At 45.1% G+C, this 202,275-nt stretch overlaps 6 protein-coding genes, 1 non-coding gene and 1 pseudogene across 7 annotated transcripts; 5 read left to right on the plus strand and 3 right to left on the minus strand.

Annotated features, from left to right (window-relative positions):
- Positions 1 to 1,715: 1,715 nt before the first annotated feature.
- ATP6V1F (ATPase H+ transporting V1 subunit F) lies at positions 1,716 to 3,955 on the plus strand. Its single transcript, XM_012789176.2, has 2 exons — positions 1,716 to 1,946; positions 3,465 to 3,955. Exons 1-2 carry the CDS (start codon positions 1,789 to 1,791, stop codon positions 3,664 to 3,666), a joined length of 360 nt encoding a protein of 119 aa, XP_012644630.1. The 5' UTR covers positions 1,716 to 1,788; the 3' UTR covers positions 3,667 to 3,955.
- Positions 3,956 to 4,084: 129 nt separating this feature from the next.
- SPMIP1 (sperm microtubule inner protein 1) lies at positions 4,085 to 6,330 on the plus strand. The gene is made up of 2 exons (XM_012789175.3): positions 4,085 to 4,923; positions 6,164 to 6,330. Exons 1-2 carry the CDS (start codon positions 4,503 to 4,505, stop codon positions 6,271 to 6,273), a joined length of 531 nt encoding a protein of 176 aa, XP_012644629.1. The 5' UTR covers positions 4,085 to 4,502; the 3' UTR covers positions 6,274 to 6,330.
- Positions 4,918 to 12,427, minus strand: LOC105884849 (uncharacterized). Its single transcript, XM_076006224.1, has 9 exons — positions 12,325 to 12,427; positions 11,704 to 11,834; positions 11,544 to 11,630; positions 11,327 to 11,485; positions 10,460 to 10,527; positions 10,000 to 10,103; positions 6,637 to 8,462; positions 6,491 to 6,553; positions 4,918 to 5,685 (listed from the first exon to the last, which is right to left on the minus strand). Exons 1-7 carry the CDS (start codon positions 12,425 to 12,427, stop codon positions 6,982 to 6,984), a joined length of 2,133 nt encoding a protein of 710 aa, XP_075862339.1. The 3' UTR covers positions 4,918 to 5,685; positions 6,491 to 6,553; positions 6,637 to 6,981.
- Positions 12,428 to 13,680: 1,253 nt separating this feature from the next.
- KCP (kielin cysteine rich BMP regulator) lies at positions 13,681 to 37,662 on the minus strand. The gene is given in 40 exon segments (XM_076006602.1): positions 13,681 to 14,120; positions 14,292 to 14,598; positions 15,034 to 15,198; positions 15,973 to 16,074; positions 16,169 to 16,280; positions 16,362 to 16,534; positions 16,845 to 16,987; positions 17,076 to 17,177; positions 17,450 to 17,542; positions 18,028 to 18,127; positions 18,340 to 18,419; positions 19,807 to 19,927; positions 20,494 to 20,576; positions 20,790 to 20,963; positions 22,249 to 22,342; positions 22,437 to 22,519; positions 22,660 to 22,750; positions 23,031 to 23,116; positions 23,819 to 23,995; positions 24,950 to 25,120; positions 25,300 to 25,491; positions 25,579 to 25,672; positions 25,827 to 25,909; positions 26,022 to 26,195; positions 26,812 to 26,905; positions 26,980 to 27,086; positions 27,160 to 27,312; positions 27,531 to 27,612; positions 27,686 to 27,771; positions 28,072 to 28,165; positions 28,252 to 28,331; positions 28,478 to 28,571; positions 30,206 to 30,288; positions 31,145 to 31,238; positions 31,477 to 31,559; positions 33,545 to 33,629; positions 34,290 to 34,366; positions 34,453 to 34,642; positions 35,133 to 35,299; positions 37,582 to 37,662. Coding segments are annotated over 40 exon segments (4,905 nt in total). The 5' UTR covers positions 37,649 to 37,662; the 3' UTR covers positions 13,681 to 13,851.
- A 17,214-nt stretch (positions 37,663 to 54,876) lies between these two features.
- IRF5 (interferon regulatory factor 5) lies at positions 54,877 to 65,825 on the plus strand. Its single transcript, XM_012789179.3, has 9 exons — positions 54,877 to 55,007; positions 58,959 to 59,160; positions 62,225 to 62,414; positions 62,740 to 62,804; positions 63,533 to 63,566; positions 63,741 to 63,998; positions 64,167 to 64,559; positions 64,647 to 64,765; positions 65,014 to 65,825. Exons 2-9 carry the CDS (start codon positions 58,966 to 58,968, stop codon positions 65,257 to 65,259), a joined length of 1,500 nt encoding a protein of 499 aa, XP_012644633.3. The 5' UTR covers positions 54,877 to 55,007; positions 58,959 to 58,965; the 3' UTR covers positions 65,260 to 65,825.
- Positions 65,826 to 71,907: 6,082 nt separating this feature from the next.
- Positions 71,908 to 159,802, minus strand: TNPO3 (transportin 3). Its single transcript, XM_012789181.2, has 23 exons — positions 159,270 to 159,802; positions 129,500 to 129,700; positions 128,230 to 128,303; positions 126,739 to 126,895; positions 115,762 to 115,905; positions 111,882 to 112,057; positions 111,211 to 111,349; positions 108,945 to 109,091; positions 106,016 to 106,123; positions 104,214 to 104,305; positions 102,115 to 102,254; positions 100,379 to 100,570; positions 98,133 to 98,224; positions 97,187 to 97,263; positions 95,284 to 95,344; positions 94,266 to 94,406; positions 91,228 to 91,344; positions 89,935 to 90,029; positions 87,830 to 87,986; positions 86,161 to 86,328; positions 83,501 to 83,613; positions 74,525 to 74,616; positions 71,908 to 73,062 (listed from the first exon to the last, which is right to left on the minus strand). Exons 1-22 carry the CDS (start codon positions 159,387 to 159,389, stop codon positions 74,556 to 74,558), a joined length of 2,772 nt encoding a protein of 923 aa, XP_012644635.1. The 5' UTR covers positions 159,390 to 159,802; the 3' UTR covers positions 71,908 to 73,062; positions 74,525 to 74,555.
- On the plus strand, positions 136,569 to 136,676 carry LOC142873132 (U6 spliceosomal RNA). Its single transcript, XR_012921180.1, has one exon. It is a non-coding gene; the product is annotated as a U6 spliceosomal RNA (small nuclear RNA).
- LOC109731237 (cytochrome c oxidase subunit 7C, mitochondrial pseudogene) lies at positions 149,319 to 149,516 on the plus strand (annotated as a pseudogene).
- Positions 159,803 to 202,275: the final 42,473 nt, after the last annotated feature.

The raw sequence follows: 202,275 nt of genomic DNA on the forward strand, positions 1-202,275 counted from the left end.
GCGAAGCTTCTGGAAATCCTGAGAGTTATCTCTCAGGACTCAAACCTGCAGGCCCTCCAGAACCTGCTTCCACCCATGTTGAGCTCCCTCAAAGTCCAGCCCATCACAGATACCAGACTCTGATAACATGCTGTGGTATATATAACTCCTTACCATGCTTTTCCTCCTCTTTATACTTCTTGTGTCACTCTATAAATGCCTCTACAGGCCAAGTTACATACCAGGTCGGTCAGTCCTTTTGCCTACTCTGGAAACCCTAATAATAAGAACCTTACTTTCCATTCCCCCACTATGGGTGCTCTATGACACCTCTATCTGCCTGCAGTCCAAGAAACCTCTCTACCTTTTCAAATTATGAGCTTTTTTCACCATGCATGATCTTAAACTCTTACCTAAGGCCCCTAGTGGCTCTACTTTCAACTCTCATTTTCAAACCCTATATTCTCCACTATCTAGTAAAATTCAGGCCCTAACAATTTCTCTCCAGTAAAACCCCATCCTGCCTCTATTCTAACTTCAAGACTGTCCGTTTTCAACCCCTTCCCTTTTAATAAATGAACTCCATAAGACGATCTCTACATCCCTCCTCAGCTCAAAGAAGCTACAGAAGAAAGATCTCTGCCCATTTTCCCACTTCTGAGTTCATTTTACATATTAATTTCATTTTAACAAAAAGGGGAATGTTAGGGTGGTCTTGAAGTTCCCCATTTTCTCATGACAGCTAAAAAATCAATTCTGAACTCTCCCTACTCTTTACTATCTCTCTCCCAAACTAGCAGGCAACCTTCCCAATCTTTCTAATTTTTACCCTTTTCCCACACCTTACCCTTCCTTTTCTTATATATATATAATAAAAAGTGTGGAATGTTAGGTTTGTTCCAGGTGGGAACCCGAAAAGTATGAATAGGACAGAATGTGGTTAATGCAAAAGCTCGTAAACCAATAGCCACTGGGGTCTGAGGAGTCCCCTGACTTTGCAGATCTGACAGACAGCTGCAGCCAGCATTCCTTCCTCCTCCCTCCCAGAGAGAGAAGAAGGCTATCCCTCCCTCTCTCTCCTGATAAGGAGAACGCCAGAGCAGAAGAATGGATGTGACGGGGCAAAGGGGTTGTAGGAGTTGGTTGTTTGAAGAATTTACTACATACAGCTGTTCTGCCCGCCGTCCTCTGCCACACGGGAACTGCATGTAGCAGGAAGCAATTCTTCACCTGCCAGTTTGGCTCAGAAACAAAGAACTGAACAGGGCAGGTGGGAGGCCGTCGGCTATGCCCGTTTATAAAAATACTCACTAAACTTCTGTGCTCTCTTTTCGGACTCAGCCCACTCGCACCCCAGCCTTGTTGCTCCCACATAGCCCGTGTGTGAAATCTGTCCTGTGGGTCGTTCGCCGTTTCAGTGTCATAGTTACATACATACATATACAGTACAGACCCAGACCTTGCCCTTGAGTGCAGGAACTGCGTCTTTTCTTCTCTGGGGCCTTAGCGTCTAAAACGTTTGTTGAAGGAATGAACCAACAAAGAACTGAAAGAACAAATGAACGCCAGATAGACGCCATGGTGCCGCACAGCCTTCTGGGAATCGTAGCTCCTGCTTCCGGCCTCCCTTTATGGCGCAGGCGTATTCAGATTAACACCACCTCGCTGTTAATGCGCATGTCCTGGGAGGCGGTGTGTGAGAACTGCGCATGTTCAAAAGGTGGGGGCGAGGTCGACTAGGCGTCGCGCTGCGGGGCGGGGCTTTGCTGATTTTGGGGACTCAGGGGTGAGCTCTGCCTGGCTGCAGGGATGGCGGGGAGGGGGAAGCTAATTGCGGTGATCGGAGACGAGGACACGGTGACTGGTTTCCTGCTGGGCGGCATAGGGGAGCTTAACAAGAACCGCCACCCTAATTTCCTGGTGGTGGAGAAGGATACAACCATCAATGAGATCGAAGACACTTTCCGGTACGGAAGCCCGGGAGGCCTAGGCGGGCCCTTCTGCTGCCTGGTGGGAGCGCGGGGAGAAGGCTGAGGTGGCCTGGGAACCGAGGTGTCAGACGCCGATGGGGGTCTGGGGGCGGTCCTGGAAGTCAGTCTGCCCTTCCGGAACAGAGGCCCTTACGTTCGCTTTTGGGACTTAGTGGGACCAGGGCTGTGTCAGGTTCACGAGCTTCCCCCTCACATGATTGTGTGTCAGTAAAGAAGGGGAATAGAGCTCGTGACGAGCGTCACCCCTCACCCCGACCGGTCCCTGCCCATAGTTGGACGCCCAGAGTGCCCATTCCTCGACGTTGGCAAGCCTCAGTGCCTCTTCAGGGATTCCCTACGTAGAGCTCTTTTGCCAGGTGCACCCTAAGGGAACCACACACTAGATTAGCACCAGTGGGCTCAGGCTTTCTTGTGTTGTATCTCCTTTAGAGGGTCACAACCGTCCTGTAAGATAGGGGGTATTTTTCCAACTTACAGGTGAGAAAACTAAAGCTCAGGTTAAGGCATGTACCCAAAGTCACACAATTTGGGAGAGGCAGAACTAGGATTAGAACTCAGTCCCAACCTTTTCTGCCTCTCTTAAACCAGGTGCACACTCTGCTTGTGTCACTTTCCTCAGCCTGCCTTGGAATTTTCCTTTCTCTTCAGCACTGTAGGCAAAACATCAGGACTGTGTCTGGCCTTCTGCTAAGACCTTGCACTTCAAATCCTTACTTTCTGCCCTGGGTCAAGGATGATAGCTCCAAAGTGTGGGTGCAGGCATGCCTGTAATGCAGAAGGTGTCCTGGTGACTGGAATTGAGTATGCCAGCCTTCTATTCTTTCCTTAACCTCTTCTGTAGGGCCCCTGTGCCAAGTCTCAGGAATAAAACACTCTCACTTGTTTCCACCTAAACAGCCCAGCCCAGAGCTGCAGGCTGAGACTGGTTCCTGCTGCCTGGGGTATGATAGCCTCCTGACCTGGGAGGCTATTATCTACTGATCTCTAAACTGTGTGGTAAAGTGACCTAGGTTGTCATGGGAGAAAGACAAATTTTACTTCAAAAATTTTCCATTTTTCCAACTAAAAGGGACCTCAGAGATTATCAAGTCTGGCCTACCCTAATGCCTGGCATGGGGTAGATACTCAGTAAATAGTTGTTTGTTTATTTGTTTTACTGTTTTGCCTAGGCTGGATTACAGTGGCTATTAACAGGTACAATTATAGCACACTGCGGCCTGGAACTCCTGGCCTCAAGCAATCCTCCAGCCTCAGCCTCCCAAGTAGCTAGGACTACACCTGGCTCAGTAAATAGGTTTTTTTGTTTTGGTTTTGGGGGTTTTTTTGAGACAGAGTCTTACTCTGTCACCCCGGCTAGAGTGCAGTAGTGTGATCATAGCTCACCACAACCTCAAACTTCTGGGCTCAAGTGATCCTCCTGCCTCAGCCTCCCGAGTAGCTGGGACTTCAGGAGTGAACTGGATGTGCCCTGGACTCCCTTCTTTCTTCCCACAGGCAGTTTCTAAACCGGGATGACATAGGCATCATCCTCATCAACCAGTACATCGCAGAGATGGTGCGACACGCCCTTGACGCCCACCAGCGTTCCATTCCGGCCGTCCTTGAGATCCCATCCAAGGAGCACCCCTATGATGCCGCCAAGGACTCCATCCTGCGCAGGGCCAGGGGCATGTTCACTGCCGAAGACCTGCGCTAGGGGACACCCCACAGCCCTTCAGCCCCTCCGTCATTTCCAAGCTTCTCCTAGGCTTGCCATCAGCCCTCCTTTAAGTTTTGAGCCTCTGATTTCCAATTCCCTGCCCCTTCCCACTCTGTTGAGAGGCTAGGTGAGACAATTCTAGGTTGCTGGGGCTCTGCCATTAAAATCAAGGCTGGTGAGGGAACAGGAAGCCTGACCATCTCTCTCCACTACCTCTCTTCCCTGTGCTGTTACACAGTGTCATTGTCAATGTTAAATTAAAGTAATATTCTTTCTTCTCTCCAAACTGAGACTCGGTGCTGGAAGGACTCGTGTGGGCTGAGGCTGTTGGGGGAGATTAGATTGGCAGGGACAGAAAGGGTTCTGCCAAAGACCCAGGCTTAGAGAGTTGGACCAGGAAGATTGTGTCAGGAGACTCAGGGACTATTCCTGTGGATCAAAGAAGACCAGCTCTGCAGTGGAAGGATGGGAGGAAACTTGAGTCCAGGCCCCAGTTCCCCTACCTCAGTCTGCATTGGGCTGGGAGGGGGCCTGACCCAGGGAACAGAAGCAGGAAACACAGGAAACCTGGAAGGTACTAGATCCAGCCTGGGTCCTGCAAGAAGTTTGGGGGCCAGGCTCTCAGCCAGTGGGCCCTGGCTCCAGGCTGTCTCAGGAAGCAATGCATGTGAGGTCTGCTAAGGGCATGGCAAGTAGAACCTGGCCCTGTGTGAGGTGAGGCTTGGTTGCCAGGTGACTGTCCTAGGGCAGCCACCCCGCTGTTTGAAACACTCTGCTTGCTGTGCTGAGCCCTCAGCTGCCACCATCCCAGTACCGCTCCTTCCCTTGCCACCATGTTAAGGCAGGTCAACATGGACACGCTGCGGCAAAACTTCTGGAAGGAGGAATACCTGAGGGAGAAGATGTTGCGCTGTGAATGGCACCGCAAGTATGGGTCAGTGGTGAAGGCCAAGCAGAAGGCTAAGGCTGCAGCCCGCCTGCCCCTCAAGCTGCCCACCGTGTCCCCCAAAGCCCCACCCCCACCCCCACCTGCCTCCCAAGCAGTCCCTTCCAAGACCACCAGCCCTCTCCCAGAGACTCCTTTTCAGTCAGAAATGTACCCAGTCCCACCTACCACCCGGGCCCTGCTGTATGAAGGCATCTCCCACGACCACCAGGGGCGCTACCACTACCTTAACACCCGAAAACTGGACCTGCCGGAGACACGCTACCTCTTCCCCATCACCACCAACTTCACATACGGCTGGCAGCTAGGTGAGCCCTGACTCCTGGAAATTGGCCTCCACACAAACAGAGTGGAGGGCCCAGACCATAAGCATAAGATCAAGGAAATGTCCAAGAGGGGACCAGTTCCACAGAACTAGAGAGTGACTGTGCGGAGAGGCTGGGGCATATGCTTCTTTAGGTTGGGTTGTCAGGAAAGGCCTGAGTACCTAAAGGCTGAGCCAAGTGACAAGAAGTAGTGGTCTGGATTTTATTCCGTGCCGAGGAAGACAGTGGAGAGTTTTAAGCAGCCTTTAAGAGTGACACTGATTTACTTTTTTAAAAAGTCACCCTGACTGTCCTGTAGGCAATGGCTTTTTCAGGGTAGGCTGGAGTAGGTAGGACAGGGCTGGAGGATGTGTGTAGACAGGTCCCCATCTGCTGTGTTAAGCTTGAGGTGTGTCTAAGTCTGGCCCTCAGGAGCAGGTCAGATCTGAAGGTGCACATTGGGAGGTCATTAGCAAATGGGTGCTATTTAAAGGCCCGAGATTGGGCCAGGTCACCTGGGGAGCTCAAGTTGCTGGCAAATGTCAGGGAGGCAGGCAGGGGGTGGTGCTGGTGGGAAGGCTGTCTATCCGCTGAGTCCAGGCCCTCAGCGGGGAGGGAGAGCAGCCTCGGCAGTGGCTAGTTGGAGATGAAGAGCAGAGGTGTGGAAACGGAGTGTGCCAGCAAGTGTTGCCAGCTTGCTGGGCAATGCTGTCCCTTTGCTATCTGTGCTCGAGAATTTCCAGTGAACTCCAGCTGCTTGAGTCCCTGTGTGGAAAAGGTGGATAGTTGGGGGATGGGGTCAAGATTTTGGCCCCCAAAGTCCCTCATTTCCCCAGAGACCCTGAGGGAGAAGTCAGGGGAGCAACTTTCTAGCGAAAGCTGGAGGCAAGCCCCAGAATGGCAGCAGAAGGTAGAAGGAAGCCCCATCTCTCCTGTCCCTGTGACAAGCAGGGCTCAGTGTCCCCACACCGCCTGGTATAGGATCCTGAAGCTAGCCGTGATGGGTAATGATGGCAGACAGCTGACTGTCACTCTGCTGTCACTGCTATAGCCAGGCATCTAGCCAATTGCCTGTATTTTCCCACACCCCTCACATCTCAGAAGCATTTTTTACTTCTTCCTACAGAGTGGCTACAACATGGGCAGATTCCTAGGGGTATGCAGACACACAGGGCTCCCGTGCTCTTTTCTCTGTGTGTCCCTTCCCCAGGAACCCATTCCTGGCCTCTGACATCTTTTCCAGGTCCCCCAGTGAAACAAGAACTGGTCTCCTGCAAGATGTGCCGCATTGAGTCATTCTTCCGCAAGAACGGGGCCTTCGCACTGCTTGATCCCCGGGACCTGGCACTCTGACCTTGGCTGAGGCTTGGGGGAGCTAAGGGGAAATAACAGGCCTTCTGTTGGGGCGAAGCTGTTGTGTATGTCTGTGCTTCTCTGCCCTCCCAGGCCCTGGGGCTGCATTCAGGCCTTTCTGAAACTACCTCTGACACACAGGTTGCCCTCTTGCTTTCTTCCTTAACCCTGGGCTCCTTTGCGTGCCCAGCAATGACCCCAAGGGGGCAAGCACTACCTTCCAGATGCAGGCTCCTCGCCGCCAGGGGGCCACAGTAGCTCCTGGAAGTTCTGGGTGTTCCTGGGGAGAGAATGGCCTGTCATCCCAGATGCCACGGACATGGGGCCCCTCCCACCACCCACCCCCTCCCTGCCGCCCCTCACCTGGTCCTGAGGGCCTGCAGCCACTCGGTCCTCTCCCGGTGCACCTGCTCCAGCTGTTCCCGCAGGGCGTGCCGCCGCCCGGCTGCGTCCTCCTGCGGTGCCCAGCGCTGAGCGCCTCCACCCGACCCGGCACCCGCCCTCCCGCGTCAGCCTGGAAGTCACTGCACTAGTGCGGGGTGCGCTTCAAAGAGACCGGGGCAGGGTCCTTCGGACCCCACCGCTTTCCCCTGGGGGCCTTGCCTGTGGCCAGAGCTGAGCCGGGCTGGGTGGGAGCCCCAGGGGGTGGACCCTGCAGTGGCGGTTCCTGGCGATGCCGAGGCGTTCCAGTACCTGCGGAGGCGGCAGTCAGCCCCTGGCCGCCCCACAGGGCAGGCCACGGTCCCAGCCCCGGCCCCAGCCCATCCCGGAACGGGGACGCACCCGGAGCCGCTGCTGCTCGCGATCTCGCCGCTGCCGCCGCCTGGCCGCGCCATGTAGCTCCAGCAGCCGCTGCAAAGCCTCCTGCTGCGCCGCGCTCGCGTCCGCCCGCTCTGTGCCCCTGCCCGCGGGCGCTGGCCAGGCGGCCTTCGAGGACTCGGGGCCCTTTGGGCCGCCCCTCCGCTCCCAGAGGGCGCCCGGGAGCCTCGCCTCGTCCACCTGCTGCCCCACCGGGCCCTGCAGTGCGTGCGAGTCGCGCGCCAGCCCTGGGAGAGCCGCAGGGAGCGCCTGCTGCCCAGAGTCCCCCAGGCGTAGTGACCTGGGCATCACGGCGCCAGGACCGGGGAGCCGCCGCCTGGCCGGGGCCCTCCGGCCCGGAAGAGCAGCCCACGCCCCCTCCGGGGCTGCCCCTGGCTTTGCGGAATCTTGTCTCTGGCCCTCAGTCTTGCCCTGCATCAGCCAGGTGCTCCTTCCCCCAGGGCCTTGGCTGTTCTTTTCCCCGGTCGGTGGGATCTGTTCTCCCAGGGACCCACAGAAGTCCCTCGGTTGGCCCGGGGGGCCACCTTCCTCCAGAGGCTGTGCAGTCACCTCTCCCGGAGCCACCTCCCAGGCTTGCGGGATCCTGTCTTCTGCAGACTGAAGGATTTCCATTCCCTGACTCTGAGGACTCGCCTTTCTCTGGCATTTAGGCCTGTTTTCTCTCTGACTTCGAGCAGCCACTTTATTGTCACCCTGGGCTGAGTCCCTGCTCTGATCTTGGTGTGCCTTCCCTCTCTGACAGTGAGTAGCTTCTCTGTCCTCACCCTGGGAGGCTTCTCCCCTCTGACCATCAGGGTCTGCCCCTCTCTGACTCTGAGGAGTGTCCCTCTCTTGCAGTTTCTGAAGTTCCACTCTCTCCTGGCCCAGGCTTGAGCCCAGCCTCTCTGGGGGATGTTGGAGTGCTGGCAGGTCCCAGGAAGGCAGGCCAGAGGGCGCTGGGGCTCCCTGAGTAAGCTCTCTCCCCTGTGGACTCCTAGATGGCACTGGATGGGGCCTCTGCTGTTGATGGCGCCTCTGGATGGCAGGTTCCGAGGGGCTCCCCTCTTCCCTCTGAGCCAAAGAAGGAAGAGCACTCTGGGCCCAGCCTGGTGAGGGAATCCTCGCCAGGGCCACTTCCCCTGGGGAACCTGTAGGCCCCAGTGGCTGGCCCTTGCCTGATTCCGGAATTTGATAGGCCCATTGTGTGTGGTGTGGAAGGTGCTTCCTCCACCTGGCCGGGGAAGGCTGCCCCACCTCATCCAGCAGACAGCCCACCCAGACGCCCACCCCTGCCACCTCCAACCTGAGGGCCCTTGCGGAGACCTTGAACTCTGAGCTTCTTGGCTCTCCAAAGCTCCTGCCAGTGATGGGGTTCAGCTCTTGTGAGGAACCTGAGGGAGAAAGACAAGTGTTGGGAGCCCTCTGCTCAGGCCCCAGCCCTCACACACATACCACCTGAACGGGAGTCTCCAGGGCATGGCTGGGGATGCCCTGAGGGGACTGTTTGAACTTCAGGTCTGTCACAGTTCATCATTCCACCTTTGTTGGCACAGCTGACCTGCTTGTCAGGTGTGCCTGCCAATAGCAGACTCCATCTCCCGCATGCCCCAGCCAAGGCAGACACCCAGAGGGACCTGCACAGCCTCTTCCTCAAGCCCACAGGAGACCTGGGAGTGGGAAGGGCCTGTATGCGGGGCTCCTAAGTCCCTCAGCATAGGGATGCCCCCACTTTGTCCTGATATGCCCATCAGGCCCAGAGAAGAAACCCACTGTACGTGCCTTTCTTTTTACTGTTATTAAGGAAAATCTTCCTTCGCCTTTTCTTTGTTTCTAACAGCAAAATCAAATGAAATTCAAGAGATGAAATTTTAGGCCAGAGCCTGACCTAAAAACTGCAAGTCTTCATAATAAACAAAAGAAATCTAAAAAGAGAGCTGATATGTTTCTGCTCCCCTGCAGCTGTGGAGGAAGGAGAGTTGCTCTGCATCCCTAAAACTAGTTCAAAGAAACAGATTTCATAAGATCTTAAATGGAGAACTTTCTTAAGAATATTGCATCTTGTTCGTTTGTGGAATATACAGACATGTGAATATTCATAACAGTGACCAAATGGGTATGCTCTCTGAACATAAATCTGTTTTTTGAAGAGTTATTTGAACAAAGGAGTCTTCTAGGACTTCCAGGCCTTTAGAAATGAATGCCACGAGCTGTGAAAACAGCCTCCAATCTCCCTCCCTCTGTAATTCTCATCTGTTGTCTTACTAGAGAATGTATTTCTCTGGTAATAAGATTATAATTGCTATCTCTGTCTTCTCAAGAGATGAAAACTCTGTCAATTAGAAATTAATCATCGGCACTTTCCTCTTCTCTCATGTACATGATGGAACAATTAAAAGCTTCTGGCTTTGCAAGATCTATTATTTAACAAATAATTTGAGAGTCTGTTTCATTTAAGTGAACAGACCCAAGGCTCACAGTATCCATCCCACTGAATTCAAATTGCCTCTCGATGGTCATGTTCTCTCACCAGGCTGAGACCTGAAGGCAGGGACTGAGTTTCTCTTGCCCTCTGTGTATCCCCAGTGCCTGGCTCAAGGGTGGTAATTGGTGGCCTGGAGTTGCCAGTGATGGTCATTCCTGGAATCTCTCCCCTGAGCCCCAGCTGCGTGTCAGAATCCTGCTGGACATAGTGCCCGAGACAACTGGGATCAACTAGGTAGAACTGGCACACAGAATGCTTGCCATCTCCAGGTGCCCCTGGAACTCAATAAAAAAGTGTGAGATGAAGAATGAGTTAAGAAGATCTGAAGTCCTTGGACTTGAGGTGAGGACTTCATGCCTCATGCCAATGTGGTCTGGCTGCCCCAGTGCCAGGGGCTCCTTTCTCTCCTGGCTGCCTGTCCTGTCCCATCCCATCAACCAACATACCAGGTGTGGGCCCTGCAGGCCTGCCAGGGCTCTCCCCGCTTCGGTCCACATCGCTCTTGGCTTCACCCTGATCCAGGGCTGACGACGGGTCTGTGGCCTTCCCCCTGCGGGAGTGCAAGGGCTGCCTCAGCTGCACCTCTAGCGTCCCAAGGCTCTGGAGGGGGGAGGGCACCTGCCTGCCAGTCTCTCTAGCACCTCCCCAATGCCCAAACTCTGAGTCCCCAGTGGCCACCCTAGCCCCTGCCCCCATCACCAGACCCCAGGAGCTGGAATTCAGGGGTCTCCCTTTTCAGGGGCTCTGGGGCAACCATGGGTATAACTGGGTGACAGCCTAGGAGGAGCCAGAAGCACGAGGAGGAGGCACCAGGCAGGACTGCAGGAGGCAGTGGGGAAAGGCCTCAGCTCTTGGCCACCCTGGCCACACAGAGGGACGGCAGGACTCCCTGGGAGAAAGACTCACCCCTCCAGGAGCTCATGGTTCTGGCTCAGGGAGTCCTTGGCCTGGGGCGGAGAATGCAGCCTGGAACTCTGGAAGGATTGGGGGTGCCAGAGTCCATAGGGTACCATTGCCTAGTGTGGTCACAACCTCTAAGAAGGCCCCAGGTCAGCCATGCCTCCTGATATTCATGCCCTCGTGTGACCCCCTTCCCTCCACATGAAGGAACTTGGAAATAGCTCCTTCCTGCCCAGTGGACCCCTCAGGTAAGATGGCAGTTCTGCCCAACAATGTTGGCTGGTCCCTGCCTTCTGGTCACACCCCCTCCTGCTACAGCTGGGATGCTTTGGCCTGGAGAGGGCCACTACCCTGCCCAAAGTGACTCCAGCAGTTGGGGCTGAGCTGGGACTGGGACACACATTCCCAATTTCCAGCTCTGCTTGGGGCCCAGTCACCACACGGCATCTCCCTCCCTGGGCATCAGTGCCCCTGCCCTCTGGGCCCCTGCCAGGCCGCTCTCCTCCCATGCTGCAGCCACCCCGAAAGGCTTCCAGGTGTCACTACACAGTTGATTTGACCAAGACAGTTGTTAACTGTGGAAGGATGAGAACAGCCTGCCCAGAACGGGCATGCTCCGTGTCCAGCCCTTTACTGGGATGAGTTCACTGGGCCTCCCAGCAGTCCTTGGGGAAAGACCTATTACCGTCCCAATTTATAGCTGAGGTAAGCGGGGCTCACAGTCCACAGGGAGCGTCAGAGCAGGGAGTTCACCTGTCTATCTCCAAGGCCCCTGCTCCTCGCTCCTCCCACCTGCCCTTGCCCCTGCAGGGCCCCAGTGTCTCAGGACCCTCTGCCTATCCCCGCCTGCTGTGCCCCTGCTCACCCACTCACCAGCTGCTCTGAGTCCCCACCCCTGCTACTCCTTGCAGGGGCACGCCGGGCCTGGCCCCGTAGACTGCAGAACTGGGCCCGGGATGGGGGCCAGAAGAGGTGCAGCCCCGCCCCTGTCAGCAGCTCCAAGTCCCACAGGAGCTGCAGGAAGATGGGGTGTCAGGGCATGAGGGGGCACCCACACTGGCCTCTGCCATATCCCCTGGCCAGCCCCTACCTGCTCCTGGGCCTGCTGGCTCCGCTCCACCTCCAGCAGCACGGTGGGCAGCTCCAGCCCCGAGGGGCAGCCCCCGGCCTCTTGCACCTGAGGGCTGAGATAGAGTCAAGCCCCCCAACTTTCTGTCCCCTCCCCTTCCGAGGCAGTGCCCCTCCCTCACCTTCCAAAGTGCAGCCCATAGCTGGCCCAAGCCTGCAGGGTGCCGGCAGAGGTGCTGGCAGAGAGCCAAGGCCTGCCTGGGGTTGCAAGGGAGCCCCGAGCCCCCATCCATGGCTGCCTGTGCCATGGGGCCTGGCGGGAGGTGGAGGATGTGGAGCCCAGGACCAGGTGGAGGAGGGTTGAAGACTCTGATCTCACTAATGCAGCGCCTGACACCTGAGCCTGGGCCTGGGCTGCAGCCAAGCCTGACTCTGACACCGGTTTCTTGACTGTGGGGTGGCAGTGTGGAGTGAGGTGTGTGACCCCGAGAGAGGGCGTGTGTGCGTGCCTGTCTGCAATCCCTACTGAGTCATGTCTGACATGCAGTGTTCATATGGACACATGCATACGAACTTTGCAACTGCATTATGTGGACACGCAACACGCCCAGTGTGGGCCACAACCGCAGTTGCCACCAACAGCTAGGTAAGTGCCAGGACACTTCGTATGTCATCCTTCCTCTCAGAGACTCTGAAGCAGGTGCCATTGTCATTCTCATTTGACACTAGAGAAGACTGACTCAGTTACCTGCCCTAACGTGTGGCAGTGCTTCCCGAGGTGGGGGGTGGGGGGGACGTGATACCCTCTGGGGGACACGGGGCTGAGACCATGCATCTCCGAGAGGCTAGGCCCTCCGAGTTTCGCCCAGTGCTGTCCGTGCCGCCCACCTGCCGAGTGCTGTCCATGGGTCCCTGTTTATTCCTCCAAACATACGAGACACTTGTTACTATCGTCTGCATTTTACACACGAGAAAAGTTTGCATAATAAGGGCAGGACTGAGTGCAGGAGAGGGCCTGCCACCTTTACACCCGGCGTTGTCATGAGTAGCTTTGCCTGCTCTGTCCCTGCTCCAGGACAGAACGGAGCAAACTCTCCTCTGAGGGCCCCAAGAGAGAACAGCCTCCGCGAAAGAGGCCTGAGCATGCCGGGCGGGTGACCAGTGCTCGGCGGCGACCTCTCCTGAGCACAGAGCCCTTCACTCCCTGTTGGGATATCGGGGGCCTAGCAAAGAGAATGGAGTCTCTGATCCCTAAAAGTCCTAAAATGCCCCCAGGCATGGCTGCCTGTGCCATGGGGCCTAAAATTCCCAGGTCACACAGCTAGTACATGGCAAAGAGAACTCAAATTCTGGACTTTTTCTATCTCAAAACCCGTGTTCTCAGGCGCACTCAGTCCCCTCACTGTGTGATACCCTGTGCCACCTCGGGACTGCCACCAGCGAGGAGGATCTCACCAGATAGAGCCCTTGACCTTGGATTTTTCAGCCTTCATGACTGTAAGAAATAAACTCTTTTTCTTTATAAGTTTTTTTTTTAAAAAAACACCATGTTTTCTCCCCTACGATGAAGTTTTCACGAGCTGCATGAGTGTCTATGGCCCACACGCCCCCCAGGCAGGTGCTGCTGTGAGCGCAGGCAGGTGTGCGGGACGTGTCGCTTGTGTCTCTCTGGGGTTCTGAGGCGTGTGTGTGTGTACATGCATGTGTCCACAGTGCATCATGGTCTATTGTCTCTCCTGCCACGCCCCCTGCCAGGCATAAGTCCCTGTATCACCAGCTCTTAGAGTGGTCCAGAAGGCACCCACACTCAGTGCCACCAAACCAAGAGGAAAAGGGAGGCCAGCAGATCGAGCCCCTCTCTGTGGCTTCTCGGCCCCTGAGGGATCCCACATGGGTCCACCGGGGCTCCCACGTTGGGGCCGTGGCCATGCCTGCTACACAGAGTGAGCTGGGACCAGGACACCTGGGTCCTCCTTCTGCCTGTCGCAGAGTTTCCCAGACAGCACCAGGGAGCAGCCAGTTGGGGCAACCCAGGCATGCAGGCACAAGGAGTGAGCAAGGCCCCCTGATTCTGGGGACACTGACCACTGGACTCCATGTTCCAAGCAGCCCAGCCTCCATCCCAGCACCAGGAGGAAACACACACACACAAGGAAGCCTTCCACAGGCCCAGAGTTTACTGCTTGTGGCTCGACACAGCTGGGGTGTGTGAAGGGCCCAGGCGCCCAGTGCCCAGCGGGGCACTCTCTTCGCAGCCCCAACCAGGGTGGGAGCTGCTCACCAAGGGGAGACTTCTGGGCTGATGAGTCCTGGGTGGGTGTCGTCCTGGCTCAGGGCGTCCCCTGTGGCTCCCGGCTGGGGCTGGGCAGAGCGCTGAGTGGCTGGTCCCCAGTGATCAGGACTGGGGGGCAGGCCTCGGGTGGGATACAGTGGGCCTCATGCTCCACCAGGCCTGCAGGGCACTGGCAGCCGGGAACGCAGGGCCTCACGCAGTGGGCGGCCAGCTCCCCCAGGGGGACGTGCAGGTTGAAGCAGGTGCGGGGACAGGGCGGGCCACACTCATCGAACACAAAGCCACGGTCCAAGGGACAGCCCACTGCTGCAGGCAGAGTGGAAGGTAGAGTCACCAGGGCCCCTGGACACTGCTCCAGTTGCTGTGCTCACCCCTTGGGGACTCCCTGCACCCACCCTGTCCAGACCTGAGCCCCCAGGCTGCCCTTCCTGTCTGTGCAGCGCCTCCCCCAACCTGCACCTGGCATCACCCCCTCACCACAGAGCGTGGGCCCCCGCCAGGCAGGTGTCACTCCTGCCTGGCGACAGTGACTGGCATAGGCTTCGAGGGCATCACAGAGGCAGGCGTCGGCTGAGGAGCCAGGACCACAGGCACAAAGGTCATACACACAGGCAGCAAAGAAGGGCTCTGGGGGCACCACAGCGTGGCAGCGACTGAACGCGGAGGACTTCAGCACCCCACACCGGGCATTGGCCTCACGCCTGGCACGGTAACCTGCTGCCCGGCACGGATCCACCTCTTGGCCTGCGGAACAGGGCCGGCTAGGCCCTGGCCCCTCTGGGACCTAGGGGGATAGTGCCTGTGATGTGACAGCACCTCTGGCAGCTGACCTTTATGTGCTATGTTCTTCAAAGCACTTCCCACCCAGTGATTTGTTTTAGTCTCAAAAATCTGCCTGCAAGAACAGCAAAGGAAGGATCGCCTGCTTTCTCCTTGTCACCAGTTTACAGATGGACAGATCAAGGCCCAGAGTAGGTAAGTAACTTGACCAAGGTCACACAGCCAGTGAGTGGCTAAGCAGGGCTTGATGTTTAAGGTGATGACACCTCTTTCAACAGGCCACCTGGCCTCCTTCAGCACCATAAAGCCCTTGAACCTCCCTGAAAACTCAAAAGCCATCTTGTGTGACTCCTCAACTGCCTTTCCAAACCAGGGGCTGCTCTGAGACCCATGCTCAGATGTGCCTTCCACCCCCATCCCCAGTTCCTGTGCCACTCACCTGCCAGCTGTTCCCAAAGGCGGCCTCCGTGGGCAGGAACAGCCCCTCAGGGCCCTGCAGATCATCCTGGGCGAAGCCATTGAAGTTCCCACAGAGCCCACACATCTGGCCCCGGTAGGAGCCGGGCACACTCACCTCCACCTGGGACTGCCCATCCCACAGCACCTGTGCAGAAAGGCCTGGGATTGGGGTGTGGGCAAGGATAGGGACCCCAAGAGCCCCAGGGTCATCATGGCCCCATGCATTGTGTCAGCACGCTTTGTGCTGGAAGGGAGGGGAATGGACAGGGGAGGCTCCCCTTGGAAGGGACACTGTCTTGGCCAAAGGGCACATGCTGTGCCAGCCCTGGACAAAGACAGATGACAGGAGGACCTGCCTACAGCTCGTGCATGGGGGCACCTTCTCCTGTCAGCGTCCTTGAACTGGGCCCTGGGTGAAATGCAACCCACTCCAGGGATTCACTTTCTTGTAGGCATTGAGTCCTTACATAGGACAAAGCACAATGAAAGTCTGGATTAGAAGTGTGGACAAGACTAATTTTATGAATTTACAAGTTGATTCTTGCTCAGGGCAGGGAGGCAAATTACCCTTCCCCACAAGAGTTGGAAGGAAGCTCAGACACCACCTAGGAGACCTTAACTGACATCCTTCCCATCCCCACTAACCCCTCCCCCATTTAACTGATGAGAAAACTGAGGCCCAGAGAAGGTTGGGACCTGCCTAAGAACCCCAGTGTGTGGGTGGCTGAGCCAAGATTAGAAACCAGGCTCAGAACTCCTCCAGCTGCCCCCCAGCTCTCTGCTCCCTGTCTTGGGGATCAAGTAGCACTCCCTCCCCTCCGTGGCTTGTCTGGGCCAGGGAGGTAGCTAGCACCCCCACTCCCTCTGTTTAGATACAGAAGCCTAAACAGGATCGAGGTTTCCAGGCCCACAGCTGCACCTGGAGCCCGGGCTGGCCATGCAGGATCACGGTTTGTCCCCGCAGCTCCACGTACAGCAGTGGCTCCTGCAGGAAGGGCAAGGCCACCAGGCGCCCATCCACCTGAAAGAAAAGGGAGGTGGGAGGAGGGGCGACCTTGGGGCCCAGGGGTGGACAGCACAGGACCGACCTTTCCTGGTACCTCATTTCTGCTCACCGTGACCACTCTGCCCTGCAAAAGCCGCACCACCACGTCTCCCAGCAGCACCGCCACCTCCTGGGTCCAGGCCACGCTGATTCGACCTCTGTCATCATTGGTCACATGCACACTGTGTGCAGGAAAGGCCCAGGTGCCAATGGTGAGCTAGGCCGGGTGCAGGGGTTAGGGAGGAGGGGGGTGGGGTGTGCACCTGAAGTTCCCGCCGAGGCAGTCCTTGGCCAGCACGTAGCTGCAGCTGCCCTGGAAGTGCACGAGGCGCCCGTCGAAGGTGCGGTAATGCGGGTCTCCGAAGGCCATGCAGGTAGCCGGCCGGGGCAGACAGTGGGGGCAGCAGCTGCCGGGACTCAGGGCAGGGGCCTCGTCCTGGCCTCAGCCCCAGACACCGTGAGACACACCGCTCTCCCTGCCAGGCCCTTCGCAGACCCTCCCAGAGGACCGAGCACCGCCCAGGTGTCTCCAGGGGTCTGGGGACTCAGGCTCCCGGGCTCTCGGGCTCCCTGCGAGCAGGGTCAGGGCACCACCTCGTGGCCGCACCGGGAACAGCACCAGCCCGGGCCCTACGGCTCTCTGGTTGCTGCGGAGCCCAGCCTCCCTCTCCCACGCCTGGCCCCGTGGGACGTCGGTGTCACATGTCCTCTACCCTGCCCCCACAGCCTTAGACCTCGGCACTCACGGGGCCACAAGAGAGCTGCCGGCAGCGCTGGCTTTGGCAGCGTACGGTGCCCGCCACGCAGGAACAGCTGGTGCAGGCGTCGACGGCCCAGCGCTCCCCAGAGGCCACCTCTCTGCCCTGATGTACGCACGACTCGGTGGAGGCTGAGGGGACAGGAAGACAGGGAGGGTCAGCTGCCCCCTCCCACACTCCAGGTCTGACTTACCCCTCCCCCATGGTCCTGGCCCTAACCTTGGCATCGCTCACAGCAGCTGCCAGCCTGGGGCACCTTCGCCCAGCCCCGGGGGCAGGAGAGGGCCTAACACTCCTCCAGGTGGCACTCCACGTGGCCCGCTGAGGACAGACATCATAGCTCTGGGATTTCCTGGGGTCCCTGCCTCACACTCCTGGGGGCCTTCTGGGCGTGGTCTGAGGCAGCAGCCCCTTCTGCCCATGAGAACATCCACTGCACCGTTCAGGTGGGGGGTGAAACGCAGCCCGCAGCTCCCTGCGCCACACCGGGAAGCCTCTGCCCCTCAAAGACCCCATATTTGCCGGTAGAGTGTTGAATGCTCCTCCCTTTGCTCATCTATGAGGCCCTCCACCCTCCCACCCCCACTTCCCACTGACACGGCAGGTGCAAGCAATGCAGGCACTGCTGGGGTCCTGCCAGCTGTCACCATCTGCCACTCTCCGGCCATTGGCCTCCACCACGCATTCTAAGGAGGAAGAAATGGGATGGGCAGGCATACCCTCCCAGCTGCACCCTCCCTCCCTGGAGCTCACCCTGAGCTTCACAGTAGGGAAGCACCCGCCCCATTCCCCTGGCACCCTGATGGTGCTCCTTTCTTCTCCCAGCATCCAGAGGGCCTTGCACTAGTGCTTGGGGTGTCTGCAGCGTCCTAGAAACCTAGAGAGCCAGAGCCTGGGACCCACCTCTGAGCCGGCTGCCCACTCAGCAGTACAATGCCCTACTAATGTACCTGGCGTCCTGGTGCCCCTGACAAACCTCAAGCCAGGCCTTGAGAACCCAGGCTTCATCCCTGCCTCCTTCTGCCTCTTGGGTCTCTTCTGCACCCCGATGAACAGCCCCTCCATTTCTACCACAGAATGAACTCTGCATTCTGAGTGCTGACTTGGGATGCCCACATGGCCCACAAATGCCCCCCCTCCCCCCCCCCCCGTCTCCCTCTTGGCCACTTACCCCGGCACATGGGGCAGCAGCTCCCAGGGGGGGTGTGGCGCTCCAGCAGGGGACAGCTGAGCTCAGGACAGGGCCGGTGAATGCACAGCCATGTCAGGTCCTGTGAACACAGTAAGTGGGGAATAGCAGCTCTCCAGGAGGTGGTAGAAGCAGCAGGGCACGGTTGTGAACAGGTTGCAGGTGGGATGTGACAGTCAGGACAAGTGGGCAAATGGAGAGCCCCGGAGCTGCTGCACGAGAGCAGCAGCAGCTGGAGCCCATAGAGGAGGAGGAAGAGGGAGCTCTGAGAGTCCCCAAGGTAGGAGGGCTCACCTGGCACTGACATGTGTAGCAGGGGTCTGGTGGGGCCAGCTCAGACCCCAGCAGGCTCTCTGAGCAGTTTCTAAGAGCCTCTGTGAAGACAAGAACCCAGAGCAAGGACAGAAAGACGGGGCAGGGGTTAGAATTGCAGCTGTCCCCACCCCTTGTTTCCCCAGACTTCTTGGGCCCAGGGCACACTCATATCCCCGGCACCTTGACTCCAGGGAGGAGAGGTCCTCTTTCCCTCCAGTTGAGCAAAGTTTAGACTTTTAAAAAGAAGCTTTGCTAAGCTATTAGGGTGGGGGGCCTGGAAACAGACAAAGTGTGGCTTCCTTGGCCTGAGGTCACTAAGAATGGCCAGGCAGCCTGGCTTGCTCTCTCTTCCACTTCCTGCAAAAGTCTGGTAAAACAGCACAAAGCCAGGTGTCCCAGGTTCTAATCCTGGCGCCAGCACTCAGTGCCCGGGCCAATTTGGGCAAATTAATCCACCTCTCTGAGCCTCCATTTCCTCACTTGTAAAAATGGAATAATACTTACCTCACTGGGTAACTGTGAACATTAAATGAGATTCTGTTTATTAAGAGCACCAAGCATAGTGTCTGGCATGTATTAGGTGGTTAATAAATGTTAAAGTCGTCTTCCCTTCCCCTGATGCACATTCTAGCAAATGTTGATCACAGCAGCTCTCCCAGGGATGGTGGCGATGGCTGCACCGCATTACAAATATATTTAACACCATTGAACCGGACACTTATAAATAGCTAAGATGGTAAATTTTTCTGTGTATTTTATTTGTATTTACCACAATAAAAAAAAATGAAAAAAAAGGAGGATCAGAGTGTGATTATTATCATGGAAAGAATATATTTTATATGGAGAACAACATTAGCCTACGTTACAAAGTTAGGTGATTATTTCAGTGCCGGTGAACGACTAGAAGCTGAAACAATTGCCCCCACAGCAAATGTGAAATGACGGTGTTGGGTAAGCCACAAGTATTAAATATGGGAAACAGAAATTGGCTGTCTTTCCATATTTCTAATAAAAAAATGTAGCTGTTTTTTACTCCTACCCCAATCTTAAATCTTTTTTTTCTTTTCTTTCTTTTTCTTTTTTTCCCCCTTTTTCTTCACATGGATCTTGGAGAATGATCAATCTTAAATCTTTATTCTAAAATATCAAGCATAGCTTCCCCACCCTTGCAGGGCCACTCTGGGCCATCTGGTCCTGACATCTCAGCACAACTGCCACCCTGCAGCGCCACCTGCTGGGCAAGATGATCCACAAACTGCACCCACTTCAGGGAGGCAAGGGGTCCCTGCCTGCGTGGTCCCCAGCTCCCTTCGGGATGGCGCAGGCCTCACTCGCCGGGGCATGGGCTTCCAGAACAGGCCACTGGAGTCAGGAAAGGGCTGGGGCAGAGAGCCGGCTGGGGGTGGCAGCCCTCCCACATATCTACCCCTACACCCCTGGACTCACGGGCACAGGTGGGGCAGCAGTGCTGGGGGTCAGGGGGCAGGAGCTGGCTGGGGAGGCAGCCCACCAGGCTGGGACACTGACGCCGGTGACAGCGAAGGCTGGGAGGCCCCTCGGGGTGCAGCTATGAGAATAAGTGAGCAGGGGTGGGTCTTGGGCCATGAACCCATCAACGCCAAGAGTCGCCCCTTCCCTTTCATGGGACTCAGGTCCCTCCAAGCGGCCTGTTGTACCCTCCCGGGATGCGCCTCAGTGTCATCTAGACTTGCTCCTCACCTGGTGCCTTAATCCCCAGAGACGATGTCCCCCTCTTTTCCCAGTCACTGGGGCCTAAACCCTCATGTGCCCTTGGACCCTCCTGTACTGTCAGGACATTCTGCCGCAGCCCGCTACCTAACCTGACCCGTGGCGTCATTCACCTGCTCAAAACCCTTCCATGCTCACCTTTACCTTCCAAATAGAATCTCACAATGTGACCCCCATCTACTCTGCCCCATGCTTCTGCCAGGAGGGGCTGTCACCTGCTCCCTGGCACTCTGAACCCCTGTCCACATCTAGACCCACGCCTCCTGGCCCTGCTATCTCTGAGCCCCCACGTGCCTGCTCCACGCAGTGTCCAGCATGGCTGGACCTCACTCGGCTGCCTGCCTCCTCCCCTCAGCCCGGCCCCCAGCTGGGCGCTCCCCCTACCTCACAGATGCACACTTCGCAGGGGTCCGCCCCAGGCTGGAAGCTCTCCCCAGGTTCATACTTCCGCCCCTCGTGCTCGCAGTCTCAGGGGGTGGGGAGAGAGCAGAACAGGACCAGTGGCCTTAAGGCTGGCACAATGCCAGGGTGGGGCCCTCCGCCCCAGCCTCCCCCTGCCCCAGGGATTGGGGTGTGTACGAGAACGGAGGCCACTTCTCCTGGACTCTGCCACCCAGCCCAGCTCTAAGGCAGGGGCGTGTGGATCTGGGTGCACCCTCCCCACCCCAGGCTTCCGGTACCAGAGCATCGAGGGCAGCAGTCACCAGGCCCCTGCTGGGGCTCGGTGCAGGAGCTGACACACTGGACTCGGGCACAGGTGACAACGCCCTGGTGACATACGCAGGAAGAGCAGGGGCTGTCAGGGGGCACCCAGCTACTGCCTTCAGGGTGCTCGTCCCCATGAGCCAGACAGCCTGTGGGCCAAGGTGGGCAGCGGTAAGCCTGGAGCCTGGGATTGGACATCTGCCCTTGACCCCCTGACCCAGGGTGGTCAGCCAGGTATGTGGGTACCAGGAGGGGGTCTGTGGGATGTGACAGGAAGGCGAGGGCACAGAACTCCTGTCTGTGGAGGGGAAGGACACTAGTTGGGGTTGGAACACCTAGGTTCTAATCCTGTTCCACACCTGCCTGCCTGCTAGACCAAGCTCTGGCAGTAGGCACCGTCCATGCTGCCCAGCACCAGACACAAGCCCTGGCATGCAGCAGGCGTGGAATTAATGCACGTGGAATGAATGAATCGCTCCATCACCAACCATGTGCCCCAGGTAACTCAATGTTGTCAAGCCTCAGTCTCCTCAGCTGTTAAATAGGGATTTCATCTGTCCTGCCCTCCTCCCAGGACAAGTGAGATGCTGTGATGGTTTTGTGGAAGTGACATCATGTGGGGCCATGTGTGGGGCGAGGGGCAGCAGGTAGCTAAGAAAGGCTCATGCTCTGGAGCCAGATGGCCTGGATCCCATCTTGACTCTGCCGAGTGACCTTCTAGCTGAGTGACCACAGGCAAGTTATCTCCCTGCATCTCGGTGTTCTCATCTGCAAAATGGGAGTGATAGCAGTACTTATCTGATGAGATTGTTTTTTGTTTTGGGGGGAGGGGTTGAGACAGAGTCTCACTCTGTTGCCCAGGCTAGAGTGCGGTGGCATCAGCCTAGCTCACAGCAACCTCAAACTCCTGGGCTCAGCCACCCGAGTGGCTGGGACTATTGGCATGTACCACCATGCCTGCCTAATTTTTTCTATATATTTTTTTTAGTTGTCCATATAATTTCTTTCTTTTTTTTAAGTCGAGACAGGGTCTCGCTCTTGCTCAGGCTGGTCTCGAACTCCTGACCTTGAGCGATCCTCCCACCTTGGCCTCCCAGAGTGCTAGGATTGCAGGCATGAGCCACCATGCCAGGCCTGATGAGATTGTTGTGCTGATTAAATGAGATAATATATGTAAAGTGCTTAGTTTGGGGCCCTGGCATGCTCTGTACTCACTGAATGTTAAATATTATCGTTATGAACGGGGTGTGGTGAGGAAGAGGAGCAGCTTTGAGGGGACTGTAACCAACACATGGGAGGGGGCTGGGCTGGGCAGGCGGGGCGGGGAGAAGTAGGAGAAGCTGAAGGCAGGCAGGGGTCAGGAAGGTGGCAAACTCCAGGTGGGACATGGGGCCCCGGGCCTGAAGGGAGGGCCAGTGTGGGGGCAGGGTGTACCTCTGCAGCGAGGGCAGCAGCTGCCCTGCTCTGTGACCTGCAGCGGGCAGGGCAGGGGTGGGCACTGCAGCCGCACACAGCTGACCTGGCCGGCCTGCAGGAGAGGCAGATGCAGGTCAGTGGCTTGCAGCCTCGCCCAGGGCCCAGAGACAATGGGGCCAGCCCTCGCCTCGCCCTCCCCGCCATACCTGACAGCGACACTGCTCACAGCTGCCTGCAGGCCCCTCAAACTCCTCCCCATCCTGGTGCTCCCGGCCCTGAGAGAGGCAGCCTGTGGGGGACACTCCTCCTAGGTGGTGGGCCTGTGCTCCCTGCCCTGCTCTGCCCAACCTCAGGCCTGGCAGGGAGGGAGGGAAGGAGGGGAGAGAGGCGGGGAAGGGCTGGGGCTGGGGCACATGGAAGGCAGCTCACTGTGGCACACAGGGCAGAAGCAGGGGCCTGGAGAGGGGTGGGGGCAGAGAGCTGGGGGACATGGCTTCTTCTGGCAGTGCATGGAACCTTCCTAGGGGAGAGAGGTCATGCTGCCACTTCTGACTCTCAAGTCACTCTCTCACACCCTCAAACCAGGCTACACCCTGCCCCACGGTGGGCACGCCTCCTGGGCCTGCCACGCTCAAACCCCCACTCCCTTAGCCCAGGAGGCCGGAACCCAGTCCTGTCCCACAAGATGTCACAGGCAGCATGTACCCCTTGGGACATAGGTAGAAGAGACAGCCCCATTCTGGCCAGAGAGGACGATCAAGAGATGAAAGGTTGCCATGTTCCCAAAGGGGTCGCCTCACCTGGCAGGTGCAGAGGGAGCAGGCAGGGTCAAGCGGGTCAGGGAGGGTCTCTCCGGGGGCAGCGGTGACGCCGTGGTACAGGCATCCTGGCAGAGTGGGGAACACAATAGGAGGGCCGCCCTCAATGGAGAGCCCCCACTGGACACACACACACAGTGGGGACCTCTGCCAAAGCTGGGGACCTCTGCCAAAGCCCAGGGAGTCAGAGATGGAGAGAGAAGCATAGCCTGGCATGGCAGGGACAGTGGGGGCTGGGAGGAAAGGCAGTGGCCACAGATGGCAAATGAAGGGCAGCTCTCCAGGCAGTAAGAGTGGAAGGAGCGCAGGGAGGACATGGGGCCGAGACTGCTGGGAACATACTGCCCAGGTGGGCCGGTGTGGGGAGAGGAGAGGGAGGAACGGGCACACCTGGAAACCCAGGCGAGGTGGGCTGTGCCAGGGAGGATGGTGCTGAGGAAGCCAGGAGAAGAAGGAGGTTACCACTCCGGATTGGTGACTCCGGGGCAAGGGGAGCCAGTGAATGGTTTTGAGTATGGGGACATCCTTTAGGAAGGCAGAGGGACAATTACAGAGCAGGAAGATATGGAAGCCAGAGGACCAGTTGTTTGGTGAGTGCAACAAGTGTGAGGCGACAGCAGGGACAGAGGAGGGCGTGGATGGTGTGAGAGGAGTGGGGTGGGTGCTGGGGAAAGACTAGGGTGGCTGTCTATCTCAAGGGTGGGCTGATGTGGGAGCAGGAGGTCCCTGGGAGCCCCAGAAGGGGGATGGAAGGGGACGTGTGGCCCTACCCTGGCAGGTGGGGCAGCAGTGCCCAGACGGGGTGACGGGGTGGCTGCAGCCCAGAGGCTCACAGGGCCGGCGGCTGCAGGTCACAAAGCCTCCAAGGCAGGTACACAGTTTGCAGGGTTCTTGAGGGTCCAGGAACTCCTGGCTGCTCAGGTAGGACTCACCCAGGTACTCACAGCCTTCCAGACAGGAGCCAGCGGCAGGGAGGAGGGGCAAAAAGGGAGGGACACAGTCATGGCTGTGAGCTGGGACCGGGCATGCATCCACCACCTCAAAGGTCTAGCACCTGGCAGGAGAGGAGGGCACAGTCCAGGCCCAGGAGGCAAAAGAGTCTCAAGTGGGACAGGGTTTGCACTGGCCAAAGGGCAAACTTTCTCCCGACAGCCTGCAAAATATCTCTCTGTCCAATGTGTAGGAAAAAACCCACAAGGAATTTGTCCCCAGGGTTAAATACTCAGCAGGCACTGCCAGAAGGCACCAATTTTCCCAGCCACAGGAGAGCTGGAGTGGCCCCGGCAGGCTCAGTGACCCAGGTATCCCCTTCCCAGCACTCCTTCAGGCCCTCGGATTAATCAAGGAGGGCGTGTCCCGGTGGGGGCTTGCTCACCTCTTTAAAAAAGAGAGGGCAAGCCTCAGGCGCAAAGCCTTAGCCGGCTGCCGCAAAAGTATGTGACTAGAATTTAATGATATGTTTTTAATTGTATTCAATTTTATGGTAATCTATTCCTGGCAAGTCTAGTTTTCTATTTACAGTCTGACATAAAACTCCTTTCTAAATAAATTTAAATTAGTGAGTTAATTTGAAGAAAAATACCAAATGGATAAAATTACAGTTGGTAGAGCAGATATGGCCAAAATTGCTAGATAGTACAAGTGTGAGGGAAGACTGGGGAACTGGGGCTGGTTCAACTCTCTCTTTTTACAGGAGTTAAAATCAGGCCCAGAGAGGTGATGTAACTTGCCAAAGGCCACACAGCCAAATAGCACCAGAGGCAGGAGAAAATCTAGGCTTCAGTTTCAGGCTTTTCTCTTATTGTAATAAGTATTTTAGATCCAGTCTAGGTCAGTAAAGATGACTCTAACCCAGGCCTCTTGTCACCCCACCCTTCAGTCCGCAGGCCCCTGACGCTCACCGTCGCAGGCTGGGCAGCAGTCGCCCCTGGCGGGGAAGGGGCACTGCGCGGGGGCACAAGCCCTGCGCTCGCAGCTCACGCCGCCCGCCCAGCACAGGCAGACGTGGCACGGCGCGGCGGGCGATGGGAAGCGCTCCCCGCTGGCGAACTCCTTCCCCTGGTACAGGCAGCCTGCGGAGAACGGCGGGCTGGGGGCGTGGGGTGGCTCCCAGGCCCTGCTGAGGACACTGTCCGTGCATTTTTAATGGGAGCCTGACCCAAGAGGGGCGGGCCCGGGGAGCCGGGGCAGGCAGGGCGAGCGGGGACTGGGCAGGGGGCTGCCGGGCGGGAGGGGCGCCGCGGGGCGATACCGTCGCAGGAGGGGCAGCAGGGCCCCTGGCGCGGGTGGGCGCAGGGCGCGGGCGGGCAGGGCAGCCGCTGGCAGGACACGGCGCCGTCGAGGCAGAGGCAGCGGCGGCAGGGGTCGCCGGGCGGGGAGAAGTGCTCCAGGTGGCGCGCGGGCACTGCGCCGCCCGGCTGCGGGCAGCTGGCGGCAGGGGCGGCTGCAGCGAGAGCGCGGGTCAAGGAGCCGCAGGAACAGGCCGCGAGGGGGCTCGGGAGGAGCGGCGGGCCGAGGGGGCGGCTCCTACCCGGGCACTGCCGGCAGCACTCCCCCGGCGGCAGGACCGGCTCGCGACAGGACAGCGGCGGGCAGCGGCGGGCCAGGCACTGCACGTTGCCGCTCTGCGGATGGACAGATGGGCCACGCCAGGCCGGGTTGGTGGTGGGAGGCCCAGGAGACCACTGCTCCCACCCGCATCTCGGTGGCCCTCTCCTGGCCTCCCCCAGGTCCCACTTCCACGTCCCTGGGCTCCTGCTATCCAGGTCGCAGACTCACCAGACAGCGACACTGACGGCAGGGGTCAGTGGGGTGGGGAAAGTCCGCTCCGTTGGGGTACTCTTTCCCTCCGAAGGCACAGCCTGGGGGATGGGCAGCTGTGGGCCTGGAGAGAGCCACTCCCTCTCCCACCATGGCCATGCTGCCATCCTGGGGCCAAGCCACCGCAGGGCGCCCCCATCCCGTGCACCTCACCACTGCAGTCGTTCTGGCAGCAGGTCCCAGGCAGCGGGTGGGCACAGGGGGGTCTAGGGCAGGCGCGAGGCTGGCAGTGGGCATGGCCTTCCTGGCACTGGCACTCCTGGCAGGGGTCTCCGGGGTGAGAGAACCTCTCGCTGTCCACAAACGCCTGTTTCCCCAGGATGCAGTCTGGGCAAGGCCAGTAGGGGCAGGAATGGGAGCACAGCCTGACAGTCCCTCCACCCCTGGAGCCCAGAGACACTGCGAAAGTGCCCAGGTGGAAGCTGTCCGTGCAGAGGGAGAGCAGGCGGGGGCTGTGCACACACGTGTGCAGGCATGCACGTGCTTCTGAGCTCATGCCTGTGTGTGTGCATTTGAGGCCATTGACCTGCAGGGGCGTGTGTGTTTCTGAAGGGAAGACCGAAGATTACACGTGTGTGCCTGTGTGTGTGACACACCCTGTAGTCTCCATTTGGGCAGGGACATGTGCCATGCACGCAGCACCCAATCTCCTACATGGCGGGCTCAAACTTTGCTGCATGAAGCTGTGTTCTACAGGTACAGGTGTACAGGGCCAGGAGGCGGGTACTGGAAGAGGAAACTGAGGATGGGAGGGGAGGGTAGTGTAGGAACACGAAAGGATAACAAATCTCTGCTCTCCCACCCACAACCTGTGTGTTCCAGAGAGTTCTAAGCTGTGTGAGACTGAAAATGATTCAGAAGGCCATTGCTTTCTAAGATACCTGCTGGCCCACGGGGCCATGGGACAGCAGGATCCCCAGCCACCCAGCACAGTAAACCATACCTGGGCACCTGGGGCAGCACTGGCCGGGTCCACTCTGGGGCCTGGCACAGGTTGTGGGAGGGCAGTCGACCAAGGAGCACCTCACAGTCCCATCCTGGAGCAGGGGAGACAGCAATGGGGGTGGGCCCGGGAGGGGCTCTGCACGGGGCACCAAGCCTCGGGAGGTACCTCGCAGCGGCAGGTGTGGCAAGGGCTGTCTGCGTCAGTGAAGTTCTGCCCATTGGCATACACTTGGCCGTGGTAGGTGCAGCTCTCACAGCTGGGGCAGCAGGCACCTGGGTGGCGCAGGCTGGTCAGGGCGGGCCCAAAAAGCGGGGGAAGGAAGCCAGGATGGGCCTGGGTGCTCACCAGGGTGCTGGGTGGGGTTCTGGCAGGGGGCTGGGGGGCAGGGCACAGCTCCGCACACAGGCTCCCCATCTTGACAGGAGCAGGTAGTGCAGGGCTGGCCATCAGGCTCCCACTGGACGCCCTCGGCAAACTCCTCTCCATCCAGCACGCAGGCTACAGTAAGAAGGGTGTCACAGAGCAACCGAACACCTCCTGCCCATCCCTGTCCTTCCCAGAGCATGGGGACCCTGGCTTCACCATCCCCACCAGAGCCTCTGAACACACTGCACAATGGCTAGTGGACTTAGCAGCCCCCTTCCCCTTGCAGGGAAGGGACACCCTCCACCCCCAGCCCTGCGGAGGCAGCGCTTCCTGCCCCGAAACACACACACCTGGGCAGAGCTGGGGGCCGGAGGCAGGCGGGGCACAGGGGGCAACCGGGCACTCCTGCTCCTCACAGGAGACCTCGCCAGCCTAGGAGGGAGACCCCGTGAGAGACCTTCAAGGAACGGGCCAGATGCGGGCGTGAGAATGCGGCACTGCCTACCTGGCAGGAGCAGCGGACGCAGCGGCCACTCTCTTGCAGTCTGAAGGTCTCCCGGCTCTGGTACTGGTGTCCCTGGTACTCACAGCCTGGATGGGAGCACAGGATGATGGCGGCACAGGGCTGGAGGCCGAGGGGGAGCCTCATGCCACCCCAAGGCTTCCCCGAAACCCTCACAAGGACCCACCCAAATCCTCCAGCAGGCCCCGCGGGTCCCCCCCAACACACCACAGAGTGTGGCCTGCCACGGTGTTATCTGCCACGAGAAGGTGAGGTGAGGACTCACCTGTAGGAACAGGTGCTTAGGTCCAAGGGAAGCAACCCCCCACACCTGGAGCCTCTCTCAGGCCAGTGTCTGCCTTCCCGCAGTGACCCTGACCCTCACTCACCGTCACAGACCGGGCAGCACTGCCCAGGGATCCTGCCTGGGTGTCTGCAGGGCACGGGCGGGCAGGGCAGAGGCTCACACTGGACACTCCCGTTCTATTGCAAATGGACGGTGAGAGGCAGGCCGGGAAGCCACCCCCCCATGCCAGCCCCCCAAGCCCCCGCCAGGCAGCCACACTCACAGCACAGCGGCAATGGGAGCAGGGGTCCCCGGAGCCCACGGGCTCCCCGCTGCGGTGCTCTCGCCCATTCAGGAAGCAGCCTGTTGGGAAGAGGTGCCTCAGATGTCCCCAAGGACCCTCACTGCCCACTCCTGCCTTCGTGGGAGACCCGAGCTGGGCAGCCCTCAGCTCTCTGAGCCACCAGGGTGCCCTCTGAGCTCAGGACGCTGCTCCACCCACAACTCACCATCACACACGGGGCAGCAGGTGCCCGGGAGGGGCCGGGCAGGGTACGGGCACAGGCTGGTGCATTCCCGCTGGCGGCACTGGATGTGGCCCTCCTGGTGGGGGGAGGGTGGGCAGGCGAAGGGGCTGTCAGGGCTCAGCCAAGGGGCAGAAACAGTGTTCAAATCCCAGCTATCCACTTATTAGATGTTGTTATGGGTTGAATTGCATCCCCCTACAAATTCATATATTGAAGCCCTAACCCCCTAGGACTTCAGAATGTGACCTTATTTGGAAATAAGGTTGTTGGAGATGTAATTAGTTAAAATGAGGTCATACTGGACTAGGGTGGAACCCTCCTCCAATATGACTGGTGTCCTAAAAGGGGGAAATCTGGACACAGGCACACGCACTGGGAGGCAGAGATCTGAGTGTTGCAGAAGCCAACACTGCCAGCGATCACCAGCACACCACCAGACGCCAGGGCAGAGGCCTGCACCAGCCTCCCTCCCGGCCCTTGGAGGGAACCAACTCTGCCAACAGCTTGATCTCAGACTTCTGGTCTCCACAACTGGGAAAAAATACATTCCCGTTGTTCAAGCCACTCCGTGATACTTCGATACAGCAGCCACGAGAAGCTAAACAGACCTATAGCCTAGCATGTCACTTCTGCTCGCTGTGGCTCAGTTTACTCATCTGAAAAATGTGGACAATGATAGATTGGCTCTCGTAGGCTAGTTACAGAAGTGAAATGAAATAAGGTGTCTGGAAGCTGGTACTTAACACAGTGATGACTCCCCCATGGGCTGTCCCAAACAGACCTATCCCTCAAATTCACACCCACATTCCTGCCTCACCAGGGTCTTCTCAGGGGGAGGGGGTGTCAGTGTGGACAAGGAGGGGGAGGACATGGTTGCAATGGGGTTGGGTGCCCATGGTCCTCACAGCAGAGTCCTTAGTCCTTAGCAGGCTACCAGGAAGCTCCAAGGTGCTGGCTTCAGCCCCCAGGAGCACAGACCTCCTCACGTGCCTGCCTGGATATCAGGGCCCACATGGCCCTACCTTTCTCCCCAGGTTTTGCCCTTCCTTGTCCCTGTACCTGGGCACCTGCCCCAGTGCTCCCTGCACAAACCCTGCTTGTCCTCAACGGCCTAGGTAAGCACGACTCCACGAAGATGTATAAATCTGTGCTGCCCAATAGAAATACAATGCAGGCAACTTATGCCATTTACTTTAGTTAAAAACAAACAAAAAAACAGATGAAATTAGATTTTAACGATATATTTTGTTTGACCCAATATTTCAAAAATGTCATTTCAACATGTAATCAACATAGTGGATTCATGGGATATTTTGCATTCCTTTTTTTGTACTAAGTCTTTAAAATACGACATGTATTTTACACTGATAGCACATCTGAATTTGGACCAGCCACATTTCAAGAGCTCAGTAGCCATGTGCAGTAGTGGCCACAAGGTGCCGCGAGTCCAGCTGTGTTTCTTCCTCCTTGAAGCTTTTGCGGCCCATCCCACCCTGCCCCGCCTCTCTCCTCCCTTGGCTTGTGAGCACCTACTGTGCCCAGAGCTGGGTATACAGTCCCCACCCTCCCAGCACCCAGGACTAGGTGTCCTCCCTCTGGTCCCCTCCCAGTGCCTATGGCATGGGTTCAGTGGAATGAAGGAATGAACATGGTAGGCCTGAGGGACCTTGGAGGTGGGGGAGACAGCCCAGGAGCAGCCTCAGCACTCACCAGGCACCTGCAGATCTGGCAGGGGTCTCCCAATGCGGTCCATTCTTGGCCATGCTCCCAGTGAGAGCCACCTTCTGTGCAGCCTGGGATTGGGGGCACAGAGAGGAGGCCTGGTGGGAAAGGCCTGAACCCCAGCCTTGGCCTATCCCCACCCTCAGCCTGCCCCCACCCTCCTCCTTGGCTCTCTCCTGAGCCGAGACCAGATGGGGTCACGCTCTGCCTAAACTGCTCTGTGGCTCCCACTGCCCCAGGTAGGGTGAGGCCCAAACTCCTTAGCCTGCCCTTTCCCAGTACATAAGCTTTGGCTATTCCATTCATGCCTCCTTGCGTCTTCCTGCCTAACGCCGACCCCACTGTGCCGGTTCCAAGCCTTTGCTAGGGCTGTTCCTCTTCTGGGAACGCCCTCTGCCTTCCTTGGCCCTTCACCAGTAAGGGCCACCTCAGGAGCACTACCCCCAAGGCTGCTTTCCCTGCTGTGTCCAGGCTGGATCGGGTCTCCTTCCTCTGAATCTCCCTGGTACCTGGTGTCTGCTCCTATTCCAGCCCTTGCCATGTGACAGCATTTTGCATTCTTGTGTGACTTAGTGTCACACTCTAGTGTCATCCTTGAGGGCTGACCCGTGTCTTATGTGTTTGAGGAGCACAAAGCAGATAATGAACATTTACTAAGTAGTACTGTGAGGTATAGGACATCATCACCTGCACCTTACAAATGGGGAAACTGAGGCACGGGGTCACTTAGTTATACACAAGCACAAAGTGACACAGTGGCAAGGGCAGAATGTGAGCTCATGTGTTCCAGCTCCAGCATAGGCCTAGATGGGCATTGCTCCCCCCCTGACCAAACCCCAACAGAGGCCAGCAGGGTGGCTCTGGGGTTTGAGAAATGGTATGAACACCCATGTGTGGCTCCACCAGACAAGGACCAGGGGCTCTCACCTGGGCAGGTTGGGCAGCAGTGCCCAGGCCTCAGGACTGGCTCAGGGCAGCGGCTGGGTGGGCACTTGATGGGCACGCAGCGAACCAGGCTCCTCTGTAATGCACCAGTGTCTGTGATGCCCGCAGGCCTGGCTCCCAGGGAGGGCATGGTGGGTAGGTGTTGGGTACCCTCGGAGGAGTGGGGCGCAGGACAGAGATGGAGAGAGAGCCTCACTGGCACCAGCTCTCGGGAGGCATAAGAGGAGGCTGGAAGAGTGGCAGGCATGGCCCAGGGAAGGGCAGGGGTGTCCAACGAGGAGCAGGGCCTGGGCAGAGGTGGCAGGTGGACTCACCAGGCAGGAGCATTGGAGACAAGGGTTGGAGCTGGACAGGAAGTTGGCCCCTTCCTCATAAAGCTGCCCCTCATACTCACAGCCTAGGGACAGTTGCCAGGATGATAGGTGGGTCACCAGAGAGCAGGGTGGGTGGACGTCACCCAAGGGAAAGCATGACCCCAAGTAGATACTAGATCTTCTGGGGCTGAGGGGATGGAGGGGCAGTGCAGAAGGTCACCTGGCCGGCAGACAGGGCAGCACTCCCCAGGTGGGGTATAGCTCTCCAGGCAGTTGAGCTCTGGGCATGAGGGCCCCTGGCACCGCACGGTCCCTGCCTGTAGGGCAGACAGTGAGCCCTCCCACCCTTTCTCCCTCCCTCCCTCTCCCCTGCCCAAGCCAGTTATGCTGCTGGCCTAGGCAGCTCTACGCCCTGATGCCTGGGCAGCAGCAGCAGTCCCATCTCACTCCCAGACTGGGCTTGCACAGCCAGACCTGGGCTATGCCAAGCAGCAGGGACCTGGGTGGTGGCTGGGGCCAGCCCCTAATTCCCTTACCTGGCAGGTGCAGATGACACAGGGCTCTGGATGCCATGTTTCTCCAGCCCTGTGGCCTCCAGGGCAGCCTGCAAACCCAGGCCCCCAAGTGAGAGACTGGGTGCCACATCAAAGGAGCACCATTCAGATGGCAGTCAGCAGATTTTCATATTTATTATACTACAACTGTCCAGCAGATGACAGTAAACTGCCTGACTCCAACATAGTATATTTCCATTATTTTACAACAGATGGAAATAAAGTGTCTTCCCGAGAGTGATGCCTTTTTCATTTCCCCAAAGGCAACATATAGGCTAACAGTGGCCCTGAGGCACCACATGCCCTGAAAGCTGTGTGTGTCCCTTTCCTCTGAGTTCTGTCAACTACCAAGGCTTCAGTCCTCATCTCTGGTGCAGATGCCCAGGCTGCACTTCCAGACCTCGCTGGTCTCAGTCCTGTCTCACCTTTCACGCTACCAGGGCGCCCAGTTAAATTTGAATTTCAGATAAACAATGCATAAATTTTTAGTATAAGAATGCTCCCAATATTGCATGGGATATACTTATACTAAAACCTTATGCATTGTTTATTTGAAATTTAAATTTGACAGGCATCCTTCATTTTTATCTGCCAAATCTGGCACCCCTCCCTCACCGTGGGCCAGTAACACCCCAGCTCAGCCATGGCCCCCTCTTCCTCTCAGCTCTCTCCACACCCCTGGCACCTCTGCCCTCCTACTTTCCCAACTCAGCCTCCACCATTCCATGGGATTGAACAGCCACCAGCTCCTGCTTGTTCTTTAGAAACACCCCCCTTTCTGCAGCCCTCTGCCCCCCTAGCTCCATGCCTAGACAATGCTGTGGCAGCCCCCTAACTGGGCTCTCTGCATCTAGCCCATGCCAGATGAAAATTCCTAAAACACCTCTTCCACCACACCATACTCTGGCTCTTCAGCCTTCAGTGGCTCCCCACTGCCCACAGAAGAAAGCCCAAACTGCAAGGCTTAGAGCAGCCTGTTCCCACAGCCCTTCCCAGACTGACTTCCTGCAGCACACCTCTTCCCACCCTGTCCTTGTGCCCAGAGGACCCTCGAGTACTTCCTCTCCTTTGGGTGGTGAAGTCCCACATTCCCTTGAAGATCGGCTCAAATGACCCACAGTCTGCAGAGACACCCTGACCACCTGGATGGCCTTCCCTGCCCTCCTGTCCCTGCTCTGGCAAAGCACGTACTGTACTGCTTTCTGGATCCCCTCTTACTACGGTCATTGCATCTGAAATCTAGGGTTAGATTAGTTAGAACTGTATCTTCTCAACTAGATTAGAAGCTCCCTGAGGGCAGGAAAAAGATGGTTTGTCTGTTTCCCTTGTAGTGTCTGGCCCAGTCCCAGGCCAGAGCCGGTGTCTGCTGACTTGAGCCCGGGCTCAAGCAGCCATGGGCTGCTGTCAGAGGCAGTGGGCAGGTGTCCCACACTCGGGCACTCTCAGGTGGCAGACCATGGCTGTGGGTCCCAGAGTGCGTGCAGGACGTGGAGCGGGACTGGCAGGAGGCTGACCTGGTTCGCAGTGTGGGCAGCATGCTCCGGGCTCAGGGCAGGGTCCTCCTGGGCATGGCTTCTGGGTGCAGGCTATGGCTCCCTGCTGTGGGAAGCAGATGAGGTGGCTGCACAGGCCTCAGAAGCCCGGAGGGCAGGGCCTCCAGCGTCCAAGCCTCACCCAGGCTGGGATGAGTCAGAGGAGCCAGAGGAGGAGTTGGCTTTTGGTTCGTGGGCTACCCTGGGTGTAAGGGCAGAATAGAGACGTCCTGCGCCTCCCCCCTCCCTGCCCCCATCATCTCCTGATGCTCCTGACCCCTGGAAACCATCTCTTCCAGGTGCCCACCAATTCCCCAGAGTGGAGAGAGCCTAGGAAGAGGACTGAGGGCTTTCTTGATGGAGGACGGAGGAAGGGAAGGCCAGAAGAAGGTGGCCGTGGAGCCAGGTGAGAGAGAACAGACAGGCGGGGTGCTGAGGTAGATGACAGGGGCAGTGGAAGAGTGGGGACAGTGAGGGTCACACAGGTGAGGGAGTGATATCCGAAGGCAACCAACTACATCCTCTGCCCTCCATGCCACTGCTTGTCAAATACAAATCGAGGGGTTTGGGGGCCCCCATAGCGTGCATGGAGGTGTCAGCTGAGGGCCATGGAGGCAAGGTGTAGGGAAAGGGCAGGTGGACCCATTACGTGACATCTATCACCCCAGCTGTATCAACAGGTGAGGGAGACAGGCACGGGACATCCAGGTGGGTCACAGCAGCTCACCAGGCAGCGGCAGGTGGTGCAGGCATCTGGGGAGAAGGTCTCCCCATTGCCATAGCTCTGACCATTATGGCTGCAGCCTGAGAAGACAGTACTGTCACTCAGGCACCCAGAGCCATCTGCAGGCCCCAAGGTGGCCCCAGCTGGTGGATGGGCTGGCACTTACCATGGCAGTGGGGCAGGTGGGTCTGGGGGCCACAGTGCACGGCCCCATCCTGGCAGGTGCAGGCCGTGCAGGCGTCAGGCTCCCAGCGGGCACCCTCAGGCCAGGCGCGCCCCAGCCCCCAGCACTGGGGAGGCACCGGGTGGCACTCGCAAGCCTCCAGCCGCTGCACCCTCGCCTTCAGGTCCTCATTCTGGGGGGAGAGGGCAGGGGGTGGCAGGCTCTGGCTCAGCCTTCCCCACCACCTCCCACAGATTTGTGGGTGCAAAACTGAGGCAGGACGAGAAGGAAATCTGACAACTCCAGAGCAGAGGTGGGTCCCCCTCCATCAGAGCCCAGCTCACACAGGGGATCATGGGCCCCCAGACCTCTCCTTTGGATAGAATGGGCACCCAACTTCCCATCCCAATAGTTAAAGACTTCTTTCCTCATCCAAAACCTTTCCTGATGATGTCTTATATATAATCACTCCATAACATTTCCCAAGAAACAGTATGAAAATCTGGGTGACAAAACAAATACCCTGGAGGGTCTCCATTTGTGTGAAAGAGTTGATGTTAAGAACTATTCAGGTAAGAGCCTCTCCATGTGCATTTAAAACAAAACTCTATTTTAGGGCCTGGGTCCCCCAAGCCCAGCCTCTTATCTCCTTCCTCCCCCAGCTCAAGCTGCTTCCAGGGTACCTGCTGTCTGAGCTCCATCACTGCAGCCTCCAGCCGCCCAAGCCTCTCTCGCAGGGGGCGGCCCTGCTCCTGGGGGCCGCCAGCAGGGGCTGAGGAGTGGGCAGGCGCCTGCTGCTGGTGGGTGTGGGTGTCAGCAGGCTGGGGGGCCTCCCTGGGGACGGCCCCACCTAAAGGGCACAAGAATCCTGTGTGAGCTTAAGGACGAAGGGCTGGCCAGGTTTCCTGGTTCTGTCCTCTGAACCACGCGGGGGAGGAGGGTCATCCTGTGCCTCCTGTCCGTGTCCACCTGCCCTCACCACGCAGGGAAGGAGATATGGTCTGTGGGGCGCAGCCGTGAAAGCTGGGAACAGGGGCATGGGAAGAGGAGGAGGAAGCCCTGAGTGGACAAAAGTGTCCCAGACCAACTTTCCCTCCTTGTCAGGGTGAGCCCCAGGACCCCGACCCACTGGTGACACAGGGCAGCATCCAGACCAGGGCCTCCCTGCAGCCTGCCCAGACTCTGTGAGGGTCCCCAGCCATGGCAGGCCATGGCAAGATCATCCATCCTCTTTGGGGCCAGGAACTTGGCCAGGGATGGCCTGGGGATCTGACATGCCATGCTGGGAAGGCCCAGACACCAGCGCAGGCTGAAATGCAGGGGAGGGTAACAGCCCTGTGCAAGGTGGCGCCACATTAAGGTGCCCTGGCCAAGCTGAGGGTCTTTTCAGAGAGCACGTGAGTAGCCCCCAGCCTCTGACTGCCTGTCTACACCTGTCAGAATGGGTGCCCCTCCTGGAGAATGTGCTCAAGGAAGGACAACTATTTCCTCTGTTCCCACCCCAACGCCTGACCACTGTTTTCCAGGCCTGGGGTGGAGGTCCTGGTGGTCCCCATGTTGGGTGGGCTGGATTCCAGAAAGCAGGACTTGGCTGCATTTCCTGAAGGGTCTGGGGAAAGTGCTGGCAATGTGCCCGCTAGCCTTCAGCACACCAGGCAGAGGAAAGACAGCCTGTCCCTGGTTCTAGATGACACTATGTCCAGGGAGGGGGGAGGGGCGCCTCTGAGCACAAGCCTGGGCTGGGCAAGGCCAGCCACTTTCACCTTCTCTCTTCTCTGTAGCCAGGACAGTAAAGGCAGGAGGGGAACAGGCAGACAGGACCCCTCCCCCAGGTGCGGGTGGCCGGGCAGGGAGGGTCTGGAGGAAGGCGGAGTGCCGGGTCTTTCCCACAGCAGCAGCTCATTAGTCAGGCTGGACCTGGGGTGGCTAAAAGGGTTTCTCACGGACACTAGGCCTGTGGGGCAGAACAGTGTCACCCACTCCGCCTGCCACTGCCACCACCAAGGGGAGAGGAGATTCTAGTCCAAACCCCAGCTTGCCCTCTTCCAAACCTGCCTTGTCCTGAGCTCCGGGCGTTGGTAATGCCATCCCACTACCCAGTCTCCTAAGACAGAAATCTGAGCCTCGGCCCCCCAGCTCTTTTGTACCCCTCCAGAATCCCATCAGTCTCTGGTCTCCTTCAGCTGTCCCCTAATCCATTCGTCCCTCTCCCATCCTCTCCCCACTGTCCTCATTCAGGAGGCTAAAGACACAGGGCCCCTGCCTCCATCTGCACCTCTTCTCTCTGCCGACCCTTCACCTAGCGCCCCGGAGGCTCCCAGCAGCAAGTTCCCGCCACCAACCTGCTGTCCCCCACGTCAGAGGTTCTAATCCCCAGGCATATGGCAGCATCCAAACCTCTGTGCCTGTCCCCATCGCCATCCCTTGTGCAGGGCAACCTGTCCCCTGGAACAGTATTCTGTCCTGGCACGGTTCCTGTACCCAGCTCCTTCCCAACTGCCAGGAGGCGGTCAGGGATGGGGTCTCAGCACCTGAAACCCTCTGCCCAGGCTAGACTCCCGCATCGCCTACCCCTCTCTCCGGGAGCACTTCTCCCTGCCACTGCTCCAGTCCTGCTTGGGCAGACACAAGAAGGGGGCTGGGGGAGGCTGGGGAGACCCGCATGCAGACAGAGCTCCTGACATTGGCACAAACCTGGTTGTTCCCACAAACCGTTCTGCTCCCCGCCCAGCCCCTACGCTGCGCCCTCCGTTCCTGCCTGTCCCCTCCAGGAAGGGCCAGCACACAGACTCAAAGTCAGCTCCCATAGCCGGCCTCCTTAAACTCCGCTTTCTCAAGATAAATAATTAACTTCAGACTCCCAGATGCCGGCGGGGCAGCCTCTCTCTTCCCCCACTCCTGGCCGCAGGACTCCCTCCCGAAACGTAGCAAGAGGGCCCCCTCCGCGTCCTGGACCCCCACGCTGCCCACTCCACCACCACCGACGGGGAGGACCGAGCTGGCTGGGAGGCGCGCGCCCCCCGCGGCTGGGGAAGCAGCAGCCCCCCAGATCTCACCGCCCGGCTGCTCAGACGGGCGAGCAGGAGGTGGGGGCGCGCCCGGCCCCCCCAAGCCCTTGGCACCCCAACTCACCTCCCGCACCCAGGGCCAGCGCCAGGCTCCCCAGCCGCAGGAGCAGGGGCAGCAGGGCCCCCGCCATGCTGGCTCCGCCTCGCTGTCTGTCGTCACGGCTCGGCAGGCGCTGGGGGAGGCGGGGTGGGGAGCCACAGGCCGCTCCCACCCAGCCTTTGTTCAGGGAGAGCTCATCCCCCCTGCGCGCCCCCTCCCCCATGGGCACCGCCACCGCCGGGGCGCCCGGCCTGACCCCAGAGGGCAGCCGCAGCCTCGCAGGAAGCCGGGCAGCCCTTGTCTCCTGCATAGGATCCAGGAGGAGGCCCTGAAAATAAACCCAAGTCCACCATGCTCGGGATCCAGGAAAGCCCCTCTCCTGGGCCCTGGGAACACCCCTTTACAGGAGCAGCAGACTGAGCAGGGTTCAAATCCCTGCCTGGCCAATTCCATGTGGCCTTAGATCACTAACTTCCCTGTGCCTCAGTTTACCTGTCTGTAAACTGGGGATCCCATACCTTCTTTATAGACTTGCAGTGAGGATTAAATGAGATTATGTACACAAAGAAGTGAGGGAAGTGGCAGGCACATGGTAAGTACTTGGTAAATAATTAGTAACAGTAAGTGTTACTCCTGGTCTCTGAAATCAAGGACACCCAGTATGCTCCTCTCTCTGCCTCTAAGTTTCTTTCCTGGACTCCACTCACCACCCCTACCCACCCCAGCAGCCCCAGGCTTGACCCCAAACACCTCCCTTCCCAGGCTCTGGGCCCTGAGCTCAGCAGGCAGAGGAAGTGAGGGAAGCTGTCCACGTGGGCTGCAAGGCTGGGACACTCCTCAGTGCAGCTGGGAAGCAAAGGGCTGGGGCCCCAAGCTCTCAGGCAAAGAGGGACATTGAGGGCGGGGCTGTGAGTCCTGCCGAGGCAGTCTCCCTCCAGGCCATAAAGACCAGAAGTCAGAAGCCACCCCCTCCCCCCAGCCCAGGCAGAGACTAAAGCCCACTCCTCATGTATCTTAAGGCTTCAGTGAAGAGCAGTTTGCCCCAGGGGGAGGGTGAGGCTGTGATCAGTGCTGAGCCCTAGCCCTGGTGGCCTAGAGCTGGGGTCACAGAGCGGAAAGCCAGGGCCAGCAGGCCAAGACAGGAACGAGGAAGTGGCAGCGCTATTCCTACAGGGTTTAAGGAAAATGATTTGGGTTCGCTGGTTGCCAGGCTAAGGCAAGTCCTCTGGGAGGCTGAGTGGAGAAGCTGAGAGCCGACTCGGCCCAAGGCTGCCAGATGATCCTGGTCTGATGCTTGCGGCTCTGTGACCTCAGGCAAGTCATTTCACTTTCCCTGGCTGATTCTTCCTAGCTGTGACTGGAGGCCAAGGACACCCACCTCATAGTTTGTGAAGGTTACTGAATTAATGCCAAGAGAGCACTCAGCATGGGGCCCAGCACAGAAGTACCAGCACTTATTAATTCTCATATGTGATCTCTAATCTTTGATGGTGATGGACAAGGCTCCTGAGCGTTCAGGGTGTTCACGATGAACTCTGAAGACATGCATGGCAGCCAGAGGCAGCAAGGCTGTAGGCGGCAAGGTCACGTGGCCCAGAGCGAGGCCGGGCCCCAGGATCCCCCAGGCAGCCCATGCCAGGACTTTGGGGCTCAGGAGCATTGCCCCAGCCTCCAGAGCAAGGCAGTCCTGGACTAGTGGCCGAGCACCCCCAAAGGCACCCTGCTCCCCACCTCCAGGCACTCACCAGTAGTGCCTCCCTCGAGCCCAGGACCATAGGCTGACACCAAGCCTGGGTCCCCAGCCTGGCTCTGCTCCCCAACACGGATCTTGAAGGGACTTCCAGGGATGTGGGCACCATTGAACTTGACATCGATGGAATGGACACCATTCTCGTGGGGGATGAAGCGGATGGCATGCTTGTCTGTGGGTAGAGGGTTGGTGGGTGAGCCTCCATCCTCCCTCTCCCCTTCCCAGAAGGTCCTGGCGTGGCAGGGGCTGGGCCAGCTCACCACTGTCCAGCTCGGAGACGTAGCACTCCTCCACGGCTCCTGAGGGCGTGTGCACCCTGGCATCGATCACGCCCCGTGCACCATTCAGCTGCACCGCAAAGGACGCTGGCTGGTTCACCTTGAGCCCTGTTTCCTGCAAAGGCCACCAAGATGCTCCTGTCCTGGCTGACACTGTGTGAAGCAGGCTGACGGTGCAGGGCCAGTGCCTGACAGTGCTGTGTGGGCCTCAGGTGCTCTGATGTGGGAAGCAGCATGTGGCCAGGCTAGCCTGGAAGGGCTTCTGGGAGGAGGTGGGCCAATGGGGAAGACCTGGGTGAGCGCTTAGGGGAAGGGGAAAGTGAGCCAGGCAGAGGGGAACCTGGGACCTAGTCTTGGAGTAGGGGAAGGAGTTGCACAAAGGCTTGCCGATGGGCTAATGCAACCCCACAGCTCCCTCAGGGCATGCTGAGGTCCCAGGAGACAGGCCCCTGAGGAGACACAACCCTGAGGGCACCAGGGAGCCCCTGGAGAGGAAGCTCCACAGCAGTCCTAGGAGGAGGGGCCCAGCAGCAGGCCCCCTGCCACCACCTCCAGGTTCCCCTGGGTCACATGTCTCCCTGCAAACCCCACACAAGCTCAGGGAGAGGGCAGGGGGTTCCCTGACCCTAAATCCACCCCCTCCAGTGAGCTGACCACACCCTGCACCCTGTGCCCTCCACCCTCCAGGTCCCGACAGGCTGTGGCTCCGGGGCAGCAGGTGTGGCAGCAAGAGGTGGCAGGATGCCTCTCTCGCCTTCCTCCCAGGGCCAGGCAGGGGAAGGCCGGGGCACAGGGGGAATCCCCAAAGCAGGGCCTGCAGCCAAGGAAGGTGCTTTCCCAGGCTCCCCGGGTCCTGCCTGAGCCCCTCAACCCAGTGCCCGGGCCCTTCGGCTAAGAGGGGCTGGACTCTGCCTCTTAGGGCCACCAGCTTCCTCCACAGACCAGCCCAGCCCCTGTCCTTTCTGGTCCTGCTCCCTGATCCCCGCCCTGGGCCGGCCCTCACGGCCCGTCCTGCAGGCTCGCCCGGGGCAGCCAGCCCGCACCTCCTGGGCCAGCCGGAGCCACCCTGGGGCGCTGGCTCAGGGTCTGCCTCTGGCCCACTCCTCCAGCTGGTGGCGCCCACCCCCTGCCCTGGCCTGCTATGCCCAGGGTAGCCATGAGGCCAGGAAAGTCCCCCACACCCACCCCTGCTCCTGGCACCCCTCCTGGCCCTCTCTGTGTCCCCACACAACGGCTGTGCAGGTCCTTGCTGTGTCCTCCTCTGCACAGTGGTCACACTTTTCCTGGCACCTTTTGACTCTTCATTGTTTTATTATTCAGTTTGGGGATGGGACCTAAAGAAACTCTCCCAGACAATACTGGGGCCAGAGCCTGCACTGTCAGGACCGACATCTGGGGTTCTGGGCTGTGCATGAGTCAAAGACGCTGCCCCTGGCTGGCACCATCTTCCCACCAATCTCTGCCATTGGCCTTAGGATCCTGGGGTGACGATTGCTTTAAGCCTCTTCTTACCTGAAAGGGTGAGGTGCGGCTGGGGCACAGAAAAGGGGAATGCACCAAAAGGGGGAATGGGGTCTCATCTCTGGGTGGCCCAAGCCAGACCCCGCCCAGCACCAGGTGCTCCACATGCTTGGCGGTGGCAAGACAGAGGCAGGGAAGCCCCAGAGCTGGCGCCCCACAGCAGTTCGGCTCTGGCCTCAGGGCTCCTGTGAGATGATGGGAGATGGTGCCCAGCACCCCAAGCTGACTGGGGAGTAGGGGGTGCCTTTGAGGCTGCCAGGCCCGTGGGGTGTGCCCCGCAGTAGGCGCCCACCGGATCTCAGGCTCCAGTGGAGTTGGACGAGGTCTTGCCCTTCCGCAGTCCCCTGTTCGCCGCTGTCGGGTGCCTTGCAGGGGCAGGTCACGGTGGAGGCAGTAGAGGGTGGTTGGCAGTGGCCAGGCACCAGTCCTGCTGCCCTTGGGCACGCGGGGCAAGGGCGTGGACAGGAGCGCCCGGTGGGACCCACCTGCCTGCCCTGGGAGCACAGGCTTTGCTCTCCTGGAGCTGCCCTGGGACGTGCCCATCGCCCGCCCCGCCCCTGCCGCAGGGCAACCCAAGGGCCGGCACTGACCTGCCCACGGACCTGAGATGAGCATCCGCCCAGACTTAGGACCTCTGAAGACACACCAGACAGCATGATGCCCACAGACTACTGGGCTTCTTTGGCAACCTGGAACCGAAAAATAGTCATTGGACAACCTCAACTCCCCTTTTCCTCATACACCCTTCAGGAGCTCTGGCACCTGGAAGAGATGGTTTCCAGGGGTCAGGAGCATCAGGAGATGATGGGGGCAGGGAGGGGGGAGGCGCAGGACGTCTCTATTCTGCCCTTACACCCAGGGTAGCCCACGAACCAAAAGCCAACTCCTCCTCTGGCTCCTCTGACTCATCCCAGCCTGGGTGAGGCTTGGACGCTGGAGGCCCTGCCCTCCGGGCTTCTGAGGCCTGTGCAGCCACCTCGTCTGCTTCCCACAGCAGGGAGCCATAGCCTGCACCCAGAAGCCATGCCCAGGAGGACCCTGCCCTGAGCCCGGAGCATGCTGCCCACACTGCGAACCAGGTCAGCCTCCTGCCAGTCCCGCTCCACGTCCTGCACGCACTCTGGGACCCACAGCCATGGTCTGCCACCTGAGAGTGCCCGAGTGTGGGACACCTGCCCACTGCCTCTGACAGCAGCCCATGGCTGCTTGAGCCCGGGCTCAAGTCAGCAGACACCGGCTCTGGCCTGGGACTGGGCCAGACACTGCAAAGGAAACAGACAAACCATCTTTTTCCTGCCCTCAGGGAGCTTCTAATCTAGTTGAGAAGATACAGTTCTAGCTAATCTAACCCTAGATTTCAGATGCAATGACCGTAGTAAGAGGGGATCCAGAAAGCAGTACAGTACGTGCTTTGCCAGAGCAGGGACAGGAGGGCAGGGAAGGCCATCCAGGTGGTCAGGGTGTCTCTGCAGACTGTGGGTCCTTTGAGCCGATCTTCAAGGGAAAGTGGGACTTCACCACCCAAAGGAGAGGAAGTACTCGAGGGCCCTCTGGGCACAAGGACAGGGTGGGAAGAGGTGTGCTGCAGGAAGTCAGTCTGGGAAGGGCTGTGGGAACAGGCTGCTCTAAGCCTTGCAGTTTGGGCTTTCTTCTGTGGGCAGTGGGGAGCCACTGAAGGCTGAAGAGCCAGAGTGTGGCATGGTGGAGTGAGGCGTGGTTTTAGGAATTTTCATCTGGTATGGGCTAGATGCAGAGAGCCCAGTTAGGGGGCTGCCACAGCATTGTCTAGGCATGGAGCTAGGGGGGCAGAGGGCTGCAGAAAGGGGGGTGTTTCTAAAGAACAGGCAGGAGCTGGTGGCTGTTCAATCCCATGGAATGGTGGAGGCTGAGCTGGGAAAGTAGGAGGGCAGAGGTGCCAGGGGTGTGGAGAGAGCTGAGAGGAAGAGGGGGCCAGGGCTGAGCTGGGGTGTTACTGGCCCACGGTGAGGGAGGGGTGACAGATTTGGCAGATAAAAATGCAGGAAGCCTGTCAAATTTAAATTTCAAACAAACAACAGGTAAGGTATTTGTTTTTCTTTTTGTTTTTTTTTTCCCAATGTGTAAAGTTTTAGTAGAAGCTCAAAGGCACGGTGGGAATAAGCCAGGATTCTGGCTTCAATGCCAGGTCCTCAACCCCCTGGGGCCTGCCCAGTCCTGTCCACACTGACCTCTGGCCCATCCTTGGCATGACTCTACTCGGCCTTGAGAGAGGGAGCTCATGTGCCAGCAGCCTTCGAGATTATTCTTTCCTACAGTCAAAGATCAAGAGCTGGTCAGGAGTTGCATCCTCATGTCACTCCTGGACAGCTCACCATCAGCAGCAGCCCAAGCCTCCCGCCATCCGCCTTCACTCTGACTCTTAGCTGCTTACTGCTCTGTTCACCCTGCTCTGCCCGGCCCCACAGCCCGGCCTCCACCTGCCTTCTTCCTGCCTCCGTCAGAGCTCCTGGGAGGACATCTCACCACTTGACGGACTGGTTTCACTACAGATTCGTGGCCACAAACCTCAACGAACACTCAACACTGCCAGAAATCCTAGTTCAATTCCCTGGCAAATTTATTTTCCCACTGCCTGGGAGGAACATTCCCTACATTCCGCCACATGGGGGTGTTTTTGCCCATTTGTTTTTTTACTTCAAAATAAGATATGTGCAGTGTGCATAGGAATTTGTTCATAGTTTTTTTTTTTTAAACTATAGTCCGGCCCTCCAACGGTCTGAGGGACAGTGAACTGGCTCCCTGTTTGAAAAGTTTGAGAACCCCTGCTTTTGACTTTCTTTTCTCAAAGATTGAGCCCTGGGGAGTCTACCAGGGCTTGGAGTAGCCAAGACGGTGGGAGGAAAGGAGAGGGAGCTTGTGTGGCTCCCTGCCTGGGATTCCCTTTTCTTCTCATCCCTCCCAGCCTTGCTCTCAGCTTCAACAGTGCCTCCCCTGGCCCTCCCGTAGAATTGCCTGCGAATGTTCTAGATCTGCACTGTCCTGTACAATGGCCACGTGAAGCTATTGAGCACCTATAATACGTCTAGTGCAACTGAGCATCTGAAGTTTTCATTTGAATTTCTTTAATTACTTTTAATATAAGTAGCCACAAATAGCTAGTCGCTACCATACTGGACAGCACATATTTACACTGTGAGGCAACTTTGTGAGAATTAGTAAAAGGTGTCATTTCTCAAGACAGTCTATTTTCATTGACTGGGAAAGTGTTAGAATGGATCCACGATGGCCGTGATGTGAAGGAGGCTCCGTAGAGTTGTGCGGGCACAGCCCTACATCGCAGCCCCGGCTCCAGGCCCCGTCTCCCCCAAGCCCCAGAGTGACGATGACTCCTGGGCCCGCAGTCCTCCATGGGAGCCCCACCCGTGCTGGCTGGGTTGCACGGATAAACCGTAATTCCTGTTCACAGCCGCTCTATGATGCTATGACGGTGCCCAGCAAACTGGCGGTTGGGGAATTTCAGAAGCTCAGCCAGAGCAGAGGAACCGGCCCCCACTCCAGCTCTGCTGGCTCCAGACTTCACCACCATGGTGACCTCTCCCACAGCCCAGGGTTTAGACACAAACAGGCCCTTAGAGGCTGAGGGGACGTGGATGGCAGCTGCTCCTGCCACGTAACTCAGAGGAGAATCTGATGCAAGGGGTAGAGACCGGTGGAGCAAAATTACAGCTGAGGCCATCTCGAGGGATCAGATGTCCTGGCACCCAGTGGTGACCTCGTGCACCCACTTTTATTGGTAGCAGCTTTATTGAGATATAATTCACATACTATTCAATTTGCTCATCTAAAGTGTGCAATCCACAGAGTTATGCAACCCTCACCACAATCAATTTGAGAACATTTCATCACCCCCAAAAGAAATTCTATACTCTATCTTGGGCCCTAAGCGAACCATGAATCTACATACTTTTTTCTCCATGGATTTTCCTGTTCTGAACATTTTATATAAATGGAATCACACAGGAGCTTCCAGGTGCTTGACTCGGGGAGGTGCTGGGAGGTGGAGCACCCAGAGGGGTCATGCAGACCCCACGCCACCCTCCCACCCCCACCCGTGCTTGCCCAGTCCATCTTTTCATCTGGCTGTGTGTCCATATCCTTTGTAATATCCTTTGTAACAGCTGGCAAATAGCATGGAGTTTGGACCTGGAGGTGCAGCAGCCGTTTTGTCACTGTATGGCAACCTTGAAGATAGAAGTCACATGTGGAAACAGAAGAGAATAAAGACAGAAGTTGGCTTGGGCAGGGATGACACTTCCAGCTCTCAGATCAGCCCTTGACAGCTGCCATCCAAATTCATTTACATGAAAGGAAAATAAATCCTTGTTTTGTCAAATAAATAAATGTATCATACAACATGTGGTCCTTCATGTCTGATTTCTTAACATGTTTTTAAGGTTCGTCTGTGTTGCAGCAGGTAGCCGTACTTCATTGCTTTTTATTGACAACTAATATTCCATTGTAGTGTGTGCCACTTTACTTATCCATTCATCAGTTGGTGGACATTTGGGTTGTTTCTACTTTTTTTTTTTTTTTATATTTTTTTTTTATCAGGACATGGCTGGAAGCAAGGGTTGTTTCTACTTTTGAGTTATGAATAATGCTGCTGTGAACATTCATGTACAAGTTTTTGCATGGACATTTGCTTTAATTTCTTTTGGGTATACAAAGAGGAGTACAACTGTTGCATCATATAGTAAACTCTGTTTTTTTGAGACAGAGTCTCACACTGTCACCCCAGGTAGAGTGCAGTGGCATCATCCTCCCCACTGCAACCTCAAACTCCTGGGCTCAAGCGATCCTCCTGCCTCAGCCTCCCCAGTAGCTGGGACTACAGTGAGCACCACCATGCCTGGCTAATTTTTTCTATTTTTGGTAGAGATGGGGTCTCACTCTTGCTCAGGCTGGTCCCAAACTCCTGACCTCAAGCGATCCTCCCACCTCGGCCTCCTAGAGTACTAGGATTACAAGCATGAGCCACCATGCCTGGCTGTAACTATATGTTTAAACTCTTGAGGGACTGATTGTTTTCCAAAGTGGCTGTCCTGTATTCCATCTCCAGCAGCAATATACAAGGGTTCCAGTTTCTCCACATCCTTGACAACACCTATTATCGTGTTTTTATTATAGCCGTCTGGTAAGTGTTAGGTTGTACTTCACTGTGGGTGTGAAGTGGTATCTCTTTGTGGTTTTGATTTATGTTTCCCTAATGAGTAAAGATGTTGAGCATCCCTATCTGTTTTTTTCTTTTATTGCTTGTGCTTTTGGTGTCATATTTAAGGAATCATTATCTAATCTAATGTTAGGAAGATTTATGCCATCTTTGCATATCAGTGTTTTATAGTATTAGCTCTTACATATAGGTCTTTGATCCATTTTGAGTTAATTTTTGTGTACTGTGTGAAGTATGGTTCTGTTGTTAGGTACACGTATGTTTATAACTGTCCCATCTTCATGATAGATTACATTGCTATTGTTGCACAATGTCCCCCTTTATCTTTAGTAATGTTTTTTGTTTTTAAAATTTATTCTGCCTGGTATTAATATAGCCCATCAGTTTTCTTTTGGTTGCTGTTTGCATGACATATGTTTTTCTACCCCTTTACTTAAATCTATTTGTATCTTTAAATCTAAAGTCTGCGTCCTTTTTTTTTTTTTTCTCTGAAGATGCTAGGTATAAAGTCTGCGTCCTTAAATAGCATATTGTTGGATTTTGTTTGTTAATATGGTCTGTTGATCTCTGGTTTTTTTTTTTTTTTTTTTTTTTGAGACAGAGTTTAGCTCTGTCACCCCGGCTACAATGCAGTGGTGTCATCATAGCTCACAGCAACCTCAAACTCCTGGGCTCTAGTGATCCTCCTGCCTCAGCCTCCTGAGTAGCTGGGACTACAGGCATGTGCCACTATAACCAGCTAATTTTTGTGCTTTTTGTAGAGACAGGGTCTTGTTCTTGCTCAGCCTGGTCTAGAAACTCCTGGTCTCAAGTGATCCTCCTGCCTTCGCCTGGCAGAGTGCTAGTATTACAGGCATGAACCACCTCACCCAGCTGATCTCTGCCTTTTGATTGGATTGTTTAATCCATTCATGTCATTGATCCACATAGTTGGATTTATAGCCACCATTTTACTTGTTTTCTAAATGTCCCGTGTCTTTTTTGTTGCTCTATTCCTCCTTTACTGCTTTCTTTTGCATTGAGTATTTTCTAACATTTTAATAACATTTTAAATTCCTTTAATGGTTTTTTCTGAGTGATTGTTTTTAGTGGTTGCTCTAGGGCTTGCCTGTGGACAGTGTCCTGTACTGCCTTTCTGTCCATCCAGGTGCACTGTCCACAGGAAAGGCCCTGGGCAGAGGCTGTGGGCCGGACAGCTGCCTGAGGGAGGAAGATGGCCTTGGACACGCCAGCCCTAGGGAGCAGGACTGAGGCATGGAGATGGCCACAGGGGGGCCCCAGTGAGCAATACACAGGCTGTAGCTTTGATGGGACTTTTTGGGGCTTCAGCCCTTGGGATCACCTCAGATTTTATGAGTAGGGGCAGATGTCCAGCCCTAGGGAAACACATGCCTCTTTGAAGGATGCTTCTTTTTTTTTTTTCTTTTTTTTTCTTTTTTTTCTTTTTACAACACGTGTATTAAAGGAAGAAGGATGCTTCTTGAATCTTTCCTTTCCTTCCCCTCATCTCCCCTCCCCTTCCCTTTCCTTTCCTGTCTTGCTCTGTCACCCAGGCTAGAGTGCAGTGGGTGTCAGCATAGCTCACTGCAATCTCAGACTCCTGGGCTCAAGCAATCCTCCTGCCTCAGCCTCCCTAGTAGCTGGGACTACAGGTGCGAGCCACTTGCTAATTTTTCTATTTTTAGTAGAGACGGGGTCTCATTCTTGCTCAGGCTGATCTCGAATTCCTGACCTCAAGCAATCCTCTAGCCTTGGCCTCCCAGAGTGCTAGAATTACAGGGTAGAGCCACGCTCCTGGCCTGGATCTATTTTTCTTCATTTTTATTTTTCTAATTACTTAGAAGTTTTACTTTAGACTAATTTAGAAGAGTTCTATAACACATATTTATCATATATGAATCCTTTGCTTGCATAAAAAGGAAAATACAAACCAAATAAATTAGTTAAGCTTTTCCTAAAACTTTCTTGACATTTGGAGTTTGAATCTCCTCAATCAATCACTTTATAAAAATGTTTATTTATTTTAAAATTACACATAGTAAAGGTCACTCTTTTTAGTGTGCAGTTCTATGAGTTTTGGCAAAAGCAGAGAGTTATGTAACCACCAGCACAATCGAGATACAGAACTGTTCCATCACTTCACGTTGTCCCTTTGTAGTCGACCCCTCCCCTGCATCCCAGCCCCTATTCTGTGGTTTCTCCTGGGCCTTTTCCTAAGGAGAGGTGGCTGGGGTAGGTGGGCTCTCCTGGGGGTCATGATCATTCCCTGGGCCCATGGGGACAACACCCAGGGCCGCCAGCAGCCACCTCCTTCAACTCTTCCCCTGGCTGTGTCCAGCCCAGTGGAGGGGGAGGAGTGTGTGTGTCCCTGGGGAAGCTTGGGGCAGGGGCTAAGAAGCGCTGGACCACCAGAGTGTGGGACTGGCACTCCTCCTTGGCTCTGCCTGTCCTCAGGCCGGTCATGGTCATAGCGAGGCAGCCTCCCAGAACCAACAGAAGGCGGGACGTTCTCAGTGGAGGAGCCACTGTTCTATGTAGTACGATAACTTCTACTATGCGCCAGGTGCTGGGCTGGACCGAATCCCACCACTGCACGGCAGTGCATTGTTGCTAATAGAAAATCATAAATTCCATTTTACAAACGAGGACATCAGACTCAGAGAGGTTGAACAACTTGCCCAAGGTCATCTGGCTAGAATCTGAACCCAGGTCTGTCTGGTTCCAAAGTGATAAAATGTCACTGATGGTTTAGTCTGGTTCATAGCCCAATGCCACATTTTACTAGATGCTGTGTGCCTCTAAGTAAACTGATGACCTTTCTGAACCCCAATGTCTTCGTCAACAACATAAAGATAATACACACCGCTGGCTTGTGCAGTTATCATGAAAGTCAAATATGACCACAGTGTTGGGTGCAGAGTAGGTTGTTTTTTTTGTTTTGTTTATATTTTTTCTTTATTTTTTTATCTATTTTCTTTCTTTTTTTTTTTTTATAACCCAAGACTTCTGTTTTGACTAGACAGAGTAGGTTGTTAAAGACTATTATGGATCGAATTTATATGTTGAAGTCCTAACCCCAGGTACTTTGGAATATGACTTTGTTTGGAAATAGGGTGATAGCAGATGTAATTACTTAAGTTGAAGTCATTAGGGTAGGCCCTAATCCAGCATGACTGGTATCCTTATAAAAAGGGGAAATGTGGACACAGATGTCCATAGGGAGAAGCCATGTGCAGATGAGGGCAGAGATCTGGGAGAGGCTTCTACGAGCTAACGAGCACCAAAGAAAACACTAATACAAAGAAGTAAGCTGAGAGACGTGTGCAAGTTGATGAGGTTAGCAAGTAACTCAGCTTGTTTTTTGTAAGTGGGGATGCTATGATATTAATAATAACACCTACCTCCTTGTGGCTGGCCGTGGCAAGTAAACGAAGTAGCATATGAAAAGTTGACAGTGTCCAGCTTGTATCCAGGTCTCATCAGAACTGTCTTGTTGTATTCGCTCCTTCCATCAGCCCAAGAGGGGAGGACTCCTGGCATCCCATAGCTTGGGATGAGCTGCTCATATGCAAAGGGGCCCCGAGTCCCTACTCTCTCTTCCCTGATGCCGAACCTCAGCTCCGCAGTGAGGATGCAGGACCAGCACACCTTCTCTCTAGATGGCTGAGTTTCAGGTGGGACCCAGGACCCCCACACTGTCTGTCCCTTTGCTCAGCCCTCTGGGGCACGCCTATGGCTGCCACAGCAAAGCAAAGCCTCCTTAGAGTTGGGGGCCAGTGAAGAAGCAGGTGGCCCTTTCTTCTTCCCATCTCTCCCCACACCTCCACTACCTAGCAATGGCCCCCAGCTGTCGTGGTTTGTCAGCATCCTTGTGGCCTTGGAAGTGCTGCCAGGAGAGAGGAAAGGAGGACAGGCTGAGAGAAAACGGAACCTGGCCCACAAGACTGGCACAGGTCGCCAGCACCCTCATGGCCCCCGTCTGCCCGGCACGGGGCTCTGGGTGGGCATCAGGGTTGCAGCTAGTCCCTGGCTTGGAGAACTGCTTAGCACATGGTTCCGGGACACTGGCCTGGTAAGAACCCACCCCCAGGACCCCTCTAGTGAGGCCTGACACCTCCTCCTCCCTTGAGGGGCCCTGATCCATGGGCCTCCCTGGGGTGCTTTGGCCCCAGGGTTCTCTGCTTTCTTGACTTTCTGCCCCTGGCATCAGAGGCTACAAGAGCAGGAGAGAGGCAGAGGGGGATAGTGCCCCACCCGGATCCCCCCAGGCCTGACCCCACAGGGTCATAGTGTTGGCCCAGGGGTGACCAGCTGGCCAGAGCTGAACATCTGTCCCCACAGCTCTGCTTGGCTATTAGCTCCCGAGGGCTCCCTCCCCCACCACACACCAGAAATGCTCTGTCCACAACCCCCCCACAGCCCACCCCTCACGAGGCCAGAGAGGGACAGCAGGACATCCCCGCCCATGGTTAAGTATTGAGAGGCCACATGGGAGGAATGTCATGCCCCTCACCCCTCCCATGACCTCACACCTCAACAATGACAGCCAGGAGTCTCAGGGCCATCCCTGGAGGAGTCCCCCCAAGGGTGGCTCCGTCACTGCCCACCCCCTCTGAGGCCCAGACGTGGGCTGGGGAGAGCCCCCACGCCCTTGGGCTGGCCCTGCCCTCCTGGATAGAACGGAGCCTCTCCTCCGTTCCCACCCAGAGCCCACCTCAGAGGGACAACCATCCTGTCCCAAGGACAGTCCCCAGCCTTGGTTCTAAGCTGCAGGGGCTTGAGATGGATTGAGTCTGGGGCCTGAGCCCCCCGCACCCCACTTCAAAGATGGGTGGGCCTCTTGTGCCTGGATGGGACACCTAGGGACTCTGAGCTTCAACCAAGTTTATCTTGGGACAAAAGGGGACACCGCAGGTCCTCGGCTGGTTCCTGTGGGGCCGGGCTGGCATCTGTCCTAACTGCAGGCCTGGAAGTCTGGGGCTCCCTACTGGACTTCCTCCTCCCTCTCCCCCTCGTGCAGGTGTCTGGTGCTCGGCTGTGACACAGGCAGAAGGCCGGAGGCCTGACCCCTTGCGTGACAGAGCCCAGGCGCAGGGAGGGAAGTGGTTTGAGCGCAGTGCTGAGACAAGCAGGTTCAGGAGGCTCGAACTAGTGCAGCGGTGGGGGAGGGGCGTCTGGGCAGCGTCCTGGTGTCTGCACCAGGGCGAGGAGGACGTTCACGCAGACTCCAGGGGTTGAGCTGGGGCAGGAGTCCAGGGGAAGGTGAGACGTCGTCAGCACATGTGTTGAAAGGAAACGGTGAGAAATCCAGGCAATGGTGAAGCCCCGGGATCTGAGAGCGTAACCGAGAAAGAGGCAGGTGCGGGTCAGCAGAGACTGAGGTTTGGGGGCGTTCCCGGGGACTTCGAGGCTTGCCTCAGCTGTGGGTCCTAGGCCCAGAGGAGGAGGTGAAGCCAGAACAGAGTCCGCAGAGGAGGGCAGGAGCCGGGCTGCAGGGCAGCAGGGACAGGAGAGGTGACCAGTCAGGAAAAGGGAAGCCACGATTGTTCTCCGGGGAGCAATGAGGCGGTGTCCAGGGCAGCTTCCTCGACCTCAGGCCACATGAAGACAGGCAGAGCTGTAGATCGGGAGAGGTGGGGATTCCAGGTCTACAAGTGTCCATGTGACAGTGCTGGCCAAACGGGGGACTTCCAGGTCATGCCCCAGGAAGCCCTGAGGAGGCAGGACTTCGTAAGAAATGGGAGGAAGCCCCAGCTGTGGCGTCCTGGGCGATGATCCAATAAGGCCACCGCTTCTATTGTTGGCAACTGTGGGAGCACTTTACAGACAGGAGCCCGGGTCGTGTTGGGGCCTAAGTCAGGTTACTCCTGTCCCAAGCAGAGCCACAGCCTGGATGATGCTCCAGGAGGCCTCGCCCAATTTTGTTACTTAAGGATTTATTGTCTGTCTCACTCCAAAGGATGAAAACTCTGGGAGGGCAGAGGTTTTTAGACAAAGTAGAAATTGTTCACCGCATTATCCTGGCAGGCACAAGGCGCTTGATAAGCATTTGGCGAATCTAGACCTCACAGTGGACCTGTCACACCGAGGCTACCATTCTCACTTTCAGACAGGAAATGGGGCTTCCAAGAGAGAAAATGGTTTGCTAAGCGCACGCAGTTCCTGAGTGGAGAACTAGGCTTTCACTCAGCCCTGCTGACCTCAGAGCCTGGTGTCCAGCCACCAAGTTCTCAGAAACTCGGAGTGTCTGAGAAAGAGGCCAGCCTCGGCAGCCTGAGAGCCCAGGCCTGAGGGGGTGGGAGACAAAGGCAGCTGTCTTCTGTTCAGAGTTGGCAGAGGGCCTTTGTCCTCCCTCCCTCTTATTCACACTGGGTTTCAGTTCCCTCTGGTGACACGGCTTCCCTCCCTGCCCAGCTCCACTCACAGTCACACACCCTGGCTTCTACCTGAATCAAGGGAGATGCCCCAGCCAGCATAAGTGCCAGCCGGGAACCATGTCACCCCACGGGGAGTGGGAAGCCTGGGCACATCTCTACCCAGGCTCCTGGGGCTGTGGGGGCCAAGCCTCCTGCCCCCTACAGGTCCCTGCCACATCGGGGGAACTGGGAGTGAGCAAAGGGCTAGGGTGGCCACACTTCCCCTTTACGCTGCTCCCACCCACAAGGCAGCACCGGGAGGCCAGGGTGGGGGGCACCCTTGGATCTGGGGGCTCCTCTCTGCCCCAGAGTGCTGCCCGCCTTCCCTCCCTGTGCTGTCTCTGACCCAGGGTGGCTCTTGGCTCAAGTTCTCCAGGTCAGGGAAAAGTAGGATCGGAGCCAGGCTGAGCCCCTGCACAGCCTCTATCCCAGGAGCCCCACGCCTATGCTGGGATCCCAGGGAACATCAGGCTTGGCTCTGATGTTCAGAGACAAGGGAATGAGGTTCGAGAACCTCTCTGAGGTTGCTTAGCTTAAGCACAGCAGAGCTGATGCCAGCTCATGTGTCACCCCTTCTTCTGCACACAGGGAGCCCCTGCTGGTTCTTGAAGTTTAGAGACTCTTAACACTGGGGCCTCACCTGAGCAAGGTGGACAGTGAGGGAGGACAGGGTGCAGAATACTAGGGTCTCATGGACCCTCAGTGTGTGTGTGTGGGGGGCATTTGACAATAAAAGAAAGCTCTTCTTGGCTATTGCTCCAGTATATTTTCTGGATCAACAGAATGTTTTTCTATTAAAAGTACTGACCTCCAGTGAGAAAGGTTCCCATTTTGTGGGGTGCCACTTTCAATTAAATAGCAGTTTCATTTTTGAAGAAATATAAAACAATCTACCCATTTACATTTTCTCCATCCATCTTTTAAATTTTAAAAATGTTTAGTGAAATACTCAGCAGATACAAATAATAAAATACTTATATACAATAATATATGGGCTACAAAGGAGGGGAGAAGGGAGAGATACAGAAGAGATAAAAAAAAGACAACACACAAGTGTCTTTTCACTCTTCAAAGGTAGAGATCAACTCAGGAGAGAGAAGGGGAAGGTCAAAGTTCTGATTCATCAGCTAATACTACTGTATGTGTTAAAAATACAAGGCTCTAAACTTTGAAGAGCAAATAGCGCTATTTAGAACTTACATGTTGTATTAGCTATCTAAAATTAAACAATTACCTTGGAGATTTTCTTCATTTAAAATATTTTTAACTAAAAATTGCTATAGAAAATGAACAATGAGAAGACAGGAGGAGTCCCTGAGTAAGCTGATTCCAGTGGAAATCAGACATTATAGTCACAGGAAACCAATCCTCCTAGGAGGGGGAGTCAAGGCAGACTCTCCAGGGAAGGTGATGAGGATATAGAAAATTTGAAGAGCAGGAGTTTCCAAGCGAGAATCTTCCAGGAGAAGTAACAGGACACGTGAAGGAGGCGGCCAACAAGAAAGGCCCCTTTATGGAACCGAAACCGTTCAAAATGACAGGTGGACAGCCAAGGCAGCGGCGAGGGAGAGAGGAGGTGAGACTGGCGCCCAGGCCCTAACCTAGGAAAATGGGAAGGAGACCCTAGAGGGGAGCTGGGGCAAAACAGGTCAGGGAGTGACAATGAGAAAAGCAAAGAGTGGCCCAGGGATCCCCGCAAGCACGTCCACGTCGAGGAGGGCGTGTCCGGGTCCTAGTGCCAGCGACTGGGAGCTGGGGCTGGGGCCACCCTGGGAAGGGGTGCTGGCAGGCGCTCAGGGGGTCTGGGGCGATCGGCCACACCGTGCCCTCATGCGAGTCTCAGTTGACGGCTTGCGCGCAGCCGATCTTGAGCTCCTAGGGGGCGCAGGGCTGGGCAAGTCTCTTGGCCCCACCGAGCACTGCATTGGGGGTTTGTCGAATGACTGCTTTACTGTTCCAGATTGCCGAAGGAGCCCAGTGGTCGGTCCGGGGGACCGCGCTATCTGGCGTCTCCCCCGAGGCCCGGGCTGGTGCCTTCTTCAGCCCGGGTCCGCGGTCGCCGGGCGGTGCGGGGCCCTGGGGTGGATCCGCGGGGCGGGGCGGGGCGCTGCAGGCGCGCGGAGCTCCGCAGCCGCGGCCCGGGGGCGTGGGTGGCGAGATGCGGAAGTGCCGGGCGGCTGGCGGACGGGCGGGAGACGCAGCTCCGGAGAGCGCAGCTCGGCCCCGCCGCCCAGCCAGCGCTCCCGGGCGCAGCCACGCGGGCGCACCGCGGACAGGTAGGTCCGGGCCGCCCCGCGCTCCTCTCCGAGCGGTGAGCGCGGTGCCCGCTTACTGCCGACTCCTGTCCCCGACCTCGACCGTGGCCTGCGCCCTCGGGGCACCTGCCGAAGGCTGGCGGGGGACTGGAGTAGGGCGGGGTCCGCGTCCAGCTCCGCCCGGCACCTGAGCTCGAGGATGGGGAGCGCCCGGGCAGTCTGGCTTGGGCCACCGAGGGGCGAGGCCCCTTCCCCGCTTTCGGTGCACTCTGCACCCCTCTTTCCCAGCCACCCTCACCCTTTCGGGTAAGAAGAAGAGCTTCAAAGTGTTCGTCCCCCAGGATCTTAAGGCCAATGGCAGAGATTAGTGGGAAGATGGTGCCAGCCAGCGGCGCCGCCTTTGACTCGCACGGCCCAGAACCCCAGACGCTGGTCCTTCTAACAGTGCAGGATCCGGGCGCAATACTGCTCCGGCTAGTTTCTTTAGGTCCTGTCCCCGAATTTAAGAACGAAACAATGAAGAGTCAAAAGGTGAAGGAAAAGTGAGACTGGCGTGGCCGCCGTACGGGGAGGACACAGCGAGGATGGGCGCAGCCGGGTGTCCTGAGTCTTGAGAGGGGCAGGAGGGGTACCGGGATAGGGTGTGGGGGTGGGGGACTTTTCTGGCCTTGCGGCCACCTTGGGCACAGCAAGCTGGGGCGGGGGGCGGGGTAGGCGCCACCAGAGGAGGAGCTGGCCAGGGGCGGACCCTGAGCCAGCCCAGGGTGGCTCTGCGGCTGGCCCAGGAGGTGCGAGCTGCGTGCCCTGGGCGAGCCTGCGGGAGGGGCCGTGAGGGCCAGCCCAGGGCGGGGATCAGGGAGCAGGACCAGAAAGGACAGGGGCTGCGCCGATGGAGGAAGCTGGTGGCCCTAAGGAGGGGCTGCCCAGCCAGAGGCAGAGTCCAGCCCCCTTTAGCCAAAGGGCTCCGGGCGCTGGGGCGAGGGGCTCAGGCAGGACCCAGGAAGCCTGGGAAAGCACCTTCCTTGGCTGCAGGCCCTGCTTTGGGGATTCCCCCTGTGCCCCGGCCTTCCCCTGCTTGGCCCTGGGAGGAAGGCGAGAGAGGCATCCTGCCACCTCTTGCTTCCGCACCTGCTGCCCCAGAGCTGCAGCCTGTCCGGACCTGGAGGGTGCAGGGCACAGGGTGCAGGGTGTGGTCAGCTCACTGGAGGGGGTGGATTTAGGGTCAGGCCTGGTGCAGGGAACCATTTGCCCTCTCCCTGAGCTTGTGTGGGGTTTGCAGGGAGACATGTGACCCAGAGGAACCTGGAGGTGGTGGCAGGGGGCCTGCTGCTGGGCCCCTCCTCCTAGGACTGCTGTGGAGCTTCCTCTCCAGGGGCTCCCTGGTGCCCTCAGGGTTGTGGCTCCTCAGGGGCCTGTCTCCTGAGACCTCAGCATGCCCTGGGGGAGCTGTGGGCTCTCCCAACCCCAGCAGGGGTTCCAGGGCTGCCCTTCTGGATGCCTCATTGCCTGGCCTGCTTGTCCTCAGGTCCTCAGCAGCCCACACCCCTTTTGGCTTTTGGCGGAAATTGCTGGAGGACCTGTTGGTTTTCCCCATTTTCCAGGGCTCAAGTCCATAAACCTGGGTCTGGGCTGCATATGTTTTAGCCCAAGCTCCCAGAGCCCTGAGGAAGCAGACCTGTTCAGACGCTGAAATGCATTGGGATGGTCTGAATCAGCTCTAAGCCCTTCTCTGGGCAGGAGGAAGCTTCTGGGGGGATGGATGCTGCTTAGGGTAAGGCTCTTGTGGCCCTGGTTGCAGGCATCACCCCTTGAGGCGGAGACCCTTCTGTGGCATGGTGGACAGACGGTCCCTCAGCCTGGCTGGGCTTCTCCATACCCCTCCCTAAGAGTTCAAGGCTGCAGTGAGCTGTGATTGCACCTGTACTCCAGCCTGGGCAGCAGAATGAGACTCTGTCTCTAAAAAAAAATTAATAAAATAAAAATTAAAACCTTGCTCTGTATTAAACAGCAGTCTTGGGCCAGACGGTGGGACTCACCTGAGTCCTTGTCCCAGGCATCAGAGGGCAGAGGGCCTTTCTGATCTCCCCTCTGTACCACCCTGGCCCAGCTGCAGCCTGACAGGGGTCCTCGGGAAAGCTCACCCCTCGCTCCCATGTGGACAGAGCTTCCTCCTATCCACCTTAACTTAGCCAGAATTGCCTGCGCTGGTGACCAGCACCCCTCCATTCTAGGACCAGGCCTCTCAGAGGGCTGCAGACACAAATCCAGGTGGGTGAGGCTACTCCATGCTGCCGCCCACACCGAATGCACAAGGACCACCAGCAGGCTAGGGGCTCAGGGAATGGCCATGGGGTGCGAGATTGGGAATTTGGTCGTGGGGACCCACTTGTTAATTTTCTCTACGTCCCCTCCCTCCCTCACTCAGAATGAGTCAGGTTTCTGTGTTGTCCGGTCTGGGCACTTTCATTTCCCCTAGGGCTGGGTGGAGGCGAGGGCAGAAAGAGGAACTGAGCCCCCAGTCTTCTGAGGCCGGGGGGCAGGGCTGAAGTTTTCCACCTTTCCTGTCCCAGCCCCTGGGGCCAGGCAGGAGCTGGCCTTACCCTTCAGGGCCCTGGCAGCTGAGGTGGGCACTTCTGAGGGAGGCCTGCAGGGGGAGACTCTAGCAGTGTGGAGGTGGTGCGAGACAGGTGCAACCCAAATAGGTACTGGGCAGGGAATTTCAGGGGAAACAGAGGCTCCAAGCTGCAAGGCCTGGAAACACAGAGGCGTTCAGCTCAACTCTCTGTTCCTTACTTGGGGAGCGACAGATTTCCCTGTCAGGGCTGTGTTGTACAATGGCTCAAGTCCTTTCTGTCTGACTCTGGGCTCCCAAGGGCTATAGCCTTGGGCAAGGGCAGAGGAGGGACTCCCTGGAAGTGGTGAGGGACTGAGGGGAGGTTTCAGCTCTGGGCTGGCAAGGGGGTTTGGCAGGAGAAGAGGAGGAGGCAGGGGCTCCCGGTCAGCCTGACTCCAGGGAGGCACCCACAGTGGCCCAGGGGAGGGGGACTCTTCTTTCATGGGTCATGGGTTGGTGGCGGTTAGACCTGGCCTCTGTGTTTCCTGCAACTGTGTGCAGCACAGGCCCTGGTGGACGTCAGGGCCCCCCTAAGGGCTGCATGGATATGTGTCCAGTGGGAGGAAAAGGGGGGGGACCAAGAATCTAGGAAAAGGATGGCCCTAGAGGGGTGACATCTGAGCTTGGTGGCTACTGTCCTTGCTGGAGGCAGGCTGAGTTGGTTGGTGGGATTTCTCTAAAGATGTCGAGGCTAGGGGAGCTTTCTCCCCCAAGAAAGTGAGGAAGAAAGGAAGCTCTGAGAACTGAGTGTGGAAACCACCTCCATCCCCACGCTCTGCTTTGCCTAAGGCCAGGTTTCCTGGAAGCCCGAGACAGGATTCTTGTTGAGGGCTGGGTTGCAGGGTCTCCCAGTGGACCCAGGTGAGAACATCAGGGCAGAGAAACAACAAAACAGGGATGTGGACTCCGCTGGAGGCTGGTCGCAGCATGGTCCCATGGGAGCATGCGGTGCACCAGGTAGCCCGCCTTGAGGCAGGAGAGCCAGGCTTTGTCCCCAGGTGTCAGACAGGCACTGGCTGTGGGCTACCGGCCCCCCTCAGTGAGCAGCTGAGGGCAGTTCTCCGGCGAAGTGGCCGCTTGGTGCCCTTAGCAGCTGAGTGGATGCCCCTGCGTGGCAGAGGGGGCCTGGGAGGGTGTCCACCACATCCACTATGGCATCACTTAGCTCCTTCCCTTCCCCTAAATGCGAAATTCAGTCACCCCAGGACAGGAAACCCCATGGATGGAAAAGAGAATTGACTTTGAACACCTGGACGGAATAGAGAGGCTGTCCCTTATGCTTGAGGCTTGGCAGCCTGAGCGCCCCCGCCCACCTGGGGCGCCGCAGCTGCTGAGGCCCCTCTTGCTTTGTCCCGCAGACCCGCCATGAACCAGCCCACCTCCAGCGCCCCCGCCCTGCCCCGCCGCGTGCGGCTGAAGCCCTGGCTGGTGGCCCAGGTGAACAGCTGCCAGTATCCAGGGCTTCAGTGGGTCAATGGGGAAAAGAAATTCTTCTACATCCCCTGGAGGCACGCCACGAGGCACGGCCCCAGCCAGGACGGGGATAACACCATCTTCAAGGTAAGCCCAGGGCAGGGGTGAGCCTGCCCCTCTGAGGCACCCGCTCCCCAGAAGAGGAATACACACACACATCCACATACACATCCCACTCATTCACACTCATCTCCTCAAGGCTGGCCACTCTCCCAGCCACCTTGCTGCAGGTGACGCCAGGCCTGGATGGAGGGGATGCAGATGTAGACACAGGATACACCTTTCTAACCTGTACCCCAGAGCAAGGTGGGAACTGAGGGTCTCTGGGAGACCTTCCTGCACCTCCTCCTACAGACTGCTTGTTCTTGTCTCATCCTGTCACACATGAAGACATGTTTAGTGTCCACATATGCTAAAAGAAGCCAACAATTCACCTATAATCTTTTTTAATTTTATTTTTAATTGACATATAATTGTACGTATTTATGGGGTACATAACAATGTTTTGGGGGTTTGTTTTTGCTTTTAGAGATGGGAGAGTCTCACTATGTTGCCTGGGCTGGACTTGAACTCCTGGGCTCAAGCGATCCTCTTGCCTTGGCCTCCTGAGTAGCTAGGATTATAGGCGTGAGCCACCGTGCCCTCACCTGTAATCTTAATGCTAGGAGGCACCTAGTATAATAGTTTTTGCTTATATTTTCAGTTTTCCATGTGTGTGTGTGCGTGTGTGTATGAAATGCAAAATTGGAATCAAGCCATCTTTCTGTTTTTCACCCAATGTCAGAACCAGCTTTCCTTTCCCACACGTCTGTTTTACTTTTGGTGACTATGGAAATTTCCACTGAAGGGTTTAGCACAATTTGGTCACTTGGTCTCGTTTTTTGGACACTTCAGGTTGCTTTGAAAACCTGAAGTTAAAAACCACATTGCCATGTAGACTCTCTTAACTCTTACCCTTTATTCATCCTAAATTATTTCTTTGGGGTGATTTCCTAGAATTAAAAATTGCTGGGTCTGGATCAAAGACAATGCTTACTTTTTAAATTCTTTTTTTTTTTTTTTTTTTTTTTTGAGACAGTCTCACTTTGTTGCTCAGGCTAGAGTGATTGCCATGGCATCAGCCTAGCTCACAGCAACCACAAACTCCTGGGCTCAAAGGATTCTCCTGCCTCAGCCTCCCGAGTAGCTGGGACTACAGGCATGCACCACCATGCCCGGCTAATTTTTTCTCTGTATATTAGTTGGCAAATTAATTTCTTTCTATTTATAGTAGAAACAGGGTCTCGCTTTTGCTCAGGCTGGTTTTGAACTCCTGACCTTGAGCAATCCGCCCTCCTTGGCTTCCCAGAGAGCTAGGATTACAGGCGTGAGCCACCTCGCCTGGCCTGACTTTTTAAATTCCAGATACATATTTTCTTAGACTTTATACTTGATCTTTAGCTTTTCAAAGTTCTTTTGCTAATCCATGTCTTATTTTTGGATAGGTAATTCAGTCACACAATTAAAAATTACAAAGGCATAAAATAGTTTACAGCCAAATCTCTCCTTCCCATCCCTGTGGCCAGCCCCTGCCTCAGAGGCAATGGTGTTACCATTTTCTGGCTCATTCTTCCCCAGAGATTTTTTTTTTTTATTTCAGCATATTATGGGGGTACAGATTTTAAGCTTTCAATAAATGCCCATTTCCCCCCTCCCCCCACAAGTCTGAGTCTCCAGCATGACCATCCCCCAGATGGTGCACATCTCACTCATTATATATGTATATACCCGCCCCCCTCCCACCATTTCAACACCTCACTGATGGCAAAAGACAGATCCTCCAAACAGAAAATTAATAAAGAAATAATGAACTTAAACAAAACCCTGGAACAATTGGGTCTGACTGACATCTACAGGACATTCTACCCAAAATCCACTGAATATACGTTCTTCTCATCAGCTCACGGGACATTCTCTAAGATTGACCATATCCTAGGACACAAAGTAAATCTCAAGAAATTTAAAAAAATAGAAATCATACCATGTACCTTCTCAGATCACAGTGGAATAAAACTAGAAATCAACCGTAACAGAAACTCACATTTCTACACAAAAACGTGGAAATTAAACAACCTCCTACAAAATGATTACTTCATAAATGAAGAAATCAAGATGGAAATAAAAAAATTCTATGAAGAAAACGACAATGGAGAGACAAGTTATCAACTCCTCTGGGACACAGCTAAAGCAGTTCTGAGAGGAAAGTTTATCCCCAGAGAGTTTTGTGCATGTGCAAGCTAACATCGCCTATCCTTTCCCTCACTTTTCACAACACTGGCAGATGGATACATACTCTTCTGCACTTAATATTTCTGGGAGATTGCTACATGTCAGTATTTATGTAAAAAGTTCCCTCCACTTTTCTTGGGTGCTTCCCCGTGCTCCGTCCTATGGGTTGGCCCTAATTTAACCAGCCCCTCCCTGATGGACATTGCATTGGGTATTTGGGTCATTTTGCTTTTATAAATCGTGCTGCTGTAAATAACCTTGTATGTGCAAAATTTTGTATGGGTGCTTCTATACTCTGTAAGATAAATTCCTAGAAGTGGAATTGCTGAGTTAAAATGTAGAGACATTGGTAACCCTGGCCTCACCAAGTTGCCATCAAAAATAATACCAACAGCTGGAGTGTGCCGAGCTGTCCCATGTGCAGGCACCACTGTGAGTGCTGTGTGGGCGTCAACAGCTTGAGTCTTCACTGCCGCCCTGCAGGGTAGGCACTGTGAGGAGGAGACCCAGGTGAAGTGACATGGCCAGGCACAGGGCTGGGGGGGGGGACGAATTCCAGATTCAAGCCCAGCCTAGCTCCAGAGCGCTTGCCCCATCTGCCAGGCTACACTGTCCTCTTAGAGATCGCACCGGTTTACCCTCCCGCAGCAGGGAATGTGGATGCGTCTCACAGCACCTACATCTCTCGGAGCTTGTTGGCACCCTGAGAGTGAGGGCAGGACTGCGCCCCCCAGTGCTGCAGATGAGACCTTCAGCTCAACTCGGCCCAGCCTGTGGCCCACGTTCTCCCCACACAGCAGGGGCTCCTAGGGGACAGGAGGCGGCTGGGGCTGGGGCCAGGGAGAGGCTTTCTGCGGCCAGCTGTCCTCTCTTCCTGCCCCAGGCCTGGGCCACGGAGACGGGGAAGTACACCGAAGGGGTGGATGAGGCCGATCCAGCCAAGTGGAAGGCCAACCTGCGCTGTGCCCTTAACAAGAGCCGCGACTTCCGTCTCATCTATGATGGGCCCCGGGACATGCCGCCCCAGCCCTACAAGATCTACGAGGTCTGCTCCAACGGCCCCGCTCCCGCAGGTATCAGGCCTGGCCCCACGTGGCCACCCAGAAGGCTGTGTGAGGCCCCAGCCCCCAGCCATGACCTCTCGCTGCAGGCAGGCCCAGTGGGCCGTGGTCCAGGACACACTGCCGGGGTCATGGGTGGGTCAGGACAGGCTTGGCATGGGATCAGGGACCCGGGTCCTTCCGCCTCATCACCAACTCCTGGTGGCTGTGCCCTTCACCTCGTCCTGTGCTTGGGCAGCTTTGGAGGGGGCAGAAGCCACAGCTGGAGTCCTGGGGAGCCTTGCTTCTCCTCTGCCATTAACCCCTTTCCTGTCCTGCTCTTGTCTCCGCTGTGCAGAGTCCCAGCCTGCTGAAGATTACGCTGTTGGAGCAGGAGAGGAGGAGGAGGAGGAAGAGGAAGAGGTGAGTGTGGGGCAGGGAAGTGAGGAGGGGCATTTTTCCCAGTGTCTTCCTGCACCGTGGGGGGTCCTGGGCAGGGGCTCTCCGCAGCCCACCCCCCTGGAGCCTGCTGCCCTCTCTGGAGCTCTGGGATTCTGAAGGGTGTTGCTACCCAGCGTGTTCACTTACTGTCCGGCCCTTGCAGCAGTGAGAGCTTGCGGCATTACTGCCTACAGAGGGCAGGTGCGGAAACTGGAGCACTGGGAGCTTTTATCACCTGCCTGGGATGGCCGAGCTGGGACTGGAGGCAGGGTCTGGCCTTGGCTAAGCCGAAGCTGGGGGAATTGCCTTGTGGTTCTTGTGTGTTATTTCCCCAGTATCACATCAATTTAATCACCAGGCACAGTGGCTCATGCCTGTAATCCTTTGAGAGGCCAAGGTGGGAAGATCGTTTTTGAGGCCAGGAGTTCAAGACCAGCTGGGGCGACACAGCAAGATCCTGTCCCTAAGAAAATAAAATAATAATTAGCCAGGCATGGTGGCACGTGTCTGTAGTCCTACCCACTGGGGAGGCTGAGGCAGGAGGGTTGCTTGAACCTAGAAGTTTGAGGTTGCAGTGAGCTATGAAGATGATGCCACCACACTCCAACGTGGGCAACAGAGTGAGACCCTGTCTCAAACAAACAAACAAATAAATAAATAACCTGCCCTACCTTCTCCATCTCTGATCTCTTCCCTCCTCTTCTTTTCAGCTTCAGAGGATGTTACCAAACCTGAGCATCACAGGTGTGGCTGGAGGTGGTGTGGTTGGGGGTCTGGTACATGAGAAGCTACAGGTACCATAGGTACCTGGGAGGAGGGCGGCAGGGAGGCTGGGGAAGGCCCAGGGCTGGGAGTACATGGGCTTGGGAGGCAATTTCTAGAGTGGCATCAACAGCTGTGCACCCCGGCCCTCTGCAGAAGCAGTGCCGCCTGGCCCCGCCATGGCCCCCTATTCTTTACCTAAAGAGGATGTCAAGTGGCCACCCACCCTGCAGCCACCTGTAGTGATGGGCCCCCCTGCTCCGGACCCCAGGCTCATGGCCACTCCTCCTGGTGTCCCTGCTGGCTTCAGGGAGCTTCTGCCAAGTGTGGAGCCTGGGCCCCTGGCTGCCAGCCTGCCCCCTGCAAGCGAGCAGCTCTTGCCCGAACTGCTGATCAGCCCCCACATGCTGCCACGTAAGGACCCAGCAGCTGGGCAGGGGCTTTGGGGAGGGACTGCAAGGAGGGTGGAGGATGCCAGTCCCCCTTGGGTGGAGGACAAAGTGGGAGAACTGCCAGGGCTGGGTTTGGCTGCTGGGCTGCAGGATGGGGAGGCGTGGGGCTCATACAATCCCTGCCCCACAGTGACCGACCTGGAGATCAAGTTCCAGTACAGGGGACGGCCACCCCAGGCGGTGATCATTAGCAACCCGCACGGCTGCCGACTCTTCTACAGCCAGCTGGAGGCCACCCAGGAACAGGTGGAACTCTTCGGCCCCGTGAGCCTGGAGCAAGTGCGTTTCCCCAGCCCCGAGGACATCCTCAGCGACAAGCAGCGCTTCTACACAAACCAGCTACTGGATGTCCTGGACCGTGGGCTCATCCTCCAGCTGCAGGGCCAGGACCTATATGCCATCCGCCTGTGCCAGTGCAAGGTGTTCTGGAGCGGGCCCTGCGCCTCAGCCCATGGCTTGCGCCCCAACCCCATCCAGCGGGAAGTCAAGACCAAGCTCTTCAGCCTGGAGCATTTTCTCAATGGTGAGGGGCCTGCTGTGATCCTCCTGGCCTCTTCTCGCCCAGTGGCACAGTTCTAGCCTCTGACTAGGGATCTTGATCTTGATGCAGAGCTCATCCTGTTCCAGAAAGGCCAGACCAATACCCCACCGCCCTTCGAGATCTTCTTCTGCTTTGGGGAGGAGTGGCCTGACTCCAAACCTCGAGAAAAGAAGCTGATTACCGTACAGGTACACCCCCTACCCCCTACGCCAGCTCTGCCTTGGGTGACTGTGGGGACTCCTGGAGCTAGGCCCTCGCCCCAGGACAGAGGCTCAGGGCTTTCTGGGCAGCGTGAACTTGGCTGCCAGAGACAGTCAAGGCCCAGGGCTAGAGAATGCAGTCCATCACCTGCCCCTGGTGGGGCCCACACACACCCTGCATGCAGCTGGCAGCCCTGCCATGGGTCTCCCTGTCCTGTCTCCTCTTTGCCTCCCAGGTGGTGCCCGTAGCAGCTCGGTTGCTGCTGGAGATGTTCTCAGGGGAGCTCTCTTGGTCAGCTGACAGTATCCGGCTACAGATCTCCAACCCAGACCTCAAAGACCGCATGGTGGAGCAGTTCAAGGAGCTCCATCACATCTGGCAGTCCCAGCAGCGGTTGCAGCCTGTGGCCCAGGCCCCTCCTGTGGCAGGCCTTGGTGCTGGCCAGGGGCCCTGGCCCATGCACCCAGTTGGTATGCAGTAACAAGCTGCAGATGGTGACTGGCCCGGGCTTCCTGGGTGGCTGTGCAGACCGATAAGGAGGACCCCTGGTGGGCACCTGGTGGCTGTGGCATCCTACCTCTGGGTTTCCTGGAAGTGGACTTGGTGGAGGAGGAGAGGAAAGAGGCCTGAGACCCATGTTCTCCTTCCTGGGCCTGCCTCTCCTGTGCTCGCTCTGGTCTGGTCTGCTGGGCTCTGGAGAAACTCAGCCTGCAGCCCTGTGAGCGGGGAACCTTGGGGCCTAGTTGTACAGGACGAATGGCACCAGGGTGGCCCACTCTTGTGGCTGCTCCATTTCATTTGGCAACAAGAGCCAAGGAGTGTTGTGGGCTGGGTCCCCCCAGCAGGGACTCTGCAGGGCACGGCCCGACTTTGGCATTTCCTGGCTTGAGCCTCAGTTCCTCATCTTCCTCCCTCCTGAGGCAGATACCAGCACAAAGGTATCATACCAGATACTTAAGGCTGGCAGCTACCCCACATCTTGTGAGTCCAAGAACATGGGGTAGAAAGAATGTATGCATTTTTGGATTAATAAATGTTAAAAACAGACTCAGCTATTTCTTTACTTTTTCCAGTACCAGTTGCTGTTTCCACTACCAGACCCTATTTGGGATGCCAGGTGGCCCTCTCCCGGAACACCCGCCCCAGCTCAGGTGCTGGCACAGGGAGGGCCTGCATTCCAGGCTGATGAGTCAGTCACCTTCCTAAACCTCACCTGGCCAGCTTTGCTTTCCAGGAGGAAGCTAGCTGAAGCACAGGTGTAGACTGTTAAATGTGTGCAGTCTAGAAACCTGGCAAAACCAATTTTCCCATAAGAAATGGTGTAGAAGGGCTAGTATTGCAGCTGCGTTTGGGACCATTATAATCTGTCATGCTCATGTATATTCATGTGCTATTAAACATATTAGGACAATACATGCAAATGGTAGCTCACCTTTTGAATCTGGCTCATAGTTGTAATTTTCTGGCCTAAACAATTTGTTGTTATCTTTCTATTATGGATGATTTTATTTTTATTTATTTATTTGTTTGTTTTGTTTTTGAGACAGAGTCTTACTCTATTGCCCGGGCTAGAGTGCAGTGGCGTCAGCCTGGCTCACAGGAACCTCAAACTCCTGGGCTCAAGTGATCCTCCTGTCTCAGCCTCCTGAGTAGCTGGGACTACAGGCATGTGCCACCATGCCCAGCTAATTTTTTAATATATATTTTTAGTTGGCCAATTAATTCCTTTCTATTTTTAGTAGAGACGGGGGTCTCGCTCTTGCTCAGGCTGGTTTTGAACTCCTGACCTCGAGCAATTCACCCACCTCGGCCTCCCAGAGTGCTAGGATTACAGGTGTGGGCCACCATGCCTGGCCCTATTATGGATGATTTTAAACATTTGTGAAATTAGGGAGAATTATATGAAATATGTAGCAACTTCAGTGATTATCAGTCTGCAATCTTTCTCATTGATGCTCCTTCTCTACCCCTACCTGAGATTATGTTGAAGCAAATTCTGGGCAAAGCATTTTATGTATAAATATTCAGCATGTATCTCTGAAAGACAAGGACAATTTAAAAATTAAAACCATTAAGTCATATCTTCAGTGGAGGGAAGAAATAAAATAAAACCACAAAGTCAATGTGAAGAAATTAATTTTTATCAAATATTCAGTGTTTAAAATTTAATTGGAAATTTTATTCCCTTTCAATTTAACTGAAAAAAATTGCATTGTTTCCAATCACATATTGTGTTAAAACATATTTTGTCTCCTGTATTTTCTTATAAATTATTACTTAGATCTAGATTTTAGAGGCTTGACTGGATTCAGGTTTTTCTTTTTACTACCTATTACTGGGTATTCGAGTTGTTTTTATCATTAGTTATTATAAATGAGGCAGTGAATAAACAGGCTTATGCATACTTTTTTATTTAGAGACAGGGTCTTGCTCTATCTCCCAGGCTGGAGTGCAGTGGCCTGATCATATAGTTCCCTGTGACCTTGAATTCCTGGGACTTGTGCCTATTTTTTGTCTTTTCATATTTTTGCCAGTGTATCTTTGGGATAGATGCTTAGAAATGGGACTTTTGGACCAAGGCATAAATAAGTATGTAATTCTGCTAGATATTGGTAAAACCCCCGCTATGGTTTCCATGTTTGATCCCTCCAAACCTCATGTTGAAATTTGATCCCCAATGTTGGAGGTAGGGCCTAAAGGGAGGTGTTTTGGTCATGGGGACAGATCTCTCATGAATAAATTAGTGCCCTCCCTCAAGGGAGAATTCTCACTCCATTAGTTACCTAAAAAACTGGTTATTAAACGGAGCCTGACACCTCCCTCTTCTCCTTTCTTCTCCAAGTGATCTTAGCCCCTTCCAGCTCCCCTCCTGCCTTCCGCGTTGACACCCTCACCAGATGCACTCGCCCAATCTTGAACTTTCCAGCCATGAATTGTGAGCCAAATAAACCTCTTTTCTTTACAAATTACCCAGCCTCAGGTAACACTTTAGAGCAACACTAAAGGGACTAAGACGACCCACATAAATGTACCATAGTGTCTGGCCCCACACCTTGCCAAGAGCATATTGTCACTGCTTGAATTTTTGGTGACTTGTGAGAAATAGTATCTCAGTGCCATTTCTCATTATGAGCAAGGCTGAGTAGCTTTTCATATGGTTAAGTGGCCTGTGCAGATATTTTTAAAAAAGAAACAATTTTAGAATAGTTTTAGATTTACAGAAAAGTTGCCAATAGAGTTCCTGTATAACTCACGCCCAGTTTCCCCAATTGTTAACATCTTACATGCACCATAGTACATTTGTCACAACTAACAAAACCATATGGATAATTATTAACTAGACTCCATATTTTATTTGGATTTCATTAGTTTTTGTCTAATATCCTCTTCCTGTTCCAGGATCCTCTCCAAGATAACATATTACATTTCCTCATCACATCTCTACCTCCTCTGGTCTGTGAAAGTTTCTCAGACTTCTCGTTTTTGATGATCTTGATGGTTTTGAGAACTGGTCAGTTGTTTTCTAGAATATCTGTCAATCTGGGTTTATACGATGTGTTTCTCATGGTTTTTATATGGAAGACCACAGAGGTAAAGTGTCACTCCCAGCACATCACATCAAGGGTACATACTACGCACGTGATTTGTCACTGTTAATGTTGACCTTGATCACTTGGCCCAGGTAGTGTTGGATAGGTTCCTCCACTATAAAGTTACTCCCCTCACACCACTTTTCTATACTGTACACACATACAGTTTCAGAATAATTAACCTGTATCCCCTTAAGAAACTTTACCAACTAGAGTACAGGGCTTAAGTACAGTTCCCTGTGTCTTTAGTTTTCAATCATTTACAAAGGTTAGCACCTTTTCTCTCCATGGGCCTGTGCAATTCTATTTCCTCTTGACATTGAAATTCGTTGTTAACACTTTAAGATTAGATGTCACCTGATTTCTAGCTTCTCTCAAAAAACTGGCAAATATGAGAACATTGTCACACATTCCAAAATGGCAATAATCAGCTGGGACTTTAGATGGGGAATGTTCTCCTAGTTCAATACAGTCCTCTCCCAGCCACTTCACTCCTGTCATCACTCAAACCCTTGTCCCTGAAGGCAAGACTTTGCAACCTTTGATGAATGGTGAAGCAGAAAGACTGAGAGTAGGTGAATCATGTAAGCTTGGAAGGCCCATGTGCACCACGTCGCCACTAGTGGACTAACTTCCCCAGTACGGTGGTGGTTCAGTAGCTGCCAAAAATATTCCTTGGGTTTCTACTTTTGGTTTCTTAAAAATATAACAAAAACAACAAAAACCTAGCTGTCATATTCTTTAGTTTCCTACATTGTAGCAACCAGTTGTGGATGAATACCAGCCAAAACAAGTCACAAGACAAAACAAATCCCAGAGGTAAAGGCAGGAGAGTGCATGCTGCAATTCACTGCTCCCTAGCCATGCTACGCTCCACTTGGTAGCAGCATTTGACTGCTCTAGTGACCTGTGTTGAAGCCTGATGCTCATGGCCCTGGGGATGGTCACATCCCTTTAGGACCCAGTACTGTTTCTCTCTATCCGTTCTTCCAAGCTCCTCCTTCCCAGTAGGTTTATCCTTGCATCCAACTAAATATTTTCTTTTGACTCCTTCCTTTTATTCAGCTTTTCTTTGACTTAAAGAACCTACCTCCTTTTAGTCTTTGTAGAGTAGGAGAGGATATTGATGGCTTTTCCCATTTTTGTTGAAGGAGCATTCTTGGAAAGCAACTTTCTCATTTGCTGGTATCTATCCCAAGAAATCGGGAATATTTTGTTGCATAATCTTGGATTTTGAGGGTCTCTATATTTTGGCTTTCATATTGTAAAATGATTCACTTACACCAGGGCCACACAATGTGAACATTTACACTGAATTCATGAGGTGCTGATACCATTCAAAAGCACAAGTTTCTTTATGCCTTATGTATACTACATTGGCGATTTTTGGAGACAGATTCTCGCTCTGTTGCCGGGGCTAGAGTGCCATGGTGTCAGCCTAGCTCACAGCAATCTCAAACTCCTGGGCTCAAGTGATCCTCTTGCTTCAACCTCCTGAGTAGCTGGGACTACAGGAGCATGCCACCACATCCAGCTAATTTTTTCTATTTTTATTAGAGACGGGGTCTCACTCTTGCTCAGGCTGGTCTCAAACTCCTGACCCTCAAGTGATCCTCCTGCCTCAGCCTCCCAAAGTGGTAGGATTAGAGGTGTGAGCCACCGCGTCCCACCCTCATTCTGTTATTGATCTTTATAATTCCCTTCAAACAGATACATACAAATTACAAGTTATTGTTTTTCTAGTATAGCCTTGCTGGGAATAGCCCCAATGGGTGATTTGTGTTTCATATAATCATGACCTAAATCACTTGGCTAATCCAATCCGGAAACAGACAATTCTGTGGGGAAATGACTTAGATAAGTTCAGGTGCAGTTAATTTTCCTGTGCACATCCAAGAAAGACACTCATTCTACTTCTACTAGAGAATGCCATGCAGGAACAAGGTTATCTACATTAGGGGACCTAATCCCAAACAATTTCTTTTTAAATTAAAATTTGGGTGGGTATCCTTGCTATGCCAAAAGATAGTAAGACTGATACAGAGTAGCCATTTCAAATAATCCATAGGTTTTACAGTAAGCAGTGAGGTTTTGACACCATTAACAAAATGGGATTGTTTTCAAAACTCTACCTGAAAACTATGTTTTTGGTATTAACTATGACAATGCATTCCACAGGCTATTTTTCAGTAGCTAGGGAGTGTTTTAGTAAGCCTTCTACACATTTTTTTGGTACCAGACACAACTTCGTGTGAGAAAAGGCAACTTTCTTAAATAGACCAAATTCAACTGGTTATTGCAAGAACCTACAGCTGGACAAGACTTAAAGGTTTTATTGTTTAGCCAGAACATGTCCGAGATGGCCAGGTAATGTGCTGACCCCTGGAATCTGATAATCTCACTCTAAACACTCTTTCAAGTTTTTTTCTCCTTCTAATAATGCCTCTTTAGAAAGTAAAACTCTGAGTCCTACTGATATCATGCTGGAAGGCTTGTTTTTCACCAACTCCAAATATTGTTCTATAGCTTTAGGATTCAAGCTCAGTAGTGAAAAAGTTAAAGTGACTTGGCAAAGAAAAGGCAGATAAATGTTTTTTTTAACAACATTGCCAGATGTATTACATTAAAAGCAGCTTTGCAGTCAAGGTTACAAGCTCAAAGCCCAATTGCCATGACATACCGTATGATCCCATTTATATAAAACTTAAGAAAATGCAAACTAATCTATAGTGACAGAGGGCAGGCTAGTGGTGACGTGGGGATGGATGGGGTGGGGGTGTGGGGAGGGGTTACTTGGAAGCTCAAGGAAACTTTTGGTAATGAAGAGCACGTTCACTATCTTGATTGTGGTAATGGTTTCACAGTACAGTGTATGTCAAAGCTTATCAAATTGTATACCTTAAATACATGCAGTTTATTGTATGTCAATTACACTTCAATAAACCATTTATTTTTATTTTTTGGAAGAGTGTCTCAACCTGTTGCCCAGGCTGGAGTGCAGCGGTGTCATCATAGCTGCTGCAGTGTCCTACTCAGATCCTCCTGCCTCAGCCTCCCAGAAGTAGCTGGGACTACAGGTGTGCACTATCACGCCTGGCTAATTTTTCTATTGTTTGTAGAGATGATGGGGTCTTGCTATGTTCTCAGGCTGAAAGCTTTTTTTTTTTTTTTTTTTTAAAAAAGACCAATAACTCCATAGGTAAGGGAGCAGTCTACTTGGGTAGCCATGATGGAAAAAATCATACCACACTTCTATTTAACATGAAGGAATGACCCACTCTTTCCCACTGAGGCTACATAAAAGGGTCAATTATACCATGCTGAGTTTTAGGGTGAACTGGAAGAATAAAGCAGCAGACCGAGCCAGTTCCCTGAAATACGAAGGGTCTGTAGCATTAGGGCAGGTGGCTGCCTTTTAGACTCTGTACCCAGGTGTCTATCGGGTAGCAATTAAGGCTGCTCACATTTAGGTATACCATAGTCTAGCTATACCATTTCAGAGCTACAGGGCAGTGAATGAAAGAACAAAGAAACACTGATTAAATTTTTAAAAATTTATTGTCTTTTGTTGTTGTTGTTGTTGCTGTTGATTTGTTCTTGAGATGGCTACAACACCAGACAGAACAGTGCCCTCATACCTAATGGCTGCGCAGGGCTACACTGCTTCCAAACATTAAGGTCTGTTTTGGGCTTCCCTCTTCAGCCTCACCCCTCATGAAGTCAAATAGTTGCCACCACGCTTTTTAGTAAAATACAGTTAGCCCTGTAAACATTTTTGCCTTCATATTCCCTCACCCTTTCCCCAATGTCTATGGGTGAATAATTCACTAAGGGAAAAAATATTTTAAAAACTAAAACAAATTATACATTTATATCCTACCCAACCCACCCTAATTTTGGCTCTTCTCTCCAAAGCCGATAACCCAATGTGGATTGGAAGTGGATTCAGAGACTGAACAGGATCAGGGTCAAATAAACATGGATTTGACACTCGAGGGCCCTGAGTATCACCCATGTGACCATGATAGAAAGCAGAACAGGCCCCTTGCTTACTCCTCATCTGAGTACTCTAAAGGTGGGAAGTAACCGTTGCAGAGGGTGGGAGAAGTTTCTACTTACTTATGTTAAAAAGAGTGGGGGGAGGGACATAAGGAAGAGGACAAAACAACAGAAACCCTAACAGATGATCTTGACCCTTTTCTTCCAATTGCAGCTATTTAATTCATTTGAATCCCCACATTTTCCCTAAGTAAATGTTTAGTTTCACAGAAAGTTTGTACTTTTGTTTTTCTGTGTGCACACACGCACACCAGTGTGTGTATGTGCATGTGTGCGTGCATGTGTCATTGGCTACCACGCGAATGTTTCAGTTCTGGTTTCAGTTTAGTTTTCCTTTTTTTTTCTTTTTTATTTTCTTAAAATTATTTTTCCTTTTAGAAACAAGTTCACCAGGAAACCAGCTCCCCTCCCACCATACTGGACAGGCCACAGTCATCATTTTAAAACCGCGCTGATTTTCCCTCACACCCCAAAACAGGAACTCCTCAGGATGGCCTCGGAAGGCTGGAGTCTCTCCCTGTCTGGCAGGACTCCCTGGTGGCGGTGAAGGCCCCTCTGCCACAACGGAGGTTTCTGATTGTGGGACACAGTCTGGTTTTTGTTTCCTTCCTGTCTTCTAATTAAAAAAGACATTCCTGACAAAAGAGATAAGATAGTCAATAACTGTGCTCCAGAAGATAGCAAGCATTTTATAAAATCAACCGAAAGGCAGAAGTTTCTATACTTCCTCAGGCACCTCATTCTGGACTCAGCTGTAAGAATTCAGTTAAAAAAAAAGTTGGATTTCCTAATTTGTAGGCTCAGGGGAGCTACTACTTTAATGAGATACCATCTGCAGTGTGTTTCCAACACTGAGTGTCCTGTAGAGACAAGGGACAGATGACATGTGGGGAAAGAGTGAGCCAGTAGGTCCAAGCCTCTCATTCCAAACCAACCAGAAAAGCTCTGCTCCAGTCTTGTTAAATATTGGGGCTTCATGTAAGATTTTAATTTGAAAGGCTTTGCCTACTAACAAAATTTTAAAAACCACTGGTATCACCGATACAGACTCTTATCGAAAGAGTACCACATAATAAAAGTACTGAGTAGAGTGGTTAATGTGAGGACTCTGGTACCAGATGTCTACACTTGAATTCTGGCTCCAATTATTGTGACATCAGGCAAATTGTTAAATATCTTTGAATCTCAATTTCCTCATTTGTAAAATGGGAATAATAGTAACTAACCCAGAGAACTATGAGGATACCTTAGTTAATACATAAAAAAGCACTTTGAAACTGGCACCCCAATTCCACTACTCAGTCCTTTCTTTCCTCAGCTAAGCTTCTTGTTTCGCTTCAGAATCAGGAGACAGGAAGAACATTGAGAAGGCTGATGGTCTGGAGCTAGCAAAAAATGCTATTCCTTGCCTATACAGGTTGAGCACTCCTAATCCAAATATCCAAAACTTTTTAAGTGCCAACATGACACTCAAAGGAAATGCTCACTGGAGGATTTCAGATTTTCAGACTAGGGATGTTCAGCTGATATGCATTCTGCAAATATTCCAAAATCTGAAATTCAAAACACTTCTGGTCCCAAGCATTTCAGATAAGGGATATTAAACCTGTACCTCCTGCACTAGTAAAACCTGGCATTTCAGCATATAAACCATAAAAGTGATAATAAGCCCTTTGGTCATTATATCTGGAAGGTAAGTTTTAGGAGATTGGTGCCATGTATCACAATCAAATTTAGGTCAGCACTGTTTTCACCAAAGTAGCCAGGTTAAAAACATTTGTTTGTTACCATGTACACTTACCATCCTAGAAGTGTTTCCTCTAAGGGGAAGAGGGAAGGAATTTTTTTAATGCATTCTGCAATAGTTACTTTCTTATGGAGGTAAAAATGGGCATCCAAAAGACAATGATAATTATCTGGCTGCACTGGCCCCCAAAATATCAGGGCTCTGTGTAACCTAGCATTGAGCAGTTAGATTTTTAGTTCTTCTGTTGCCTCTAGCTATAGGACTAGTCCCATGATGGGCACTATAACCTATCCCCATTCCCAAGCATCCCTGATAGCTCAAGGAAAAGCTAGGAACTACACACCACTCACCTGGGTGACAGGCACAGTGCAGGAGTGTGAGCTATCGAAACAATCTGGTGAAGTCTCGCAAGGCCCAGCAGACTTGCTTACATTCCTCAGCACTGGAAAAGAAAAGGTAGGTTGTTCCTTGACTGAGGAGAAAGATACAATATGCTAAAAAAACAACTGCAACACTGCCGCACTGTCCCAACTCTGCCAGGAGCTCTCCCCATCGTCTCCTGATCTTGCTTCAGATTATTTCTGTAACTCAGGGTAAAAATGAACTATTACATCTGAGAACAATTATAAGCCTAGTGGTCCTTTAAGAGTGGACTCTGGACAAACTGCCAGGGTTTGAATCTTGGCTCCACTGTGTCCTTGGGCAAGTTACCAACCTTTCCCTCAGTTTCCTCATCTATTATCAACCTCATAATGTTGTGAGGATTAAATTTGCCCATGTGGAAAATGTCTGTGGTACAGAGTATACAAAGCAGTATTCAATAAATGCAGGCTGCTACAACAATGCTTTGTTGAAGCCCCTGACACAAATTTTAAAAAGCCAGAATCCTTAAGGAAAAAAGCAACCCAAGGCTCTAATAATTTTAACGTTACGAGCTGAGCTAACTTAGATATTCTGGTTTCCTCATTCTCTTCCAAATGCAAATTTTGTTTACAAGGCCCAGTCCAGCAACTAAGTCTATCAGTCATCGATTTTCTAGTTGAACAGGGTTGCCTCCTGAGGGAGGAGGAAGAGATAAGGCATGTAGAAAGAGAGGAGGAGGAAGCAGGACCTTGTCTTCAAATGCTGAGGTAACCAGTTGGTATGAACAGACCTGTATTTTCTGACCCCATTTTTACAAAAGGCCCCCTCTTTGCCCAAAACTGTCACCAAGAAACCAGTTGATGCCATCTTCATTCTTTTGAATCTGTCTTCATAATAGATTTGCTAAATGAACACGAAGCTAAGCTAAAGCAGTGGATAAGGAAGTTCTTCTTAATATACTCATCCTTGTAGCCCTCTCCCTGAATCAGAAAACTCAGGAACCAGGGCCTACAGCCTAGGATCAATGTACAAGAAAACTTGCTTTTCATCTTGTAATGGTTACCAGAGGAAAGAACTGCTATGAGTGATCCGACAGAAAGAGATCTGAGCTATCCCTCTTAGAAGCCTACATTCCGATTCCCCCTCCTTTCATTATAAGGTCTGAAACATCATTAAGAACTTTGATTTAGACCCCATGACTTCATCAAACAGAACATTCTAGATACTGTCTTCTAGTCTGTCTCCATCCTAAAAATGTAATGAAAATGAGAAAAATCTTCTGGTTTTATCAGAGTTAACTTAGGAAACTAAGTAAGTGCTAGCGGCTCAAGATTCTTTTGCTATCCTAATGTTGTACAAGTTGTAAATTTTCACCTTTCTTCAACCAGAGACCTTTCATCTTGAAAAGAAATGGTAACTCCATCCTTATCCTCTTTTGTAGCACAGAAGAAAATGTACTGAAACCAAAATGCAAGTACAGGAGTACTGTAGCGAAACAGGGTAAAATGAAGGATGGGCCACAGTGTCTAAAATCAGCTCAGCTTCCACTCCCAACCCTATCAGCAACAGCTCTGGTGTCAAGAGTGTCAGCCAAATGTTTAACTTAAGTGTCCTTTGTGGGTAAGATCAAAGAAATGGATCAAAAAGCTCCTTGGATGACAGAAGTCATGTGCTGCATAATGATGTTTTGGTCAACAATGGACTGCATATGAGTGGTCCCATAAGATTAATGGAGCTGAAAAATTCCTACGGTCTAGTGATGTCGTAACCATTGTAACATCAGAGTGTAATGCATTATTCATGTGTTTGTGATGATGCTGGTGTAAACAAACCTACTGGGCTGGCAGCTGCATAATAATAAACGACATGTTACTTACTGGTTTGTGTAATTATTATACTATACTTTTTATCATTAGAGTGTACTCCTTCTACTCATTAAAAAAATAAGTTAATGTAAAACAGCCTCAGAGAGATCCTTCAGGAGGATTCCAGAAGAAGTCCTTGTTATCACAGGAGATGACAGCTCTATGCATGTTATTGCCCCTGAAGACCTTCCAATGGAACAAGATATGGAGGTGAGAGACATTGATATTGATGACCCGGACCTTGTGTAGGCCTAGGCTAATGTGTGTGTATCTCATCTTTGAACAAAAAAGTTTAAAAGCAAACAAACAAACAACAACAACAACAAATAAATAAAAAAGAAAATTGTAGGAATAGAAAAAAACTTATAGAACAAAAATATAAAAATAGAATTTTTTTTTTTTTGAGACAGAGTCTCGTCTTGTGAGAATTGTGAGAGCACTGAGTTTTTTTGTTTTTTTTTTTGTTTTTTTTTTTTTAGACAGAGTCTCACTCTGTTGCCCAGGCTAGGGTGAGTGCCCTGGGATCAGCCTAGCTCACAGCAACCTCAAACTCCTGGGCTCAATCAATCCTGCTGCCTCAGCCTCCCGAGTAGCTGGGACTACAGGCATGTGCCACCATGCCTGGCTAATTTTTTCTCTATATATTAGTTGGCCAATTAATTTCTATTTATGGTAGAGATGGGGTCTCGCTCTTGCTCAGGCTGGTTTTGAACTCCTGAAGTTGACCAATCTGCCCGCCTTGGCCTCCCAGAGTGCTAGGATTACAGGCGTGAGCCACCGCGCCCAGCCACAGAAAATTTTTTATAAACTCCACAATTTATGTTTTGAACTAGGTGTTAATATAGAAGAATCCAAAATTTAAAGAAATTTTTTTCGTTTTTATAAATTTAGTGTAGCCTAAGTGTACAGTGTTTATCAAGTGCACTGTGGTATACAGGAATGTCCAAGGCCTTCACATTCACTCACCACTCACTGACTCACTCAATGAAACTTCCAGTCCTGTAAGCTCCATTCATGTTAAGTACCCTCTATAGATGTATCATTTTTTATCTTTTGTATCATAGTTTTACTATACCTTTTCTATGTTTAGATGTACAAATACTTACCACTGTGTTACAACTGCCTACAGTATTTAGTACAGTAACCTGCTATACAGGTTTGTGTCTAGGAGCAGTGGGTCATACCATACAGCCTAGGCAAGCAGCAGGCTAGCCTGTCTAGGTTTGTGTAAGTACATTCTACGATGTTCACACAACAAAACCATCTAACAACACATTTCTCAGAACATATCCCTGTTGTAAAGTGATCCATGACTGTATTTTCTGTTTTCTGCCTCAGTCCTTCTGACATTTATTATTTCCTAGTTTTTCATGTTATTTATTTAGTTACTCCATTATCCTAGGGGAATGCTAAGAAATGCCACCCTTTTTGATCTGATATCCTGGTAGGTATAATCAAACTCTAATTGATGACTTGACCAGGGAGACAACCCTACATGGCTTTTAATTCCATTGTCAGTGCTTCCAATGTTCAATATCTTTTGGCTTTGAAGAGCTTCATGCAAGTGATAAGTAGTCACAGAATGAACACTAAGAAAAAAAAAAGTTTAAACACCACAGTAGAGAAATGATGGCAAGGTTTCTTGTAGCCCCAATTTGTCTTAGTTAACAATGCTCTTGGTTTGGTGTTTGGAAAGCAAGAATGGTATTTTAGAATGAAAAGTCCCAGCTTTCTTCAAGCTGACCAACTAAAAAAGCTAGGAAACTAATTACCACTACCATTTGAAAAGCAGGCTTGAACTTGCTGAAGTGAAACTGAACCAGTTCACCCTCCTTGCTAGAATGGCAAACAAAGTAGCGTGTTGAGGCAGGAGTTACAGGACCTTAAAACTCTAAAGGAGACTGAGTCATGCCTGGGACAGAAGGTTCAAGGGCAATAGGTGTATTAGAGAAAGAGAATTACTAAGAGAGGGTGAGCAATCTCAAACCCTTTCTCTAGCTCCTCAACATTATCTCTTACTTCTGTTCATTTCCCACCATTATGGCACAGCCTGCTTATAGGAGGAGCGGCAAAACTTGTTTAGCAATGAAAGATCAAGTAGGTCAGGTTGGTAGTGTGCCTTACTTACCCATATCACAGGGCAATGATCACAAATATTTTTGCTCATAACATCACTTAGGTGCCTTTTCCTTGCCTCAAGATTTTCCTTAAATTAGGAAATGATGTCTATGACCTCACTTCAGACTTACTCTATTATACTACCTGTCACATACTAGTCCTGTCCAGGGAAGGTAGGCTCAGTGGAGACTTATTTCAGAATGTGTGGGTGGCTGCCATAGAGTAGGCAGGAGACATGCCCCAGCTAGTTTTTCAAGTACATAATGACATTCTAGCAGTTTCTTTTCTAAGGGGAAAGGAGTTAACATTCACTGATCACCTACTATATAAAAGATCTTCTTTAGATTTCCATTTGGTATCTCACAATAACCCTGTGAGGTTGGCAGTACTAACCTTATGAATAAACTAAAGCTCAAAGTAATAAGGATATATGGCAAGATTCAAACCAACATACTTTAAATGCAGTCTTTTGCTTATTTGTTTGTGCCAGGGTTTCACTGTCACCCAGGCTAGAGCACAGTGGTGTCATCATAGCTTACTGCAACCTCAAACTCCTGGGCCCACGAAATCCTCTTGCCTCAGTCTCCCAAGTAGCTGGGCCTACAGGCATGCACCACCACACCTGGCTAATTTTTATATTTTTTTTGTAGAGATAGGGTCTTGCTCTTGCCTAGGCTGATCTTTAACTCTTGACCTTCATTGATCCTCCACCTCAGCCTCCCAAAGTATAGGATTATAGGTGTGAGCCACTGTGCTCAGCCTAAATACAGTCTCTTTTGAGGGCAAATGCTATTTGCCCTAAGGAAATTAGAGCCCCATATGATCCTGGCCTTATACTGATGGAATAAAGCAAAACAGAAGCAGAGAGAAGCAACTGTTACTCTTCTTTTCTCTGAGACAGCTTGTAGGTAGAATACTACTTCTACTGGGAAGGTTCATGATTAAAAAAAAGCAATTTTGTAAGGTCATCCCAGTCATATATGCCAACCCAGTGGAGGGGAATCCCCGTATCTGGCAAAATGTGTCACAAAGGTGATCACATGCTATTTTTCAGTCATGCATGTCACTTGATCTATGGCTAAAAGTGAGTGACTTCTGGGGCATGAAGTTGAGCCACTTAGTAAGCCACAAAATAATAGTACTCCATGGTTTGGGATTTTAACATTAAAAAATTGCTGGAGATATTCCAGGAGGCAAGAAAGTAAACCATTTTGGAAAGTGACATTAAGAAATCAATCCTGAAAAAGACAATTAGCTCTTGTACCATTGCCCAGAATTTATTTCCTCTCCTTTCTCAAAACTAGGTCTGATTGTACTTATAAAAATGTAACATATGCTCATGAAGTAAATGCAAATAGTACAGAAAGTTAGGAAATGAAAGTAGAAGGGTCCCTCCTCTCCTGGTCCAACTTATATTCCTTTCCAGAAATTTACTATGTATAAAGTAGCTTACATATATCTATAATGTATAATAAAATAGCTTTTTAAAGTACCAGTTGTTTTATTTACAATAGCATTAAAAAATAAGAAAAAATTTAAATCGAGGCAAGAGACATATACTGAAAACTACAAAACATTACTAAAAGAAATTAAAGACACCAATAAATGGTAAAATATTCTACATTCATAGACTGGAAGACTTAATACTGCTAAAATTTCAATAGTACTACCCAAAGCAATCTACAGATTCAATATGATTCCTACTTAAATCCTAGTGACTTTTGTTGAAGAAACAAAAATATCTATCCTAAAATTCATATGGAATCTCCTTTTTTTTTGACAGAGTCTCGCTCTGTTACCTAGACTAGAGTGCCATGGCATCAGCCGGTTACCTCACAGCAACCTCAAACTCCTGGGTTTGAGGATCAAGTGATCCTCCTGCCTCAGCCTCCCAAGTAGCTGGGACTACAGTGAGCACCATGATGCCCAGCCAATTTTTCTATTTATAGTAGAGACAGGGTCTTACTCTTGCTCAGGCCGGTCTCAAACTCCTGAGCTCAGGCGATCCTCCTGCCTTGGCCTCCCAGAGTGCTAGGATTATAGGCGTCAGCCACCAGGCCCAGCCTAAAATTCATATGGAATCCAAGGGACCCAACATGGCTACAACTATCTTGAAAAAGAAGAAAACTGGATGCTCGAAAGACTGAATTCTTGATTCTAAAATTTATTACAAAGCCACAATAATCAAAATAATGTGGTACTGACAAAGACTGACATACAAATGAATGTAACAAAGCAGAGAGGTCAGAAACAAACCCTCATGTATACAGTCAAATGACTTTTGACAAGGGTGCCAAACCAATAGGGAAAGGACAGTCTTTTTAATAAATGGTGCTGGGGAAATTGAATATCCACATGCAAAAGAAAGAAGCTGGACCCTTACCTAAAACCATATAAAAAATTAACTCAAAACCGACCGAAGATATAACATAACACCTAAAATGATTAATATAAAACTCTTAGAAGAAAACCTAGGGGGGGAAAAAACTTCCTGACATTAAATCTGGCATGATTTCTTGAATATGACACCAAAACACAGGCAACATAAGTAAAAATGATAAACTAGGCTACACCAAAATTAAAAACTTTTGTGCATCAAAATATACAATCAACACAATGAAAAGGCAACCACAGAGTGGGAGAAAATATTGCAAATCATACATCTGACAAGGAGTTAATATCCTAAATACATAAGGAACTCCTATAAGACAAAAACAAAAGACACCCAATTAAAAAATAAGCAAAGGACTTTAATAGACATTTCTCCAAAGAAAATATACAAATGGCCAATAAGCAAATGAAAAGATGCTCAAAATCACGAATCATTAGGGAAATGCAAACCAAAACCACAACGAGATATTGCCTCACACAAGGTGAGATGTACTAAGATAGCTGCTATCAAAAAACCAGAAAATTATAAATGTTGGTGAAGATGTAGAGAAAATAGAAGCTATGCACACTGCTGGTGGGAATATAAAATGGTGAAGCTGCTAGGGAAAACAGTATGGTGGCTTCTCAAAAACTTAAAAATACAATCAGCATATGATCCAGCAACTCCACTTCTAGATAACCTAAAAGAATTGAAAGCAGAGTTTCAAAAAGATATTTGTATATCTGCATTTATAGCAGCATTATTCGTAATAGCCAAATGGTGAAAGCACCACAAATGACCATGAATGAATAAATAAAATATGGTATATACATACAATGGAATATTATTTAGCCTTAAAAAGGAAGAAAATCCTGGCATACACTACAACATGGATGAACTCTAAGGACATTATGCTAAGTGAGCTGGACGAAGTAGCATTTGCCTGTAGTCCTAGCTATTCCAAGGCAAGAGAATGGCTTAAGCCCAGGAGGTCCAGGTTGTAGTGAGCTATGACTGCATTACTGCATTTAGCCTGGAAAACAAAGCAAGATTCTGTCCCTAAAAATAAATCAAAAAGAAAAATAAAAAAGCTCAAGTTGGGTTATATAACACTATTATTTTTCCCTTTACAATATATCTTGTATATTTTTTTGTATTATCACATGTATTCCTTCCTTATTCTTTTTTGGTAACTATTTACTAGTAAAGACATACTATTAACTAGTTAACTTCCTCATTGATGGGCAACTAGAATATTGTCACTTTTTTCACTACTACTAATCTCTTTTTTTTTTTTTTTTTTTTGAGACAGAGTCTCGCTTTGTTGCCCAGGCTAGAGTGAGTGCCATGGCCTCAGCCTAGCTCACGGCAACCTCAAACTCCTGGGCTCAAGCGATCCTGCTGCCTCAGCCTCCTGAGTAGATGGGACTACAGGCATGTGCCACCATGCCCAGCTAATTTTTTCTCTATATATTAGTTGGCCAATTAATTTCTTCTTTTTTTTTTTTTTTATTTATAGTAGAGACGGGGTCTCGCTCTTGTTCAGGCTGGTTTCAAACTCTTGACCTCAAGCAATCCGCCCGCCTCGGCCTCCCAGAGTGCTAGGATTACAGGTGTGAGCCGTGCCCAGCCTAACACTCATTCTTTAACCTATATATATTTCCACAATGGTACGCATATAAGCCATTGCCTCAAATTTAGTCAAAACTCTAACGACTCTAGATATTTAAAGGAGTATCAGGGTGAGGAAACACAGAGCTCCAAAATCCAATTTAAGTTGCTGTCATTAATATCATCAAGGGCCATAAATGTCTTATAACCTTTGATTAATGATTACAGTTTAAGGAAAATATTCAAAAAGAAAGGCTCTACTTTTTGTATTATCTGTAATACTGAAATACTGAAAATAATCTAAGTGTCTACTAATAAAGGCATCACAAGGAAATCAAGTAACACCTTTACAACTGTAAAACAGTAATTTAGAAGACTATGTAACTATATTAAAAATGTTTTCTATGTTCGTACTAAAAAAAAAACAACACTCATGCACACTTCACATATCAGCTAAGCTATAATCCAGAGATTGTGAGTACATGGCTCATCAGCCTATGTATCCCAGGAGGGATGTTTTGTTTGGGCTGTACAACTTCTTTGAAATCAGAATTTGAATATCTTTAGGCATGGGGAAAATTCTCTAATTCACTGCAGTCTACATCACTCTCTAATGTTTTACAACCAATGCTTTGCCTATTCAAATAGGCAACTGTATTCTTGACCCTTGAATATGGATGAGAACTAAGAAGGACTTAGAAAGATAAATACCAATCTCCTGAAGGGGGAGGAGCTGCTCAGTGCATTTCAACAGTGCTTCCACTTACCCTTTAACATTTTATAGCAATTGGCATATATGTACAATGTAAGTGATACACATATATGCAACATGGTGATGTTTTTCCCCCTAGACTGGCTTTCAATGCCAATTTGTGCAATTCAAGACTAGACAGACTCTAAATTGTGAATTTCCAAGGGCACATAAGAAACAGGTATATTTTTTCCACACACCCTTGCAGCTGTTCACATTCTTTTTAAGAACTCCCAGCATCACTTACCTAGTGACTTGCTTGTGGAAGTCTGTAAGTTGTTTGTGTGTCACTGTGACAGCCCCCACGGTTGTCTCCTTTGGCAAACCTTTCAAGGAATTCTCTAACCATCGACAAAAAGTCTGTATAGGGAAGGAGATTAAGAATTTTACAAGGAGGCACAGCTTACTCACCAGGGACCCTACAAGTACTAAAATAACCCCACAGGTTTTTCTTTGTAGCATTTTGCTCCCCTAGACTTGGAAGCAAGTAAAGGAATCGACAAAAGTACTATTTTTAGCCTTCAAAACCCTTTGAGTTGATGCAGTCTCCAAATGCATGCCTGGACTCCCCTTCAAAAGGGCAGCAGGCATTATTTCAGATAAAGGCCTTCTATACCTCAGAAGTGAAGTCTCTTCTGGATGAAACAATTGTTCTGTTCCTGTCATAATTACATAATACTCAAAAAATTAAACAGATGCCAGAAAAACTCTTGAAATTAAACATCAAAAGCAATCCAAAGTAAAGATTCAGATATCAAACGGAGCAGGAACAAAGGTATACTAAGCAGTCATGTCAAAAAGTATATATCTAATATGAACCCAGAATCTTAAGGGTTTAAGGCCATCTCTCTCAGTTGAAGTCATATCCATTAGTGATACCTGCCTGCTTCTGTGGGTAAGAAAATCTCACTCTTGTTGTTATTTTAAATAATGTGTTTGGCCAGGTGCAATGGCTCATGCTTACAATCCTAGCATTTTGGGAGGCCGATCAGGAGGATCACTTGAGGCAAGGAGTTTGAGACTAGCCTGGGCAACATAGTAAGACCCTGTCTCTATAAAAAATAGAAAAATTCGCCAGGCAAAGTGGGGAAAGTCTGAGGTTTCAGCTACTTGGGAGGCTGAGGCAGGAGGATCACTTGAGCCCGGGAGTTTGAGGTTACATCATGTCATTTATGATCATAATAGGGCAGAGCAAAAGTAAATATTACAATATAAAAGCTTAAGTACTGCGTGATACTCCAAATGTTGCTCCCAGGGGAGATAACACTCTACTCAGAAGAAAAACAAACAGGACAAAATATTCAGGAAAGAACGCTTAATTGACAAAATTTTGGTATCTAAAAATGGCCCATTAGCTAACTATAGTATCCCCTCAAAACAAAAATAAAAAACCAAACTAAAAAGCAAAAACTAATTAGCTAGCACATAATGGTCCTTATCATCTTCCAGTGAAGGAATCTGAAAAATTTGGTTGAAAACAGTGAATAAATTTGCCACAGATGGGTATTTAACAAAGGGGAGAACAGAGGAAAGGGTTTTAATAGTTTGAGTTAAGAGAGAAAACTGATATGTCATCTTCTATTGAAGAATTTGTGTTGAACTTTAAAAGTGATTTAAGAAAGTGCTCAAGAATGTGAATTTTCTTTGGACTCATGTCCTTAGTTACACTATCAACAGTTTACATAGACAACCCAAATTTATGTAAGAGTTCCTTCACAAAAACTCAGTTGAAAATTGATTATTTATAGAGGACAATCACTTTAAATTACTTGACAGTTGACTGGGTCCCTATACAGTAAACTCTTAAGAGCACATGGCCACCGGGTTTCTGTTCCTGTTCAAACTTGCTGTTCCCATTTTCTTCTTTTGTTAGCACTTAACTACATGTTTACAAATCAAAAATGTTCTTATATAATTAGATTTAAATATTAAGTCTTTTGTTACCTGGGAACCACGTATAATTACAAAAAACTTTAAGCAGAACATGGAGATTTTATTTCTCAAGTCAAGAACTTCTGGAATTAAATTTGTTGACCCCTGGGCCCAAAGAGTACTTTCTTTATGAAAACACAAAAATGCTATTGCATTAGATTGAAACGGAACATGTGTATCAAACAACCAGCAATGGGGACTATAGGTGCTATCCATTATGTATTATTTATCTATTATATATTCCATGGTTCTAGAAGACAGCTCACTTTAACTAGGTTCAATGTGTACTTTCCTGAACTTTTATATTAATATTAAAAAATTTAAACCCTATTTTTAAAATAGTTTACAGGATATATTATACTTTGCCACTCTGTTCAACTTTCACTGAGTACATATAACCTGATTTATGATCATCTGGCCCAGTATAGAAATTACTTGGACATTACTGGAAAGCCTTAAAAAACCCTTCCATGCTCAGGTGGAGAGCAAATAAATCCAAAAGGAAAATAAATCCAAGAGTGTATTATGGGCTAGTTTGACACTTACCTGCCTCCAAATGCTCTGGCTATATTTATTACCATTTATTACCAGAAAAACACAATGCTATATAAGGAGTCTGAAATGATTAAACACTTTTTGAATAATCTGCAACTCCAAGTAACTGATACACAGGCATCTCTCACAAGTGAATAAATTTCATATTGGCCAGCCACATAGCTGAGTTCCATGCTTAGTACTTATTTCTGGTAATATATAAACATCATGACAGTGACACACAAATATACTTTCAAGAACTCAGTAATGAATTACTAGCCTTCTATGGGCACCTTCATCTACCAATTAAACTTAGCAAAATCCCTAAATCATTCATGGACATACAACAGGGCTTGTTTCAAAGTTAGGATCAGCCTTAAGGAACCAAAGCCTGTTAGATTTAGGGACTATGAGATAGATTCCTTATGAAAACAATCTTACCGGCCTGTCAACCTGCATGATCTCCCAAAGCACTTCAGCCACATCTGGCAGGGTATAGGGGGGGAGACAAAAGCAGCATGTGTGGAGCAGCTGGCTCACAAGTTGCTGTCCAAGCTGGTTCATCACCTGTCCAATCAGTTCTTTCCGTAATTCAAAGTCTTCTTCATGCTGTAAGAAAGCAGGAACATCATAGAAGTTCTAGTCTCAACTTTCCAAAAGATCAAGTACTTTTTCCCCTTTAGTCTGGTAACTTCTCTTTGCCAGGGAAGAGTGAGTGTGTAATGTGTGCATGTTAAAATAGCTGGATTCCTGAAGTTCACAAAATGTTTTGTCATCAGGAAGAAAAGGTAAGAGTTTAGTAACAAGGCAATGGGTATAGGTTTCAGCTGAGATTAACCTTAATGCTTAGATTTTTCATGATCAGAAGGCAGGAAAGAAACAAAACTGCAATTTTATTAATCTTTTTTTCTTTGAAAACTAACTTGTGTCCCTATTTTCCTTTAAGAAAACAACTGAAATAAGAATCAAAGATATCTGATATCTTTTCTATCAAAAATTTTTAATTTTCTTCTGTCTTTGTAGTCTTTAAATACACAGTTCTAGTATCTTGAGAAAAATCTTTCTAAAAACTGCCTTTCACTTCTAGTTGTTTTATTCTCAAACCTTTTACTACCAGACTTCTTTTTTTTTTTTTTTTTTGAGACAGAGTTTCGCTTTGTTGTCCAGGCTAGAGTGAGTGCCGTGGCGTCAGCCTAGCTCACAGCAACCTCAAACTCCTGGGCTCAAGCGATCCTCCTGCCTCAGCCTCCCGAGTAGCTGGGACTACAGGCATGTGCCACCATGCCCGGCTAATTTTTTATATATATATCAGTTGGCCAATTAATTTCTTTCTATTTATAGTAGAGACGGGGTCTCACTCTTGCTCAGGCTGGTTTTGAACTCCTGACCTTGAGCAATCCGCCCGCCTCGGCCTCCCAAGAGCTAGGATTACAGGCGTGAGCCACAGCGCCCGGCCGAGACTTCTTAAATAATTAGCCTGAATAGAATGCATAAGTGAATATATACTTCTTCATTGCTCTCCCTTACCTTCAATTCTACTCTACATCTAGCCAAACCAACCTTTGAAAATTCTGTGAACCCATTTATTACTCCTCCAAAAAGGTCTCCTAATTATCTACTAACACTTAGTACTATCCTGATTTGCTCTGATCTTGGTTTATACCCCAGTTAGACTACCCTCCTCTAATTCATCCAAATTCTATCGCTATTTCATGGCTTCATTTAAGTCTCTCATTTCCAGAAAGTTATTCCAACCCACTTCTGTCCAGAGCTTTCCATCCCCAGTCATGGCTTTTATCACTCATCTGACGATCAAATACTAGTCTCTTGTTACAATTTAATTCTTTATACTTGTTTATCTGTTTAACCAGACACCAAATGGTTTGGGAGCAGGGGTAGTTTTAGACTGCTTTGTTCAGCATAGAGTAGTCAGCACAGATGTCTTAGATCTAAGTTGATATTTTGGCTCATGAATGATCCAGCTATGGTATACGTCTACTAATACTGATCAAATAAAGAAATAATGGGATATAGGTTTTCCCCTAAAGAATGAGGAAAATATAGAAGATAATAAGCTGTGCAGTAGAAAAGGAACAATGTTAACACTTACATCATTGGCTACCCCTGTATGGATGAGGTCTCGTAGGAACCTCATGACACTACAATTGGCATCCCGGTGGTCCAAAGTAGTAGAGGCAATGGCCCACTGTAAGATAGGAATGACTACTTGGCTCCTCAGCAAGGTGACAGGGCTACGCTGAATGAACCTGGTGTGGAAAGAAAGACTAGGTATAACATATGACAAGATTAGACTACAAAAGCAGTCAGGGTAAAAGGCAAAACTATGGAGACAGTAAAAAGATCAGTGGCTGCTAAGGGTTGGGGGAAAAGGAGATGAACAGACAGTGCACGGAGGACTTTTAGGGCATTGAGAATATTTTGCATGATACTATAATGGTGGATACATGTCATTATACATTCAGCAAAACCCACAGAATGTACAACACCAAGAGTGAACCCTAATGTAAACTTTGGGTGATAAGGATGTATTAATGTAGGTTGACTGACTGTGACAAATGTACTACTACAGTGGGGGGTGTGCTGATAGTGGGGAAGGGTATGTGTTTTGGCAGGGGAGGGAACATATGGGAACTTTCTATATTTTTCACTCAATTTTTATGGTGAACCTAAAGCTGCTCTTTAAAAAAAGAAAGTCCTTAAAAAAAGTCAGGGCAAGGAAAGGAACATATCTTAGATTATCATATAAAAAGACATGTCCCCAAACTCAATTTCCAACTAAGAATTTATAAATCAAGCCAGGTAGTTTCAAGGAAAATCAGTCAAATGGGCTTAAAAGTAAAAGTATCCTAGGTTAAAAAGTCAATCCAAGAAACTCTAGAACAGCATTTCCTAAACTATATTCATAGAATACCAATTTCCCAGGATGTCAACAGGAATTCCTCAAAGAAAGGTTACGTGCTCAGTTTGGAAAATTCTGGATTTTAAAAGTGGTTTTGCTTGTCTATTTTTTGTTTTAAACTACTACAGAGCTTCTCAGATCTTTTAATGTACCGGGAGCATCTCTTAAGAAAAAGATACAGTGTTTTCCAGACATATTTCATTATTTGTGCAAAGAGCATCTCTAGAGATTAATTTTCCAAGGAATACATTCTGGGAAAAAAGAAGCTAACAGCTCATCCAACAACTCTCTTATCAACTTCAAATAAAAAAGTTTTTCTATCCTGTCTAAAAACTAACAAAAAAGTGTTTAATATTCAATCCTCAGATGAAATAATCAAGTTAATATTACATTTGTAAATTATATAATAGATTTAAAAAAAATAATGGTTCCTTTTTTTAAAAAAAGCTTTTACGTTCACTAACTCTATGATTCAAATTCCTTAGCTAGGGACTAAGGAATTCAAGCAGGAGTTCAGTAACCACACTGTCAATGCTACTGGTAGAAGAAATTTAAGAAGTGGGGTGGTAGGCTAGGGGTAGAGCTGGGAAGTGTAGTACCAGAAAACTTCTAAGGCACCTTAAAATCCTAAGAATTCTTTATTCTGAGATATGATTAAATCTAAAGGATGCTGAGCTTCTCAAGGAAAAAGCTGAGGTGAAGCATGAAATCACAGCAGCATAAAAAGTTAAAACTGAGCTGGTATAGTGACTCATGGCTACATATCCCAGCATTTTGGGAGGCTTAGGCAGGAGGCTCAACTGAGGTCAGGAGTTTGAGACCAGCCTGCACAACATAGCAAAAAAAAAAATTAGCTGGGTGCAGTGGTGCTTGTAATCCCAGCTACTTGGGAGGCTGATGTGGGAATAGTGTTTGAGCCCAAGAGTTCCAGGCTGCAGGGAACTATGGTTGAGCCACTGTACTCCAGCCTGGGTGACAGAAGGAGACCCCAACTCTTCAAAAAAAAAAAAGTTAATACTATAGAGGATTGTAGAGAGTATCTAGTCAACTGTTTTTACCAAGCACATTTTTACTGTGAACTCAGCTACTTTACCTCTTGCTCCCACCCAACACCTCCTCCTCACTTCTGAGGATATACCAGCACACAATTATACCTTGGGTTATGAATCATTAATCTATCTATTCCAATGACCTTAGTTTAGGAGAAAAAAAGAACCAAGTGTCAGATGGCAAAGCTAAGCAGTGATGGGATGAGCAATTAAAAAAAAAAGGGTTTGCTCTTCAGAGGGATTTACCTGGTGGCTAGCCTGAACAGGTCATCTACAGTGTCAGGGTGATTCTGGAGGCCATTCTGCTGTTCTAGGAGTTGAAAGGTGGGGATGCACAGTGCCTAAAACAGAACAATGATTTTAAAAGAAATGCTTACACAGAAATGCCACAGCCTTCAGACTTGCCAAATATCACAATAAATACAAAGGAAACAAAGAAGGGAAGCACAGGTAGGAAAAGAAAAAGATTGTGATGAGAATCAGATCAGGAAAAGGAAGACAGAAATCTTTCCCAGTTGACATAAACACTTTTCACACATGCAGTCCACATTTCAGAAAGGGTTGAAGGTATCAATTTTTAGTTGATAAAACTGGATAGATGTCATATTAAAGTTTAGAAATTTCTGAAAGCAAAGAGTCCATTTATATACTTGATATGGTCTAGCCCATTAAGGGAGTAGAATGGGTTTTCATAATAATCATGAAATCTCCATTTTAAATGGAATGACATCTTGTGAAAAGGAGTAGTATACTTTATGTAATATATTCCCCCCTCCTCCATGATTAGGGTGGAGGAAAAAAGAGGTAGGTACATCAGGAGCCTTTTCCAATGCCTGCTATTAACCCTAAAACTCTCTGCTAACTAGATTAGTTCATTGTTTTTTCCAGGCAAGAAATTAAGCTTACAAGATTCATTTTGCTCACTTTCCTCTCAAAAGCACCCTATCTATGGTGAGCATAAACCAGGCAGTAACATCTGTAATGATCATTACATTTGTGGTCTCTCTCTCTCAAACAGGCCTGTTAAGAAAACAACTAGGGGCCGGGCGCGGTGGCTCACGCCTGTAATCCTAGCTCTCTGGGAGGCCGAGGCGGGCGGATTGCTCGAGGTCGGGAGTTCAAAACCAGCCTGAGCAAGAGCGAGACCCCGTCTCTACTATAAATAGAAAGAAACTAATTGGCCAACTAATATATATAGAAAAAAAAAATTAGCCGGGCATGGTGGCGAATGCCTGTAGTCCCAGCTACTTGGGAGGCTGAGACAGAAGGATTGCTTGAGCCCAGGAGTTTGAGGTTGCTGTGAGCTAGGCTGACGCCACGGCACTCACTCTAGCCTAGGCAACAAAGCGAGACTCTGTCTCAAAAAAAAAAAAAAAAAAAAAAAAGAAAACAACTAGGAAGTTTCTACCTCCTTGTTATTAAGAAATCAACATGCCTGGAGAAAAACCATAAATCAGCAACAGAATTAAAGATACAGTGAAGAACACACTGCTAGGCCTAAAGACCCTCCCCAGGCCTGAGGCATCTATTCTCCCCAACCTGGAGCATATCCAGTAGTCCCTGTCGACAGCCTTCTTCCATGCCATACTCATCTACAAGGATACTGCCAAGGTACAGGAAACAGGAATGCTGATGTACATGGTACACGTTCACCATCTGCAAAGGGAAAAAAAACAATTAGTTCAATTCTTCACCCTTCAAAAAGTATCTTAGGAACTGTCTCTAGGAAGAAATTCAGTTCTCTAAAGCAAAGTAGTAAAGCTTGTTGGCAACATTTTTTTGAAACATAGTATTCAATTTCTCAGTAATTTTTCAAATTTTCTATTTAGAGTTCTTCCAAGACTCTGTTTATCCTCCCAAGACAATGCTGTATGATAGTTAATACTTCAAGCTGGAAGCTATTAGGGAACTCATGTAATATGTGCAAAATTTTAACATAATATACTTCAAATTTCCAATACCTACAGGTTGCTCTCATTTGCATTATATGATAGATAATTCATTTTAGAATGAGTTATATAGCCACAGTTGGAACAAAAACATCAAATGTCCTCATTTCACTGTCTTGCAGAAGACGTTTCTGAAACCATTGTTTAAATCTTGAGTTTCTCCTAAACCCCTCTATCTTATCTTTTAAGTAAAAAAAACAGTGTTTCTAAACAAGATACCTGAATTTCAACAGAATAAAAATTTTAATATAATATGTACACTTAAATTAATTGATTTGTTTAGGATTTATATTCCATTATCCACCAAAAATTAAGAGGTAACTTATACATTCACCTTTTTAAAATGCCATCACAACACATATGTATTGGTCTTATTACATAAATTCATCTGAACTTGGTGGGTAGCTGAAAAATAGAGTGACTTTTCTATCAGCACATGCCACAGAATGAGCATGAGATGGGAGCTATGAATCTGTTCCGTGTTGTCTGCTCAAAGGAATGATTTAAGCCAGAGGTTGGCAAACTTTTTCTTAAAGGGCTGCTTAGTAAGGGGTTGGCAAACTAGGGTTGGAGCCTATGATACAGAATTTAAGGAGGCACTCATTCTCAGAGTCAGCACCTCCTTAAAATCAGCACCTTGGATGATCCACCCAGGTAGAGAAGGGTCACTTCAGGTCAGGTGGGGTGTGGTTCTAGTCTGGAGCCCTGCAGTTTTCCTCACAGCATGGATGCAACATTTCACAAGGTACTTACTCAGAGTCCTGCAAATGTAAGACTGGCACTATCCCTTGCTCCCTAAATTCTGTGTCCTAGTCCATCCTTCCTTCCTTCTTCTCCCATCCCTTTTTCTGAGACAGTGTCTTGCTCTGTCAGCCAGGCTAGAGTGCAGTGGCATCATCATAGCTCAGTGGTTCCCAACCCTTTTGGCACTAGGGGCTGGTTTCATGGAAGACAATTTTTCCACAAACTGGGGATGGGGAGGTTGGGGGTCATGGAGAGGTGGGGTGTGGTACAGAGCTCAGGTGGTGATGTGCAGCCTATTTCCTAACACGCCATGGATTGGTAATGGGCCACAGCCTGGGGGTTGGGGACCGTAGTCCATAGCTCATGGCAGACTCCAACTTCTGGGCTCAAGCAACCTTTCTGCCTCAGCCTCCCAAGTAGCCGAGACTACGGGCACACACCACCATGTCCAGCTAATTTTTCTTATTTTTTAGTAGACAGGGTCTTGCTATGTTGCCCAGGCTGGTCTTAAAACTCCTGGCCTCAAGCAATCCTCCTACCTCAGCCTCCAAAAGTACTAGGATTACAGGCATGAGCCACCAGTCCTAGCCTATGCCCTAGTTCTTTGCCCTTGATTCACCCTAGTCCTGGCACTGCTGTAAGGTTAATATCAACACAGATTACTTTGGGACCTAAGCATAGGCATTTCATATAGAGTAGTTCTATGATCTCTATGATGTCATATGATCTCAAAGAACTTCATATAGTGATCATACCATAATTATATATCAATCTTAATGATAAAAGAATCAAATTAATTTTTGACAAATAAGAGATTTAATGTGGGCCAGACGCATGGTGGCTCATGCTTGTCATCCTAGTGTTACGGCAAGTGTTACAGCTACTCCTTCAGCAGGCTCAGCTGACTTCTCACTTCTGATGCCCCCTTCCTTGTTCTCCTCCTGCTTATATACCCTTGGTAGGACTCAAAAAGTGTCCAATCAGCAACAAGCTTTAACATCCAATCAGCAATAAGCTTTAATATCCAATCAATATCGCAGAGCCAGCGCCACCGGAGAATGAGAGCAGGTGGTCCAGCACCAAGCGCTGCCCAGACAGATTACGAGGCCCGGCCCCAGGAGTGTGGACCCCCGTAGCCTCCAGCGGGCATGCAGGGATGCGGAGTGTCGGAGAGCTGCTGCGTCCAGGAGCTCATCGGTTTTTCCCTGTCATTAGCACTCTGGGAGGCTGAGGCTGGCGGAAGGCTCAAGGTCAGGAGTTCAAAACCAGACTGAGCAAGAGGGAGACCCGTCTCTACTAAAAATAGAAAGACATTAACTGGCCAACTAAAAATATATAGAAAAAATTAGCTGGGCGAGGTGGCGCATGCCTGTAGTCCCAGCTACTCGGGAGGCTGAGGCAGGAGGATCTCTTGTGCCCAGGAGTTTGAGGTTGCTGTGAGCTAGGCTGATGCCATGGCACTCTAGCCTGGGCAATAGAGTGAGACTCTGTCTCAAAAAAAAAAAAAAAAGATTTATATGAACTGAGGCCAAGATAGAAGAAAATTCCTTCAGACCAAGAAATAATAAAGTTTGTCTTGCCACATTTCCCCCCAAGTAAATCAATATAAAAACACTTACCATCAGTATACCAAGCATGAAAATCATTCTTTTCACATAATTTCACATTGGAATGTGTTGCTATTTTGATTACAACTATACAGAAGAAATTATAGGCTGTTTTCTTTATAGACAACATGAAGGGGTGGGGAACGTGTGGTCTTCTGTCAGTTTTGTTATTTAATAAATACAAAAGTATTGGCTTTCATCAGCAAAGCTTTTGTTCTAAAGGCTCCTATTTCAAATTCCACACACTTAGCATTTTCCCCTCTCATGGAGAACTTACCTGTGTGACTAGTGGCTGCAGCAGGGCTGCAGATCCTTTGCCTACACAGCGAACAGCAAAGCGCAGACACCTGCAACAACGCTCTACGATCCGATTATCAGCCCGGTGCTTATTTAGAGTCTCTGATAAAACTGGCCATATCTAAGAGTAAAGAGCACAAGAAAGAAAATAATCAACAACTAAGAGCTGAAAATATGCTCTTAAGTTGATAACATCTGATTTGGCTTTAAATAACTAAATTTGGATTTAAGTAACTTAGACAAAACATTCTTTACAGGAACGCACATACTCTGTTATGGCCAGTGAGCACAGGTTCAATACACTACCCACCACAAAAACATACTATTAAATACTTATTAAGAGAAACACAGTGACTCTTTAGAACAGGAAGAAGAGCATGTCTAACTTTGCTAAAGGACAGAAATATACATTTTCCTTAACTTCAGACTTCCTGAAAGAAGATGAAAAGAATAAGTATGAGGAAGAGATGTTTAAAGGTAGTTCCAAGAAGGCAGAACTTTGAACAAAAAGGATTAGAGTTAAGGAAATGACATCATTTGATAACACTGAACACTTAAGGATATGTGGTATTTATGTTATATTTCCCCTGAAGTCTGAAAAGCACTTCTCAAAACATGACTCTTGATTCTCACATTTACATCAGTGAAAAAAATAGAAGGGAAACATGTACCGATAAGGGAGTGAAGTCACCAGCTTTGTAAAAAATATTTCGCTATTATCGAGCGGGCCTTCTAGGAACTCTAGGAGTCACACAGTTAATCTCTTTTTACTTCTTTGGGCCTTTAAGTGTATTTCCCCACAGCTTGTTTTGTTATCAAATCTAAAATAAGAAATATTTGGATGGCTCTATCCCTCATTTCACTGAAATCGAAACCATATCAACAAATGCAATCTCCCTATGAAACTGGAAGACAGTACCTTCTTAATTGAGTTACCCAAAGCCTTGTAAGGAAAAAAGAAGAAAGCCTTGATTCCACAGGCATCCATTAGCACTTACTTCCTGTATGACTTTTTGGCACGGATGAGTCTGTCCATTTTCCACAATGGGATTGGTGTGTCTGGGAAAAGACAATAGCCCAAAACAGTGAAAGAAGAGCAATTTCACTGTGGACCCAGAACCCTGACCCCTGCTTTATTTAGTATCATTCTTACCAAATAAAGAAAACCAGATGGTAAAGTCATTTACTTACATCAACATCTTTTCCTCCTACTCCATTCAAACAAACACAAGCACTTATTTTAAATCATTCTATCATTTTTTGCCACATTTAAGTCACTTCTACCCAACCATGCAAATTCAATATAACCCTAGGTACACAAGGTATAGGGCACTACAACTATCTTTTCCATTTTTTCCCTTTATAAACCTGAATATGTAATTTCTTCCAAATCAATAAAAAATATATACAGGTTGTTCAAATCTGCTATGAGAAACCAAGTATTGCTCCATTTCTAGCATCAAAAGACAGAAAAAATGTAGGAATGGTAGTCCACCAAAGATGTTTCTCATAGTCCCAGTCCAAACCCAATGAAACAATATGGACCCACCCACAATAGGTCAAATCCAATTCCTCAGTCTAATTCTAGAACCCACTAGTTTGAAAAAAAGCAGGGGAAAAAAAAAAAAACCAAAAAACTCCTGCATGATTAAGTAATAATCTCTTTAAAGGAAAGCTACTCTTTAATTTTAAAAAGCTCAACAGCAACTTAATAAAAATCTAACTTTCTTTAATTCAGGCATTTATATCTATAGCAGATTTTCTTTCATTTACTGTGAAGAGGTTATTTTTGATAGGTTCTCAGAATGGCATCTCACAGGACTCTTCTAATTATATAAGGAAAGCATTGCACCAACTCAGAGAAAGATCTCTGCTAACAATAACTAATAAGTGAAAACAATGCCTTTGATTTAACTTATCCCATATAAAGCTTCTATACAACTAATACTCTGCCATTCCAGTTATAACCATAGGTCTGACAAATTACAAATTGAATAACTCAGTAAGAATTATCCTTTGAACACTGTCACTTAAATGTCTTTTTAAACATTAGGCTCCTCTTGACTTCAAAGGATTAATTTCACCTGATCTCTGAAGTGGCTTCATTGTTTTTTTGTACTCATACACTATATAGCAATGATTCTGAAAGTGTGGTCTCTGGAATAAGAAGCAAAATCATCAGCATCATCTGGGAACTTTAATAGAAATGCGAATTTGGGGGTCCTACCCAAGATCCAATGAATCAGACATTGGTGGGATGGGACCTAGCAATCTGTGTTTTAATGAGCCCAAGTGATGCTGAGGCATGTTAAACTTTGAAAATCACAGAACTAGAGAATCAATTTCATATTTAAAGGTTTTTTTTATTTTTTAGAAACAGAGTCTCTCTCTGTTGCCCAGGCTAGAGTGCAGTATTGCAATCATACCTCACTGTAGCCTCAAACCCAAAGGATTTGGGCTCAAAGGATCCTCCTGACTCAGCCTCCCAAGTAGCTAGGAATACAGGTGTGTGCCACCACGCCAGGCTAATATTTTTTTAATCTTTTTTTTTTTTTTTTTTTTGGTAGAGAGAGATGAGGGTCTCTTTATGTTGCCTAGGCTGCTCTTGAACTCCTGACCTCAAATAATCCTCCCACCTCAGCCTCTCAAAGTGCTAGGATTATAGGCCTAAGCCACCATGCCCGGCCTTAAAGGGTCTTTTGACAAAGGTCTACCGAGAATGAATACTTATAATTTTCTTTGTCCCAAAACTTTAGGTAGCAGGCTTAATTAGTCTCTGGACACAGAGGATTTAAGAGGAACTTGGAAGTATGAGGAAAAAAAATGATTGTTTACTTCAACATACAATGGCTTTATTTAAGCTTTTAACCCAATTAAGGCATTCAGAGTCTTCCTTCTTACCTAAATATCACTGCAAGGCGATCTAAGAACACAGTGGGATCTGAGGATATGCCATTGCTAGGCTCCTGAGACAACAGCTGAAGAGATAAAACATTAATACTCAGTCATCACATGTATAAACCTACAGCAAACATTGCAACATACACCTTTATGCATCAACCTTTGTCTCAATCTCTGCTTATTTCTTTAAAATAGAGTCCTATAAGTTACTCAAATGGTGCAAATTTATACTGTCAAATTATTTTCTTCCATCTTACTTAATGATGGCCAAGACTGTATATTACTACGTTTGATCTGATCACTGGGGAGTGGAAAACAGTATCATTTTTTTCCACTAAAACTTTAAAACTTTAACTGTGATTAATATATTATATAATATTGTATATACTGTTATATATACCTAATATATAAAATATAATATAATCATAAATTTATATTTAGCTTTATACTATAAAGCTTTAGAATTATAGCTTTATAATACATTTTAAGCATGTTGCCTCACATTCTTATTTCCTAAGATTTCTTAGATATTTCTACCAGCGTATCATTAGAGATGAACTTTAGAATCATTATGTCGAATTCTAAAAATTCCACTAGTATGTCTACTGTTATTTCACTATAAACATAATTGGAGAAGAGCTGACATTTAAAAAAAAATTCTTCAAGGAAATATAGTAGGTTATGGTTTTGACTGCTAACTTGAATGATCTTTCCTCATTATACCTTCAAACTGGTTATTATTGATATAGTGAGAATCTATTGATCTTGAAATACTTGTCCTTGTACATAGCTACTTTGATAGACATTGATTTTAATAAAGTCTCAGTTCATTCTCTTGGCTTTTCTAGGTAGATAAAAGATAATCTGTAAATAAATAATTCTATCTTTTCCTTTCTAACATGTAAACATCTAATACTTGTTTCACAGTTTACTTATGTGGACTCACCTTTTTTAGTGCCATAACCTGAACAGAACATAACTCACTAAGACATTCAGTAATCTTATCCAAAGGTAATCGGGCTAGGACAAGTGCTGTCCCTGAAAAACAAAGGAAGATGCAAAGGAAGAAAATAAAGACTTAATTGAGGTTAACTCAATTAATTGGTCTACATCATACAGATTAACAGAAAAGGCTGAGTGGTTCCACTCTATTAAAAAGATCGGCATTGTTTTAAAAATTATAACATTTTGTTATTTTTTATTTGGCATATAAGTCTATAAGACCTTCAGACTGACATTTTCAACTGAAATTAAAATTATTTTTTCTCAGCAGTCTATTGGTTTAAAGATGTTTAAATATGCCCCCCTTTCCAATTATTTAAAGACTTTTAAAATTTCCTTCACAAAGCCAATGGCAAAGCTATTTTAAAATGTAAACCATAGTGCCATGTTTCTCAAACCTCCCAGAGATTCTGATTTAGCAGGTCAAAGAGTCTTTATTTGTGATAACCACCTCAGGTAATTTTTATCATAAGAGAAAGAAATACTAACATAACTCTTTTAGGAAGAATGAGCTAAAATTAAAGAGATTTCACTTTCAATCTACCATAATCCCCTCCGCCCTCTGTGAGTTTATGTGAGGGCATTAGTTTCTTCATCTGTGAAACATGTGATCTGAACAGAAAAGAGTTAAGTCTGTCCTTTTTTTTTTTTTCCCAAAACAGTTACAAAAGCCTATCCCCTTCTTCTTCCCTGCCTAACTAAAATCTTTGGTACTCCAATAAAATGAGTTTTAAAAAAAGAGGCAGTTAGGTTCAAACAGGGATAGAAGGCCCAAACCCTTCCTATTCAGACTTCTTGTTACTATCCCCAACAACTGCTGGAACATGTCCCCTAAATCCAAAGAATTACATATTAGCCTACATCCTTCCTAGGTTAAAACCCCCTTGATGATGATTTTTTCCATCTCCTGAAGTTTCATTCAAAAGAACAGTAATTAATCCCTAAATCTTCAAATTTGAATAAAAACTGAGTGATTTTCCCCTGGCAGTCATTAAGTCATGGATGAGTTAGACTTTTCTTTAAAACTAGGAAGAAAATTTAATGTAATATGATTTTTCCTTTTAATTCATTCCTACAGAAAAGAAAGTTTTCTACATCTAGAAGATACCACTGATAAGTGAGAGGCCACATTCTACTACAGGATAGATATCATTTTAATATCAATGTTAAATTTCACTAGAAAATGACAAGAATATTTGACTCTGATTTAATATCTTATTATCTGTGCCTATGAAGGGAAACAACAAAAACTCCTGGCACGAAAAGAAAATCTGCTGTAAAAAATGCACAGTCACACTAGCTGGTAAGAAACCTGGTCATACAAATAACAGAGAACAGAGAACGTACGTGAAACAATAAGGCCATCTACTCTTGCCAAGGCTAACTGTTTAACACTCACAGAGGCTTAGAAGAAGCTGCACAGGTCATTTTACCTATTCCTATATTTGCTATACCCCAATGCTTTCTGATTTACTAGCCATAAGGATTTCATTACCTCACATAGCACCCCAGTCTGTTTTCAGAAAGTTTGGTTGGAAAGTGTTTTCTTTCTAGGAGCCAGTATGTGCTTCCCTATAAATGGTTAACAACTGATTACTCACAAAATAAATATGATCTCTTTTTAAGATAAATTTTCAAATATTTATAAGTAGCCATCACTTTTAAAGTCTTGTTCCTAGTTCTCTAGTTCTTCTATTAAGTCTGGTTCTTCTATTAAGTCTGGTCCTCATCAGCACTCTGGCTATATGTCTCTGGATAGGCAATCACTCAGATAAGCTGATCAGTAATGGTTAAAGACTACTAAGAAACCAGGACCCCTGACTTCTACTTATGACATCAATCCATGCACTCAACCTTTTAACTTCCACTTACCTCTTTGGTATAACAATGCTTATTTGGTCTCCCTTTTTATTTTTCAACTTAAAAAGCAATTATGTTCAGTACAAATGTGTTGTCTCCACCCAAATCTAGGTCTTTGCTATATATACTGCAAGCACCAAGAATTATATATCCTTAAAATATTCTAAGAAAAGAATACATGTACAAATAATCAACACTCTCCTCTCTAGTGAAAAAGCCACCCTCCCTACTGCTAAGTACATTGCAACTGAAAAACTTGGATATGACTGACGTAAGATAACTCCAAGGAGTGGCTCTGAAGAGGCTGTTACTACTTTACATAGTAAATACCTTTTAGCAAGCCCACAGCAGCTTCTGGAGACAACATGAAGGAATCGAGGGAACGGGCAATCTCCAAAAGTCCATTAAAGTGCTGAGCCATGTGATCTCGGCAGACAGAGCAAATGTTATGAATGGCTTTAGCTGCAGCAGAAGCCAGGGGCTTTTCACACAGGCCTTTCATCAAGTAGCCCAACACAGGGTCTAAAGAGAAAAGCCAGGTAGTGATTATATACCTGAAACTTAAAGAAATTTCTAGATTGTTAGAGCAGAGGTTTACATACTTTTTCTTTTAAGGCAATATCTTTGTAGAGATAGGTAAGATCCTATCACTACAAAAAATTAAATAAACAAACAAACAAACCTACTGAGTTTCTTTGTGGAAAAAATGGTTTGGAAAAGAACACCAAATGTTGGGGCAGATAAAAAGTGAAGAAATCTAAGAATTAGAAAATAAGCATTTGAAAACACTTTAAAATGGTAAATTAAACTTGGAAAGTGGCTCAGTTATAATGTAAGCATGCTCTGTATATATGCTCTGTATATATGCTCTGTATATAGAAATATGCTCTGTATATAGAAATTAAAAGGCAAACATTCACTTTTTTTTAGCAAGTGAAAGGTCACTAAAAACAGATCACATATAACATAAAATCAAATAAAAAGGTGATAAAGGTGTACCAAGGAAACATATCAAACTTAATGATGTAATAGTATTCACAAATTTGGGCATTATTAAAATTCTCAGCATGTATCCTTAAATGTCAGGGGCTTGATATACATTACACCCTGGATAATTATTTAGTCTCTTTGGGCCTTAGTTTTCCTTATCTGTAAAATGAAGGGGTTAGAATAAATGATTTCTAACTTTAACCTTCATTGGTTTTTTTTTTTTGAGACAGAGTCTCACTTTGTTGCCCAGGCTAGAGTGAGTGCTGTGGCGTTAACCTAGCTCACAGCAACCTCAGACTCCAGGGCTCAGGTGATCCTATTGCCTCAGCCTCTGAGTAGCTGGGACTACAGGCATGTGTCACCATGCCCGGCTAATTTTTTCTATATATATTAGTTGGCCAATTAATTTCTTTCTATTTATAGAAAGAAATAGAGACAGGGTCTCGCTCTTGCTCAGACTAGTTTCGAACTCCTGACCTCGAGCTGTCCGCCAGCCTTGACCTCCCAGAGTGCTAGGATTACAGGCATGAGCCACCACACCCGGCCTAACCTTCAATTCTAAAGTTGTTACTTATAGATCATTAGTTATTTTTTCCAAGTCAATAAGGACAGCCAGAGGTTATATAACTGAACACTGTTCATTTTAACTTGCAGATATTTAGTTTCAACTGATAATTCTTAGTTGTTAAAGGGAGCATGTATTTAACACTGAAAAACTCTCCTTTTTTTAGCCTACTAGTAGCTTTGAGGTTAGAACTATAAGAGAGTTTGATTACCTCAAGCAAATGCCAAAGACTAAAAAAGACAGAAATGTTCATGCTTACACAGAGTACTAGAACCAAACCATTTCCCTATTTAGAGATCTAATCTTTCAAAGGTCCCACTCCCAAATCAGACTCTAAATAAATTTTGTATCAATTAAGCAGTAACTTACAATATATTGTTTATTCCCAATGTCTATAAACATTCCATTTGTTAAAAAAAAAGAAAGCAGGAAAACAAATGCAAAAGTAAGAGAGGAGAAGAAAATCAGGAAAACCAGAAGTTAACAGCAGCAAAGGAAAGTTCACACATACCAAGGAACTGAGGATTTCGATCAACCACTTCGCTCATCTCTCCAACCAATTCAATGCTGGTATATCGCACAGCTGTATGTACGGTCTCTGGGAGACGAACAACTCCTTCTAGGACCTCCACAAGTGTTGGATTGTTCTCCCTGAGTACAGAAGGCAAGTACTCACAGTTACTGATTTCAGAGGTTATGTTCCAGTCAAATAACAGGCTGTGGTGACACACAGCAATGCTAAAGGGCTTCTTTCTAAATAAATAACCATTCAGATAAAAGTGCTTAATACTAAGTGTGAAAGGTTTTCAGATCATCAAAAAAGAGGGAAAGATAGAAATCAAAGATATTGTTTCAGGAGACGCACATTGCTCCTTAATCTTCAGAATGCCAGTAAAGTGTCTAAAGACACACCATGCTATCAGAAAGAGGCTCTTTAAATTGAAAGCAGACATTTACTGTGGATGCATATCTTCTTTTAAAGGATCTATTTTATTTATTCCTACATCTGCAGTACCTAGAACAGTGCCTGGCACATAGTGGGCACTCAGTAAATATTGCTGAATAGCAAAATAAATAATTCTCATAGACCATTTTCTATTAGTTGTTATTCTCCATAAGATTTCATATAGCTGGATATTAGAAATTTTAATAACAGGAAAGTATGGCCAGTTCACTAACTGAAAAAACAAGAAAATAGCTGCAGGAGTAGGTTAAGGTGCCCCAATTTGGAACATAAGGGAAAATTAAAGTTAACCAAACACTTTCCATAGCTTTTCCCATAGCTTTGTATGAATTTATTTTTTCCCTTTCCTTTTCTCCTTCCCACCCCCGAAGTATACTGGCTACAGTTCTTTTGAGCAGAGTAGAGAATGCCCCCAAAGTGGTAGAACTTAATCCAGAAATGAAAGATGTTTAAAATGTAAATAATATTAGAGCGAGAGCACCCCCTACTGACAAACTAGGTCTATTAAGGTCCTTTATATGAACTAAAGATTATATGTTATTGGCTTACAATGCAGACAAACAAAAAAACAATATAACCCCTCTCATTTACACTCTATGGTTCCTAGAGATATTAACCTATTTATTGAAGACTATCTACCATCATTTTTCAAACCAAGACATACCAGTTAGAATATTAATGATTTTAATAATCTTCATACTGTCATGGATGGTTCCAAAAGACACCAAAATGGGTTTAACAGGAAAAAGTATGATACATAATTAAGGACTAGAACTTTTTAACACAGAAAAATAAACCTACTCTACCTCTTTGAAGATTTACTGGATTAGAAACAACGTAAGATTCCATTGAATTAGGCCCTGAAAGTCTGCCAAGAAAGAAGCACTATATTTTTTTTATAAATATCTGCCTTAACCATTTCTCCAATCAAGGCCCTGAATAGAGAGCTCAATTGTAGGTATCAGATAAAAATCTGAGGTAACATGGCAGATATTAACATCAATTTGTAAACTCATGGCACAAAGTAAATTCTGTCTTTAGGGATTCATATCTTAAATATAGTTTTCTATGGTAAGCAATTAGAAGTAAAACTTCAAATAATTAAAAAATTGTCAATGGCAATAAAAATAATGATTGCCTTTTAGATTTTGCTACTCTTTTAGGTGAGTGAAGAAGCAGTGCCTATGGCTTGCCTCTCTGACACTCACAAATGATTCTAAGACAGAAAAAAGGAAAACAATGTATAATTAAATATTTGTAAGGATAACTTACCCAAGGTCACAAAAGCAGGAGACCCAAATTAATGCCTATTCAATTGCTTTTAAGCAAGTACCAACAATTTAACAGTCTAACAAATTCTTGATCATACCAACTTTTACAAGGGAGCCTCAGTTGGAAAAATAAGTAAGTACTCTATTCCCAGCATCAAGAATAAAATAATTTTAACTCTAGGAAATGTAGTTAAAACATGGCATCAACAATTCAGGCTACCCTGGACTAGACTCTAGAATTCAGAAGACTAGACACAGCACTACAAAAGTAAGTTCTAAGAGTTTCCAAGCATATACCATATAAGAGAAACATTGTGTAATTTTCCTTCCTCTTGATATTTAGCGTTCCCAGCGAAAGACTTATTAGACACTCACGGATCAACACTCTTTGCTATAGCAGCCATGATAAAGAGAACCGCTTCTGTCACCTCCCAGGGTGGGTTGCCTTCTTTCAGAGTAGAATATAACTAGAGAAGAAGAGGTGGATTATGGATCCATTAAAAGAAAACAGAATGCCAAAACAAGCAAACCAAAAAATCCTGTTAGTTACAATAAATCCAGCTCCTTATTTCTAAATCTAATTACTTACAGCCAGGCAAGAATATTATTTTCATTTTTCACATCCTTATTAACTAGAAGTAACTACCATTTTAATATCTGAAACAAACCCATTTAGATCCCCAAGAGGTTTTCAAGATTATCATCTGCCCCCAGGAAATGAGTATTAAGGGAAAAACAAAACAGTACATGAGTGTCTTTTCCTGGTCCTGACAATAACTGATAAATACATACACATACTTAAACTGAAGATACAATGTAAATTCTCTATATATGCAGGGGCTTTACATTTTTATTGTTTTTAACTATTTGTCTGCATCAATACTGGTAGTACAGATTAAATTCCTAAAAAGTAAGTGTTTTAGAAGCACCTATCACAGTATCATATGCAAGCAAAATTTAAAAAAATAAATAGACCTAGCACAATACTAAGAAATGTTCTGATCCAGAATTTCCCAGGCATATCCATCTGTGGAATGTGACTATGTATTAGTCTAAGATTTCTGCAAATAACAGACACTGCTAGGGAAGGCAAAATTAAACAACTCTCTTGTTATATGACTTCATGGAGCCTTTAACACACTATTTAAATGATTTCCCAATTTTAACTAATGATAGAACTTTTTCTTTTGCCAAAAACATCTCACAGGGTTGGTGTTCCAGACTAAATCTTAGATAACATTGATAATTTATATAAATTTGTAAACTTAAGTCTGAAGAAGATCAAGGGACTTGCTCAAAACCATAGAGCCAGAAACAGAAAAACTGAAATCTGAACACAGGTCATCTGCTTATGATCCAGAGATCTCACTGAAATTGCTTTCTAAGAACCCCCAACCCTTCATAGGTGGATCTATAAACATGCTTTGCTTATGCAGTGAAAAGGTTATAATTTTATTAACATTTTCTAGATCAGATTATGCCCAATTATACACAAAATGGCTGATTTACCCCCCTCCCCAAAAGTTCAGGTTAGCTCAGTATTGCTGTGACAAAGCATTCAAACTAGTATTTCAGAGCTCATTAGAGTATGCACAATCCAGCAATATGAAAACCACTTGAAATTATGCTGATGTTAAGTGATACGGAATGATGAGCACTACAGCCTTATGAGGTAAAATCTTACTACTCTCTGTCAGAAAAACCACAGGATTATGAATCTCCCACTCTAGTATGGTTACCTCTGAGATAAAACAGGAATCTAGCCATAAGTGTGGACAAAGGAAATGCCACATAACTACAAGGATTGCCAGAATCTTTGTATATAAACTATTAAGGCAGAAAACCTTGCCTATTTTTTCTGGCTAGGTCCAAATTCCCTGTAAGTAGCCTGGAGGCTTTAATGCTTATCTATGATCTTCCATTATAGCTGTACAGGTGGAACAGCCTCATTAGCAATAGTAATAGAGTAAATCATGACTGAGTCATCCAGATTACAATTCGCTTGTAAGATGCTAAATAAATATAGCTACTATATGCCAGGCAGTGTGCTAGACACCTGCATATTTATTACCCCACTTAGTCAGTGAGATTGAAGCAATAAGATGGAATATTTACAGAAGACAGAAGTAAACACAAGGTGATTGGTAAAAGTGGCAAGAATCTCCAAATAGGCTTACCTGAGCAAAACATTCCATAGACCCAATCAAGAAAATCAAGTCCTTCACCAGGTCTGATACTCTCATCCGAAACTCCCCAAAGTCATCAGTCTCCTCAGGAACCCCCTCCTAAAATTTCAAATCAGATAATATTTGTTTCAAACTCACCGAGGCTTTCAATGACCTCTATAAAATTAAGAATAAAGAAGAAAAAAACATTATGCAGTTAAGTCTCAATGAACAAAAGTTGCCCTAAATCACAAGGATATTTTACCATAGACAGTCTCCCAAACTGTGAGGTATGTCAAGTCAATGTAACATATCCTCTACCTTTTATGAGAAATTCTTTGGGGGCTTGTGCTTTGTATTTTTAAGCTATACTTTGTTCTATTAGAAAAATGGGGTGTAGTGGGATGAGAAGTGACCTAGATAATGTGGTTTAAGTTATAAGCCTACCTAGAGACGTCAGCTCTTGGTACTGAACAAGACTCTGAAGCAGGGGTCCTCAAACTTTTTAAACAGGGGGCCAGTTCACTGTCCCTCAGACTGTTCGAGGGCCACTGGAGAGTGTGGCGCACATTCCACACATGTGCACTGTGGGCACGGGACAAGTTGGCTGCTAAGCAGGACAGGCAGCGGTGGCAAAAACACCTGGTGGGCCGCATGTGGCCTGCGGGCCATAGTTTGAGGACCCCTGCTAAGTCAGAAGTTTTATGGTTCAAGATATAACAAAATCAACCACTATCACAGTAACTTCACAAAGAAAACAGAATGTTTGAGTTTTCGACTTAAAGAAAAATTTCATATAGGTAAACAAATACGCAAAACAAGTGTAGTAAAATATGATGGTAGAATTTAGAGGATAGGTATATAGATATTCACTATAAAATTATTTCACCATTACTTTATGTTTGAAGATTTTCATTAAAAAAATTTAGAGATCATTTACATTCCATGCTTTCCTATTCCACCACACTTCTGTAAGTAAACAAAGGGTTACCAATTATGGGATGTTAAGGCCATGTATAAGAATCTTGGCTCCCAGTATCTGAAAAAAGCCTTTAGTACTATTATTAGTTCGACCTTCTTGCTTTAAGATGAAGAAATTAAAGGTCGAGTAAGGAGGAGGAAATGATGCCACAGAACTAGCAAAGGCAAGGAGATCAAGCATAAAGCCATTTAAACCAGAGCAGCCCTGTTTTTATTTATTACCAATCAGTTCTGTATGGTACTTGGAATAGGTAAAACGAAAAAATATATTACAAATCAGGCTTCCAAGTAAGACGTAGTTGAGATAGGATTCTTCAGTTTAAAAACAAGTTTGAAAACCGTTAGACTGAATCATGACTAAGGTTCTGTGGCAATACAAAATAGCATGACTCAAACACATACTAACATTAAAATTAAGAAAACAGCATGTCAGATTTAACTGTAAGCAACTGAACTTACTCCCGGTCCTAGATTAAAGGACAAGGATTAAACCAACCACCAAACAACAAAAAGGATGAAATAAATTTTGTGGCAAAATCTGAAGAAACTAAGTAAACATGGAGGTTGAAGAATTTTCCAATGGACTATTTTATAATATTTCTAGTATGTTTTCTTTTTAACAAATAGATTTCCGTATTTTTTTTAAAACTATAAAATCAGTATAAATAATATAAAGAAAAACATGTAAGTATGTGGAGGATGGGGAGTCATATGTAATTTTCTTTCTTTTTATATATATATATATTTTGAGACAGAGTCTCATTCCACTGCCCGGGGTAGAGTGCCGTGGCATCAGCCTAGCTCACAGCAACCTCAAACTCCTGGCCTCAAGCAATCCTCTTGCCTCAGCCTCCCAACTAGCTGAGACTATAGGCAGGCGCCACCATGCCCAGATAATTTTTTGTATATATTTTTAGTTGTCCAGCTAATTTCTTTCTATATACTTTTTAGTAGAGATAGGATCTCGCTCTTGCTCAGGCTGGTTTCGAACTCCCAAGCTCAAATAATCCACCCGCCTCAGCCTCCCCAGAGTGCTAGGATTACAGGCGTGAGCTACCATGCCCGGCTCATATGTAATTTTCAAAATCCTTAACAAATATTTCACTTTTGTATTAGTTTTTATCAAACCATATATTTTATACTATTAAAAACAGTACAAGGCCGGGTGTGGTGGCTCACACCTGTAATACTAGCACTCTGGGAAGCTGAGGTGGGCGGATCGCTCAGGGTTAGGAGTTCTAAACCAGCCTGACCAAGAGCAAGACACTGTCTCTACTAAAATAGAAAGAAATTAATTGGACAACTAAAAATATATAGAAAAAATTAGCCAGCCATGGTGGCGCATGCCTGTAGTCCCAGCTACTCAGGAGGCTGAGGCAGCAGGAATGCTTGAGCCCAGGAGTTTGAGGTTTCTGTGAGCTACGCTGATGCCATGGCACTCACTCTAGCCTGGGCAACAAAGCGAGACTCTGTTTCAAAAAAAAAAAAACAGCATAAAATTTTACATTGTTTTTTTTTCACTTAGCGTGAAAAAAAATTGAATTACAAAAAATTGAATTACTTCAATTCAATAGTCATTATTTTTAATTGCTACATAATGGTTCACCAAGTTGCTATATGATAAATCTACATAACTCTTCTTATACTGCTGTATATGAGTTCATCATTTTTTACTTTTACAGATAATGTTTTGTACATAAAATAGCTGTCTGTTCTTCTGCAGAATTATATAAGATAAATTACTAGGAGAAGAATTACTGGTTTAGCTGGAAGGATTTTTTTCCTACATAGGCCTAATACTCTTCATTATATTGGTAATTGACTTCTCCAGTGGAAGCTGTAGAACAACAAAACCTGCAGATTCCGTTAGCTTTATTCTTTTACCTTTTCAGTCCCTTTTCAAATTAGCACTGACAAAAGCAGGAAAGAAAGATATGAAGAAGCAGAGAACGGAACTTACATGGTCTGGTTCCAGCTGGCAGTGCCGAGCTAAGGCATGAAGTAGCCTCTGAATGTAAGCTTTGAAGATGCCATGAATAACCTCATCATTAGTTTTGTACAAATGCTCTCCTAGTCGGTACCAAAAGTTAAAGGAAATTTCTACTACCTATTAGATTAAAAGAGAAAAGATGATTTATTGGAATGGGAAAGGATCGGAACAAGAAAACAGTTTTATTACTAAGGCCATACAGAAAAGAAGATATACCTTTTTTTCTTTTTTAAAGAGACAGGGTCTTGCTCTGTCATCCAGGCTGGAGTGCAGTGGCATGATCATAGCTCACTATAGCCTCAAACTCCTGGGCTTGAGCAATCCTCCCACCTCAGCCTCCCAAGTAGCTGAGATTACAGGCATGAGCCCCTGTGCCCAGCAAAAGATATACTTTTAAATAACATTAGCAGAGATTCACGCCTATAATCCCAATACTTTAGGAGGCCAAGGTGGGAAAATCACTTGAGCCCAGGAGTTGTTTGGGGCTGCAGAGAGCTATGATCATGTTATGGCACTCCAGCCTAGGTGACAGAGCAAGACCCTGTCTGAAAAAAAAAAAAAAAAAGAAAGGCCAGGCATGGCGGCTCACACCTGTAATCCTAGCACTCTGGGAGGCCGAGGTGGGCGGATTGCTCAAGGTCAGGAGTTTGAAACCAGCCTGAGCAAGAGCGAGACACCGTCTCTACTAAAAATAGAAAGAAATTAATTGGACAACTAAAAATATATAGAAAAAATTAGCCAAGCATGGTGGCATATGCCTGTAGTCCCAGCTACTTGGGAGGCTGAGGCAGAAGGATTGCTTGAGCCCCAGAGTTTGAGGTTGCTGTGAGCTAGGCCGATAACACAGCACTCTAGCCCAGGCAACAGTGTGAGATTCTGTCTCAAAAAAGAAGAAAAGGCAGGGCGCTGTGGCTCACGCCTGTAATCCTAGCTCTTGGGAGGCCGAGGCGGGCGGATTGCTCAAGGTCAGGAGTTCAAAACCAGCCTGAGCAAGAGCGAGACCCCGTCTCTACTATAAATAGAAAGAAATTAATTGGCCAACTGATATATATATAAAAAATTAGCCGGGCATGGTGGCGCATGCCTGTAGTCCCAGCTACCCGGGAGGCTGAGGCAGAAGGATCACTCGAGCCCAGGAGTTTGAGGTTGCTGTGAGCTAGGCTGACGCCACGGCACTCACTCTAGCCTGGGCAACAAAGTGAGACTCTGTCTAAAAAAAAAAAAAAGAAGAAAAAATTTACGAGAGGAACCAGTTAAGAAGCCACCTTTTGTCCAGTAGATTTATTATTACTCCTCTAAATTATCTTCCCACATTAGGCTCAAAAACTCCATTTAGAATGACTGGCTTTACAGTCCCTTTTTAGCCCTGAGATAATTTCTCCAAAAGTTATACTGGATTCTGAATTTAAAGAAGATACAGAAATAGGAATCTCTTTTAAAGTATTTTTTTTTTTTAAATTCTGAAATCCTTTCATTAAATGTTTGAGATTAGAACATTTCTTACCAGGCAAATCATTAGTAATTACCTGAACATAACTGAATCAGCCTCAACTTTTATTCACCTGCTTTCTTGAGTGGGAGAGAAAATCACAGGACTACTACTAGGCCTAAGAGTAGACATTAAGAGAGTCCCTCCATCTTTTTCCCATCAAGGATCCAAAACAGAGCTATTTAAAACAATGCCCAACTTGGGAGTACTCCTTTCTTACGTCTACACTATAAAGAGGTAAAATTTCTCAAATAAATAAGATTTTAAAACAATTAGCAAAGTTAAAACAGGCAGAGTATCTTAAAGATTTTTGAATGAAGGAGACCCTTAAGTCCTTTAGATCCCTTTCTCATTGCCAGCCTCATTTGAAGAAAAATTTTAGGTGCTAAGACTTGTGGAGGTACAGTCAGGATTTGGTGGTTTTTAGCTATAAAGCTCTAGAGAATAAAGGGAGCTAGAGAAGAGGCTCAGTACAAAGAAACGGGTTTTCTTGCTAATGGGTTCCTTGAGGTGCCTACAATAGTCAGGGCAGCTAACTAGGTAAGAAGGATTCAAAGCAGAAACTCAAATATACTTGGGTTTTGTTTTTTTTTTAATTCCATTACAGAGGAAATCCCCACATCACATTAATTAAAAACAAGATTATAATTTCTCAAGAATAAAAGGCTAAGCATGAAGCAGTGGAATATAGACAACATGCAACATACAATCTGGAGAATAATGGCCTTAGTATAGTACAAATACTACCTCATATTGAGGATGTCCTGCACAGATAAGCAGCAGTTCCAGAGTTCGCAGGTCCCCAAGACCTTGGCCTGGAGTACAAACAATTTTTTCAAGAAAAGTTTCACATAGTTCAGTGAAAATACGGCAGTAATTCAGAACTCTACAGAAGGAAGAGGAATAAGAGCACCATGTCAGAAATTTGGATATTTTATGTATAAACTCATAGTCGCAGTGAATCAAATAAAAGGTTTCTCAACCTAAGGAACATCTGGTGATTACTGCTATGCTGTATCACAATCTCTATAACAGATACCTTTACTTAGACCATATACTTCTACGCATATAAGCAAGTGACTTGCCAGTTCAAATTCTTAATTACTAAAACATCTGAATAAAAATTCCCATCAAATCATGCTTGATATTTTAAAGTTTGTCCCTAATTTGTAGAGCCTTACCCTTTGTAAGTGCAAAAACTTACGACTTTCCATGATTGGTAATTCTACAATCTCTCCTTCTGCATCCAATTTGCCACTCTAGGTTCAGATGAGAATAATAGAGCATCTTTAGGATGCACTGTTTTTATATTTACAGTCACTGAGAATCACAAATGATAGATGAATAATAAAAAGTGACTTAAAAGAATATTAGTTTATAGGCAAATCCAGGGAATTCAGCCTTAAATAATTACTCACTTGTCTAAATCTTCACGTGCCACAGCCATATGATAGGCAGTCTCCAACGTCAGGACTCCCTGAAAAAGTTGCATGGCTAATGGCAAATTAGTCTCCACATTCTCAATGGCATAGAGAGCTGAGCACACACAATCTGAAGCAGCTTCATGTAGGTTAGAAGAGGTCTTATCCTGTTGCTGGGAGGTAACAGGAATAAGGAAACAAGACATATGATTACTAAGGTGTGTAAGCCAAGCACAGCTGGCTCCCCACACCTATGCGTTGAATCAACCGTGGGTAGAAAATATTCAAAAATAAAAAATAATACAAATTTTAAAATTATAGTATAATGACTATTTACATAGCATTTACATTGTATTGGGTATTATAAATAATCTAGAGATGATTTAAAGTATGCACAAAGACGTGCGTAGGTTATATGCACACACTATAGCATTTTATATAAAGGAGTTGAGCGTTCTCAGATTTTGGTACTCAATAGGAAGGGTGACAGTACTGAAACTAATGCCCCCAGGGTACTGAGGGACTATATAACAAGAAAACAATTATAGCCTCTTTCTGAACATGTACTTCATGGATTTTTTTTTTTTTTGAGATAGAGTATCACTCTATCGCCCCAGGTAGAGTGCAGTGGTGTCATCATAGCTCACTACAACCTCAAACTCCCAGGTCAGGTGATCCTCCTGCCTCAGCCTCCAGAGTAGCTGGGACCACAGGTGCACGACATGGCGCCTGGCTAATTTTTCTATTTTTAGTAGAGACAGGGTCTCGCTCTTGCTCAGGCTGGTCTTGAACTCCTAAGCTCAAGCAATCTTCCTGCCTTGGCCTCCCAGAACGTTAGGATTACAGGCATGAGCCACTGCACCCAGCCTGAACATGTAATTTAAACATATAGTAGCCTAGCCTATGAGACAACATCCATCAATCTTCCCAATCCTATTTCTCTATATGCCAAGCAAATCAGCCTTTCTGTACCTCAATTGTGATCATATGATTTCTAATCTCCATGTTTTTATTCATGTGAGTCCTTCCAAATGGAATACAATGTGTTCCCTGCCCTATTTTAAGTCTGTTAAAATCTTTTCTATCCTTTTTCTGATATTCCAGTACTATCTAAAATGAAAATGAAAGGGCTAAACAAGTACCAAAAACACATGCCTAAACACATCATTGTGAAATATCAGAATACTAAAAAGTTAAACAGAGGTTCTTAAAGCTTCTGGGGAAAAGGGAAGGAGGTATTGGAAAGGAGCAAAAATCAGAGTTCTCAGATTTCTCATTAATGATGCATGCTAGTAAAAGAGAGCAAGACCTCTTAAATTTTGAAGAAAAATAACATTGAACCTAGAACTCTATACCTAGCCAAACCATCAATCAAAACTGAAAGCAAGGTCAGGCGCGGTGGCTCACGCCTGCAAATCCTAGCACACTGGGCAGCCGAGGCGGTCAGATCATTTGAGCTTAGGAGTTCGAGACCAGTCTGAGCAAGAGCGAGACCCCATCTCTATCAAAAATAGTAAGAAGTTAGTTGGACAGCTAAAATATATAGAAAAAATTAGCCAGGCATGGTGGCACATGCCTGTAGTCCTAACTACTCCGGAGGCTGAGACAGAGGGATTGCTTGGGCCCAGAAGTTTGAGGTTGCTGTGAGCTAGGGCTGACACCATGGCACTCTAGCCCGGGCAACAAAGTGAGACACTGTCTCGAAAAAAACAAAACTGAAAGCAAAATAAAAATATTTCTTGGGCATGCAAAAATTCTAAGTTTGCTTTCCATGTATCTTTTCTGAGGAAGTTATTTGCAGTGGTTCAAAAAAAAATAAAATAAACAGTTAATCCAACTCAAATAGCACAGTAAGTAAGGCAAAGTCCCAAGATGATAGCTGGGGAGTTAGAGCTAAAGAACAATTGATGCAAATTACAATGGATCAGAAGGTTAAAAGAAGGAAACCCCTGGGGCTTCTATTTAAGAGAGTACAGTTGAAAGGTTGAATAAATTTAATAAGGGTAAATTAGCCTTTCTTGAATAATAAAATACAAGAACATTTAGACTCTCCAGTGGGGGTCAAAAAGCTACATAAGCAGGTTAGGGAGAACACCACAGATGCAAATTGTTCATTAGGTTATTCTTAGATTGAATGGTGGGTTTAAAGATACTCATATTACCATGTTATGAAAGTTAGATAGGCCGGGCGCTGTGGCTCACGCCTGTAATCCTAGCTCTTGGGAGGCCGAGGCAGGCGGATTGCTCAAGGTCAGGAGTTCAAAACCAGCCTGAGCAAGAGTGAGACCCCGTCTCTACTATAAATAGAAAGAAATTAATTGGCCAACTGATATATATATAAAAAAAAAAAAAATTAGCCGGGCATGGCCACCATGCCTGTAGTCCCAGCTACCCGGGAGGCTGAGGCAGCAGGATTGCTTGAGCCCAGGAGTTTGAGGTTGCTGTGAGCTAGGCTGACGCCACGGCACTCACTCTAGCCTGGGCAACAAAGCAAGACTCTATCTCAAAAAAAAAAAAAAAAAAAAAAAGAGAAAGTTAGATAAATGTTAAAATTTATTATTCTGTCTATATCAAGTTTTTTATTTTTAAAAAAAGAGCTATGGGGGAGAAGTTGTACAAGCAAGTCGTGGTCAAAACATAAAGCAAAATTTGGCATGATTTGTGAACCACTGAATCAATATAAAAATGAGATTATTTGACCCTGACTCCAGATACTCTAAACATTCTTCTTACAAGTGAGAGAGAGGTCCTGACACTGGATTAGTCGAGAAGATAACATAATCCTGGCATACTGTTCAGCTTCTTCCTTACTCCAATCCCAATAACCAGAAGTCACCACGGTTAAGTGTGAAGTATATTCTATCTAAACTGCCTTCTATTCATATGTAATCATATTAAATCTTTTAAACAAAAGTGAGACTTGACTTTACAACTGTCAGCATCCTAACTTTCCTGAGGCTTAGCTTCTAATGCAAGAATAACAGCAGAAATACACTAAAATGTCAAGTGTCTCCCTGAAGAAGGTGCTTTCTTTTTCCTTCCTTAATTCACAGTGGTATCAATCTAGCATCACGCTACTATCTTCTAAATAACAGTGCACGATCATATATCCAGTATACACAGAGCTTCCATACAAACACATCTTCATTAAAGGAAACCCTTTAGGAGAAAGACACAAAGTTATTCACATCTCCAAAGACCTCTTCAGTATTTGTGCTTGAGACAATGCTATGCTTCTTGTTCAACAATCCAGTCTTATTCTAAGCACTCACTGACTCCTATCTACCAAGAATTACTAGGCATTACTACTTTCAAAGTTTAAAGAAATGCACAAGTATATAAAGAGACATTCATTACCAGTTATTCCACTAATGTCAAAAAACCCAAATCCATTCTCTACGTACACTGCTTTTTAACTAAACTATCTCAACTACAAAGATAATATTCTGATCTATAATTGTCTCTGGATACAATAAAGATAATTTTTGATTCCACCTATTCTATATTTTCTAAATTTCTGATGTACATGTAATTACGTAATGGTAATGTCAAAATTCAATGACTATTACTAGGAACACATAATTTTGTACTTTTGAAAAAAAGGAAAAAGACACCAATGGCTGTTATTTGGATTTTAATATGTAAATCATTTATCTGCACATAAGATTGCTTTCCTCTTAAATATAACTACATTCTATTCTGAATATTAAAACTGATACTTTTAATTTGGTGTTTGGCAGCAAGGAAGAGACACTGCCGTTTTCTTACTATACACCTTTCAATCACTGTGCAGTAATCTGAAAACACTGTTATGTCCCAGCAGGTTAGTTACAAAAAGTGACTGTGGCAGAAATACTTTGATAACGTCATTACTTACCAAAACCTCAAAAAGAAGAGCCAGTAACTTATTGTTAGCCATGAAGTTACTGTCCAAAACTCCCAAGTTAAACCAACTTCCCAAACAGCGAAAGACCTTCATAAGCATTTTCTCATCTGTTCCTGCTTTTTCTACACAGGTCATCTGAATAGAAGAAAAAGTTAAATAATGTCAATGTATATACTTAGACCATTATTATAATCATCTTACAAGTATAATAATGAGAAGGATGACAATAATAACTGCTAATAGTTCAAAGTGCTTTGTAGTGCCACTGTTCCAAATACCAGTAATCCATTTACTCCCCAGTGAAAATCTATAGGCAGGTCCCATTATCTCCAGTTTCTTGATAGGGAAACTGAGGTACAGAGGGGTTACAGACTTACCCAAAGATAGATACATTTCAGAAGTAATTTGCTAGGTTTCTTGGTTCCCATTTCTGCATTAATGTCGTATTATCAATAGAATTATTTTAAAAGTAATATTTACTCATCTATACACCTGATTTTTATAGAATAAAAATAAGCTAGAGTTAGCTAGGCATACTACTATATATTCCCACATGAAAAGTTGATGTTCTAGTTTCAGCATTTGAATACTCTAGTAAACATGTCATTCCACGGAAAGTGACACTACTATAAATATTATTAAAAGGACAAAATAGAAGTCAGACTAAAACTGATCAGTTTTTCTATTTGCAGAGTGTTTTTGTGATATATATTTTTTTCCAAAGGAAAATACAATGCAACCTTTTCTGGATAAACAATGTTCTAAAATAGCTGTTACAGGCATTGAGTTAGAAACGGAATTGCCATGGGGTTCAGGAGGCATGGCCGGGGGAACCAGTGGAATCCCATAATGTGTTATCAAACCAGATCTAAAGGCTGACACTTATACTTCCAGGTAGCCATGCTCCCGCTATGTTGCAATATCAGGCAATATGTGTACACACTTAATTAGCTTGAATTGTAATGAATTAAAATGAAAGAAGAAAAAATGAAATAACTCAAGTAAGTTTATGGCAACCACAGTCTAAAGAATTCTGATATTCATGGTTACAATACAGGTATAAACTATATAAGAAAATTTTCCAAATTTGAAGCTTCATCTACCACACAATCTACATTTAAGATGATTATCTTTATTACTGTGCTCCAAAGAGTACTAAGTTTCTAAGATGAAGAAAAGTGAGGGGTTAATATATGACTATATACCATGTTCATTCCCACAGAACACTAAGTTATTGGAAAACTGGAAAACTACATTTTTTTAAACTAACCTTTTCTTATAAGAAGACAGAAGAAAAAAGAAGAGACAAAGGAAGTACTAGTATATAAATGTCCCTGGCTCCTTCTATTTTTCTCTCTCTTCTTGGCCATTACATTTTAGGGGGAGGAAGAAAAGCACATAACTATTAATAATAAATAAGCTGACCAGTCGTTATAACATTTACTGAGCCTTTTCTACATGTCAGGCACTATTTTAAGAGCTTTATATGAGTTATGTGTATTAACACATTTAATCCCCATAATATGAAATATAGATACTATTATTCCCCATTATACACATGAGAAAACTGAGGCAGATGGGTCAAGTAACTTGACCCAATATGACACAGCTTGTAGTACCATCTCCATAACTCAAACTGAAGAAGTCTGGCTTCAAAGTCTATGATCTTAACCACTGTGCCACAGCTACCTCTCAAATTTTTATATTTGCTTGTACATACAAAACAAATATGCTAATAATATCAAGAATTTCTTATATTTCAAAAACCTCTAACGGGGGTAGACTACAGAAATGATCTTATGAATATTACAAATAATTATTAGTACAACTATCTATACACTAATATACATTGATAGTGATTAGTATATTACCAAAGAGTGCCAGGAAGGGCCGGGCGTGGTGGCTCACGCCTGTAATCCTAGCTCTCTGGGAGGCCGAGGCGGGCGGATTGCTCAAGGTCAGGAGTTCGAAACCAGCCTGAGCAAGAGCAAGACCTCGTCTCTACTATAAATAAAAAAGAAATTAATTGGCCAACTAATATACATAGAAAAAATTAGCCAGGCATGGTGGTGCATGCCTGTAGTCCCAGCTACTAGGGAGGCTGAGGCAGGAGGATCACTTGAGCCCATGAGTTTGAGGTTGCTGTGAGCTAGGCTGACGCCATGGCACTCACTCTAGCCTGGCAACAAAGTGAGACTCTGTCTCAAAAAAAAAAAAAAAAGAGTGCCAGGAAATATTAAGAGCATGGGGAAACAATAATCTATCATACATTAACCAATTATTTTACTAGTTTTAAATGTCAGTTTGAATACTAATTTGTAACTAATAATATCAGAACCTAATTGACTGGTTTTTGTTGTGTTTTTTTTGGAGACAGGGTCTCACTGTCACCCACACTAGAGTACAGCAGTGCAATCATAGCTCACTGCAGTCTCCAACTGTCAGGCTCAAGCGATCCTTCTGGCTCAGCCTACTGAGTATCTGGGACTATAGGCACATGCCACCATGCCCGGCTAAGTTTTAAATTTTTTTTGTAGAAATGAGTTCTCAATATATTGTCCAGGCTAGTCTCAAACTCCTGGGCTCAAGTGATCCTCTTGCCTAGGCCTCCCAAAGTGTTAGGATAACAGGTGTGAGCCACCACACCCAGCCTGACAGCTTATTTTAAAAAACTATATTAACACAGACTCACTTCTCACTTCCATTTATTCTGTATACATTGCATTATACAAACTTACAGGAAAAGGGCGGAATTACACAGCTAACCTGCAGGGGAATTATCCACATAACTGTGGGTATATCCCGTGAGTATATTGGATACGAACGACTTCTAAGAGACACATCAATGTCTAAAACCACAGCTAGAACATAGTACATACTTCATTATTTATAGAAGGAAGGATAGTAGAAGAGTTGAGAGCCCTTGCTTTAGAGGTGAAAGTACTTGTAGAAAGTCACCAAAGAAGAATTCCTATAGTAATAGGCACTTATTTTAATATTGTTCGAGGCTGAAAGAAGCAAAATGTATAGAGTAACAAAGTTTCTTTAACATGAATTGGAGCCACTGTGAGATTTCTCTTTAAGAGCCGATACTCACTTATCCTGCCCATCACCTGAATTTTTGAAACTCTTGAAAATTTTGAAACTCATTACACAATTGCTTGGCCTTGTATGCTTCCTAAATGACCTTTCAATTTGTTTACAAATGGATGGACTTGCTTGTAAATTCTAACTACTGACTCAATCTTAAGGACAGAATTCTGAAAAAAAAAAAAAAAAAACTCTGTACCTAAAACTAATCGCTTCAAAGAGAAGAAATTCTGCTAATTAAACATACACCACAGAGCTTCAGAACCAAGAGTTATCTTTAGTTTCTTTTTGAGAACTATATCATTAAAAACTCTGTCTCTTAAAGTAAGGCCTCAAAAAGCTGGAGGATAAATGCCATACAGAGTCTAGAAGAGTTCACCAATAAAAATATGATAGAAATAAATAAGAAATGAGATCTTGGATTAACAAAATAGAGAATGGAAAGAGAAAAATATTAGAGGCCAGGCTCAGTTCAGCTGTAAGAACAAGAATAATAATATTTAGGTGCTTAGGCATGGCTCCATTAAAATAAACCACAAAAGTATAGTACTAACAAGAAACAGGATAGAATGTAACCATTAGAGGAAAGTGTTACAGAAACTGAATGAGAAAGGGTTTTGTTTTGTTTTTTGAGATAGTCTTGCTGTCCCCCAGGCTAGAGGGCAGCGGCATCATCATATAGCTCACTACAACTTCACACTCTTGGGCTCAAGTGATTCTCCTGCCTCAGCCTCCTGAGTAAGCTGGGACTACAGGCACATGCCATCACACCTGGCTAATTTTTCTATTTTAATACAAAAATAGAAAAATTTCTATTTTTCTCACTCTTGCTCAGGTTGGTCTCAAACTCCTAAGCAATCTTCCTCAGCCTCCCAGAGTGCTAAGATTATAGGTGTGAGTCACTGCACCTGGCCCTGAATGAGAAAGGCTTTAAGAGGCCTTTGGTATCTGATATTATAGCCAAATGCCTATTTTCTATTTTTTCTTGGCAATTTTGGACTAATTTCATCCTCTGGGTGCTATAACATGACAAGCTACAATACAGAATTACAGACCTTATTAAGCACCACAGGGAATATATTTTTCAGACTGCATCACAATCAGTCAAGGTATCTGTTGTCGACTGTGATAAAATGCCAAGTCAAACAGGTGGTTGCTGCAGTTGACCACTGTGGCAGTAATGACACCAATGACTGTGATGTGCGTTGGATTCTTCTGAGTAGTTATAAAAAGAAAATGAGAAACTCAGGTCCATTAACTCTCATCTCAAGTCACAGTCTGAGAACCATGACAGCTCTAAAAGCAACTCTTATTTTTTGTAGCTACAGGGCTGGTATTGCTGAATCTCGTATACAAAACTTAGTTGTGTGGCTTGCTGAATTACAATCAGTTGAATTCACAATCTCCCAAATTTCTCATGTGAAAGTTAGGATTTTTTATTTTATTTATTTTTTTTTTTTTGAGACAGAGTCTCGCTTTGTTGCCCAGGCTAGAGTGAGTGCCTTGGCATCAGCCTAGCCCACAGCAACCTCAAACTCCTGGGCTCAAGCAATCCTGCTGCCTCGGCCTCCCGAGCAGCTGGGACTACAGGCATGTGCCACCATGCCCAGCTAATTTTTTCTATATATATTAGTTGGCCAATTAATTTCTTTCTTATAAATTTATAGTAGAGACGGGGTCTCGCTCTTGCTCAGGCTGATTTCGAACTCCTGACCTCGAGCAATCCGCCCTCCTCGGCCTCCCAGAGTGCTAGGATTATAGGCGTGAGCCACCGCGCCCGGCCGAAAGTTAGGAAATTAATTGGTAAGGAATGGGATTCTGAATCTTGGAATGGTGAGATCTGGTTGGACCCAAATGAAAATGATAATCTTAAATTCCCAAGTCACTCTGAGCTTCCCTTTTCAGTGGAAGTAGCTGGCCTTCCAGTGCCTGAAGAGACTAGCCTTCCTCAGCTTGATGTCCTGTGATAACTTCACCTGAGACTGTGCCTTGAAAGAGGATGCCCATTCTCCTCAAGCCTGACTTCTACCACATCCTGTTGTCACTAGACCCATAACCAGGGACAAACTTCAGCATGTTCCAGGGGAACAGGTACCACAGAAAGAAGTAACTTACACACCAAAAGAATTATAAAATTTTGCTAATATGCATATAAGAAACCAAGGGGACTGGTGTAGGAATGGATTCTGAGGGTATTAGACCAAAAAAGGATAGAATATATAACATTTGATTGAGCCAGATTCATTGATATGAGTGCACTTTCTGGAGATTCTGGACTTAATGTGTGGTAAAGTGCCTCTGGTGAGATACCAGAACTGTCTGATAAGACACCTGAATAGCTTTCTTGGGCTTCCTAGAAGGCAGATTTTCAGCAAATTTGAGATTTTCAGCAGTATTCAGCACAACAGTGACTTCTCTATAATCCAGTGAGCCATGGCTATGCCCTCTCCAACAGGGTCTGGATCTCAGCCCTGGGAGGAAGGTGGACTCTTCCTTCCTTAGAAGATCTATCTCAGCCCTAGGGTTAATGACTGCTCCTTCTGTCTATTTTATTTCTATATTCTTTTTTTTTTTTTTGAGACAGGGTCTCACACGTTGCCCAGCTAGAGTACAGTGGTATCATCATCATAGCTCTTCTATATTCTTTAGGCTATTCTTTATATATCATTAGATAATCCCTTATTACTATAACCTCTTGTCATAGTTAATAATTCTTTATATTAAACACTCCCATTCAAAATACTGTGTGGTTTCTTTCTTCTCATCTAACTCAAATTGATATTAAAAGGAACCAAGGATTCCATGGCTGGGGTAAGGATGATTATGAGTCATCTGTTTGTGTTGGAAAGCAAAGAAGGGCTCCAGTGACCAAAATTATGACATTTTGAGCACCAAAAGAATGATTTTAGTGGAGATTCTGAATCAATGACTATCCATGAGTTCACAATACTTTACAAAGAGAAAGCCAAAAAAAAAAAAAAAAAAAAAACTAACATTTGAGGCAACTTTAAAATAAATTCTTATTTTTAAAATAGGAAATTAAAAAACAATTAAGATTTATCCTAGTTCTACCTAGTAGGAACTCAAAGAATGCCAACTAAAACGACAGGGTCAGTAATGACTAAAAGGAATGACAAAATTAGTAAAAACATCCCTTTGCAAAATATAATGAAATTATTGATTAAAGTAAGGCTTATCTACTGGAATTTAAAACAATTAAACAAAAGGTTATTGGGGAATAGGGAACTGGATATTTGTAAAATAACAAGCTACCACTGCATAAATTACATTGTATTACAAGGAAGAAAACAAACTTTATAAATGGGAGGATCAGACTGTCATCATCCTAATCCAGTGGTCAATCCTGGCACCACTAATGGAAGGTCAACCAAAGGGTGTATATCTTCTGATAAGATGCAGTACCAAGTACCTATGATGTATTCTAGTAAAAAATGTTTAGATTTGTAAAAGCAAATCCATCAAGCCTCTGTTTTTCTCCACCAAGATCCTAGGAAAGAATTAAATCTTACAGAAAATGATCTTAGTGACTATTTTCTCAATTATCCTAAGGGTGGTATATAGCTAGTACCATTATTAATGGAAAGCAGAGAATTCTTATACACAGTGGATGATATAGGGCATTAAGGCTTAATTCTCAATGAACTACTGAAAAGGGCTGCTTTATATGTAACTTCCAATTAGAGGAAATACAAAGAACAGATAAACAAGCTAAATGAAACAAAGAGGAGGCAATCAGAAAATCCACAATGTAAGATATTCTATATAACAACTAGTACAATCTCTTCAACAAGTGATGTCATGCTGAAAAAAGAAGAGGACAGGGGACTGTGATTAAAAATATTATATACACCAGGCACAGTAGTTCACGTCTGTAATCTCAGCACTTTGGGAGGCTGAGGCAGGAGGATCACTTGAGCCCAAGAGTTCAAAGCTGCAGTGAGCTATGATTATACCACTGTACAGAGTGAGACCTTATCTCAAAAAAAAAAAAAACAAAAAAACCAAAAACTGATATAAGACATGTTTCTAGACTGGATATTAATTATGAAAATCTCTCTAAAGTTTATTTTAGGACCACGTGAGAAAATGTGAATATGGTTTGGGTATTTATTATATGAAAACATACTGAAATGGAAAGATGAAGTAGATGACTGAAAAAGCAAGGTGCAGAAGATTAAGTAGAGTATAATATCTCATTTGGGCTAAAATAATGTTCAAAGAGAAATATGTTCATAGAAAAATATGTATTAAAGGATTAAAAGTATGACCTTCAGAGGGTTTGTATGTTAATTTGCTTGTCTATACTTTCTAATTTTCTACAACACTATTTCTTTAAAATACAGCTGGGCGAGGTGGCTCATGCTTGTAATCCCCACACTTTGGGAGGCCAAGTGGGAGCATTGCTTGAGGCTAGGAGTTCAAAGACCAGCCTGAGCGAGAGCGAGACCCCGTCTCTACAAAAAATAGAAAAATTAGCCGGGCGTTGTGGCACGCACCTGTAGTCCCAGCTACTTGGAAGGCTGAGGCAGGAGAATAGCTTGAGCCCAAGAGTTTGAGGTTGCAGTGAGCTATGATGACACCACTGCACTCTAGCCTGGGCGACAGAACGAAACCCTGTCTCAAAAAAAAAAAAAAAAATTGACTAAGTGAAAAGTTAAACATATATTTAACTTAAAAGAATACTTTTCCAATGAATTTATAACATCAAATTGAACACAATTTTTAAAATAAATTTTGCTTTTTCAAATGAAAAGATATGTGATATTGCAGAAATACTGAAACAAATCTCTGAAAAATAATCTATTACAGGTCGAAAATCTATAATCTGAAAATCTAAAATTCTCCAAAATCCAAAACTTTGAGCACCAACATGACATCCAAAGAGCGTTTCAGATTAGGGATGCTGAACTCGTTAAGTATAATGCAAATATTGGAAAATAAAAAAAAAATCTGAAATCCTAAATAGTTCTGGTCCTGGGCATTTCAGATAAGGGATACTCAAGCTATATAACCACATCATACAAATTAAGCTAGACCTTAAAATGAGATATGAGCTAGATAATCAATTTAATATCATCTAGTTCAGGAACAGTAAACATTTTCTATAAAGGGCCAGATAAATATTCTAGACTTTGAAGGCCATATGGTCTCTGTGAAAAATACTCAATTCTGCTGACATAGCCCAAAACAACGGACATAGACAATATGTAACCAAATGCATGTAGCTGTGCTCCAATCAAACTTTATTTGCAAAAACAGGCAGCCAGCCCACAGACCATAAATTTTTTATGCTGGTGTATTAAAAATTCAAACTAATTGAAATGGACTTAATCCCACCTAATTCTTTAAAAAGAGTGTGGTATTAGCTAATCTATAATTGTGATAACACTCAAAAGTCAAGTAAAGTCTTCTACTGTCACCCTATCAAAATTTCAATTCATCTTTAAGAGAGAATCCTTCCCTCTGTCACCACATACAAAAATCAAATAAAAATGGACTAAAGACTTAAATATAAGACATGAAACCATTAAACTTCTACAAGAAAACACTGGGGAAACACTTTAGGACATTGGTCTCGGCAAAGATTTCTTGAGTAAGACCTCAAAAGCACAGGCAACCAAAGCGAAAATTGATCAATAGGATATATTAAGCTAAAAGACTTCTGCACAGCAAAGAAAACAATCAACAAAATGAAGAGACAACCTACAGAATGAGAGAAAATATTTGCAAACTATTTATCTGACAGGATTAATAACTAGAACATATAAGGAACCCAACCCTGGTAGCAAAAACTCCCAGAATAATCCAATTTAAAAATGGGAAAATAATCTGAAAACACATTTCTCAAAAGAAGGTATACAAATGACCAACAGGTACTTGAAAAAATGCTCAACATTACTAATAATCAGGGAAATGCAAATCAAAACTACAAGATATTATTTTACCCCAGTTAAAAAGGATATTACTCAAAAACAGAAAATCAAACAAATGTTGGCAAGGATGCAGGGGAACATTTGTACACTGTTGGTGGGAATGCAAATTAGTACAGCCACCACAGAAAACAGTATTGAGATTCCTCAAAAAGCTAAAATTAGAATTACCATATAATCCAGTAATCCCACTGGTGGGCATACATCCAAAAGAAAGGAAATCAGGGCCGGGAGCAGTGGCTCATGCCTGTAATCCTAGCACTCTGGGAGGCCGAGGAGGGCGGATTGCTTGAGGTCAGGAGTTCAAAACCAGCCTGAGCAAGAGCTAGACCCAGTCTCTACTATAAATAGAAAGAAATTAATTGGCCCACTAATATATATAGAAAAAAATTAGCCGGGCATGGTGGTGCATGCCTATAGTCCCAGCTACTCAGGAGGCTGAGGCAGCAGGATTGTTTGAGCCCAGGAGTTTGAGGTTGCTGTGAGCTAAGCTGACGCCACAGCACTCACTCTAGCCTGGGCAACAAAGCAAGACTCTGTCTCCAAAAAAAGAAAAAAAAAAAAATTAAAAAAAAAGAGAAATATCTGTACTCCCAGGTTTATTGCAGCACTATTTACAACAGCCAAGATATGGAAATCAACCCAAGTATCCATGAACAGATGAACGGATAAAGAAAATACAGGCCAGGCGGGCACAGTGGCTCACGGCTGTAATCCTAGCACTTTGGGAGGCCAAGGCAGGATGATTGCTCAAGGTCAGGAGTTCAAGACCAGCCTGAGCAAGAGCGAGAGACCCCGTCTCTACTAAAAATAGAAACAAATTAATTGGCCAACTAAATATATATAGAAAAAATTAGCCAGGCATGGTGGTACATGCCTGTAGTCCCAGCTACTCAGGAGGCTAAGGCAAAAGGATTGCCCAGGAGTTTGAGGTTGCTGTGAGCTAGGCTGACGCCACAGCACTCTAGCCCGGGCAACAGAGCGAGACTCTGTCTCAAAAAAAAACACAAAAAACAAATACAGTATATACACACAATATAATATTATTCAGCCATAAAAAAAGAATGAAATCCTATAGCAATATGGATGGACCTATAGGACACTGTTAAGTGAAATACACCAGGCATAGAAAGACAAAAATCACATGTTCTCACTCATATGTGGAAGCTAAAAATATTGATCTCATTGATGTAGTGAATAGAATGGTGGTTACCAGAGGCGGCGAATGGTAATAAGGAGGAGGGGATGAAAAGAGGTTGATTAACAAGTACAAAAATACAGTTGCATAGAAAGAGTAAGTTCTAGTGCTTAATAATAGCACAATAGGGTGATTACAATTAACAATAATTTATTATATACTTCAAAATGGCTAGAAGATTTGGAATGTTCCCAAGACAAAGAAACGATAAATGTTTAAGGTAACAGATATCCCAATTAGCCTGATTTGATCATTACGCATTGTACACACACATTATATCAAAATATCACATGTACCCAATAAATATGCACAATTATAGATCAATTAAAGAGAGAGAAAGGAGAAGGATTTTTCCTTAGTAAGGTAAGTTTATACACATTTCCCTTAGCATCACCCTTCACTAACAGCTGACAGTAGGATGAAGTAGAAGGGCACAGAATATAAAACCAAAAAAGGCCTAAATTCAAATTCTGAATTAACAGTCACATAACTCTAAAGTCTGTTTCTCATTCATAAAACAGAGATAATGCCACATTCACAGGATTATACAGGAGCTCAAAAAGTATAGGTTCTGAAAGTATTTTGTAACTGTAAAGTGTTACGTAAATGGCAAAGTATCAACATTGCAAAATTTTGCAAAGAAAGCATTTCATAATAATGCCATTGGAGTGCATAATCACCACGGCTTTTTGCCTCTGGGAAGCAATTTAGTATTTCAAACTAACTTACCAATAGAGATACTACTGTACTAGAGTAGAAGGCCAAATCTTCTATAATTTCTGTGCGCCGGTTAGCTCCAATTCGTAAGGAACGACTATGTACTTCTTCAGGTAACACTGTAAGGATTTCCAGCAAAAAAGGCAGAGAAGTTACATCATTGCTATATCTACAAAAGAAAAGGGGGGAGATATAAGTTATTTAGAGCCAGAAAATACATAATCACATAAGATAACAGCCATCAAAATAACCTATGACAACAATAGAAGCATTCCCACCACTGTTAAGGAGGAGAAAAGAGACATAATCTTTAATATATAGATACAGTCTTTTAGAAAAGTATCTGGAATCAAAATTTCAACCTGCATCATCTTTGACCCAGCAATTTCACTTCCAGCAATATATCTTTCAGAAAAAATTCACATATATAGGCAAAGGTAAGTATACACAGATGTGCACTGCAGTTATTATTTTTGTTTGTAAAGCTGAAGGAATGCAGTATTTTTAGAACAGTGAAAACAATGGGAAAACATAAATGTCCTCCATAATTATAGTTATAGTCATACAATGAAACACACATTATAATGAAAGTAGTATCTGTATGTCATCACATGAAAAAATATCCTTGATGTAATAAAAGTATATTAAACATTAAATAAGTGAACAAATATATAGGTATATGTATATTAAAATATATATGCATTACATAAGGATATATTTTATTATCTTTAGTGAAGTAGGCAGCACATCACTCTCATAAAATGCACAAAGGAAAATCTGTATCACTATATAGTCAAGTGTTAACAGTGGTTACTTATTAAATATAGGGATAGGGAGAACGGATGGTGTTCACACTGTACTTTAAAAGCTTCCATACTGTTAGAATTTTTTCAAGGAACATGTGTTATTTTTTTCAAAAAACAAATTGCTTAAAAAAATAAGCTCCATATAAAGGCTTTAATGACACACTATACTTGGAGGTAAAAAGGACATTTACTTTGTTAAAAAATAATATCCCACCCAAATGCCAAAATGCAAGCAAATATCAAGATTATCTTGCCAGGAACCATGAGAAAATGCTTTATTTAAAGTAGCAGGCTATATGTATCTAAAAAGAATATTGTCCCTCTGACAGATACAAAACAAACCCCAGTTAGTAAGAACATTTATTCATAACAACCTTCAATTTAATATAATCTTAAACACTATAATAATATTTTTATAAAATTACTGTTATGCCAGTTAATGGGTGTGATCCCATTTGCTGCAGTTAATTCAAATCTGTGTGCACATGTGTATGTGTGTGCAAATTACAAGGATACACCCACATGATAAGTTTCTGTAGCCTTTAAATTTTAGATGAGCTTCTTTTCATCTGACAAGGGTTAATAACATAATTCTATGTTAAGAGTTCAGGGAAACTGTCTAGTTACTGTTAACAAATTTCTGTGTAGGTTAATGATAATATCAAATGCTAGTATACTGTCAATACAAATTACTTACTTTTCCACCAATGTCTGAACACATCCCTTCCAGGAAGGCATCTGTAGGGCAAGGTCTGCTATTGCTAAAGCCAGCTGAATAAGAGGAAAGATTAAATAAATGAATAGAACAGATGAACAGAAATAGGATTACCAAAAATATTAATTGGAAAACAAAGAAACTAAATTTCTTCCAAACGATATGACAACTGACACCTCCCCCCGTTCCCCAACTTTCTCCAATCTCTACAACTATATATCTCTCATGTAAACTCTCCTGGGTTAGCCACAAATTGCTAGGATTTAAAAGTTAACCTTTACAAATTAAAAACAAAACACACAAAAAAAGAAGACAGAAATAACAGTCTACAGATTTTCCTCAAAATATATCAATACTTACTTTTATCTGGCAATCCCACAGAACTTCATGGACAGATAATTACACTTTGCCAAAAAGCCAAAGCTACTGATAAAGTGAGACCTTTGACTCAGTCCTCAAGTAATGGATTACCATTTCCCCTCTTCATTTCTCACGTAGAAGCCTTATGCAAAAACCTCCTCTTTAAGGGCACTGCTATCCCACGCAGATAACACATAGGAGTATGTATTCATGGAAGCTTCCAATTTTCCTTTCTAATTAATGTGTTTCCCTGTCTAAGAGGGAAAAGCCAGACACTCTAGTTCATTGTGTTTCATTCATGGGAATTTTACTAGTCAATAAGAGACAGGATCTTGCTCTGCTGCCCAGGCTGAAGTGGAGTGGCCCAATCATTGCTCACTGTAACCTCGAACTAAAGCATTCCTCTTGCCTCATCCTCCTAAGTTGCTAAGACTACAGGTACAGGCCACCACACCCAGCCAATTTTTTATTTTTATTTTTTTAGAGACAGAGTCTTACTATGTTGCCAGGCTGGTCCCAAACTCCTGGCCTCATGTGGTCCTCCTGCCTGAGCTTCCCAAAGTGCTGGGATTACAGGCAATGAACACCACACTGGGCCCATAATACAGTATTTTTATCTCCTGCAATTTTAACAGCACAGGGCACATGCATGCCTGTGAAAACATACACTCCCCTTTGCCACTTCTGGTATTTAAATTTGTTTGAAACCAAATGAACTCTAAGATGAATACAAAAGATTAAAATTTTCATTTTCTATTACTTAAAAATATAGCAATGTATCTCTAATAAAGTTGTTAACATTACCTCACATGGCCTAGCAACATCAATTAAAATAAACTTGGTAAATCCAAATGGTCTTATAAATTTCCCTAACAAGAAGCACAGGATTTACCTGCGTTACAATGACAGGTGACAAATCTTTCAAGTTCTGGATATGGGTTAGCAATGAGTCCCGTAAAGAGGCATGAGAGTCTGTGGGAAGCTCATAAAATGAGGTCTGAATCTTCATTTTCATGGTTTGTGCAGCAAAATAGCATGATTCCACGTCCTGTCGGATCTGTAACAATTGGTCGGAAATCTCCCATGCGTGAACCTGAAAGCAGATCAGACAAATGTTTTAAAGAAAACTACTTTTCCAAATAATTTTAATGCCATACAACCTCAATACTTATATAAACATATTTAGACCAAAGTATAATGGAAGAAAAATCTGACAAACTAAATTACCCACTAATTCAGCCAATAGTTCAAACTACATTGTTATAGGCCTTGCTGAACAAAAGTATTGCCTAAAATCTCTGATTCATTCTAGGAAGGCATGAGAGCTATCAATTGAATTAACAGATATAATCCTGCTGATTAGAATCATTAATTGTGTGTGGGGGTAGGATATGAAGAAAAATGTCCCAAAAATTTCTACTGAAACTAAAATGTCATTGTATAACTTCCAACTCTTAACCTAGAGATTGGGTGTTTCATCTCTTTTTCCACTTAAATAAACTTTGTTCACTCTGAGAAATCCAGAAGCTGTTATATCTATCCAGAAGCTGTTATATCTAAGAGAATGTATTGGTCTCAGTATGCCTATATGTCAACCTTTAGTTCCTGATAAAATAGTAGAAAAACTATCTTGGCCCAAGTGAATATTTTACATACTTCAATTATTCTCTGATGTATTTATATCTGGCAAAGTGTTATACATGCTACTAAAATCATTTTCATAGGAGAAAAACTTATCTATAGAAATAACAGAAAGAAGTATAAAATTTGGTGATAGCTAATTATAATTATAAAAGGGAGTCCTATTTTAGAGATAAATCTGAAAACAAAATCATGTAGTACACAGCAGACAACTAATTAATGACTGATAAATTCTAATCCAATTCTACACTAAACAGCCTCTTCATGAATGAAAGGCTTAAATCGACTGGCAATTATGGACTGAAAATAAAATTTTCAATCTCAATTCAGGAATAGAGTCAATTGTGAAGAGCAGAGATCAATTTTTTATGAAGATAAACCATTTCATGAGTAATACATAATTATCCCTCAAGATCTTTTCTAAGATAGGGTTGGGTGTGGTGGCTCACGCCCGTAATCCCAGCCACCACTTTGGGAGGCTGAGGCAGGAGGATCCCTTGAGCCAGGGAGTTCAAGACCAGCCTGGTCAACATAGACCCTGTCTCTACCAAAAAAAAAAACAATTTTTTAAAATTAGCCAGGCGAGGTATCAAGTTCTGTAGTCCCAGGGACTCAGGAGGCTTGGGCAGGAGAATCATTTGAGCCTATGAGTTCAAGGCTACGGTGAGTTATGATCATGCCACTGCACTCCAGCCTGAGTGACAGAGCAACCCTGTCTCTTAAAAAAAAAAAAAAACCTTTGAAGATAGATAAGCAGGAAGACAAGATACAGAAACTGGTAGAGTAAATGGCCTGTAAAAGTTCCTAAACTAAATAGAAACCCTGAATTTCAAAATTACAGATTTATTGTCATAAAATTTAGCTTTCGATCAAATAAGTTGGTGGAAAATAAGCATAAAGCATTAACTTCCTTCTAGATATGGTGTATTTTAATAATTTTGTTGTCATTTTTAACCCTACCATAGTGTCCCCAAAATAATAAATGTTTAATGATGGCCAGACATGGTGGCTCCTACCTGTAATCCTAGCACTTTGGAAGGTCAAAGTGGAAGGATGCTATGAAGAAGATTCTATGAAGGAAGATTTTACGAAGCTTTGGCATCTTCACAAATACTCTCATAAAAACAGATAATTAGATAGTAAAATCAAAACACTAATGGACACTTAAAACAGTACTATTTATTATCTAGTTATCTCTAAGAACCTCAAAATATATGTGGATGAGACAAACCAGTGACATCTATTTAGACCTGTGTGGTTTCAGCTTCAGTAAACATAGATCCAGAGGCAAACAACAGTATCTAATGTATCTAAGAACAGAGGAACAACAAAAGAGCCAATAGGTAGTCACTGGAAAGGACAGGCAGCCAATTTGAGGACTGTAGATAAAAAGGGAAGAGGGTTTGCCCAATCCAATAGAAGGTGAGTAAGGGATCTGACGGCGATGGAACAGGTTAGCCTCCTAAAACCTTGAAACCATAAAGTGAGGAAAGGGCCTCAAATTGAGGAGAAACTGCTACAAACAGAATCAAAATTATATGGGACACCTATAATAGAGATGAAGGAAGAAAAAGAGAGGGGAACAAAACTAGGAAATCTCAGAAATCAAACCATCATATTTGCAAATACTACCTGAAAACAACAGATAAGGAAGCTCTATAAAGTTGGAAATATTATCCTTAACCAAGCCTTCTTCTAAAAGTTCAGAAAAACTAATTTCACAAAAATAAGCAATTGAGGTCAAAAGTCATATATACCTCTAAAGGAAAAAAGAGAATAAGCAGAATAACACCCCAAGGAACGAAGACCAGAAAAACAAGTTTAAAAAACCAGCCCTGCCTACTATTTCAAAATGAGCTAAAAGACATTAAGAAAATGATACCAGATACACAGAAGAACAGAATTGGAAATAAATTTTCAGCAATTAGGTAAAAGACTTCAGGAAAAATTAGAAATTAAAAAAAAAATTGCCTCAAAGATGAAGACTAAACTAGGAGGAATTTCACATGTCACCAAACACATCAAATAATATCTTAAGAGAAACAGAAAGTGAAAAAGAGGCTGGGGCTGGGCCAGGTGGCTCATGCCTGTAATCTTGGTGCTTTGGGAGGGTGAGGCAGGAGGATCGCTTAAGGCCAGTTCAAGACCAGCCTGGGCAACATATCAAGATCCCGTCTCTACAAAAAATAAGAAAAATTAGCCAGGTATGGTGGTGTGCTCCTGTCACCACAGCTACACAGGAGGCTGAGGCAGGAGGATCACCTGACCCCAGGAGTTTGAGGTTGCAGTGAGCTAGGATGACGCCATCGCACTCTAGTCTGAGCAACAGAGCAAGAACAAAGAAAAGAAAGAAAGAAACCAATGCTCCTTAACGAACTGCAGATTCAAAGTCTGAAGAAGGAAACATACAAGATGAACCTTAGAATACATCTCATCACAACTAGAAAGGACAAAAGCTATGACTACTAGAGTCATTTCAGAAGTACCATGTTTGCCTGAAAATAAGACAGGGTCTTATATTTATTTTTACTCAAGACAGGGCTTATTTTCAGGGGATGTGTTATTTTTTTTTAAGTACGGTACAACAATCTACATTTATTCAAATATAGTTAAGTCGTCGTCTTCTGGAACATCATAATAACTCTCCAAATCCCGAATTCCATCCTGAATTTCTTGTGACTCTTATCTCCTTTAGAACCATCGGCCTCAATCTCTCATGTCGAGCAATAGAACTCTCATGGGGCAGATGATGCTCATCTTCTTTACCACTCCACGGCTAAATGCATGAATTGTGCAGATACGCTGCATAGCCACGCCCACCACTAGGTCTTATTTTTGGGGAGGGCTTATATTGCGAAAATGCTTAGAAATCCTGCTAGGGCTTATTTTATGGGGAGGTCTTACTTTCCGGGAAAGTACTGAGGAGTCAATGAGGCAACCACTGGCCAAAGACAGGACTATTTAGGATTCAGCAAGGGATTGACATGATCACAGACACTGAAATCCATGAGAATTCATAATGTTTTATCTTTTTATAGGAAAAAACTAGCCACCATTGGAGACAGACATACACTTATTATCTTACAAGGGAGAATCGTGCATTTATCCTGGTTTTCCAATATAAACTATACCACTAAGTAACCTAATAGTAGATGAGAAGAAGGGTCTCTATAGAAGTATTCTAGCAAATAAGTAAAAAAGAAATGACATAAAATATTACCACTTTGCAACCCACAATTAATGGTCTAAGCACTGAGCAACAGCTAGTTACATCACAAAAAAAAGGGGGAAAATGGGGTAAAGATAGTGGCACATATAGTGCTAATCCTACACTGAAGGGTGAAATCTACTTCATCCCCCTTGAACACGGTTTGGCCTTAGTAACTTGCTTAAGTGATGGAACATAGCAGAAGTGACATTCTGGAATTTCCAAGGTTAGGTCAAAAGATCTGGAGCTTCTACCTTGGTATCCTGAGCATTACTCTGAGGAAAGGCCCTGAGACCAGAAGGAAAGCTAGAATGGCCCAGCTGAGTCCCCACCTTCCAACCAATCTTACCAGAGTATTAAGGATATAAATGCAGCCATCTGAGAACCTCTAGACCACCCCAACCACTAAATGGATGCCACCAAGTCATGCTGGAATTCCTGACCTAAAAAATTATACCATAAAATAGCTTCTGTTTTAAGTCACTAAGCTCTGGAGTAGTCTGTTTCACAGTAGCAGACAACCAGAACAGACAGACAACCAAATATTATGTGCATCTTGATGAAAGAACAAGATACCACAATGAAAAGGGGATTAATTTTGTGTCTCATCAAACTCTGGATCCAGCTGCCAATTTGCAGGAAATACAGAGTAAAGTAGAACTATATCATGACAATGCAATCAGCAAAATCCACTGTGGGGAAACTCTAAGGTCAAATGGCCCAGATTCGTCAACAGATAAATAATCTACAGAGAAAACCTAAAAGACACTCAAAAAAACATATTTTATAAGAAACAAAACAGTAAGACTCAACTACAAAGTGTGGGACTGCCCACTCAGTGATAAAACTATAAAGAAACACAAAGAAAGGATTACTATGAAAGGACAGTGTTTATTTTAGAGATACAGAAGCAATTATGTCAAACAGAGCACAAGGACATCTGCAATTCACTAAGTTATACGTTTGTATCATGTGGTTTTCTTATCTGTGTTTAAAAAACAGAGGAACAAACAAAATCCTAATGTCGCCTATTAAAGTGAACTAGTATAAAATCTTTCTCCCCAAAAATGGAACTATCAACTCACCAGGTTGTCAGGACCCTTGGGGGAAAAAAATCATTGTTTGTGTATGTAAGGCTGGTAGCGGGCCCCCTCCTCTCCCTAGATCAAAAAAGAAAAGGCTCATGAGACCAGACTCGCCAAGAATAAACTGCCAGGCCTCGCTGAGAGGAACCACACCCGGATGTCCACCGGAATAAGAAAGTTTTGGCTCCTGAATTCCGCAAATACCACTACCCCTCCTATTTCTCAATGACCACCAAAGGTCACCCCAGCTCTTCCTGCCAGAATTCCCTAGTCCAGCCCAAATGGTATAAAAGGCCTCACCCCCTTCAAACGGGGGTGACTTCTTGGACCCTCTCTCTTGGGACCCAAGAATCTCACCCGGGAGTGCTAAATAAAGCCATGTTGTTTGGCTCCACTCTTTCTGTTTCTTTCACAGACGAAAAGCTTTATAGTATAGTGCCAAGTTGTGCTCTAATCTGAATGGCAGAAGCCAACAAAAAAAAATACCAACTGTATTATTCTCAGTTATATATTCTGACTTAAATATCTCTACCTCCTTAAAAGGAGAGATCTTAAAAATGAAGGTCAAAACCAACAATGAAAACAAAACCAAAAATCTCTTTGCCACTGGACAAACTAGTAAACTTGGGGAGTAAGAATGCAAAGGAGATTTTTCAAGCAACTTTAATGATGTTTGAATTTTTTTTAATGTCCTTTGGAGTTGGCATTTTTAAAAAAGAAAAAGAATATGTACTTTTAATATGTAAAGATCTCCAAGATATATCATTTTTTAAAAAGTGATACAGACCGTGTAAGATTCTTTCCATAAAAAATTTTTAGAAAAGGTAGCTAAGCTTTTTAACACACAGGAATTAGTTTTAAGCCCCTATATTCTCCCCAAACAACCTAAAGCTCTCTTGCACTTACAGCATTTATCAGGTGTTTCAACTTTGGCTATAACAGACTATCTTGCGTTACACCAATTCTCCAAAACCCACCAGAAAAACACTCCAGAAAGAGCCTTTTGAATACACCAAAGCTATCAAGACAAGTATTAATAGAACAGGAGGCCAAAATCCCAGAAAGAAGGGAATGGAAGAGCAGAGAGTTCAGTTCATTATTTGGCTCCACCTTCCTCCTCAAAGCATTTGCCAATTTGAAAGTACAAGACATGAGGCTAAGAAACTGGAGAGCTTTGGGCATCTCACAAGACTGGGAAAATGAAAACTAGAATTTGGAGCCTACCAACAAAGAGGAGCTCTGGTAAATACTCCAAACTTTCAGTTGGAACCCAGTAAAGAAAACAAGAAAACACAACTAAATTTTAGTCCTAGGCCAGGGGAGGTGGATCACACCTGTAATCTTAGCACTCTTGGAGGCTGAGGCGGGAAGACTGGTTGGGTCAGGAGTTCCAGACCAGCCTGAGCATGAGTGAGACCCTGTCTCTACAAAAAATAGAAAAAGTAGCTGGGTATGATGGCGCATGCCTGTAGTCCCAGCTACTCGGGAGGCTGGGGCAGGAGGATCGCTTGAGATCAGGAGTTTGAGGTTGTAATGAGCTATGCTGATGCCAGTGGACTCTACCCAGGGACACAGAGACTGTCTCAAAAAAAAAAAAAAAAAATAGCCAAATTAAAGTTGGATAAAAAATTGAACAGCTGATCAATACTGTCAAAGAATTAAAAGACAAACTGGAGAATTTCTATTAAGAAAAAGAATCTATAAAAGAGGATCAAAAAGAAATTCTAGAATTAAAAAATACAGTGACTGAAATTAAGCACCAATTTGAAGGGCCAAACAGCACATGATACAGCTGAAGAAAAGATTACTATGCTAGATATAAGGTCCATAAAAAACAGAAAGACTAAAGCACAAGAATGCAAGTGATATGCAGGACATAATGAAAAGGGCATATATAATCAAAATCCCAAAAAGAAAAGAGAAAATGAGTCAGAAGCACTATTTAAAGAAACTGGTTGAGAAATTCCCAAACTGATAAAAGATAGCAAGCCACAGATTTCAGAAGCACTGCAAAACTCTTTAGGATAGTGCTCGCTTCGGCAGCACATATACTAAAAATTGGAACGATACAGAGAAGATTAGCATGGCCCCTGCGCAAGGATGACACGCAAATTCGTGAAGCGTTCCATATTTAAAAAAAAAAAAACAAAAACTCTTTAGGATAGAAAGCCAGACCTAAGAACACTGCTATCGAACCAAAGACAAAGAGGAAAATTTTAAAAGCCAGAGGGGAAAAAGGATGCTAACACCTTTAAAAGAATAACAATTAGACTGATAGCTGATTTCTCAACAGTAACAGAAGGATCTAAAAATCTTATCTTCAAAGTATTGAAAAAAAATAACTTACAATGGGTATTTCACATTCCTCAAAGATATCCTTCCAAAATGAAATAAAATAAAGACATTTTATGATCAAAAGAAAAGAGAGTTCATTAACAATAGACCCACAAAGAAGAAAATATTATACTAAAGTGTGTTCTTCAGGAAATCAATCCTGGATGGAAGCACGGCAATCAAGTACAGATAAAGAGCAATGGAAAAGCTAAGTATGTGGGCAAATCCCAATGAACACTGATTATATAAAGCAATAACATCTGGTGGGATTTAAAATATATGAAGAATAAAAATGCCTAAGGGGAGTTCCACATCCACCTAAGATGTAGAAAGATGGAAAGAACACTGCTTTCCACAAGTTAACAATATACAAAAGCAAATAAACTACAAGATAACTTTTCTTAAATGCATCAGACAACCAAGTTGACTGAAATCTAAGGACAGATCTTTCCAAAGAGACAGGAGGCAAGCATGGGCTCATCTAAGAACAGAAGAAGAAACACAGGCCACCAGACAACCAGCTAATAAAAATTCAGCTAAAATTTTTAAGAAGTTGGTATAAGCTGCATGTGGGCTAGCATGAACATATAGAACCCCTAGTATTCACAGACACAAAGGGAGCTCACAATCCACTGCAGGATCTTCTCCATAGAACTCCACTATGCACTTAAGAGAAAAGCTTGGGGTAGAGCAGGAGACTAGGTATCTCTCTTGGTAGTGCAGTCCTACCTAGGAGGAGAGGAGTGCAAAAAGCTTTGACAAAACCCTTCTTTCCTACAGAAGAAAAGCTTTAGCCAATGGAGAAGGGGCAGCAAATCATCTCACCCCTCAAGGCACAGGTTAAGACTCCCAGCTGTTGCACTAGGAGTAAAAGAAAAACCTCCACCCTTAGGGGATAGGCATAAAACAGTGGTAGTGTCTTAAGCCTGTGATACTACCACTGTTAGGTAGTTAGCAAGGGATTCCAGGTTTCCTAGGGACAAAAGTGGGTACTTTGCCTTTGTGCAATTGTCCCACCTGGGAAAAACAACAAGGGTGGGCCCCAGCCCCCTATCTTGGTCCTGCCTCACTTTGATCCTGCCCTGAGCTGCTGCCATACCTAGAGTTGGAGGGAATACCCTATGATCTGCCAGTCATGCCAATAAACTTAGCGCGCCAGCTACAGAAGAATGCAGACTGCCTAGCCCAAGGGCCAAGCAGCATATGTACCACAGAGTCCAGAAATGGACTTTAGAACAACCCATATGCAACTCCCAACTGTCCAGTCAAAGTGGTGCTATGATGACGTCTGAGCCAATCCGGGCACTATAAACAAGACACAGACCATAACCAGGCCCTTCTTTGCTCCCTTCCTTTGGCTCTCCCTTTGCTGTGACAATGGGTCTGGCCGTTATCTGTGGCATAGGTATCACACTCTGTAAAGCCCTATCTTGCTCTTGCCCTGTAACCCTATCTTGCTCCCCTTCAATAAATTTCACCTCATGCTTGCCTTACTTCGGTGTGTCTGCTCATTCTTCGGCCATGATTGCACTAAGGACTGACATTTCAGACTAAAACTTGACACCAATACCACCAGAGGGCAAAAAATTTTATCTTACACAATATCAAGGCAAGATTCAAGGCAGAGCATGAGATGCCACAGTAAAGGCGAGATCACTGAGAAAGTCATACCAATGAGAACAGGGAACAACAGAAATGCTGAAGACTAGGGTAAACCAGGGCAACAGAAGTTACTATTCTCCACTTTCCCCAAACAAGAAAACAAATACTAAATACATCATACTCAAACTCCTAAAAGCCAGAGACAAGGAGAAAATATTGAAGGCAAGCAGAGAAACTTTTTAGAGGAACGAAGGTAAAAAGTTACAGCAAACTTCTTGTTAGAAATGAGGATGCCAGGAAAGGCACAGTGGCTCATTCCTATAATCCTAGCATTCTGGAAGGCCAAGGCAGGAGGATTGCTTGAGCTCAGGAGACTAATCTGAGCAAGAGTAAGACCCCCATCTCTACCAAAAAAAGAAAGAAAAAAAAGCCCTGCCAGGCTTTGCAGTTTGCCTGTAGTCTCAGCTACCTGGGAGGCTGAGGCAGAAGGATCTCTTAGAGCCCAGGAGTTGGAGGATGCAATGAGCTACAATGCCACCACAGCACTCTACCCAGGGCAAAGTGAGACTCTGTCTCAACAAAAAAAACAAACAAGGAAACTGAGTACCCGATGTAGTTTCAAAAAATATAAAAGAAATGAGGATGCCAAAAGACACAGAGAGACACCTAAAATGGACAAAAAAATACCCCAGAAAGTCAATCATTAATCTACACCCAATGAAATTTCTAAAATGAAGGCACTCAATAAAAAGACAAACAACCCAACTTAAAAATGGACAAAGGACTTGAAGAGACTTTTCTCTAAAAATATAAGAATGGCCAATAAACATATGAAAAGATACTCACCACAATTAGCCATCAGGAAACGCAAATCAAAACTATAAAGAGGCCAGGCTGGGTGGCTCACGCCTGTAATCTCAACACCTTGGGAAGCCAAGGCAAGTCTGGAGTTTGAGATCAGCCCCCTAGGGCAACACAGTGAGACCTCTGTCTCCACAAAATTTTTTTTAAAAAATTAGCTGGGTGTGGAGGTGCATGCCTGTACCCCTACCTACTCAGGAGGCTGAGGTGGGGGAATCACTTGAGCCCAAGAGTTCCAGGCTGCAGTAACCTATGATCGGGCTACTCCACTTCAGCCTGGGTAAAAGAGCAAGGCTGTATCGAGAAAAAAAACCAAAACAAACAAAAAAGAAAACACCATATCAGACATCACTTCATACCCACTAGGATGGCTATAATCAAAAAGGCATAACAAGTGTTGGTGAGGATGTGGAAAAGGAGGAACTCTAATACACTGCAGATAGGAATATAAAATGGTGCAGAGATCTGGAAACAGGATGCCATTCCTTGAAAGATTAAAAATAGAGTTATTCTATAACCTCAAAATTCCACTAACACTTGTACATAAGTGTTCACTCCAGGAACACTTTTTGGCTATTCATAAATAGCCAAAAAGTGGAAATACCTCCAATGTCCACTGACCACTGAATAGATAAAATGTGGCATATACAAAGAATGAAATATTGTTCAGCCATAAAAATGAATGATGACATATGCACTATAACATGGATGAACCTCGAAAACATAGTAAGTGAAAGAAGCCAGTCACAAAGTACCACAAACTATATGATTCCATTTATATGAAATATCTAGAATAGACAATTAGTGGCTGCCCAGGGTTGAGACTGAAGGTGGAGGGAGAAGACAGGCCAAGGGGTACAGGTTACTTTTTGGTGTGATGCGAATGTTCTAAATTTGACTGTGGTAATGAAAGCACAAATCTATAAACACAGTAAAAACCATCATTGAATTCTATACTTTAAATGAGTGAACTGTAGTTGTGTGAATAATATTAGACTAAAGCTGCTTTTTAAAAAACAGGCAAACTAATCCATGGTGATACAAGTCAGAATAGTGGTTGCTGGGAAGGAGGAAATGATTTACTGGGAAGAGGTATTTGGGAACCTGTAGAAGTAATGAAATGTTCTATACCTTGATGTTATTAGTGATTACTGAAATGTACACATAAAGTAAAAAAAACACTGAGCTATACATTTAAAGATAGTACACTTTACTATGTGTAAGAAAATTGTCTTTCAATAAAAAAAGTTTAAAGTCCTTACAATGTGAACTGCTACCACTGGAAAAAAAAGAAAAAGTCATAAATAATAAAACTATGTTTTAAAAAAAAAGTTTACACCTGGTAAAGTAGCACATGCCTATAGTTCCTGCTACTCAGGAGGCTGAGATGGGAGAATGGCTTGAGCCCAGAAGTTCAAGTCTGCAGTAAGCTATGATTGTGCCACTGTGCTCCAGCAAGGAAGACAGAACAAGACCTCATCTCTTAAAAAAAAAAAAAAAAAAAAAAAGTTTAAAAATGTTTTTCTATAAGCAGAAAATCGATAAGACTGCAGGTCACAACTTCTCCATAACCTAACAGTTCCCAGGTTGATATCTACATACTACAACAGTCCCACAATTCTTTTAGACAGGCTAGTTTAAAATGCTAACATGGAATATACCAATAACTGTATAACATGCAAGAAAAAAAAAGCTGGCAAACACGAATTACAATTACTCTGATTTTACAGTACAAATCAAGTTTTAGTCTGAATCATTCTGTAATTAAATAAATCTAAAAATAACCAACTTAGAAAAGAAGTCTCTAGCAGAAATAAATGGATCCTTTAACCCTACTACCACAGTACCCTTCATACTAACAGCTCAATTGTAGAACTTTGTATCTTAACTACCTGGGCCTTTGTTCATCTTTTCCAATAGATGGCAAGCTCTCTTCAAAAGTAAAACACAATCTTAATTATCTCTGCATCTCCTGAAATGCATAGATAAATATTTTGGCCAAGGCAGGTATTATATAGTTAAATATGAAGCAAATAACAAGATACCATCATCTCATAAGTCTGTAACATCTCTTTGTCTCCCAAACATGAAGCCCCATTCTTAGAAATTACCAAGTAGCTGAGATACTTACTGGATTGGGAACACCTATCAGGACAAAATCCAAAATGTTTAGAGAAAGAATGGGCAACAGAGAACAAGCAAATCAGTTCTTTAAAGTTAAACACAAAGGCCCTGAGAAGATGAGACATTTTTCATTGAGTCCTCACATTTGTAAAACTTCACTGGCCTTGCCAAGATGGAATATTGGTTTGGTTTTGTTTAAATACGTATCTTTTAGGCGAGCGTGGTGGCTCACGCCTTAATCCTAGCATTCTGGGAGGCCAAGGTGGGCAGATTGCTTGAGGTCAGGAGTTCGAAACGAGACTGAGCAAGACCCCATCTCTACTAAAAATAGAAAGAAATGTTTCTACTAAAAATAGAAATTAATTGACCAACTAAAAATATATATACAAAAAATTAGCTGGGCATAGTGGCACATGCCTGTAGTTCCAGCTACTCGGGAGGCTGAGGCAGTAGGATCGCTTAAGCCCAGGAGATCGAGGTAGCTGTGAGCTAGGCTGACGCCACGGCACTCACTCTAGACTGGGCAACGAATTGAGACTCTGTCTCAAAAAAATAAATATGTATCTTTTACACATTTTAGTGATGAGAAGAAGTTCAATATTTTCCTAGCTAAAATCTGAAGATTTAAAAACTTCAGAAAATTTTCAGTGAAGGGAACCTCAAATTCTAAAAAAAATAGGAGTCTCTTCTGGAATGAGCTTACTTTAAGATATTACCAGTATGTCTAAAATAGGAAAAAAAGAGAATGATGTTTGGACCCAGGCAACTAAACCAAATATAAAATTTGCATCTTCTAATGCTCATTTTGGTATTATCTAGTTTGGGGTGCTTTATTTTTTAACTAAAATATAGATGGCAACTATATGTATTTCCTAGGCCACTTCTATGGGGAATTGGTCTTAGAAAAATTCCTGAATTACTCTTGTGCAAATGTATCTATCGAGTAGAAGCAAAAGGAAAGAAGAGTTCTAATATCTTCTAATTTCAAGTATCCTTATTTATCTTGGTACTGACTCACCCACTGGTCAAATGTGCCTCTCTTTTCAAATACTGTGTTTCTTTTTAGGAAAAAGAACTATAAGAGTGAATTCTAAAGAAACCTGGCAAACTTGAGTAGTAAAGCTACTAAGTAAATTATCAATGAAAATCACCTGAGGTGAAAATGTTACTACTAAATGTTAAGGGTCATAATTTATCACTTTATTTTGAATTGTAGGGAGGTTTAAGAATTGGTTACACCCAAAAAGTAACAATTATCTTGTTTTGATCAATGAGTCATAAAGAAGGTACAACCAAATCATGACGCTATAGTTCATTGCTCACTGTTCTCCCTTTCTGCTAAAGCTACAGAAAGAAGGAAGAGAATCACAGAAGGAAAAGGGATTCTTTACAAGGAGAGAATAAAGCACTTACACTTCATAGGACTTTCTAGCCACAGATGCCAGGTGCTACCCACTGAAATCCAGGCTTGGACTAAGCTCCACATTTCTGAAAGGACCATCTCAACCGAAGCCTGGGGCTCAGAGTCAGCAGGAGGAAGCTGCAGCTCCCACTAGCAGCACATTTCAAAGAGGCTGCAACAAGAGAATATTTTCCATTTAAGAATCTAATTCCAATCTTCCATTTCACAAAGCAGTAGCAGAGTAGGCCTTTATATCAGTCTTTTCAAAAGATATTTCCATGACTATGTGATGAATATGAGGCAGGCTATGGCCCAGCAATCCTTTCACTAACATGCTCTAAGTCCTCCATTATACTTCACAGCAGAGCCTTAAAGTACTTGCCCGCTTTTTTTCTTTAATGGTGCACTGTTGCTCCAAGACTCACTTCTACACCAACATTTCTAAAATTGCCAAATCAACTGAAATCACTGAGCAGGCCTTCAACAATGCAAGAACACACCCAGATAGGAGCCTACAGCTTCATTAGCTGCCAAGAATTAGAAGCAGATTAGGGATGCTAGTTAATCCTACACAAAAACTTCTCAAAATAAGCAGAATTACTTAAAACAGTAAGTATCAAAGAGGTCTGGCAAATAGAAAATGAGATTCTAGAAATACAGATAATTACATGAGACCTGAAAAGTAACATAAAAGTGTCAGGTTGCTGCATTTTTTTTAAGCATTTCAATCAGTGACTGATATATTTGTTAAATGAAGACTTTCCAAGATTTATAGCATACTGGGTAGATTTATTTGGGAAGGGAAGACTCTACCAGAACAGAATAAAAAGAACTCTTAAAAAGAAAACTATAAATTAACCAAAGCAACATTTTAGATACATGGCCTGCAACAATGTGGTACAGAGCTACAAAAACCAGGATTTCTCAAATGAAGAAAAAATCATCTTCATGAGTCAAATAAAGAATAAGTCTAAATTACCTGAAACACAAAAAATAATTTGTAAGTCATCAACTATCTTAAATTCTTATATTTAATCCTTTATGGGAATTTTACAAATCTGAGACAATTTGATAGATCTGCCACAACAAATCACTTACTGATGATTTTTTCTCACAGCGGGCAGAGAAGATGATTTTGTCTGATTGCGCAGAGAAGATGTTTTGAAAGGATATTATTTTTAAAAAAATAAGCTGAGGAGCATGTAAGATAACCATCACTACCTAAAAATATTTTTCAATATAACTTCTTCTGCAACATGGCCTAAAACACAGAAACCATTATGAAATGAAACTTAGCCTATATCTTCACCACAGCAGTGATAAGTAAAGGACTCCCACCCTCCAAAAAAGTTGTAAAAGAAAAATAACCACAAAGCCCTTAGCAAGCTCCCAGATCCACAAAAAACCCTCGTATGCATAAAAACTTTTCTAAAAGCAAAAAAGTTCATCATAGAGGTAAGTTCAGCCAACTTACATTTTCACAGCCATCTCCATAACAATTGAATCAGAAAGAAAAAAATCAGTTCCCATATGGGAGGGGAAGACATTCTTAGCTCAAAACAATTATTTAAAACATAAGCCATTCAGACTCAAAACACTCACTAAATCAATTTCAGAACACTGTAGTGCCCACATGCACTGTTCTATCTTAATGGCAAAGAAAGGAATCAATAAGGCCAAATGATAGCACTGCACACAGTGGTCTCCCCAGTTTCTGTTGAAATCCCAGCGCTTCTACAAGTATTTTCAAACAATCCTATGTCATAATGATTTCCATAGCTGTCAACTTTGTAGCTGTCAAACACACATAAAATGGTACTGAGATATACCTTGTCCCAATTTTTTCATGACAAGAATCCCTACAAAAATTTAAAATCGTCAATCACTTGTGAATGTGAATATTAACCCCAAGAATGGCCCTGAAAAAAGATAAATAAGTTTGGATCTATAAAATCAACTTCAGTTGGGAATGACTAAGGCATGCATTACTTGATAATCACTTAATTGTACCCCTTATTAATTACTCTAGGCAGCCCTGCTTTAAAAGTAAAAAATGCCAAACTTGAAACCATTTCAATGAAACCCATACAAAGGCTTCCTAATTGCCAAAAATATAGAAAACGTATTTCCTTTCCTCACTAGTCTCTATTCCTACGTGAGCAAGTTTGACATTAATAACCATATAAACCAGATAAGAATTTTATCACACATACTAAATAAGTATATGTTAGCACAGTGCTGAAGACTCAAACTTTTCAAACTTATACAAATGTCAGGTCTCTAGCTAAAAGCATTGTAAAAGTGTAAGAATAAACTCTGAATGCTTATATAAAAACATATTTTCAAGTCTAGTTCCAAATATATTCTCTTGCTTTGAGGATAACTGTTAAAACAGTATTACACTATGGCTGAGACAGAAAATATAACAAGAAAACAATGAATTCAGACAAAAAACAAAGAAATTGTGCTATGGGCTTAAGAAAAAACAAGCAAAAACTATAACGTTAACTCTGTCAACAGAAAACTCACCAAAAGAAAAAAATACCTGTTTCCTAATATTTTCATTTTGGAAACTCCACCAGAAGAGTATTAAGACAATACTTTTAAGAGGTGCTGCAGCCAAACACTACAAAATTATGCCTTTTGGCAATACTGTGAACTTTCAAGAAAAAGAAATAAGGCTTCTCTCTGGGGCTTCATTGGTACAGATGTAAAACACTGTGGTACTATTTCAATATCATGGTACAAGCTAGGGAACTACAGAACAGGTAGTCTGAAGTGAGTAATCTCAACTTCCTATCAATCTGTTTTTACGTTCAACAGAGCTTAAAATTCTAAAAAATCTGGAAAATAGTATCGTGGTTCCTCAAAAAAATAAATAAATAAATTAACAAAGAATTACCATATGATCCAGCCATTCCACTTCTGGGCATATTATATATCCAAAAGAACTGAAAGCAGGGACTCCCACAGATATTTGTACACCCACGTTCATAGCAGCATTATTCACAAAGGTGGAAGCAAGTGTCCACTGATGGATGAATAGATAAACAAAATGTGGTAAATACATCCAATGGAATTTATTCAACTTTAAAAAGAAAATTCTGACACATGCTACATGACTGAACCCTGAGGATATTATGCTAAGGGAGAAAAGGCTGTCACCAAAAAGCTAAACACTGTATAATCCCACTTACATGAGGTACCTAGAGTAGTCAAATTCAGAGCCAGAAAGAATGGTGGTTGCTAGGGTGTGTTTAATGGGTATACCTTCAGTTTTATAAGATGAAAAAGTTCTGAAGATGGAAGATGGTGATGGCTGCACAACAATGTGAATATACTTAATGTCACTGAACTACACATTTAAAAATGGTTAAAATAGTAAATTTTATGTTCTGAATATTTTACCACAATAAAAAAAATCCATGAAACCTATTCCATTTTCTCCATAAACATCAGTGCAATCACCCATGAAAGAATGAAGAAGCATCTGACAGGCTTTGGAAAAACTATGTTATAATTAGAAAACGAAGCATTGCCCTGATAATTTTATATCCTGAATAAAACCATCAACTATGGCCCGAGGCCTGGCAAGACAAGAAATAAACTAATCCAAATACAGAGGAATCCCACCAGATAACAGCCTACCATGACAACAGAAATACCATTACAAATTCACATATGCAAACTCCAATACTCCAAAGACATGAAACGTTCCATTATTTACACTGTCCAATACTTGGAATGTGTATAGTGCAAATAAGGAATCAATTTTAACTTTTATTTACTTTCAATTAATTTAAATTTAAATAGTTACACCTGGCCAGTAGCTATCATATTGGACAAATGATAAATGCTTTGGGATAAAGGCCTTTGATTTTTATTATTATTATTATTATTTTTTTGAGATAGTCTCGCTTTGTTGCACAGGCTAGAGTGAGTGCTGTAGCATCAGCCTAGCTCACAGCAACCTCAAACTCCTGGGCTCAAGCAATCCTCCTGCCTCAGCCTCCTGAGTAGCTGGGACTACAGGCATGTGCCACCATGCCCAGCTAATTTTTTTCTATATATATTAGTTGGCCAATTAATTTCTTTCTATTTATAGTAGAGACGGGGTCTCACTCTTGTTCAGGCTGGTTTCGAACTCCTGACCTCGAGCAATCCACCCGCCTCGGCCTCCCAGAGTGCTAGGATTACAGGTGTGAGCCACCGCGCCCAGCCTGATTTTTATTATTTACTTACATACTCTCAGTTCCTACCAGTGCAGGCATAGAGTATTCCTACATTCGCTGAACTAGCTGATCCATAGAAATTGTATAGGAACATTTTCTATTTTCTAGGCTTTCCTTTCAAAAGCCTCATGTTTTAAGGGTCACTTGACTGGAAAATGAGAACATAAGCACACATACCCAAAAAAAAGCCTAAATTTTCAGATAAATCAGTATCTAAATTGTTATAGAAAAAAACAAAAACACTGACTGGGTTTTAGAACTAGGCTAAAGAATCAAGAAATTCCAAAGAGGAAAAGTACCAGGAAAGAAATTTGAACCTGATATTCCATGACCTTTCTATATGAAATCTAAGAAGAAAATTCCCATGGACATGTGATAAACCAAACATGACAATGCCAAATGAGTCCATCAAAGCATGATTTTGTTTCATCTCTTTATGTCTTTTGTGCTTTTCATGCTTTTTCAGTTTCCAGATTGGGCTATGAAACATTTCAGGTAACTTCTAATCCAGACTGTTTCTGTAAGTCTTCTCCTACTTACAATTTAAATTGCAAACTTAGAACTGAGTAGCATAATTCATTGGCCCTAAAAAGACAGTCCTTTCTTCCATAGCTTTCTACATTGTCTAATTTTGGTTACTGAAGGTGGACAAAGTAAGCTACTAAATGTTCAGAACAAGCTACTATTAGATAAGGATTCCTTTAAGATCTGTCTCAAAATAATCTTTCTTTCAGAACACTTTGAAGTTATTGATATCTGCCCATCACATAAAACATAATCATGGCTATAGATTTCTAAGAATTTTGGTAGAAAAAAGCTCAGAGTAATGAGCACAGATTCTTCAGAAAATGGCTGTTTTATACAAATATTAGAAAAAGATAAAAGATGCTAACTATTAGCATAGGCGAAATCATGTCCAAATTGCACCTCTATACCAAATGTATTGTCACCAGGTCATTGGAACTACACTAAATGACTCTAAGATTAGTAATGTGGGTGGTGGAGAGGAATAAAGATAATAAGTTTTGCAAAATGATATTCTTGAAAATGGTTTTGTAGCAAGCCAAGCAAATTGTATTCTTCATCAATTTGAATCAAAAATTAAAACTTGTTTATTACTACATTAAAACAGACTTTTGGTTACAAATGCCACTTAATAACTACTTCAAAAAAGCCTTATTGAGTCAAAAAGTTCCTCTCCCTTTCTGCACCTGAGTGTTTGCAAGCATAAAATGAGGGCAATACAAAAATTTCATAAAGGGTTTTTTTTTAAAATACAAAAGATAGAAAGACTGAAAACAAGAGTATTCACAGGAGGCTGAAAATTGTTTTTTTTTTTTTTTTTTTTTTTTTTGAGACAGAGTCTTGCTTTGTTGCCTAGGCTAGAGTGAGTGCCGTGGCGTCAGCCTAGCTCACAGCAACCTCAAACTCCTGGGCTCAAGCGATCCTTCTGTCTCAGCCTCCCAAGTAGCTGGGACTACAGGCATGAGCCACCATGCCCGGCTAATTTTTTCTATATATATTAGTTGGCCAATTCGTTTCTTTCTATTTATAGTAGAGACGGGTCTCGCTCTTGCTCAGGCTGGTTTCGAACTCCCGACCTCGAGCGATCCGCCCGCCTCGGCCTCCCAGAGAGCTAGGATTACAGGCGTGAGCCACCGCGCCCGGCCTTTATTTTTAATTAATCATGGATACAGTGAAGAATGGTAACAAAAAGAAATAAAATATGCAAGGCCGGGCGCAGTAGCTCACGCCTGTAATCCTAGCTCTCTGGGAGGCCGAGGCGGGCGGATCGCTCGAGGTCAGGAGTTCAAAACCACCCTGAGCAAGAGCAAGACCCTGTCTCTACTATAAATAGAAAGAAATTAATTGGCCAACTAATATATTTAGAAAAAATTAGCCGGGCATGGTGGCACATGCCTGTAGTCCCAGCTACTCGGGAGGCTGAGGCAGAAGGATTGCTTGAGCCCAGGAGTTTGAGGTTGCTGTGAGCTAGGCTGACGCCATGGCACTCACTCTAGCCTGGGCAACAAAGTGAGACTCTGTCTCAAAAAAAAAAAAAAGAAATAAAATATGCAGATAAAGACAACTTTTATCCAACCATCCTTTAGAGGTGCCCACATACAGGTATTCCATCAACAAACATTTTTAGAACTTAGCGTGGTGCCGCCATTTCTACCACCTTCAGTTTCTGTGCCTTTCACAAAGCTTCCAACAGCACCATGTTGGCACAAAGCATGCAGAAGTTCACAACCTCTATTTTCCGTAGGAGCCACTATGAGGAGGACTCCAGGAAGAATTTGCCATTTTCAGTGTAAAATAAGTGGCGGTTACTAATTATGATGACTTTGTACTTTGGATCTGGATTTGCTGCACCTTTCTTTACAGTAAGACACCAACTGCTTAAGAAGATGTTTTAATTATCCATCCAACAGATATGAAGAGCGTTTTAAGAGGTGCAATCCCTTTGAAAAATGGATCAAACTCTTGAAATCATAGCATACTAGATATGTTTGTAACTAAACTTAAGATATGAAAAAAAAAAATTTAAAGCCTTATGTGTAAGGCATCTTGATTTCCTTTTCTTAATAACCATGGTTTATTCCTTCAACTATGGGCATTGGACTTTATAAGCAAATGTGACAAGGATCCCACAGTCTAGTGGGGGAGACAAAACACATTTTCAGAAAGATTAAAAAAAAAAAAAAAAAGCAAATGCAATGAAATAAAGAGCTCCAGGCATTCAGTGGGGGCAGAAATGACTTTCAGCTAAAGAGAACCAGTTAAGACTTCAAGGAGAATGTAGAATTTAGGTTAGGCTTTGAAAAGATGGGTTAGTTTCTGCAGGGTTGGAAAGACAGGGTTGGGAAGGAGTAAAAGCACAGAAGAATGAAATCAAAGAAATAACAAAGGTGAGCAAAGGTAGCATTCCCTGCCCCCCAAGATATTTGCTTACTATGGGAAATATTACAGTTATCTGAAGGTGGACAGGAAGGACTCAGTAAAACAGTTTGGGCATGGTGGCCTACATGCCTATAAGCCTAACACTTTGGGAGGCAGAAGCAGGAGGATTGCTTGAGGCCAAGAAGTTCAAGACTAGCCTGGGCAACATAACAAGACCCTGTCTCTACGAAAAATTTTTAAAATTAGCCAGGTATGGTGCCATTCACCTATAGTCTCAGCTATTCAGGAGGTTGTTGTGGGAGGATCATTTGGGCCCAGGAGTTCCAGGCTGCAGTGAGCTATGATTGTGCATGCCACTGCACTCCAGCCTGGTGACAGAGCAAGATCCCATCCCTATGGGGAAAAAAAAAAACAAGGAGTCGGAAGATGCAGGTGAGACGTGGAATAAACCCAAAACATCAAGATCCCAGAGATTTCAGAAGAGATGCAGAGCGAGATCTGACAGGAGGCAAAGCAGCTGGATAAACGCATGCTGAAGTTGTACCAAATGAGAGAGGAGGGATGACAGTATATTTAATAAAGTGACTAGAATGATGGACCTTGGAATCCAAATTGGATAAAGACAGAAGACAGGAAAGCCTAATAAAGAAAAAGTAAGAGGCAGTCAATGGACTGAGGTTTCAATGAAATTTGAGAACTAATGCGGAGACTTCTGCTTAAGATGACTGAACTGATTGAGCACATCTGTTTGCTCTCAGGTCCCTTCCAAAATCCACTAATATCAGAACAAAAAGATTTAAAAGTAAATAAATGGTAAAAACTCACAAGGACAGAGGGAATGGGAACAGACAACAGATACCAACAAAACTGTGGAAACTGGAAAGCTAACGGATGACTGACTGTCTTAGCAGATCTGAGAAGGCTTACATTTGTCTGGGGATAGGGAGGAAGGATGAGTTAAGAATGGGAAAGGGAACGGGCAAACAGCTTCATGTTGCAAAACCCTAGGAAGGCTGGGGAATTAAAAGCACCAGGTACATATGAAGGCAGACACACAGGTAGAACAAAAGGGAATGGGTTCAAAATCTGTATAAAAAGCAGTTAGACTCCCAGATTTTCTCCCTGACTCTTCAGCAGTCAGGTTACTGCTCTCCCATTATAACAGAAGACTCAAGGTTTACTGTGGAAAGATTGAAACAGAGTGATTCCAGACACCTGGACAACACACTCAGCTAAAAACAGGAGTATCATACTGAAAACAGGAGATTAAATTAAAACCTACATACTGGCCGGGCGCGGTGGCTCACGCCTGTAATCCTAGCACTCTGGGAGGCTGAGGCAGGCGTATCGCTCAAGGTCAAGAGTTCGAAACCAGCCTGAGCAAGAGCGAGACCCTGTCTCTACTAAAGACAGAATTGCCCAACTAAAAATATATATAGAAAAAATTAGCCAGGCATGGTGGTGCATGCCTGTAGTCCCAGCTACTTGGGAGGCTGAGGCAGGAGGATTGCTTGAGCCTAGGAGATCGAGGTTGCTGTGAGCTAGGCTGACAGCCACGGCACTCTAGTCCAGGCAACAGAGTGAGACTCTGTCTCAAAAAAAAAAAAAAAAAAAAAAAACAAAAAAAAGCCCTACATACTTAATAGTGAGATCTATACCCTGGCCCTTGGCCTCATTCCGACATCTGTCTTTGCAATACTGACAGCCTAGTTTATAAACCCATGGCAGAAGACTATCGCACTCCTCTCAAGGTAAAAGCAGTACACACACACAAAGACCAACATAAAGACAATAAGAGAAGGGGTGAAGGTTTCCTTCTCTATTAACCATCAAATGAGTGATCCAGGAATAGATCATGGGATCTAGGAATCAAGTGGATCCAACTCAACAACCAGATGAAGAGAACTCCTCAAGAGGATCAAACAGGGATCCCAGGACAATAATTATGCAACAGACCTAGAGAAGCAGGCCAGATTGAAGCAGGGAGATGGAAAGCTCTCAAGATAGATGTTTCCTACAGCCAAAAAACAAAACAAATTACAGTCTGAACAAAGAGCCTATTTACACTACTGACAGATTTTTTGTGATGAATTATTGTAGATATACAGAAAACAAAACAAATGTTAAAAAAGAAAGAAAGAGGAGGGAGGATCAAGATGGCGGACGAGAAACACCGCCAGAAACAATGTCTCTGCAGAAAAGACAGATTCTACCAGAAATTAGAAAAAAGAAGCAAGAAGGCGAGCATACAGCAGACGAGGGCCGGAAGGAGGGTTACCTGAGACCCCGGGAGACTCCACGGGAGGAGGCTGAGGAGGAGAACTGGAAGCTGAGACCGCCGGAGCAGCCCGGAGACCAGTGGCAAGGATAGGTGGATAAATCACCTTTCCCCTCCCCTGCATTTGGGACTGCTGGTGGGCTCCCCAGCGTGTGGAGAGACCTGCGGACACCAGCCCAGAGACGGCCGCAGCCAGCTAGCGGTGAGCCTATAGCGGACACGGCACCAGACTCCCAAATCCCTCGGGGCACCTCCCTGTGCACGGACTCGAGCAGCGGCAGGCGCCATATTGCCTCCTCCTCCCCTCCCCCAACCCTACCCACGGCTGCCCAGAGAGAAAATACAGCCACCAGCCGGAAGCACCTCCAGGGAACGGGACCTTCCCTTTTGGGACCCTACAGCTGACTAAGGGGAACTCAGACAGTGAGCTCCCTACCCACCAGCCCTCCCAGGTGCTGCTGGCATGGTGTTCCCAGGAGAACGGTGCCGACTCAGAGGCTGAGAGACACAGACACAGCTTGGGCTCCCTGTGGGTGAATTGGGACCAGAACTCCTCTCCCTAGTGGGGATACAGTTCGAACTCTGGGACCCAGAGGTCGGACCTGCAGACCAGATCCCGTGCACCGAGGTCTAGCATTGCCCGGGACACAGAAGGGATATTTGTGAACAGCCTGCTGAGGTGTGTGTGCCTCCAGGGGCAGATCAGTGTCCTAGAGGGCAACCCTCCCCCCAAAGGGAGGCCGTGCGCCCAGCCCAGGTGGCATTCTGGTGCAGGGAACCTCCCCGCTGTCATCACAGTCCAGGGAGGCCTGGTGGCGTGTGGTCTGGCCTGCTGGCAGAGGCCCAGGAGTAGCTGCGGAGTTGGGGAGGGTGGAAAAAAGCAAGGCCTGCTCCAGACTGCGGGTCGCAGACAGCCCCACCCCCACAAGCAGACTTTCTGGCTGAGCGAGACCATTCCAGCCCCGCCCTGACAGCTCTTCCTGGAAGCAGAGAACAGAACTTTGATCCCTGCTAACAACACTGGTGGTGCCTGAGGGCAGGCTTACCCAACCCAGCTCCGCCCAGAACAAGAGCTGATAACAGGACACAAAATCAACAGCATAGCCTGTTCCTCCAAGCAAGCGCCACCTACTGACAGGGACGGCATCCTGCACAGCCTTTTCACAGCACCCACTGACTCATTATACAGGGAGTGGTCGAATCTCACCCACAGACACCACCTAATGGCTCAGAAACTAAACAAGGTGTGTGAATACCCAAACAAAAACCTAAAGGAAAGAAACAACAACTGATCAACATGGGAAAAAAATCAGCGAAAGAACTCAGGAAATATGAATAACCAAACGGAAAACTCTCCCCCAAAGAGGAGCCCCAGCCCCCTAGAAACGGACACCAACCCAAATCAGGCAACCAAAATGACAGAAGAGGAATTCCGTATGCGGATCATAAGAACACTCACCGAGCTGCAACAACAACTCAATAACCAACACAAAGAAACCACAAAAAACCTCCAGGATCTGGAAAAAGAAATAGACACAATGAAGAAAAGTTTAACCCAACTCCTGGAAATGAAGAATCAATTCAGGGAACTACAAAATACAGTGGAAAGTCTCAAGAACAGGGTAGATCAAACAGAAGAAAGAATCTCAGAGCTTGAAGATAACACCCTCCAACTAAATAAAACCATCACAGAGATAGAGTGGAGAAACAAGAGAAAAAAGCAAAGCCTACAAGAGATGTGGGATTATGTGAAGAAACCTAATGTGAGGGTCATAGGGTTACCAGAAGGGGAAGAGAACAACACCCAAGGGTTGTACAAGCTATTTGAAGATATAATAGAGGAAAATTTCCCAGGCCTTGCTCAAAATCTCGATATACAAGTTCAAGAAGCTCAGAGGACCCCTGGGAGATTCAATGCAAACAGGAAGACATCACGACATGCAGTCATCAGACTGACCAAAATATCAAATAAAGAGGCCCTTCTAAGAGCTGTAAGACGAAAGAAGCAAGTGACATACAAGGAAAAGCCAATTTGAATAACACCAGACTTCTCTAATGAGACTTTACAAGCAAGGAGAGACTGGGGCCCCATTCTCACTCTTCTGAAACAAAACAATGCCCAGCCTAGAATCTTCTTCCCTGCAAAACTAAGCTTCATATATGAAGGAGAAATAAAGACATTCTCAGACAAGCAAAGTCTCAGAGAATTCACCAAGACAAGACCAGCCCTACAAGAAGTACTCAAAACAGTGTTATGCACAGAACACCATAATAAAAACTCATGAATATAAAAACAACCAAAACCTAAAGATTAAAGGCCAGATAATACAATGGCTCAAGAGAGAAATCAAAGCAACAACATCCAACCCAACAGAATGAACAGTAATCTACCTTACCTATCAGTTCTCTCAATAAATGTGAATGGCTTAAACTCTCCACTCAAGAGACATAGGCTGGCTGAATGGATAAGAAAATACAGGCCAAGTATATGCTGTCTTCAGGAAACACATCTAACCTGCAAGGATGCATATAGACTAAAAGTAAAAGGGTGGAGATCAATATTCCAGGCAAGTGGAAGCCAAAAGAAGCCTGGCGTGGCAGTTCTAACTTCAGACGATTTAGTTTTTAAAGCAACAAAAGTAGTGAAAGACAAAGAGGGTCATTATATAATGGTGAAGGGCACAGTTCAACAAGAAGAGATAACAATTTTAAATATATATGCACCCAACTTAGGTGCACCCAGTTTCATAAAGCAAACCTTACTGGATCTAAGCAAATGGATTAATAGCAACTCCATAATCACCGGAGATTTCAACACCACACTGACGGCACAAGACAGATCCTCCAAACAGAAAATTAATAAAGAAATAATGGACTTAAACAAAACCTTGGAACAACTGGGTCTGACTGACATTTACAGGACATTCTACCCAAAATCCACTGAATATACGTTCTTCTCATCAGCTCACGGGACATTCTCTGAGATTGACCATATCCTAGGACACAAAGTAAATCTCAAGAAATTTTAAAAAATAGAAATCATACCATGTACCTTCTCAGATCACAGTGGAATAAAAGTAGAAATCAACCCTAACAGAAACACACATTTCTACACAAAAACGTGGAAATTAAACAACCTCCTACTAAATGATTACTTCATAAATGAAGAAATCAAGATGGAAATAAAAAAATTCTATACTCCTACACTGCTTGTGGGACTGCAAATTAGTTCAACCTCTGTGGAAAGCAATATGGAGATACCTTAAAGCAATACAAGTGAATCTACCACTTGATCCAGCAATCCCATTGCTGGGCATCTACCCAAAAGATCCAATGACACTCTACAAAAAAGACACCTGCACTCGAATGTTTATAGCAGCACAATTCATAATTGCAAGGCTGTGGAAACAGCCCAAGTGCCCATCAATCCAAGAATGGATTAATAAAATGTGGTATATGTATACCATGGAGTACTATTCAGCTCTAAGAAACAATGGTGATATAGCACATCTTATATTTTCCTGGTTAGAGCTGGAACCCGTACTATTAAGTGAAGTTTCCCAAGAATGGAAAAACAAGCACTACATATACTCACCAGCAAATTGGTATTAACTGAACAGCACCTAAGTGGTCACATAGGTACTGCAGTATTAGGGTATTGGGCAGGAGGGAGGGGGGTGGGTATATACATATATAATGAGTGAGATGTGCACCATCTGGGGGATGGTCATGCTGGAGACTCAGACTTGTGGGGGGAAGGGGGAATGTGCATTTATTGAAACCTTAAAATCTGTACCCCCATAATATGCTGAAATAAAAAAAAAAGAAAGAAAGAGGTATTTGATACCACCAGGAAAAATAAGCTGCACAAAACTTTTGTTTTAAAAATAAAATTCTGGGGCTGGGTGGAGAGCTCATGCCTGTAATCTTAGCACTTGGGGAGGCCAAGACAGGAGGATCACTTAAGGCCAGGAATTTGAGACCAGACTGGGCAACATAATGAGACTCTGTCTCTATAAAAAATAGAAAACTTAGCCAGAAGTGGTGGCCTATGCCTTCAGTCCCAGCTACTCAGGAAGCTGAGACAGGTGGATCACTTGAGCCCAGGAGTTTGAGGTTGCAGAGAGCTATGAATATGCACTGCACTCTAGCCTGAGCAACAGAGCAAGACCTTGTCTCAAAATAAATAAATAAATAAATAAATAAATAAAATTTTTAAGTTGTGATGAAAATTAAAATTACATAAGACTTCAAAAAATAACTACATGAGGTTATTTTAGATTATTGAGCCAGCAAACTGGAAACAGTGGGTTGTGATCAGAGCAGAATGTCTGAATTAGTGATTTGGGGGGATTGGAGACATTTTAGTAATGACAAGATCCTGAATGTGACTGTGTAACCAGGTAGCTAAAATAAAAAACAAAGTAAAAGAATCAAGAGGCCAAATCATAAACAGACTCTTGCAAGAAAGAAAGAAAAAGAAAGAAAGAAAAAGAAAGAAAAGAAAAGAAAAGAAAAGAAAAGAAAAGAAAAGAAAAGAAAAGAAAAGAAAAGAAAAGAAAAGAAAAGAAAGAAAAGAGGCCAAATCATTAGCTGAATTGTCAATCCAGATGCTGAAGTTGACTTAAAGTGATGTGTGACTGCTAGATGTTTTCCAGGCCCACTTTTCCACCCTTCTCTACCATGTTCTAATAAGAGGCTCACCTGTATAGACTTTATCAATAGTTTATGGTAAGGGTCCTCAAACTTTTTAAACAGGGGGCCAGTTCACTGTCCCCCCAGACCATTGGAGAGTGCACACTGTGGGCCCCAGACGAGTCAGCTGCTAAGCAGGGCAGGCAGCAGCAGCAAAAACACCCGGAGAGTTGGATAAATGTGCTAGGTGCGCCTGCATGTGGTCCGTAGTTTGAGGATGCCTGGTTTATGGTGTCCCTGGCTTCCTGGTTGGGTTTGTTTCATGGGGAATATAGCAGGAGTTTAGGAGAATACGTTAGGATATTCATTTCTCCAGCTCCATCCCTGCAAGGTCAATTTAAGCTAACTGAGTTCCTTCACCAGGTAGTCATCACTCCTCTCAAGGCAGCTAATTCAGTAACTCTGAGTTCAAGTAATTACTCCCTCTCTTAGCCCTTTTGGGCTAGGATGTTAACAGTATGGGTACAGGTTACTTTTTTACACTATTTCTTGGGGTAACATGAAACTGCATCTTATACTAGTACCTTTATAAACTCTCCTCAAATTACTCTGTCATGTGTGCCATCCGTTCCTGTTGGGACCCTGATTGTTAATAGTGGTAATGATGATGATGTAAGGTATAACAGAAAACAGTGGAATGTAAGGAAAGAAAAGTGACCAACGCTTTAATAATTGCTAGTATATTTAAGCTCCATTTTCCAAGAACTTTTCTAAGTTCTTTGTAGATATTAACTCACTGAATCATCACAACTACCTAAGTGGTAAGAAGAGATCTTTGGTTCATTTCCAAATACCAACACACAGCACAGCTGTTGGTTGGCACATAGTAGGCAAATATTGGTTTAAAATACACACAACAATAAACAGGTTTAGTTGGTAAGAGATGACTTTTGTAGTATCATGTAGCATTTCTCCTATTTATACTTTAGAAAACTAAAGGAAGAAAGGAAAAAACTGCAACTCCCTAGATAGATCACAGAAACTAAACACTGCATGAGATCATAATGTGAATGATTTTCTTGTGTAACTTACAGCGAATCTTGCTCCTTTATCTTCCAAGGAGGTAAACTAGGACTCAGGCCCCAGTTATGTGTAATATTCAAAGTCAAAGTTGCAAATTTTTAAATTTATGCACTTATAGCCTAGGGACTGATTTAATGAGACAGCACACCTTTAAGTATGAATTATGAGTTCAAATAAATTGATAAAAGGGAAAGGGGCAAACAAAAAATATCCCTTGAGTAAAAAAATGCAAAAATAAAGGTAAAGGTGAGTATTTTGTCAGTCTGCATAAGCGTCTTTAGTTTTCAAAGTATTTTGCAATTCGTAAAGTAAATCTTAGATGTAAGACCGAAGTCAGTAAGATCACCAAGTATACAAGGCCTGTCCGGAAAGTATACAGCCTTTGTTAATAAATTTCTCTATTTTTCATATTACATGGCTGGAGACTTTACGGACAGCCCTCGTACACATTCACATAGAAATAAAGCACAGCAAAAATGAGTGTGAAAATTAAGGGATGAAGCATAAAACGTGAATCAAAGAATGTGGAAATGCAATAAATACTGTAAGTGCAATTAAACTGGATGCTCATATAGTTATATAGAATAAACAAGGCGGCTATGATACCCATCTTGTAAATAAAAACCTCAAATTCAGGGAAATAACAGGTTAGAGGACCAATGTGAAGCAAAATGAGAATTCCAAAGATTTTCTAAAAGCAGAATTGATTTTTTTCTTCATATTATGTTGCACTTCAAAGCAAGGAGAAATTCACAGGTGTAAGAATCTAGAAACCTGAGAACTTTCGAGAAGAAAGGACTCAAACTGGAGTGAAAATAGGCAAGAACAGTGAGACATGAGAAAGGTTACGAATAGGAAGAAATTACCAGATGCAACACTTGGGCACAGAGAAGAGAGATGTATAAAGCATCCTTAAGTAGTAGGTGGAGAAACCCAGGCTGGGTTTGGTAGAAAGAAGACAAAACGGAAAAGCATGGCCTAAGAAGCAATAACAAGGGTAGCACTGGAAGACTAGATAGATGCCACACGCGAGAAGTATAGGACCTACAAATCAGATTCTACGGGGTGGGGATAGGGCCAGTTCGCGACCGATCAGCTGCGACTAGTTTCCGAAAAGCGGCACAGATGTAGCTTCGCAGCCCCACCCCACAGCAGCAGCTCCTCCCCAAGGAGGACCTCACGAGGCCAACCGCCGGGCTCAGGCTCTCCCCTCGAGCCTAGGTCCCACAACGCCCCGGCCCCGCGGCGCAGAACGGCCTCTCTGGCCCCTCACCGAACGCTGCAGCTCCCCAAGCCAAAACGAGGCGCGCTCCTTTCCGCTGGGATCTGGGTCGTGGTAAAGCGCCTGCACTGCCTGGTACACGAGCTGCAATGTCGGTTTTGCGCCTTCCATGGTGGTGGCGGCAGTGGCCCTTCTGATTCTTCTCTCAAGGCTTCCCCGGTTGCTCCGCCTTCGCGCTTCCTCACAGTCTCGGCCACGGCCGCTCCCTGACTGGCGCCATCTCCTCCTCTTTGGCCGTTACCAGGGCAGAGGGGTTCCCCGTGGAAGTTGCCCCCTCGGAAACAGCAGTAAGGTTGTATTCAGGTTCCTGGCCTTTCCGCTGTTTCTCCTAGACTCCAGACTTCTGAGACGCCAGTGCTCGCCTCTTCACTCGGTGACTTGCCGTCAGAAGCTTATCTTCGCACGACACAAACCACGCTGTGTACCTAAGCCGCATTTACCCGAACCGGAAACGGCAGCACCGATACCTTTGGCACACTTCCGTCTGGTGCACTACAAACGGCCTCCTTCCCGGCACGCCTCCTCTTGTCTCCCCGCCCCCTCCCGGAAGTGATCCTGTCGGGCGGGGAGCTGGGCAGAAGTGGTACGACGTAGTTCTCTCGGTTCCTCGCTTCCAGCTGGCGCTTTGCGACTGCCATGTGTTCCATACCTGAGCTGCTCTCCTTGCCTTGGAAATGGATCCAAGTCATTTCTTTCCCTTCCGACTTCCTCATCCCTTTTCGGAGAATCCTTTCTGTCCCCGGTGGTCACGGTGCGTCAATTTAGCTATCGGTAGAGTGTCCACCGTACTGTACTGAAGATCCAAAAATGTCTTAAGACATTGCTCTACGCTGACTCTACTGGAGGAGACAGACACGTAGTCAAGTAACTATTTGAAACACGTTCCACATTGAAATAAATCCCAAATGCCTAGAATCTCTGTTCAGCTCCCTTTTCTAAGTTCTTATGCCCAAAAGGGATCTTTGGTTCTACTGGTCCTGACACTCTGAATTCCAGAGCATTTTGCACACATCTTTAGGGTTATTACATCGAATTGTATTTTTGTGTGTGCCTTTCTTTCCAAATCCACAATCAGTGGTATCGGCCGGGCGCCGTGGCTCACGCCTGTAATCCTAGCACTCTGGGAGGCTGAGGCTGGCAGATCGCTTGAGGTCAGGAGTTTGAAACCAGCCTGAGCAAGAGCCAGACCCTGTCTCTACTATAAATAGAAAGAAATTAATTGGCCAACTAATATATAGAGAAAAAATTAGCCGGGCATGGTGGCGCATGCCTGTAGTCCCAGCTACTCAGGAGGCTGAGGCAGAAGGATCGTTTGAGCCCAGGAGTTTGAGGTTGCTGTGAGCTAGGCTGATCCCAGGGCACTCACCCTAGCCTGGGCAACAGAGTGAGACTCTGTCTAAAAAAAAAAAAAAAAAAAAAACTCAGTGCTCTCACAATTCACAAAAGAAAATAGAAATCTTGCAGTGTGTACTATGGAGAAATTTGGGACAAAAGGTTACAGTATTTAAAAGGTTTTCCAGCATGCTGCTACTATTTGATAATTGCTTACAATGTGTAAAACACTGTAGTTACAAGATTTCCTTTAATTCCCTTAGCAACCGTAACAAATCCTCATTTTTCCCACTAAACAAAACTTAATTGTTTTGGTAGAAATATACAATTCATTTTAACCACTGCGTCTCATAGGACGTTGTTGTTTGTACCAGAACATATGGGCATTATTTCTAGTGTTACACATAAACACATCACCAATCTAGTCAGTAACAACACATTAATTCAGTTTAGCTGACTTTTTTCTGTGTTCCGATGTAATATCACAATGTATTAATATTTAGTTGGATATTTTAGGCAGGTAACACAAGTTAGAGTGATACCTATGTAAATCAGAATCATAAATTGAGATACTATTTTAATTATAATTATTTTCTAGATAAAAATATGGAAATATATTTAAATTTTAAACAAAGGCATATTACTGAGGCAGATACAGAAGCTACGACTGGGACAGTAATAAAAAAAGACGAAGAGAAAAAAGTGACGAGAGTATAATGCACATTCAAAGATGAATGGCAATTACAGTTTACTTCAGCACAGCCAATGAAAAAGCTGTTTGTTGTATTCAAAAGTGGTAAACATGTACAGTAGGCAATACTTAAGACAATATTTAAGACGTGAAATTTTTCATCAATAACTTAGTTTATGTCAAAAGTGAATCCACAAAATTAGTCACATGAAATGAGAATTAAATTTCCAACAAAAACAATTTAAACAACTTTTAACTGGGTCTGAGTTTGAAAATGTAGCAAGCTATAGAATAGCTTGATTCTTGCAAACACACACAAAAAAGAATTTCAAGTGGAGGGATGATTTTAAAAATTACTATTTTAGGGCCAGGCAGTGGCTCACGCCTATAATCCTAGCACTCCAGGAGGCCTAGGTGGATGGATCACTTGAAGTCAGGAGTTCCAGACCAGGCTGGGCGCGGTGGCTAACGCCTGTAATCCTAGCACTCTGGGAGACCGAGGCGGATTGCTCAAGGTCAGGAGTTCAAAACCAATCTGAGCAAAGCAAGACCCTGTCTCTACTATAAATAGAAAGAAATTAATTGGCCAACTAATATATAGAAAAAATTAGCCAGGCATGGTGGCGCATGCCTGTAGTCCCAGCTACTCAGGAGGCTGAGGCAGCAGGATTGCCTGAGCCCAGGAGTTTGAGGTTGCTATGAGCTAGGCTGGGCAACAGAGTGAGACTCTCTCTGGAACAAAAAAAAAAAAAAAAAGACCAGCCTGAGCAAGAGCAGGATCCTCAACTCTACAAAAAATAGAAAATTTAGCTGGGTGTGGTGGCCCTTGCCCTGTAGTCCCAGCTACTTCAGAGGCTGAGGCAGGAAGATTGCTGAGCCCAGGAGTTTGACGTTGCATGGAGCTATGATGACACCACTGCACTCTAGCCAGGACAACAGATAGGGACTCTCTCAAAAAGCCCAAAAAACAAAAAATTTAATTATCATCATTTATTCAGAAATTTATGAGGAAAAGACTTTAAAAGACATTCTCCAAAATTGAAATTTTCAATTAAACCAGTAGACAAATTTGCTTATAGAATATACATGACCAAAATATATTTTGTTCATAGAACATATAGAAATATATTTCTAATGATATCAAAGACCGATTGATTCAAAATTTGAAAACTTTCAAGTATTTTTCTTTGGATGAGTTATATAATAAAGACACTACCCAAGGAAAACTTTTGGTTGATCTGTCTCAAAAAAAATCCAAATTTACAAAGAAATGTCAATCCATTACCTAAAAGCTCAAACTCAATGACATATTTTTGACAATTTTCCATCTGTCAAAGAATTTCAGCTAGAGATAGAAAAATTTGTTTCTATCATGAGCATGGGACTCTAGCTATGTTAAATCAAAAAAACAGATGTATTAGAATTTTAAAGCAAGAGGGTAACTTTTCCCTCATTGCTTTACTCCATTGTATGATACGTATTGAAAATATTTTTGTTCAGTTTCAGTTTGTTTTGTTTCAGTTTTTGTTCAGTTGGTATGTTGATATTGATAAATTTAGTTTTGTTTCCATTTATGCAATACCTCACCACATTAATCCTAATAATACTGAGTTGACATGAGAGTTACTGAGTTTACTTAAACTGACATAGTTTTGAAACTGATGTAAGCAAATTCCAAGAGTCATGGATGCAGATGTTTAAATTCTTCATACATATGTACAAATCTTATAGAATAATCATTGCCACTTTATGGAATGACTGAAAAGGAAAATATAGCTAATGATCTTGTGTTCTTTACCAATGTTACTTGGACTTGCAGAAGAGTTTTATAAAGATTTCCTGTACTTAGAAAATCCAATTCATGATTTTCTTGAACACAAAAGAATGCTTGCCAAGTATTCAATAATCAAAGACAAAAAATGGCGCTGTGAGTCATATTTTCTCTCTAACATCACACTGCATATGAATAAGCTAAATCTGAAGCTCCTAAATGGGAAAAACTTGTGACCTAGCTAGACAGGTGAAAGAATTTATTTACAATTGAAACATTTTATAAATAAAACAAAATGACTTTACACATTTTTCAAATGAGTCAATATGTAAAACATTTTAAATGTAATCAATAACATTGTGTAAATTGGCAACAAAAAAACAAGAAAAATACATAGAATGGTTTGATATTGATAAATTTAGTTTTGTTTCCATTTATGCAATACCTCACCACATTAATCCCAATAATACTGAGTTGACATGAGAGTTACTGAATTTACTTAAACAGACATAGTTTTGAAACTGATGTACTTTTGCTTCAAAATGAAACTAATTCTAACAAAAATATGAACAGTTTTGTCAGTGTGGATGCAGATATCAAAAGAAAATAGTCTTTGATAGTTGATTCAGTTACTGGAAAACTAAGAATATTTAGAACCACAACAAAGTATGTTTGGAAGAACAATGTGAATCTCCTTGGCAACTCTAAGTTTTATAAATCTAAATAATGATAAAATATTACAAATGAAAATTTAGTGTGTGGATTAAGATGTGCTGCAACTATCAATTACACACTGGCTTTGGAGACAGTGCCATAAACAATATAAAATGTCTCATTAATATTTTTTCTTTGTGTTGGTCATTGCTGTGTCCCCAGCACTTTCAACAGTGCCTGGCCTGTGGTGGGCACAAAATAAAGATTTGTTGACTGTATTAATAAGGTTTATACAATTTGAATTTTTTCTTTATAGTGATTATTTACATTTTTAACAAGTATATTTTAGCAAAATCAACATACCTGGGTGTGGTTCCCCCCCCCCAAACAAAGACACTATAAACTTGAAGAATTTATTATATAACTGTCAGGAGCCAGTGTTGACTAAATCTTGGTGGCTATTTGCCGAAAAAAGGCAGCACAGCAACAACCTTTACTGGCCCAACTTCTCCTGACTAATCAACCCTCCGGGCACATAATCTAGACCAAATTCCTCCAGCTGCACCACCTGAGACAGCCATAAGCCCAACACTGACCACATTTCTTTTTCCTCAATTAAACCCAATTCAAGGCTGCATGCTGAGGACAGCAGCTGCCTTTGTCTGGCTCTCCAGCTCCGAGCTGCCCTGAGTCATAGCCTGCTTGTCACCAGATTTCACTTGCAAAGCAAATTCAAACGGGTGGGAAGGGCTGGAGGTGGAGGATGGTGAACAGAGACCAGGAATTTCTGTGGAATAATGACAGCACAAATTAATGGTCCACAGTCAAGAAGAGCCTGGCTTAAAGATTTCCTGAGGGACAGCTGTGACCTGCTGGGGTGGGAAAGCATTGAGTAGGTTTGAATTTTTCTGAACATTAACAAAGTGAGATTCATTTCAGAAAGGGAAATATGGTACAGAGAACCCAAGGGAAAGAGAAGAGAAAAGACATAAGACAATCCAGTAAACTAGCACCAAACCACCACTGCACCCTTCCTTAATGACTCTCAAATTCTCTCCTTCCCTATTGAGCGTTTCTCTTTGGAAGTCAGATGTATGGCAGAGGGAAAGTAGCTTTCTCCCAACAAGATGGATTTTTATAATTCATATTCTATCCAGTTCACTGACACTCAGGCCAGTTTTACTTTGGGCAGTGAGCAACACATCGCTGCTGGTGTGTTCTGGGCCAAACTGTTGCACAAGGAGGCTGACAGATGAAAGCCCTTCCCTCCCAGTGCAAAAAGCACCACTGGCTATGGGGTGGTGGAAAGAGGGCTGTCCTAAAATCAGATCCCCTGGTGCCAGTCCCAAGACTACTTCTTTATAGCCATGTGACTCCAGCCAAGTAACTACCTTCCTAAGCTGAATTCCCCTGCAAATAGGGGTCATGATACCTATCCATCCTACAAGCAAGAAGAACCAGATAATATGAAAGTGCCTTGGAATTGATGCAGTGTAAACAACTATGAAGGAATTAAACACAGTTTTACAAATATGTAGAGTCAAACAGTCACTTCTGGTCTTATTGAGATATTTAGAAATAATTCACAGATTTTTTTACCAAAAACCAACAGCCTTTGGAAATATTAGAGGAACAGTATATATTTAATGAGGCACTGAAACAGGAAACAAGCCAAAGGCTTGGCTACCCCACCAGCCAAGTACTTGAAAACAGTGTCCCTGCTTCCCAGGGTCAAAGTGCTTGCTAGCCAGCTCTTGCTTCCTGAAGAATTTGGAGATTTCAATCCATGCATGACTCCTCCCTTCCCTGCCACTCTGCCTTGTGGGCACTGCTCTGATTCCATGCTGCTGGGTCTAGACCCCAGAGCCTCTTTTCCTGAACAAACCCAAAGCCTCCATCATTGTCCTGCAGCCTTCTAGATTTCCCTACACCCTCTTACATTCCAATTTCCCTCTTCCCCCAATACCCAAATACTTCACCTTCTAGGACTCCACCTTCCATGATTCTTGCCTCTGTGATTGTCACTCTGATTCTCAAGTGTGGTTATCAACCCAGTTGCACATTAAAATCATTTTGATGAGGGCACTTCAAAAAGTACCAATCATGGATGCCTCCTTAGAGCAACTGAATCAGAAACTCTGGGGTTAGGTCTGGAGCACCAATCTAGGTATTTTAAAGATCCCAGGTGATTCTAATGTGCAACTGCATTGATAGCCATGCCTTCAATTGGTTACTGAAGAGTTTCTCAGTGGGTGCGCTATTGGCATTTGGGGCAATTCTTCCTTGCACAGGTCTGACCCAAGAATTGCAGACTATTGCTAACACATCCCAGTCATGGTGGCAACCAAAAATGCATCAAATATTCCAAATGCCCCTAGTTGAGAGTCTGATCAACTCTTTTTCCTTTTTTGTAGCTCCCAAGAGTGAAACCACACACTCCCCCACAGCTCTTCAGTTCTTGAGTAACCAACTGTCATTTGCTGAGGACTGAGGGGTTTCCCAGGACTTGGGACTTTCAGTGCCAAACCCCGGAAAGTCCCAGGCAAACCGGGATGGTTGGTCACCCTGGATTTTCTTCTATTGCCTACCCTAAGAGACACCTATTGTTTCTTCTGCTTCCCTCCCTCCTTTCCTAGGAACTGGCCCTTCCCAGCCCAACCTTCCTCTCTTTAGGGTTATATTGGGAATGGCCTTGAGGCCATTACTGACACAAGTTGGGTCACCTGAGTTCCTCCCCTAGAATTTATGATTGGAACTGGATGTTAGTCTCAATGTAGCTAGTGCTCCAAAACAGATTTCAATTTAGGAATTTTTGGTGGCCATTTTCTACCATGAAGACTTTTTGTGGGCATGTGGGCAGAATGGGCAATACTAGACAGCCTGTCTGGAACAACAGAGGAAACTCACACCCAGAAAGAGCAGAGGGGAGATGGAAACCTTTCCATATCCAACTAAGCATTTGAATCTAGAATATGTAAAGAACTCTCAAAATTCAGCAGTAAGATATGGACAAAGAACCCATTTTAAAATGGGCGAAAGACTCGAACAGACAATCCACCAAAGAGGATATACAGAAGACAAATAAGCACATGAAAAAAATGTTCAATATCACCAGCTATTAGGGAAATACATGTTAAAACCATGATGAGATATGACTACATACTTCATAGAATGGCAAAAATAAAAGATATTGAAAATACCAACAGCTGACAAGGATGAGGAGACTGGAACTCTCATACTTTGCTGATATAAATGCAAAATGGTACTACAGCCCCTTGGAAAACAGTTTGACAGTTTGTAAAGTTAAATATACACCTACCATATAACCCAGCAACCCATTCTTAGGTATTTACTTTAGAGAAGTGAAAACATATGTGCACACAAAATCCTGCACGAAAATATTCATAGCAGCTCTATTCATCATTGCCCCAAACTGGAAACAACTCAGATGTTCTTTAGTGGCTGAAAGTATAAACAAACTGCGGTGCATCCAGACAATGGGATACTACTAGTCAAGGACAGAAAGGAACAACTATTGACACTGGTTACAACTTGGATAATTCTCAGAGGCTTTATGATACATGTGAAAAGCCATTCTCAAGGGTTACATGTTGTGTGATTTCATTATTTGACATCGTCAAAATGACAAAACCATAGTGTTGAAGGGCATATCAATGGTTTCTGGGGGTATGGAGTAGAGGATGTGACTATAGGAGGATTGGACGATAACATGAGAGAGTTCTGTGGGGCAATGGAGCTGTTCTGTATCTTGGTTGTGGAGGTGGTTCCAGGAATCCATACATGTGTTAAACTTGAAGAATAGAAAAAGAAGGGTCAATATTGCTGTATTTGTAAGACAACAATTTTAAAACTGTTTTTTCAAAGGAATATTGGGCTAAGCAAAGAATTCTCTAGAAAAATACACAAGATACTGGTAACACTGGTTTTCTTTGGGGAAGAGTGCTATAAACCAAGAATGGGAGAAAGACAACCTATTTACTGTCTGAATCATTTACCATGCATATGTTGCTTTTCCCTCCTGCAAAAAGAAAAGACATTATATTGAAACACTACCCACAGAGGAACACAGGGCTTGGCTTCTTATATTTTGATGACTACAGCTTTCTCCCCCTCATTCCATTTGTACACACCTATAAACATAGAGCTAGCTAGAGGAAGAGCACCAACATGTGCACAGTGATTACCTCTGAGTAACGGGATTTAGGGAGATTTCTACTTTTTTCTCTCTATAATACTTTTCTGTGTTGTATGCGTTTTCTCTACAATAATGTATTATATTTATAATCTTTAAAGCTATTTTTTTCAAAGAGAAAAAAGAGTAAGGGGAAAATCATAAGCTCATAGAGGATGAAAACCATGTTTTACATGCCTTTAGGTAAATTCTATCTGACATGGTCCAAGCACAGAGTATTCTACCGAATAAAATACTGTGGTTAAAAGTCATAGATGAGTGTAACTACGATGGACATTCATTGCATTACTTTATACTCAACTCTGAATATGACCCACCTTAGAAAGGAGCTTTACCATTTGCATCAAAGCTTTAAGGCAGGCAAGACAGCTATTACTCTGACCACTTTACAAATGAGAAAACTGAGGTTCAGAGCAGTAGAGTTACTGGCAGTGACAGAATTTAGACCAAAATTCTCTTTCCAATTCTCAAAGAATCATAATAAAATGAAATACAGCTAATGCTAACACTATTTTCAAAGTATTTTAGACACCAGCTGAGAGCAGATGGAGGTGTCATCTAAAGGCAATTGCTTGGAGCTGGAAAGACTCCTTCGGGGCAATCACCACCTTCCAGGATCAGACCTTCCTTCCACTCTGAAAGGCCAAAGGCTTGCCCTTGGCAATACCTAGTCGGGACCAGACCCTGAGGACAGACTCATCTCAGAAAAATGACACAAGAGTCTAAGGGGACACCAGACTGCCAGTTCACTTATTGACAGCCAGAATTGGGATGTTACGGGGTCAGCTACTTCTCCAAGTCTCTGTCTGTGACACATTCTCTCTGGTAGGCAGGTAGCCATGAAAATGAGAAGGTTGGCTGCCAAGCAGCCATGAAAAGCACAAGGGGAGTGAGATGAAGCCCCAGTGTTCAGTGGTAACAGGATAGGCTAAGACAGCCCAGGCCCACCATCTCACAATAGCAGTGGTCTTACCAGCAGGACCAGAAATACAGCCCATTGGTTACAACCTCCTGCCCCCACATCTACCTTAGAAGTAGTTTTGTCAAATTTAAAGGCTGCAATTTCCTGCCTCCTAGACAATACGTGGATGGGAATTGCCTATGTCCACCTCCCAGAAGTGCCCTTTCCTAAGAATCCATGCTAACCAATAGCCCTTCCGGCAAATAGATCTTTTTCTTTAGATCTTTTCATGTAATCAGCCAAGTCCTAAGCCAGGCTATTTTGTTATGTGCCAATTATATCTTGGTCTTATTGTTCATTTTCTGATTATATTGTTGAGATTACTAATTGCTCTTTGATGCAGTGCCCTCCTTCTAACATTGTAGTAGAATTGTTAGTGGATGCATGACTAAGAATAAAGACTACATTTCCCATCCTCCTTTGCAGTTAGTTGTGGTGACCTAGACTAAGTTCTAGCCATGTAAGTTCTAGGGTGTAAGAGGAAGTGTTCCGCAGCAGATTCCAGAAACCTTCTTTAAAAGACAGCTGGCATGTGCACCCCTTTTCTATCTTACTCCCTTCCTCTGTCTTACTCCCTGGAGAGCAGACATGATGGCCACCTCTTAGACCATGAGGTGACCCTAGGAATGGAGGTATATGTGGCAGAGCAATGATTTAGAACAGAGATTCTAAACCTGGAGCCTGTGAACTTGGGTAGGATTACTTTCACTAACCTTTACTGGAAATTTATCATGACCTTCAAAAAGCCATAGTATATATGACCAGCCCGAGCAAGAGTGAGATCACGTCTCTACTAAAAAATAGAAAGAAAGTAATTGTCCAACTAAAAATATATGGAAAAAATTAGCCGGGCATGGTGGCGCATGCCTGTAGTCCCAGCTACCTGGGAGGCTGAGGCAGAAGGATTGCTTGAGCCCAGGAGTTTGAGGTTTCTGTGAGTGAGGCTGATGCCACGACACTCTAGCTCGGGCAACAGAGTGAGACTCTGTCTCAAAAAAAAAAAAAAAAAGCCATAGTATATGCTCATCACCACTTGAAAAGTATGATAGTTATTAGATCTGCCACTAGAACTTGTTTAATGTATTAACAGAGAAGTACATATATTACTGTATTAAAATTTAAAAACATATTAATACTTTAGTAACTATATTTCAAATAATTGGCTTTCTTTATAATCCTATGTGTTTTAAAACATTACTCTGAGAAAGGGTGCATAGGTTCACCAGACTGCGGAGGGGTCCATGGCCCCAACAAGGTTAAGGTCCCTTGCTCCACGAGAAGCCTGGGTGCCTGACACTGTGTAGTGCCTACCCACCTCTGACCACCGACATCTGGAAGCTTATAAGAGAAAGCATACACTTCTGACTTGATTTAGGTGTTTCAGGGTTTTTTTTCCTGTTACCGCCAAATCTACTCCTAACTAATATTCATAATAATTTTATTCCTCTTATTTTTAAGTTTCTGCAGCCCCCAAGTACAATAGTAAATTGAAGAGTCTGAAGTGCTTTTGGATCCCATGTTACAAGCCTTCTCACGATGCCAGTGAATTGGGTATGAGGAGGTTAACAAATTTCTGACCAAATGGCTGGAAAAACCAGCTCTTATAGCACTCAATATACCATTTCTTTCCCCAGGTTCACATAACAAATGTTCAAAGGCTCGGAGCATATTCCAATTCCACGCGATTAATCTTGCCCCTGCGCTGCTTTTGTATCTCCTTTAGTCCCAGGTTCGCTGAGCCCTCGAAGTCTATAGGTGCCATGGAACAAAATACAGAACAAAGAAAAATCACCAGCCAGAGTTGCTAGCAAGAGAAGGGCCGGCAGGCCCTATTGCAAAGCAGAAACTTATGATGAAGCTATTTCTCTAACAGCCTGAAAGATCTTTTATCCCCAGAAATAGCCGCTCACCCAATTTTTTGGCAAATCCCTATTCTTGTTTCCAAAATAAATAATAGCAAACACCTGTGCTTACCATGTTCCAGGAACTGATCTAAGTGTCTTACATATATTAACTCATTTAATCATCACACCCACCTATGGGGTAAACACTGTTACTATGCCCATTATATAGATGGGGAAACTGGGCATAAAAAGGTCAATGAACTTTCTTAAGGTCAGAATAGAAAAACCAGAATTGGGACCTAAGCAGCCTGTCTCCAGAGTCTGTGCTTTTAGCCACCACACTAAATTAATGAAGAATTACAACACTGGACTACATTCTTCAAGGGTCTTAAGTATACATTGTCCTGGGATGCAAGTGGCCTTAGGGAAAGGAGCACCAATGAGTGTGGCTGGAAATGGGCTATGCCTTGGACTGGAGCAATGTAGGATGCGAGAAGCTGGAGGACATCAATGAGGGTAGAAGAGCAAAATAAATTTTAGGGAATACAGTTTGGAGGGAGCTTTCAGGGTGAAAAAAACAGTGACACGACAAAGGGGAAGTAACAGAGCATTGTAATGTCCTTTGCATTCCTTCGAAATAGCTTTTGAGGTATCATTGACATACAAATAAATTGCACATGTTTAAAGTGTATAGTCTGATAAGGTTTAAAAACTGTGAAACATCACCACAGCCAAGATAATGAAAATAAACATCACCCTGCAAAAGTTTCCTCATGCCTTCCTGTGATCCCTGCTTCCCTGAAACTTCCCTCATAATTCCCCCAACCTCCATTGTCCCTGATGTGCTTTCTGTAACTATGTATGTTTTTACATTTTCCATTATAGAATTTTATATGAATACAATTGTACAGTATTTACTCTTGTCTAGTTTATTTCACTTGGTCTAATTATTTTGAGATGCATCTACATTGCTGCATGTACTTTAAATGGGTGAATTGTATGTTATATGCATTATATCTCAATAAAGCTGTTACCGAAAACAAACCACAATGAGATAAAAAAAAAAAACAGTATGTACCTATTAGGATGATTATAATTTTAAAAATAGACAAAAACAAGTGTTGACAAGAATCTGGAGAAATTGGAACCCTCACACACTGCTGGTAAAATTGTACAATGGTGCAACCACTTTAGAAAACAGTCTGGCAGTTCCTCAAAAAGTTGAACATAGAGGCAGGGGGTGGTGGCTCATGCCTGTAATCCTAGCACTCTGGGAGGCGGAGGCTGGAGGATGGCTTGAGTTCAGGAGTTTGAGGTTGCAGTGAGCTATGATGATAACCACTGCACTCTACCCAGGGCAACAGAGCAAGACCCTGTCTCAAAAAAAAAAAAAAAATTAAAAAGAAGTCTTAAAGTCAGCCCTTCAACTTTATTATTCTCTTTCAAAGTTGTTTTGGCTAATCTAGGTCTTTCACATTTTCATATGAATTTTTAGACAGCTTGCCAATATCTACAATCTTTCTTCCCATACAGCAGAGACAGAAATATAGTACATTAATAAAAAACCCTCAGAGTTCTGAGGTCGGTCTGCCCAGGTTCGAAGTCCCAGCTTTTCCTCTTCCTGTTTGACTTAGGCAAGTTACCTCACTTCTCTACACCTGTATTTCTCATTCATAAACCTAAGATAATAATATTAATAATACCACTCTCATGGGGCTGTGATGGTGCTTAAATGAGATAATGTATATAATGCTGAAAGACTGAAAATGCAAACAGATGATGGCTGAACCACACATGACAATAGAACTTTGACTCACAGCCTTTGTAGCACCCAGTCCAGGAAGCCACACCACCACCTCTGTAGCAATCTTCCCAGAACAGTCAGGATTTTACGAAGTCAATGAGTGCCAACTTCCCAGATTTTTGCCCCCACTTCCAGTTGGGACCAAGCAAAGAAAGCCAAATATGTTCCCCAAACTAATCAGATAGGATGCTCCATTTCTAATTGGCCCACCTCCAGCTTCCCACACCAACAACCTCCATTCAGGGCACACCTGAAGGCTTCCCTTTTTTCACCAGAAAGCTTTCCAAGCCCCTGCCTGCCTTTGAGTCTCTGCCAAACGCAAGTGATGGTGGCTGACTCCCTGGCTAATGCAAGCTCTGAATAAACAGCCTGTTTCTTCTCATTTGGGTGGTCCTTGTTTATTTCCACAGTGCTTAACATTGTTTTCTCAGAGCTTAATGACTGTGTAATAAATTTTATATAGAGTTGTATAGATTATACAATTACATAGAACTGTAGAATTGTTCTGTAGAAATTTACACAGAATCCCAATATATAAAACAGATAGAAGTGGCATCTCAATAGTTTATTTTATTTAAGTCAGTCAGTACCGAAGGTGAGACTTTTGAAGTGATCTTAGCAACATTAAATGGACATGATGGATGATAATTGTAGATGCAATATTTTTAAAAATCCTGATTCACATCATAAGAAGTTGCAAACGCTAACAGTTTATTTCCCCTTTTAAATAGGTCACCTCGCAATCAAATATTCGCAGAACCTCCAAAGCACCTCTTCAAAACTCGAGGGCTCTCAGAAACATTGAGTAAAAACTTACTGTTGTGAGGTCACATTTTGGGGTCTTGCTTTAAGTCCTAGTGCTTCTGCCAATTGGCTGGGTGACCTTGAGCAAGACACCTGATCTCTAAGTTTTGTTTCTTCCTCTGAAAATAGAGGAGGCTGAACTAAACAAGAACTCAAAATTTAGTGTACATCAATAACCATATGTGTATAGTGGAGGGAAAGTGTGCCTGTTTAAAAAGGTAGATTTCTGACAGTGGTTCTAACTCAGTAAGTCTAGAGCAAAACCCTGGAATCTGCATTTTTAACAAGCTCAGCTGATTTTTCTTTTTTGCAGGTAAGAAAGATTTTTTTTTAAATTTCAAAGTATTATGGGGGTACAAATATTTTTGGTTACATGGATCACTTCTATAATGCTTGGGTTATGGTTATAAGTGTGCCCGTCACCCAGATAGTGTTTACTATACTCATTAGGTAGGTTTTTGCCCATCCTCACCTTCTCATTCCCACATGCTTGATTTCCCTTAAGTTTTACTTCCCTCTATGCACATGTGTGCTCATCAATTCATTCCAATTTAATAATGAGTACATGTAGTGTTTGTTTTTCCATTCTTTAGATATTTCCCTTAGGATAATGGTCTCCAGTTTCATCCAAATTGTTGCAAAAGGCTTTAATCCATCCTTATTTGTGGCTGAGTAGTATTCCATGGTATACATATACCACATTTTATTAATCCAATCATGAATTGATGGGCACTTGGGTTGATTCCACATCTTTGCAATCGTGAATTGTGCTGCTATACACATTTGAGTACGGGTGTCTTTTTGATAAAACGACTTCTTTTCCTTTGGGTAAATACCCAGTAGTGGATTGCTAGATCAAATGGTAGGTCTACTTTTAGTTCTCTGAGGAATCTCCATACTACATTTTCCAGAGAGGTTGTACTAATTTGCAGTCCCACCAACAGGGTAGATGCATTCCTTTCTCTTTGCATCCACACCAGCATCTATTATTCTTGACTTTTTAATAAAAGCCATTCCATCAGGGGTAAGGTGATATCTGATTCTGGTTTTAATTTGCATCTCCCTGATGATTAGTGATGTTGAGCATTTTTTCATATATTTATTGGCCATTTGTCTATCTTCTTTTGAAAAGCTTCTGTTCATGTCTTTTGCCCATTTTTTGATGGGGTTGTTTGATAATGCTGGTGACACGTGGGCATAATTTGAGAAACATAGGAGCAAGTGGTCTTTTAGGTCCCTTCTGGCTCTGATGTATGTGATTCAGGTGGGGTTGATGAAGAGAAGTCACTGGGCAGGAGCACAGGGAGAGGAAAAGTAGAGGAGAAAATCGCTCAACAGTAGGGAGAGTGTTGCTGGGGAATTTTTAAAGAAGCCTATTGTGTCATTATTCCCCTTTTGAAAGCCCTCATGACCCTGGTCCAGAAACACTTCGATTCCTGGCGCTGGACTCCAAGCCCTTTGCAAAAGGAACACACATTTAATTCCCCATGAGCCCACAAAGAAAAAAGCACCTCCAAATTTCCCAGCCCCATGCCCTAGATTTCAATACACCAGAAATGAAATGCAACACGCTTAATGCCTCAGTGCCTTGCTGCTTCACAGTTTCTCCATAGCTGGCTTTGGGATGGGAGGAGACAAATGGCCAGCAGGGGGTCTGGCCCTCAAAGCCAGATTAAATTCAGGGCCCCGCTCCAGCCCTCTGACGCCTCTCAATGCCGCAGTTGCGGCCATACCGCCCTCTCGCGGCAGAGAACGGGACTCCGCCTAGCGAGGGAAACACAACGCAAGGGGCGGAGACAGCCGGGACCCAAAGTTCTTCCGGGATCCAAGGCCGGTGAGAGGAGGGGAAAAGGTGTCACCAGAGGACACTCTTCGTTGCGCCTTTTTCTCCTATGACCTTTCCTTTCTCACACGGTCCATTCTCACTCCCTTTTCACATTACCTCTCTTCCTCTTCCAGAACGTGAAGGAAAAAACTGAAAAAATAAAACAAAAACTGAAAAAAACTCACAAATGCCTTTCTAGCATTTGCACAATGCTAGCGTTTTCTAGCATTTGATCACGCTCTTGTTTTAGGTTCCTGGACCAGTAACCTTGGAACTGAGATCATGACCTTGACCCCTGTAGGGACCCATTAGCCTTGTTCTGCTCTGTGGTCACAAATAGAGCCTTCAACTTGCTGGGGCTTGGTCATGAGAAGAGAGAGCAAAGCGGCAGGAGCCTACTAAACAATTATTTTTTGTTTCATCAACTTTTAAAAAATTAATCAAATTATAATAAAAATTTAAAAATGTACAGTTCACATAATTTTGACAAAGTGAGCACATCTGTGTAACCAGCATCCAGATCAAGAAACAGAACATTCCCAGCATTCCCTAATGCCTCCTTCGTGTCTTTTCCCAAACAACTCATCCCCACAGTGACTGCTGTTCTGACTCTTAACACCATGATTAATGATTAATTCTGTCTCCTTTTTTTTTTAAGAGACAGGGTCTTGCTCTGTCACCCAGGCTGGAGTGAAGTGACACAATCATAGGTCACTGCAGCCTTGAACTCCTAGTCTCAAGTGATCCTCCCAACCAAGCCTCCTAAAGTGCTGGGGTTACAGGTGTGAGCCATTGCACCCTGCCTAATTTTGTCTGCTTTTGAATTTCCTATAGAAGGAATCAACTAATAATGTATTCACATATATGACTTTTGCTGAACACTGTGAAATTTATCTATGTGTCAATGGAAAAGAACTCCAACTCCGAAAAATAATTTAAAAAGGTTTATTCTGAGCCAAGTATAAGTGACCAAGGCCCGAGCCGCACCCAAGAAGCCTTGAGCAAGTGGTCTCTCCATGGTTGGGTTACAATTTGGTTTTATACATTTCAAGGAGACAGGAATTACATGTAAATGTATCATAAATCAATACATAGAAGGTGTACATTGATCTGTCCTGAAAAGGCAGGACATCTTGAGAAAGGGTGGATTACAGGTTATAGGTAGGATACTTTGATTTGTAATTGGTTAAAGAAATGAAGCTTTGTCTAATGGCTTGGAATATTTTAAGTTAATATTTAAAAAGACTGCTAATCAGAGACAAGTCACCTAACTTAGACTTAGGAGATCTTTTGGGTAAATTGAGGACCTGCAGGTGTGGTTTAAGCTTTGTCTTGCATATCCTCAGGTCTGCTAATGAGTCACGAAGGATATCTCCGAGAAGAGAAGTGTGCAGAAGGAAGCATGTCTGACCTTCCTTCTCATGGCCAGCAACTCAGCTTTAGGGTATTTCTGGGGTCCCCTTGGCCAAGAGGAGAGTCCATTCAGTCAGCTGGGGGAAGGCTTAAGATTTTACTTTAGTTCAGTTGCAAATGCCATTGTAGAAACATATCACAATGTATTCATTTTATTGATGGTAGACATTTGTTGTATTCCCAGTTTGGAGCTATTGTAAGGGTGCTTCTTTGAACATTCCTATATTTAGCTTTTGGGAAAATTTTGGGGAAATATATGTACACATTTCTGTTGGGTTTATAACTAGGAGTGAAATTGCTGGGTCATAGGATTGTTTTAACTGATTCTCCAAGCTTCCCAAAGTGGTGTACTAATTTACGTTCCTATTAGCAATGCGTGAGAGTTTCCGTGGTTTCATGCTCTTGACAACAATCAGGTGTGTTATTTTTCTTTTTTCTTTTTTTGAGACAGAGTCTCACTTTGTTGTCCAGGCTAGAGTGAGTGCTGTGGCGTCAGCCTAGCTCACAGCAACCTCAAACTCCTGGACTCAAGCAATCCTGCTGCCTCAGCCTCCCGAGTAGCTGGGACTACAGGCATGCGCCACCATGCCCGGCTAATTTTTTTCTATGTATATTAGTTGGCCAATTAATTTCTTTCTATTTATAGTAGAGACAGGGTCTGGCTCTTGCTCAGGCTGGTTTCAAATTCCTGACCTGGAGCAATCCGCCCAACTCAGGCATGAGCCACTGCACCAGGCCTTATTTTTCATTTTCCTCACCCTGGTATATGCATAATGGTGTTACTTTGTAGTTTTAATTGACATTTCCCTAATGACTAAAGTACCCTTTCATGAGCTTATCAGCCATTTGGCTTGGATATCTTCTGTTGTCAAGTGCCTTTTCAAGGCATTTAGGCAAACAATTTAAAACCTAAATTTTTAACCTAGGTGTGTGCTTGGATAAAAAAAAAAAAAAAAAAAAAAAAAAAAAAATAAAACCTAAATTTACTACTGTGAATGATAACAGCATTGTTAAGTATTCAATTTAATCCCAAATAAGCAAGTTCCATTCATGGGCTACATTGAGAGATAGTCTTTATACCTGTACAGTATTTGGCTAATAGAACATGTACTCTGAAAAGTAGAAGGTGGAGGTTATGCTTGTTTTACAGAGGAGGAAGTGGGTTTGGGAGGCTGAGACATGCTCAAAATAAGTGGCACAACCAAGATTCTCAATCAAGGTTTTGCCACTTCCTAGCCAAATGCTCATTGCACCATAGTGGTTCTCAACTTCATTTAATCCTCCCACCTTTATAACAATATTTTGTATTGTCTCCTCCTTTATTACAATAAAATTCAATTTATAATTTTATAGAAAAAAATTTATTTAAAAAGATAATCAATCCAGGCTTGACAGCATGCATGCCTGTAATCCCAGCTACTTGGGAGGCTGAGGTGGGAGGCTCGCTTGAGTCCAGGAGTTCCAGGTGTAGTGTGCTATGGTCACGCCTCTGAATAGCCACTACACTCCAGCCTGGGCAACATACAGAGACCCCATCACTTACAAAATAAAAAGATAGGGCCAGGTGTGGCGGGAGGCCGAGGCGGGCGGATTGCTTGAGGTCAGGAGTTTGAAACCAGCCTGAGCAAGAGCAAGACCCTGTCCCTACTAAAAATAGAAACAAATTAATTGGCCAACTAATATATATAGAAAAAATTAGCCAGGCATGGTGGCACATGCCTGTAGTCCCAGCTACTCGGGATGCTGAGGCAGGAGGATGGCTTGAGCCCAGGAGTTTGAGGTTGCTGTGAGCTAGGCTGACACGACGGCACTCTAGCCCGGGCAACAGAGTGAGACTCTGTCTCAAAAAAAAAAAAAAAGATAATCAATGTATTGCCTTTATGGTATGAAGGAGAAATAAAAAGGAAATTTATAATAAATAATAATTATAAATTATAATTAATAACAGTATAATTACAAATAAAATAATAATAAATGCTGAGCACAACTATACTAGAACATATAATGGACTAATAGATACTTTCCCCTTGAATTTACTCACTGTAAATTCAAACAGCCACAGACCAAGTGGTCATAGTTACAACTCTAACCTCACACATTGTTGTCCCTGACTTGATTTTCCATATTGGTGAGTAACTGTAGGTAAAACTGTGAACAAAACAAAGTATAATCATCTTCTAACTTACATGGTAGTTGTATTCTAGGGAAATTAGCTGTGTTCTAAATCATGTCAAAAATATTTTGTGCTTATGTACAAAAGGGAGTTAGGTTTTAGGCTCAGATAATTACAGACAGTTTTTCACCTCCATGACTATCCAAGGATACATTCAAAAGTTGGAAAATTCTTTATTTTACAAGATTGTCACATTCATTGCAGGACAACTTAACAACCCTGGCCCCATCCCCTTAAATGGCAATAGTGTCTCCCAGTCATTGTGATAACCCAAACTCCTTGGGGCAGCACAACTCCTATTGACAACACTGTACTACGTGCAAGATCCTGGCCTGAAACATGGAATGAGACCGAAAAGCTGGGCTTTGGACTAGGAAAGACCTGGCTTGGCACTTAGCCAAGTGCTCACTGTCTGTGAGACACTGAGCAAGCCACTTAACATCTCTGCACCTCAGTGACCCCAGCTATGAGGCTGACCTCTGCATTCGGTAGCAGCAGTAGCAGCAGCAGCAGTTACTATGTCTCACTGCACCTGCAGCAAGCTGCATGGTGCAAGCTTCTGTCCCTCATGAAGTCCATGCCCCACCCTGCCCTGCCCTGCCCCATGTTGGCAGTGATTTACAAGGTTGACCAGTTAGCTACTCCTGTACATGGTGCTTTTGATTTTCCCATCCCCTGTTGATAAATATGCTCAGCAGCAGATAACATGGAAGCTATTAGTATGAGCTATCAGAATGTCAAAATGCATATGTATTGCCTCAGTAGAAAATGCTCCTTAAGGCCTATTTGACACTTTCCCACGTCCAGATGTCAGTAGCTCATCATGACCAGAATCTTGGTAAATACAACACCTTCCTGCTGGGATCCGAACCTGCAGGCCTTGCTAACACATGCCTTTTTGAAATCTGTGATAATTAACTGCTTGAAAAATAGAAATCAAATCAGTAAGTGATGTCACAGTGGATTCAAAAGTGCGATTAGAGCTTTAACTCAAAGGTACAGTGGTGCAGAATATGAACAATTCATCATTAAATTATAGTTTTTTAAAAAGTTAATAGCATGAACTTATGCAAATATAAAATTAACACACATCAAAGATTTTATTCAGCTCATTAATTAATGAATGAATCAATAAGATGTTAAAACAAATTCAAATGAGAATTTGACTTATAGAGATCTATACTTCACTGGACAAGTATTTTTAAAGTTTTATGAACAGAAATAATTTGTGTTATTATGGATAAGAAGCATTTGTATTGCTATTGATTTTCTACAATATGACTTCTACCCCTACAGGTTGTAAAACAATTTGGTATTAGTTTTCTATTGCTGCTGTAAAAAATTACCTAAACTCAGTATCTTAAAACAACACAAATTTATTATCTTACAGTTAGAGGTCAGAAGTCCTAAAATCAAGCTAAAATTAAGGCAGGGCTGTGTTCCTTCTAGGGACTTTAGGGGAAAATCCATTGCTTTGCTTTTTCCACCTTCTAGATGCCACCCACATTCCTTGGCTCACGGCCCCATTTCTCCACCTCTAATGCCAGTAATGGTTGACTGAGTCCTTTTCGCACCACATCAGCTCAGGTGCTCTGCCTTCATCCTCACATCTCTTTCACTGACTCTGACTCTCCTGCCTTCCTCTTTCACTTGTAAGGATTATATTGGGCCCACCTGGATAATCCAGGATACTCTCCCCATCTCAAAGTCCATCACTGGTGCAAATTCCTATAGAATCAGATAATCCCTGGAGAATCTGCAAGACTGCACCCCACAATCCACTGAAAAGACACCCTTTTCCCAGTCTTGGATAATTTTTCCTGACAATGCCAATGCTCATAACAAGGGTGATTTTGCAAAATGACAGATCAGGCAGCCCTGGCTCCAAGGTCCCTGTGAACAGCCATCCACCTGAGCAGGGAGGCAGCTGCCACTTTAATCAGGGCCTGGCCACTTTGTCCCTATCCAGCCAACTTGGCCTGTTTCCTTTGGCCTCTGCAAGCATTTGAATTTTTCACCCCTGGTTACTCATTGATCAAATTCCCTTCCCTCCATCCTGGAGGGATGGGAACAGAGCAGAAACATTTAGTCCACAAACTGGGGAAGAGTTAGAAGCAGACAAAGAGGGAAAAGAGGCATACACAGACAAAGGGACACAGATAAAGCCAAACCTTAACAACTTCATAACTGTGTGTAGATCTGGGATTGTCCAGGGGCTGGGGCAGGAAGTAGAGACAATAGAGGGTGAAGTGGAGATGTCTCCCCGCACTGCCCTCTTTCCCGAACCCATCTGGCCCTTGTAGAATAAGAGGAGCCAGGACCTCCCCTATAAAAAGTCCAAGATAGCTTCATGCTATTAGCTAAATTGCCACAGTGAAACAGGATGTAGCTGGCCACTCTTGATTATGCCAATAATTTTCAAACTAGTCCTGCTCAAAGCCTCATGTGGTTACTCCTCTCATCGCTCCTAAGAAAATCCTCCTAAACAAATGGTAATTAACCAAGACACAATAAGAAGCTGCCTGATGGAGGCCAGAAGGTGACTTCCGTCAAAGCCAAGGGAATTCATCCCTTCCCTGAGCAAACACTGGCTGAGCCTCTGCTGGGTGCAAAGCTCCTGGGAAACACAGAGAAGCCCACAGTTCTGCCTTCAAGGAGCTCCCAGGCCAGAGGGTGGAGAAGTAAGGATTGAAATGTGGCATTACTAATTACCCATCTAACAGAGGAAAATAAAGTATGAAACAGAAAGGAAGAGAAATACACTCACAACACATAATTGCTCCTCTGAAGAGAAAACTCACAGCACAGGTGTCTCTTTGTTTTGTTTGATTAAACACCTGTGGCCTAACTCATTCTCTCTAAGAGTTTGTTTCATAGCCTTGAGTGGACAACAGGGGTGCCTTAGTTCCTGCCAAAACCAGATTCCAAGGACTTTGATAACATCAGTCTCACAGAGAAAAGAACAAAAATGAACAAGCACACACAACAGTTTCACAGCTGCTTCTGTTATCAGTCTGCTACAAAGAGGGGGAGAAAAACATCTTTGCCCTTTAAAAACTCCAAACAGCTTTTCCTCAGCTGCCCCATTTCTCACTGCTTTCTCTCAGTGCCATTCCATTTTCCCTTTTCTCCCTTGCTCTCTTTTTCCCCTGCCCCCTTTTTCTTTCTCAGGAAAGTAAATAAACTTTTTACTACTTGCTACCCTAATCTCTGTGTGAGAAATCTTTCTCATCCCGCATACAAATTTCACACCCTTTCAAGCATGAGGTCACATGTCCAAAAGCAAAGAGAGGGAAGAAGAGATTTCTAGATTGAAGGGACAGCAGCAGAAAAGGCACGAAGATGTGGACACAGATAGTGTGTTCTTGGCTGAGAACTTCAGGTAGAAAGAAGTGGCAAGAACTGAGGGTGTGTGGAACAGTGCCATGGGAGGTAGGACTATAGAAGAGGAGGGGATCAGGTTAATATGTATGTGCCTTTAGTTTTGAGTTAATTGAGTCCTTCATTTGCTAAGTATTGAGTACTTCCTGTGCACCTAATACTGAGTCAAGCACTGCTAACACAAATTGCAATGAATAAGAAATGGCTCTACCCTCAATAAGCCACAGTTTAGTGAGGGGAAAGAGTTATGCAAATAAATACTTTCAGTAGAGCAAGATAAGTACAAAAAAGAGATGTGCTTAAGTGTTGAGCACAAGACCCACAAACTCTACTCACAGGACCAAGGAGAAGAAGGCAGGCCCCTTGGAAGGTTTTGCAAAGGAGCCATATAATTAGTAGCATATGTTCTTGGCATGTTAGAAATAGAAGATAAGATAGGGAATGACAATTTATAATCTACTCCAAGGGTCTATGCGTATAGATACCCTAAAGGCACAAAACTCACCGCATCCAGCCCAATTGGGCAATTGATGGCTCATTGCCCATTGCCCATTGCATCAAGACAATCTGAGGCCAGATTTAAAGCCTGCACAAATTCATTCTTCCCTTCTGCTCCATGCACTTGTCCTTGCAGTACATGCATTGGACTGCAGCTTTGCAATTTAGCCCAGGATCTGGTTTCTCCCAAATTTTGACCTTGGACTTATTGTCTGGCTGCAGCTCTTTAAATTGCTGATTCTATGGAAGGTCTTAGGGTCACTTCAACTGCTTCTACCAGTTACTCAGTAACTAACTCGCCAATCTGAGATTCCCAGTGAGGCGAAAAGGAAGAGCTTACAGGCACTCTGAGTTTGCTCCACTTGACTAACTTGGCATTGTAAAGAAAATTTCTCCTTTGAAAGGTGAATTCCAGCTTTTACGGCCAGAGAAGCCAACAATTCTGAGCCTGCAAGGGCTGTTCCCATCTCCCCCAGTGCTGGCAAGTGCAGAGTGTCTTCTCCTCCCCGATACTGCACCAAAGACCCTACAGTTTCATGGCATCCTGCTTTGGATGCATACTTTCTTTTCTTTTCCTTTTTCTTTCTTTCTTTTTTTTTTTTTTTTTGAGACAATTTCACTCTGTTGACCCAGCTAGAGTGCAGTGGCATCATCATAGGTCATTCAAACTCCTGGACTCAAGCAATTCTCCTGCCTCAGCCTCCTGAGTAGCTGAGACTACTGGTACATGCCACCATGCCTGGCTAATTTTTCTATTTTATTGTAAAGACAGGGTCTTTCTCTTGCTCAGGCTGATCTCAAACTCCTGAGCTCAAGTGATCCTCCTGCCTCAGCTTCTCAAAGTGCTAGGGTTACAGGCATGGGCCACCATGCCTGGGCTGCATACTTTTTTTTGACCCTCTAGGTACCATATTTATTTGGGATAAGAAAAATCATAAAACAATTTCTGTTTTCTTGCCCTACCAGGAAACTCTGAAATGGTGTGTGCCACTCATATAGCCAGAAAGACCCTGCACAGAATCCACTCTGCTGGATTCTGGAATTCTGCTTCCTGGCTCTGGATTTCACCATGCAAGTTTCCAGGAAGAACCACGCATAATGGTGCCCTAAACCAGCTCAGATGCCCAAGGAGATGGCCTTACAAAAATAGTAGCCCTGCAGTGTGGCAAAAAAGTAGGTTGGCTACCTGTCTACACCTGCTCACTAGTCTGGCTAACCCCTGAACCTGCCTGGGGCTTGTCCACAGCATGGAGGCCCATGAGGACAACTATAGGCTGTATGTGTATTACCATGGAGAGAAGTGTCATTTATGCTATGGGGTGGGGCTTGCTGCATGCCTCTCCCAATAACCTGCCAAGTCTAATCCTATTCTTACTGTCCCCTTTTTCTTCATGCCTGATTATTTTTCTGCAGAAATTTATCCACAGGCCAAGTCACAAATGTTTTTAGAGTATCGAGCCGCCTTGCCAACCAGAGCCAACCCAGTGGGCCCAGATACCAACACATTGAAACTTCTGGTTTGGTGAATTTCAATACCAGGCACACTTCAGTGGGGTTGAGAGATGGAAAGAGGCTTGTCCCACGTGAGACCCATGACAGCTGGCCATGGAACTTGTGAGGCCATTGACATTTTATCACCCACTTGTTACAATAACACAGGGACTTACCGGTTTCAAGGTCCCAGGGTAGTGCTCTGGAACCTTAGGTGGCAGTACCCTCCTCAGCCACCTGCCTGTCACTCGTCAGCACCACTTATAGGCCTCAAAATCAGCACATGGCCACCTGCACCCTTCCAGTCACCCCTCACTTTCTGGCTCCAGCCTGTATCTGGTACAGCCCCGGCCACTGGCAAAACACATGTGTTTGGGAGTAAATAACTCCTTATGAGTGACGGTCTTCCATCAAGCTTATGCCTACTGCTGCTCGTATTGATATACAGTGTCCAGCACTGGGTATAGAATCGAGTAGACTCTTTGTCCACCATGTCTATTTTAATTATCATTATGCTACCTGATGCTTCCTAAATATACAGTTTTTTAGTTCAGAACCATCTTTCTCAACCAAACAACCAACTGTCAGCCAGACATTCCTACCTTAATATCTTGCCATGACCTCAAATTCAACATAATTAAAACAAAACTCATTCCCTCCAAATCAGGTTTTTCCCTCCAGCTTTTCTATTTCTGTTCCCAATTTCTCCATCTCTGGGATTAAAAAACCTCAGAGTCTTCCCTCCAAACCCTCCCTAACAATCATCTCTCATATGGGCTCCTAGGCTCAAGGGATCCTCGTGCCTTGGCCTCCCAAGTAGCAAGGACTACAGGCACGCGGTACTGTGCCCAGCGTCTCAAATCTAATCAGTTCCCTGATACTTTAGATTCTTTTTCAGTGATTCCCTAACCCAGTATTTCTCAACCCTGGCTGTACTTTAGAATTATTAGAGGATCCTGGGACCATCTCCTCATACAGCTGTGCAGATTATTCACTGCACAAGGGTGAATGGGGAGTTGATCCAGCTCATGCTCTGCTAGCTAAGCCATCAGCCCTGGCATGGAGCTACATTTGATGGAAGAAAGGGGGGGCCCTTTTGAACTCACGCAAAGGCACTGTATGATTAAGAAAGCCCTGGCCATCCCTCTGAAATTCTGATGTGGCAGACCTTGGCATTTACATTTTAAATAGTTCCAGTGAGATACATAAACTCTACTCTCAAATAGCTGTGTTCCCTTCTTTTTTTTCATGATATTATTGTTACACATATTATTTCTTTGTATGTTACAAATGCAACAATACAGTGCTATAAGTATTACTTCTAAAGAATCTCGGAGAAGGAGAGCCAGTATATATTTATAGACTTTGTTATATTAACCTTCTTATTTACCCTTCCTGTTCCTCTTTATGGAGTTGAGTTACCATCTGGTGCCATTTCCTTACTCCAATATAGCTTTGCTCCCACCTGCCTCCTTTGTGCTGTTATTGTCAAATATATCACATTTTCACATGCTATATGTCCCAAAATATAGCTCTATACATATTATTTTACACAGTTGCTTTTTTAATGAACTATAACTCAAATATCACAAAATTCGCCCTCCAGTGACTATTGATGACTAATAATGAGCATCTTTTCTTGTGCTTGTTGGTCATTTGTAACTCCTCTTTGGAGAAATGTCTATTCCAATCCTTTTCCCATTTTTAAATTGGGTTATTTGTCTTCTTATTGTTAAATTGTAACAGCTATCTTTAATAAATTCTCTCTTTTTTTTTTTCAAGACAGAGTCTGGCTCTGTTGCCCAGACTGGAGTGCTGTGTCATCAGCCTAGCTCACAGCAACCTTAAACCCCTGGGCTCAAGTGATTCTCCTGCCTCAACCTCCCAAGTAGCTGGGACTACAGGTGGGCACCACCATGCTCGGCTAATTTTTTTTTTTCTATTTTTAGTAGAGATGGGGTCTCACTCTTGCTCAGGCTGGTCTCAAACCTCTTACTTCAACCAATCCTCCACCTTGGCCTTCCAGAGTGCTAGGATTACAGGCACGAACCACCTAGCTCAGCCTTTAATATATTCTTTTTTTTTTCTTTTTTAAATATTTTATTCTTTTTTAATTTTTTTATTTATTATACATATCCTTGGTATAATATATTCTTGACACAAGTCATTTATCAGATATATGATTAGCAAATATTTTCTCCCATTTTATGGGTTGTCTTTTCACTTTCTTTACAGGTCCTTTAAAGCACAATTTTTTTAAACTATTCATTGTTTTTCAAAATATTAAGGGGATACAAATGTTTTTGGTTACATGGATTGCTCTTGTAACTCTTGAGTCATAGCTATAAGTGTGCCCATCACCCACATAGTGTTGATTGTACCTATTATATAGGTTTTTGCCCCTCCACTCCCACGTCCCCCCTACATGATTTCCATTGAGTTTTACTACAAAAATTTTTAATTTTAAAAAAGTTTTTACTTTTGATGATTCCAACTTACCTATTTTTTTCTTTTGTTTCTTTTGCTTTTGGTGTCATATTTAAGAAACCATTGCCTAATCCAACATCATAAAGATTTACCTCTATGTTTTATTATAAGGGTCTTATCCTTTTAGTCCTTATGTTTAGGTATTTGATCCATTTTGAGTTAATTTTTGTATGTGATGTGAGGTGGGGGATCAATTTCATTCTTTTGCATGTGGATATCCAGTTATCTCACCACCGTTTGTTGAAAAGACTATTCTTACCCCTGTTGAATGGTTTTGGCACTGTTTTTTTTCCTCGGGCTGCTGTAACAAATGACCACACACTGGGTAGCTTAAAATAACAAAAAAAAATTTTTATCTCACAGTTCCGGAGAACAGAAGTCCAGAATCAAGGAGTTGGCAGGGTCAGTTCCTTCAGAAGGCTCTGTAAGAGAAATCATCCCAAGCCTCTCCCCTAGCTTTTGATAGCTGCTGGCAATTTTTGGCATTCTTTGGTTTATAGATGCATTACTTCAATCTCTGCCTTCATTGTCATGTGGCATTCTCTTTGTGTATCTGTGTCTGTGTGTGTCCTTCCTTCTTAGAAGGGCACTAGTCATATTGGATTTAGAACCCATCCTAATCTTATGACCTCATCCCAACTTAACTAGTTATCCTCAAAGGCCCTATTTCCAAGCAAACCTACATTCTGAGGTTCATGTGGACATAAATTTGAGGGGACACTGTTCAACCTAGTATAGTCTACCCTCTAGTATAGTCTACCCTAAAATTCACATCCATGTGCAAAATACATGCACGCCATCCCAAGGACTCCCAAAAGTCTTAACCCATTCCAGCATCCACTCTAAATCTCAAATCTCACTAAATATCAACTCAAAAAGTCCCAAATCTCATCATCTAAATTATTTAAACAGGTATACGTGAGACTCTGGGAATAGTTATCTTGGGGGAAAATTCCTCTCTGTCCATAGATCTGTTAAACCTAGAAAACAGTGATTTTCTAAATACAATGGTAGGACAGGCATAGGAGACATTCCCAATCCAAAAGGGAGAGAAATGGAAGGAATAAATGGGGGTGAGTGTCTAAAGCAAGCTCACAACCCAGCAGGGCAACCGAGGTTCCAAAGCCTGAGAGTAATACTTTGTGGCGTAGTGCCCCATCCTCTGGACCCTCTGTGGTAGCCCTACCTCTCAGCTCGTGGCCCTGCCCTCCCTGGCCTCTGGATCCACAGCTCTGTCCCCAGACTCATTCTTCCTCCATTTTTTCCCCCACATCTGTCCCATTCAGTCTAGGCTGGGAGTATTTCTGCCAGGATAAAATTCTCAAAAACTTTGTCAGTTTTCTGTGATGTCAAGGGAATTCACGCCATTAGACACAAGGACTCTTCCCAGATTCTTCCTGGATAACTGTATTCCTGGCTTCTGCTCAGATAGTTGGTCGGATCCATAAGTCTAATCTCTTTAGCAAATAGTTGTCCCAGCACACCGTGGATGTTCTCTCCAGGGCACCCTTTCTCATCTTTTGCAATGTGGATAAACTGAGAGTTTTTCAAATCATCCAGTTGTGGTTCCTTCCTCAATTTATTTCTTTCCTCTCGCATTTTACTGTCAGCAACAAGGAGAAACCAGGCCATGTCTTGGATGTTTTTCATCAAAGATAGGAAGTTTTCAGCCATGATTTCTTTGAATATTTTTTTCTGTCTCTTTCTCTCTCCTCTCCTTCTGGTACTATCATTATGCATATGTTGGTGCACTTAATGGTGTCCCACCTTTCTCTGAGGTGCTGTTCATTTTTATTCATTTTTTTTCTCTTTGTTCTTATGACTTCATAATCTCTATTGATCAGTCTTTAAGTTTACTAATTCTTAGATCTGACAGATCAAATCTACTGTTGAGTCCCTCTAGTGAAGTTTTCATTTTGGTTATTATAAGTGATATTCTCTATTTGATAAGACATTGGTGTCATATCTCCCTTTAAATCTTTTTGCCCCTTGGTTTGCCAAGGCCTAGTAGCTTAGAGGTTCCCTCTCTGTTGGCTCATGAGAGTGCAGCTTTGGGCATTCCCATAGTCTCCCTGACTGCCAGAGATGAGTGTGATTTTGCTTTTAAGCCTGGCTTCTTAGAAGTTGCCCTGGTCAGTGGTCAGAGGTTCTGTTTAAGGCCCTCGTGCCAATGAGCCTTTTGCCCTGTGTTCATGGGTCTGAGTGTGGCTTGGTAGTATTTTTAAGTCTACCCCATGTAGCCAAGCACATGTACACAGCCTTCCTGACCCCTAGTGTTGAATGTGCTTCCAGGAGAACTCTGCTTTCTGTTTCCCTGGTTCTCTATTAAATTTCTAGCTGCTCTGACATTTTGCTGCATCATGGGGCTACCAGCCTCCTCTTAATTGCTCTACATCAAAATACCTATTGTTTTCCATAATGCCCTTAGGCAGTGTCTCCAGGCTCTGTTCCAATGAAGTTTGTGTCTTCAAGCAGAGCTCTAAAGCTCTTTGTCCTTTTGGGCTGCCTTTCCTCCCGGGCAGAAGCCCTGTGCCACTACCTTGGAGCTTGAGGTGGGGCCCAACCTTCCCTGAAGTGGAGTGACCACTTCCTTGGTAAGTGGTCAGCAGGGGACTGGTGGAAGCCACTGATCTTCTCTGCTTGCTCCTCCTGGTGTATTAGGTCATTAAATATGAAATGTCTGATTTCTAAAAAAAAAATGTACTTTATTATATCTCAAACAAGAAGTAATACAGTTAATCAAAGTATGGGCCTAAACTGTCAACAGAGTGTTGCCATTTAAAAGGTAGCTTGTTTATACCAGCAGCAAAGAAGCCTAGAGAGTGAGTGGTGATGAAATCGCAAAAGGCGTTTTCCACAGCTTGTTGAGAATTGAATATTTTTCCTTGAAAAAAGTGGTCCAAAGCCTGGGAGAAGTGGGTGTTAGTTGGTTCAAGGTTTGGTGAATAAGGTGGATGACAGAGAGTTTCCAAGTCCAGCTTCTGTAGTTTTAGCACATTGTTTGTAAAACATGTGGTCTAATGTTGTCTTGCAAGAGGATTGGCCTGTCTCTATTGACTAATCTTAGCTGCTTAATAGCAAGCATCCTCATCATTTCATCCAATTGGTTGCAGTAGACATCCTCTGTAATCAACTGACCAGGTTCACGAAGCTGTAATGGATAATAAAAGTCCTGGACCACCAAACAGACACCATTAACTTTTTGCATGAATATTCTGTTTGGACTGTGTTTCAGCACTTCATCTTTACCCAACCATTGTCCCAAATGCTTGCAATTGTCAAAAATAATCCATTTTTTCATCACACATAACAATACGGTGTAGAAATGGTTTGCCTTTATGTCATGACAGCAAAAAAGGGCAAGCTTCAAGATCATTTCCCTTCTGACGCTTGTTTAATTCACATAGAACTTTACCTTGCAGATTTGTTTCCAATAGTTCAATATTGTTGGACTATTAATAGTAACATCAAACCTTGCTGCTAATTCACACATAGGTTGAGATGGATTCGCTTCCACTATAGCTTTCAGTTCATTATTATCCACCTTCGTCTCACATTGCCCACACGGCTCATTTTCAAGATTAAAATCACGAGAATGGAACTTCTCAAACCATTGATGTGTTCATTAGCCACATCCTTCCTAAACACTTTGTTGATATTTTGAGCTGTTTGTGATGCATTGGTTTCATGATAGAACTCATATTTGAAAATAACTCAAATTTTTGACTTATCCATAGTTTCACAAAAATTTCTAAAAAGTTCACAAAACTAAATTTCTAAAACTTTCACAAAAGTTTCTAAAAAAACTTTTGAAAGATAATCACAAGCCAAAACATGCGTTTGAAAGACTGAGCATGTACCTTCACAATAACAATAAAACAAGAAGTGTCAAAGTGAAATGTCAGAAATATCAACTGTTGAACTTAGTACTTAAGGAAATCAGACATTTTATACTTAACAACCTAATAGAACTTCCACTCTACAAGCTGGCTGGAAGAGGGAGAGAAGTGGGGCCCCAGCAGTCTCAGCCTGCCTGCCTGGAATAGAGTTTCTGCCCCATGATTGGGGTGGGTGGGGAAGGGAGATGGATCCCACCTGGAATAGAGCTTCTGCGCAGAGGACTGGGAGGGGATAAACCCTGACAGGCTGTCACACCCTGGGTGAAACTGTAGCCTGAGACTGGGAGCTGGGAAGAATTTTCTTATTGAGAATACAGTTCTCAGGTAGAGCATCCTAACAAGGAGCTGGGGAAGAGAGGGAAAGGAATGGTCATGGCTCAAATGCTGGGTGTTCTTACCAAGATTTAGATTTTCTTGAATAATATTAAATATTTTTCCATGTGCTGTATGCCCTTAGAACAATTTCCAGGGATTTTATATTCTTGTGTTTTGTTTTATAATTTTTTTTTTTTTTTTTTTTTTTGAGACAGAGTCTCACTTTGTTGCCCAGGCTAGAGTGAGTGCCGTGGCGTCAGCCTAGCTCACAGCAACCTCAAACTCCTGGGCTCGAGTGATCCTTCTGCCTCAGCCTCCCGGGTAGCTGGGACTACAGGCATGCGCCACCATGCCCGGCTAATTTTTTTATATATATATATATCAGTTGGCCAATTAATTTCTTTCTATTTATAGTAGAGACGGGGTCTCGCTCAGGCTGGTTTTGAACTCCTGACCTCGAGCAATCCGCCCGCCTCGGCCTCCCAAGAGCTAGGATTACAGGCGTGAGCCACAGCGCCCGGCCTGTTTTATAATTTTTTTAATGTATTATGGGGGTACAAGTGTTAAGGTTACGTATATTGCCCATGTCCCCTCTCCCCCCTAGAGTCAGAGCTTCAAGCGTGACCATCCCCCAAACGTTGCACATCTCACTCATTGTGTTTGTTTATACCCATCCCCTCCTCCCCCCTCCCACCTGCCCGACACCCGATAAATGTCATTCCTCTATGTCCACTAAGGTGTTGATCCGTTAATACCAATTTGCTGGTGAGTACATGTAGTGCTTGTTTTTCCATTCTTGAGATACTTCACTTAATAGAATGGGTTCCAGCTCTATCCAGGAAAATACAAGAGGTGCTATATCACCATTGTTTCTTAAAGCTGAATAGTACTCCATGGTATACATATACCACATTTTATTAATCCACTCATGAATTGATGGACACTTAGGTTGTTTCCACAACTTTGCTATTGTGAATTGTGCTGCTGTAAACATTCGAGTGCAGGTATCTTTTTCATAAAGTGACTTTTGATCTTTTGGGTAGATGCCCAGTAGTGGAATTGCTGGATCAAATGGTAGATCTACTTGTATTGCTTTTAGGTATCTCTGTATTGCTTTCCACAGAGGTTGAACTAGTTTGCAGTCCCACCAGCAGTGTAGGAGTGTTCCTATCTCTCTGCATCCATGCCAACATTTATTGTTTGGGGACTTTTTGATAAAAGCCATTCTCACTGGAGTTAAGTGATATCTCATTGTGGTTTCGATTTGCATTTCCCTGATGATTAGAGATGTTGAGCATTTTTTCATATGTTTGTTGGCCATTATTCTGTCTTCTTTGGGGAAGTTTCTGTTTGTTGTTTTGCTTGGGAGAGGGTCCACCATTTCTTTCTTTTTTTTTTTTTTGAGACAGGGTCTTGCTCTGTCACATGGGCTAGAGTGTAGTGGCATCATCATATTTTATTGCAACCTCAAACTCCTAGGCTCAAGTGATCCTCCTGCCTCAGCCTCATGAGTAGCTGGGATTACAGGTGCATGCCAACATGCCCAGATAATTTTTCCATTTTCTGTAGATACTGGGATCTCGAACTTGCTCAGGCTGGTCTCAAACTCCTGGCCTCAAGCAATCCTCCCACCTTGGCTTCCCAAAGTGCTAGGATTACAGGCTCGCTTAAGCCTGTGCCCAGCCTATTTTATACTTTTTATTATCTGCATGAATTACTTTTTAAAAAACTTAAAAGTGGACTTTTAATGTTTAGAAGAAAAAAAGTGTACAGGAGAAAAGATGAGAAAGAAATATTCCAAACAGTAGGAAGTGACAGATGTATTAAGATGATGGAGTCATGTATGATTGTTTTCTTTCCTCAAGTTTTTTCCAATTTTTTTTTGTAAAGTGATTATATAATTTTATATCAAAGATAATCCTTTAAACACAGAGCCATAGCAAAGCTAAGAAAACCTTCCAGAGATGCTTTTGGAATGCAAAAAATTAAAAGAAATAAGCAACAAATACATAATCACTTCCCAAAGGTATCACTTTGGGGGAAAAAATCTGGATTTTCCTATCTCAGTTTTGCATAAAGCAAGGTTGACCCAGACTCGCTCTGCCCTCTTGGTTCTGGCAGTCACCGATTGCTGCTGGCAGGCATGTGAGTCAGAGAAAGGGGCAAAGAACCTTTCTGCAATCCATGTTAGCCCACATCTGGTTCTGGGGCAATTAGCTGGGAAACAGTGGTGAGGTTTCAGAAGCCTGGAGATGATGATAAAGCCCCTTCATGATAAGAGAAGTAAGGTTAGGATCAAAGTCTGCCTGGCTGCTCCAGTATTGTTGCCGAACAAGGTCTACTGGGATCTCCCCGGCTGTAGGAATCTACTCAGCCACCGATGTCGCTAGGAAGCCCTTGGACTGTGGTTCACTGGTTAGCAGGTCCCCTTCAGCCTCAGCCCTCCCATTCCTCTTTCTCCTTCTTTCTTTTTAGTGATTCCTTATAGAGTCCCACAAGTCTCCCAATCTCTATGAAGCTCATCCCTAAACTCAGACCTAACAAAGGTTTCTGGTGCCATGGTGTTTACTGTGCCACCAAATCAGCATTAGGGAGCAGAAAGGGCATGATGAGCATCTCTTTGGCTATTTGGGATCTTCTGTGGCTCCATACAAATCTTGAGGTTTTTTTCTATTTCTGTGAAGAATGTCATTGGTATTTTAATAGGGGTTGCACTGAATATGTAGATCGCTTTGTGTGGTAAGATTTTGTTCTGGATGCGGAAACTACAGTGTGAATAGGGGAATGGCACTGTGGGCACAGGGGACGGCCTGATTGGCGGCTGCTCACTAGTCACTCTGACCTCACCAGTACCCAGACTCCTTTCAGCAATTTGAGGGATGAAGATGAAAATATCTCACATCATAGGTCAGACATTGGACTCTGAAACAAATTTGTTCCTTTAATGAGATAGATTTTGACAAATTGGACCCAACTTCCCCTGTTAAAATGCAAATCCATATTCAGAGTGGTGGAAAGGCAGGTAAACAAGTAATGAGCCTGAGCAGCCACCAGCACGTTAGTATGAATTAGTTTAGGAAGAAAGAAAAACTTCTTGAGAAGACATGATACACGATGGGGTGGTTAGGGGTTTTGTTGTTGTTAGTGGTGGAGGTAATTGGTTATTTTAATATTGTATGCATGTGTTGGGGGGAAAGGAAGAGGCTGAAGGAGGATTCAGAGCCAAAGCAGTGCTGAGTGAGGTGGGGACAATCTGACAGCTCATGGTCCCTGCTCTCAGAGAAGACACAATTCAGGCACTAGCGAGACAAGATGGACCACTGACATCCTAGTTTCTAAAACTAGTCATTGGAAATGGAAGGAAGAGCCAGGATATGTTGGGGAATGCAGGGACACAGAACAGACTCATAGGGGTGGGGGCCCTCCCAGCTCCCTGCTGGGCAGAAAGTGCCTCCTGGAAGAAATGGTTGTAAGGAGAAGGTTGAACTTGGCAAGAAAAATGTCTAGGGCCAGTGTCTATGCTGCGAAGTAGGGCCTACTACACTGGCCTGCCAAGCCCTACATAGGCCATGTCTCTACAGAAATTCCAGAGTTCGACTTACCTTCTGTTCTAATAACTACTCTGACATCTGCTTGTGCCTCCCTTGTGCCACAGATGGCAGAGCTTCCTGATCTGTCACAGGCCAGCACTTTGTGAGTGATCGGCCACTCGCCCTTCATTTAACCAAGCAACCACCACCAAGCTCCCACTGCCGTTGGAGGCCTAAGGAGGGCTTCAGAGTCTCTAGGGAATGGGCCAGGCTCAGTGTGGTCCCACTGTGCCATGGCTCCTGACACCCTGGACAGGGGCTCTCCCCTGCACACACCAAAGGAGTGTCTGGGCTTATAAAAACATGCCGACTTGCTTACAAATCAGTCCCTTCAGATGCTACAATTCCCCAAGCCATAAAACCTCTGAGCTTTAAAGGTCTAAGGAAATATTAAAACCAATGACCCCAGGAAGTCTCAGTGTTGCCATTTTACACAGGAAGTAACTGAAGTGCAGAGAGATCCAGGGGTCTGTCCAAGTCTCACAGCTACTTAGTGGTAGATTTGGAACTAGAAAGCTTTCAACTCCCACTCAGTGTTCTTTCCTCTAGAATCTAGCCTCTGCCCCCTTGTTATTTTTGGCAGGAGAGAGAAGGATTATATTTGTGTCTCTAGAAAAGCTTTGCTCTTGGATTGAATTCTGATTTTCTCTTCTCAAGGCTCACTGAAAGCCACATAAAAAATTTTCTCTGCTGGATTTGAGGGTTTAAAAAAAAAAGAATTTGAAGAAAAAAATAGCAAATCTGGTATCCTAATGAGGTAATGAATGCACAAGTACTTTCAAAGAGGTACAGCATTCATTGCTTCTCAGATATAAGCTACTATTATGCTCTTGAAAAGAAATGCATAGGTCTTGCTGACGTGGGGCTAGAGGCGGGGGCCTGCCTGGTAGAGACGGCGAGTCACAGACTGTGGGAGAGATGGTTTTCTCCAGAAGGCTGCCTCGTTTCTTGATTGTCCCAAGCTTAGCGAGCCGTGTTTCTTGGGGTTATTTCCCACCTTAGCAAAGAACTGCTTAGTGGGTTTATTCTGGCGTTAAGCACTGCAGGAAGAGCTACCCACCATATGGGGTGGATCACCTGCCTCAGGACTGCTCAGGCCAGCTGTGGTTACCACGGTTAATGATGGGCAGTTGTCCACATAACCAACTTCTGAAATCACCTTTAAAGGAGCTCCATTGTGCTTCTCTTTGCTGGAGCTGCTGAAAGGAGGTCATAGGCAATTGCCAGAGGTAAGGAAAGAATTAGCAGCTAAGCCGTAAAAACAAGCATCCTAGAACTGGCTAGGATGGTGATCTTGTATGTGGGATGAATTCCTAGGAAAAGGTGAACCTGGTTAATGTTCACAGCATACAACTTGGTGGAATGCTGTGCCAGTTCGTAGTTTTTCAGTTGCAAGGCAACTGAAAATCCATTTTTATCTGACTTGGGCAAGACAAAACAAAATAAAACACCAGATCAACAAATAAAAAACACACAATTTTATTGATTCATATAACTGAAAAGTCTAAGGATAGGGCTTCTTTCAGGCATCACTGGATCTGTGGCTCATACAATGTCATTAAGACTTGGCTTAACCCCATCTCGCAGTCCTGCCTCTCCTTGGCATTATCTTCTTTCTCAGGATCCTTGTGGTGGCCCCCAGTGGCAGCGGGTCATAGGTAATGCTAGGGATCCCAGCAAAAGAGGGAGGGAATCTCTTGTTCTCCTCTCCCATCAAATTCTAGGCTTTATTCTGATTGGACCAACTTGGATCATGTCATCTCTAGGCTCTGATTGGCCAGAATAAAGTGCAGTGCTCCAACTCTGGGATCTAAGGGTAGATCTCTGCCATATTCACTTAGCCTGAGATGAGAGGTGGGGTGGTTTCCCTAAAAGAAATCTAGTGCGCTGATGTCAGAAGGAAAAAGAGGTGCTGGGCTTGGAAAAATAATGGACAAGAATTCAATGCTACCCATTTAAGTGTTTGAAATAATTTCACCCTAAAATCAGAGTGGTTGAATTTCAAACACATGAGATTCTCTTGGAGCTCTGTCATCCTTTGATTTCTGGTGGCTTGAAGGGAGGGCATACGGAATAAATGCTACAGAATAAATGTCTTGATGTTTAACTTCTAAGCACAGGTATTGGGTGGGGTCTCCCTCCCAGAAATGTCTGCATTTTCTTTTCTTTCTTTTTTTAATATTTGCATTATAAAAAGCGATTCCACAGCTTAATCTAACAATGATGGGGATTAGAGAATGGCAGGAATTTCAGGCAAGCTGGTGAGGGCAAGAAGTAGAAGGGAAGTTATATGGAGCTCCTCAAATGACACAAAAGTGGACAGTGGCCCACCCCCCATACAGAAGTGAGACTGCTCCTGCAGGAAATGTTCCCAGCCCTCTTGTTTGCAGTCCGTGGCTCCAGTCCAACTCCACTTAACCATTCTGCTTTCCCTGACTGGATTGACCAGTTTCCTGTCTGACCAGACCCCACTCTGCAGACAGAGACAACCTCCCTCCCTCTTTCCCTTGGATGCCTCCTCCCCTCTGCATCTACAGCTCCTCTTCTGACCTCTCACTCATGTTCCAGTTCCAGATATCCTACAACCAGAACATCCCCAAGGCACTCCAAGGTTCCAGGTAACAGAACAAACCTTGTTTGTTCCCCACGTCACACAGTCTGAACTCTTCTGCCTGCCTTTTGAAATCCTTCGCAATCAGCCCCACACTTGTTTCCTGCTCCGCCTCAATACAGTTAGTTCTGCTTGGCACCCACGGTCTCACCTCTTCACCTTTGCACACGAGGCTGCTCCCTGCTGCCTCACTCAATTCTACGTGCTGAGTCTCCTGTATCCACCATGATCTAGAACAACGCCATTGTCGGTGGAGGCTGAGTACAATGGGAATTTTTCACTGGATTCTAATGGACCTCACCACTTTTGACTTCATGAGTAAGCACAAAAGAACCTGAAACTTCACTCATTTGCTGATTCATAGGCCTTCAACATTTCCCAGGGTCTTTTGCCAATTCACATGTTCATTGAGATCATCTTTTCACCATTCCTACAACATGTTAGTTTTTTAGATTCCTCTATAATATGTTCCTATCCTGTAAACCTTACCTCTCCCTAATCCCCATAACAATGTGCCCCTAATTACTTTGAACCATTCTTCACTGGCTACTCATTGGCTGTATCATTCTAGCAACACAAATGATCTCTATCTTCCTCTATGCATCCTGCTCTTCATGAGAATATAGGAATAGTTTTAGCGCGAGACTGTAATCTTCAGTGCCTGTTACGGCTAGGAAGGTACCTAGGAGTTTGTAAATAAGAGTGGTGAAGATGACAGCTAATTGGAAAGTGTAAGCCCAAGCTAAAGGCATTCAAATTAAACATATTTAAGACACTCTGGAACAAAGAAAACTCAGCTGTCCATCCAAGGATCTAATGTGTGACCTAATGTGCAACCACTCTTTAGGCTTGTCTTAAAGTTTTTCTGTTTTGCAGGACTCTTCCTGGGCAGCACATTTCCTTCTCATCTGGTGGAGTTAGAACTTATAGTTTAAAACTCTTCTGGAAAATGGTAGTAATTAGAAATGGAGGAGGGTTTGTGCAAAAGTTTCAATATCTTTTTTTTTTTTTTTTTTTTTTGAGAGACAGGTTTACCCTCTGTCACCCAGGCTGGAGTGCAGTGGCATGATCATAGCTCACTGTAGCCTCAAACTCCTGGGTTCAAGTGATCCTCCTGAGTAGCTGGGATTACAGGCATGTGCCACCACACCTGGCTAATTTTTGAATTTTTTGTAGGGCTGGGTCTCACTATGTTGCCCAGGCTCATCTTGAACTCCTAGCCTCAAGCCATCCTTCTGCCTCCTCCTCCCAAAGTGCCGGGATTACAGGCATGAGCCACCGTGCCTGGCCAGAATATCATTTCTTTGCTACTGTTCATATGTAAATATGAAATCATGTGTAATCCTAAGTGAGCTATATGAAGACTAGAGTACAGCCTGGAAATATTACATGTTTAATATCAGCTTCTTTTCTCTTCCTCAGAGTCAGACTCTGTATTTTTCCTAGACTTGGGCAATTCCAAGTCTCTACTTCTGCAGATACGCTTTTCCTGTGGGAGGAAGCAAGGTTCAGTGGTTACAAGCATGGATCCAGAGCTAGCCTATCTGGGTATAAAGTCAAACTCTATAGTTTCCTGGGTGATATGTATAATCTTGGGCAAGATAGGAAACCTCTATTTCCCTCAGTTTCCTCATGTGTAAAGTGAGGATACTAATTGTACCTACCTCATGTCAACGTTGAAAGGATTAAATAAATTAACATATAAAGTACGGGGTGTTGAAAGATTGAGAAACATGAGATAAACTTGCTTTTTAAACAGTATATTAGGCTGGGCTTGGTGGCTCACACTCATACTCCTATAAGCATAACATCATTCTGGATGCAAGGATCCAAAATCTTTTTACAGATTACATAGTCTAAACATACTATCGTAGGTTTTCATCCATGGTGAGTGCCCACAAAAAGCACTACAGAGAATAGTATCCTATTTCAAATACATCACCTTGAAAAGGTGAGCCACAACTCTCCTATAATCAATGTGATATAAAAATCTAAGACTAATTGTGGTCAAAATTGCCAGTGGTAACTTCTACCCTGGCAACTGCTATCATAAACATATGAATTTCTTTTTTTTTTTTTTGAGACAGAGTCTCGCTTTGTTGCCCAGGCTAGAGTGAGTGCCGTGGCGTCCTAGCTCACAGCAACCTCAAACTCCTGGGCTCGAGTGATCCTTCTGCCTCAGCCTCCCGGGTAGCTGGGACTACAGGCATGCGCCACCATGCCCGGCTAATTTTTTTATATATATATCAGTTGGCCAATTAATTTCTTTCTATTTATAGTAGAGACGGGGTCTCGCTCTTGCTCAGGCTGGTTTTGAACTCCTGACCTTGAGCAATCCGCCCGCCTCGGCCTCCCAAGAGCTAGGATTACAGGCGTGAGCCACAGCGCCCGGCCAACATATGAATTTCTTAATGGGCCGGGCGCGGTGGCTCACGCCTGTAATCCTAGCTCTCTGGGAGGTCGAGGCGGGCGGATCGCTCGAGGTCGAGAGTTCGAAACCAGCCTGAGCAAGAGCGAGACCCAGTCTCTACTATAAATAGAAAGAAACTAATTGGCCAACTAATATATATAGAAAAAATTAGCCGGGCATGGTGGCTCATGCCTGTAGTCCCAGCTACTTGGGAGGCTGAGGCAGGAGGATCGCTTGAGCCCAGGAGTTTGAGGTTGCTGTGAGCTAGGCTGACGCCACGGCACTCACTCTAGCCTAGGCAACAAAGCAAGACTCTGTCTCAAAAAAATAAATAAATAAATAAATAAATAAAATAAACATATGAATTTCTTAATAGAGTTAATGTAGTCTATGAAACCCAATATATGTCCAAGCTCTCTCAAAAAGAGACAAATTCCTTCTATTTTTATGTAAAGAAATCATATCTATAAAGAACTGATCATACTTGAAATGTAAAATTCAATTATACTTCAATATTTCTATTTATTTTTCCCATGTCATTCCATTAAGAATTTGTGACAGATTCTTCTTGCCTAAAGAACCCATAATGGTTTTCCCCTGAGGTAGATGCTTTGCAGGGGGCTGCAGGTCCCTCTAAGGACCCATCCCCACTACTTCTCATTGCTCCTCAACAGGCCCCACAGAATGAGGTACAAAGTGTGACCTATGAAGAACAGCATTATTTTACCAATTTATTTATTTATTTTTTTGTTTGTTTGTTTTTTTGAGACAGAGTCTCGCTCTGCTGCCTGGGCTAGAGTGAGTGCCGTGGCGTCAGCCTAGCTCACAGCAACCTCAAACTCCTGGGCTCAAGCAATCCCGCTGCCTCAGCCTCCCAAGTAGCTGGGACTACAGGCATGTGCCACCATGCCCGGCTAATTTTTTCTATATATTAGTTGGCCAATTAATTTCTTTCTATTTATAGTAGAGACAGGGTCTCACTCTTGCTTCAGGTTGGTTTCGAACTCCTGACCTTGAGCAATCCACCCGCCTCGGCCTCCCAGAGTGCTAGGATTACAGGCATGAGCCACCGCGCCCAGCCTATTTTACCAATTTATACCAACCAATTCCCAGACTGGAACAAGTTCACGGATGTGCAGCCCCTTGCATGAATTTACCAATTTATTTCAACAATTTATATCAACTAATTTATTAATATATCAACCTGGGAATATGTGTGGGCATAGATCCTAAGAGTATAGGATCAGGGTGAAAGAAATATAAGTTGGACCAGGCCAAGTTTATGGCTAGAAGCTCATTAGACAGAGATTCTGGATTTAATGTGTTAGCTCAAGTTGCTAGAAATGGCTCTGGTAGTTTGTCTGGTTAGTTAACTGAAATCTGGACCCAAAGGTGTCCTAGAGTGAACGAAGTTTCCTTGCTATACTGTAAAGCAGAATTTCTTTATCTTGGCACCATTAACTGTGAAAGTTGTCAGAATGGATGTGGAGTCACTTGTGCTAAAAACCCTGACAAACAGGCCATGAAAGGAAGGTTCTTATCTGCAAATGCCTGATAATAAGAACTATCACAAAAGACTGCAAGCCAAACTTGCACAAAGGCCATCAGAACCTTACACAAAAAAATACTTCTGTGAGGACATCTGCCCAGCAACTGCCTGTCCAACCTTGGACTGGTGCCACCCTTGTTATTGATCCTTGTAGCCAAGGATACTTATCTCAAAACAATTATGTAATCCTTCTCATTTTCCCTTTAAAACTCTTTGTCTTCCTTTACCTCCCTGAATATGCAAATAGTTTACTATAGTACACATATTCCCACTGCAATGCCTATTCACGAATAAGCATCATTTTCTTTTAAAGAGTCTCCCTCTCTGTTGTTCAAGTTGACATAGCATTAGGGGGACCACTCAAGTTCAGGAGGTCGAGAGTTCGAGACATAGCGTAACAGTTTGTTGTGGAGGGCTGTTCTGGACCTTGTAGGGTGTTTAGCAGCAAAGCTGAGACCAGAGTGAGGCAAGTGAAACATCTAGTTTTGTGCCCTGCATGCCTCACCCTCCTCATCCTAGTCCTGGCCCCATTTAGCAGTAGCCCTGGCCCCTACCCACTAGATACCAGTAGCACCCCCCTAGCTGTGACAACCAAAAGTATCCTCAGACATTGCCAAATGTCTCTGGGGGTAAAATCACCTTAAGTAGAGTACTGCCAAAAAGGAAAGTTTGCAAAGGCTTAAGGATATTAAAAAGCAAGAATAGATTTATCACATAAGATGTGCTCACCCACCTTTTACTATGTCCCCCAGGAGGGTCCCCAAGGCAGTGAAAAATATATTAGTAAGGAAAGTTCCAGCTTTCTTCCTGTGGTGCTATCTCTGTGGGCCACCAACAGTGGTTGGAATTACTATCATTAAACTGGGCTCCCTGAATTCAGTGGGGATGACGAGATTCTGGAGTGGCAAGGACCAAACGGTGGCACTTCCTTGACAAAAAGCTATTGCTGAGTGCTTAACCAGCAACAGCAGAGCCCAACAATGAGCCCAACAGGGAGATGGCACCATTCCAGGGGTATGGGAGGAGAGGAAACCAGACAGGTTTCCATTAAAGGATTGCCTCCATTGTGAAAGTAACCCTGGAATTAACCTTACCAGATACAGATTGGTCTTCCCTGCCCACAGTGCTTTGTCTGAACCATGGACTCATAGAATACCTTATCCACCATTGCTTCTGACCAAAGAACTCACCTTATAGCAACTGAGGTACAGCAAGAGGCAATGTTCTCACAATTCACTAGTTCTACTATGCTCCCCATCACCCTGAAGCAGCTGGCATGAT

This window comes from Microcebus murinus, chromosome 9 (assembly GCF_040939455.1).
Source record: "Microcebus murinus isolate Inina chromosome 9, M.murinus_Inina_mat1.0, whole genome shotgun sequence".
Classification (NCBI taxonomy): Eukaryota; Metazoa; Chordata; class Mammalia; order Primates; family Cheirogaleidae; genus Microcebus; species Microcebus murinus.

Coding starts and splice junctions, on each gene's coding strand:
- ATP6V1F (XM_012789176.2), top strand. CDS start 1,789: ATGGCGGGGAGGGGGAAGCTAATTGCGGTGATCGGAGACGAGGACACG. Junction 1,947..3,464: donor GAGATCGAAGACACTTTCCG/GTACGGAAGCCC, acceptor TTCTTCCCACAG/GCAGTTTCTAAACCGGGATG.
- SPMIP1 (XM_012789175.3), top strand. CDS start 4,503: ATGTTAAGGCAGGTCAACATGGACACGCTGCGGCAAAACTTCTGGAAG. Junction 4,924..6,163: donor CACATACGGCTGGCAGCTAG/GTGAGCCCTGAC, acceptor CATCTTTTCCAG/GTCCCCCAGTGAAACAAGAA.
- LOC105884849 (XM_076006224.1), bottom strand. CDS start 12,427: ATGGACAGCACTCGGCAGGTGGGCGGCACGGACAGCACTGGGCGAAAC. Junction 11,486..11,543: donor GCCAGCAGGCCCAGGAGCAG/GTAGGGGCTGGC, acceptor CTCATGCCCTGA/CACCCCATCTTCCTGCAGCT. Junction 10,528..11,326: donor GTGGGGACTCAGAGCAGCTG/GTGAGTGGGTGA, acceptor CAATCCTTCCAG/AGTTCCAGGCTGCATTCTCC.
- IRF5 (XM_012789179.3), top strand. CDS start 58,966: ATGAACCAGCCCACCTCCAGCGCCCCCGCCCTGCCCCGCCGCGTGCGG. Junction 59,161..62,224: donor GGGATAACACCATCTTCAAG/GTAAGCCCAGGG, acceptor TTCCTGCCCCAG/GCCTGGGCCACGGAGACGGG. Junction 64,560..64,646: donor CCTGGAGCATTTTCTCAATG/GTGAGGGGCCTG, acceptor ATCTTGATGCAG/AGCTCATCCTGTTCCAGAAA.
- TNPO3 (XM_012789181.2), bottom strand. CDS start 159,389: ATGGAAGGCGCAAAACCGACATTGCAGCTCGTGTACCAGGCAGTGCAG. Junction 111,350..111,881: donor GCACGTGAAGATTTAGACAA/GTGAGTAATTAT, acceptor TTCCTTCTGTAG/AGTTCTGAATTACTGCCGTA. Junction 83,614..86,160: donor TCATGCAGGTTGACAGGCCG/GTAAGATTGTTT, acceptor TTCCCTATACAG/ACTTTTTGTCGATGGTTAGA.